At 40.8% G+C, this 288,358-nt stretch overlaps 4 protein-coding genes and 3 long non-coding RNA genes across 18 annotated transcripts in view; 5 read left to right on the plus strand and 2 right to left on the minus strand.

Annotated features, from left to right (window-relative positions):
* Positions 1-447, plus strand: part of LOC110401675 — a 1,273-nt gene extending 826 nt beyond the window's left edge. Inside the window, exon 3 of the long non-coding RNA XR_002440530.1 lies at positions 1-447. This exon is cut by the window's left edge and continues 313 nt beyond it. This is a non-coding gene — a long non-coding RNA (uncharacterized LOC110401675).
* On the plus strand, positions 48,928-88,917 carry PRDM11 (PR/SET domain 11). 8 transcript variants are annotated; one of them, XM_021401335.1, is made up of 8 exons: positions 48,928-49,080; positions 63,042-63,160; positions 63,708-63,811; positions 64,454-64,716; positions 65,658-65,725; positions 80,553-80,740; positions 83,839-84,486; positions 85,326-88,917. In XM_021401335.1, the coding sequence occupies exons 2-8, from the start codon at positions 63,045-63,047 to the stop codon at positions 87,488-87,490; spliced, it is 3,552 nt and encodes a 1,183-aa protein (XP_021257010.1). In that variant the 5' UTR covers positions 48,928-49,080; positions 63,042-63,044; the 3' UTR covers positions 87,491-88,917. The 8 variants fall into 8 exon arrangements, with proteins under 8 accessions (XP_021257010.1, XP_021257013.1, XP_021257011.1 ...); XM_021401336.1 differs by lacking the exon at positions 48,928-49,080 and adding an exon at positions 49,486-49,562; XM_021401337.1 differs by lacking the exon at positions 48,928-49,080 and adding an exon at positions 58,665-60,021.
* On the plus strand, positions 67,565-77,329 carry LOC110400954 (myb-related transcription factor, partner of profilin-like). The gene is made up of 2 exons (XM_021401344.1): positions 67,565-72,347; positions 74,071-77,329. Exons 1-2 carry the CDS (start codon positions 71,921-71,923, stop codon positions 74,655-74,657), a joined length of 1,014 nt encoding a protein of 337 aa, XP_021257019.1. The 5' UTR covers positions 67,565-71,920; the 3' UTR covers positions 74,658-77,329.
* SYT13 (synaptotagmin 13) lies at positions 96,498-114,252 on the minus strand. Of its 2 annotated transcripts, none has more exons than XM_021403134.1 (6): positions 113,717-114,252; positions 108,740-108,962; positions 106,284-106,418; positions 105,876-106,186; positions 102,290-102,419; positions 96,498-102,007 (listed from the first exon to the last, which is right to left on the minus strand). In XM_021403134.1, exons 1-6 carry the CDS (start codon positions 113,897-113,899, stop codon positions 101,703-101,705), a joined length of 1,287 nt encoding a protein of 428 aa, XP_021258809.1. In that variant the 5' UTR covers positions 113,900-114,252; the 3' UTR covers positions 96,498-101,702. The 2 variants fall into 2 exon arrangements, with proteins under 2 accessions (XP_021258809.1, XP_021258808.1); XM_021403133.1 differs by having other exon boundaries at positions 106,284-106,424.
* On the plus strand, positions 107,649-143,118 carry LOC110401736 (astacin-like metalloendopeptidase). Of its 2 annotated transcripts, XM_021403136.1 has the most exons (15): positions 107,649-107,688; positions 107,838-107,900; positions 121,502-121,583; positions 131,480-131,504; positions 134,651-134,667; positions 135,380-135,404; positions 136,309-136,380; positions 137,419-137,553; positions 138,208-138,325; positions 139,079-139,257; positions 139,384-139,468; positions 139,954-140,081; positions 141,083-141,198; positions 141,633-141,858; positions 142,896-143,118. In XM_021403136.1, exons 3-15 carry the CDS (start codon positions 121,566-121,568, stop codon positions 142,928-142,930), a joined length of 1,179 nt encoding a protein of 392 aa, XP_021258811.1. In that variant the 5' UTR covers positions 107,649-107,688; positions 107,838-107,900; positions 121,502-121,565; the 3' UTR covers positions 142,931-143,118. The 2 variants fall into 2 exon arrangements, with proteins under 2 accessions (XP_021258811.1, XP_021258810.1); XM_021403135.1 differs by lacking the exons at positions 107,649-107,688; positions 107,838-107,900; positions 121,502-121,583 and adding an exon at positions 130,776-131,249.
* Positions 146,584-233,092, plus strand: LOC110402011. Of its 3 annotated transcripts, XR_002440800.1 has the most exons (9): positions 146,584-148,224; positions 148,958-149,058; positions 167,087-167,172; positions 178,513-178,575; positions 181,908-182,017; positions 190,972-191,096; positions 193,993-194,043; positions 232,399-232,512; positions 232,969-233,092. It is a non-coding gene; the product is annotated as an uncharacterized LOC110402011 (long non-coding RNA). The 3 variants fall into 3 exon arrangements; XR_002440802.1 differs by lacking the exon at positions 232,399-232,512; XR_002440801.1 differs by lacking the exon at positions 181,908-182,017.
* LOC110402012 lies at positions 188,400-228,877 on the minus strand. The gene is made up of 3 exons (XR_002440803.1): positions 228,672-228,877; positions 226,359-226,471; positions 188,400-190,165 (listed from the first exon to the last, which is right to left on the minus strand). It is a non-coding gene; the product is annotated as an uncharacterized LOC110402012 (long non-coding RNA).

Below are 288,358 nucleotides of genomic sequence, written 5' to 3' on the forward strand. Positions count from 1 at the left end.
AGGGATCTACTGGAAATGCATCAGAGACTGAGTTGGACACACTATCAGAGCAGGCTATCGAGGACAGAAAGTGCTGCCCTCCCATGTCAAATAAACAGCATGTGCACAACCATTCAGATTCACAGATGAGTCCATTTCAAACTCATTCCAAGAAAGCTGAATTTGACAGTTTAGGAGCTAATTTAACGTTGTGCATGGTCATCTAGCAATGGAGGTTAAAAGAAGACTGGGATTACATGATAACATTGGCAAGGGAATGATGAAATCTCATAGATTTTTGCAGGACCGGAGAGGGATTACAGTAATAATTCTTCAGAAGGGTGACAAGAGAATAAACAGTCTTTTTTCATGTCTTGACAAGAAAGTGAGTAGATAACTTACAAAATAAAGTGTATGGAAAAGCAGATCCAGACTGCTGTCACACCGTAATAAAGATTTAACCTTTAATATTACAATGTAAAAGTGTACCTTGGCAGTAAAGCCATCACCATTAGGTTACACAGTGCAAAGCAACATATACCTCTTCAGCATAACACATGAGAAAAGAACGTGCAGAGTCACTGCCAGGTTTCTGAGCAGTGAATGCCATGTGGTGCTGCCAAGAAGGGCTCCACTGACATCACATGCGTTGAAGGCATACACAAGGAGGACAACTGGGAAAGAATCAGAGAACTGGGATAACTGCTAGCTTTCATGAGGCAGATTATGTTTCAGAAAGGATAAAGGAAAAAAAAGAAGAGATCTATTTAAGCAAAGCTAGCAATTTTTTTCTGGATTTTGGGCAGGCATACAAGTATGCACCATTTCCCATAGATCATATCCTTTTTTATTATTAATAATGCATTCCAAATTTGTTTATAAAGACTTTACTGAGCTTATGTATACATAAGAGATAAGTTAGATACCAGGAATAGATTGTCATAGAGATGGTATGTCTAAGTGTGCAAAAATAATTAGTCTAGAGCATGAGCCCTGGTTTCTGTCAGCTTGGTGGATGTGACATGGGCATGGTGTTGGAGCTGCTCCATAATCTTCATCACTGCTGGGCAATGTCGCCCATTTTACTTTTCAGATTTTTACATTCACATTTCCTCATGTGTGGTGATGCAGGGTCAGTACAGAAAGAGCAGTTTGGGTTATCCTATAACTGATCTGAGCACCAGAAAAAATGAGACACGCACTGCTAGAACAGTATCATCAAAGCACACCTGATAACCGGATGCATTGCCTTCAAAAGATAGCTATCCCCGAGTGGTTTTATTTTTCATACTTTCATTTAATCGGTCTTGGCTGATTATCCCTAAGTGCTGGAGAGAAACCTATCTCACATTTTCATGCATGAAATTTGCTTTGGCAGGGCAGACAAAATCAGCAGAAGCAGCTATTTCCCTGCCTCCAGCGGTGCAGTGTCTGAGCTGAGAGGAGAGCTGAGATCATCACTTTGGGGCAGAGCAGGTGAGGTGACCTATCACAGCAGGTGGCTACCCCCAGCCAGCTCCTGCCCCCACGTGCCCAGCACCTGAATGGCCACCCGGCAGCATCAGGCTGGCAGCGAGGAGGCAGGCGTGGATGCTGTGAAAGCTGGAGCTGCAGAGCTGTACTGAGATGGCTCGAGGCCCAGAGCTGTTTTCTCCCAAGCTGAAGAGCAGAGAAATCTGACAGCCCTCCCAGTGACTGAGAACTTCAGAATTTGAGAGGATTTTGGAAACTGCCCTGAAAAAGTCTGCCTTCCAGTGCCTTACCACTCTTTCTGAGAAGAAATTTTTCTTAGTGCTCAATCTGAACCTCCCATGTTGCAACTTAAGGCCGTTAACCACTTGCCCTATTGCTGTTACCTGGGAGAAGAGGCCAAGCTCCACCTCACTACAACACAACTCAGGGCAGCCCAAGCGGCCTCAGCTGGAGGTGGTACATTTTGAGAAGGGGTTGTGGGGCCACTTGCAGTCACCACAGTGAGGAACTGAGTTTTCTCCTCCCACATATTTCAGAGAAATTACAAAACTGGAGTGAGAATGTGAGGTATCAGGCACAGATAGCTGCAAATGAGCATGAAGCCAGCCAGAGGGTCCAGGGCAAGAGGCTCAGACCTGTGTAATCTGGTGCGACATTATCGGTATTCAGTGTTGACAGCTCTCGTAGAGACTCACCTGAGAACCTGTAACGTTCAACCCGCAAAATACTGGATTTTCAGTAACCCATTGAAACGTTGCTAAGCTGATTAGTGCTGGCGTATGATGATCTGATTGCGTTCAAAACGGTTTCTGTCTTGCCCCTAAAAGACCAGACAAACAGCCACGGGGCCAGTTCTGTGGAAACATTCCTCACCATGGCTTGCCCCATGTGGGATGTCACCATTAAAATTAATGTGGAGACAGAATTGCTGCTAGTTGTCATCATTGACAAAGATAGACAGCCACCAAAGTTATTACTTGTGTCAAATAGCATCAGTTGTTAATAACACGTTTTTGTTTTTTTTTCTGAGATGATGAGTAGCAGAAATATAATATTTAACTGGGGTTCATCTAATTGAACAGCACACATTGTGAATATCCTGTGTGAAGCTTTAGAGCTTTCAGACACAAAAATCGAATTGTATTTAGTTGATTTTCTAAAAGCTAAAGTTAAGCAGGAATGAATACACTCACTGCTGTCACAGAGGAATGATAGAAGAAGTCAAACAGGGCTATGGCATAGGTTCAGAGATCCTAGAACCACCCTGGTCCAGGAGCAGCACCAGACAGGAGGTCAGATGTATGGTCTGGCCACCTCTCTCGGGTGTGCGTGTTCAACAGGACAAGGCTGTGCAGGAGCTGTGCAAATTCAGTGCTGCTTCTCTTTTGGGGGAAGGCAGGAAACCCTGCCTGGCCTGCATGTGGGGTGCTCAGGGTGTTCCCTGCTGTACAACACGCTCTCCCTCCTTGGGTCCTGCTGAGCTCTTGAGTCAGGTGCTGCTGGGTTTCATGCACTGACTGTATGCTGTGTAAAAATTGTATTTTTCCAAGGTTTTGCATACATTGAGCGTCAGCTTCATTGAATGTCTTTCTACTAGGAGAAAGCATTAAGGATTTACTGTTGCTAGCCTGTTCATACTTCATACGGTTGCAGCACATCCTTCTTACTCATTTTCTTTGTAAAATAGACGGTTTCTGTCTCTTCAGTGTCTTTCTATAGAAGTGTCCCCATGGCTTTACAATTTTTTGATCTCTCTCTACACTCTGTACATTAATCTACATCACAGCAGAAAGACACTTGCTCCTAGTTAAGGCTGTGAGGGTTTTTCTGCTTTGTAGCCAATTTTTTTCAAGGCTCAGAAGTACACACATTTACTTGCATAACTCGCAGACTTGCCATGAATCATGGAGATACAGGATGGTGCTGAGATCCAAACGAACAATCACTAGAGAGGAGGGCTGTAAAATCTAGCTCCTCTCTGAAAAATAAAAGATGATTCTGCTTTCCTAGTTAAAAAGACTTATCTCTTGTCCTCCAGAAATGTCAGGAATTCAAGACGTAGGCTAGGTAATCCTCTGGGCACGCAGCCCTTGAAGAATGCACCTGTGCTCTGATGCTGACAAGGATCAGGATGCTCGGTGCCGGAGGGAAAGGGCACCACCTGCCCCAGGAGGAGAGCACACAGGCTGGGTCACAGCTGGTGTCACGCAGACCGCAGCAGTGACTGTGCGCAGCTGCTGATGGTCACGGTGAGGGGCTGTGGCCAGTGTGTGTCTCAGCCCCCCACATCGTTATGGGGCTGCAGTGTGATGTTCTCATTCATGCCATGAAACCATTCACGTGGGCATGGATCTGAGATCTGCCGCTGACAAAGCCAGCTGGCTTGGGAGGCTGCATCCACCTCGCATTGGCATCACAGAGCGCAGGGCAGCCCGTCCTGTAGGCTTCACCATGCGTTTCACCCTTCTGCTATCAAGACCATTACACAAATCTTTTCTTGCTAGCTTTCTTGGAAATGAGGAGTTGGAAACCAGAGCTGCCTTCATGTGTATAAAACAAATCTTGAAGACTAATGTTAGAAAATGTTTTGCCGACACATATATTCTTAGCTTAATAACTAAAGAGAGGTGGTTGCAGATGCTTGTGTGAGAATGTGGAGTTTAAGAGATGTCAGAGTAGGAGTGAGGAGGTGCTAGGGTCTGTGGGTTGTACTCATCTCTGTAGAAATGAAGTCATCCCAGTAAGACAGAAAAGAAGATGTTTAACTCCTTGTCTCTTTTTGTCTTTGTTAAAACACAAAATTTCTCCTTTTTCCGGTTGAGATTATTTAAGTGTTTTCTGTGATGTGAGATTCCTGCTCAGGTTTTAACAAAGGACACTCATTAATCCTTTCTTGCCTATGGTTAAACGCTGCTTGCAGAGGAACAGTTCCTTGTTTTTTCTTCTCCGAGCAGTGGGAGAAGAAAGGTGAATGCTCTCCCCGTGCTTTCAGCTGCAGTAATGACAAACCTTGATGTGCTGGGAGACTCATCAAGGCCAGCTCCTCTGACATTTCTGTTTGTTTTCCCATTTAGAGTGAAAGGCTTTCATTTAGAAATAATTTCATACAGTGGCACTGAGTAAAGAGAACTTCTCACATATGCCCTTTGCAGCAACAGTTCCTTTGAGCTGAGATGTTTCAGTGTGTATTTTCTCAGAAAATATTTTCAGGAGCAAAAGTTTGGCTTAGATCATTTGGTGGGATGAGAAGGGGTCTGAGGGACAAACTCAGGCCATAGCAGCTCCGGTGCTTTTTCAGCTGGTAGGGACCTTCACAGGAAAAGTTGTTGCAGATGTGCTGCTGTGCATGTCCAAACACGTGGTTGTGTGGTGGAGGTCCAAGAGAACAACAGATTGCAAGCGCAGCCATTGCAGGTTGCTCACCAACGGGATAATGATAGCACAATGGGAATACCTTCCTCTGCATGTCCCTTGTCACACCCAGCACAAGTTGCTGCGTGCCCGGCTCTTGGAGATTGTCAACAAAACCCCAGTGAGGGCTGCTGCGTTGGTATGCAAGTGCGTAAGATCTCAGTAATGAGAACTTGTTATATCTTACTGCAAATTTGAAGGAGATTTTGTACTTTAGCTGCACAAGACAAGTGCCACTTCTGCCTGTCAATATTGATAAGGAATGACAAAGTAACATTTTAACAAAGTTTATAAATTTCTCTGGAGTTTCTCCATGCACCCCCAAGGCAGGCGCTTGCTGCTAGTATTTGTTTATCCAGTGAAGGGGGCACGTTTTCTGTTGTTTTTCTTTACAAATTGGTGTGACCTGGTCTGCTCCTGGGGACAAGAACACATTCTCTGTCACAGTTGTCTCTGTCACAGGGAGCCGTGTTTCAGGAAGCCTGAGCAGGGTGACCTATTTGAGAGTATATGAGCTTGCATGCAACTCCAAAGCTCTGCCTTCTGAGTCCAGCTGCAGGGCTGCCTGACTTTGTGAACTGTGAGTCATTTCATCTCCTGTCCTCTATATTATGCAGTTAGACTGCAAGATGTGTAGGTCAAGGCCTGCCATTTCCTACCCTTGCACAGAATATCTGGAATGCCTGCAGCCAAAATGATACTCAAGAAGAAATAGAAAGAGAATTCCTCCCAAGCCAAGCAGAAGTTGAGTGCTGTAATTATAAGAAGGGGTCCTGGATGCAGCCAGTTCTCTTCTAAGGATTAGGAGGCTTCACCTTTGTGTGGATCTCTTACATCCCTGGTGCTTTGAAATTATTTCTCACTTTGTACATGCGGTCCTTATAACCTGTCCCCCTCTACACATAAGCTGGTGTGGCTGCAGATTTGGACAGAACAGCTGTGGGCCTGTGGCCCTCTCCAGCTGTGCCCACTCACACTAGGCTATTCTCTCCCCTTTGCTCCAGAGGACAACTTTTCCCATTCTTCTCCTCCAGCATCTGCTGCCTATTTTGATCAAGTCAAGCCTGCCTCTTCCTTTTCCTTTAATTGTGTTGAAGAAATGCAAAGCATTTGGCTGGGAAGCATTTCCTCAAAAAGGCAAAAACATGTTTATAAGCAATGCTCAGCTTTCAACTGCCTGCACGAAGTGGGGCAAGATCCTTTCCTCTTCTCCCAGTCATCCTCAGAGGTGATCTGAGGGCAAGCTGCTGCAAGCTATCTATCAGAAAGGGAGCTGTCAACTGTCCTCTCCCTAGGGACTGATTTACACCAAGAATTTTAGAAATGATCATTTTGCACAGCACATATATCTATGCTATGGATCATCACTAGATTGGACAAATTCTTCCTCCATGCTTCAAGCCTTCAAGAAAATTTTTATTTAAAGATTTTCCACAGACAGCAGAAAAATGCCTGGGAGGTTAATTAAACTTGTATCTTTTGGACATTTTCAGGTGGCTACATGAAGATCAAGAAAAGATGTCTTGCTGTCTTTTGTTTGCCCTCCTGTGCTTTGCTTTTTCATTGTTCAGTTTTGAGAATGTTTTGCTGGTGAACTTACGTCATGACATTGCTACTGTAGGCCTCAATGACTAACTTGCCTAGCACTAAAGATGGAGCTATCCCACCAAGGTCACTGGCTCCACTCCAGACTCTGTGCTGTCTCTCCTTGCCCCAGTGGGACAATCCCTTCCCTCCACCTGCCCTCACTAGCGCAACCCCATGACTCATGGGGGCCAGCCATCTCCTCCCTCCCTTTCCTGATCCTAGAACTCAGCACCACCTCAAGACCCCTCCCTGCAGGCTGAGAGCATGTCCTGCTGCAGCATGTTACAGCACCTGCCCAAAACACTGACACTGGGCTGCATTATTTGTGGTGGTGTCTGAAGGTAAAAACAAGCTGGATGTGAGTAAAATCTACAGAGAAAAGGTGTGAGGAGAAACCTGCATACTTTTCCTTGATCTTTGTGCTCTTGGATGTTTTTGTCTCAAGAGGTGTTTCTCATTGCTTTGATTACTGTCCAGGAAATGCCTCTGTCATGCTGTTTGTGCAGCCAGCTGGGCAGCAGCAGCAGCGATACCTGTCAGGTGATGGGACCCACTGGGAAAATGCTTTTGCATGTGCAAAAGGGAACAAACAGAAGCATGTGACAAGGCTTACTGAAATGGAAACGAGCTGCAGAAGATAACCCAGGAGATGAGGTTAACCTGCCCAATAACCCAGTGGTACAAGAGCAGAACCTGGGCAAGATGACAGCTGCTCAGCCAGAACAAGCAGCGAGCTGTTGTCCTCCTGCTGCCTTTGGGTGGCTTGAGAATGTTCAGGCCAGGAGAGCTGGGGATGTGAGGCTCTCAGGCTGTTGTCTCCTGGGTCGGTGCAGTGGGAGTGATGTGCAGGAGGAGGCAGCACTGTGCCCAGTGTGACGTGTACCAAAGGTATGTCCCCAACAGTGGATACCCTAAGGGCTTTGCAAACGCATTGGTCATGTTGCACTTGGTAGATGTGCGTGGTAAGATATGACTTCCCCAAAGATTCAACAGAGAAAATGGAAAAGGAGAATTAGAGGTATTTCCTGGTTATGAAACTGATGAGGTGGAAATTAAACATGTGGTTCTGTGCCATCCTGCATGTGGATGCCCTCACCTGGGAGTGCTTATCAGAAGGACGTTGCTTGCTTTTCCTTGTCGTGTGCAACCTTTGGATTATATTTTGCCTTTGAATTCGGTGATATCATGTATGAAATGTCTCACTGGTGCAGCCAGCTTCCCCTGATGCGTCTGAGGATTTCCTGCTGGCTGAGACTGCATTTCCCTGTTTTGTTTGTTCTGTATATGCGTGTGCTTTTGCAGTACAGGGTTATTTCAGGCAGAACAAGACATCTTTTCTGAAGGATGGCATTTGTGGCTGTCATTTGAGAAGACTGGTGTGATTGTTCATTAGGGCTCATAGCATGCTTTAATGTCAGACAGGACAGCATATCAGTTAATGCTGCTCCTGGATATTCTTCTTCATTCCCCACATCTGTCCCTGCCTTATGCTCACACCAAGTTTGTACAAACTGTATTCCCATCTGTTTGGCTTTGTGGACATGGATCTGATTCCTTTCCTGTGTTGGGTTACAGCAGCTCTCCACTGAGCCTGTACCCACATCCTACCCCCTCCTTCTCAATAAGCTGGCTGAATAACAGAGTTTTTGATTTGTTGTCACTCCCATAAATATTTTACAGTTTTGCTTGGAACAATTCCCTGCAATTTCCAAACACTTTCAGCAAATCCGAAAGTCCCTATGTAAATATTACTTCTCCTACGTAGTGATGTTATGATAGCATCAAATAAGAGTATATCTGATACTCCCAAATCAGGAAATTGCATGATGGATAATTCAGCTTCTGTCTGTCCTCTGCTATGTACAGGCAAAGGAACCCAAGAAGGGCAAGGGCCTGGAGACATGTTTGCTTGCTCTTAGTTGGAACTAATTAACTTAGCTCTGCTTCTCTGCTCCTTCCCTGGGAGATGCCCTGCAAGGTGCTGGGAGAGCTCATCTGTTCCAGTGGTCCAGACATCCCTGCTGGCAGGACACCTATCTCCCAGCTAGACTATTCAAGTCAAGCAAAAATCACCATGCAAAGCAAATGATCTCTGGGTTTCCACTGAGCAATGGATGGACATGGTGATGGAATTTGTGAGGGCAGAACCCGGACCCAGCCATACGGGGGACTATACAGTACATCCAGGATTACTTCTTCTTCCAAATCTGACCCAAAAAAAGCCCAGTGCTGATGTCAGGATATTAGTTTTGTGCACAGATGCACTATGAGTTTACCATATGAAGTGTGAAGCCACCTGCCATCTCTTACTCTGGGAATGAAATCATTAAAATAGGGGGGTGGAGGGAGAGGAAAAGTGCATTTCCTGCCAAGATAGCCTCGCCTCTCTTTCAGGCTGTGGCTAATGAGATGCCGCACAACAGGCGTATGCTCCCCTGAGGCTGCCTTGTGGGTGCTTCCCAGCTGCATGAGCAGGGCGTCCCCAGCTCCCCACTCTGCTCTGGGACAAAGTCTCCTCCAGGGAAATGTCCCAGCTTTGGCTGCCCCCTCCACCACTGTCCCTGCTCCCATTCTCCTGATGTGCTCAGGGTCACATTTAGGTACTCGCTCCCCAGTCCCAACAGTGTGTGGTCTGGGGGACACTGAAGACCTGGAAGGCTTCAGTTAGCTCTACATCTCTGCCGCACAGCATGGCATGGCCTCAATGCGCTGTCCCCACTGTCCCCCTCCTGCGCCAGCTGCCACTGCAGTGGTGCCACCCTGATGTGAGCTGGAGCTCTGAGCCAGACTGGCTGGCTCGGGATCTGACTGGTAAGAAAAGGCCACAGTGGGTTTTTCCATTGTCAGCCTAAGTGGAAAATATTCAAATGCAAAGAAAACCCCAAACCGCAATGAAGACTGAAACAACACAACCAACAGAGTAGAGTTCTTTTTAGAAGTCAAAAACTGCATAAATATAAGAAGGCTGCACTCATATATGGACATATTTTTCCTGTGTAAGCTGGTTACAGCAGCTGACAAGCCCTTGGATGTGAGTTGTTATGTTTTCCTGCTTTTTCCCTTATGCTAGACCAGGCCACATTCAAATGCCAATGCCATGCGTCAGCTCTCATCTGGTAGGATGGAAAACAACACCATGATTTTGTTTCAGTGGGATCTCAACTCATGTGGAGCAGGAAGCCCCCTGGTTACTTCCCTGTTACGTCTCACCTCCAAAGGACCAGAGAGCACTCAGACAGGAGAGCCTGTGGGAAGCTCCCTGAAGGGTACACATTTCCTCAACCCAACACTTCTGTCAAGACCACAGTGACAAGAGGGCTGTGACCTGTCCACAGCTTGTCACAGGACAATTGTGCACAGGATCTGTTATCATTTTGACCTTAGGATTTTGCTAACTGATTCCCTCATGATTCGAGATTTTGTCCTCTTATTGGTTGAAAACTCTGTGTAGGTGTGTTTTAACAGCTTGTTTGTCTAATGAGACTCAAGTAATGTGATAGCAATAGCATCAGCAATCCTGGTCATTGGTCCAGACCAGAAATGTTAAAACCCCTTGAGGCTCACAGTTCACCACTTGGCACAGAGAACAGATGTTGGTGCCTGGAGCAATGGACAGGGCAGGGGCCATGACTTGTCACTGCAGCAGCAAGTCCCTGGGAAGCACTGTTTGTGCTGGTTTTCTCCCCACCTGCATCTTTCTGGCCCAGGCACCGACACCATCAGTTCAGTTGGAGTTCAAACCACCTCTCCGCTTCCTTCCACTGAGGGCCACACGTGCTACAGGCTGCCAAGCTGAAAATAACTGCCTGAGACTTTAAAGCAGCCTGGGCAGGAAAAGGTGGAGGAGAGGAACCATGATGGAGTCTGTCAAAGTGACAGAGACTTCCTGGGTGCCTCTGTCTCCTGCAAAGGGTGAGAGTCTAAAAGGAGCAGGAGGAATAAGCAGATGAGCCAGTGAGAACATGGACCCTTGAAGGTGGTAAAAGCATAGTGCAAATTAACAGTGTCTTACTCATCTTGATCTCCCAGTCTCTGTCTCTAACTCATTGGGGCAACTTGGAGAGTATTTACCTTCTCCTGTATCATTAAAGATGTAGAAGCCAGTGGGTGGCCAATCATTTCACTCAGGTGTCATCTGGCTTCTATCTGGGTAACATTCTCCTAGTCAGATCTCCTCTGTGGACACAATGTGTCATTAATCATCAGTTTCCTCTTCACCAGAGACTGGCAGCACTGCTTGCACATCAGCTGGGAAGGTGGAGATGTAAGGAACAACAGCAGCTTGTTTCTCGTCAAGTGTATGAAGTCATGAACCGAAATTTGAAAGTTTCTCCCAGACAGAAACCTTCCTCAGAAAGGGAAACGGTGGCAAATATTCTTGTTCCCAGCCTGGTAAGTCAGACATGTCCAGATTGGGGTGTGATCTGGAAGTGAATGAATGAATGACTGAATGAATGAATGAATATGTCAAAACAGGGTGCGTGATGCACCAGGTTGGCAGGGCATGAATTGTGGTTGCAGGGTTCCCATGGGCTAAATTTCCCAGGTGAAGCTATGAATATGAATGAGTGAACCTCGTGGACCTTTCCTCTAATGGAAAAAGACACAAGTGACCTTGCTGGCAGGAAGGACAAATTGTCCTGAGTTCCATTCTGGTGTCTGCTCTTCTGGTGTGAAGCATAGGCTGCTGGAAAGCTGGCAAAAGCATTCCCACGTGGCTTCTCCCCAACTCTCTTTCAAACTCAGGAAACTTGAAATAAAGATGATAACATCTACTCTCCGCACTGTCAAGGATCAAAGTCTAACGTGTTCCAACAAGCTTCTCTAATCTTCATACATCTGTGGTATCAAAGATTCTTGTCTAAACAAAACTTCTGAACGGTGTGTAGTGCTACCTGAGACCTGATGGGGAAAAGGGAGGAAATGCACATTATTAATTCTTTTTTCTAATTTAGATGACATTTTATGAGTGAGTGAAACTCATTTTCTCCAAAGATATTAGATCTGGGAAATACAGCTGACAATTTAAGCTAGTAGGAAAATCAAACTGGTGCATTAGAGGCAAGCTAGGGAAGTTTTGATGAACTGATGTCCTTATCTGGTAGGGCAGTGGAGATACATAACTGTACAAACCACAAATCTGATCTTGTGGGCAGATGCTTCCTTCTAAGACACTATGGAGTTACAGTTTACCACTCCTTCAAGACGGTGTATTTCAGCCCAACAGAGATAGTACACACCATGGATTTTTAGCTGAAGTATGCCGCTTAGAGCTAACTGTCTGCAGTTTTGTCCTCTCCCACCTTTTTCACAAATAGCTTACAAGTACTGTCATTCATTGAATGCATTACTTCCCCTCTGCATCACTGCAGTGTACTCCTGCTGCAATGTATCATATACTACATGTATATGTACACTACATATTCTGAAACAGTGAATCTCTGTGGTTCCTTCCACTACAGCAAGTGTCAGTGACACGTTTAAGATCTGTCAGCTACACTATATTTAGCATTTTTTTTTAAATCAAGATTTGTCATAGAAGAACAAATTGTGTCATTCACTAGAACAATCTCTCCCACAAGGAGACACTTTGAACAATGGAAATACCATGAGTGCTGTAATTATGTAAATCGCAAACAATCAAATCACATCACATCGTTAGCTAAAACAATTCATGCTAAATGACAAAGAGTTAGGTACGGGTGCATATACCTCAGCATCTACTGAAAATATGCTGTCTGGAGTTGTCTGAGGTATTTGCTTCTTGCCACACACACTATAATTTTTTTGTCACTTTGACCCCAGAGTCAACCCTAAATTAACCCTGCAAGAACTGTCCAGGATGAGGACCAACACAAACTGTCTGCACAGAGGTTTTTTTGCTGCTTGGAATTTGGAGTGGACACCACAGTGCTATTATTTGGATCCAATTACATAATTTCAATTGAACTATATTTCAGTTGAATTATTATTTCAAGCCAGAGGAGGCGCCTCAATACACACCATCTCCACACCTTGACTCTGCATTTTAGTATTATCGCCAGCTCCAGTATGCTCTTTCAAGAAACTTCTATTCCTGTCAGCCCCAGACATGTCACCATGCCTCTGTCAGCCACAGGGATCTCCTTAGCCCTCACATACATCTTTGTTTCCCCAAGGACTCTGATAAATTCTAAGAAGCAAGCAACAGAAGTTCAAGTCTATTTAGAGATACTAAATTTGATGGTACCCATCTGCTTGCTGGGAAGCAGCAGGTTTCATGGGCTATTTACAGCCTGCGGGGAGGTAAGACTTGCTGAGATCTACCCACCTGGGACAGGTGTTATTTTTACCTGAAAATGGCAAAACTGTGTCAGGCAGAATCCCACCAGCAGAGCAGGAGGGCTAAGTGGTCTCCTTGTCAGGATCAGGGGCTGCAGCAAGTCCCAATTTTGGGAATAAGCTCAGCAGAAAGCCTGCTGGAGAATGCTCAGGGGAGATTTCATGCTGCACAACCAGAGCTTTAAGGAGGCAAGGAACTGGAAAAAGCTTGGCACAGGATTTGGACTCATCCTTTGGAAGAAAAAGACTCTATTCTGAGGATTTTTCAGTTTGAGTAACTAAGTGAGGTGCAGAAGTGCCTTGCAGGGAGACCTGAGTCAGAGGAGCCTGTCTCTAAAATGCTAACAATTTCATTAGGTCATGTATTGCAGTAAAGTTAATGAGATTTTCCACTTAATACTTGTCTATTGCTACGAGTGGTTTGGGGAACTGGAAAACCATCATCTTACCTTTTTGCTGGGAGCGATAGGCTCAGATGGGGTAATACTGCACACTGTGCAACATAGGCAATCCCTAGGAGCCTGCAGGCTGCTCTCCTGTTATCAGCGAAACCACCTTTGGAGGCTTGAAATTAGAGCAGAGAACGTGGATTTGATAGCGTCCTCTCTCAGTGAGGAGTAAAAGTTTAGGTTAGGATTAGAGCTAGGTTTAAGGAGTCCACACTGGCCCTACCCCTATATTTCCAGTCAGTGCAGAGGCAGGTATCAGGCAGAGGGTGGGTTTCCTCAGAAGAGTTAGCACTCAGAACACGAACAAGGATTTTGGAAGTCTGGATTGGATTTCCTGCACAACCACAAACTTCCTAAGAGATGTTGGGTAAATCCTGCAGCTTCCCTGCAACCTCTCTGCCATCAGTGAAACAGTGCTTTTGTACCTTAAAGCAGTGTGAGGGCAATTATAAAAAGAGGTCAAAGCATGGCCATATACTGCTGTAAGGAGAGCCACAACAGTAAACATAATAGAGGGTTCATTAATCATAATTGCTTGATGCTGTCGTAGGAAAAATGAGCATTTCAGGAAACACAAAGATATGTAAGGAAAGTTAATTCAGATACACAGTCAAGGACTAGAGAAGATAGAGATGGAGTTTACAAAGAAGGTTGCTATAGAAAAACAATAGACACAGGCTAGAATGAAAGGACTATCACTGATGTGATACCGTTATGCAGCTTTATGCTCCCTGTATGGGAACTGCTGAGTTATGGCCTAAACCACTGATTGAGCATCTGGAGGAAAGACCCAGTCAGCTCTGGGAGCACAGGTAAAGGCAATTCACCGTGTGACCAGAAGGGGTGGAGCCAGGCTCCACCCTCTCAGACCTCATTGAAGGGCTGACTGCCACTGAAGAAGGATCTCTTTCTGGAGATTCCTCCTTGAGGGAGCTTTTCCTTGTGAACCCAGGATCTTCTGATACAGGTGAGCAATCTACTTCCCTTCCTTTGTAGCACCTTTTTATTGTGTTGGTCCTTCCACCTCTTTTGTAAAGCCTTTTCCATTGTGTTGATCTTTCCAATTGCTACGCTCTCCAAATGCATGAAACCCGTGGTAAGGTCATCTTCAAGCATCTCTAGTAAAGTAAGCAGTTTCCAGTACAGAGGATGATCAACTTGCCTCCTAGAACCCCAGGGTACTCTCAGGGATTGCTCCCCTCTTAGAGGATCTCTAGGGTTTGAATGCATCCTTCATTGTTATGCACAAAGATGACAGCTGTTCTCAGGCTTTCTTCCTCTCCTTTGTCCATGTGAAATTATCATTCTCCCTGAAGATTTGCAATGAGGAAGAAAATAGCAAACTTAGTCTCCTTTCGTTCTTTTTAACCCCTACATAAAAATAGCTTCCATCGCTCCTGCCACACAGTAGTGCTTCTCCTTAATGTGCATCCTCAGAGGTGTGTTGGCCCTTTTTGGAAGGGAGGCAGGGCCTTAAATGGGAAAAGCAGCATAGCAGTGACCTTCAGGACAGAGTAGACTTATTTGCATGAGCATATCATCATAGAAACATCATACGTAAGATATAAACACATGAGCATACCATCAGTGGGAATGATTACTTCCTCCACGGTTCTTAAAGCTACTTTAAAACATCTCCTGCCTTGAGAACACTTCAAAGTGGGAGAGGAGGCCCTGTCCTCTCTCACAAGACCACTCTGCAATGCCTGTGCTGTTCTGACAAAACAGCCGGTCCCTGCAGTGCAAGCAGGTCCAGTCAAGTCCAGCTGCTAGCTGCAGACTGTTCTTATGTGGGCTCACATGCAAGTCTCCAATGCAGTAATTTATTGCTGCTGTTTATCCTGGGTTGATTTTGAATGAAACCTCCCTACGTTTTTGTTTTTTTTTTTTTTAAAAAAAAAAAAAAAAAAGCTTTATACTGGGGCCTCTCTACTGCTGTTGTTTAATACCAAACCAGGAAATACACTGCAGTGAGCAGAGCTCAATCCTGCTATAACTTTGTCTAAATAAACAAATCTACAAGTGCTAAGGCTAGGGAAAAAAAGCTTTCCCAATATACGAGTCTGCTTCTCTCTCTCCTGCCATCTGGGCAACATTTAGCTTTTCCCCTGGTTGTGGATATCCCAGTCCAGGACATTGTTTCTTGTCAATTCATATATTTTGCTTTTAACTCAAAGCTGAGTATGCTCAGCACTGCTTACTGGGTGTGTTCCCAGACCCCTCATGTAGGAACCCTCTCCTCTACTCAGCATGAGCCCAGAGGAGAACTGTGAGTTTCATATAGCCTAAGACCCAACAGAGGAATCATCTAGGAAGAGAACATGAGTACCTACAGATTGTTAGCACTCATTGCTTTAAAATACCATGTTTCGGGAAGGAAGTGAGTTTGGTTGTTTTTTCTTTCCTCATCAAAATACCAGACATGATTGAAAGTTAATCTCAATGTTTTTATCAGTCCCCATCAAAAAGTCGTTGACAGCAGACAGAAGGCCACCACCAACTCCTTTGAAGAGCACCTTCCACCTCTTCTCCCTCCTCCACACTGTCCTCACCAGGTCATCTGGACATTCACAGTAGGGACCCAGGAGGTCACCTCGGTTGAATTCAAGAGGAGACTTTCAGCGGGAGTCTACTGAAGACCAGTGGTTACTCCTACCCAGATTTGTATCTTTGGGTTTCTTTATTTCACCTCTCAGTGACACTAGAAATAGGGTGATGATGAAAACAATGAATAAGGAAAAATAGGTGTCCCTAAAATATCCTAAATAATTCTGTATGAACACCCCATAATGGATGGGGACTATCAAAAATTAGTGGGGGAAATGAGTAGTTGTCCTCCAGGAAGGCCCTGCCTCGACAAGAATGGCAGAAAGGATGCCTGTGATGTGTCTTGTGCTAGCTCTGTGCATAATCTTGCAGTTGGCACCCATCTGCTTGATCCCCACTTCCCACCTCTTTGGCATTCACCTTTCTCCTCTGATACATCCAAGGGACCCTTTTCTGTTCTCCAGACACCTCCTGGCTTATGGCTAAGTAGCTGAAGTTCACCTCCTGAACAGTTATTTGGAGAAGATGGTTTCATAAATCCATTGCGTGGGCAAATGAGACCAGTGGAAGCTGAAACCACCACACTGCCTGATTGTGCTGTGCTGCTACAGCAGGAAATTATAGACCCTGTCACTTACTCAGATTTTTAAAAAGATTATTTTTTTTGTATGGATGAGATTTGCATGTGAAATGATACTCATTAGGAAATAATTGCAAGATAAGGCCATCATTGTGCTTCTAGGCAAGGCTGATTTCCATCTGCATCAGGAAGAATGCCTTCCCTCTCCTGGAAACACTGCTGACAAAGCCAGGTGTTTGCTACTGGTCACTCCTTCAGGGAAGGGCCTGAGCCAGCAGGACCCTTCACCTGTCCTTAGAATCATAGAATGGTTTGGGTTTAAAGGGACCTCAAAGATCATCTAGTTCCAACCACCTGCAGTGAGCAGGGTTGCCAAACTTCTGGAGGGGCCTAGCTTCAGTGCCTTGACACAAATGCATGGAGCATGAAAAATAAGCAAGGGGAACCTTGGGGGGGGGGGGGGGGTCTGACATGTCTGTGAGGGACCCTGCACCCATCTGGCCTGACTGTGGCCCAGCAAGTGGCAGGTGTCTCACCTGCTGCCTTCATTTCCTCTGAGCAGTGTGGGGCACTCTGCAAGACCTGGGCCTTTCCCACCGGAGCTCTTGCTGCCCACTCTGCTGAGGGCTTCTGGGCAATTCTCACACCAGTCATGCGTCAGCAGTGCCTGGAGAGGGGGACAGGGATGCAGGGAGCTCAGATGAAGTTGTTCTTTCATTACACACAAACCTCTTTGATCTTTCGAGCAGGAGAAACAAAGCAGAGATGGAAAGGCATGGCTCTTAAAGTACGTTTACAAGTGGCAAAGACCTTCTCTATGAGAGATAGACATTGAAGCGTAATGAAACCTACTGCTAAGAGCACTAAAGTTATGCTGTCTTGCTTGCACACTGAGCTCCCGCAGGATGTGAGGAGCAGGCTCTAAAGTAAAGAAGCAATTTTCATAGTGTCTCAGCTGAAGCGTAACAGCACAGAAATACCACAGCTAGAATTTAGAAAGGAGAGATACAGCCTCCTGCAGGTGCAATGATGTGAAACATGCACGAAGGGAGTACCACCTAAGCACAACCTCCCCAGAGCCTAGGTAGCACCAAGGTCTGTATCAGCATGCATTTGGAAATGGAGAAACAAAATGAATATAATGTCTCATCCAACAGCACTTTGAGCAGCATTATGGGCAGGCCTCAGGGCAGAAATATGGAGGGGTTGTAGATTTCCATGCTCTCCTCCCACACAGGTGTTCTGTGCCTTTTCAGCAAGGAGCAATTTAGGTGTAAAATGTTTTGCCTCTCCCATGGACAGTAATGCGAGAAGCAAACTGGTATGGAATTTGTCCCAGATAATTCATTCCATTATAAATAATGGATTGCTTTTCATTTGAAGTAGACACATTACCATGAGAATGCAGCAACAGAGAGGGGTGCAGAAAGAGCCTACCAATGCAGATACGATCTGTCTCTCTAGAGCAGAGGATGTTGGAGCATGTGGATATGCAGCAGATATGCAATGAATGTGCATCTACCCAAGGGTCTTGGTCACTCAGCACCTGCAGCAGGAGCAGCACTCCCTCTAGGTACCATCCTTCCTCTCCTTATCTCCTTCAGATGAGCCCCACCTATGTGTGGAGGTCTCCTGGTGCTTAGCAAGGAGTGCTGATGGGCAGCAGCTGGGAGCTGAAATGAATGAGGCCAGAGAGAACTAAGGTGCCCTGTGAGGAGGAGATCAGAGCCAGGAGCTTATGTCCTGAAGGGAGCTAACATGCAGTGCTGGGCATGAGGAGCCACGTGTGACTTTTACACATATTTGAGATTTTCCTGTCGATGGGATCTTGCCAACAGCCTAAGGAAAAGTAAAATGGCTAGGACATCTCTGAAAGAAAAGCAGATCACAACTTGGCACAAAGCTGCTTCTGTTTGCAGTGCATAATTGATGTGAAATATATTACAAGCCAAAAAAAAAAAAGCCAAAAAGAAATCAGTTTCTCCTTTAGGGCACTACCACTAATGGGGGTTGAACACTTTCTATTTCTGGCTGAATTATTCTGAGTGTGAAGTGTGACAGATTGAATTGCTGCCCAGCATCTTATTAGGTTTATTTACTTAAAGGAAGAAAGCATGGGAAGTCAAGATGATGATATCCAAAGTCTGCTTCCCCTCCCCACTGTCACCCTCACCTGACAGTGCAGCAGCACACCATTCATTTTCTTAGGGATTCTGCGTGACACAGGCAGCAATCAGAAGCAGGGACCCTCATACATCAGGATGTGTCCCTGCAGCATCCCTGCCAGCTGCCCTGCTGCTGTCCCCAAGACTAGGGCTTCCCACAGAGATGTTCTCCATGCGAAGCAACTCATGCCCTGTGGGGGGGTGATGCAGGAGAGCGCAGCCAGGATGCTGATGCTCTGCCTCATTCATTGAAGCCCATGCAGTCACCTTGGGGGATCAGGGAGTGGGAAGGGAGCTCAGACATGGCCAGCTTTTCTATTCTTTCTCATCTCTGAGAGTGAATTCAGACTGACTCCCTGCCGATGGGAGGCTGCTCTGCTCTGTTCTCACCATTCCCCATCCAGAAAGTCCGCAGGCACTTCAGATGCATCCTCACAGCCACACTCTGTGAATAAAATTACATCCGTACGCAAACCCAGAGCTCCTGAAATGAGTAGATTATTAAAAACATATCTATTACTTTGTAATTTAAAAGAGTCCTCAAGCAGCATTATTATTCACCAGTAATATTGCTGTTTGCTCCCCATTGCCTGTAGTGCTCTTTCAGAAGTCTGAAAAGAACATTTCTTTCCCCATCAATTTTCTCCTCTGGCTTTGCTAAACACTAATGGTTAGTAACGGTGCTGATCGCGGCTGTGTTGTTTTGAGGAATCTGGCACTGTGACAGGAATGGCACTTGTACAAGCCCTCAGGAGATGCTTTTGCAAAATTTTGTTCCAGGCTGTCCCTAGGTGAGGTTCCCAGCCTGCACAGAGGGAAAGGCGTTCTCCTGACACTGAGTGCCAGCAGGAGGGCCCTAGGGACAGCTCCTGGCAAGGCAGGCCACCTGGCCACATGGCAGTCCAGCTGAATTGCATGGGATGCATCATGTGGGAGTGACCTGCTCTACATTGCATCCTCTCCCCAGCAGAGATGGGCACAAAGCAGGGTCTGTGCATCCTCGCAGCCCCAAGGAGAGAGAAGGGAAAGGGCAGGCAAAACTGTGGCCCAACGGAAAAACTGAGGACCCTTGCTGTAAAATACCAAACTGTGTTTAAAAATGTTTCATTTCCACTCCAGACTTGCAGCCCTGTGCTGTTCAGAAAAGACTCCCAATTTTGTGTAGCTAATGAAATTCTGTCTGTAAGTATGTGCTTGTTTTGGGAGACAAATGCATTAGCAGCATAACCAAGTTTTGTACAGTTCTCTGGCTTATGGGCTCTGATCTGTCATTTCATTCGGGATTCAAGTCAGTGTGCTTTTGGGTGAAGGCTGCGAAGCAAAGCTGGCTTTTTCCTCCAGATGTCCTTCAGATTCTGATCCTGGGACAGAAATCTCAGGTTGCTCTCAGTCTCTTCTATATCAAATATAAGTAACATTGTCCATCTAATGAATCAGAAAGAGCAAAGATCATAACTCTGGCTTGCCCATGGCTGGGATGAATGTTGTAAGCACTGGGCTACTAGATATTTCTCCAGGATTTATAATTCCTGCCTGTGGGTTGTGTTTGCAGGAGAGGCTGCTGTTATGGGTTTTATTTCTTTTCTTCTTTTATTTCTTTTTTTTGTCTTTAAACAGCTCTGTGCTTGATCCCATGTGAGACAAATAGATTTCAAAATGACAAAAATATGTTTTTGTGCTAAAGCAAGACTAGTGGGTAAATTAGATTTCTTCACTATTAAGTTACAGGAAAAACAAAAAAGAATGAATCAAAGGAAAGGCAAAGTGAGCAGTGACGCTTTTAAAAGAGAAAACAGATCAATTATGTCAGTGGCTTGGGTAGTTTGGTGACTTTTATTTGCCTGAAGGTTAGGAACCTGACTTTAGGTGCCCACGTTCAAGCATTTTGCCCAGTGTGCTTTGGGAATATTCATAGCTCTTTTGGCTCATTGTGGTGTCAGAGGATGAACTTAGGTTGGATAGCACATCTGGAGATCACCCAGAGCTTAGGTCCGGTTTCTTGACCTTTGTCAGACTCACAGCTCTGAGGGACGCAACTTATTTGGGAACAGAAGCAATCCTTGATATTTCTTTTCTCTGCTTTGAACTTCCATGGGTTTCTAAACTGAGTCTACTCTCCAGCTGGAAGTATAGGAACCCCTAAAGGTAGTCTGTCAGTCATATATGTCAATGTATTCTTCCCAACTTAATGGAACAGAGTGTTTAAAGACGTATTTAGGCAGAGGGTTGGAACTAGATGATTTTTAATGTTCCTTCCAACCCAAGTCATTGTACGTTTCTTTGACTCTATGATTCTATGACTCTGTGACTTACTCTGGAGCATCCTAGTGCCCTCTGTAAATTAAGAGAGAAATGCAACCAATTCTGTGTACGTAGTTATTGCCATACAGTGTGAGACCTGGAAAGGCAAATTTGGAACCATTTTAAAAAGATTTTTGGTTTTGCCTTAAATTACATTTCTATTAGACTTTAGTCTACCCATATGGTGTTTGATGTGTCTTGAGGCTTTTTTGCAGGCAAGCACAGGGGGTCTTTGGGTTGCTTTCCAAGCCTAAGAAATGGCTGAGAGGTTGTGTAAAGGCAGCCAGTGATATTTCTCCAGGCAGGATCTGCAGTGGCTTTTCCTGTGCTGTTTGTGAGCCTGGATGACTGCCCTCCTCCCAGAACAGCTGCAATTTCATACAGTGGGAAATATTTCTTAATAATTTAACTCAGTTAATACGGCTTTTATACTAATTGAAAGCTATGGCATAGATATCTACCTGAAAATTATGTTCACCGTGGGTCCACAATTATATAGGCCAATTCCTCATTAAGGAAGGAACTAAAGAAAAGCAAGCATCAGTGGTTGGTGATTGTGAGCAGTCAGAGCATAGTGTAAGAAAGCAATGTTTGTAATTAAGGTGCCAGCCCGCACAGCTGTGGAAAGATTGCTGCCACTGCAGGCAAATAGCATTAGTAAAATCTCATTTCACACAATGCAGAGAAAACTGTTAGTGATGGAGAAGAAAATACAGTTGAAGCCTGTACTCACTTTGTCCTTTACAAGTCATCTGTAGCACAGGTTCTGGTCCTCACTGGGTCAGTGTACCCTACATTGGGTATATGGACCACGTCAGAGAAACAGATTTACCCCCAGTTAAACAAACAGTGGATCCAAACTCAGTTCATGGAGTGGTTTTTGCTTTGAGGGTGACCATGATTTCACCACGTGTCTCTAGATCTGTCATACACATTCCTGTGTGTGCTTGTTGTCACAGTGGGTCTGCCTTTCAGAAACTTCAGTGATTCAGTTCTTCCAGTTCTTGCAATGGGCTCTGAGAACACAAAGAAGGAGAGAAATTAGAAGCACTGGATTTCAAACAGGTGTTTGCTGATTGGAAACTGAAACTGTTGGCCAAGACAGTCTGGTCAGCCTGCTTAAGTAGGTGGTCAGGCTGAATTGCTGTGTGCCTTCTGGCTTTAAAAGCTTGGAGTCTATAAATATGGAAGAGAAAATGGTGTATGAATTATTTCAAAAACACATCATAAAATTAATTATCCTTGAAGCAGAGCAATACTCTGCATATCTTATCTGCCACAGTCTAATTAGATTACTTGCTTAAGAAACTGAGCAGTAAAATGGCACAGGCAAGCAGGACCCAGCATTTTGCAAAACTGGATGCATTCAGAGGGGCACTAGAGCTAGAGCTATGCACCCAGATTATAATGCTGGTGTAACTTTTGCTGAGCTTAAGAACAGCTCTGGCTCCAAGAAAATCAGGTATGTTGGGGTTTGTTTGCACTAAGATAAGAGACTGCTTTGAGCTCCACTTTTCCATTTTCTGCAGCAAGCGCTAGCTGACTCCAGGCAGATTTCCCTTGCCTGGGATTGGTTCTGTGTTCTCTGGTTACCTTGATGCCCTTAGAAACATCATCCTGGGGAAGCATTTCCTTCTTTGTCACCTAAACCAGCTTCTCGTGCTGTGGTTCTCCCTTAATCCTTTGTGCCCCTCTGGTCAGCCTGCTCTCCCTTTTCCTTCCTTGCACTCTGTGAACTTGCTGCTATGGCATATTTCTCCCTCTTCTGTCCTCAAGGTCAATTAGTCCAAGTTCAGTAGTCAAAGTATTATGTTGATTTCTTTCCTCTTTCTTTCAGCTTGCCCACTGTTCTCTGACATGCCATTATGAGCTGCTGGGAAGTTTATTCTTCTTTTAAAACCAAGAAATAATTTTCCTGATGAAAAATGTTTGATTTAAGAGACTACTAAAATCTAGACCCAGGCACAACATTTACCTCATTTCCTGGGCAGGTTTCAAGATGAAGATTGGATATTAAATCTTAATCTAAATCTTAATCTCTTTAAGATTAGATGAGAAATTTCTGTATTTGCAGAAAAGAACTGTTCCTTGACCAGTAACTGCCTTTTTTATGGCTTTTAATAACCACAGGAACGGCTTTTTCTTTCCAAATATATAGCCCTGAGCACTTGGTACTGAAGAAACCTTTCATTTGCAACCAAATGGATCTTTTTTCTTTCTTCTCCTGCCACTGTTTGTACTCAAAAGTTCTCACACACCATGGTGACAGGGAAAATAATGCTAAGAAAACACTGCTCCTTAGTGGTAACATGCAAGAAAGGTGCAGAGAGTCCTTCCTTTCTAACTTCTGCAAATGCAATACCTCTACTTATTTTATTCACATTAAATATAGTACTTGCTGAGCACAGAGCCTATCTACAGACTGCAGTGACTGTCCAGCCCTGAGGCCCTGCTGAACTCCCCAGCTGAAACAAGCCCAATGTTGTTCTCCTCCAGGTCAATGGGTTCTTGCCTGGCCAATGCCCCTCCGGCATGGGCGGCAGTCAGTGCATGGCCATAAAGGCTCCAAAAGCCGTGCATGTGCCAGGAAGGGGGTGAACCAGGAGCAGCCTCTGCAGGCATTTTCTGAAACAGAGCAGGAGGATGGTTGCCTTGGGTAGCTTGGTGCCACCACTTTCCAGGGACGCGTCCCACACTATACCAAAGCCACCAGAGAGGGGCATGCTGTCTGCCTGCTCACAGCTCATGCTCTGCTCTGCATAGATGAAGTACTCCTCCAGTGCTTCTGAAATCTCCTGGGGCCAAGCCAGACAGTGTCAAGGATCTCCACCATGCAGGATGTAAAAAGCAATCCTAAGCCGCTGCGGTAAATTGCCCCTGGAAGGACACAGGAGAGCTGGGCCATAAAACATGGTTCACTTTTTTCTTTTCAAGGAGGTACTGGCTAACATTTGTCAGTGGGAAGGCAGCCTCCCAAAGCCCAGCTGGGTGGTTTCCCTTTTCTGCAGATTTCTTTAGCACATGGGTATTTTTTAACCACTATCATCAGTGTTTGGCAAATGACAGATCTGCCGGAGTACTTCACAGACAGCTTTGATTCACTCTGGTCCCAGCTCTGTTTCCCTGAATTGTAGTTGCTGGGGACAGAAAACACCATTTCCTCCATCTGTCAGGCACAGAAGGGCCTCTTTTCCACTCATTTTTCCAACATTTGATTCCTCTGTTTTATAAGCCCAAAGTGAGGAGGCTGTCTCTGTTCTGCTGTGCTCTGCTACCAGAACTTCGGACATGTTTGTTTTGGACTAACCCTAAAATTTCTTACTTGGGAGAAGTTCCTCAGCCACATGTGCCTCTTTGGCCAGTGCTGCCCTCACCAGCTGCAGTGCTAGCACCTCTAAGTGGTATCTCACCAATTCTTTCGCACCAAATACAAATTCAAGGTGTTTGCTGACTCTGATATAAAAAGGCCGTAAGAGTAGTATCCTTCACCTCTTCCTGAAAAATTTTCTTCTCTGTCTGCCGTATCCATTCCAAGGAAGATGAGGATTAACAGGCCCATCCTGTAGGTGAGAAAGCTGATGTGTAAGGATGGATACCAGAATAAGTTTTGTGAAACCACACAGCCGTGGCCAAAAGCAGACCGGGCCCTTGGAGTTCTTTGGCTGTGCTCTGTCCTTCCAGTCCCTCCCTAGTCCTCATGGACCTGCTCATCCCTTGTGCTAGGCCATGATACTCTCCTGTTAGCTTGGTCTGTGACGAATAGCGCTGATCTCTGGTACTACCTTTGCCCATGTCACACACAAATTTGTCCCAGTACCAAGCCTGCTGTTTGCACAGGCCATTCATTAGGGATAAGTGGAGCAGGGAGCAATGAATGCGACTAATTGCATATAATTATAGATCCCAATTCTCTTCTTATGCTGTATGAGTGTGTCTGTTTATAGGGCAATTACACAGTAAATAGGATGCAATTAGAGTGATCTATGCTGGAGGGCTGCACTTGTATCTCTGAGTGCTGAACTGGATGGTCTCCAAATGGGGATGCCATTGCCCTTCACTGGAGTTCCTCCAGAATCAAGATCTTGTCATGTTCTTCAGCTTCAGCCTGGACCTTTCAAGGTGATTTTCACAGCTTTTTGTTGTTTTGCCACCTCTGCCCCAAACAGATATATCAGTAAAGCACTGTCTCTGCTAACTTTTCTCATCTCTTAGTTTTACTTTTCCTGGTGTTCCTTTTCTTTAGGTTTAGCACATTTTCTGCTTGGAAACGTGTTATGGCTTGAGGTCAGGGTCCTGCTAATACAGGATTTTGATGCGAGCCTACCTAGGTGGTGAGTGACTCGCTGATGCCAGATTTTCACACTCTTCCCTGTGCAAAATGAATTTGCAGGTCTTGGCGTGGACAGAAAAATCCATTGCATGTAGCTGCAATTACAGTGGGGCTCTGAGAAGATTAAAAGATGCTTTGCTTTCCTCGTCCTGCTTGCTAGAATGGAAGAGGTCATCTATTATTAAAGTACTTGGCAGAGGGTATGTAAACTGGTTGGAGCTCCTGAACGCTGCTTCGCTATGAATGCCAGGTAATAAGCATAGAAATGGCAGAGTACTGAGAAGGAAGCATTCCCTGTGCTGTCTTTTGTCTCTGTTCAGTGAAGAAACAAACCTTCAGTTCCCTCAGCTATCAATCCAGAACTTTTTACCAGAACTAGCATCTTAAACAGTACAGTTGATGTTAGGACAATAAAGTCTCTGCTAATAATAGCTGTACAAACATTGCTTCAGGCCATCTACATCATTTACCTACGAGCTTCTCACATCCTATCTACAGAGGTTGCTTAGACAGGCACAATGTTTAATACAACCTTATCTTTGTCTAGGCAAGAAAGGAAAACCTGAATTCAAGCTGGACCTTGGATGCATCAGAAAAATTTGTCACGTGAACCCAGTGAAGATACCCTGGCTGTAGCTGAGGTTGGAGCAGCTGTTGTGCAGTCTGATGCGTTTTTGTTTTCCGCCATGAGGTTTTAATGTACAAATCAGTACCTCCGTTCTAGTTTCCAGCACAGAAGAACAACTGCTGACAAACGAATGGCATTGAGATTTGGAAAACCACCCAGGAGAGAACATTTTTAGAGATCAGATTTCAGTATTTCTCTGCCACAGGCCACTTGTTGCACAGAGAGATTTCAGAATTGCTCGGTGCAGTCTGTCTGGGGCCACTTGGCACAGACAGTTATTTCATAGCCCCCAGGAAAGGGATCTGGAGGAAGAGTCCCCTGTTCATAGGAACCTCTGAATCCAAATGAGCCCAGGAGGTTGCTCAGAGGAAAAAACAGAGGCTAAGAGGCCTTCAGGCAGGCCTATCCCTCACCTCCTAGCGAAGGTTTTTAGTGAAGGTGGAATTCACGCCAACACAGGCCAGAGCATGGGGGAAATGCAGGTTTTGCTGCTTCTCAAGGAACGTTCACGGTCATCAGATGAAATGAGTTTTTATTTTCAGGCTGCTCAGCTTCCTATCCTTAAATGTTGGACAAACAAATCCATGCATTCTTGGACTTCTCACCATGCATGAAAGCTTACTTTTCAAGCAGCTCTTGTGTCTCTCAGTGGAACTGGCAGTGGGGCTGTGCCATTCCCACCTCTCCATGTTGAACTTGTGAAGACTTCCACCTTTATCTCTCTCCTCACTGGAACTAGGGAAGAAGAGAGGCCCAAGGGGTGCTAGCCCTGGCAATGCTGTTAGATTTGTCTGCTTTTGCTCTGGTGAGAAAATAAAATGAAAATGTTTAGTGGGGCACCCAAGGTCACAGGAAAATTCAGGACTGAGAGAAAAGAGATTTTCTGGGAAATATGTGAATGGTCTCCATCTCCACTGGAAAAAAATACCTGAAAGGTGGAGCCCTGTCCAAGTCCACTTAAAACCCAGAGATCAGCTTCTAACTTAGGTCACAGCTGGGGACATCTGGGCTCAGCCACTTCGCCTCTGGAAAAGGGCTGTAATGATGCATAACTGCCAACAGGCAAAAATTCAACATATGATCGCATTTGTGTAGGAGCTCAAGCTGGACAAGACTAGCACCTATGTACTTTAATTGGCTCAAGCAATTTCACTCAGCTTCTGGGAATGAAAAATAGAGGTTTTCTTTCAGTAGGCTGCAGCTCTGTGTATGTAGATAATTGCTTGACAGTAATGCACCCTGTTTAGGGATGCTTCTCTGCCTCCCCAGTGATTGCTTTCTGATGGAGCAGTAAAAGAGCCTGGCTCGGATAGGCAGCTAGGAAAAATAACCCTGATGTATTAGGAGAAACACAGCAGCCTGAGGTATTGTGTAGCCCTGCCACAGAGCCCACAGGAGGGAAGACTTGATTTGCTTACTGTGGGGAAACAAACAGAACAAAAGAATGTGAAATTAAAAGGGCACTAAGGCATCAGAATGGTACTTGCAATCATTTTCCTTGTTAGTCTAGCTAGAGACTGAAGTGTTAAAAACAAACGGTAACTGTAATTCACACTAAACTGCATAGCCTCTGCATTAAAAACCCCAAATCTCTTTGATTCCAGAGGGGTCAGAATGTTACTCTTCATATGTCAGGACTGATTTTTTTGAAATTGCTTCATAACAACTCCTGAAATGAAAGTATTACACAGTCAGAGACTTTATAGTAGCTGTACAGACTTGTGCAGAATCCTTCATGGGTTCGTTCCTACTGCATTCACAGCCAAGATATAGCTGCTCCCTACATACCTGTTGTTTCTAAGTTGAGGGGATCAAAAGGCATTAGTGACTCTGGATGCTTTGTAAACCTGATATTTGAGTGTTTGAAAGCCCAGCACTACTTTGAAATTCCATGAGCTCTGAACTACCTGTGACCTCGAGATGTGCATGAGCCTGACCTGAGTCAAGTCTGGCACAGCAGATTGTCATCTTAATTGATGACCTTCTCAGCCTGTTCTGTCCTGTTCCCCTTTGAGACAGGCTTGTTGATATCTATCCATCTACTCTAGATGGCTCAGCATGTCTGGAAACTTCTACCACAAAACCTGCCATCTCAACTGAAACTGTCTGACATAAAGAGATTACCTGTGAAACTGCTTTTTTGGCAACTAAATGGCAAACCACTTCTTCCCTCGCTGAAAGATGATACCTCACTTTCCTCAGGGAAGGTTTCTTTCTTTTATAAGCTCTTGATCATCCTTCAAAGATTTGCATAGCAGGGGAGGGGAAGAAAGGTCATGAAATAGTGTGTTAGCCAAGAAACGGAGAAAACCTTACAAAAGAGAGCATGAGAGGATTCAAAGAGGTACTTTAATGGGAGGTTCTCTGCAGCTTTTGTCAATATGTATTCAAGAGTTAAGAATGGATTACTGCCACAAGTTATACCATTTTTTCCTTGAAACTCTCTTGACTGGAAGTTTTCTATCCCCAGTTCAATAGAACTTTTTCCTCTTCAAAGAATTTTTTCAGTTATCATAAAGGGACCCTGAAGGAAATACCTTTCTTGTTCCATCTGTTGTGTCCATGCTGTCCTGATGTTAGTGTTCCAAGCACTCATCCTCTACTGCAGGGATGCCTTCCCTCTTGCTTCAGAGACAGCAAACCATCATCTGATCAAAACAAATGTCACATCTCATCAAGACTGGGAACAGCAACCTAGAAATGAAAGAATTCATTGCTTGTGCCTGGCAGTGCTACTTTCAGTCCGGGTGTGTACTTCAAAAGTGCCCAAATACATAAGTGAGCAGGGCAGGCCACAGCAGAGAAGAGCTGTGAAAAGCTGCAGTATCTCTGAGATGACGTTTTTCTCTGAGTGAATTCCCTGCCCTGGCTTTCCAGATCCCTTTTATTTCCCATGAATATTTTCTCCATAGAGAAAATGTCAAGCACTGATTTGTGCAGGGCACATTCTCACAGCCATCCCAAAATACTGGAGGGTAGAGGGGGCAGTGGCATGTTGAGGGATGTGGGTATCATGCTTTCCTGGGAAGAAAAACAGTTGTACACCCACATTCCCACAGTGCAAGTATTTGAAAGTCATGAGTCGGCACAGTTAGAGACTGTCTGTGTTGAGATCGTCCATGCTGAGGCATTCACAGGACCCATTTGGCAAGAATTTCAAAAAAAGAAAAAATAAATACATGATTTTTGGTGTTTCACAGATTCAAAAGGAAATAAAATCCTGCCAATAAATGGCTTAGAGATGAGCTTGGGTTTGTTGTGCCAAGAGGTCAGAAAAATATATAAGAATATCTCAGTTTTGGATAGCTCTTTTAGTAGGCCTGAAAACAGCATTCTGTAGCCTTGCATTATAGAGGAAAATGTTTATAACCACGAGACACAGAAGAATATTGCATGAATATAATGAGTAGCCTAGCGTGAATGAAGCCTTTTATGTCACCTTTGCTTTGTTAAGCTAAGTAGAATCTAGGTGATGGACAAACACTGGAGGTGAGAGACAGAGATGAGTCAGGACTTTCCATGAGAAAAAGGTCAAACAAGACAGCTTGCTGGCAAGTATCGGTAGAAGTACTTTTTACATTGCTTAGGCTAAGGTAAGACAGTAGGAACATTATCAGCTCATCTGAGGTTCAGTATTTTATATTATTGATTAAGATCATAAAAACTGGGTCTTGCATCAAGACTGAGTTCCTCTGATCTTGCACCCACCTCCCTGAACAGGTCCTCATCTGTAGTAGCTGAACCCTTCCTAAAACCTAACCTCTGAGATTAAGTGAGGGAAAGCTTTCTTCTTAGCAAGCAATCCATAGTATTCCCCTGAATTTATATTTACTTTTGATTACTTTTACATTTCTTTCCTGTTCTCATTCTATAGCCATACCATCTCCATTTGTGCCAATTCCCAGCAGACCAGCATTTGCACTGCAGATGTGACACATTGAGTTCATCACTGTCTGCTCCTCACTGCATGGCCAGATCATCAGGTTATCTTCTACTTGACCGTTTCCATGAAAGTCAGCTCTCCTTGGGATGGCTTACTTCAACTTCTGCAGCTTTCCAGATCACGTCTGAGGGTTAACACTTTCACTGACTGTCACCTTCCTGGAGGTAGGAGTGTCTAAACCCTAGAGCCTGAGATGAGCAAATCTGTAATTGTATAAATGTGGCTGCCTGTTAGATACAGATAATGAGATATTTATTCTTATGTCTGCACAAGAAATCATAGGAAGCATCTACATAAGCAATATCCTGCGTTTTGTGGGCCAGCTTGTGTCCCTGCTCCCTTTAAAATGTTAGTTTCTTGTAGCTTCCCATAGGGTGATTCTGTACCCAGAGCAGCTATGTCTACAGATTAGAGCTAACAGTTAATTACGAATAATAAAGTTGTTGGAGGGAAGAACTCTGCACTCTGTCCTTCTGGCATTAGACAATTACTACCCAGCTCATTTCAGAGCTTTATGTTTTTTTCATTTAGCACTGTCTGGCTGATTTCTCCCTGCATGGAGCATCACATACTGCCAGCACTCACCTTTTAGCTCAGGAGCCCTCTTTTAAACCTGGTGCTGCATGGCTCCTTTTGATACCTACCTTCAATAAATATTTAGATTCTGGAAGAACTTTATACTCTGTGCACTTAATCTTTTAAAATCATGTTGCTGTCAGAATGCCCCTCCCATGAAGTGCTGGTGGCAAAGTGCCTTATCTCCTCTGAAAGCTTTTTTGACTCCCAGCTGTACTCTCTCTTGTGTTTTTAGCCAGGCTTTCAAAATGAAATACAAACAACCAGCTGCTAGATATTTATGTGGAACATTAGCCTTGCAATTAAAGGGAGAGAAAAAGAAAGCTCTACTTTGGGGTCCTTCAGAGTTTCATTATAGCCTGTTCTGCTCCATTACTGCATTTCTTTGGAAAGTGAGCTGCATTAGGGGGCCCAGCTGCAAGCAGGTCCCATTGATCACCATCTGTCTAAGGAATTAGCCACACTCGGCCAAATGAGTAAAATCACACTGAAGGTTGCAAGTGACACCCCAGCCCTATCTTCCTTCTGGCCAAATGAGCACAGTGAAGAAAGGTCCCAGGCTGGAAGTGTAGCACATCAAGAATCTTGTTATAGGTGTATTTGCTGTGGTGCTGCAGCAACAGCTGAGGGATCAGGAGCGAACGCATCCCCAGCAGTGGTGTGTATTCTGATTTCAGAGAGAGCTACTGGAACAGAGAGCCACTGCCTTGCTCTATACGTTGTCAGGGAGAGCAGGGGAGCAAAGTGGGTTAGCAGAAAGGCCCAGCCTGGTGCTGTGCATCTGGCTTGCAGAAGGGAGTCTCCCATCTCTCATCAAAGGATGCTTGGGCAGCCCTGTGGCTGGCAGGAGTTCCTGGCACCCAGTAAGTCAGAAATGAAGATAACGTGTTTCCCTAGGACAAGAGTTCAGAGAGCCTGCTGTCAGTGGAGAAGGGGAGCCAATGCAAAGCTGAGCATGTGTAGGAAAATGTCTTCCGTGCAGCCTTTCAAAGCATTCCATCACTAAAAATCCATGTTGCTCCTGTAGTAGCTTTTATTATTCCCATTTCACATAAGAGGAAAATCACAGAATCATAGAGTCATTAAGATTGCAAAAGACCTCTAAGATAATCTAGTACAACCATCCACCTACTATCAATACTGTCCACTAAACCCTGCCCCTAAGTACCACATGTACACGTTTCTTGAACACTTCCAGGGATGGTGACTCCACTACCTCCCTGGGCAGTCTGTTGCAGTACCTGCCCACTCCTTCTGAGAAGAAATTTTTCCTAATATCCAACCTGAACCTCCCCTGGTGCAACTTGAGGCCATTACCTCTTGTCCTATTAAAATGAATGATAAAACGAATGGCATAGTATCAGGCAGAGTGAAAAAGAAGTCTCCTGGTTTCTATTTCAAGTGCTACTTCTGGCCATTTATGTGACCTCCAGACTAGACACTTATACTAATCAATAGCACTTTGCTCTCCAGGAGCAAAAAAGAGCTGCACTTGCAGGGAAATTGTGAATATTCCCTTCACTGTGTTTAAAGCATTACTTAATTAGTTTTGAACAGCTTTGTATATATGAAAATAATTTGATTATTACAAATTTATGCTTTCTAAGCAGAGTTCACCTGGCAAATCAGTGCAGCTGGCAGTCCCTCACCTGCTGTCAGGATCTCAGCTCCTAGATGGACTGCTGCCTGCCCACACCACAACATAGAGGGTGTCAGGATTCCAAAAGCTTTGCTACCTGCCAGATATAATTAAAATCAGCTTCCACACATTGTGATGCTTCCATGCCCGTGGCCTACCAGCCACTTAGCTGGGGCACAAGTGCACAGACTCCGAAGCAGAAAAACTGAAAAACTTTTCAGGGAAAAACTGAACAAGTTTTTAGCAAGTATGTTTCAGAGCAGAAATTGTTCAGTTTGGATTCCTTTTGCTTTCTTTCAGAGTCATTATCTCCAATTTGTGTGTGGAAGGCAAGGCTTCTAATTATACACTGCAGAGAGTGCATTTTTTTATAAATAGCACCAATTGTTCTGCAGGGACATTTGAATCTGAATCAGCTCCTCTTCGTTTTCACAGTCTCTGTCTCCCATGTGCGGGGATATTTTTACTACGGAAACTCAAGTGGACATGTGTGACACAAAGGCTGAGGCACTAGAATGAGGTTTGGAAGTCTGGAATCTGCTGCAAGACATGGTAGTTTCACCTGCTGTGTGAGCAGAGACCATTTCGCTTCCCTGTGATCCCTGAGTCCCTGGTGCAAAGCTCTCCAGATGAGAGTTATTCTTGCTACAGCATCCAGCTTCACTATACATGGAAACATCACTATAATACGGGGTAGAAGGATAAGAGGTAGAAGGATAAGGGAAAGCAGGTCTAGCCGGAACTAATCTGTGAGATATTTCAAGGCTGGATGACAGAAGTCTTCATACTTATATTTTGTGTTAGCATCTTCCCTGCCTGCTGTCTTCTTCTGTTTTATCTTGCTGCATCCTCAGCTCTCCTCTGCTTTCTGTAGAAAAGTCTCATGGCCTCACCCAGGAAAGAGGAGTCCTGAACACTCACCAGAGATTGTTAGCAGAAGTCTTAATGTCCCCATGGGTCCCTCTTAGCCACTGCCTGTAGGCAAACACCTTGGCTGAGTCCTGTTGCTATATGGAGGTACTGTGCTGTGGAAAGAAAGTGATGTCTCAGCCACAATTGAAGGGGACGTAGATGTCTGGTTTCACCAGACATAGGGACTGCTGTCATCCTTGCAGAGGATGTGGAAAGAAAGTGATGTCTCAGCCACAATTGAAGGGGACGTAGATGTCTGGTTTCACCAGACATAGGGACTGCTGTCATCCTTGCAGAGGGCTTTCCTCCTTCTCTCATTTCTTCTCTGTCCACTGCAGCCCTCTGGCCAGCAGTTGGCTGTCAGGTAGTACCTGTCCCTACAGCTGGTGGCACAGGTGGGACTTGCTGGTACCTGGCTATGTAAGAGGCTGTGTGCACAGAAGAGGGCACGTGTGGAGCCAGGAGTTGGACATGATGATCCTTATGGATTCCTTCCAACTCAAGATATTCTATGATTCTATGTCAGAGGGTACTTGCCTGGCCAAGGGCCATGCCACCTCACTCCAGAAGGTCCCTTGTCATGGCTCTCCAGAGACCTGTCCTTGCCATAAAGCCAACCCATCCCTGGTGCAGCCCAGGGTATAATCGTGTTGGAGGCTATGTTTATATGGCAGTGAATATGTCAAGGAGATGAAATCTCAAGCGTGCTCAGGGTGAGTGATTCACAGGCTGCTCAGTTTATAAACACAGCTCAGCCAGGAGCGTGTGTTTAACTGCTTGCTGTACTGTAACACCTGGGGCTTCCTGCATTATCCACTTGCCCCAGCACTAGAGCTGCCACCTTCTCAAAACACTCATTTCATGAAGTGAATTTCCTTTCTACGATTATCTTTTTATGCAATTAATATTTTCTCAGCAAATCACACATCAGTCTGCCTCCTCAATATCTAAAGCAATTAATGAGCCCCAGCTGGCAGCCACGGCTGAATGAGTCACTCTGCTGGAGGAAAAGATATTGCTGTTGCATATTGTCTCCTGTCATTTGCTGATTAAAAGTACTTGTCTGTTGCTCCCAGGACAAAGCTGGATCCCCAGGCCTGGCTGACCCTATGTCTCTTGATTTGTATGTCACAGGCATGTTTCAGTGCCTTACTCTATCCTCCTTCTCTCGTGCTCTGCCACAGCCAGCTTTTCTGAATGAGGTCAAAAAGTCCTTTTTTGAACTGTCTGCAATGATGCCTTGCTATTTTCCCTAGCTGTCAGAGGTAACATGGAAGTTTTTATACTGTACAAACAGTTGAAGAGCCTTTCTGCATTGAGGCTTTAAAAAAATTAATAAAAAAGACATTGAATTTCTTTTGTTGCCATTTACCAGTTGGATCCTACATGAAGTTGCTCTGAGTTCCTTTTGATCTTTGTAACTTAAAGAGACAGCTTTGTCATCAGCGTATTGTTTGGTCTTTCTGTTCATTTACTGGCTTTCCAAACAGCAGGAATATGATTTGTCATGGGACATCTGAAGGAAGTGAAGGCTCCTGGCTTAGCTCAGGAAAGCAGTTGTGTATATAATTCAGGAGATCTGCAAGAAGCAGACAAGCAGTGTTTAGGCTGGCATCAAGAGCAAGGAGGACAGACAGTCCAATACACAATGGCTGCTGATAAGTGGGACAGACAGGAGTCTTGGAGGTAAGGATGGAGTTGGGAACTTTAAATGACACAATAAGCGTCCGTAGCAGGGAGTGTGCAGCATGGTCAGGGCAGGAAAGGGGACTGAGCACGACAGGAGAGCTTGTGGAGAAACATTGTGTAGGTGTTAGGAAAGCTGGGAGAAGGAAAGCCAGAGAGATCAACAGATTTCTTGGATGACAATTTAGCTGGGCAACAGAGGAATATCCAGAACTAGAGAAATTTAACAAGGAAGTAACAAAAATAAACCCAAATCCTGACTGTTTAGGTTCCATTCCTGACTCAGTTTCATCTGATTTTTCCACCTAAGATTGTAACACCACCTCTCCAAAGTAAAAATGGAAAAAGAAATGCACATAAAAAGAGTAAGAAGAGGTAGTAGTGAGTCAGTGTAGTAGAAATGCCAAGTCATGGCCTGAACCAGTGCTTGAGCATCTGGTGGGAAGGCAGGGCCGACCCAGGGGAGCTCAGGTGCAAGCCATGTACCTGAGTGACCAGAAGGGGTGGAGCCAGGATCCACCCCTTTCCAGACCTCATTTAAGGGTTGGCGGCAGAGGAAGGGTATCTTGCTGGAGCTCCCTACCTACCTGAGGCCTTCTAGGGGAGAGTAGCTTTTTTTTCTTTGTTATTGTGACTGTGCCTGCTGCACTTTGGCTTATCCTCACTTGCTGTAGCCTAGGACTTCACTATTTCCCTCCTTCCCCCCCCCCACACACACATTATTGCTGTGGCTTCCATTGCTCTATTGCATTACAGCAAGGTATCCTTGCGCTCTACTGGGTCGCACCATTACTAGCTGGAGCTTTGATTTCAGTCATGGGAAGATCCAGGTCTCCCTAATGCTTGTGTAGCATTTAGTCTGCAGCTGTCAGCTATGCTTTTAAGCAGCAAGCAAAAAAATCTCCCTGGATAGCCTGTAGATTATTCTTCTATATGGAATTAGTGGTGAGCCTCGTGATATTATGGTTTCTTTCCCTGTAGAAATTCTGTGGGTCATCTCCTAGCCCTGTACAAAGTGGAGTTCATAAGGCTTTGTAATGCCATTCCCCAGCTGCATTTATCAGTGCATTTGTGTTAGGTAGACTCAGACCATGCATTAGCTTCCTGCTTTCCTCTTCTTTGAAGAAGATCCAGCAGGATAATACAGACTTCTACTTCCTGTGTGGCCATTCCAGTTAATGTTTCTTCTGAGAGGGTTGGGTCAGCCCACTATTATTATTTATTAACATCTATTTCATGCTGGATCTGCATTTCTGACCTACATTTTGCTTGAGCAAAACCTTCATTGAAGGAGAATTTCGCCTGGAGTAAGGGCTTCAAGTTTAGGTCAATTAATTATTAATTGCTGTATTTATTTATTAAAAGCCACTGGTGAAATGGGAATATGGGAATATCCTTCCTCATGAACTCATTCTCTCTTCTGGTTTCATCTGGCTTTGCACATGTTCTTCGTCAAAGAAACAAGTCAAGAAGTGTGTGCGTTTCTGGAGGGAGAGGGTCAGATTTTTTGGCAGGCAGGTCAGGATACAGTCACATTTATTTTCTCATATGCTGCTTTGTAGAACAACAAGCTGGCAGATATAATGAAATATTAGCTTCATTTCCTGCAGATCTGAGGGGGGGGGGGGGGAGGGAAGCCAGGGATGGAAGAGGGTGAACTTGGAACAACAAAGACCAAAGCTACAGAGACTCTGCCAAAGAAAACCTTTCACTGCAGTGATTTCTTCATTTGGAAGATGCTGTAGAAGACATCTTTCCATTGTGGGTGCTCACTCCTACACTCATTTGATTACTCAAGGTTTGGAAGACAGCTGTGCCAATCAGTGACATTCTTGGGTCTTCCCAGCAGCTGGTGCCTCCAGTGTGCTTTCAGCTTCCTGTTAACTCAGAAGGGTGAGAGACAAGACGCTGGTGTCCTGATCCAGGTCTGTGCCACTATGCCTTAACCCAAAGGCAGATAGTTAAAACATGGATGTTGCATGCAGCTCTCTTCTCTGAAAATAGAAGCACTCTGTCTTAATGTTGGGCTGAACAATTTTCAGCCCATCATTTCTTTTCTGATTGTTTTGCCTCCATGCATCACAGTTTGTGCCTAAAGATATGTAGCTGGTCAGTACGTGTTGTTTCTTTCTCTGATTGTAGTCTTGAAATTTCTGAACTTGAGAATAATGACTAGCAGAAAGTGAATATTGTATCTCATGCCTCTGGTATCATCTTCCAGGTGAATAATAACTCATCCTTGGTATAATGGATCTCTAAGAGCTTCTGAATGCTTTCACTACATTATGCTTGAAGTTATAACTGCTTGTCTTTGTAGGGTTTTTTGTTTAGTTGGTTTTGCTTCTCATTTCTCTTTTGGCCCCCAGGGACCAGGAAAGAGGACACAAGGCTATCAGTGCCCACGAGGTACATGTCTTGTTCCCTAGCCTGCCTTTAGGAAAGAGGGGCAAGTTGCTGGGTGAAGGGCTGGCATAGACTAGCATCTATTATACTGCAAATGTTGGCACGGAATGAAAAAATCTCCATCTACCTGCCCTGGGGGAAGCCTACTGCATCAGTGTACGTTCTTCCTGTTTCAGGGAGTGAGAATTAAACATCCATAGCAGGTCTCTTCTGGGCCATTTCCTGAGAGAAGCAAGAGAGAGATTCTCTCTTCCAGTTAATTTTTTTTTTCGGACACTTCTTCAGTCTTACTGAAATTTGGCTTCCCACCTTATCCCTGTGATGCATCTCACAGCACACACTCGGAGCCCATATGCTGTTTCCTAAATTGTCCTTGCCTGTAATTCCCAGCTGGAGTGCTGTTGCTGTCAGCCAGAAGTTCCCTGGACCTGCTTGCTTGTGTGCAACACCATAAGATCCTGCAGAAGGAGCACATTGTCTCCCTGCAGCTTGAGGAAGGTGCATGCTGGTATCTTTTGGATGAACCAAGGCTGAAATTTTCAAAGGTAGGCAGGAACACACCCATGCCTCTCTCATGCAGCAGTTTAAATGTGGATAAATTCCCTGTGCTTCTTTGAAACCCTCAAGACAGATTTCAAACAAGTCAGCAAAAGGCTTTCTGTATTTCCAACAAGATCTATTGTCTTGAGAGAGTTCCAGGTGAAGATGTTTTGCTTCTACCTCTCATTTCAGCTGCATACAAGTTCTAACGTGTCCTGTTAAGTATAGCTGACTAGCCTCTGTGGGCTGCTTCCACATCTCCTTGCTGCCCTTGAAAGCAGGTCTCATCATACAAAGACAGCCTTCCCTCCACTGCTGGGAAGGGGTCACACAACAGTCTGGCTCCCCCTTATGTTTCTTTAAAGCCTCCAAGAAGAGCCCATTCTTCCCATTTTCAATGCAGTGCTTTGTTGCTTTCCACCAATATTCTGCTGTGGAGTCCAGGTTTCTTCATTCACCTGGGCGGGCAGGTAGCATCACTGACAGTTTAGGCAGGGCCTTGGCTTAGTTTTCCTTTTCTTCCTTTCCTGGGCCCCATGGAAGAAGTTCATGGACTTCTGTGGGCCTGTAGACTGGGGCAGAAAGCTAAACCAGCAGCTGCTGCTCTGCTCCTGTTTTAGCAAAGCTTTTCACAAAGCTTCTCCAAACCTCTGTTCCTCAGAGAGCAGAGAATGGTAAAGGCCAAAACTTGTTTCCATTTTAATCATAATTCCAGTAGGTGCCTGTGAAGCAGAAAAGAGCGTCTCTCTTCCCATTATAGAGAGCTGAATAATTCAGATACCTTCTCTAGGCCTCCTCCTCTCTTCCAAGATAATAATCGTCCCACATTTTAGTGCTGCAACAAAACCAACCACCCAGGACTTCACTGTGCTCACTAGGCTTTGTACTGACAGGAGGGCGAAATGCAGAAAAGAGAATTTGATTTAATTGCTGGAACATGAGTCCTGGGACATTGCTGCATGTCTCTGGTTCCCTCAGAGGCTGGGCAGTGCAGGTCCCACATGTATGAGTACGTGCTCACGTGGGAGCACACTGGGGAGGATGTTTATGCAGCCCGAGACTGGGGGTTTGGCCTAAATGGGAGAAATCTTGCTGCAGAGTTTCCATGTGGTTTTGGCCATATCACTTTGCCTGTGATATGGCTGTGACTCATTCCTCCACCTGCCCAGCTTGTGCTGGTGGGCACGGGTGGGTTCAGCCATGCAAACAAAAGTTCCTGTGCCATCAGATTATACCATTACATATTAGATATGAGCAGAACCAGAGTAAATTTGTAGTGGACATACAGACTACTGTCCTTATCTGATGATGTAAAACCAGGCAATGCCTCCAAGACAAAGTAATTATGAGGAAAGTTGGCCACAAACAAACCTTCCTTGAGTATTACAAAAGTTACCATAGTTTTTCAGTAACTAAAACTATTTGTTCTTGGAAAAATATCCAAATTGAGGAGAGCTCTGCAGACAGACCATTTGAATAACAAAAGTATAGGCTGTCTGTGAGTGCTCCTGCAAATGCACCCCAAAGGGAAGAAGAGCAGGCTGTAATGGGAGCTTGAAGGAGCACTGGCAAATCTATGACTCAACAGTATCAAGATGGATAATGTGATAAAAATGTTCTGAGAACAAAGGAAATCCTGAAATTGCTATAGGTTTTTTTGTCATATGAAATTATCTTCTGATATATCTAATATTCCTGCAGTGAAGGAAAAAAAAAAAAAGCCAATGGTACCCACTTCATCTTTATCCTTTGTTTTCTTACAGAAACTAGGTGGCATATTAGAATCCAATGAGATTAATGAATGATTCTACATTATTTTATGTTAACAACCAAAGTTGTTGAACATCATTTTCTAGCATTAAATATTCCAAAGTCAGGATAACCAGACAATGTACAAGAGGTTTCTCAAAGCTTCATGGAGACTTCTCCAGAGAATTAATGTCAATTTCTAATAAAACTTGGGAAAACCGAGAATTGGCTATAAGCTGTCTTTCTGTTAGCACTTGTAAAGCAGGAACAGGACAACAAAGGCACCTGTAAATCTGCTAAACAGAAACAAATTCTAAGCAAAGCAATGAACGACACAGCACAGGATGTGGTGAGTGCAAAATTAACCAGTGGCAGTTTCAGAACACACACTTAGAGTAATGCTGATACCAAAACAAGCATAGTCAGGGTGTGGGTGGAAGGGCATATTTGCATGGGTAAATTTTGTTACAGTGACAGAGAAAAGGCTACGCTCAGGAAAATCTTATTTTTGAGCAGTGCTGTGGGAACACAACCACAGACAGAGCAACAGCTATGGGCTGCTAAGTGCCATTAAGGCTAGAGAGAAAGCTTAGACTTTGATACATGGGCATGGTCCCACTGAGCAGGTGCTCCGGCTGGATCATCCTGCATATGGCTGTGTGAGATGCTGGCCAGACCTACCTCAGTATGGACAGCTAAAAAGCCAGCAATTTTTCTGCAAGAGCAGGTCTTCAGAAAAGCTCTCCTCATTTTCAAGACATTCCTGAGTGCTGGATTTGGGTAAGGCAGATCTTCCCAAATGTTATATGACTGAGCTAGTGGAAAGGCAGGCTGCATCCCAGAAAGGACATAGGCATGGTGAGCATTGGGCCTTGGGTTCTCTGTCACCTGACAAAGCCTGCATGTTGTATCTCTGGGTAACAGGGATTCTGGCACTGAACTCACGCATTAAGACATGGGAAAGAAGATGGCCCTTCCTTTATTTTTCCATGATGCTGGGAGCAGATTTGGCTGAAGGAGGAGGACCTGGGCACTTGAAAAGGCCGCACGTAGAGGTACACTGATGCACTTGTACAGAGGAGAGCAAACCTCAAGTTACACAAGCACTGGGAAGTGTGTGAGGAAATCTGTGAGCATTTGTGTGTGAGGCACTGGCAAAGATGCATCACTTTCCTTCGGATGTTTGAACACCTGCTACTTCTTTCAATACTTGCTCATTTTGAGCTTTTTCTCTTTGCCTGCAGATTCCCTGCTTCCTCCTGGGCATGAAGACTGACTTATCTGCTCACTGCATCAGTTTCTCCAGGCAGACAGGTAAACACAGGCCCCAGGAAAAAGCTTTGTCAGCTTTTGACATGATTAAATGCAGGCGGTTACCAAACCTAAAGCAGCACTGGTGCCCAATGCGTGAATCTCAGCAAACACCACAAATCCCTCCTTTTCAGAGGCTGTAGCAAAGCTAGAAATGCTTCCCACTTAACTGTGACAACTGATCTGAGTCCCAGGGAGCTGCAGCTCAGTAAGCCACACTGCTCCTTACTCTCTTGTCATGAATGCTGTCTACTGACCCTACACCAACAAACCTGCTGCAGCAGCTGGGGCTTCTGACAGTGCAGTGGGGAGATATTGGGACCCTGCAGCTTCTCCATCAACCCACAGCTGCCATTGGGCTCATGCTGTGCCCGCATGCAGAGGGCACTAAGAAGGGGAAACAACACTCAGTGCTTTCACAGTGTTCATTGGTAGCCCTTACAGAGCTTAAGGTCAGACCATGGCTCCTCTGAGGCTGCAGAGGTCAGCTGGTAGCTAACGAGAGGGAAAAGGTGTCATACTGTAGTACGAGTATCTGTGAGACTGTGTCACAAGATGCGCTTACCAGATGTGACATGTTATGCTATCACAAATACCAGGAGCGATTTGATATGTATCAAGAGTAATGAAAAACAAATACATTATTTCCTTGTCTCCAAATGAACCCATCTCTGAATGGCCTCCTGACACAAACTGGTGTAAACAATATCATGGAGGTAGCATCAGAGCAGCCTGAGTCTTGAGCATTTATTTGATTCAGCCATTCTAGGTGGCCCAGACACACAGAAATCTGCAGAACCCGGACTTCAGGAAGTAGCTTTGCAAAAAAAAAAAAAGTTCTGCTGTGAAGTGGTTTCAGGCTTCAGATGAAGATCTCCCCTGCCCCTTGCTGGAGAAACTGTGCAATAACAGAGCTCCAGACAATGGTTGTGCAGAAAATCATAGAATCATAGAAAGGCTTGGGTGGGAGGGGACATGAAAGCCCATCCAGTTCCAACCCCCTGTCATGGGCAGGGCTGCTACCCACCAGCTCAGGCTGCCCAGGGCCCCAGCCAACCTGGCCTTGCATGCTTCCAGGGATGGGGCACCCACAGCTCTCTGGGCAGGCTGTGCTTCGCCACTCTCTCAGAGAAAAAATTGTGCCTGACATCTAACCAAAATCTTCCCTCCTTTAGCTTAGAAGAGTATAATGGATGGTAAATATTAGTAATAATAATAAAGGCAAGTCCATCATGGATCAATAGCCCTATGGATAAAGCAGCCTTCTGTAACTCATTTGCAGGAGTGAAAACTAGTCAAGAAAACCATACAATTTCAGATGTAAGCTAGGACAGACCTGTGGTATACAGGAATTCACAGGAAATATTCGTAAGTGTTTTAGCGTAGAACTGATTGTGTTGTGGTGTAAAAGTATTGTCTGTAAAAGCTGAGGGCTCTCTGCTTGACTGGTCCTAGTGCTTCAACTGCAGCTTGGGCACATCCATGTTGAGGCTGCAGTTCTGCCTGCACGCTCTTCAGGAAGCTTGAAGAAAGCTGAGTTTGCTCTGAAATATCCTAATATCCTTTATTATTCACCTTTTTAAAAAAAAATCAAACACGATTGTGGCTGCTTGCTATTTAATGTGTTCCTAATGGAGCATAAAGTGAGTGGACTCATCTTTTAACATTTCATTTCCTCCTTTCTGCTTTGTCTCTCGGTAGTGATAGTAACCAAGCAGCCCAGAGGGAATTGGTAATGAAATTGCTATAGCAGCCCTAAACGAAATCATTTTTAATCTTGGTCTGTAAAAACAAATGCCTAATTTTCTGACATCCTTTGTTTTAATTCTTAATCTTCCAAATTAAGAAATATGTGTAGCCTCAAATTTCTGACAACTGAAAGGGAGGAAAAGAACTTTACTCTCAAAAGAAATCTCTGTGTTCCATGAGAAACTCTCATATTTTCTAGTTTTATCAAATAGTCAAAAATCAATAAGGAAATACAGAATGAAGAACTGCCTGGAAGATGTCTGTCGAGTAGGAAATTGGAAAGGAGAAAACAGTTGAAAATGGCACTGTGAACCAGCCAGAAACAAAGGAAACAAACAAGAAGGAAATGCTTAGGAATGGACAGAGATGTCTCCTGCAAAACTTGTTCTAAGTTCTGTATGTTAACCACGAGAGAGGGAGATACTTTTCCAAACCGCAGTGGAACACACCCCAAAGCCTCCTCTGGCAGCACAACATGACCAAATCTCACCTACAGAATCTGGGTTCTTCACCAGCTCTATTCCAGGGACGTGGCAATGGGAACTACAAGATGACTACATCTGCTTTTTGCAGAAGACAAAACCAGGCTGGATATTTTGATTTTAATTTCTCAAAGCTGTCCTACCAATACAGTTTGAAGCGCACCTTAAAGATGATGCTCATGCTCTAAGACAAGGAGAGTAAAGAAAACGAGAAAAAAAAATCTTCAGGTGTTTTTTGAAATACCTTGTGGTGCAACTCCTAGGGGTCTACAGAAACATGATTTTCAGCTCAGTGGGACATTAATGAAGCTCTTCCTCTTAAACAGGATCTGTACTGTTAGTACTCTTGCTTCAGAGAAAGTCAGTTCTTTGGTTTTAAAATACCATGCATCATAGTCATTAATATTACCGGTATTTGTGTACAACTTAGAGATTGTAAGAAGCTCCCAGTGCTGCACCTGCAAATAACAAATAGAAGGTGGTTCTTGCCCCAGACACACTGCAGGAGTGCTGGGAGCATGCAGGGATCAGACAAAGCACAGCCAACAGCTACACGGCTAGAATGAGCTTTAAAGTGATGGCATTTAAAGAAGTACAAAAATGCGGTTGCCTTTTAGTTACTTCTGGCTTGGGAATCTTTAAATATTTTGTGCATCAGCTCGGGCTTTCTGCCACCTCCCAGTCAGAGGACAAGAAAGCACTATTTTTAAAATGAAAGCTGAGAAACCCGTGTCATTAAATGCTTTAAGGAAAATACCAAGTGTCATGCGTGTGCGCAAAACCATAGTTCTGTGCCACTGTTGTTTTTTTGATTTTCAGATCCAGAGTTTAATACAAAGTCAAGGCTGTTTTCCCCTTACATTCTTCAGTACTATAGATAAGGGCAATGCATTACCCTTTAAGCAAATGCTTTTTAAAAAGCGATTTGATTATCTTCATTGTGCTATTATCAGCAGCTGAGATCAGCAAAAATCAAAGGTTTATAATTATATCCAATTTTCCTCTCATTACAGACAGTAAGATCTGGACGGTCATTTTCCTTTTTGTTTATAATTAGTTTCTACTTACAATTATCTTCAGAGTATAATGCATTGGAACTACATGAAATAGTTTGAAATTACTTGGTGTAAAAATCTTTTTTTTTTTTTTCCTCGAGGACTTCAAAACCACACAGAAGTATTTATTTGACATAGACAAATGCTTCCTTTAAATAAAACTTCAATTCAAAGCTAAATTTGATCTACACATCTCTAATTTGGACGAGAGAATCCTGAGGTTTATAGATCATGTTCTCATGATGTATGCCAGTAACATAATACACTCGGGCGGCAGTGAGCGGTGGAGGTTCTATCTGCAAAAGTTTGCTGGAATGATTTGTGTTAGTACTCTGGTCATCCAGTGAATTAATTCCTTTAATAAAGTAGCTCGTTAGAGATAACATACAACTAATAGATAGCTGTGGTGTAGACTGCCTATAATGTGCTGTCTTAACAGTTGTGGAAGTGCAAAACTCCTGCCACCTCCCAGTAAAATGAAGTATTAATAAACAATGCGTGCAGGAGGCATTTGGGCTGGCTGCACGTCTCAACCTGTGAGAGCTTCCTAAGCAGTGCTGTCCTCTTCTGATGCAGTTAGAGTGGAGCTGCCCCTCTCTGTTATGAAGAGCATGTAGGGGACACAGAAAAGTTGATGTGGAACAAAATATGAGATGTATGGCAAGATTTGGGCTGGAGCGATGACAGCATCTCACAAACTATCTCCCTTGGTTAACAGCTTGACCTCAAAGGTACCATGATAGACAAAATCCTGGTGATGAACTGCTAAATATCCCAAGGAGAGAATGCAGCAGCATCTGGAGCTACTCTGTACCACAGAAGGTGCCATGGAGCTGAAAGCATTCCTAGGTGTCTTCTCAGTGGTGTGTTGGTTCCACGGACCAGGAGCAGGGAGTAGCAGTGTCCCACCACTTGGTGTGCAGTTGGAGGGAAGCCAGCACAAAGAGTCTGCATGAGAAATCCCCTGGGGTAGGAATAAACTGCACATCACTATTACAGAAACCTGGTAACATAGTGCCAGTGACATTTTAATTATCACAGAATACTATGATTTATATTGAAAATGCACCCATTAACTAGATGAAGAGCTGGTTTTGTTTCAGCTCTCAAAATGTTATTGTCAGTGGAGAATCCCCAGCAAACAGAGATGGGCTTTTAAAGGAGAGGTATTTACATTTAACCTATTCAGCATTTTAACCAGTGACCAGAAAGTTAAATATAAAATTACTGCTGATAAAATTCAGAAGTGACACAGAGATTAGCAAGCTAGGGAAGAAGCAGTGTTATGCTATCTGATCTGGGAGTGCTTGATTTGCTTGTTAAGCATGGGCCCATTAACAAAAAGGGGTCTTGAGGGCATTGCAATGCCAGGGGTGCGGGCAGAGCCCCACCCCACAGGGTAATGGACCATCCTCTGGGCAACAGGCTCTGAAGAGTATGGAGGGATAGACAGGTCATTGGGAGCATGCAGAGTAATGACATGGCAAAATGCAAAGCTGATCCTGAAAGCAAAGAATAAAGAAGCCACTTGTACCTGCATGTATTTTGGACTAGGTGGACCCTAACTGTGCTTTAAAGGGGTAGCTGGAAAATTGAGGAGGGTTCACAGCAAAACCTGAAAAGCAATAAATACTACTGAAAATGTCTTCCAATGAGAGGTGTGAAGAAATCAACTTATTCACCTATGCAGAAAGCAACACTTTGTGTCGCCCAGATAGTATCTTCCCAAGTAGAAAGTATGAAGGCTGTATCAAAAAATGATGGAAAGAAATTATGAAAAGAACCAGTTGCTAGAAAGTAGATGCAGTCAAAGCCATACAAAGAATTAACACTTGTGTCCATAAGGAGTAGGGGGAATGCAGAGAGAAAGGTCAATTCTTCATCTCTTGATTCCTTCAGATCAGAACTTGATGCCTTTCCTAAAACTGTTTTTTTAGTTAAACGTAAGCTCTTTGTATCAGACTGGGTAGCTGCTTGTGATATATGGAAGTGCATATTCCTATGGACTGCCAAAACATGTGACAGATGCCTAGAAACAAACCACTGAGTTTTTATGTGCTTGTGAGCAGACATTCAGTCTTTGGGGTGCTACAGAGAGAACACTGCATATAGGAAAGTGGGTTTTGATCATTCATTAAGAATATACCAGCACCAGTTCTAAAAAAGGCAATATATTTTGAATGTATATTCCTCACCTGAGGAATGTATATTCCTCACCTGGCCTAAAGGTTCTAGGACTGGTCTTGGGCAGGTGACCTCTTCTCCGGGATTCTGGCTATGGTACTAGTGCTTGCTCCTGCTGCAATCCCTGCAGCCCTATTCTAAGACTGTGCTGAGACCCAGGACCCAGTGCCGACCTACGTAAATGAAATCTGCATGTACACACCAATATGCCCTGTCCCTGGAGACTTTCAAGGCAAGGCTGGATCAAACCCTGGGCAACCTGATCTAGCTGTGCATGTCCCTGTTCATTGCAGGGGATTGGGACTAGATTATCTTTAAAGGTCCCTTCCAACTCTAAGGATTCTACAATTCTATGATTCTATAGCTAAGCAGCTTTTTAGTGTGTGTGTTTGAATTATTTTAACCCCATCCAGCTTGCTGCTCCAGCTTGCAGCCTGCAAACAGCGCTGTCAGCACTGCCGGGCTGGGCAGAGCAGGAAGGCCTACAGCCAGCACTGCCCGTGGTGGGCACGCAGATGCTGAGGCCAATCTCAGGATGTTGCTGTGTGGGAGAGGTCCTGCTTCTCTGCTCTCCTTGGTCAGCGGGGCCCCACCACCTCCTCCCTGCTGCTGGTGGCACTCACATGTCCCCTTCTCTTCTGTTACACGGCCACCAGGTGAGCAGGCTCTGGTAGGCCCTCAAGGCAGGCTCACAGACCCTGGCACATGTGCCAGGGACCAGAGAAGTGACAAAGTTGGAGAGGTTGCACCCCCTAGCCTGGAACCTTGCCCACCAGCCTCTTGCTTTGCTATTGAACTCAGCAGGGTTTCGTGGCTTTCTTGTGGCCTGTTCGTCAGGCTTAACCCAGTGACATCCACAAAACCACTGGAGAGCACTTCATTGCCAACGCATCCATACTCTTTTGCCTTTAATGGTGAAAGGCTCATACACCAAGATGAGAAAAAAGTACAAGGTTCCCTCAGCCCACAGCATCACAAGCTCCAACAGCTGCTGGAGCACAGTTGTTGGCAAGCTGGATTCTGCTTCATCCACTTCTGCGCACGGTATTTTTAATGCCATTGGCCAAAAGCTCAGTGTTGGTAAAGGAACCCTTTTGTCTCTCTGGGAGAGCATCCAGCAGTTCATGGAGGAACAGATCTGACAGTCTAACACTGGAAAATTGACACCTCATTACCTTATTCCTAACTGGCACTGCTTTTTTAACATTATTTTCTGCGAGTGCAGCAGCAGCTGGAGGGGAACGGCTGTGCTGGAAGAGTGAGGCTGAACACGAGCAACTGCAGCAAGAAGTGCCAAAGCACTTGAAGGAAAAAATAATCCTATGGCTTCTTAATGAGGGAGGGAGTGATTTGCTGAAGAAGGGGTGCCTTTCTGAGCCAAAAGGGTAATACTTTTGTAAAGATACAGCAAGTTTGTGCTGCATTCCTTGTGTGACGAGCTTCTCAACAGAAAAGACACAAAAACATCTTTGCCAGGTTTTTATTGCCTAACTATTAAACATATAGGGCTCGCATTAAGACAATAGGTCTCCCTCCCAATTGCCCATGTTTGCAAGGAGACATAATAGCTGTTATTTATATTGTACTTAAATATTTAAATTTTTTTGTAAATAAAAGCTTCATGCCTCCCTTTGAGCCTGCTCTTACAGCCCCAGACTGCAGCAGCTATGACAAAACTATTACTTCAAATTAACTTGGCATTCAGCACGCATTTGTATTACTTCCATGATTTTTATTGTGTTTTTAATTATTATTTTTTCTCGCAGTTCATTCATCAGTCATATTTACAAGCCCATTGTCAGACCGGCTGCCAGTGGAGCGTTCTCACACATTTCAGCACACAGAAACTGCAAACCAGGGCAGCTCTGCTCAGATCTCTAATATTTCTGAGGAGCCAGAAGGTGCTGACAGCTCATGGTACGCCTGTCCCAGGCAAGTGCAAGTGCCTCAACGTCCATCTATCTGCGGTTACTGCTGAGGGGTACAATTACAGAGCACATTTACCCTCTGTGAAGGAATCCTCTCTGGAGAGGTTAGAAATGGGGAATAAAGAGCATGCTGCAGCTGGGGGTCTGGGAAATGAGCTTCAGAATAATCACCCACGCGGTTTTTTAAGTGAGCTTCTGCCACCACTGAGCCCCTGTGACAGCAGCGGGAGCAGCTCAGGGGTGGCAGACGTGGGCCTTGGTTTTCCTTTGTGCTTTGCTGTTCCATACCCTCACTTATTTTTCCCTTAAAGCATGCACCTCAGGATGGAGAACACCAGGAAAGAATGTTACTCCTTGGGATTTCCGAGGAGAGTGTTTCTCAGGGCTGCAGAAGGAAGCAGCTCTGAGCACCCAAACCGGCACATTGCCACCACAGCCCTGCTTGCATCCAAGCCCATTGTCAACCAAAGGAACTTGAAAATTATGGCCATTTATCTACCCCCTTCTTTACCCCCCACTGTGCCTCTTTTGGCAGGGCAGCTAGGCAGTTTGTATTGTTTCAAGCTTAATGCTTGCAGATGGTTTTATTTAGAACTTGTTTTATTGGTGAGACATGCTTCCTCTGTTTATTAAATTACGCCTACTTTTTGTCAGTCAGCGTGCTGCCCCTGGCTTCATGGCAGAGCTGGGGGCAGAGCTCGGGGCAGGTCTCGGTGCGGCGTTGCAGTCTGATGGGCTGCTTTATGGGGCGGTGGGCTAAAAGCAGCTAAGCGCTGCGAGCACCGAACCTCACGTCCCCCGGGGGACGCGATGACCCCAGGGCGCGGGGGCACCCACCGCCCGCCGGGGGCCGCTCCGACTCGCGCTGGGGCCGGCGGAGCAGCCCGGGGCCCGGCTCCCCGCGGCTCCCGCAGCCCGGCCCGGCGGCAGGTGCTAGCGGTGGCCGCGGCAGGAGGGCGGCGCGGGGCCAGCGCGGGGCAGCTCCTCCGGGCCGGGTCGGGCCGAGCCCCTGGGCCGCGGGCTCCCCCCGCGCCCTGCCCGGGAGCCGCTTCAGTCCTTAAAAGCACCCCCCCCACCCGAGCCCCTGCCCGCCCGGGGCGGCCGCAGATCGCCGCCGGCTCCGCGCGGGACTCGCAGGCTCCGGAGCAGGAGGTGGGAACTGGAGACGGTTTGGATTTCGCTAGCGTTGTTTTTCTGCTTTGTGCGGGTTTTGTGGCGGTTTTTTTTTTTTATTCCCTCCCTCCTCCCGCTTCCTCGCGGGCGCCAGCACCGGGCGGGCAGTTGCAGGAAGGCGGGAGCGCGGCGGCCCCGGGGAGTCCCGGCGGGCCGGGCCGGGCGGGCCGGCGGCGCCTCCCCCCGGTTCGGGGGGTCCCCGGGCTCGGCCCCCGAACGCCCCTCTCTTCCGTTCTCCATGTCATTTCCTGTGCTAATAAGATGGTGGTCACGGCCGGGAGGGAGGGAGCCGCCGCCGCCGCCTCCGCCGAGCCCGGCCCGGCCCCGGGACCCGTCCTCGCCTGCGACTAGCGAGCGGGGCCGGCGGGGCGGCGGGGAGGCAGCGCGCAGCCAGCCGGGCCGCCCCGGGCGGAGCGGGCCCCCGGACGCCGAGGCGGGCCCCCCGCGCCCGCAGCGCCGAGGTGAGTCAGCCCCGCTGGTAGCCAAGGTGGCCACGAAAATGGCTGCGGAGAGCGGGCGGGAGAGAGAGTGGAGGGAGGCAGCGAGGGGGCCGGGCGGCGCGACGGCCCCGCCCGGGGGTCGCGCCGGAGGGCTGCGGGACGGGGATGCCCGCGGCGCCCCGCGGTCGGGTGGTGCCCCTTCTCCCCCTCGCCCTCCCCCGGCGGGAGGTGCCCGGCCCGGCCGCGCCGCTCCCGCCCGCCCCGCGGCACGGCTGCGCCCGCCCTCCCCCCGCGGGGCCCGCGAGTGACGGAGCCGGCGGCCAATGGGCGGCGGGGGCGGGGCGGCGCGGGGCTCTCCCCGGGGGCGCGGGAGCCGGGGCCCCGGCTGGGTCGGGTGGAGCGTCCCGTGGGTGGGGCTGGAACTTCTCAGCGGCCCGGCCCGGCCCGGCCCGGCCCGGCGCGGGGCAGAGGCGGAGCTGGAAGTTTGAGGATGGTTTCCAGCCCCGGTCGTGTGTGTCGGGCGCGGGAGTGCTGCTGCGGCCAGCTCCGCGCTGCACGCCCTGGCTGCGTTCTGTGCTTGTAGAAAATCCGCCTGCCCTGTCTTTAACATTGCGCGTCTTTGCCTGGATCCTGTGCGGTGGGAAGTGGAAAAGTTGTCATTGCACTGCCCGCCTCAACGAGTTTGTTTACTCGCATAAAAAGCCTGTTCTGAGCCGTGCGTGTTTCAGGCACTGCTTCCTCTGTTTTTCAGTTAATAAGTGTTTTTGGCTTCTCCAGTCTCCAGAAGCGCCCCAGGGAAAGCCACGTCCCCGTCCACTGTGTGTCCCAGAGGGATACCAGCTCTGCTCCCCACTGCAGATCTCCAGCTCACTGTGTTCACACAGCCTTGTTGGTGCCTGTGGGCAAAGCTGTTGGCTTGGCACTGCTTCCTCTTCCCCGCAATTAATGTCTTTCTTTAGCACCAGGAAATACAGAGCAGGCAAGGCCAGCCTGGGCATTGCTTTCTGCGCTGCAGGTAGTAAGGCATAGCTCCAGGTGCTGTGTGCTGAGCAGCCCCTGTGTGCTGCTCCTGGGACTGAGCTCCCAGTGAGGCCACCTGGGCCAGGTTTCAAACCCCTGAATTTCCCCTTGTGCAATGGCGAGTTCTGTAAGCAACAAAAGTGGAAAGGGAAATGACTGTTTAAGCTTTCTAATGCATTGTGTATGTATGAACCTGACAATAGAATTGCGTCCCTGATGAGGACGGCACATTCTTATTGTTGAGTGCAGATTGTAATCGGAGTGGGAAGTACTGGGATGGTGTGTGTCTGCTCCTTGCAGGGGATGCTGCAATCAGAGGTACCATGTTGGGACAACCCATCAGGCTGCAGAGGGGCTGTGCTGGCCAAGCAGGCTTGGGCTGGCTGGGCTCACAGGCAGGGGATTTGAGGTAGCGGCAGGAGATGCTGGAGTTTGACCTGGCACACCAAGTGCAAAGCGCAGCACTTTACTGAGCCAGCTGATGGGGAATTCCTTCTCATTGTGAGCTTTGCCAGTTGCTGGTGGGAATAACTTGCTCTTAAAATGCTTCCTTGGCCACCAGAACATGCCTCCGGTTTGTGGCATCAGAACTGCGTTTTTGAAGTGGTTGTTGCTGATGTGGTATTGGCGCTGGTGTGAAGATTTGCATGCACAAACTAAACGTTGCCCCAAAGACAAAATGATTGGAGTTTTTTGTTGATAACCAAGTGATAACACTGAGATCCAGAGTGAAGAGGGAGGCTGCTAGAGCTTGGTCTGGGGATTCAAGGCTGGATAGCTGAGAGGCAGTGACTTGTTCCCTGTTGTGTGAGGGCAGGTGGACGCTTCTGACGCTTTGTTAGCATTGAGATCGTGTATCTGAGACCTATGAACAACAAGTTTTCATAAGAAAGCCAAAATAAGCAAAAAATTGTCTTTATTCCTCAGTTTGGGTTGGAGCTTTCTGGCATTCTAAGAGATGTGGAGTCAGCTGGCTTCTTTTTGGCCCTCACCTGGGCAGGCTGGAGGTGCCTCCTTGCTGCGGCATGGAGTTCTCTGAGCACAGGTCCCTCCAGCCCCAGGGCTGAGGCCTGCTGAGGCAGGGCCGTATTGGTGGAAGGCAGTCAGCCCATGCTGCTGCTGAGTGAAGCCTGGGGCTCCTCAAGGAGTCCCTCCTGTCGTTTCTCTCACTTCTGCAGTATTTCATCAAGTCAGATGACACTTAAGCCTTTGCTGTTATGTTTCCTGGGTAGTGCTGTGCTTGTGAGAGGGATAGCCCACATCCCCGGGAACTGTTATTCAGAGGGCTCCTCTGTCTGCAGCACAGGGAGGCAGTGCTCCAGCCTTTCATGCCCGGAACAGCTTCTCTGCAGTCAGAAGGTAAAAACATTATACGTATAATTTAGGGTTTAAGCTGCAATCTGCAGGAACTGGCAGCCTCCAGAGAGGAATCGGTAATGCATACTGCAGAACAGCATTTCGGCACAATCCCTTGGTCACAAACAGCCATCAGTAAGAGGCCCTTCAGAAGGGTATAAGCAAGTCATCCCTTTTGAGCACGCTGACAAACAGTTTCATTTCTCTGTCCCCTTTCTTCTCTCCTCCTTAGGCTTTGGCTTTTCAGCCAGGGTGGTTTCACATCCATCATTTGCGCAGAAAATCTAGGTTCTTAGTGGACAAAGTCTCACTTGTTGGTTTGTGATTTTTGCAGTGTCCCTGAGAAATACGTTTTAGGAACTTGCATGATAGTAAGAGTCATTGATGAAGGAATTTAAGCTGGTGCAATGTTAGCATGGAGGATGAATTTTAGAAGACATAGGGTGTCTTGGGCTAAGGCTGATGGAGAAGGGATTTCCAAATTTCGGTGCTTCTGTCAGAAGCCAGGTCCCATGATGCTGCAGGAAGGGTTCACTGGTGGAGGGACAGAAATAAGTGTCGGTGACAAGGCTGAGCTCCTCTGGACTGCCAGCAGCATCCTACCTTGCTCCGGGAGCTCATGTGCATGCAGATCCCAGGTGAGCCCTGCCCAACCCTTATGAGTGTGAGTCGTAGCAATGCGGGCATGCAGCATGTGCTGGCACCCAGTGACCTCTGTTTTGATATGTATCACGTTGAAGGCCAGTAATTGGAGCTGACGTTGGTCAGGGACATCAGCTGTTTCCAGGCTTGAAATGTTGTCCAGTGCATTCCTTCTCAGTACAATGAAGCTTTATTTTGAAAATGTGTTTTATAAACTGTATATTAATAAGCTGAGTGGACTTAAATGCAGTCTTACAACTGGAAACTTGAATAGCTGAGCAGATGTTGTATGTATCATCATCTTTGAAAGGCATCCTGATTTTGCCTGGGGTTACCTTTTCTCTCCTAGCACAATGCTCTTGACACCTTTCGTTCAGATAACCCTTGGCATACCCATGTCACTGTACTTCAGGGTCTTTGGTAGGTTTTTGTTCTTGTGTTTTTTCTTTCCAAAACTGCTAGAGAGTACTTCATGTGGTCTCCTGTTTTCCTTAAATTGGAGACACGTTTTTGGGAAAGATTAATGCAGATGTTAAGCGTGCCACAGTTTGTAGAGTCCAGTCTTTTCATCCATTCAGTGGAAATTAATGAAAACACTTGGAAACTGTCTGAAGGAAAAATCAGTACTGATGACATACTTTTGTGAACAATAAAATACATTCTGGAGTTGTCATGTACTCGCCTAGGCGTGCAGTGTTTGTTTTTGGGTTTTCTGAGCCCATAATGAGATCAGTCAGCTTCTGAAGAATAGAAACTTTTTGGTTACTGATTTTATTTTTTTTAATTCCCTTTACGATTGCAAAGAGAAATTTCATATGTACAGCATGTAGGTAAGTTGCTCTGTTCCTCAAGAAGTTTCTCGTAAGCTGAGTAGAGAAGGACTGGCTGATGGGTGCAGCAGGACCTGGCTTCTTGCAGAACCTCGCCAGCCAGCACTGCATTGCCATTGCAATGACGGCACCTCCAGAAAGGTGGATCCGCTTACTGCATGCATCTCCTAGATGTGTTGAGAGCTAGCACCAACTAAATCAGAGGCTAACGTGCTCCTCAGGTCTGATGGACTTAGCTGTCAGTTCTCTTTCTCTTTAAGCAAGTTTCGTTCTGCAGTCAGGTGTTGAAATGTTGCCCTTGAGCTCTCTTGGGGTAGTCAGTGAGTTTTTGTAGTCTCCATGACTTGCATGCACAAAGTCACTGCAATGTGCTCCCTCTTCTTCTTGGCCTGGAACTGAATGAGTTCTTCTGTGCTTCCACTAACCAGCAATTTAGAAATGCCCACAGCGTAAAGGATTAGCTGTTTCTGTGCAACCCAACACCTTTACGTCGAAGACGTACTTGATGAGGGGGCGTTGAAGGGATGGACGAGAGGTGCTTAGCCCGTGCTGGAAAGTTTTTTGCTGCATTAGGATATGTGGGGTCTGAACAACCCTCTCTGTATGGAAGAGAATGTGCAGATCAAGTGATGGTGGTGGTGAATTCAGCACACGGATATCTGATTTCTTGGCAGATCTGACACTGGGAGTATCTGGACTGCTGCCTGCACCAGGGAAAGGGGTCGGGGTGACCCATGCTTGGCCAGTGCGCGTCCTGTAAGCTGTGTAATATGAGCCCCTAACCTGCAGACAGATTTACCAGCCCTGAATAATGTCTGTTGTGCTGCGAGATCTTATCTCCCTAATGGCCTGCAAGAGGGTACAAACGAGAAGAAATAAATATGGCTCTTGCTTTTGCTTTCCCTGCCTTTGTAGAACAGTTGATCTGTTCTCATTCTGCCTGCTGTGTTCCTTAGTGCTTTTCAAGGGGTGAGCTAGTTTGCTGGAGTTCTAGGAACAGTTGAAAGTGTGATTTACTCCTACTTTCTCATTTTCCACCCACATAACTTGGGGGTGTCGGAGGAGGAAGGAAAATAGAATCTGCCGGAAGAAAGGAGCCAGTTGCTGTGTCCTGTAGCTCAGGTGGCGCGAAACTCCTGACAGACACGGAGGATCTATCGTGTTATATCATTCAATAGAAATGAACCGGCACCAACTGGACAAACGATGCCAAGTTTTCATGTTGATGTTGCATCTGTAACCGTAGGTCCCAGTGAATGGCCACTGTCATTACAGCCAGTACTGCTTGCCTGGAGGGATCAGCGTGCTCTGCTGCAGAGGTTTTGACACCTGAAGCCTGGTGTTGGGGTGCTGGGAAGGGGCCCTGCTGGAAGCCCTGGGGCCTGATGGAGAGCTGGGGGTGTCTCACCTGCCTTCAGGGTATTGAATTGAGGGTGTGTTTTGTAGATAATGCCAGCTGCTTGAAAAACCCAATGTAATGTGGCCCAGTCAAGGATGAAGTGGTTTGTGCTTTCACATGCCAAAGTTTAGGAGCAATTTCTCAAAAATCGGCAGTGTGTATAAAGACAGAGCTGTTCTTGGGTATCGCTGCTGAGTGCATTGCTGGCTTTGTGCAGGGAAAGGGCACTCTGGTGAAGCGCGCTGAACTTTTGGACTTGGTCGGGCGGTTTGAATTTCGTGCATTGCTTGGCCACGTGTGTGCAAGCCTTTCTGTGCTGCCCGTCTGTCCCATCCACCACCACAAAACATTCACCAGCAGGAGAAAAAAAAACAGAGTACTGCAAGTGGCAGGAAAAGAAAGAAACCCTCAAACTTCTCTAGAAGTGATGAGCGAAAGGCTGTCTGATTGTAAGATGCATGTGCTCTACAGAGGGGATAATTTAGACACTAAGGAAATATATGTGAGGCTGATCACTGGCCTGATGCCAGTCACTGAAGGGCACCGGAGGCTGAAATGCCAGGCAGTGGCTGGTAGTGCTGGCACTTCAGCCTGTGACGGTTGGGTTGCACGAATTATCTCTCTGCCTTCCAGCTAATTTTATCCTGTTGATTTTTCATGAATCATTTCCCATCTCTGTGGGTTAGAAATTAAAGTGGAAGTATGCTAGCCAGAATAGCCACATCTGCTATTTAGAAAGCAGTGTCTGGGGTTTGCTTCCTGCCCACCCCCACACCTTCCCTTCCCTTTCCCTTTTTACCTCCACCAATGTAAAACGCAGTGAAGGAGCAGTGTGGCCAGCCCACGGAGGGCATGGGCTGGCTGGAGCAGCTGGCCTCCAGTGGGGTCCCAGGCTGGCAGGACCTGGCAGTGTGGCTTAGGTTTTCTCTGCGTGCCTTGTGGAATGTTGATGGACCTCTTGTAGGGTTCTATTCCCTCTCCCAGCATAGAGCTGTGGTCTTGCTTCAGACTTCTCGTCTTTCCACAGATGAAAGTAGTAGAAGATCATCTGAGCATGTTCCTCTGAAGCAAAGAAAGCGCTAGATTAATGAGAGGGTATCTCGAGCTTGTTGATGTTCATTTTTCAGCTCTCTTCATGTATCACAGAAAGTCCAGGAGGCTGAAAGAGTGATCTTTGCAGGGACAGTCCTGAAAATGACCGTGCAGATGGCCAAGGAAATGATGGCTTGGATGGCATGCCATCAGGACTGGGTAAACGTAGAACAATTCGTGCTTGAAACTCAGTGTTATGGAAAGTGTCTTGTTCTTCACAAACAGTATTTTGTTCTTTGTGAAGCTTACAGTTGGTTTAAAGAAAATTATGTAGATGTGATATACTTAGATTTTACATAAGACAGTTAGCTTAGTGCATGGGAACCCAAATAATATATAACGCTGGAGTAAACCAGTGAAATACATGTGGCTTAGGAGCTAAAGGTAGTGATTGATAGGGAGTGAGCATCCAATAAGTAAAGTGCAGTGTCCATATAAACAGTGAGGATGAAGGATGCTCTGAGCTGAAGGGCAGTATTAGCACGCAAATAAATCAGCTCCATGTGGATTAAGATGAGTGTAGAAAGTGGTTTTTCACCACTGAAAGATTAAGTCTCTGGCATTGCCACGTTAGATGAGGGGAGCATATAATCGAGCTATTTTAAGCTAGAGCTTGATCATTACAGAAGAGTCTCTGCAATATGATATGCGGAGCCTGCATTTTTAAAGAAGTAGACTTGATGGCTCTTTCCTTCAAGTGAGGGCAAGAGAGAAGCCAGTTCTGTTTGACACTTATTCAGTGATGTAGAGGAAAGTGTGGCTCACCATTGGTGAAATGGGTAGCTGAAATGCGTTTGGTGAACTGGAACTATTTGCAGGGACAGAACAGCTATGCAATTAGTTCTGGTAGGTGGACCTGCTGAGATAACTCCACTTGTCTGAATGAAAGTGGTTTTATGAACTTGGAGAGGGGTGACCTAAACCTAATCTGTGAAACTGTCACATACAAGAGCATAGGAGTCAGGCAGCTCACTGAAGCTTTCTGTGCCAGGTTATAGCAGAAAGACTGCTGTGAGCGTGGACACGCTGGCAGGGATGTAATGAGTAGGATCAAGGAGGAAGTTTTATGTCTGTAGTCTTCATGTTCATTTCAGATTCAGCCTTACATCAGTGTGGCTTTCTGATGCCAGCATCTTAAAATAATGTAGGGCAAATTGGAACAGTGACACAGAAGAGCAACATGCTGGAAAGCTGCAAAGCCACTGCATGGGGATACATTCAGGGCTCAGTTCTGTATGTTTTTGTTCAACACCACTATCGCCATCCAAACACCTTTCAGTAGTGCCTTAAGGAACAACACTTATGTCTGTCACTTGATGGAGTTCTTGTTCTGCCCTTGGGGAGAAAAATGCTGGTGGAATGGCATCTTGTTTTAGTACCGGATTTTTGTTCCTGTTTAACTTCATGCATGTAGGTGTGTATTTATGTTGAGGAAGCCAAAGGCAAAGGAGTGCAACTGGCAGTCCTGACCAAAGATGGTGAGGTTTCTTACAGCCATTAACTCTAAAAGTAATTCCTTCCATTTGCTTAAAGCAGCCCCCCAATGTGCTGAGTGCTTCAGTCAATTCCAAGAGGTTGCAGAGCACTTTAAAATAACTGCTGACTGGTGTCCAAAACTAAAGAGATTCATGCATAACTTGTCAGCGACAGCAATTAGCAATTGAAATGAAATTCTGTTGGCTTCTCTTCCCCTTCCTTGCTAGACTAGATTTTGTATAGGCTTTATAGGCTAAAGGTAAGGGCACGTGACTTGCAGGGGATCAGTCAGGTTGACCTAATTCTCCCTTCTGTCCTTAAACCATGAATCTGGGAGATCCATGCAGAGATCCAAATACACCAAAAATGAGAAGTTTCCAGTTTAAGAGAATTATTTTCTATGTATTTTTAAAAAAACACAAATCTCTTGCGTATTCTTCTAGTTGCAGTGAGTGTCTTTGCTCCATAGTGCGCTGCACTGTTTCAGAGGCTTGGTTTGCATGGGAGCTTTACTTTGTCAGCATCCTGCTGTGCAAATATATCCTTACTCAACGCTTAATGTATAGAAGTTGCACCAAATCATCCAGTTTGCAGAGCCTTCTGTTGATCCATAATGCTTCATACTCTTGGGTCAACGAAGGACAAATACTCTGGACTGACTGTAATATAGAATTTGGTGTCAAATCCTGTAAATTCAGCAGTGCATTTTCCACCTTGACTAGAAGTCACCATGAGTTCAATAAGACAGACTAATTTAGACTAACTCAGGGATTATTTGAGAAGTTCTTTTCTGTCTTCCTCTTCTGAAATAGGAGGAGGAAGACCTACCTATCCTGAAGTAGATCATGGCAGGTTTTGATAACAAATGCTGCTGTCTCAGTTGGTGGTCTTGAGCTGGTCACTGAAACCCCTGACAACTTGCAGCCTTCCCTGCTGTAAAACAGGTTAAAGTCCCATGGTTTTGAAGGATGTTCTCAAAACTTCTTCAGAAAACTCTAGCAAAATTGGTGGTGTTTCCAGTTATCTTGTAGTCCTGATCTTAGTCAGTGTTTTGACAATTCAAAACTGAAGGAAAATGTCTCACACTTCTGCTGAGTTTATGGCTACTCACTGTAGCGGAGTAATTGGCAACGATTAAGCCATGTCCTGTTTGCAGCCCACGCTGCTCAAATCCAACATCACCCGTGTCCTATAATTTTTACTGGTGAAGTTTGAATTTGTGAGTGCCCCAACTTGCATCCCACCGCACAAGGTATCATTCAGCCCCACTTTGCGGCTGTTAGGGAAGAGCCCAATGCTCACCACCTGGCCTTGCAGCAAGCAGGGGACAGGTCACCAGTCTGTCACTGTGTTGGGACACTGCTCTGCCATGCTACAGGACAGCTTCACCCATAGGAGCATCGTACTTTGGCAGAGGGACGTTAAGCCAAGGCTGTGCCAATAGCTGACCAGGAAGCAACCTCCCCATCATAGTGCAGGGTTAGGCTCTCTGTGGACAGGGTCCTCCTCAAAACAGTCTGGTTCTCATTCAGTGGGGTCTCTTGGGGTGTATGTTGGCTGTGGCCACGGGCTGTGCGGCCAGCTGATACTTTGGTGGCCTGAAATGGTTGGCATGGCCAAGGACCTTGGTAAGCGAGTGCACTTAGAGGAAAACAGTCTCCCCAGGTTGTTGGTAGCTGTTGGGGGGCAGCTCAAAGCCTTGAATGCAGCGCTTTATTCCCTGCCTTGGCTTGTCAGTAGCTGAGTGTTCTTGATTACTATTTCTGGTAATAATATGCGACTGTAGAAAAAGAGTATGAATTAAAGTCCATCTTTACGCATGGGCCTGCACTTTAAAATATTATGCAAGCTGTGCAAGGTCTTAAAAGAAGAGGCAATGACCTCTAGAAGGCCAGCAGTGAGAAATAGAAGGAATGAGCTGTGTACTGAGGAGGGGATGGATTCCTATATGGCTATTTCACATGCAAGAATGTCCAAATCTGGGAAATGTGCCAGTAAAATGTAAAATTAAATCTCTGTTTTGGAGCCTGATCCAGGCTGATAAGGGTCTGTGGCTGTTAACTAGTAACTACAAGAGGGGCAGTGATAAAGGCGGCATTCTTGAGGACAGGAATTCACAGGTTTGTTCATGCTTAAACCTATTCGGATTTTTTTTCTTTTTTCACGCATTTGAGATTGAGATCTCAGATGCACTTGTGTTTTCTGTTTCCTTTATTGTTGGCGAGATGATAATGCCACTGGAGATCTTAAGGTGTGTCGTGTAACAATGGTACAGGTTCTTGCCTACTTTGTAATGAGAGTGGGAGAGACTGTATGGCACTGTCTGTGTCTGTTGGGATTTGCAACAGCCACGCTGCTGTCCTGGGCCTCCCCAGGGATGTTGTGCCTCCTGCCACGACGTTGTCCAGAGGAGCTGCTGTTATGTGCAAGCAGCACCTGGATCCTCACAGCATCCCTCTGTCCTAGCGATTGACCTCCCTAATGCTCTGCTGGGATTTTGCAGTAAGCTGTGTGCATGCTGGCATCTGGAGGACTGAGTGTCTTGGTGACCGCAGAGACGTGTGTCCTGGGAATGCCTTCAGCAGCTAACTGAAGAGCCTGCTCTGCTTATGCTTACATGCTGCTTCTCTGCTATCTGAAGTCTTCAGAGGATCTTCATCTCTAGGTATAAAGACAGAGACAGCTATAAAAACCGCCCAAATTATGAAGCAGAGGAAGGATGTAAAATGTGTAGAATGTGACTTAGAATCTTGTAGTTGTGGAAAACTAGGGGAAAAGGGCAAGAAAGAAGAAACAGTGGGCAGTAAAATTAAGAAAAAATAACAATAGCTTTACATGCATCAGGATCTAGAAGATTCCTAAGTGCAGGGTCATCTACAGGCACCTGCAACTGGAGAAATGGGGAATATATCTTCCCTGGAGGACTGGTATTATCATCCAATTAACTCAGCCAGTTACAGCAGCAGTGTAACGCTCTCTGTTGTAACAGTAGCTCAAGAAATAACAACAGTTTCAGCTAGCTTGAATTAAGAGATGTTAAAATGCTGTCCGAGCAGCTCTCTGTGGGCCGTAAATGCTAAAAACATTTTTTTAATATATTCATTATGAGTTAGACTGAAAAAATGTTCTATGCTAGCAATGAAGTCATAAATAAGTAAGCTAATACCAAGTTTTCTCTGGCCAAACTGAGATATTAGGTTACCTTTTATCTGATGTAGGTTTCCTGTTGTTGGAGCGAGATACCTGTAAAACAATATAATAATGATAGGGACTTGGTATGGTTAAAGGGGACATCAGTTGTAATGATTTGTCTGTATAGATTTTTGAAAAATAGGTATTTTCAAACATAGTGTGATTTTTTATTTATTTATTTATTTATTGTAACGTTGCTGTGGTTTTGCTCAATAACAGTAAATGTGTTGGTATGCCTTAAGTCTTTAGTGCATGGAAATTGTGCCACAGGTTGTTGGAATACGTAGCTAGAATGATCCAGTGTGTCACACTGGACGAGTGAAAACCCTGCTAAGTGAAAGGTTGCAGGGTGACAACAAGAAGGGATCCATGCGTGTTCGGGTGTATCGCTAGCAGTGTCTGCTGAGATTCATTTTTTTGACTCAACATTAATTAACAAGTTTATCAGTGTCTTTGAAAGACACAAAGTTAATTTTGATGATCTTTGTGGTCAACACAAAGTCTGGGAGAATCACAAATGGTGAAAAGAAACAAGTAAGCCTGGGATCTTATTTTTACTGGGTAAGAAAACAGTCGGCTAGGTGAACGTGGTATGTTCAGTGGGACAGCCAGGAAAGTGGGTAGTAGGGGTGGTCGCCTGGCAGCTTTGCAGGATCAGGACTCTTAGAGCAGCGAGGTGTTTTGCCAGGCATAAAATTCCAGCTGGGCATGGTGGCCAGAAAGTAAATATGGGACTTGGACACAAACATGGACGTCTTGAGCAGGGAGGGTGGTGTCTTGGTGCAAAGTACTGCTTCAGCCCGTGCAGGAACACGGCTGTCAGGAATGTAGTTGATAAGTTGGAGTGAGTTCAGGGAGGACCATGAGAATGAAGGGGTGGGAAGTATGTTGTACAGTAGAATGGGAACTTCCATTTATAAAATCAACACTAGATTTATTTATTTTTTTCCCCCGCTCATCTTGGAGGTATGCTGTAGTTTAACCAGGAATTTACTCCAGGAAGTGCCGCAGCCTACGTTACGCAGGAGGTCAGGCTGCACAGCCCTGGGGTCCCTCTTGCTTCATAATGCAGGAATCCCTCAAGGAAGAGGAAGCCATTGTCTGTTCACAGGGACATATGTCTGCAGCTCTTCCTACTAAAGAGCCTTGGGCTTTGTGGGCGTTTAAGTTCCATATGCCCTGTCCTCCAGGCTTTTATTCCAGCAGCGTTCACTGCAGAATGCCTGCACCACTGCCAGCATCCGCCTGTCCTGTGCCAACACAGGCCTCACAGCTACCAGCTGTGGGGCAGCATCCATTTATTTTTGTTCTTTAAGCAGCGCCCCGCATAGACATACATGCAGCTGCTGCTTTTTTTTCCTTCTGAGCTGCTTTTCTGCAGACTTCTTGGGAAGATGGTTGCTTCTCCTTGAGGAAAGCCAGTAGCCTCTGCCTGTAGTTCCAGCGGAGGCAGGACCGGAAGGCCTTGCTCTCATGCTGGAGAATGCAGATGAGGGGCTCACCCTGCTGAAATCCTGAGGCGCTTCCACCGCTTTTCTTCTGTCTGTAGTAATTCTAAAAGAAAACGTATCTTGTGTTGGATATCACGTAAAGTGGTCTTTTAAAAGTGCACGTGTTTGCATCTATCTGGTTGTACTTACCTTGAGGCATTGCTTTCAGAGTGCTGTATGAACGTTAACCGGTACTTCCTTGATACACGTGATAAAGGTCTTTCAGACTGTGGGTTGGCATGTGAGAAGTTGGGCTGAAAAAATTAATCATTTATTCCCCTAGCACAAAGAAGAGCTGCAAAGGCTGGGAGTAGACTTCCTTCTTCTTGTAAACAGTGTGCAAGTGCAGACCAGATTTCCATGGTGCTCAGTCTTCCACAAGCCTGTGTGGCATAAGAGAATTCCTGCCCTCAGGGATTTGTGGCCCATTAACACAACTTTAAGGGTATCCAGAGCCAAGTCATAATGGAGATGGGCTCTTCCACTGGCTTTGTTGACAGAAGGCAGTGGTTAAGCTGCTGCAGCCCCTCTTTTGGGTGCTGTGCATGTGCAGCAAAAGAGGAGAAAGGGAGAAGGACACTGGCATGCGTTAGATTTGTAGACAGGCCTGGTTCACGCTGCCATTTGTATTCTCCCTTCTTGGCAGACTGTCTGCAAAGACTTGCTCTGAAATAATCGTGCTCAGCATTTCAGTAACACAACCCATCCATAAGTCTTAAATTCCATGTGTAACATTTTCTGTAGAGCATGCTTTGCATTCCCTGTGCCTCAGGTTGCTCCACAGTGTCTCACTTTCTTCACCTGACCTGCAACTGAACTGCTGTTTCCTTCTCATGGCAGGAAGGAGTTTCCACCTACGTGTGCGTGAAGATGCCTTGGCACTGGCCTGATGGCTGTTCTTGGTGCTGTGGGGTGGGCTGCTGGCTGGATATTTGTCTGAAAGGGAAAGGTCGTGATTTCCTAGCCACTCACTTTTCTCCTCCCTTCCTTTCTTCTTTTTCAGAACATGAGTGAAAACTTGAATGACTGTTTGAACCAGACCCAGGTTTCCTTAGGAGAGATGGTGACGATAAAAACAGAGGCCTGCTCTCCACGCCGGGACCAGGAGTATGGACAGCCTTGGTAGGCAGCTGAGCTTTAGTCAGATGCACTCTTCCCTCTTCTCTCTTCCTCCCCTCGGGATATACTTGAACTTCGCAAAGTTGCTAAAACTCTCACTAGTAAGATAAGGTGTGTGGCAGGGATGGTCACCCTCTCATTTGCTAGGCACATGTCTGCTGTGTGCTCTAGTTCAGTTCATCCGGCCTTGTGGTGCTGGCTTGTGTGGAGAGCCATGCCTTGCCTTTGGCCAATGCTTTCTGGGGCTGTAGTAGAGCAAAGGAGCCTTTCTGCTGGTGGGAATCTCTGCTTGTATCTAGTGGGTAGGTGGGCCAGCTGCCTGTCATGCACGGAGGTGTTCTAGCTGAAGCCACAAACTCCTGTAGGCTTTAGCCATAAGGCATCTCGAGTACTGGCTTTTGGCAGCTTAGGTGGCAATTGAATCATTTATCTGCTGCATGTGTGAGGACTAAGAGTTGTTCAGCCCCCATGGCCTCATTTTCTCTGTTCCTCTCTTTGGTTTCTCAGGTTTTGGTAGGTTAAAGTTGTCTTTCTGTTGTTTTCTCCCCAGCTCTGGAAGGCCCGATCCACAGTCCATGGATGTGGAGCCCAAGAAATTGAAAGGGAAACGGGATTTGATCATGACCAAGAGTTTCCAGCAAGTGGATTTCTGGTGTAAGTGTATTGTTAGTGTGAGAACAGTAGTGCCTCTGTTTGTATAGAGTTCAGGCTTCCCTAATTAGCAACCTGTTGTCTTGGGGCAGGAAGCAGGGAAGGAGAAAGACAGGGACAAATGTGCCTGCTCTCTGAAGAAGACACATTTGATTAGGAATGCCATCTCCTGTTTCCAAAGCAGGATGAAGGACCTAGCATGAGGGTGTTTGTCTTCAGGGACATTGGTTTTCATTCCCCTCCGGTGTGTGATCAGCAACAATCTCGCTGCTCTGACTTTGCAGACAGTGAATGGGTTTCGCTGTACATGGAGCCGTCAGTGGTAAATCAGTGTTCACCAGTGGTGCTTGCCTGAGGAGAAAAAGAGCTGTTTTTTTGTTAGAGCACGCAGGTTTGGGTTGGAGAGGTATAAGCTGGGGCAGAGCAGTTGCTGAGAGGCATGTGATGAAACAAGTGGCAAGTCTACGTGGTGACTGGGATTACAGCTCTGGGGTAGGGGGCCAGCCCCTCCAGTTTCTGTGGCCTTGGCTGAGCTGGGGATAGAATGGGAAACTGAGGTGAGCTGACCTCAGTACCACGTGCTGTACAAGCTAGAGTGGGTGTCACGTCTGCCTGACCTAACCCCTGCTCCCCTCCCTCCTACAGTCTGCGAGTCCTGCCAGGAGTACTTTGTGGATGAGTGCCCCAACCACGGCCCCCCTGTGTTCGTCTCTGACACGCCAGTGCCTGTTGGCATTCCTGACCGGGCAGCACTGACCATCCCACCTGGCATAGAGGTGGTGAAAGAGCCCAGTGGGGAGAACGATGTGCGCTGTATGAACGAGGTGATCCCCAAAGGTCATATCTTCGGGCCGTACGAGGGGCAGATCTCTAGCCAGGACAAGTCTGCAGGATTCTTCTCGTGGCTGGTAAGTGAGCTGTCTCCCTAAAGAAGTGACTTTCCAGCCCAGAGCTGGGACTTATTGGCTCACAGAGCCAGAACTTAGCCATCTTCCTCCTTCCCTGAAGCTCCTCTTGCTGACCCATGTGGGCAATAAGCAAAGATCAGCCTGCCATAATGATTATTGGCTTCAGGGTATAGATAAGCAAAAGGAGATCAGATGTCATGACACCAACTGTAGGAGGCAGAGCTTGCTTCTCCTCTCCCTCTCACCATGTTCTTTCATCCCCACTCAGTCTCAAAGATTCATCCAGTACAACCTCCACTCTGATCATCACTTTGTGGATAGAGGAAAGATCATATCTAAAGATTGCAGAGCTCTCTCTTGAGCCTTCAGCATCCCTCCCATTCAGCTTGAGCAAGGCCCAAGGGGCCAGGAAAGAGTAGATGCAGCTCTCCCAATTTGTCAGGAACTGATCTACATGCACCAAACACCATCTTTTTTACTCTAGTACTACAGGCTTCTGTTAACCTGTGAGGCAGAGATACTACTAGATCAACAGGTGCTAATTATTGTCAGAAATAGGATGTGGGACTTGAATTCTACGTTGGAAAAAAAATGAGAGCTTCTAGTATGAAATGCTGCTCACACTCTTGTGTCTGTAAAATAAATGTGTATGTCAGCTCTGCCCTGAAAGGGAGTTTAATCTTTTGTATCTGAGGACTTAGCTATTTTGTCAGCTGCATCCATAGTGCTGCGTTACAGATATTTGTACATGAGAATCTCTTAGTTCAGAGTAGCTTCCACACAAATATCCAGTGCAGCAGTCTATAGGACTAGGCAAGCTTGGATTCATGGCATTGTTTCATGGTCTGAATTGAGGCTGGAAGTAAAGCAGATCTGAAAATCGAAGACTTCCTTCTGTTGGAACCAGCCAGTTTACATGCTGCATCTGTTCTATTCTGCAGATAGTTGACAAGAACAACCGCTACAAATCCATTGATGGGACAGATGAAACCAAAGCAAACTGGATGAGGTGAGTCCAGTTCTCTTCTATCTACCCTTCTGGGGCTTTGTTTTCCAGAGAGAGGCCATCAAACACTCCTTGTTTTGTGTAACAGAAAAACAAACCGGAACAACACAGCCACTTCCATAGAGATTTTGCTTGTGTTCTTTCAGCATTTGCTGTGTTGAGAACCCCTTCGGAGTCAGTTTCAATGACAGGAACTAAAACAAGGATGTGTATAGAGGGTGGCTATTTTCTGGAATGAGGACAAATGACAGACAAGCCTATTTATCCTTATATACCCTTACAAATGCTGGCAGATCTCACTCCATTTTTTTTCCTTACTTTATGTTCAAATTTTTGCAAAATGTTTCATATAATCCCTGAAGTAATTTATTCTGTTAGGGGTTTTTGTCCTTTTCTGTCTGAGACATTGAAAGAGGTGCGCTTTTTCCCGTTCTGAGCTTCACTTGAAACAGTTGTCTATAGTGACTGTCATTGGTAATGTCAGCTCTGCTGTGTTATGAGAAACATGGAGTGAGTTGCTGCAGCTCCTAATGCAGGAATCACGAGTGTGCTTGCGCTCCCTCTGCTGGCCCAGGGACTCGAGAAAGCAGGACCCAAATAGCAGTATTGAACCAGGAGTGCAGCTGGCACTGGTTTGTTGACTGCAGTGGTAAGAGAAAATGTCTGAAAAACAATGCAGTGCTTCAAGTATCTGCATATGTAGGTCACTTCTGCAGCCTCTTGAAGGAGAGGCAAAGCTCTGAAGTGTCCTTGTGCATGTGGTGAGTCACAGGAATGGGACGTTGCTGCATACTGTGGTCCATCCCACATTTGGACCAATCCTGCTTTTAGGCATTGAATCTTGGAAGCAGCTGTTGTCAAGAAGGCATTTTTTACAAGATGAAGTTAGTGTGGGAGTTAAATAGCTCGTTGGCCCAGATGCCTGAGAATTTCAGTTGTCAGTCATTATGGGCATGAAATACAGGTACATGCAAGACCAAAGTAGCTGATGAAAGCTGGTTACACCAACTCTTGCTCCATTTGAGTCTGTGCATTGATAGCAGCTGTTCTAACAGGTATGCTTGTGAGGTTTAGCAAATGATCTGATTTTTCTGTAAGTATTTCAGCCATTAGAGTTGTTCACTGCTGGATGAGAGAAACCCTTAGTCCTGTGCTGAGACTGGAGTTGTTGCTCCAAAAAAAAGCGGCTGTACAGGGGACAGTTAGGTAAGGGGACATGAATAAAGAAGGAACTTCAGAAATCAGTGAGATTTTTCTGCTTTGATTATATTCTTTTTGTGGTCTGGATGACAGTGAAACTGGAGGAAAACAGTTTTGGAAAGCAAAAATGTATGATTAACTGTTCTTTCTAGTACCACCAATGTCAGTTTGATATCAGGATTTATTCGGGCACTACTCATGGACCCAGCACCAAAGAACAGAATGTTCTTGCTTACACATGTATTTTCCATGATTATATCTTAAGATAAGTGTGATCTGGGCCATTTTTTATAGCCTTGAAAAGGAAGGAGGTTGAAGTTTTGAAAAGGGTAGGGGGAGTTAAGGGGGTGTTTGCAGCTCTTCCAGGGAAGTGTGTCTAGGAGGACGTGTGCAGGCAATACCAACCTTACTGATCTTTCTGGTTTTACTGTTGAAAAATGCTTCTAGTAGCAGTATTACTTGGAGTCTGACTGACAGTAGAAGCGAAGATACCAGTCCTCAAAAATCATTGCTTTTGTGTGTTACCAGCTTTCAAACAGAGATGCCCTCAATATCCTGTGCGAAGACGTTATGTGTCACAGAGATTACCCACAGAAATCGTACTTGCAGGACGCTGTAGACAGCGCTCTTTTTGTTTTTCAGATGATGCTCTTTGCCATCACTCACAGATGGAGTGCTTTGCAAAGCAGATCTACTCACCCTCTGGGTAGGTGGGTATGGCACGGGGAGGGGAGCTTGGTCTGACTCCTCTCTCTTCTTGTAGATCTGGCTATTGTTTTTGTTGTTTGACTACCACATCTGAGTCCATTTTCATGTTCCCTCTGAGAACAATTTGTATACCACAGCACTTGCTGTTTTAAGTTTACCCAGGGCAGTGGAGGGAAGGAAGGAGTACAAAGCATAGCAGATGGCGTAGCAATGGTAACATCCTCTTGCCCTTTCCCTCTTCAGTCAGTCAGTCGAGAGAATCCCGATGCTGAGAGCATGTTCTCCTAATCTGGCCACTGGCACTAGAATAATCCTTTGTCTAGCGTAAAGCACTGCTGTTTCTACTACTGTACAAAACTCCATGGCTTTGAACTGCAGGGATGTGTGTAAACCTCTTCCTCTGGCATTTTGTTTCTGGGGACTCAGTGACCAAACACCACAAATCACGGCTAACCTCAGACAAAATTGTTGCTTTCTTGGACAAAACCCATCAGCTGTTGCTCCTGGTTGCTTCTGAGGAAATTCTGTTACTTGGCTGACGGGGGTATTACTGTTTAAAAAAAAAAAAAAAAATCTGACCAGAAACTGAAAGACACTAAGAAAAGAAAATCCAGGAAACACTCCTCCCCTGTGTTTGTATCACTTTGCCCAGTCTGAGGGGCAGGATAGGAAGTGTCTGCCAACTGGTAGTGCCTAAACAAATTGTTGGAGTGCTGTGCCTCGTGTGGAGTTTCCAGGCTGATTTTGGTATATATAGTCTCTCTATCCTTACATGTGACTGTCTCAGTTCTCAGGTTTCTGGCAGAGTTCAAATTCATCCTCTCCCTCAGCCCCTGTGAAAAGGTTAGTGCAAGACTTCTTCATCTCTTTGTCCTTTGCCTTCCTCTCAGTCTCCTTCTCACTCCAAACACAGTGAAAAAATGGCTGTGGGGAACAAGATTGTTTTGTGTATCTTCCTCTATCTCCTTATGATGGAGACATTTGCATGTTGATCTACGTTGAGTAATAGAGCTTGGAAGGAACCTCTGGAGATTAGCCTGCTCAAAACAGGATGAACTTGTGTCGATAGATTCTTAAGCAATGAGCTGCTCTCTTGATTTTGCAAGACCTCTTCAAAAAATACGTATTTTGTATACATATGCATACTTACATATACTGCAGTCACTGTGACTGTGTCCTCAGGAGGAACGAAAGCCACCAGCCTATGCACGAGTCATTTTGTTGAGCTTCGTGTCTGGTCTCTGTTAATTTTCTCCACTTGATAGAAGGTTCTTAGGTGTTAGAGACTGAAAGTTACGCAGTGCAAATGGAATCTAAAGCGCTGCAGGATGTAATCACTGTAAATTTCTTTTCCCAGGGCTCTGAAGAAATCACATGCTTGCTTCTTAGAGGCAAAGAAAAGTAGAGTTTTTCAATGCTTTTATAGAGTAAACATTAAGTGCCCACTGTTAATGTAGTTTACAGCTTCACGTTTGGTTTGTTAGTTGTACAGTCTTGCGCTTTCAGATTGACCTGGGCTGAGGTGTAAATTCACAGCCCTACAGTTGGGCCTCCTCTGGAGCCTGGCAAAACCCACTCAGTATCCCCATAGAGGTGCCTGCAGCTAACAGTGACTGCTTCTGGTGAGAACTTGCATGCTAGGGGAAGTGCATGAAGGGACAAAGATCAGTGAGAGAATGCAGTAATACTGTCTGCATTTTTAGGAGGAGGAGGTTAATATTCCCACTGGGAAGCTAACATTAATTGAATTCATGATTAAAAGTGGCCAGAACTCTTTGTGTGGCTAGTTTGCTGTTGCAATACTTGCATTTGTCTTAAATAGTTTTGACGTCCTGCTGGACCAAAGGAGGGGAAGCCCTGAAATCTGAATAGCTGAGTCTGCCGCAGGTTGTGCTGAATGTGTTTGATGGGATACCCTGTCTGGGAAGAGCAAAAAGGGGCAAAAATTCTCCATCGGTGCAGCTGTGCTGGTGACAGCAGCCATGGATTCAGCAGGGTAGAGAGAGCATGGATTTCCTGATCTCATCAGAAGGGTCTGAGCAACTCCAGAGTGAATTATGTTCTGCAGGCTCTTCTCTACCAAGGGACACTTTGCAAAATATTGTTACTCCTTTTCACTAGAACAGCTTGTCAGTGGGGGGTTGTTTCTACTGCATGAAGTGTTAATGGTTCTGTGCAGTTGTGGGTACTTAAAGAGAATACACGTGAAGCCTAGTTTTACTGGGTATGGCAAAAATCAAACAGTAAACATTCCCTTGCTCGATATTTCAGAGCTTTTTCGCCCTCTTCCAGTGTTCAGCTGGGAGAACTCCCTTTTCCTTTAGAACTTTTGTCTTAAGATCAGCGTACCAAGTGCTTTGCTGGCTTGCTGTTGGTGTATTACCATCTTCCCTAAATGCTCCTTCTGTCCCTAAATAAATGAAGTTCCACCAAAATGAAGCTCTGTCCTGAGTTTGGACAGCATTTCCTACTGGTGTTTCAGCTTTAACCAAGCTTCTGAGACTCATCCTGATGGAGGACACAGCAGTGAGAGTCATTAAACTGAAGCATACCAGCGTGAAGGAAAAACTAGGATGATGGCTGACAAGTTGCTTTGCCTTTCAGTAGGTCTCTTAGTCTGCAGTCCTCAAGTGTGCCTTTCACATGAGTGAGCCCCAAACCACTTCTCTTCTGCTGAGCCATGGCAGCGCTGAAAGGTGGGAGGTTCCAGCAGGGCCATCACCAGTGTGGGACGGGTGGGAAAACTGTTCAGGCCTTTGGCTTGTACCAGCTTTGCAGAAAGTATTTTGGGGTTGCTGAAGCTTGGCTGTCAGAGACAGGACATCCAGCCAGGATTTTAGGATTAAGTGTACTTTCTTGGAGGAGGAAGTCTGAGCTATCCTAGTGGGAATTTTTTCTCCTGAGATGACAATAATACTAACAACAGCATCATTGCTTTCATTTAATTCGGGACCATAAAGAGAAAGCTTAGCATATGGAGAAACTGATACACAGCTTGAAGTGATGGTAGGGAATCCAGAAGTCCTTGCTTCCATCACTAGGCAGGCTCTAGGATTTCTTCATGGCCCAGCTTGTCCATGGCTGCCTGATCTTTTCAGTGCTGCATTGCATACTTATACACAGGTTTTCGTTGCCAAAGCTGTGGATTACTCTTCTGTCCATAATCCCATTTTGTTTCTATATAGAGCAGCATATTCACATGGTCTGTTTCATCCTTCCATAGGGAATAGATCTGCTCTTCCCCCTTCCTGCCCCCCATAAAAAGCAATATTTAGGACTAAAATTTTGTTTTTTGTTTTTAAGTTTCCTTTGGCTGTGACTGGAAAAATTAACACTGCTCAGCCCTCTCCCTGTTGCCCCCCCCCCCCCCCCCCCCCCAAAAAAAAAAAAAAAAGAACAAAATTGTTCATTCTCAGAGTGGCTGCTCTTTCTTCTCAGTAAACTGAGGCTACGCATTGTTCTCTTAAAGCACCAGAAGCTAGGCACAGGCTCCCATCAGCAGCAATGACAGCGAAGCCTGGCCAAGAAAAGCAAGTGGGTGGCCTCATTCCTTTTGGGAACAATAGGAAATGGCAACCATTTCTGGTAAAAATAAAAGCTCGCTATGAAGCAGACAAATGTTGAAAGCTCAGTACACAGTGCTGAAGAAGAGACTTTTCTTAGGATGAACAAATTACAGAAATTGCCTATGAATCTGCTTAAGATCTCCCTACCCTGGAAAAAAAATCCAATTTAGTGTAGCCTCTGCATGAGATTCTGTGAGGTTTAATAGAAAGGGTGGTGTAAGTTTGCCTTGCATGTTCTGCCAGGCAGAACAGTAAGGTACGTTTCAAACCTTTATATTTCCTCAGAAACCTGTTTTCAAGCAATGTCACCTTAGAAGCTAATTCATTAATTCAATTGAAAGTCCTCTTGCTTTATTTCTGTACACAAACTGCAGCAACTGATAATGAGGCAGTACGGAAATCCTCATATGTATGCTACAGCATCAGGCTAAGTGTAAAATTTCATTTTAACTGTAAAGCTGGGAAGGCTTTTTCACACTAGTCTCGCTTGGTGTTTGTTTTTTGTTGTTGTTTGTTGTTGGTTTTTTTTAAGCTTGAAAGTTGCTTCTTAAAAACAAAGTGGCTACCTTTTCGTGGTATGATTGAGAGAAAACAGGTTGTTGCAGGTGTGGGGGGGGAGCTGGATCCCACCTAACTCCTCTGCCCAAGTGCAGCACTGGTCAAGTTGTTGGATGGAGGGGGATGCTTTGTGCTGATTTCCTTTTACCCAATTGTGCTTTGTGGGATGTTCAACTCAAGGAACATGGCTGAACGAAAGAGGAAGCCCAAGTTTTCCAAAGAAGAACTGGACATCTTGGTCACAGAGGTGACCCGAAATGAAGCCATGCTGTTTGGGAGGGAGACAGTGCGTCTGTCCCATGCTGACAGGGACAAGATCTGGGAAGACATAGCCAGGCAGATCACATCAGTCAGCCAGGTCCCCAGGTCTGTAAAAGACATTAAACACAGATGGGACGACATGAAGAGAAGGACCAAGGACAAACTGGCATTCATGCAGAGATCCCTTTCTAGCCCCAGCAGCAAGGGGCGGCCCTCGGCCATCGTCCTGACCGCCCATGAGAGAGCTATCAAGTCAGCGCTGCATTCATCACACCACGTGCGCGGCTTCCGGAGAGCGGATCTGGATGTGGTTGGCAGCCCATCAACAAGCTGTAAGTATCATTGCCTTAACACCTCTTTGTCTTATGCTTGCCTATCTCAGTTTGACACTGGAAGAGCACTGTGTGTTTTGTGAGGTGCTGGGTTGCCTGTCAAGCCAGGTTGTGCTGCAGTGTTTTGTTTCAAGGCAGCCTTGACTTCTCTGATCATTATGGGATGATGAGATGGATTGAAGGAAAGTTGAGGTCATCTTCTTTATCTGATTATCTAGTTCTTTTCCATTCTGTCTTCTAAGGGTAGATGCTGGATTCCACTTTCTTAACAAGTCATAAGCCTGAACTAATTCTAGAGTCAGAGAACAACAGTAGTTGAAGAGCAACTGCCTCCGGTGTGTGAAAGAGTATTTGTGAAGGATTAGGATTTCTTCATCTTGCATGTACCGCCTTAAAGTAGCAATGCTCTCAAGCTGTGAGCCACTGCATATCACTAGTGAATCACTGCATGGTAGCTATCTTCCAGGAGGGCTCTTGGGTCTAGCTCAGTGACCATCAACATTTGTTCTCTGAAGCCAGGCCACTAGTGGTTTCTTACTAGCGATCTGAAGGCTCAGTGCAAGTGCTGCTGAAAAAAGTAGACAATAATGGCTCCCTTCTCGACTCTTTTTTAAGAAACTACTGTCCCTGCTTTCTAAGTTAATATTCTTACACCACAACTCTTGGACACCTTCCAGTGCTGAACCACAAACTGATTTTTTTCAGTCTTTCCCCAGTTGCATACATACGGTTTTCTTCTCTGGAGGTGGAATTTCTTGGTCTGTGAGCTTTTAGGGATACACAGTAGAGAAGGAGGGGATAACTTCTTTGAAGTAAGGCAACTAATCCTTCATGGATAGCACTGTCCTACCACATTAGATCTTAACTTATATCTGATGTAGCAATGTTAGTAGGAATGCAAAGAGAAAAATCTTTCAAGTAGTGGTAAGTGGTTCTTGGTCATTCTTTATATCTATCTTGGAAGCCAACTGCTCTCTTTCAGAGGTAAAATTAATACACCTTGAGCAAGCAGGTAGGGTGCAGTTGTAACTGAGAAATATCTTTTCTTATGCTTGGCATGCCTGCTCTCACCAACTGGCAAATCACTAGATATTTATTAGTCTAATGAGAAATTTCCAGTGATATTTCGCTTTGCTTTTCATTTTTCATCAAGTACTAGCCTGGTTGCTTCTGTGCCTGTCTGTTTGGTTACCATACTCGGTGGTGGCAAGCTACATGGTCGCCTTGCAGTAAAGTCTTTGTGAGCAGTGTGTTCTGTGTCGGTGTCTTTCTTGGTGATGAGGATGTAAGAAACAATATGGGTGCAGGGATTCTGCATAAGGGACAAAATGTGTCAGGGATGTCCTGGGGCTGGACTGATGGCCAGGAACTTTTGTCTCTCCAAAATACTGGAGTGTTCTAGCTAGTTGTGGTTTTGGGGAAAGTGAGTCATTGCTACTGTCTGAAATTGACTTATCTTCTAGTAATGAGTAATGTTATGTACAGGATACCATGGCAGCTTGGGTTCCTTCTCTGTTGGCTGAGTTCGCCTGCTCTTCAGGCCTCTTGTGTCTAGGCTTGTCAACCAGCTGCCAACATTGCAGCAAGTGCATGTTGAATTACTCACTATGAGCTACAGGCAGCAGGGATGGGGGAACACTTTTTTTCGTGTGCTTTGTGATACCTTGAAACAGAGTTGTGAGGGGTTTCACATTAATGATTCATGCTTCCTCTTCTGTTTAAGCTGACGAAGATGAGGACATGCCAGGCACTTCTCAGGAGCACCGCTCCTCATCGCTGCAGAGGGCTAGTGTAGAAATCAGCCAGCTCTCCGAGCCCTCCTTCCTCCACACCTCTTCCTCGTCGGAGCACTCAGAAGCTGTAAGCCAAAGACAGGAACTGCACCGTCCTTCACCACGCACCTCCTCGTCCTGCAGATCCTCACATCCCCGGACACGGAGCCCGCCTCTCTCCAGCTTTGATCGCCAGCTTCTTCATTCCCACCTGCAACAAACAGACCTGTTCAGGCAATTCTGCCAGGAGCTGGTGGCTATTCACAGAGACATGGCAGAAAGCATGCATGTCATTGGTCAGAAGATGACCAACCTCACCAGTCAGGTTGGCCAAATGTGCCAGACCCTATCAGAAATCCATGATGGGGTCCAGAGTTTTCATAGGACACAGAACCCTAGTGTCACATGGGGGCCTCTTCTGCAAGCAGCTTGCTCAAAACCACCCCCTGAGCCCGGTGCAGAGTCTAACCACCTGCCTCCAAAACAGACTCCTCCTGCACGGACTACCAGGTCACGAAAGAGAAAACACCATATTTAGTCTGCTTCATATAAAGTAAAGAAGGTTGCCCTGTCCAGAGCTGCTGCATGCTCACATGGCCTCTCCATGTGCGTTAGAACTATGTGGGGGAGGTTAACAGCCAACCCCAACTCATCTATCTCCCTGCTAATGTCTAACAAAGCACTGTGAATTACAACAGCTAAATTATATGGCTGTCCCTCTGCAATGACAAAGAGGAATCTCAGACCTTACGGAGCTTGGGATGTAGGGCATCTTCCTATTCATAGAGACTAGAAGATTTCACTATTTTCCCCATGCTTTAAATGCTTACTAAGCTAAGAGGTGCAGTAGGAATCATTATCTTGATCTCTTTTTGTGCCTGCAAAACATGATGTACTGAGGCAGCATCCTAGAGAACTCCCTTTGCTATCAACCCACAGATTGACCCTACTACTGCCTTCCCATCATCTTCCTGCAAATTACAATATGCACAGTGCAGGGTCTTAACTAATGGATGCATCCTTTGCAGCTCTAAAGATTTCTTGCTCATTATTTTTATCTTGTGCTCAGCAATAATGGGCAATTCAGGGCTTACTGTGACTGTTAGGCATAGGTTTGGGGAAAGGTATGTAAAAGCAGAACATATGCAGGGAAGGGAAGAAAGCACAATGCTGAGAGATCTTTCTGCCATCAGAATGACAGGTGAAAAGATCCGAGCTCTGTGTGGCATTAGGCTGCTGAGAAGGGCTGCTCTGGCATGTGCCTGGATGCTGTATTACCACATGCATTTAAAGAAAAGAGTTTAATCTCTTTCTCCTCCAGTCTGTGTGAAAATTCCGTCTGCCTTTCACAATTGAAGTTAAAATACAATTATTCCGCAGTGTGATGGCTCTTAAACAGAATTGTATCATATTATTTTCTTTCATGTTGTAATCTTCAGTTTTGAACGACCTCTCCCTCCATAAAGTGTAAGAGACTGCATGGAAATAAGGGAAGATACAGGGCTTGCTTCTGCCCTCGAGAACAATTTGTGTCGTTATAACTCTGTTGACTTCAGTACAGTTGCTTTGGATTTGCTCAGTATTACTTGGGATGGAATCTGTGCTGTGGTCTCCGATTGTGCAAAGTTTACATCTAAATTCCCAGCTATATAGTTTAATGTCTTGAACATTTTGGCTTTCTACTGCTTTCTATCCCCATACATATGCAAGAAAGAACTGCTGAAACATTTTAATTGCTTTAGTGCTGCATGATGTTTCCATGTACAATCCCAGTTCTGAAAGTAGGCTTTAATAATGTCACCTCAGATGGGGATAATGTATTTGGCAGCTCTTTTTACAGCATGACTGTTCTCTGCTTGATTTGCACATCTGTACCTACTGTGCTGCCCCATCTCTGAATAAGTCTGGACCATTATCATGTCACGCCCCAGCAGGGAAGAGGGTCAAGGTGGTACCTACACACAGCACACCACTGCTCTCTGGGCTGTCCCGTTGCAGGTACAGATGGGATGCAGAAAACTATTCAAGTCAATGTGAATGCCCATTGTCGTTCTGCATGTGAGCTATAGACTTGATCAAAAAGCTGTATTAGTTTCAGCAGGAGCTGAACATGGGCAGCGCAGAGTAGCAGAAGGATGTCATATGTGTTCTTGGGGGATCATCTTCATTAGTCTGTTTGGCCTGTCCTTTGAAAGCATAGTGCACTAGCTTTTCTGGTGACTGTATGTCTCCTATGTCAGACATTCTTGATGTGCTTTTCTTTTTTTCTTTTTAATTGTTCTGTAGTCCTAGCTCAAGTAATTTATTTTTAGTGGTGTGGTAAAAGGCCCTTGCTCAAGGAAGTAGAGCTCTAGTAAAGAGAAAACCCGCCTTTCTTCTGAGGAATGGCCCACTTTGGTTTCATACAGAGGAAGCTCCTTGTAGTGCCGGTGCCAGAGCAGGGCACTTACCTTCCTGTGAGGACATCCTTTTACTTCTCTTGTACTGTTTGTATTCTGCAAACACAGTCTCTTGAAGGGAATGCTGGGGAAAATGCTAGAAGTAGATCTAATAATACGAATCACAGAGAACTGAAAAATGGTGATATGTTTTAAAGGCTTTCTGAGTCATTACAGTGCTGCTGCTATGTATCAGAGATAGTATTTTATATTTTTATAATAATTGATCCCTTCTGATGTTCTCCCGTGAATGTGCTTGATACGATTAGCTCCTTTGATGTTGTCTGGTGGGGATCCCATGCAGGAACCCTCAGGTCAGCAGAGGAGGAGGCTCCCTGCAGTGCTGAGCACGTGGGGGAGTTAGGGGTGCTGTTGGCATCATCGCTGCCATCAGTTTGCCTGCACAAATGCCTTTAGAGGGAGAATCTGTTGTCTTGGCACAGGAACTGCAGCCGTCAGTACAGCCCCCCCAGAGGGGGGGATTGAAGACTGAGTTCTCCCCCAGTTTCATCTGTGGACTGTTACAGATTGGCCCAGATCGGGAGACCTATTGCCTGCCCTGTGTAGACCCCTCAGTGGAGTGGCTTTTCTGTACTGGCTTGCAAAGGATATTTACGTCTGTACACAGCATGTTAACTGGCTGTTGAAGTAAGTGCTCGTGTCAAAGCAAACTGCTGTGCTCAGCCCCACTATCCCCATGCCTTGTCCATGCTGAAAAATTCTCGAAGTATTTTTGTTAAGATTACAATAAATATTTAACACTTTTAACACAGCTGTTGTTGAGTTGTTTGTTTCTCTCAGCAAATTTTGGTCTGAACATGCATCGAGTCACTCTGGATCATACCTGTCGCAGCTGATGAATCTCCTCAGGAGTGCTCAGCATCAGAGAGCCAAGGTGGGAGTGGTGCGGTGGCACTCCGTGGGCCTCTAGCAGCTCTCCTGCAGCACCTCCCTGTGCAGAGATGCTCCCCACCTCTATTTTGGAAAGGCCTGTGGCCTTTTGCTGGTGGTGCTCTGTGCTGGCAGGATGTCAGCAGAGCATTGCTGGAGCTGGCCAAAGGATGAGCCAGCAGGGAAGGGGAAGGCACGGTGCAAATTGTGGGGAGAGGGGCAGAGGCCTGAGCCCCTGGCTGTGGGAAGTCTCCCTTTGCTCCTCACCATCTCTCCTTGCTGTTCCTGTTCCCTTGCTGCTGAGGCTGGGGAAAAATGTGCCCTGTCTGCTAGAAAACACTTGGATGGTTTTTTTGAGCATGCTCACTGGACTAACCCAAAATCTGGCAAACTGGTTTCCTGAGAGAGCCGTGGCTTAGAAAAGAGCGATGAGCTAGAGAGGCTGTAAGAAGAGTGGTCCTGCAGAGCAAGGAGTCATGGGGTTGGTCCAAGCCTTGCAGCAGCAAGCAGGAGCTTATAGCTGCTCTCCTTTGGTGCCAGGACTGTCACACGGCTCGTCCTGAGCAGCCTGGGCAGAGTCCTCATTGCGCTCAAGCCTTGCCATGGGCTTGGTCCATCCTGGTGCTGGGAGGTTTATGCCTCAGGGCGGACGAAGTGACCTGTTAGCATCTCTGGATGGCTGGGCCTGCCCCAGCAGTGGTCCCATCCCGGCTTCTGCAGGGATCAGGGTTTCTCATGACACTCTCTGTCCTAGAGGTGCCATGCCTCTCTCAGGTGTCTGAACCAAGGTGGCTTCTTGCCTCGGTGCTGTGAGCGTTGGGCCGGGGCTCTCCTCAGCAGGCAGCTTGTGTCCTTGCCTCACTGAGCGAGCTCTGGGTTTTGGATGAGCTCCCTCTGTCTAAAAGAACGCTCCCAAACCCGTGATGCGCAGCAGCACCATGCAGCATGTTAGCCTGACAGGTGGCATTTGTATTTGTCACAATTCTTCCTAACCTGTGTAATTTGTGCCTGTAGGGCTAACTGGAGTCAGGGCTGGGCAGCGTTGGTGGGAGGATAGTTTTTATATGTGGATGATCTCATCCGCATTCACATTACCTCAGGAAAGCATTGCAGATACATACCTTCCTGTCTCAGAACCAGTTCCCAGCTGCCAGCAGTGCTGCAGAAATGCAGGAAAGGCCAGATTATTCAGCAACTGTCAGCTAAGGGCTCTCTCCTGATGAGGTTTCCAGTGCCAGTGGCTGTTGGGCAGGAGGTTGGAGCACATGGCTGGGTGACGTGCTGCCTGCAGGCAGTGGGGGCTGCAGGGGTTGGGCAGCAGAGGGATGCGGAGCAGCTGCAGGGTTTCTCCTTGGCTGTCACTAGAAAGCAGCCTGGCATTTTGCTGGTACTGCGGAGAGCATCTTTGAGGATCGCCCGTGCGGCAGAGCATCAGATTGACTGCGGCAAATGACTGCATCTCGAAGGTGCTGCAGTAGGGCCATCTGAATGCCCAGCACAGCTTTAGCAGAGTAGTGAGTAACAGCAGAAATGCCAGCCTGGAACAGCAGCTGAGTGCCGTGGTAGGACCTCCTTCCCACCAGACTGCTCCAGTTCCTTCTCAAATGCACAAACTGGTGGTCTAAAGGTTCTTTGGTTTTGTGATAAAAAAAAAGAAGCATTAATAAAAGTCAGTGCTTGGCCTATTTTGGCAGTGTCTGAGCTAGCTGCTTAACTGCTGAAGATAGCAGAGCATCCTAGTAACAAACATGGGAAAATCGCAGCTGATTGCAGGCACACGCACAGTTGCTTAGCATTAAAACTGGAACTGCTGGAGCCATGGGCAGTCTGAGACATTGCCAGTGCGTTTTCTGTTTTGCAGGAAGTTTGACCGAGCTTGTGACCTTATGTGTAAGTTAGCATGATCACATGCACAAAGGGTTAGTGCCTTTATCTGTGCATGCTTGCAGCCAGAAAATGAGGAAGCATTCAAGGAATTATTGACAGCTTCCTTAAGCCAAAGAAATACTCATGAGCTAGGAGGGAATTTTTGGGCAAGAACCAGTAGCAGCATAGTGCTCACCTCCATTAGTGTTGCTGCAACAGGAAGTGCAAAATAACTGAGGCAAGTGGGATAAGAGAGGAAACAGTTTTCAGCTGTGAACCAGTTAGATCTGCTCTTAGGTCTTCTAGTCCCAGACAATTGTTACCAACCTGTGCATGGCAGCAGCTGATGCTGTTATTACCAAGCCTTTTCATTTCTGCTAACAAGAAGACAAGGAGTGAAAGGGTGAATAATATGATCCTGCTTGTAGTTGCTTGTCTTACCAAGGTGCACAGAAGAAAAGTTGGTTGGAGTGGTGAATTATTATGTTTCTGCTGAGCTGAAACTTTGTTTGTTTAAATCGGGAAAACAAATCCCATGCTCAGAAAGAGATCTTTTTGTCAGCACTGCTGGGAGATCCCACAGTACAGTGCTGTGTTTCAGGCAGTTAGGATTTCCCCAGGCTTGCAGGGCTGAATGTCCGAGTACAAAACCTTCCAGTACTGGCACTTCCTTGATTTCCTTTTGGACTACCAGTGAATACCCCTGTGCACATTGGATGTGTCTCTCTCTCCTGAGTATCTCAGTTTTGCTTGTCCAAGAGGACAGAAGCAAGGAAATAGGGATTCTCCTAGAAAGAAAGATGATGCCTGGAGAAGAGACTGGCAGAAAAGCCTGGCCATATTCAGGATGTCCCTGAGAACAAGGGAGGCCTGGGATGTGAAGTGATGGTAGGGAATCCAGAAATCCATGCTTCCATCACTAGGCAAAGAAGCTTCTACCATTGAGAGGCTGTGTCTCTGTGACTGGCAGAGATGCTCCTTCAGGTTGGATGTACGTTGTTGTTGTCCCTTTCCCAGCAGAAATGGACTCACTGGTTTGGTGTTCCCTAGGTGTCCATGCTCGTTGTCCTGTATCTCTGGCAGTTTGCACATCATTACTTATAACTCCATGCTTTCCAGTCTGGCTGTGTCGATGGCTCTTTCTTAAGGTCATTCTGGTATCATCGTGGTTATCATCCTGGTGCAAGGGGGGCTGTAGAAGTTTGTGCTTCATGCCTCCCTTGTCACCTCACCCTCAGGTACGTGATCATCTCCCGGGAGGAGAGGGAGCAGAACCTGATGGCCTTCCAGCACAGTGAGAGGATTTACTTCCGTGCCTGCCGTGACATCCGGCCTGGGGAGAAGCTACGGGTCTGGTACAGTGAGGATTACATGAAGCGGCTACATAGTATGTCCCAGGAGACCATCAACAGAAATCTTACACGAGGTGAGTCCCTCTCTTTCTGCCCTCTCCCCAGTCCCTGTTGCCCATCACTCTTGTTGCACCAAGTGTAGTGGGTGAAGTAGATGATGCCCAGGCTGTGCAAGGAGAGTTGCGTTTCGACAAGCAGCTCATGTCTTGGCGAGAGCCTCCGGTTCTGCAATGGATGGGGGTACAAGAGGAATGATGTAAACACTGTCGTGGAGATCATGAAATAATTATTTGTGTTGTGTCGTGTTGTGTTGTATTGTGTTGTTTTGTATTGTCTTTGTGCTACTAGAGCCTGATACAGAGCCTAGGGAGCACAGAGCCCCTCCGTCACAAGACTTTGTAGCCTGAGAATTGCCAAGCTGGTGGTCCCGCAGACAGGCACTGGGTTTTTCTTTGACCATGCTGCTTTCTCTGGCTCTTGGGAGGGAGCTCTGGCTGGTTTTGTGTGTATACATAAGAGAGATTTCCTTGGTGTGTTTGTATGTTCGTTTTCCTGGCTTAATTTATCTCCTCTTTCTTCAGAAAGATAATTTGGGATCAGCGCGACATCAGCTAGAGACTCCTTAGTCTCACAACCTTAGAGTGCTTGTACAAAGTACAGGAGGCTTTGTACTTGTCAGCCTAATTCTTCCCTGGATGAAAATCATTATCTTATCTTAGCAATAGTCACGCTGGTAACAAACCCAGCAGTCCTTTAGGTCAATGTAATGTGAGCAACACAGGAAGCTTTAGAGGAAGGCAAAAATTCTTAATGCATCTGTTCATCTGTACAATGCTGAGAACTGAAGTTAATTAAGGGCATTTCTTTCCAGGCCTAGCCACAGAGCAGCAGGGCCTCAGAGGGGCAGCCACACTAAATATAACTTTCTAATTAAGATTCCCATGTATATTATTACACAGCTGCTGTTGCTGCCTTGACTTGGTAAAAGGTGTCTCCTCGTTAAGCATGGGGTGGACAAGTTGTCCTGAAAAAGCTGGTTGTCCTCCATCACCTTGGAGTTCTTATGCTCTTGCAGTGTTACATCTTGATGGCTGTTCTTGGGCAATTCCCACATCTGAATTAACAGCAGTATGAGTGTGCGTTTTCATGTTAATGATCTTATAAATCACTGAGTGGTTAGGTACACATCCCGTGCAGATGTTAGCTGTCCAGATGACTTAATACTTTCTGAAAGTACTGCAGAAGACAGACTGTGTCCTCAGAGCAGCTGTGTTGCAGTAGTAGTCTGGAGGGGCACTGAGGCTGGAAGCAAGCATCCTGTCCTACCACACTTGCCTTTAGTCACAGTTTGTCATGGTGCCATGGTTTGTGTGAGCTGAAGTGATAACTCACAGCCTGCTCAGCTGCTATGAGTATGTAGAGATCTGCCCCTGGGCTCATGAGGACCTGCCATATCCTACCACAGGCTCAAGTGGAAGCCCAGGTGGCTGCAGAGACCCTCTTGGAAACCCCTGACATCTCCATGAGCTCACCTTGCAGCCAGCTGGGCTCTGGGCTACATTTCATAAAGGAACGCAGAGGCGTTCTTAAAAGCAAGCATCACGTGGGCCTGCTGCTAGGCTGGAGAAGCATTGCAGCCACAGCCAGGCAGGCACTGGGAGGTGATCAGGGAAGGGCATAAAAATCTGTTTGTCTGCTTTCTGTTTAAAAGACTCTAAATTCCCTGCAGATGAGCCTGTCAAGTGAAGTGACAAGCTTTACTAACTCAAAAAAAGTAATGTGGTCCCCAGGTTTTGTTTCTGTCAGTGGTTTCTGACCCACCTCATCAATGGAGTTGAGAACAGTAGTACAAGGGATTGTTGTGTGATTTCTAGCTTTTCCATAGGGCCAGATCATTAGGTTGGCTAGGGGAAGGAATCACAGAGAAAGAAGAAGGATCCATTCTCTCAATCCCTCCCTCTTCCAGTAGCTGTTACAGTCCATAACAGGGAAAATGTTAGGACAGAGACCCAAAGCTCTGCCCATAGAAGATCTCCAACAGGATGTGTTGCAAACCAGATCTGTTGTTGCAAATTCACTCAAGAAGTGGCTGGGGTTCCCAGCTGGTGTCAATACCCAGTGCAAGACCCCTGTCATCCAGGCCAGCCCTTTTTATGGTGCCTTACTCTAACTGTTTTGAGTCTTGCATCTTTTCTGCATTCTTAGAATTCCTCTTCTTAGAGGGGAATGGTAGCTTTTACTCCATAACTCTTATGAAAGCATGAATATTCTTTAAAAGCAAACAAAACAAAAAACAGCATAAAGCAGCGTCTTGTTTGGGAAGCCATCAATGCTTGAAGTTATTTACAAGATAGAAGAATGATGGAAATTGAGCCAAACCTTTCGTCTTTTGAATTTCCAGGTAAGGAAATCTGGCTATTCCCTTTATTTTAAGCAATTAATAATTTGTATGAGATTGCTTTTATTAATTTTTTTTTTAATCACTGAACGGCCATGCTCTTAGACTTCGCTGGCACAAGCTAGATACCCCATCCTTGGAAGACATACACCCGTTACAGCTCAGTTGACAATGCATACCTTGGGATTTAAGCGTGCAAGTTATTTTTACTCCTTTGCCTTTGCATTTCTGGAGCAGCCTCCAAACTGAAGGAGAGTAAAATGGTTTGCAATCTTTGTGCTGTGGCATGCACTGATGCTGGGGTTCTCGTGAAACAGTCTGACTCTCTTGCTGCACTGCTGTACATACGATACCTTTTACCAAGTCAAAACAGGTACAGGTCTTCCAGCCAGCCAAAATGGCATTGGGCTCTGGGTGTTAGGTTCCACTGTGATTGGTGATTACTGTCTAGGCTCCTTTCAGTGCAGATTGGTTATACCATTAGGTTAAACAAGCTGCCTGTAGTTTCTCTTCTCTTTAAAGTGTGTGGGTCCTACTCTGCTGTGGCTACCCAGGACTGTCTCTGTTTTTGCAGACGTGCCCATTAGTAGGGCTCTTCCTCTTGCGAGCCTCGGTTTCCGCTGAGTTGTTTCAATTCCCTGGCTTGTAACAGAACCTACAGACTTGCAGGGATTCAGTCTGCCTTTTTGTTCTTTTTTTTTTCATTTGAGTGTTAGATTGAGAGATGCTGGTCGGTTCCCAGTGATAATCCCCACCCCTCATTTTCCTTTCTAGGAGACAAAAAGTTACAGAGAGAAAAGTCAGAAAAGAATGCAGAAAATCAAGAGGACACAAGGGGTCCGCTCCATTTTACCACCTTAAAGCAAGGGAAGAGCCCCTACAAGCGCAGCTATGACGAGGGGGAATCCCACCCCCAAACAAAGAAAAAAAAGATTGACCTCATCTTCAAAGATGTCCTGGAGGCTTCTTTGGAGTCTGCCAAATTTGAAGAGAAACAGTTAGCAACAAGTACACCACTTTCCATAAGAACATCTAAATACCAGGCTGAAGAGATCTTTGAGAGGTGCGGCAGTGCCATGCAGCATGGCTCCCTAAACCTCAGCAGAAACCGGAGCGAAGAGGAGTGGAAGGTCCCTCATGGTTCCTCTTTCAGTTCTGCCAAAGAAGTGGGAGTCCTTGAAGACGAGGAAGAAGAGCCTCTGTCTCTGAAAGCAGACAGCCCTACTGAGCTGTCACTGGCCTCTGCAGAAGGAAACTCCCACGAAATTCCTACCACCTCCTTCTGCCCCAATTGCATCCGGCTGAAGAAGAAGATCCGAGAGCTACAGGCTGAGTTAGACATGCTGAGATCTGGGAAGTTACCTGAGCCACCTGTGCTACCACCCCAGGTACCCGAGCTCCAAGAGTTCTCAGACCCCACAGGTAAGCCTTGCCGAGTATCAGCCTCCTCCAAACTCTGCCTAAGGAAAGTATTGAGATGCCTGTGTGCAGTGTACCCATCTAAAGCATTTTGCTCTGAGTATTCAGGTGAACAAGTGTTTCCATGGAAGGTTCACTGTCATGTTTTATGAACGAATGGGACAGCTGACACTGTGGGCACTGTGGAAGACTGGGAAGTATGGGAAAGACTCTGTACGACAACTTGCTTTATTTGTTGCCGTTGTAATCAATCATGCACTGTCAATAAAAAAGACATTCCATTGCAGACAGTTTGTTTGCTGTATTTTTGATGCATTCTTTTTCAGCGGAAGCCCGTCCACAGTGTCTTACATGCCACCAGGAAACACTGCTTGAAAGTCTGAATGACTCAGTGGTTAACACTGGAATGTGTGTTCTTTGTGTATGAAATGATGTCCCACTGTGTTCCTCATTGGAAGGCACTCTGTCTCCTCCACTGCCTTAACACAAACGTGTCCCTTTCTGAAGATGCTTCATTTCTTCCAGGAACATGGTATTGAGCAGCAGGAGCCTTCACCAAAGGAACATTTGGGTCACACCATGCATTGTGCAAGTAGCCAGGATGTAATATCATTTCCTTCTGTCTGTTGTGGCATGTTGGAGACTAAGTTCGTAAGGAGAAACATCGATTTATGTTTCCTTCAAAGCTGTGATTCAAATTCTAGCCATTGTGGTTGTGGGCAGGTGTGGCCAGCTCATCAGGCAGTGCTCTACCATCACTTGTAGGATGCTTCTCTAACTCAGAGTCTTGGTAAATGCCTTATTATACCTTTTTTTTTTCCCTCCTCTTTTTTTTTTTCCAGCTTCAGAAAGTATCATCTCTGTTCCTACCATCATGGAGGATGATGATCAGGAGGTGGATTCTGCTGATGAATCAGTTTCCAATGAAATGATTGCTGCTACAGACGAGCCTTCCAAGATGTCTTCTGCGACAGGACGGAGGATACGGCGGTTTAAGCAAGAGTGGCTTAAAAAGTTTTGGTTTCTGCGGTACTCCCCAACATTGAATGAAATGTGGTGCCATGTCTGTAGGCAATACACAGTGCAATCCTCTCGGACTTCAGCCTTCATCATTGGCTCAAAGCAGTTCAAGATACACACAATAAAACTTCATAGCCAGAGCAACCTCCACAAGAAGTGCCTGCAGCTTTACAAGCTCAGAATGCACCCAGAGAAGACAGAAGAGATGTGCCGAAATATGACTTTGCTCTTCAATACAGCCTACCACTTGGCACTGGAGGGCAGGCCCTACTATGACTTTCGGCCTCTGGCAGAACTATTGAGAAAGTGTGAACTCAAGGTGGTGGATCAATACATGAATGAAGGAGACTGCCAAATCTTAATCCACCATATTGCCCGGGCTCTTCGAGAGGACCTGGTCGAACGCATCCGACAGTCTCCCTTCCTCAGCATCATTCTGGATGGGCAGAGTGATGATGTGCTTGCCGACACGGTTGCAGTGTATGTACAGTACACAAGCAGTGATGGGCCTCCAGCAACTGAATTCCTGTCTCTTCAGGAGCTGGGCTTTTCTACAACAGACAGTTACCTCCAAGCATTAGACAGGGCCTTTTCCAGCCTGGGAATCCGACTGCAGGATGAGAAGCCAACTATTGGCTTGGGAGTCGATGGTGCTAACATTACCGCCAGCCTGAGAGCAAACTTGTTCATGACAATCAGAAAGACTTTGCCGTGGCTTCTCTGCTTGCCCTTTATGGTACACAGACCCCATTTGGAGATTTTGGATGCAATCAGTGGGAAAGAACTGCCATGCCTGGAGGAGCTGGAAAACAATCTTAAGCAGCTGCTCAGTTTCTATCGTTACTCTCCCCGACTCATGTGTGAGTTGAGGGTCACTGCTTCCACTCTATGTGAGGAGACTGAGTTCTTGGGTGACATTCGAGCAGTGAAGTGGATCATTGGGGAGCAGAATGTGCTCAATGCTCTCATCAAGGATTACCTTGAGGTCGTGGCCCATCTCAAGGATGTCAGTGGCCAGACCCAAAGAGCAGACGCTTCTGCGATTGCCTTGGCCCTCCTGCAGTTCCTGATGGACTACCAGTCAATTAAACTTATCTACTTCCTGCTGGATGTGATTGCTGTACTTTCACGCCTTGCCTACGTCTTCCAAGGGGAGTACCTTCTTGTGTCTCAAGTGGATGATAAAATAGAGGAAGCTATTCAGGAGATCAGTCGGCTAGCAGACTCACCTGGCGAGTACCTGCAGGAATTTGAGGAAAACTTCCGTGAAAGCTTTAATGGCATTGCTGTGAAAAACCTACGGGTGGCTGAAGCCAAATTCCAGTCAATCAGAGAAAAGATCTGCCAGAAGACCCAGGTGATCCTAGCCCAAAGGTTCGATTCCCGTAGCCGGACATTTGTGAAAGCCTGTCAGGTATTTGACCTTGCAGCTTGGCCCAGAAGCACTGATGAGCTCATGAGCTATGGGAAGGAGGATATGGTACAAATATTTGAACACCTGGAGACAGTCCCATCATTTTCCAGAGAGGTTTGCAGAGAGGGAATGGACACCCAAGGGAGTTTGCTGATGGAGTGGCGAGAACTCAAGGTGGATTATTATACCAAAAATGGTTTTAAAGACTTACTCAGTCACATTTGTAAATACAAACAGAGATTCCCTCTCTTAAATAAAATAGTTCAGATCCTCAAAGTCCTTCCCACCTCATCGGCCTGCTGTGAGAAGGGGCGCAATGCCCTGCAGAGAGTGCGCAAAAATAACCGCTCTCGGCTCACACTGGAGCAGCTCAGTGACCTGTTGACGATTGCTGTCAATGGGCCGCCCATTGCCAACTTTGATTGCAAGCGGGCACTAGATAGTTGGTTCGAGGAAAAGTCGGGCAATAGTTACGCACTGTCAGCTGAAATGCTGAGCAGGATGTCATCTCTTGATCAGAAGCCGATGTTGCAGAGTGTGGACCATGGCTCTGAGTTTTACCCTGATATTTAGGAAGGAATGCCTCAGTTCAGAAAGCTGTTGAATAATTTTTTTTAATCTATACTCTAAACTTTGATATATTATATAAAGTATATATATATTATATATATTAAGGAAAAACCCACACTGAAAATTTTAAAATTAAGACGATGTGCGTCTGATAGAAGCTAAGCAGAATTTTAAAGATTGAGACAATGTTTAGAAATTTACTGGTGTCTCCAACCATGGCAGCTGCAGTGTAGGTGGCAACATTTCATTCTTTAGAAGCATGTGCTGGGGCCATACTCTACATGTTCAAACCTAACAATCTATAAGCTAGATGACGGGTCTTTGTCGGCCTCCTCCTCCCGGCGGTTTCCTTTATATGTGTGTTGTCAATTTGTTGGCTTGGTTTTTGTGTTGTTGTTTTCAGTTTCAATCTCTGCCTCTCTTTTCGTTGTTCAGTTCAGTTATTGAGCCATTTGAACCTTTTGTTGATGACCATCAGATTTCTGATTTTCGACAGAGCATCCTGTGTGTTTATGTTGTCCCTGGCTCTTCCAGCTCCACCTGGTCCTCTCTGTTGGAGTGGGAGCTTTCTGCACTCACAGAGATTTCTGGGAAGAAGGAAAGGCTGGGGCCAGGATTTTGTTTTTTCTGATTCAGAAACACATGCCTCCACTAAACTGTGATAACCCTTTCTCAGTTCTCTGTACTTTTAGGCTGTAGAGTAATAGCTGGCTTTCAGCTCCTTTTATGATAACCGTAGTACCAGTTTATCATACGTATATTATAACATGATGTCATGTGCAGACTATAAAATAGCAAAATAGAGAAGGCAGGGGGAAATTTTTGCATTTATATTTTTATATTGTAGGAAATAAATATATATATATATATATATATATATATACAAGTATTCATTCAAAACCAGGGCTGCTGTGGAAGCTAGACAGCCAATGAGTCAAGAGCCATCTCTGGGCAGAGATTCAAAGGCTTAAAAAATTATATTCTAATTTACATTATTTATACTATGTCTTTATAATCCTAGATTGTTGTGGGGTTTTTTGTTTTGTTTTGTTTGGAATAACTGAAAGAAAAACCTGCTGCAGTTTGGTGGCAGGGGCTATCAATGCAAGATTATCTTGGATTATAAACATGTGATGATGTCCTGTAAAGGTTCACGTATTCTCTTGTGACCAAGGTAACATGTTCCACAGCACAGCAGACTGATGACAACAGGAAGAAGGGATGCTCTACTTCTTCCTGTAAAATATTTCTTCCTTTCTTGAAGGAATGTGGAGTCCAGCCAAAATGTGAATAGGGGACTTGCACCTTCTATCACAAAGGAGATTGTTCTGTGGGCTTGGGGTTCTTTGTCGTTTTAGTCTTTTAAAGTAAATGAGCTCCACTTGTTCACACAATATCACTTCAGGTTAGAAAAGCAAAAAAAAAAAAAAGAAGAAGAAACTAAAAAGGTGCAAAAACTCCACAGATGCTAGTGCCTTGCCCCGCTGATGTGGCATGGACAGCACCAACCTGACCAGACCATCATGGGAGTGAGAAGCTGTTGTCCAGAAGGTCTCCGAGCTGACAAGTTCTCACTTCCTAGAGGGATGAGCTTTGTGCCAAGCTGTGTTGTTTGGAAACATGATGGTGGTATCAGCAACACTGAACCTGTCCTTTCTCCTGTTACCCCCCTGCCCTTGGTCTTGGTGCTAAGATATCTCTAGAACCATTGCTGCTAGTTGATAGCTTTTCATTTATATAAATATATATATATATAATATTATTTTATTTTTTAAACTTTTTCATTTGTTTTCAATGGAGATGTAGCATGTTTGGAACCGATCTCTCTCGGAGTCACTTTCACTGCCAGGGTTCACACACTGTCTTCCCCAGGAAAACACGCACTTCTAACTAGATCTCACCTCCCACTAACCCGTTTGCCCTCAGTAGACCTGCACAGTGGACACTGGTGTGCAGCAAAGCCACTGCCCACCATATCAGCTCTCAGACTCATGGATATGGCTCAGCTGGCATTTGTCAGAGCTTTGGAAATGCTTCCCCTCTATCCCTCTGGTGAGGAGGAGAGGTGGAGCCTGCTTGGAGCACTCGCAGGGCGAACCCTTCCTTCCTCTGCCCTGGCTTGTCCCTGTCGCAGCTGAAGAGGGGCAGAACAGCCCCTGCCAGGCCGGTGGGCTGCATTCTGTAGCACTTAACTCCCTTTCACCCATGCCGTACCTCAGATGACATGTGCCACCCATCGCTGGCTCATTGGGACAGTGGGAGCAGATGTGCCAGGGCCCCTGGTTTGCCTCCGGTAGCCTTCAGGCATGTCGCAAGCTAGGCCAGGGCACTGTGCCTGGGCATTGATATGCAACACTTAGCAAGCAAAAAATGGTTTTATTTGCAAAAACTGTTTTATTTACATTTTTTTCCTGCCTTTCCTGATAAATTATGTGATCAAATTGACCCATTTATCCAAAGGAGCAAGAGTTAAACTGGAAACCCTCTGGCACAGTAAGCAAGGCAGCTCTTTGTGTGGCCACACCACAGGGATCTCTGTGCACAAGATGTTTGTAGCTCTGCTGATGGTGCTGCCTTAAAGCTGCCAGAGCTGTTTCCTTCCAGGGAGCTGGCAGGTCCTCCCGTTAGTTATGATTTGAGGAGATGTAAAAAGCAAAAAGTGAGTCCCTGTAGAAGAATTGCTGCTCCATTAGTCCCTGGCCTGGAGATGAGTGAGGTAAACTTAAATGTTTATAGACAGGCAGATGGGGGAAGAGTATTCCTGCTCATGTGTGCACAGATGCCTGGGAAACTGCAGCAGCAGGAACAAAAATAACAAAAAGAGGCTTTCTGTGAGCTGCACTGGGTGCTAGGGAGGCTGGCAAGGCAGTTTCCCTCCTCTCCTGTTTTTTTAATTTACTTTTTCTTTGCTCAACTCTGTACCTCTTTGTGGGGGAGAAAAGGAAATGACCTGCCTTTCTGTCTGCAGCACTGAAAGCTCTTCGGCACAAGGCTTTTTTCATGGAGGTCATCAAATGGCCTGGTCTACGTGAGGGAAGGGACACCTGGGGACAGTCTCCAGGCATCTCTGTAAGCAGGAGCAATATCCCAGTGCTTGTGCTGAGCCCCCTGAACTGCCTGTGTGCAGCCTCCACTCTGAACTCCTCTGCTTTTTTGCCACTGGGGAGAAAATGGTGCCTGCCTGGGTCGGCAAGGTAGAAGCCACCAGAGACTTGTTGAGAAATAATTCCTGTCATTTGTCACTCCTTCCTGTTGGTTGCTTTGCAAATCCCATTCCCATCAGTGACATCTTTCACCCAGGTGCTTATTCCCAGTAGCAGTGGGTGGCTTTTTCTCCAGGCAGCCAGCTGAAAAAGGGAAAGTGTTTTGTTTCTTTTGCAGTAACTCTGCATGCATTTGTGAGCAGCAGTGTCCGTGGGAAATGCAATTCCCCATGACTGGACATTGCAGATAGCTGTGAGCAGGAAAGGTCACAGACCCCTTACATTGGGTATGGGGGGAAATGAGTGCTCAGAGCAGCAGCCATAATGCAAACAACTCCCCATCATCCCCCATCAGAAAATAGATGCAGCCTTTGTACTAGACAAGCACAGGTGCTTTGCAAGCTTTCCCTCCAGGTTTATCCGCCTATCTCAGATCTTTAGCTGTTACTCACATGGATAGTCCTGTGGATGGAAACGTGACTGCCGGCACGAGCAAGGCTGCGGGAGGGGGAGAGGAATAACAATGCAAAGCGCCCTCGGCTTTTCGGTGCCCTGCCTGGCCAGCCTTGCCTGAGAGCAGGTGCCTTTTGGTGCTTTGTGCGCAGCCAGCTCCAGGCTTCGAGGCAGGGAGGGTACCGGGAGGGCAGAGAGAGGCAGACCCAAATGGGAGGTCGTGATACATCAGCTTTAATCAGTGCCTTCCTGCTGCTCTGAACCGAGGGGAAGCTGTTTTGTATGTGTTGCTCACAGTTTCAGCAGCATAGAGAGGGTTTTGTTTTTCTCAGATGAGCTCTTTATCTTCTCTTCCCCTCCCCTTCCTAGCTAGGGCATCTGACTGTGAATAATACGCACTTCTTCAGACCCCAGAGCTTTTATATCTAGCCTGTGGGCTTTTGGGTTGCCAGTTTCCCCTACCCACTTCTTGCTCAGGCCCCTTGACTCTTATCGCCTGCTGCAAAGCAGAACCCATGAAGCACATGCAGACGTGTCCTTCTGCAGGGCTCGCCGATGGCTGGAGCAGCCAGTGCCCTCCAGCCACAAGACTGAACTCAGCAGGGATAATCCTCACGGAACAAGAGACCAAAGCTCTTCCCATACCAGCAGCAGCAAGCGGGAGCCGCAGGATGAGCGGCAGAGGGCAGGGTGCCCAAGTGTCATCTGCACTGGGGCTTCCACTGACCCTGGCTGTGTCCCCCGTGCTGCTTGAGCTTTTGCTGATAGGAATCCTCAGACATGATTCAGGCTCCGTCTATCTCTTTCACATAGCACAAACTCAGCCAGGTGGCCCGCAGGGTCTTCGGTGTCCCCTTTCCTTCTTATCTTATCCGTATTGCTGTTTGTTTGACTGATGGGTAAAACAACCAAAACAGCCGGCTTGCAAATAAGCAGCAACATGCTCTGCTTTTGCAGATTCCCCTCTCAGCCCTGTCAAAAGAGGTCTTAAAAGCAGAGAAATGGTACGTTGCTCCCCCAGCCATTGTATTCAATGCAGTAACGCCTATGCAATTCCTGTCTCCCTTGGAGACATGTATGATGTGTATGCATGTAAGCTAGTGTATGTATACAGTACATATGCATACTGTCTATATATTGTATATACGCACATCCCAGTACATATACACACCATACAAAAGATAAAATCACATGCTTATATATCTATAAATAAAATCCTATATATTTATATATTTCTATGTTTTCAATAGATATGAAGATATAATATAGAGATGATAGAATCAACCACCCTTGTGTAAGGCTGGCCCTGTGTTCTGGCACAAGGCACGTAACACTGAAGACGTTGGACTTTGAGATGGTTTTAGCCATACACTGAGGCCTACATTTACAGGTATAGCACTCTGCAGAGAGAGGCTTTGCTGTGGTTATGGCAGGCCGCTCCTTGTTGGCATGTTAACCAAGTGCTCAGTAAGGTTTGTCTAACAGGAATGTCTTGGTGTGGGAACATGCTCAAGGGTCCTTGTCTTCTGAGTAAGCCTTTGTAAGGTCCAGCGTGCTTGCACCTGGACAGACACATATCCCACCCTCATATGCACTTTTCTGTCTCTGCACGGATGTGGTTGGCAGCTGAGCATACCCGTGTTGCAAAAACGTGGCTCTGCTTTTCCCATCTGCCATCGCTAGCACAGCGCAGAACAACCATGAGTTTGTGCCATGTTTCGCATGTGGCTACTGGTCAGAAATGCAGCGATGGAGCTGGAACAAAGCAAGGAAAGCCAATGTGTTATGCATGAGGGACGGTCACAGGATCAGAGCTGGCAGGGCACTGTGCCGAGCCCAAGCAGCCAATGAGAAGTGGCTGTGACAGGTCGGCCATGCTGCGTCTGCGCACCTCTCCTCAGAGGCCCGGCCGCACAGCGGGCTGCTGGGGACAAGCCGCTGCTGGGCTGGCAGCCCTTCACTGCTCTCTCCGTTGTCATTTTCACCTTCTGCTGGGAGGAGGGTGGGCATTTTCCTGACCGTTGGTTACACTGGTATCGCATTGTGCTAGCTCCCCCAAACTCCACACCCCCAGGCTTCTTGCCTCCACACAACTGGTAATCCACCTCAGCCGTGTCCCGCCTCAGCCGCGGGCAGCTCCCGGCCCCGCTCTTCACCAACCTCATGGAGGGTCTCCTCACCCCAGCCCTCTCCTCCAGATGCCACTGACACTCGTGCAGGCCTGGCGAGCGGGGACACTGCCGCCGGGCCACGGACTCTGATGCACTGCACCTCACGTCAAATAAGCTCGCTGGGCCGGGTGGGGGAACGCGTCTCCTATGCTGTAATGTCCAAGATGCTATGGGAGGGCTGCAGAGCTTTCTGCTGGTGTGGGGTCCTCACCCGACTGTTGGCGAGATGCGTTTCTCCTTCTCGCTTCCAGAAAGCAGAAAGTTTTGTCCTAGACCTCTCTGTTCCCCCACCCAAGCACAGCCCTGCTGAACTGTTTCAAGCTGTCTCTCACTCACCCACCATACACACACACACACGAGAGAAAAATATCTAGAAGTCTATTACTACATATGTATTAATATGTTAATATCACTCTTTTGGAGAACATTAAAATGTTATTACTTTACAGACTATGCTTTATAGTACCTGTGTGAAAGGACCTAGGACACTGGATACGAATAGAGCTATGTTGAATATCATAGTATGTACACGAGAAACTTCCTTTTGTCATATTATCCTTGTAATGTAAAATGATTGTTAATAAAAAAAACATTTAAATTTATCAAGTTGAGTTGCTAATTCTTTTTATTATGATTGGAGGTTAACTTAAAGTTTTGGATGGATCTGCAGTTTTCCAGTTGATCCTGGAAATGGATACCAGTGGATAACCAGTGTTACATGATATAGGCAAGTTATTTAGCCTGCTGGCAAACTTTTGATGCAATCATAGAATCATATAAAGGCTTGGGTTAGAAGGGACCTTAAAGATCATCCAGTCCCAACCCTGTGCTGTGGGCTGATTGCCACCCACCAGATAGGCTGCCCAGGGCCCCATCCAACCCAGCCTTGAACGCCTCCAGGGATGGGGCATCCACAGCTCTCTGGACAGCCTGTTCCAGTGCCTCACCACCCTCTGAGTAAAGCATTTCTTCCTGACATCTAGCCTAAATCTTCCCTCTTTTAGTTTAAAGCCATTCCCCCTTGTCCTATCACTATCAGACCGTGTAAAAATGTCCGTTCTCCTCCTGCTTCTAAGCTCCCTTCAAGTACTGGAAGACTGCAGTAATGTCTCCAGCAGCTGCGTAGGAATCAAAGGTTTGGTTCTGCTTTCAGGATTTAAACTGGTGATTTGCTGTGCCCACTTATGTTTGCTCAGCTCACAACACATTGGCGCTGGGCAATTTGCTGGTCCCAAATGAAAGTAAATGCAAATTCTGGCCTTGGAGGAGGCTTGGGCTTAGAGGGCTTGCAAGCTGAAGGGAGAGGTGGTCCTTTGGGGAAAGCACGCACTCGGGAATATAAATGCTTTTGAGAGAACAGTTGTGCACTGGTTTCAGAACTGGGTGTCGCACAGTTTTAGCCAAAAACAATGGTAGCCTTAGGGACTGGAAGTGAGAGGCAATTTCCAGACTCAGAAATGAAAATAGCCAAAAATTAGTGTTCATTTAGAAAAGTTTTTTTCTTAGTGACTACCTTGAAGTCATGGAGCAATTCAAGTATTACAAATAATGTGCAATTTTCTGGCAGGATTCACTGCAGTGATTAAACTCTGTTTCTGAGCAGTAAGTAAATTCAGCAAAGCCTGGCAGCAGCTGAGGCTTAGCTCCAGCTCAGCAGGAGCAGGGTTTGCTGGGCGCTCGGCTGCCAGTGATGGAAAACTCATCCCTGGGGTTTTGTCTTTGCTCATCAATCGGTAGCACACGAAGCAGGGCAGTGCTTCACTTTCAGCAGATCAGCGGTGTGTGAAGAGTAGGAATAGCAATCAAAACTCATTGCTGATTTGTAATTAGCCTCTTAGAAGTGGTTTTGTGCTGTGGACACTTGACCACTGCTGTTGGCAGTGACTGCCTCCTTGCTGACAGGACTTAAAAACAAGAGTCTTTCATGCAAAGTGTGTGATCTGAGTCATTGTGAGGGAGGGAAGCTTGAACATATTTATCTGATCTAGGACTAAGTTTGCCCTTCATTTTTAGGACCACTGATTCTCATGTCAATATGAGTGAAAAGGAAATTGAAAAATTCCTCTGTGACGGTTGTCATAGCATTAACACCTGGCATGCTCTTCCCTAGCTCTGCTGGTGTCCTGGACATGCTCCACGGGTATCGCTGCGGTTAGCAGCTGGAACTCAGAACTTAATTCAGCAAAAAAAACAAAGGTGTTGTCCCTGGAAACAGGAGGTCTGTGGGGAAAAAGCGCTGTACTGTGGGGCTGGCCCCATGGCAGCACAGGGCAGCAGGCACAGGGAAACATTGCCGCAAGCAGAACTGCTGCCACACAAATGCAGCCACGGCTCATTTACGGGGGCTCTAAAAATATCTGGCAATCAAAGGCTCCCACAGAACAGCATCTGCACTAACTAGGCTTCTCAGTTCTCTGAAGTCCCTCGTTTGAAGTTGTTTTGATCCAAAGGGAAAAACAAGTTTGTTGTCTGCACTGTTGTCAGCCATCGCTGTTTCTGGGAGGATGGTGTGGGGGAGACACGGTGGGCGTGGGGGGTGCAGCCCTCTCTGCGGGGCCAGCAGCAGCCCTCAGCCTCCCCAGATTCGCTTTGTGGTTTCTCACTGTGCTTTAACACTGACTGTGATGGGTGACAGAGTGCTCCCAAACTGTCAATGAGGTAAATATCTCCCACTCCTCCCCCCAAAATCTCTTTCCTCTTTCTTTTATGTACAGCTTTTGATCTCTGTGCCTTGTTAGGAACCAGTGATGGTACTAGGTCAGCTAAACAGGAATTTCCTTACAGGTGCATGATTTGCAGAATATCATCAGCATTCCCTTGAAAGTACAAAGATCAGCAACAAGACTGAATCCAAATTCACTTCTTAGCTTGTTTTCAGAGATGATGCTAGTGTCTGGGAGGAAGCTGATTGCCAGATCCCATTCCCTAACCTCTCTGCAGCTGCAGGAAAGCCTTTATAGCTTTGCTTAGCTACCACCCTGCTGAAAGCCAACAGTTTTTCATTGTTTGGCCAGAACAGGACTCCGCTCCTGGCAGCTCCCTTCTCACTGTACACCCACCCCTTGGTGGGACTGCACACAGGGCCTGCTGCTGCCTCATTGCAGTGTTTTGCCCCTCAGCTTGTGAGCTGCAGTACAGGGGCCTTACCCCACAGTAAACAAACAGACACAATGTGGACACAGTTTGGAATTATTTACTTGTGGTCATTTACATTTTGTGCTCTAATGGTAGACACAAAGGCTGAGTCTCATGCTCTGTGTTTGTGCTTTGGACTGTGCTTACAGTATCATCTTGACAAACAATACCTGCTCTGTGCAATACACACATTTGGACACTGAAGGACTGAGTAAGCAGAAAAGCCTTCTCATGCTGGAAGGACATGAAGCACTATTCCACTTTGCTACTATTGTGCAGTTTGATATTACCAACAGAAGAAACAATATAAAGTGTCAAGTATTAGATTTTGCTCATCATGCTTATCATTCAGCAAACGAACCAAATTTATCTTGAGACTTAGTTACACTTGAAAATACATAAAAGATGCTACCAAAGTTCCACCCTTCAATCTCATCAAACTTCAAACTGACCTCCAAAAGAGTGTAAGAAGCATGGTCCAAGACATCTTGGCTCCCAGATTTAACTAAATGTCATTGTGCTTAACTCAAGCCCTGCTATTGATATCATTTTTAGACTATTTCCCACAACATTGCTTTTTGTGCATCATGTGCTTGCCGGTGACAAACAGTTGGACTATAATGCATAGTATGCAACCTGCAGCCTTTGTGTCTTCGTGCTGCAAAGGTGGGAAGTCACTGCACAATTTGCCTTTTCAGGTGGGCATCATAGGAAGCAAGTAAGTGATGTGACTTGCAGTTTCCTGCACACTGTTTGGTGGGGATCGTGTCCAGAATCTCAGATTCACGGACATCAGGAAAATGTGGACAAACCTTAGGCTCTGTTTGTGAAGCTCAAATTACAAACTCCTCCATTCTGATAAAAAATGTGTCTTGGGACACATAGTACTGATGACAAATCCTTGCAAAATTCAAGGTGCTTTTGTTCAGAGTGTTGAAAGCACAGTAATGCCTGGGAGAAGAGTTGAGCCTGAAAATTTTCCCAGCCTTATCCCAGACTTGTTGAAGTGAGTTTTCCATTAATTTCTGATGTATTTCCGCTTTGCAAAGTGAACATGGTTCCTTTCATCATTCAAGGATACCTGGGACAAGAATTGAGGGAAATACTTCATCTATTTACAAGGCACCAACTGCAACCACTGCCCCTTACAACTGGAGAAAGGGACCAAGGGCAGTAATAAGAATGGAGTTGATGAGTTGGAGTAGATGACCTTAGTGGTCTTTTTGAACCTTAGTGATTTCGTGATTCTGTGTTTTAGGGACAGTCAATTATGTGTGCTTTTACATCTTACCTACAGTAGCACAAATTCCCTAGGGTTTTTGTTGTTGTTGTTTTGTGTGGGTTTTTTGTTGTTGTTTTTTCGTTTTTAATCTCTACAGCTTGTTTGCTTCCAGCCTTAATGTTTCTACATGTTGATGGATTAATAGTAGGCAGAAGGATCAGTGCAATCTCTGAATTGCCATTGGGGAATCTACTGACCTGGCTTCTTTGTCACACAGGTGAATTCAGAACATTAATTGTCATAACTTACTGTCACGTGATATAGAATCATAGAATCTTAGAATCATTAAGGCTGGAAAAGACCACTAAGATCTTCTAGTCCAACCATAAATGATGACACTGAGAATTTCCGGATACTTTTTGTTTATATATATAGTGCTGCCATTTACCACAATAGCTCTACAGTTCATCTGCTTGTACCAATTTAGTTCCTACAGCCCATGGGGTGCTGGGGCTCAGGGCATGCAAGCACGGTGAAACATGTGATGCAGGCAGTTTTGTGGCATAAAGGCAGGGCACTGCACAGGCGCAGGAATTTGATGACAAACAGCTCCTATTAACAAAGTTCAAAAGGGCCAGGGTTGGGCGTCCCTGCCTCTCCAGTACCACACGTACGCAACATTCCTTCTGTTCATGGGAGCCAGCACCCTTAACTGCACTGCCTTTCAGTCCCTAGAACGGCTCCTGCCTCGTTAAATCAACACCTGGCAGCCTCTTAAGACTGAGATGAATGCAAAAAGCATTCTTTCCCAGGCTAAAATGCCAGACAATAAAAAAGATCCAGTCAGGAAAGATGCATACATTTGTTCCCATTTCAATTGCATACAGCAAAGGAAGGAACAACACCAGTCTTTAACTCTGATGATACCACTTTCTGTCTTAAGACTGTTTTGTGGTTAAGTGCGTGCACATATCTTTCTCTGCTATAAAAGAGGACATTATTTTTTTCACAGGAAAATCAGATTTCAAGAGGCTATTTTTTAGGTTCTGTAGGATTGCTATCTAATTACCGGGTGTGCCAGAATCACCAGGGGCAGAGGCAGACAATGCTGTTTACAATCAGTCACCAAGATGTTATAAAAGGTTCATTAAAATAAGCAGGAGGCAGAACTAGAGAAATCTCTTGGCAGCAAGACAAATATTTGGCCCTTCAGGCTTTTCATTGCCAGCCAAATAGGATCATACCATGAAGCTGTTCTTCTTATCATTATCCTAAAAGGAAGAAAGAACTGCATTGCTGCCAGGAACTATAGGTAGAATAAACCAATGTGACAATGAATTTTGCACTTAAATGGAAATGATTATTCCAAATCTATAGGAATATGTGCAGACAACCGAACACAGAACACAGAAACTATTAAGAATTTGCTATCAACTATGTTTCTGCTATGTCTAGTTTCCTCACAGGATCCTACAGCTCCTTCTTAATAAACAAAAACCCCTAGAACAAAACAAGAATTCAATTTTCTTTCTAATTAAATCTCTCCTAGCCAGTGGAGCAATATCAGAGATTAAACCATTAGCTATAATATTCAATGTATTTTGATTTTTTTTTTCTGCTTGTTTGTTTGTTTGGTCAAGGATGTTTTTATCTCTTTCTTCAAAGTGACCATGTAACTCACTGCTACACCACCTATAATGAGAATAGCAATGTAAAGATAACGTTTTTTCGTGTTCATTTTCCTTGTTGATCTGTTCGGCTCTGTTCAAAGCAGGATAAACTACAGCAGGATTGTCCAACACCATGTCTAGCCAGGTTTTGAATGTCTCCAAGGATCAACAACCTCTCAGAAACTTGATCCAGTGTTTAATCATCTTCACATGAAAAACAAATGAAGAGTTCTTTCTTTCTTTCGTTCTTTCGTTCTTTCCTTCTTTCCTCCTTTCTCTTTCTTCCCTTCTCTCTTTCTCTCTTTCTTTCTTCTCTTTCTTTCCTTCTGTATTTTTCTCTCTCTCATTCACTTACAGTTTCATGTATTGTAATTTGTGTCCATTGCCTCTTATGCTGTCACTGGACACTGCTGAGAAGAGTCTGTCTCCATCTTCTTTTCTCCTATCCCTGATCAGGTACTTAAACACACAGATAAGATTCCCCTTGAGCCTTCTCTTCTCCAGGCTGGACAGTGCCAGCTCTCAGCCTCTCCTCGTACAAAAGATGCTTCTCTCCCTTAATCATCTTCATGGCCTTTTGCTGCACTTGCTCCAGTAAATCCAAATCTTTCTTGCATTGGAAGCCAACAGGACACAGCACTCCAGATGTGCCCTCACCAGGGCTGAGTAGAATCGCCTCCACTGACCTGCTGGCAATGGTTTTCATAATGCAGCCCAAGGCACTGTTGTACTTCTTTGATGCAAAAGCACACTGCTGGTTTATGTTTGACTTGGTTTCCACCAGGGCCCAGGTTCTTTGCAAAGCTGTTTTCCAGATGCTTGGCCCCAGCCTTGTAGTGAAGCTTGGAGTTGTTCCTCCTCAGCTGCAGGACTTTACATTTCATACCACTGCAGAGTGGTAGCCTTCACCTGACAATTTACTAGACTTGTTTGGCTAAACCAGCAAAATGGGATTTATTCTAGATAAAGCCCAGTTTAATATTTTGAGTTAAACAGAAGATCAAACTGACCCTGCAAAAAATGAAGTTCTCAGAGTTTTTCAGTGATACAAATCATATGATTCTGTTTTCAGACTTTTGGATGTCTTGTCCCCATACAAGTCCCTCAGAACTGTTTCTACTACTTGAAATAAAGTGGTAGAACAAGCAGTGTGCTTATGAGAACATAATATCATTGCTGCCGATGCCAGCTTTTCAGTCTATCCAGACACTAGAAGAACAGTAAATAGTAACATTTAATCCACGTCAAATCTTGAAAGTGCACACAAAAAACCAAACCCTAGAGAGTATGTCTGGTCAGTTAATTCTTTCTGTCTGAAAGTGATGAAATATGTGGTTGTTCTGAAGGGTTTTCTTCAAGTAATGCAGGTATGAAGATTTGAGTGTGATAGTTAACTTCAAACCAAAACCATCACTCAAATGCTAAGGTATGAAATGGTCCCACTTCTTTTGTCTAGATGCTGCCTGGAATATGATTACTGTATTTGAAACTTTTTCAAATCAGAAATTCCTAGAGAAGAATGTCAGTAAGCAGAAGGATTTGGTCCTAGTTTTTGGAGGTAACATCAATAATAACTTGTTGTCCACGTTTATCATCTTCCTGGGTGATGTAGAAAGATAGAACAGATAGGTAATTTGTTAAAGGATTCTGAAACTTTCATGCTTTCAACAGTTTTCACGAACCCTAAATCTAAGGTATGAAACACTCTAAGAAACAAAAGCGAAGGAAAATACTTGACTTCTGGTTTGGCAGTGTTTGCTTCAAAGTCTACACTGGGTAATAGAATGACTGTCTCTCCCTCTGTTCCTTCTCTACTTACAGATATCCATCTAATGCATGTTTGTCTATGCTTCCACCTGGCTTCTCTCTCTTCCGTACTGCTACTTTGGGTCAGAAGCCAGCATTAATTTTGTGATCTTCATTTCTCACAATCTTGCAAAGCATTATGAAAAACAGCGACTGGCAAAATGACTGCTGCATGTTATGGAGCCAGCCCCCACCAGGGAACTTGGGTGAAAGTGCCAGATGCCAAGGAGCAGCTCAGATTTCTGTGATCCCTCTGATCCCCTCAGCTTCTCTGCAGAAACTGGGAAGGAATGACAGTGGGCAGGCTAACAGAAGTAATTCAAATCATCCAGACAGCCAAACCCTTTACTTGAGAGAACCACTTGGTTGGGTGAGCAATTGTCCTCTAAATACTTTTTCCAGATGGTTTCCTTTGGCAGGCAATCAGAGAGGATGGCCTACGAAGAATGCTGTGCCAGGCCACTTGGTGGATGGGAGAGTAGAAGGTGAAATGCAGCTTATTTCCCCACACTCAGAGGCTTGGTGGAAATCTGGTTGGCAGTAGTCATAGTGTGCCTACATGTGGAGCTGGTGCCACATGGCAATCTGTCTCCTGGGGTTCCTCAGCATTTCTTCCCAGTGGTTCCTCTCTGTGCCTGTGACATGCAAACCCAGGCTGCACTTGCCGAGCACTTGGCTTTGCCCAGCGCCATCCTGGCTCAGCATTTCCAGCTCCACACTGGAGGCACGTAGGAGCTCATGAGGCACCTCAAACATGATCATCTCATTCCATACGGGGTTGATCTTGTGCTTAGCACGTTTGGTCTGCTTCTTCTTCAGCTTCAAGGACTGATGCCTCAGGGTCACCTTGACAGAAACATCTACAAAGAAATCAGAGAAACTGTATTATTGAGCATTTAATAAAATGAATGCAAGAGAACTTTAACTAATTACATCAGGCTGAGTAAGAGAATATGAGAAACACTGATCTTGGGGTTTTTAGCGTTCCCTTTTTAAAAATTGTTCAAATCTCTTTAACTTTCTAAGGCAATTGTTTTTGTTGTTTTTTTTTTTTTCCAGTAAACACCATATTTCCCACTTTCTTTCTAGATTTACTTCATAGCAGAAAAAATAACCTCAGCTTTTCTTGCTATTCCACTTACCATTGCCAAGTAGGTCTTTCAGCTGCTTGGAATGGAGATTTTTAGCCTTAATAATCACCACAAGCAGGCGGTTTGCAGCTGGCAGGTAGCTGATAGAGAGCAGAACTTCCCCATGGCCCGTAGATGGCTCCTGGAAATGCATAAAGAGTTAATTTTGTCTACAGTCTGGGTCTAACATTAGGAAAACTAAATAACACAAGGGGATGAATTTAAGGTCATAGACTGACCAAACTGTCTCCCTGTCTCAGTACAGGAGACTTCTCCAGTTTAACTGGATCAGAACAAACCAGGCAACATATTCAAGAAACCTCCTTTGCTCACAGGGAACAGAACACATTGGTTACTTCTTTCTTTTGCTACTGGAAAGCAACTGAGGGGAAATTCAGGTTAGATGCTAGGAGGAAATTCTTTATTTGAAGTGTGGTGATGCACTGGCACAGACTGTCCAGTGAGGCTGTGGATTTCCCATCCTGGGAGGCGTTCAAGGCCAGGTTGGATGAGGCCCTGGGCAGCCTGAGCTGGTGGGTGGCAGCACTGCCCATGGCAAGGGTTTGGAACTGAGCAGGCTTTGAGGTCCCTTCCAACCCAAGCCTTTCTATGATTCCATGAACTGCTTCTGAACAGCTATTTTCAGTGGAATATTTAATCAGAAGAGAATTTGGGGCAAAATTCTGTGTAAGTATTCCAATCATTTTGTGAGAGACTATCTAGCTGTCCTTGGTATATATCCCCTACTTCTATTACTGCTCTTTTTAATTCACTCATCACTTTTGTGAGGGGTCTCTGACCAGACATGGTCCCAGGTCCACACTGCTTGATTGTTAGGTTGCCTGGGAAAAAGTAGGTGATGCCTTGGCTTGTGCCACCCAACTACCCTGGAGTTGGTGTTGAACTTTCTTTGTCAACCCTATCTGGTGGTAGAAAAAACAAAAGCCAACCTAAAGCCCTCGTCAGCTCAGCACAGTGCTCTACCCTTCCTCTGTTCTGGCCTCCCTCCAGCCTGTGAACAGCTATCCCTGCTGCCCCAGTGAGATTAACCTCAGGGTAAATGCTCTGAAAAATCAAGCATTCAACTCATGGGGCTGCACGTATTTCATTTTTGGGTTCTTTGATTCCTTCCCATTAGCAATTGTCCTCTTATCCTCCTGACCTTTATTCCCCTCTCTCACTTGCTCTGTACAAATATCCCTGCAGGCAGAAAAAGAGGGAAATGACTGCTCGCCAGCTGAGCTCGCTTTGGAAAGCAGCACCTCTGCTATGCAAGGAAGGAAAGGAAGTGCTCGCCATGCATGCAGAGCTGCAAGCCTATGGTGAGGGGTGAGAGGAACGTAGTTACTCTCCATAAGTTCAAGATTGTGACAGAAATCTGTTTTGGTGTGAGGTTAATGACCCAGAAGAGACACAGAAAGCCAATGTCAATTCAATAGACTCCCTCTGGACTCCTTAACGTGATCTACAAGCTTTAGGACAGACAACCCTCCTCTAGGCCATTTCTGTGCTCTCCACTTGCAGTTCTAAGTGAGCCATAAATATTTCAAATTAAGTTTTCACCGGGTTACTTCCAACAGGCAAGGACAGGCCCTCTGTATGCTCCCCATGAGGTGATTGACTCTCCAGAAAGCATGGCTGTCATCACTGTCTGGTTTGAATGACTTATTTGTCGTGCACAGTTCAGGTGGGAGGCCATTAGCAAGGAAGCCTGAAATTCAATCCCAGATCAGTCTGAGTAAATCTTCCTTCATGCAGTCAGGTAGCAACAAAGGGCTTGTATACGTTTCACTTAAATAAATCCTGCCCTAAATGCAAGTGCATCTTAAAAAATAAACACAAAAAGAGGCAGATTTAAATGGCTGTGTGTCCCTGATAAATACAAATATCACCTTAATACAAAACCGTAATTTTGACAAGTTATGAACTGCTTTTGTTTACATATCCACCCTGTATCTCACCAAGTCTCACTCTATAGCTCTTGGCTAGATGCTGGTTACTGTAGCTCCACACACAGGTGAATGCTGTAAAGGCTGAGAGGCTGGGTACGGCAGCGGGCTGTAAATGCACATACACACATGTGCACTTGTACACACTGTGCACACATGCCACATGTTGTGCTTATGGCTTTTTAGCCTCTAATATTCTGATTGAGTTCTTGACCATCCTGTATCCACATGAAACCAAAACTGTAATGGTTGGTTTCTGCTGGAGATTTGCATGAAGAGACTGAGCCGAAGGTTCTTCTCCTTCTCCCTCTTTCTGTGCACTGAGGATAACAGGCATCAGGGGGTCAGTGGTGACTTACTGTGCAGGGCACCATGAAATCACAAAAGGAAAGGTGCTATGCAAGCAACCACTATCATCACTGTCATTAGCAAAGCAGTGGGAGGGAAGGAAGACAAGATAAGGACATCAGTCTGCAATATCTGTGATTTGCATTGCTCACAGCACTCTGTGAATTCCTGAATACTAATTACATTACCTGGTTAGCTGCAAGCTCCCCTCTGAGCTCTTTCTCTTGTGTGGGAGAATTACCAAGAGGATAGGAGTGAAATTTCTGCAGCTCAGTTTTCAAGGAAATGTCAGACTTTAAACAAAGCCCACTAACTTTGTTCCTGGACAGGTGCTGTCAAAAATAGCTGCTCTTTTTTTGATCAGCTCTTCTTCACTGCCTCCCGCTCTGGTTGTGAATGAATGATTCAGGATCTGTATATGAGCTATCTGCGCAAGGGTTGGCTCTCTCAGGTCCCAGATGACGCAAATTCAGCTTTCACTGCACATTCTCAGCTCAAACTGGGGCAATACAGTTCAGCAGTACAGTTAGTGTTAACCTTGCAATGTCAGCCTGGAGAATAAATGAGTGCTGTCCTGTTTCTGCATGTACCCGGAGTGCCCAGTATGCCAGGACTCTGTCAGGTGTATATGAGTGAAACTCGACCATCACTGCGAACTGGTTGCTCCTTGGGTATTGTTTATAAAGTGGATACTACAGTAGATTGGGGAGGATGGAGGGCTCTATCTATCATGATTTAGGGATTTAAGTAATTATGACTTACATTAGAATAATTTCTTTTGGACATCCTTTTTTTTTCAGCAGAAAAGTTCCCAGATCTTCTGCCCCTCTCTCAGCCAGAGGTTTTTCTTTAGAGTAGAGTAGGTTGCTATCAGGTGCCCTACCCACACTCAGCTCTGCAGAGGAGGCACAACACAGCAGCTGAACTTTTGCTAGCACAGACCCTGCATTGTTTACACACAGAAACGCACGTAACTTCCAGACACAGGCTTTGAATTGCAGATATCAGTGTCAGATTATCATGTAATTGAGGGAGGGGGAAAGGGAGTTTTAACACATCTTAAATTCCGGGAGCTGTAGATGAAGGGGCTGGGCTGATGGGCTTTTGATTGCTTTCTGAAATGGTTACATCTACAGAGAGTTCTATTATGTCACCTTTGCGGTCACACATCGCCTCTCCAAACCTGGGTCCAGGTGCACAGAGCCACCTACCCATGGACATGCAGCTGTGTTGGAAGAGGGCTTCTCTTGTCCAGACAATAACTAGAGCCTCTGGACTAGCGACACAGGCTGAGCCCATACCTTCTCTGGGGTCTTTAGCCTTTCCCACTGGGCCATCCGGAAGTCCTCCATGTTAGCAAGGCTCAGCTTGAGTTCCCCCACAATGCTGTGTCTGGAGAACTTGTCACAATTTCTCAAGGTGAGAGTCAGTGTCCCCTCTTGCATCTCCTCCTCGGTTAATGGGAATCGCAGGGCCTCCTCCCAAAGGGTGTGAAGCACCTTCTTCTTCAGCTCTGTCTGGGCTTCAGTCATGCCAGATTTGCTCACCAGTGTGCCCAGTATGTAGCAATGGCAGCCAGCTTCTTGGTCACTACTCATTTTGCCATGCATAGCTGGAAAAAAAAAGATTGACTGTAAGTACCTCTCATAAAGGGTAGTCCTGAAGAAGTCCAAATAGAGAATTGTTAGTAGCAGATTTCTGCTCCTTACCTTCCAGAAGAGCCACACACAGCTCGGCTTTTTGTTGATCATATGTGAGGGAATAGCGCAGTTCAGGGACCTGGTTACAGCTGGCTGCTCGCTCAGGCTTCAAGTGCTCCGTGACACACACATCCTTTACCACACCTGGAACTGAAGTAACCCCATTAGCAAGGAAGTCTTCACCTTCCATGAAGGACTAATCCACCTTGTCTTGACTCAGCTCTTCTGAATCGTAGAATCATAGAATCATAGAATTGCTCAGGTTGGAAAGGACCTTCAAGATCATCAAGTCCAACCGCAACCTAACCATACTGCTCTAACAATGTCTTACTATTTCTGCACTTTGTATGCAGGAATATCACTTCTGTTCCTTTTTCTTCCCTAATCATAACTCCTTTTTGCTGTCTTCTCACACTTCCAGTTCCTTCTACAGCACCTGGACAAGCTTCCTGCTCCCTCCACCACGTGTTCTAAGGTGGTTCACATATTTGCTCTTTCACCTTCTGCCTAAACCAAGGTACCTAAACTATTCACTTGTTACTATATCATTTTATATATATATTTTTACACACATTGGTGTATTATACCATTGTTATACTTTTAAATGAGAATTTGAGTCTGCTTTAGAGCTACTATTTGACTCTTCATTAATTAAGGCCTTTATAACCTTTTTTTAAATTTATTTTAACACTACAGTCTTTGTCATGCAGGAAGCCAATATGACTTCTATTCCCATAGCACTTGACCATGTTGAAGATAGTGAGCTTGGGAAGGTGTGAGGCAGTTTCTCCACATATGATTTTGAAGCTGCATACACATTTCATACTGGAATAAAGCAAGAAGCAAGACTAAAAGGGAAGCCGTGGCTTTTTGTCATCAAAATCTGTTATCCGCCAGGTCAGTTCTGACTCACATAGAACATAATGGTGAAACATGCACATTTCATCCTAAAAATCTCAGCCACAGTTCCAGTCAGTTCAGCGTGGCACCAAAAGGAGAATGCAAAAAATCTTGCTTTATTTCAGCAATACTTGAGCTATGAAATCAGGCACAGCAGGAAGCAGGCTTGTGCCATTAGCAGTACAGAGGGGCTCTTACACACTACCATCATCTTTCAGGCTCTCCACCTTATGATTGTCTTCCTGACACCCAAAGATGTGTCTCAGACAGTCTTTTCCTCTAACACAGCTGCTTCCCATGTGTAGAGGAAATGCTAAGTCAGGGCTTGAACCAGTGATTGAGCACCTAGTGGGAAGGCAGGGCCAACCTAGGGCAGCTCAGGTGCAAGCAATGCACCTGAGTGACTGGAAGGGCCGGTGCCAGGATCCACCCCTTCCCAGACCTCATTTAAGGGTTGGCAGTGAAGGTGAGTGTATCTTGCTGAAGATCCCTGTGTACTTGAGGCCTTCTAATGGTAAGCAGGCTTTCTTCTTTCATTTCTGTATCTATGGCTGCTATGTTTAGGCTTGTCTTCATTTGTTGTAGCCTAGGATTGTGCCACCTCGCTATTACTGCTGAGCTTTCCAGCACATTATAGCTCCCTGGTTTTTTTTATACTTGCAGGTCTCAGGTGGAGGGCCTTCAGAGGGTAATTCTCCTCCCATAACAACAAAAATACTCTCACAGGTAATTTAAAAAAAACTCTCATAAGTCATGATAGATGGCATTGTGTCTCTGGCAAATCTTCAGGAAGGTTCCTTTAGTAGGGTAGCACAGGAACTATAGGAGTCAATTAAGCTGTTAAAATGATAGCTGTGAAGGTAAAAAAAAACACTGTGGAAGCAACCCAGACATACTACCAGATGTACATAATCAACACTGCATTTTCTCATAGGCTCTAGGAGTCTTGTGTTCCCGGCTGTGGCATGCTAGCTTTTGGGTTGGCTGGAAAACAAGAATGCTGTTTGGCAAAAAGTGTCTGGAGTGTCAGCCTTTGGTTTCACTTCACATTACAACAAACCAAGACCATCTCCTGGAACTAGTGGAATAAAGAAGCAGTGAAACTAAAGTAGAAACTTGAACTCATTTCACTGATGCTTCTGAAAAGCGCTGTTGTTGGACAGCTAGTGGCTCTCCTGGAGGGGCAATTCTGCCTAGTTTTGACCAGGTATTCTATACATTGTGGCAACAGTTCTTGGCCTAACTTCACACTAAATATATGCTTTTCAACATAACATCTGCTTCCAGTGAGCCAGATTCTTCAACAACAACGGAGTATTTATATAAAAAATACAACCAGTTGTAATTATGGATTTGTTATGTACATTTCCTGATGTGTTCCATGATAACTTAATATTAACACATGCATTTAAAAAAAAGCTCACAATGCTCGTGATAAGAGAGCGAAAAGCACCCCATGTCTTCATTTCCTTGTTTATTATTCTAACTACTAGTCACATGATGTTCAAAGTATTAGATCTGTACCCAGAAAAGAAATCTTTAGTCTGAAGACCAAACTTTCCTACCGTTTTGAGGGAGAACAAACAGTTCTTCATTGACTTGTATCTTCATCCTGTTCTCATCCAAAACAGCGTGTTTTACAGTAACTGGTTCTTCTGTTGTCTTCAAGGAGTATTGTGTGTAGTTAACAACTTCAGGTGAAGTTACAACTGGTTTGGGGCCATAAATGTTAGGAAACTTCAGAAGAGCTCGAGGCTGGACTGGCTCTGCAGTTTTCTTAACGTTGAACTGAAAATTAAAACAATACTTATTATTTTGCACTAATTCTTTTGATTCTCTCCATGTCAAATAAGCTGAGGCAAAGGGAGATAAGATGGTGTTCCCAGTCATTCTAGCTGCCATTGTTTCTTGGGTTAGAGAAACCACTGCCTGCCTGTCTGTATGTCAAGAGATTTTCTTGCCAAATCTGTTAGCCTTCTGTTTGGTATACATCTTTTTGATCAGCAGTTTACCATTACCTCTGATTTATACAACATTTCAAGTAACCTTACAGTAAGCATTTGAAAGGCAAAGGCATGGGTTGCAGTAAGCAAGTATAGCCATCATGTAAAAAGACTAAGGAGAAATGGCTGAGTAGGCCAGCCCTGCAACAGCATTCCAAGGATAGTAGAGTTGGTGGCCCTATCTGTCTCTGGGATTATCTGTTGGCTCTGAGGACCAGAGCTCCACTTGACACCTAGAAACGCATTTCTCCTTTATTCTGTGGGGACTGACACTTTGAGTTTGTTCTTATTGTTTCATTTCTCTACTGATTGCTGAACATGATATCAACAGAAGAACTTGAAAAATGGTGTAATGCTCTGGCAGACTGGGTGGAGGTTGACACAAAGAGTTATATTCTCTCCCAAAACAATGGAAAATATTTTAGTGGAATGTAACAGTGATCTTTTCTTGATGTCACAGGAAAGAATCCCATCTGCTTACAACTGAAATAATTCCTGATTCTTTTATATTTGGATTCATTGACAGGAAAGAACAAAAGATGATTAGCAAATGAATCTGACCCCTCTCATCAGGTTTTGTTAATACTTCCAAAGCATGTAAAAGGAAAGCGGAAGTAAGACTGCCATTTTGTTTGATTATTGTGCACTGGGATTCTCTCCAACCCCACTGCCTGCCAACCTGTTCTTTGTTCAGTGTAGAATGGAGGTGAGCCAAAAAGTATTCAAACTGTAATTAAAGTTTTTCATTAGTCTCATTGTTTCCTATTAATAATGAATGTAGATGGTGCCCTGAAGCACTTGCCTGTGTTGGGATTTTGTGATCCCAGTAGGTATGTCCTGAGGGAGATCAACTATTCCTCAAGAAGTAGAGATTAAGAAAGAGAGCAGTCTTGGACTCTAGATCTTTAGTCAATACTCTGCTTTTGGAGATCATAGCACTACAGTTACATGGACCTGGCAGTGATAAAGAGCTAATTAGGCCAGCAACTCCAACTTCTCAAGGCAGCCAGTGCACCGATATTTAGGAAGTCCACTGTGTAGCAGCATTTTCTCTTATCTAATTTTAAGGACACTGAAACAGAAGTGAGTTGAAAAAGAAACACATCACTGCGTGTAGATCCCCCCACCTGAGTTTAGATATTATGTAAGCTGTATAGAGCTGATTTATAATAATGATGTAGTGAGATCCCTCTTTTAGAGATGTGAGCCTTACCAGTCCTAAAATACACAGGAAGTTTTAAGTAACTTATCCAATTCTTCCATTCTTCAGAACTAAGACAGACCAATCAACCAAAATATGATAGGAACTACTAGACAATAGCTTGGGAAAAAAACAGGATATTTTCCTTTTGCAAGGACTCTAAGCATTCACAAAGCATGTGCCATTGCAGCCAGTGCCCGTTGTTCTTTCTCTCTTGACCCTACTGTATGAGGCTGATGTTCTAGCCACTGACTATCGCACCACAGCAGCAAGCCTGGGTTGCTGTGTGCATCTCGAGCCTGAAGCACTTTGGAATCCTTCAGGATGAAAAACATCATACAAACTGGAGGTGTTGTTAGTACAGTCTTTTCCTCCACTTGCTAAAAGGAAGACATTTAGTCAGGAAATCCATCAGCACACTAAGCAGCAACTAAGAGCTCCACTGGGTCTAAATATTCTTCTAGTCTGTCTGCTCTGCAGAATTAGAGATGAGAGACATATGCGAGCGCAGTGGGACTAGCCCACCCCCTCTTCCAACTGCATCTGCCTCTGTTTATTATTTTTGCTGCCAGCTCTGTTCCCAAGTGCTGTCTGCTAAGCTAGTTGCAGCCTTTGCAGCAGCAGTATCTTAAAAACAGAAGAATTCATATAGTTCTACGTAAAATGTGTGAAAGCAAAGAAACCAAAATTAGCCAGGAGGCTTCAGCTGACCCTTCTGGGTCCCTGCCTATTGTCATTCAGACAACACACTAGATTGCTGCCGTTGCTGGATGTGTTCAGGCATTTTAACCTGCACCTTCTGCTGACGTTTCACACATTTACAGCGGTTATTAATTGTTCTGTAGATGTATCTTTGTGTTTGAACTCTTCCTTCTCAAGTATGCAGGACATGTCCATGGGGAGCCTCTATCTATAGTAAATAAAAGCATCAGTGTCATGGGAGACATGCCAAGTAAATAAAATGCAGTCTTGCATCATCTTTCTATTGTCAATTCTGTTTATCAGAATCAGTGGCCCTGACAAGCTTCAATAATTAAGTATGCCAAACACTGACTAGGACATACAGCATATTAATGCAGTTGGAAAAAAGTCCTAACAGGACAACTTATATCCTCTGCATCTATGTTTATAACTGAGGCACAAGCTCGGAACTCAATTTGAGATTTTTTCCTTCAAGAAATGGAGAATAATTCTGATTCAGTGAAAGCATAGGAGAATGCATATGCCTGGCAACAAAACTATTTAAATTGGATAGAACTGTTAAAGATACAGAATATGCAAACTATGAATGTTTTGCTCTTTCTGCCACTGAATGTTCATTCGGTTGCAATAATTTGTCCAGCTTTCTTTAAAAAAAAAGTCTATAATGCTAAAAACAAAGTCATTTGGGTAAGAGTGATACACTGAGGGTAGGCTGAATAATTTGATGTATTGGTCAAACACTGGGTTAAGTTGTGGCAAAACCTTATAAATGTAGAAATATTGTGAGGACTGCAACCCATGAAATGCTGGGTACTGGGGGCTTAATTGAACTTAGGGGCATGATCGGACTTCTTGGTGACTCAGTGGTTATTTCAGTTGTGCAAAAAGTATGACACCTTGAAGGACAAGCTCCAGAGTTTATTAATGCTTTCCCAAAATGTTTCACAAAAGGCTGTGTAAAATAAAATATCCATTCCAAATTTGAAGTTCAAGTAATGATTTGGGAGGTTTTTGAGGTTTAAAAAAAACAACCAAAAAACAAATCTTTTGTATAAAGATACTGGGGGGGAAAATACTATGCAAAGTGATGATGACTATGTAAGTTCCATGCTTCTCATTCACTTTAACAATAAATTTGGGAAATCTCAACATTATTGCACTTCCTTCTATACAGACGTGTTAGACAAGGAAGGAGTCTGGAGAAGACTTGACAGAACTATCAAAGAGTGCAGATAGCAGGTGAAATTTGTCCTAGGAAAATGCAAGCCAATACTAGAAAATGTTGACTGCTCTTGTGGAAGAATGGTCAGAATTAGCAGCAATCTCTAGAGAAGTCCTAAGCTTGGTGCGGATGTTCATTCAGTTGTGGTCAGTGGATCCTCCTCTAATCCCCCAGCAATCAGAAGCTATTGTGATGCTATTCTGCATCATACGTTACAATACAAATTTATAGATATGGTCATCTTTTTTTTTCAGAACAATCTGCAATAGAAGCATGAGTGAGGCTCTTCTTTACTGAAAGCTGAAAAGCAGTACCCAGAGAAAGACTGAATATATAATTACACACATTACAGAGATGTTCAGTTAGGACTCCTGCTACTCTCCTTAATACAAAAGTAATAGGCAGTTCAGATAATTAAAAGGCAAACAAAGGTGACTTTTATACAATGGATCACTGGCCTTTGGGCTTGGTTGCTGTGGCATAACATTTGGCTGAACAGCCAGATGGAAGTGGTATGGGCTTAGGTGCATGTAAGCCTTGAGAGCAACAGCCAACAGGTAATACTTCCAGAGACAAATGGGTTGCTGTAGCTCATGCTGAAGACTGTAATCAACCAAAGAAATCAGTCAAACACTTCCCTTTGAAGGAGGGCTTCCCATTAATAACTGTAATAGAAGGGTCCTATAATTCCCATTGCTCTCTCTTGCACTCGTCACAGGAATAAATTGAGATATTCTGGATTTTAACAGGCAAGGGTGCCTGACATTACCAGTATGTCACACTGCTCTTACAGTGAGTAAAAAAGCAAACCACAACGTGCTGAGATTATCCAGCCATCACCACCCAGATTCTCACTAGCATTTTTATTATTTCAATGCCTGGTTTTAACTTCACCAATAATTAATCCCTCCAGTTAGAGGGGTGGAGGAAGGAAGATTATCTTCATGAGAAACCAGCCATTGAGAGGGAACTATCCTGTAGGAACCATGAGACACTGTGAATAGAGCCAGATAAATAACTGGTACAGGAGATCCCAGTGGGAGCCTTTTCTTTACAATGCTGGATGCCACCTGGTAAAGTCCAGCCTTCTGTCATCAGGAAATGATTTCCCCTGTGACCAGATTGACAGCTGAGAAGCATGTTCAGACCTCGTTCCCCATTTTTACTATTAGCAGCTTTCTCTTTGGCAGTGTGGCAACTGTCTGCTGCTCTGGTAATTCTGTGGGTCACCCAGCTCCCATCTCTGTTCCCCTCAGTCCTCCTCCCATTAACATGATGTTACGTCCTGAATGCAGTAAGCCGATAAATAGGCAGCATAAATCACATGCTGAGCAGCCTAACAGAGAAGTTACATCTCCCCCCCCACCTCCCTGCATTTAAAGAAAAAATCATAGAGTGAGAGATGGTGTCTTACTTGCTGGGCTGGCTGAAGCACACTGGGCTTAGCATTCTCCATGTCCTCATCTTGGTCCTTTTCTGAGAGTCCTTTCCCAGGTTGTTTGTATTTGCAGAAGCAGGTGAGACCACAGAGGGCAAGGATGCTAGTTGCAGTCCCTAAGGTAGCCCCAAGGGCAATAATTGGGGCAGACAAAACCATCGTCCTGAGCTGCACAGGAACAAAAAGCAACGAAAACCTGTGACTTCTCCCTGGGAGAGCAGCTGTTTTACATCCACTCCGATTTCTAGCCTGGCTTCATTCTCCTTGGAAGTCTGAAAACAATTCTCTTGTGCAGCAAAGAAAAGGGACCAATCTAGAGACAGAGATAAATCATCCCACCTTTGCTAGGCAACAAGGTTCCCTTTCTATCCTGATAATGATGTTTCTGCTCCAGGTCAGGTAGAGGAAATAGTGCTTGTGGTAGCTGTAATCATATGGCTGCAAACAGGCAGTTTTCATTGAAGCCTGTTCTCCAGCTCCACTGGGAAAAGTCTGATGTGTGATAGAGAGGAAAGACGTCAGCAGAAGGGGCTGGGCCTTGCTAGCTAACTCACAGAAAGAGCATCCAAATATTTGATCGGCTCCCTAGCTGTCTTTCTGAGGGGTAGCCTGCTCTTTTTCTGCAGAGATTGAGTTTTTCTATTTTAACATAAAGATAGTGATTGTCAGAACTGCTGGCCTGAGTCCCCTGGTTATGATAGCACTGCATGGGAGCACTATGGTCAGAACAAAGCCTGTGTGTATGTCAGGCAAAACTTCTCAACACTTCAAAGGGTGGGGAATGAATACCTGTGAGAATTAAACACTGTCCCACACCTCAGCACCTTCCCCTTAGAGCGCAGGTCTGCACCTTTCAGAGCTGCTTTCTCCAGCGTTAGCACAGAACAGCATTTCTGTTCAAAAAGACAACAGAGAATCCTATCAAACAAGGTACACTGATGCATATGCTTTTTCCTCTGGAGAGAATGAGAGAGCAAAGGGCATATGCTGAGTATTAGTCACACTGCTTACTACACCAGTGTCAGGCAGTGAGCCAATGAGCACAGTGAAGGAACCCACTTGAATAGACCTGAAGGGCCACACACTTCTCTCAGTCTTTCTTTGACTCATTTATTTTTGCTTTCTTTCTCAGACTGCTCAAGTTGGAGGAGAGAAAAATCAATTCCATTTCTCAATGTGTTTCTTGTGGCACAAATAACCATTTCCTAGGGCACTTCACAAGGAGTACACAGTGGCAAGAAAATGGTTGTAATTCTGGGTCAGTATGTAACAGCCTGAGTGAAACTAATAAGCAAGACGCCAAATGTTCCTTATACGGTTCTGGAAAAAGTAGCCAGTTCTACTGAGAGTTTCTTTGTCTTTCTAGTTTGGAATATAGCTTCTGTCTGTGGATCAGGAAAAAAGTAAACTCTATACATAGAATTGTTCAGAAAATATATATATCTATATTTTATCTTTCTGCATCTCAAGTTTAGACATGCTTTTTTTTTCTAACTTCTTTGCTCCTTTTACCGATTAATAATGACCACTCGCTGACCTTTGTTCAGTTAGAGATGACATGTTCACCTCCCTCTCACAAAGCTTCCCTCGCACATCCAACTCACATTTTAACTGATAAAGACTCCTTTCACACTGTGTGTTCTATCATCTTGCTCCCTGCTCACTCAACAGGGTTTTCCAGATACAAGTCTTGACCTCTGCTTTCCAATTCACTCAATTCCTTTCAAGAAGAGGATCGTGACAGACTCCTTATCCAGAGACAATTCCCTGATATTCTGCTGAGCCCATGGAAATGGACCTTTCCAGCTCTGCCCACAGAAGGAAAACCTTGAGTGTTTTCTTCTGCCTATACAAGAACATAAAAGTGACCAAACCAGGCTGGGCCACTGGCATATCTCAGTAGAAGGAAGAACATCACATTCAGAAAGTTTGATAAACACTTTCTTTGCTTCCTAGTCTTCGTGGCTCAGATGCCTTAAACAGCATCCTCATGATTGACTCTGCTGATCTGATCTTTATGACACAGGCAGACATTTGCAACCATTTTCTGACTTACCAAATAAATGCAACTACTTCATTCATCCTGTAGTTGGAGTGTAACTTCGTAAAGAGAGTGCCATGAGGTCTTATCTTGAAGTTGAAGAATTTCAGGTTGGATATTAGGAAAATTTTCTTCTCAGAAAGAGTGCTGAGGCAGTGGCACAGGCTACCCAAGGAGGTGGTGGAGTCCCTGTCCCTGGAGGTGTTCAAGAAACATGTACATGTGGCACTGAGGGACTTGGTCTAGAGCGGTCACAGGCATGGGCTGATGGCTGGACCAGATGACCTTACTGGACTTTCCAACATTCATGATTCTATGCTTCTATGATTCTGTGAATGTGCCATGTTGTCAGGGTCTTTCACCACTGCTGAAAGGAGGTAGGAGAGGGGAGAATCTGAAAGAGGACAAGAAGGACAGGACACACAGTTTATAATGCCTTTGGTTTCCTCCACAGAATGGGTGCTTTCTAAAGGTGCTAATGAAATCTGAGACAGCTAAACCAGAGGTCCCTGAGATTTGGAAACCACACAGAAAAGAAGAAGACACTGTTAAGTGTAGAACACGCTGACAGAGATCTGGAGTGGAGAAGGCATCCATGAGATGCAATTTTCATTTGTTTGAAACAAGCTTTTCTGAGAATTACATAAAAACTGCTTACAACAGGCTGTGGAAAGAAGGCCAGATAAAAATCTGTCAGCAAGAAATAGTTTAATAATATATATCTCCAAGATGTTTTCTAGTGGGTCATACATGAAGATTAAGTTTTCAGTGCCAGAAATTGCATACACTGTGAAAAGTAAAATGTACAGAAGATACCATATTTTAATAATAACAGCAATGCAGGATTGCTAGGAAAACAAAACAACTCCTGATAAACACTGAATATTAGCAGTATGTGAGCTTTTACAAGTGGCAGCCAAAGACTGCAGAATTTTCTGGGTGTACTGATGCATATAACTGGTACAGATACATAATTTAGTTAGCTTTGGCACACCCAGTCACTGCATCTATCTATAAAGGTTGCTTATTTTCAGCACATTCTGTTCTAAAAAAAAAAATGGGCCATCAATGTATTTCATAATCAGGTTTATACTTGCTACTCGTTTCAATACCAAATAATAAAATCTCTCCTTTTTCTTAAAGGCAGTCATAAGCTAAAAGGAGGCCAGGGTAACAACCTTCCTTACTGGACAGTCACGTTGCAGTTGTGCAGAATCATATGGGTTTTTTTTTTGGTCTGTCATATCTACCTCTGGTAAGAGACTTGCCAAGGTTGAAAGATGAAAGCCTATATTTGCAAGCTAAACATTATGGGCAGGTTCAGGCCTGAAATTGTATTTTACAGTCTGTCCAACCAAGTATTTTCTGGTACAGGAATATATGTAAGAATGACAAAAACATATGCATGATTATAAGATGGACTCCAGCATATGGCGCATCTCTACTACTACGATTTGCCCTGTCTGGATTTATTAGTACCACCAAAGAGATGTAAGACGAGGAAATGAAGAAGTGCAAGCCTTGAACAACGGCCTGCATCTTTATAGACAAAGCAAAGTAAGACGTGGCTTCTGTTATAGGGACATCATTCCATTTCACCTCCATTGGGCACTGAAGGAATGCAGCAGGAGTGGCAGGTCCCAGCTTCTACCCTGACACTACAGCATTTCCACTGTTCTCTTTGCTGGCAGTTGTTGGAGTCCTGTCGGCTCCAGGGTCATGCTGCAGGATTGATAGTTTTGTTGTTGAATTTTACAATCTCGTATAACTTCCAGAACCAAGGGAGAGGTAAATTGCCTACAGACAGTGTCAGTGCTGCAGGCCTGCTCAAGAGTCTGAGTTTCTGTGCTGAAATTATATTAGAAGAAAACACAATTGATTTCCTCAGACTGAAAATAATGCTAACATCAAAGAAAAAACATGAAGCTGAGTGTACCTCATCTACTTCTGTTGTTAAATGTCCTTAACATGATTTTCAGCTTCTGATACTTCAGATATGAATATTCTGTGATGACAAAATGTAAGGCACTGGCCAATCTGTGGTGCTTATCTTTTCTCTGTTTCTTCTTTGAGATTTTCCACTGATATTTTGGGGCTTTCTGTCCATCAGCTATGTGAAAGAGGCTTTCTGTGAATGAAGAATTATTAGTACAAATCACATGGAGAATTAGAAGGGCTTTTGTACTGCCTGGCAGTAGTTCATGTCTTACCACAAAAAAGCTCCTTAATGTAATTGCCAACAATTAAAATAAGGAGGTCAGGGGTTTACAGCTTTTATTCTATCAGTAGAAGACACTTCGAGGATCCTTCCCTATCACAAGGGGAAGCCGACATACATCTGAATAAAAGATGATGGTTCCAGACATTTATCCCTGAGTCAACCCATTCTGTCAGGGCTGGTATTTGGCAGAAATACTCTGATTCTTACTAAGGCATTTCACCAGGCAGAAGTGTGAGTTAACAGAAAGAAATGGGAAAGAGAAATGCTTGTACCAGTCAGATTAGCCTGAAGGTGTAAGCTTGTGTTTTCTCTTGTATTGACTTGTTATGAGAGTCTGAGATCCTGTGCTACAGAAATGGGACAGTTTGAATGGGATGATGGTCTAAAATAGCTTGCTAGATAATAGCAAGTTGTTTGCACCACCCAACCTTAGGCACTGAAATAGTCATTTGATGGCAGAGGACCATATATGGCTATTACACATTTTTTCAGAGAATGAAGCACAGCAAAAACAAAAGTGAAGGTAAAAGACTTATGCTTAAGATGACTATATCCCCCTCCTCAAGGTTTTGTATGCTGTGGCCTCAGGTTATAAATGCTTTAAGAAAGGGATTTTGTCTTTTTTGTCTTCCTCCAAGTGTAAATACTTCACCAAATGGTGGAATATTACAGACAACTGAAAGGATCTTTTGCAGTCCCATTAAGACAAAGCAGTTGTCTCAACATTATTATATGCAAAAACAAAAACAAAAAAAAAAACCAAAAAAAAAAAACGATTTGTGAGAGGAACATGGGCTTTGCCTATCCATCACTGTCACTGAAGCAGACCTATACATACAAATCAAGTAAATGAAATGATTAAGACAAGAACAAAGAGTTATTTTCCAAACAGGAGATACACAGTGCTCAGCCTCAAGAAAAGAGCTTCAAGCTGTGGTGCTTCAGCTGGTGTAAATGGTTAAAGTGCTCTAAGTGGCTTCCATCACTGTAAATCTGGCTGTGGTACAGCACTTGTATCCCTTGTGGCACCATAAGTTCCGTACTTGGGAAGCAGAGTTTCAAACCTTGCAGCATTGTTTTAATTATGGAATTAAATGATACCAGATAGCCTGGCACGCGCTCTCTATATTCAAAGCTAATGAAATGAGCAAGTTCAAAAACAAAACAGTAAGAGCAAACACCATCCTGCAGTGTGATCCGTAGGAGATTAAAACGAAAAACTCTGGGCAGAATTTGGAAGGGCGTGTAACACCTGAGTTTGGCACTGGTGGGATTGCTGTGGAGCAACACTGCACTCCACTCTGCAGGGCAGAGCAGAAACTTGCTGGACAATTTGGAAGGAGTTCATGAAAGAGCTATGTGGATGATAGAGGCCTGGAGGGCAATGAATCAGAGTGTGACTCAAGGTCAGTGAAAAGGCTGTGTGTTTGCTCAGTCAGAATCCATAAATGCCCAGTTGGGAATAAATCTTTTATGATAGAGGTCCTCCTCTGTCAAGCAAAGTGTTAACAAGAGCTAATGGCCAGAAGCTGATGCCAGACAAACTCAGGCTAGAAACATGCTGCAGATTTCTAACAGTGGGCACAAAGTCTGTGAGAAATATTTCCAGGGGATTGTGGAGGGCTCTCCGTACTAGGCAGTTTTGAAATCAAGGCAGATGGTGTGCAACTTGCTTTTAAGGGATCTATTTTCATTCAATCAGGAATTAATGGCCAGCTTGGATGGGGCCCTGGGCAACATGATCTACTGCCCAATTTAGTGGTTGGCAACCCTGCCCACAGCAAGGGGTTGGAACTAGATGATCTTTGATTTCCCTTCCAACACAAGACATTCTATGATTAAACTGAAGAAGATGAATGGTACATGAGTGGTACAGAGGGTCAGACCAGAGGACCACAGTGAGTCCTCATGGACTTTTAACTTACAAATCTACCCATCTGCTTCACATAAGCCCTATAAGGACCCTCTTGTTTACATCTCAGCCATCTTATTCCCACATTAAAATAGACCCAAGCCTGTTGCTGTACCAACTCCCTGGAAAACTAACTGAAGTAACTGTGAGGAGCTCATTTTCTTAACAAGCTTACCAAACTGTATCAGGGAGCAATTCACATTGCTGAGCTGATGGGAGAATAAATTAGAAAATCAAAATTTTTTACATCAGGCATAGAGAGCACTGAAGTCAAGAATGTAGCCAACTCACTGTCACGAAAGCTTTCTAGTTTCTGATGCGTCCAAAAGGCACAAGCCACAAACCAGTGCAGCCTTCTCTGTTGTTCCATGTTCACATAGGGCCACTTGGGATGTTATAAAAACATGCGAGGCACATTAAAAAAAAACAAAACGACGCTGTTCTTCTGACAGCGCCAAGGGGTCATATGCAGAGAGAAAGGCAGCTGTACTTCAGAAAGTCACATCACACCACAAAGCCCAGCAGTAAAACAAGGTCTGCGCTTCTCCAGGTGTACCGTTTTAGCATGAGATTTTAGCATCTTTGTAATAGTGGTCCTGAAAGAAAATCCTATCTCCAGCTCAGATCAGAGCTGTGTGAATATAAGAAAATCAAACCACTGCCAGTGCAGCTGAAGGACCCAGTGCAGGAAATTGGCACATGCAAGCTTATGTTTGTGCCCTGTTAGCAGCTGAGATTAGGCAAATGAGCAAATGTTTTCCTACGTAGGGGAGGGTATCCTGCTGGGAGTGGGTAAACAAGCCAAATATTCAGCTTTTCCATCAAATTCTTCTAACTTGCTATTGAAAACCTAGGAGAACAGGAACGCAAGGAACACTTCTGTGCCTGACTTTCTCTATTTCGTCTAAGAATTGGATCTGGCTTGCTGGAGAAGCAGAGCTCATTTTTACACATACATCTCCATTGCAAGTGTGAATGTTTATTTCTTTTCTGCTATATAATTTTTAATAATCACAGTAGATTTGAAAATCCTGAAGTGTCAAAACACTAAATTTTATGTTGTGTATTTGCAATAAAATGCTGCCTCCTAGAGGCAACAATATTTTTCTTTCTTCTAAGAGTTGGTTTTTTAAAGTACAATTTCAGTTTTTACAGTGCCAATGCTGTAAAGGACATTTTGAAGAGAGAAGCATTGGGTTTTCATACTGTTAGCTAAAATGATGTCTCCAGCCATGTTAAGGTCACAAAGCCATGAAATTCAAGAATGGAAGTTGGCTATTAACACTTCGTTCTATTTATTTATATCTTTGTTCTATCCAATTCTGTTTCAGACTTATCTTTAAATCTTTATGTACAAGATAATACACTATTTTATTTTCGAGTGATTTCTGGATAATTTGCTGATAAAATGCTGTAAATTCTGTAATTCAATCAGAGTTGTGTACCGAAAGCAGTTGTTTTCCGTGTTCCCTTCCCTCTCAATGAAGAAATTGATGAGGAAAAGTAAGATTCCAAATACAAGCCAATCTTACAATTTACACAGCTGGAAATATACACAATCATTATGTACTTCATTCTCATTTCCAGTGCTCTCAACCTGATACCTTGTGGTCTGACTTACCGAAGAGCTGAGCATTTGCAGCAAAAGTCCATGGGAGCCATGCCTGAGGTTGTTGATTTTTTTTATTTTCTTATTTTTTGCAATCTTTATTCTCAAATCCCTTTACCCGAAACAGAAGGTAAGGCTGCATGTTTCTTGCGATTCAAAGGAGTATGTTTAGCTAATGCATCAAAATGCATAAAGCTATTTGCCATCACTTGAGTCAGCTCTGCACTGCCCCCTCCCCATGCCCTGGTTTCAACCCAGCTGGTGCCAATCACACACTGCTGTTTGGTTGTTGTGAGCAATGCATGCATGCCCAGGGCTGGGCCATGCCATTTGGCACAGCAGAGCCGCTGCCATGATGGTGCAGGGCAGGGGGTGGCCACAGGGTGGGCTGGGCCAGGCCGTGTGCTGCCCATGGGCCACGAGTTGGACATGCCTGGTCTAGGAATTAAGTTCCAAATTTCATTGTAAGAATTACAGGGAAGATTCAGGCAGGATTCAGATTCAAAACAAAGAGGAAATATTGTATGTGCTTCCCTGTTCTTATGTGCTTTTCTTGGCAGCTGCTTTGGGTCTCTGTCAGAGAGAGGACAATGGATCAGAGGCCCATGGTCTAATCCTGGGTGGCTATTATAGGAGGCACAACACACTTTACAGTTTTCTTTTTCACTATATTTTTTAGGTAAAACCCTGAAAACAACAAGTTGTATTCTAGAAATGTTTACAAGAGTCCCTGACTCATGCAAAGTGACAGTTTGGCAGCAGCTATTGACCTCTTATTCTGTCTTTCCATATTTCCATCTCTGTCAAAATTTCGTCTTGTTTCCTCTGTCTGTCAGAAAGGCACTGGTAAGAAATCACTCTGGAAGACTGCGAACCAGTGTCTGTCTGGTCATTCAGTGTATTGGGGTCTTTTGCTGGGTATTCCCATCAGCAGAAGCTGCCAGTACCTCAGATGTGGTAGCTTTTACTTCCAAATTATAAATCAGTTTGCAGTGATTTTTGTAATATTGTTAATATCAAGAACACCGCAGGAACTGCTTTCCCTAAGACAAAGTTTCTTGATCCTGTTTGTTGACATAGAGATAGAAAAAAAAAAACACAGAGGAAAATATTACAGATAAGAGAGAATCTCAGTTTCTAGTTTTGGAGTTCAAAAATGATATTTCTTTTCATGTTCACCCCTAGAGATTGTGTGTGACCTACAAGTTTTCTTCTGTTTTTTGGAACATCTTCTATAACACTTCTGTTACACAAATTTCAGTCAACACTTCAATAAAAATAGTTGGTACACATGTTCATGTGCCCAGACATTCCAGACGAGAGACAAACAGACCTTACCAACACTTTCTACAAAAGCAGCCTTTTCAGAAAACAGCCTATAACTGTCAGTATAGCTATCTTCTATCAAGATGATTGACAATGAGTTAAGTGTGAAGAGTGGTATGAGTCCATTTTTCTATGATATCCTTCCTGGTCCACTGCTGTGGCCCACCTGATCTCCATGCCTTCCTTTGAAATAGTTGCAACTGGGAATTTTTTTTGTTGTCTGCAGAAACATATGCTGTTTTGAAGTTTTCAAATTCCGATCATAGTGCAGATCTGTCATTGTCCCAGTCAAGTTTGGCAGGTAATTGTTAGTCAGAATCAATGTTGTCCTGTGTGAAATAAAGCAATAAGTCTTTCACACTTCACACCCCAACCAGCACCATTATTGACAGCATTGCAGACAGTTCTAATCTAAATAATCTTGAGATAGCCACCAGCTTCAGGATTTAGCCGTTTCCACTGTGGTGGAAAGCACAAGAGCCTGCCTGTGGTTGCCCCAGAGGGCTATACTTGCTCTGAACACAACTTCCAATCTCCAGATCAGAAATGGCAGAATCTTCTTCTAAAATGAGGATGAAAAAGTAACATCCAAATTTGAGAGGATGTCTCCCATAAGTACTCCTTTCAGTTAGCTCTGGGCAATTGTTTCCTTCATTTTCCCAGCTGTCCAACTTATACTTCCAAGAGGACTGCCCTTTCAGCAGTGGATTCCCTGACTTGCAGTCCTGTGTTTCCAACTGCTGCCTTCCCTCCCTGAAAACTCAGTTTTTCATCTCCAAAACTGCAAAGATGGTCAGAGGCTTATTGATAGATAAAGCAGGAGGAAATTTAATGGAGATATGGCAAAGAGTAAAACCCCTATTGCAAATTCCTTTCCTCAGTTGTTTCCACTCTGGATTCCACAGTCTCTACTCCATTGCTTTGCTCTGCTTTGCCATCTCACTCTGTCCTTTTTCCTGGACACATTTGTGACCTTTGAAACTCAGTTATACCCTTCCTCTACCCTCATAAATCTTCTGTCAACTTTTCCCTCTTCCATCTTCTGTTTGTTCATTTTTTTTATGTCTTCTTCTCTTGCCCTTACAGAATGAGAATCCAATATTTATTAAGTCAGAAATCTGTTTCATCTATACCTTATTTGCACCTGATTCCCACAGTTCGATTTTGTAGTTTACAGATTCAATCAGAACACAGTATCACAGAATTATAGAATCACAGAATGGTTTGGTTTGGGAAGAACCTTAAAGATCACCAAGTTCCAATCCCCCTTCTGTGGGCAAGGACACTTTCCACTAGACCAGGTTACTCAAATCCCCATCCCGCATGGCCTTGAACACCTCCAGGAGTGTCTTCTTTTTCATCATCTGTTGCTAGTCTTCCTGAGTTGGTACAATCATATGTAGAGGGACTACCCTCTGTCATCTAATCTGGGCAGCCATAAGAAATTTTCTTATACTCTTTATTAAGTATGTAAGACAACCTGTATTTTCACTGCAGACATTTTTCATATATTCTGAGTGCAATCTGACTGTTGTGTTCTTCTTACAACGTACAATTTCACACTGACATCAATATCTTCTCCTCACAGAGTTCATATGAGTTTAGGTTTAACATAGTCATGCTGAAACTGCTGGTTTTCCTGTCCAAGTTACCTTCACCAACCAGCTTCTGCCACATCATCAGTTACATACCAAAAGCTCTCATCACCAAAAGATCTCCCCCAACATGCCATATACATGTCGTGTCAGCAACAATTTACATCTTCTTGGACAATGCCAGGCTCTTCTTGCTGTCTGTATAAGACTATCATCTCCAAGGTACCAGTTCCACTATGAACATTTGGAGAAATCATCAGATTTAAATTTGGGACTGAAGCTATGTCTTGAAAGTGCAAGATAGATTGTTACAACAAAGTTAAACTTTTGCCTTTCACCTAAATTGTCGCAAAATATGTGAATTGTATGTCAAAATTTCTGCTCAAAGTTGAGACACATTTGGTACCAGACAGTAAGAGGAAAAGGTCAGCACTTGTCTGTAGAACAGGAACAGTTGTGTAATCTTAGACAGTTGCATGGCAAGGTAGATTGAAGAGGCTTCTCCCTACAACTTCTTTTCCCAATTTGGCTAGCTATGCACAGATCAAGACACAGAAATGATGGAGCATATAACCACACCATGATAAGATTCAGAGGCTACTTCTTTATTTAAAACAACAGTGTAGATAGTCAAATAGCCCCAAAATCTTGTTAGGGTTGTTAAGCCATGGTGAAACAGATAGCTTTCCTGGATAGTTCAGTTAATTGGGTAAAAAGATTGACTTGATCATGTGATGCATATTGGTTTTTTCCCATTTTCATTTTATTTATTTAATTAGTTATTTAGTTATTTCTTCACTAAGCCAAGCACCTTAGCATTGTGATATTTCTTCCTCAAACCTCAAGTTATCAGATTTGCAATGGTTCAAGGGTGGTAAAAATTCATTTAAAGCAGGCAACAGAAGCTGCCTCTAAGGCCCTCATAAATTCTTGGAGAAACGAACACTGGTTTAAAGTTTATTGTCAACTGATGGTTCCAATGTTAATATTTAATTACTTTCTCTTTTAAACACAAGACAGGGATTGTGAAGGTTGAACTTTAACTTTCCCCAAAGTACATTTCTGGGGATCCAGATAAAGTCAGATGCAGAGGAAGTGTCCAAACTCACCTGCCCAGAAGGCATGAGAGGAACGACAAATTGCCCTTCCAGGAGAGGAAGCAAAGCTATAAGCTTACCTGGTAAATGGGTGTAATTCCTGGGGAGGGTCACCTTGCAAAGAGAATCTGCATTCAGAAAAACACAGTAAGACTGAAAGTGCCATCTCAAGATTACCACTGAAATATTCAAAAATTCTGGAGAGAGGACAGTCAGGAAGCCAGCAAGTGAGAATTGAGCAAAGATATTAAGACAGATGGTACAAGCAGTCTTCCTGCTGAGGTAAGAAGTAAAACAAAATAAATCAGGGAAGTGCAGCTAGCTGATGCAGATGATCATACATAGGAGCATATTTGTCCCTGAGTGAAAGATAATGAGTAGGGTTACCAATGGACTCTGTCAGAAAGATCAGTGCACGGTAAGGCAGAGATTTGTGCTTTTCACTGATGGTACACATCACCTGCTCCCAAGCCCTCGTCTGAGGAGCAGGTATGAGTCGATGTCTCAGTTCTCATACTTAAGACATCAAAGAAATGTTTACAACAGTAACATTCACAGCACAGTTAGTGAGACTGAAAGCTATCAGCTTGTAAGAAAATTCCCTTTTTCAGAGGAGATGAACCCAAGCAAGGAAGCTGGCTGGCATTGCACAACCCATCACAAGGAGACCCAGGCAAGACTTTCCCAGTGTGCAGCTTGGGCAGCACTGTGTGATGACAATGTGTCCCTGCAGAGGGCAGAGACCAAAGATAACCCCAGGCAATGCTCCAACAGCTCTCACCTTACCCCATCACAAGGATTCCTTTGCAATCAGCCTGACATTGTTCTGCAGGCTGGAAACATTGTTCTGCAAAACCTTTGATCTGTCCATTCCTCACCTAAGGGCAGCAGACAAATCAGATCTCTTCTTTTGATAAAAGAAAGGAATTTGTTGGTTGTTGTTTTTTTTTCCAAGACAAACAGAAGTTCATTACTAGAATGAATGGTCCAAATTAAAGTTCCAGTTTCATCACCTCCGTTCCCCTCCCCCAGCCTAAATAATCTTTGGATCATACATCATGTTAAGTGCTAGTTTAATTGCTGAATTGTGCTATGATAAATTTGACCTTGAAATGTGATTTTGAAATGAAAACCAAATTTATTCATTTATTTTAGAAGTTATGATGCTTTGACTTTTTCAACTTGTTTCTTATAGATTTTTTTCCCTAACTGCATATTTTTTTTGTAAAGAACAGTACATCACCAAAAAAGTCTTTTTCTTCATTGTCTCTCGTTTTCTGGCTCATTGAATAGAGAAAGGACTGATCAATAGCAAGCGAAAGTTCATCACTTATTTTCAAGCCCTGTCAAAGGAGCACTGCTAAGGCCAGGACTATGAATGGAGCTGGTCATTAATACTATGGAGGATATGTAAGTGCGCTGCTAAGGAACATGCAGACAACATCCAGTCAAGAGCTTCTGCAGATGGTGTTAGCAAGGGCATGGAAATCCCTCAGAAACTGGAAGCATGACAGAAAGCGGAAAAGGAAATGAGTTGAAGAACTGCAGGTCCTCTCTGGTAGTAAGGATCCAAGGAAGGGGTATGGAGAGGGACATGAAGGGCAGCTAAATGTTTTGATTCAACAAGTATGTTCTTGGGTGTGGGAAAACAGCTTCTAAGTGCACTTTGTCTTATCTAGAGTTGACTTTTATGACACATGTCAGTCTTCTTCTGGACAAGGACTTGATGTCTATGCTGGCTACCTATGAAACCCTCAGAAGCTTCAATAGCAATCCTAACTAGCAAAGTTCTGCACTGGCAGATGTTAACTGAACCAAAATTATTCACTCCTAATCATTGCATTACCAAAGGGATCTAAAAAATTCATAAGGAATTCAAAGACTATCAAATGTGAGTGCAGAACAAGGGATTTGAACTATTAGATGAAAGGGCAAAAAGTCCTTTAAGCAAACCTGGAAAAGTTTTGTGTGAGGACTGATTTATGGCAGAAAAGTATCACAGCTGAAAGATAATAAAGACACCAAAGCGAAGGAAGATGATTCTGTGTGATAGAGTGTTACAATAGCTAGAATTAGTGAGAAAGAAACTAAAAGCCATGAAGTAGAAGAACTGCACAGAAGCAGACTTCCTGGCCAGAGGACTTGGGTTCAGAAGATATGAACCCAGAGCTGAGCTGTAACTGGAATTCCTGTAAAAAATGAGTCAAAATACTGAAATGCCCCACAACAGACATTCCTGAAAAATGATATTGAGCTGTTCTGTCTAAAATAATGTATTTTTGGTTAAGACTTGTCACTAACCCCGAACTGTAGACCTAACTGTGTGGTGTTTATTTACACGATGCCAGTAGTCCATAGTGATATCACATGGATATCATTGTGATCATACAGTTATGTGTTGTGGACCATAGCATTGTTCCAATAGTTGGTTTTGTTAAAATCACATGGTTTAAAATCTTTAAAACTTTTAAGTATTTTACCATGAATTGAGTAAGATAGCTACCATGTAAATTCCATAATCTGCACAAATATATATTTTTAAATAAACATAGATGTGACAATTTTATTATGTTGTAGTGTTACTTTCCTGCATTTTACCACACAGCATTTAGTAGCTAGTATCTTTACTGGTTAGTAGTTAACAGTTATAGATGTCTTGTTTCTTTTTTGTAACTAGTTCTTAGTGGTTGACATTATTTTCTGGGGGCTGTTTACAATGAAACATCAAAGAGAATATTAATTGTATGGCTTATCTGCCTAAAGGATATACGACTGAGCAAAATCTGAAGGATGTCTATAGAAAAGTTGTAACTTCTACATACCTGTTGTTTTGATTTTGGCCGTCTACAGTTTAGAGCAAACTCTCACATGCAACATAAATTTCTTTCATTTCTATATCTATTAAGTCTTTTCTTGCTTATGCATACAGATTTCTGCAGGTCTGCATGTGTCCTCAGGAATAAGTAACTCCAATGTTTGTAGTGTTCTCTGAGGAGAACTGCTCTTTTTGCTGATGGACATCTTGCAGATAAATGACACTGCTCAAGTAACCCTTGCTATTTTACTGTTGGTTTTGGACGCCTGCCGATCGTTTTTCTCAGGTACAAAGTATCACAGAAACATAGAATGGCTTAGGTTGGAGCAAACCTTAGAGATCATCTAGTCCCAAACCCCTGCCACCCACCAGCTCAGGCTGCCCAAGGCCCCATCCACCCTGGCTTTGAACGCCTCCAGAGATGGGGCATCCACAGCTCTCTGGACAGCATGTGCCAGTGCCTCCCCGCCCTCTGAACAAAATATTTCTTCCTGACATCTAATATAATTCTCCACTCTTTTAGTTTAAAGCCATTCCCCCTTGTCCTGTCCCTACTGTCCACCAGAAACCAGGATAAGTGGACAGGAAAACTCAAGTTCTGACAATTTTTTCCATATGTATTCCTTCCATACGTGAAAGAATGTGCTCCTCTTTGTTAAGTCCTACCTTTGCTCCTAAAGGTTCAAAGACAACTTATTTGGCATCTTTTCTGCTAGAGGTACTAGCTTTTCTGGACGCGGTAAAACTATGTATTATTTTTTGTAATATCTTGACAAATTAGGTATTTTTTTTGTCTAGTGAAAACATGATTGTCGGTAATTCCTTCCCCATGAATACAACATTTATGAAAACATTGAAATATTGAATCCAAACCACATGGTCAAATGGAAGCTGATAGGATCTCTGGGATGGGCAGCAGGCACAATGTGTCAGTCAGCATTCCCCTCTTGCTCTGTTGTGCATGCTTTGCCAGTTGTAGCATTTACATCCACATTCTTAATCGTAACAGCAATCTCCCTCGTCATTACTAGTGTTAGCATATGGAAAAGGTGGCATGCAGCAATCCATCTGACAAAGTGCTTAATATATCAGCGTTAGCACATCCAGCACGTGCAGCATCTCTCTTTCCAGTCCCATTCCTTCACTCCTTCCTGAGCACAGGCAGTTAATCAGTCACTTGGGAGGTTGCAGCACTTTCCCAGCAACAAGCTACAAAGATGCTAAGTTTACTGATCTTCCCAAGTTTAACCCCTTGTTTTATTCCCTCAGTATCTCTGATCTCTCCTTTTGTTCCTGGACTGGTTTTCCCTGAGGGCGGTCTGACCTTTACTTTTTTTCCCCTAAATTCTAATGCAAGCAGATTATACACAAGTCCCGTTCTGTAGCGGTTTGGTTTTTTTTTAATACTTTTTGGCATACTAAGGCATCTGGAATCAGGGACATCTACTTTGCCCTTGGATTGAGGGAGAAGCCTGGAGAACTACACCAGGACCACAGACCAGATCTGCACCACTTTGCTTCAGGACAAGGAAGTTTTCATCGCTATCCTGCCTACAGAGAAAGGCATTTAGCATTGCTTAGTGCAAATATTTATGCACACAGAGGGACACAAGGACTGCTCATATCGGCACGATTAGCATGCTGACAGTGCCTGCTTAATCTTTGTTCTTTCATGGTGACAAGGGCCATGCACTTCCCTGCTTCTGGCATCCAGGGCATAGCGTACTGCAGCCAGAGAGGCAACAAAGCAGTATTCTCCTGTGCTGCCTCCCTGTGGGGTAATGATAGTTTATCCCTGTGTTTTGTCAACTCAGACTCTTCCAAAATAGATGATGGTGTGTGACTGTGAACTTTCATCAAGCTCCTAATAGTAATCCCTGACTGCAATTCAGATGATGTTTCCCTGTGACTCCTAACCTTGACTGGGTTTCATCTGGTGAAAAACAGGTGGAAAGCTCTCTCCCCCTGTGCTGCTTCATAGTTCATTCTTGGTTCATTCACCAACATGGGTAACTCCTTCTCCATGCATGGAAAATGTGCACTGGCACAAAACAAGGATGTATCAGAGAGCAGATAATTCTTCAGGTACAGCACCTTCAGCAAACATTTCACCAAGCCTTGCTGCAATAAAGAGGCCACGACAAGATATTGCTGTGACAAGAGACCTCCTTCAAGCATTTCTTGCCAGGTCTGCTTGTTGATTCCTACATGCAGTTCTGGAGGAGTAAACTCAGTAAGCAGTGATCTGTTAATCATTCTCTAGATGGGGGGATGGAAAACTTCTTATACTCATCAGGAAAGATCAGAAAATGCAGACATGACCTCACTGAATAGTGATTTTTCACACATTCCAAAGTAGCACAATACCGTAACAGCATTCTGTGCTTTCCATGACATAAAGAAAAAGTCATCCACCATCTGAAATCCAACCAATACAGTACTCTGGAAAGCTCTCCAGGCACAAGGGCTTTCCAGGTGGTATCAGTCAAATTGAGTACTTGAGGAAATATCCTCCAAGAAACATAGAAAGTTCATGGCAGCACAACATGAGGCTGATCCAGGTTCAGAGGGCAGTGTGAATGACAGTGTGGAGACAGGGGATGCTATAGATCACAGTGACAGTAGCGGTGCAGCACTGTGAGATGCCCTGAGGCTAAATTGGCTTTTGAGGCTACAAAAGAAATTTGCTTCCTGCTTGGATCCCTATTGGCTGGGGATGATATTTTGAGCCCTGTCAGGGCAGGCTCTGCTGGTATATCTAGCAGCAGCACTCCTGAACTGATAGAGGTTAGGACAAGCACTGAAGGTCTGTCAGGGCTGGAGAATGAATCTGAAAATGCTCCTGATCTCCACTGTGTTTCTGCTTCCCGCTATACTGGGCTTCCCCATTCAGGTGAGAGCAGTTCCAGGCAGCCCTGCCCTTTTCTCCACTTTACCTGTTCTTCCTGGATTTAGGCTCTGGAGATACATTTTGATAAATTTCTGATAAGTAAAACACCAGAAATATAATAAGATGTGAAGTTAATCTCTTTCTTTTGTCCTTTTTTGATCTGATTTTGATGCTATTGTTGCTGCCCTTATGAGCTAAGGAAAATTAACAACTTTTACCTATTGATTTTGCAGGACAACTATGAAAACAGCACAGCAAGTAAGTAGGATTTCTACTGATTTTAAAGATGTGTTAATTCTTGACTTTTTATCGAATAAATTATATAACAGCAATTCTGGATCTTGGTTGTTGCCTGATGCAAGTAATGTAGTTTTGATGATAACTTCAGATATACAATTTTTGCAAGCTTAAACTGTAACTACAGTCATTATACTGCCAGGAATAACCCTGCCACTGATCTGCATGTATAAAGGATTTAGTGAGAATATGGTTTTCTTTCTGCCTACTTACTAAGGCAAGTGTTTTGAAGAGTTATTATTACCAAGTGTGTGGCTTCCCAATGTCTTCATGGAATGAGCAAACAAATAACAGCTGAAATAAGGAGGAATTAAGATATGTTCAAAGCAGAGCTTCCACAGTAGGAAAAGTTTAGGTTGTCAGATTTCAATGGTCCTAGCAGTAGTGCCCAGATAGAAGGATCTGTCTGGGTGCAACAGAAAAAAAAGATATGAAGGAAGAAGATGTATGCTGCTCTTAGTGAGGAACAGAGAAAAGGAGGTGAGATCTGTGCTATGGAGAGAACCGCGTGTCCTGCAGGTGCAGTTCTGTGCAGTGTAGTAGGTTCTGAAATGAATGACAGGCTGTGTTGTGGTGCTGCTGGTTTTGTGGTTACACGTAACTGTACTGCTTTGAGCCGCTTGGCTGAAACATGGGGCTGGCAAAGAGGCCACAGGAAAGAGGAACAAAAGCTGCAGCAATAAAAGTATCTCATGTCGTCAGTGATGTGCATGTTGTGATAGACAAAACTGCTGAGAAATTGGTTTTACTGATAGCAGAGACAGATGAAAGTTCTGAGTCAGAGAAGACTCAGAGCGGAGTGTCTGAGTGCCTCCTTCTGTGTTCCTCCGCTGCACTGGTTTGAGCAGAAGATTTGACTTCACTCTGTCAAAACACATAAAAATGGGAAAGGTGTCAGAAGGCTTTATAAGATATTTAAGTTTAAATTTCATCAATGCTTAGTAAATACAGGTGAACACATAAGACCAATTTGCTGGTGAGTGACAGCTTTGCAGCACATAAAAGCACTAACTTTCTTGTTCCTAGTTTACTTTTGGGCTGAATGCAGATGACTTCCACACAGATGTGCTTTATGCTTGCTTTCTGGATGTTGTTTGTTAGGTTAATTTAGATGCGATTTTACAAACTTGAAAATTCAATTTTAATGTCACATTTTGATATCTTTCCTTTAAATCGAGTGCTAGGAAAAGACTCAGCTATTCATTCACCTTCTCGCCTGCCTTGGTGCAGCAGTTTTTAAAGGGGAAGGGACATCACGTGTCAGAGAAAGCTTTGCATTGTACTGTGACAGAAAACAAATAATATGGTCTTAACAGAACAGCTTTTGTCAATTTGCAAAATAGAATGGGGTCATTGCAGATTTCCAGAGAAGGTCAATGGAAATAAACCTGCAGGTAGACCTTAGTAGCAGCAAGAAACTGTCAGGTTCAGGGGTGATATGTTGTGAGAGGAGATTTGCTTGACATATTCAGAAGAAGGAAGTGGCTAATGAAAACTGACCAGTGCTTGTTTTGAGATGTCGTTTATGGCACGGAAGAAAAGGAATGCAAATTTACTGTTCAGTAAATTTGGAGCCAATGGAGAGACATGCTTGCTGGAACTCAAAGTTGCAGGGTTATTGGGCCAAGTTTTAATTGACCTTGTTACTACTTGTTGCACCTCTTGAAACATCTTTCAGTAGTCACATTGCAGGGTAAACTTGATCTGTATCATTTCAAAATCTGTACCATATCAGATGTTAATTTGATCAGACACATGGCAGAGGCCTTCTGTGTTGTCTCACTTTAGCTTTAGAAAGGGATCCTGGACTTTATGTGCCTAGGAATCTAAAGCATAATTTTCACTGACTTTGACTAGTCAATTATTTAATGCTTCTTGTGCACATGAATTCTGAAACTGGTCAGCCCAACTCAAAATGCGCTTTCCTGAAGAATTGTTTGGATACCATTGACCTCCTTGTTGGGCATTTATTGAACTTTAATATAATAAACAAAAGTCATCACAGTGGATTTTCTTTAGCATGCCTCTGATGTTAAAGTCTGGAAAGGTAGTTTGAAGATTTTCTGGCTCAAGTGAAGAAATTCCACTGTTTCTAGATCTATTCAGAATAGGAGAAACCCCCTCAGTACATTTGGACAATAACCACCTAGGTCAATGGTCCTGTGAAAAGGGAAAGGTGCTGCAAGCTGTGATGGATATTGATAGCCTCCATATCTTCTGTTGAAAACACATGATCAAAAAGTCAAGCAATATGGATGGGCTTAGAAATATGCAAATTGTTTGCATAAGTGTGGTGTTGGATGGGGCAAAAATAATAGTTTTAAATTTAGACAAAGAAGACTACAATTATTAACAACATGGAAGAGATACTAGAAAGACTTGTGGCATATCCATCATACTTAAGAACAGGTCAAGCAAACAGTGGTCAGGAGTAACATAGATAAAACTGCCTCTGCCTTAGGGAAAGCAGACAAACTAGATGACCTTCAGAGAATCTTTCCATTTCTATACTTTTACAATGCTGTAAGAATGAAGTTTCTGCTCAGAAGCCTATATATCAGATTTTCCTTTCTGTGTTGGTATCTAGAAACTACCTTTTAGCAGAAATCAAAAGACACAACACTAGAAAAACATCTTAGAAATAAGGATGGTTCCAAGGTGCTGTCAGATACATACTGAAGGCAGGATTATTTGCCTAACACTAAACGATAGCCTTCATCCAATTTAATAATTTTATCCTTTGGCTCTCTGAAACTAGAGAGGACTGCTGAGCTGTTATCCTGCACATTTTCTGGTGAAATCTGGGGACACAGCATGTTTTTGTCCCATTTCCTCTGTCATTTTCTACACTGAAGCTGATAAAATGCTTTGTTGATTTCTTAGATGGTAAATAATCAGGATTTTGTCCTGCTAAGAAGTTTCATAGCTGTTTGTCTAAAACTCAGTTTAATTTCTGTGCATATATATTATATCAGTTAGTGCATCCCCTTACCCCTTCAAGCAAGGGCACCTGCTGAAGGCATTCTAATGTCTGAGGAGCCTATATTATTGAAGTTGCATTCAGAATCTAATTTGTTCCTTTTTCTTCTTGTCCTTGCTTTTTGCAGCAACAGAATCTACTCAGGTAAGGACAGATAAATCAGCTCTTTTGTTCACTTTGGTGTCCAGCGTTGACTTCAAGACTCATCTACTCGATCTGTGTCTCCATCTGAGCAAGAAAGTCTTCCCAAATGAAAAGAAGTGCCAGAGTGTTCAGTTTCCATCCCTATCCCATTCATTGATTCACGATACCCAAATACAGTCAAAATCCCAGGAAGACTTTGCCTCCTCTGGAGTCATAGAGAAAACTCAAACCTGCTTTTAATTTCTACAAGAAAAAGGAAGCATGACAATTTGGTTTGCTACCAACATGACCTCCCCAAGCTAGGCACCAACCCTGCAGGCCCCTACAGGTAGTAGATGCTATGGCCTATCTCCACAACTGTGAGAGATATTATGAGGATTCCATCAGAGAATTCACCAATTCTTGGACACTTACTAGCTGGGAGATGAACGAAGCTAGAAGTTCTGAAACATGCTGCATGCTTTAAAATGCCTTTCACAAGTCTCCAGTTTTCTATATGATATCTATATATGCCAAAAGACAGCAAAGAAAAATATCTACCATACCATGGTAGTACTTATCTTACCCACGATACAGTAAATAAGAACTCAAGACTGCAGTGGCGAGAGATACTTAAAACAGTATCCCTTATGTTCCTTTGCATCTTACTTGTTTTTTCATATTTATGTTATAATATCAATTGTGAGATAAAACTAATGTATTGTCCTTGTAGGTTACTACAGAAGAGGATATATACGGTAGGTATTATTACATCTGTATGTAAGTACTTCCCAGAGTATACCAGTTTTTATCTACCCAGTTACTATAGAAAATAACACATGCTTAACACAAATTAATCTCAGGTAAGGAATTTTAAATGAATGCACCCCCCAGATGATTTCATCCAAAACAGATTATTTTGGTTGTGGCCAATTTTTTGGCTTAGCTAAAAATCTAAGCTGTTAATTTTGCTAAAAAATGGCTCTGCATAGGTAATAACTTAAGTCACTTCTGAAGGTAACAGCAACCACAGAGACCATCTACCTGTGCTGTTCCTTGATGTCAAGACTCAAAGCAAGATACTCAGATTCAGCTGATTTTATTCACTGCAGATCCCAAAAGTCCCTGGTGCTTATGTGGGGACCACAGTCTCATTTATGGAATAGGAATGCGGTTCTGATTTCATTGATTTCAAGGGTTTTTCAAGAGGAGTGTACCCAGCAGCAAGGAGTAGGTCTACTCTCCATCCATATTTGATCCTGATTTGTTAGTGGGTTGTGTGTGGAGTGTGCATGCAGAACAGCTGAATGCAAGGAAGAAGACATGTAGACAAGGAGAACTGAAGAGCCAAAGAACAAGTATTTAAAATACAATGACTAAATAACAGAGGTAGAGAGAAAGATTGAAAGGAAATGGCTCTTGGGGCTAGATTAATGCCAAAGCAACCACAGCTGGTGGGAGGTTCAAAAGATTGTGTCACTGAGCAAAGATGTAAATGACTGAACACTGTGTGCCAACACATAAATAGGCTCAGTGAGTTTCAGTGCACTGCTTTAATCAGGACCAGAGGAAAGGGAGTTCCTGGAAACTCAACAGGTTTAAAAACCAGGATTCAGATTTCCCTTGAGAATGAGAAAGTGATACTCTGTATTTTCTACACAGACTCTCCATCACCAATAGACACAGATTCTGAAGATGAAGTTATTTTTAACAGAATTTTGGAAGTTAACAAAGGTAATACCATCAAAGTTCTGCTTATACTGGGCCTTTCTGCTGACTTCGGGGGGGGGGCAACGGGGGGGATGCAATGTCTTAGCACAAGCAATGCAAAAGTTTTTTCTGTCTTACACATACATATGTAAGAAACCCTCAGAGACTGGCCATAGGTAACACCTTGTCTGGGTGATCTGCTGAAGGCCCACGGTACCTCAAATGTCTTGTCAGTATTGAAGATGATACCAGGTGTGAAGGTAACTGTGCTGCACAAGCAGCTTCTTCAGCTTTAGCCCTCAACATCTTGGTCTTTCTGTGAAAACAAAAAAACAAGTTGGATATTTGGATGTTTTGTTATTAAACTGCCTTTTTGCTGAGAGCAAGCATTACTTGCATTCAGTCATCATTTGGATTTGCAGTACAAACTCCTACATAAGCAATGGTCATATCCAAGCCTCCTGCTCTAGACATTCTGCACCTTCGTTCTTCTTATTCACCACTTTCTATCAGCTTCACTTCTTCACAGTTTCCCTTTCAGGGAGGGGAAAATGTTGTCATTCTTGAAACTATATTTCTGCCCGTAGAAACAGACACAAAACTTTCTACAGTTTTCTACAGATATCACTCCTTTCAGTTTGTCCCTCCACACTCTTGCCTTCTTGTATTTCCTTACTGGTCCCTCTGCTTTGTACAGAACATTTCTTGGGCAGATATTCAGTGGTATTCACTCAGTGTAACATGGTTAGTTAAGTACCAAAGTACAGCATTTCTCTCACTATTTGAGCTACTTTCAATCCTTCACTGTCTTGCCTGAAATCCTGCCCAACAGAGTTGGAGCTTCCCACCTGTTCTCTTAGCTGAGGACAGTACAGCAAAGGAAGGGAAGTAGATAATTTCCATCTAGCTCAGTAGTCCACTCACTTCCCATGCTTATCAGGAGCAGATGCTTGGGGAAAAATATGAAGGAGCACAAGTAGAATGATACTTTTCCAAACATGCCCTAGACAGCTCCCAGCAATCTATGGTTCAGGTATTTCCATCCTTTCTTTTTCACCACAGACAGCTCTCGGTACTTGCAAGAAGGTGACATAGTCCCGCAAAGGAGCCGCAGTGCCATCAACTGTCGCAACTGCTATTGGCCTCGGTCCAGGGATGGGATTGTTCGTATTCCCTATGTCTTGGATCCTACTTATGGTGAGTATAAATTTCATTTCTTTCTTTCTTTCTTTCTTTCTTTCTTTTTTTTTTTCTTTTGAATGGATATAATCCAATAAGCTTCATATAGAAACCTACTTCCAGTGGCCACACAAACAGTTGATGAAAGCTATTCTAAGCATTTATTTCTGCTATGCAAGTGCGGATTATTTGTAAATTACAAAAAATCAACAGATCAAATTTCCTTGGGCAGTTTGCATCCATAATGTTTGGGTACAATCTCTTAGAGACTACACTGATCATATTCTCTGATAGTACCTCCAGAATACCTGCCTTTAGAAAATTCATTATATCTGCAGTGTGGCTTGAATGGTCTCATTCTTATTAGCAAAATAGCTTCCCACATCTGCCTCCAAATGAACAATCAGCATCTGTAACAACAACCACCACTGCAATTTAAAACAAGAGGTTAAAAAAATGCTCCCACTTGAATCCTTTTTGACGCTGAACTGGGTAAGGAGAATCTTGTGCCAGGCTAACATCTACAGGAAATTAATTACTGGGCAAGAAACAAGAAAAAGACTACGCTAACTCTTGAATCCCTCATCTACACTGTTTTTTGTGTACCCATGATATTTTAATGGCATTTATTATTGCCGAGTGATCCTTCCAAACTAACCTTTTCTTCTCCAGAGGAGAACCATGTAAAAGGGATTCATGAAGCCATGGCAGAATTTGAAACATTGACTTGTATTAATTTTGTGAAGCGCAAGACAGAACGTGATTACCTCATCATTAGATCTGCTGATGGGTGAGTTGAAAGATAAATGAGCGAGTTATTTCTACACTGCTTTTTGATTCCTCACTATTCACACCTTGTGTGACCTTAAAGAGGAAAAAGGTGTGGATTTAGAGAAGAATCTTTGTTTTATAATAATGCAAGGTGTCCTACAAGTTCAAGGATCCAACTGTTAACTTCAGTGACTCTGATGTAAAAACTCCCTTAAGGTGGAGACTATATCTTAGTTTATGTTTTCTGTGTGGTATAATATGTATATACAACATACACTTGAGCACAACATATAACAGGTTTAACAGTAGTCCTTACTTGCACAGACAAGATCAATTGCAACTTACAAAATAGTTATCTGAATCAGAGTGAATTGTTAGGGTCAGAATTTGAGCCTGTGAGAGAATTGTTCAACATATGCCAGCTTTAAAGTGCTATTTACCTTAGCTCCAGCTCTGATACGGGATTCAGTCATTTGGATAAAAGTGTTTATATCTAGGCAGTTAAAATCACTATGTACAGAAAGCTAGCGTGCAGGAGCCTCTTTGCTAATGAAAGTCTTCCAGGAGGCCTTAGTGATGACCGTAAATAGTGTCATTTTCTTTGCCATGGCCAGCTTTGCCTTTTTGTAGACACTCAGTATCCCAGGGGGCAGAATGCAATCTTTCCACATCACATGAGGCAAGGTTCATGTGAAGCAAAGTTCTCTGTACTGTCCCTTTTCCTGTCTGATGATAGAAATCTTGTAAGTCTTCTGCTGGTGTTCAATCCCAGATGCTGGTCCAACTATGGAAAAGTAGGAGGTGGACAGACGGTCTCTGTGATGAAGGGAGGCTGCATGTGGAAAGGAATTATTCAGCATGAACTGGACCACGCTCTGGGGTTTTTGCATGAACATTCTCGAAGTGACAGGGATAGATATGTAAGGATCATGTGGGAGTACATCAGCCCAGGTAAGTACTTTTGAATTCCTCTATGTAGATGGTGGAGTAAATATGTCATCCTGTTCCCAGCTCTTCCTTGTTCTCTGAAGTGAGTGAATAAGAAGCATACACTAAATGCAGTATCTTTTATTACAGCTGACAGACCAGACTTCAAGAAATTTGAAAACTCCAACAATCTAGGTCTTCCCTATGATTATTCTTCAGTAATGCACTATGGCCCGTAAGTAGCAGTATGGCATTGTTTTTGCTGGAACTCAAATCTCAAGTTAGAACCTTTATAACACTCTCCCAACTAATAGAACACTGTGAGTCAGTTCAGTCCTGCCATTCCCCAAGGTTAAATTATTATCCTTTAGCTTTCTTTAAGGAGTAATGCACAGCTGAGCTCAGGGGTAAAGAAGGGCATCAGCTTACTGATGAACATCTTAATCAAACCTAATTGAATAGCAGTTAAAGCCACAACAACAACCAAGGAAGAAGCTTCAGAGTAGATGTCCCTCCCTTTGCCGTTTGAAAGAAAAGGTTAGATAGCCAAGAAGACTGCCTGCTAGCCATCAATCACAGACAGGTGTGTGAGGGAGAAGTGTCATTTTTCCCTCTGGTTCATACAATTGCTATTTTCCCTCTAAAGGATATAGATTGTGCTATTAAATCCTGAAAAATGCTATTTTACCCGAAGAACAAACTTTTTTTTTTTTTTTTCAGACACACATTCAGTAATACCACTGGAAAAGCAACAATTGTACCAGTTCCTGATGGATCAGTACATATTGGACAGAGGCTGGGGCTGAGCAACTTGGATGTGGCCAAAATCAACAGGCTCTACAATTGCAGTAAGTTTCTCAAAGCTGTCCTTTCACCTGAGGGTACTCAACTCCTTGATGGAGGTGTATGAGTGATCTGCAATGACAGTTTATTATCAAATACTATGAGATTACTCTCTAAATTCATGGTACTGATGGTCACTCTGGGACAGAATGCAAAGGTAGAGCTGGAGGAATGTTGTGATTAGTGAGATACTATTTTCTGCCTCAAAATTAAATCAAACACATTCACTGCTGCAATGCTGTAGCACTGGCTTAACTGCATATCATGAAGTAACCCTCACAAAGTCATTGGGTTTGTTAGGGCTCAAGACATAGCTGTAAACCCCACAAAAAGTCAGACATCACTTTCCTCTTTGCAGTTTGTATTTAAGACTTGAGTCAAACTTGAAGAGGTGTATCTCCTCTGAACTGGAACAGTTTCATATCTTGTGCAACTTTAGTTTTCAAATATTTAATGTCATTCTAAATATGTATGTATTTTCCACTTCTTAATTTTAACCTCTCCTTGAAGAAATTCTCCTATACAATCAGAGTAATGTGAACACAACGAATGAAATATTATTCCTTGCACAGAGGAGAGCCCAAGTCCTCCTCCTGTACTTAGAACTTAAGTATTGTAGAGACACCATAGTTTTATTGATTCTTTGAACAGCACATTAGTTCCTCATTCCGGTGGAAGACCATGTGATCAAAGACAGCAAAATGAAACCTCTGACATTCTTTAAAGAGGTGCAGAAAGGATACTTCATCCTGAGATCCCTTGCTACACTGTGGAGCTCAACAATAAAAATTAATACTTTTTCCACATGACTTCACTTCTCATTTTGATACAGATGCTTATGCGTTATATGAAAATTAGGACATGATTTTAATCATGATGCACTGATACCATGAAATAAATGCTGCCTTATCAGAAAATCATGACCTTTACATTTTGAAGATACTGTAATTTTAAATGAGTGGAATTTTCTCCAAGTCCAGCACTGAGATAAACATTTCTCCTTCAGGTCGCTGCAGCACTATTATTGATGCAGCATTTGGGTCACTGAAATCTGCCAACTACCCAAGAAACTATTCAGATAACACCAACTGTGTCTGGCTTATCCGAACCCGATCCAGAAAGGTAATCATAAGTTAATAATGGTCTTGGTATATGGCTGAACTTACATCTTTCTTTGTAAAGCATTTTGCTTTTTTCCTGCATACCAGTTGCCATATAGCATTTTTTTTTCTTAAGAGAGATTTCAAATTAGTCTCTACTTTTCATGTCCTTAAGCCAGGTATGGGAAAAACAACTGCAGAGTTGTGATTTTGGAAAACCTCCATGCATTGGGCTTCAGGTTTGCAAAATCAAGACAAAGCAGTCTGAGCATGGGAGCATTCAGTCACAGGCTCATTAGATCTGAATCCTGCATCTTCAGGGGATGAGAGGCAAGTAGGGGCAATCAGTTCCAGTTTGGGTTTGGCCACAGCTTGGATTTTGTCTCATTTAAAGGACATTCAAACAAAGAAGTCACATATGTGTGTATGAGAGGCTTGTTTTTGATTGCCTTCCAGATTTCCCTGCACTTTCGTGCCTTTGATCTGAGGACAACCAGAGGCTGTCAGGGTGATTACGTTAAAGTTTATGATGGATCCAGCAAGTATTCTACAGTCTTAATGGATAAAACCTGTGGATCACAGATACCCAACGATGTAGTTGCTTCTAGCAGTCTTATGCTCATAGAGTTTGTCACAGATGGTGCTGGTACAGCTTCTGGTTTCCAAGCCACCTTTACTTCTGGTAGGTCTGAGAACATGGAAAATGGCAGAGGGAAAAAAACAAACAAAAAAACAATTGTCAAATCAGTCAGGGCTCTATCTTCCTCTTTGCTTGTCTTTTTGGGAAAAGAGTGAGGAAATGATATCTACAAGAGCCATCACTTCCTGCACTGTTTTTGATCTTATGGATCAGTACTACACTGATACCATTTATTCTTTCGGGAATATGGGCCCACGCTCAGGGCAAACTGTCAGCCAGGTGATTTCCAGATTCCACAGTTTGCCTCGTCTTTCTGATACACACTATTCCAAAGCATGCAACTTTAAGGGTATGATCACTTTAAAGTTACTTATAGGGTTACTAGCACAGTAGAATGAGAATAAATCATAGTGTAGAATTTAATTACATTGTTCTTCTGTTTGATTAAAAACTGCACCTTTTTCAGTTCTGAGGGCAAGAAAGATTCATGGTGAACCAAGTCATCCAGCCCAAGAGCAAGAAGAGAGGCAGTATTTCCAGGGCGAGGATCCATGGAATGCATCCACCCGAAACACATTCTTTTCAGTCCTGTCTAATTAATAACTAGAGCCACAACTATACAATTCAGTTGCCACAGGCTGTCACATTAGTATGTGTCAGCTGGAATAAAGAAATGTCACTGTGCATTTCTATAGCTAACAGCAAAAGCTCTACAGTCAGTAATGCAGCTTGGCTTTGTTAGTTGAAGGAAAGCTCAGCAATCTCATGACCTTGCATTTGTCATGGGCTAAGAACATCCGTACAGAGCTTTTGTGTACATCCACAGAAATGCAGTAATTTAGTTGTATACCCAAACTAGAGCAGCAATATTGCCTGTGTAGTATCTGTTTCTGTCAATTGTAGCTATAGAAAGAAAGAAAGAAAGAAAAACAAGAAAAATCCCCACACCACTTTTGTGCATCATCAGCTACAAAATGATCTCAGTTTTTGGATAAAATGTGATTTAGGTTTTACATAATTTAGAGATGCTACTGTTCAGAGTTCTCTGAAAGCTAAATATCCTTTCATTTCACTTACAGTAAGGATCCAAAGAAGATTTAACAACCGCAACTGATTTAACGGAGAAGAATCTATTCTGTGAATACTGAAATTATGGATTTCCAGCTTTGCTCCTATCTTGGCTTGGATCAGTATGCAATTTAATTCTATTAAGAATCAAATTCTTCACCTTCTTGGGAAAGTTTATTCCCCAAGCCATATAAATGTATGAATTCTATACATCTGGTGTATTACCCCTTTTGTCTGCACAATTAATTTATTACCTCTTTCTATTTAAACAATTTAATTAAAATCTTCATAGAAAAAAAAGCTGTTTCCATTTCTATTTTCTGATAGTCCCTCAAACTATGCACAATGTCATTGTTATCTTACTTCTTAGACACCTTCATTCAGCCATACTGTTACACACTCTTAAGTGTATCACTGATTTCATCATGGGTTTAGACACTGGGCTGCAGAGATCAGCTCCAACTTTACAAATACATATTCTGTTCTCCACAGTCTTCAGCATGAAAGGTTTTAGTTACTGCCTCTTTTCCCAGCCTAATATTCAAGCTTCCAAAAATGACCTCTCTCTTAAATGATCCTGTTATATCCTTAAATCACAAAAAACATGGATATGACAAAGCTGTTGCCATGGAGGATTGGTACATCCTGTTTCAGTTTTCCTTGTACAGTTCTGGTAGGCAGAGTCCAGCTGAAGGGAGTTTTTTTTTATTTACAAGTCAATTTTCAGTCCACAGACGCATTCAAGTCCTCAGGACAAGAGTTGGACTAGACAATGTTGCCAGAGCTCATGCATATCATCAGTTCTTCAGCAAATAAATCTCCTATGAGGCAAGAAACTAAACCTTCCTTTTCTAATCTTTCAAAGAAGACAGACAGCTGTAAGATTGGCTGAGCTCCTAGAAAGCTCATTTCATAGAATTTGCTTATAATCACACTTTCAAAATGGCATTCTCTTGGCTGAGACATGCCTATTTATTTCTAGCAGATCTGAGAGCAAAATACACCAATATTTTACTCTCATATAATAGACAGACTGAAAATATGGCCAATCCTGATACTTAATACTTGTATGTTTATGTCTGAAAAAAAAAGAAAGAAAGAAAGAAATCCTTTTCCCTGTTCTTCCTTTGTAACACTAGGAACCTTGAATTTTTTTTTTCTGCAGGAATACATTTCTAGAAGAGAACAGTGGGAAATTAATTAGAAACATAATGTTTATAAAGCAAATTACTGATTTTTTTTTCTTTTGTTATGGAAGGCACCAAGAAGCCTGAATTTACAAGTTTAGTCAAAGCTTGGTCAGTGTAGTATTTGATAAAGAATCAATCACTTCTTTAAAAATAGAGAATCTTTCATTGCATTGAATATTGCTTCCTCATCCACAGCAACAAATGTCTGTGCAAAAGGCTCTGAAGACAGCAATTTTGAGTTTGCTTTAGAACAGGTGCTTCTTCAGTTCTTCAGAGACTGCAACACAGGTTCAGCTTCTAATTGTTCCTGTTATACTTAGCATTCAACTGTTGCTATCAACTCATCAAATAAAGAGTAGTCCTGAAATATTGTAAAACATGTAGATCTAGAGAAAAGTATTTAGCAGCTATGATTCTTGAGCCCCTACAGAACAAAATGGAGGAAATACTGCAAAACCTGCTGCTGGGTTAGTGAGAACAAATTTTATTAATTTTTATATAGATGGTGAGGGCTATCTGTTTTACATAAATACACAATGGCCCCCCTTCCCCAAACAAACAAACAAACAAACAAAAACAAACAAAAAAAAAAAAAAGAAAAAGAGAAACCAACCCCAAAACATTGATCTGTATGAAACTTTTAAGATATGGAATTTTGATGTAATTCAGTTGGGAGTGTAGTCTTCTAAAAGTAGAAGTCTCTGTCAAAATATTTTTTCAGATTTGACATGTGCCTTTTAAGTTTTATTTTATTCTGAGATTTCTGTATGAGCCTCTGTAATGCTTTTTTTTTTTTTTTTTTACAATGACATATTTATACATAGCTTTACAGGATTTTTTCATGGCTTGAATAGGATCTGGTGACAAACTTCTGAGAACAGAATGTCAGAAAAGAGAATATTTGCTTAAAGAAATCCTAGTACGTGAAGGAGTTTGGAGAGCTTCCAAGGAGAAGTGCCCACTTAGAGGTTTGTTAGCTTTTATGCAAGCTTCATGGAGCAAAATCTCTTTCTCCTGTCAGGATTAACCACCGCCTTCGCTGAGCTTGGACATTTATAACTTGTGAGCAGGTAGCATGCTATTTACATCTGCAGATTTAATGGTGGTGGAATTTCAATGGCTTTCAAAGAGGTCTGGCTTGTTTGTGGAGGTATTCACCATAAGGAAGCAAAGATGTGTTCCTAAGGCTTATGAGTGCAACAGTGTTCTCCCCAGATTCCCTCATTTATTTGAGGAATTAAAACTTTTGCAACTTGTAGCCTTTTGGAAGAGATTCAGAATATTTGTCTCTTACCTAACCCCAATCAGCAGATAGAAACCATTTCTTGTTCAGAAGGATAACTCCATCAGTTACCACATAGCACTAGAGGTACTGTGTGACTCTCCGGATTTCTAGTTTTGGGGTGATGATTCAGAGGAAGAAGCTGGTGATTATTCCAGTTCTAGCCACTGATCAAAGCTAATTTGGGCATATACAAACCTCCACATGCACAGTACCCACGAGGGATGGAGAATATCTCTTTTAGGACACCAGCTCTTCTCCCAAATTACATCCATAGCAATCCAGCCTGGCCAGTCTTTGCATAGAGATTCTTAACTGAAATACAAAGATTGGTAGGAATGCTGTAGGGATGGAAATGTGCACGTGTGAGAAAGCCTGCAAGAAGCAGCAGAACAAGGGTTACAAGAACAGCCTGTATTGATAACAAGGGACACCATTCCCATGACGCTGCTCCCATGACACTGCACCCAGGAGGATATGGAGGAATGCATTCTTTCTGGCATCACCACAGGGCCTATCCTCTGCTCAGGCAACAGTACAGACTTGCCAGAGAAAGATCCAACATCCTTATGCCAGCAGGCTTGCAGCTACTAAATGTGCAATTCCTTTTCCTGTTACCTTAGCAGAAAAAAAGACAAATCCTTCCAGTAGTTATAAATAGGTTATTTGGATGGTATTGACTCTTCTGTAGGGAGATACAGTGCTTCTGTGTTAATTTCAGTGGTCTGAACTCCTCTTCACTAGGCACTATGCAGACATGGGACAACTGTAATGTCACCTTGAAGATCAGGCCCCCCATACCGAGGTCTTTGTGTACAGTCCTGGGTCTCCTTCAGGCTGCCTGGGCCACGCAGCATCTTGTCACATCATCCACGCTGTCAGCATGATGCAGTATGTTGGCTCCCTCACCAACATCATCTACTTCTTTCTGTCCTGGAGTTATTTTCCTATCCCTTTACATATCCTCATTCCCCTCCTACTTAGCTCACAGTGATGTCTCCTTAGAATGGGGAGATACAGAGAGGGAAAAGTCATGTTGCCTGCATTTGTCTATTTTATATCTCTTTCTGGAAAGCTGTAAAACCAGTAAAATCAGAAATAAAACTCCTTTCTTTTTTTTCCCCTCTTTTTAATTTTCATGTTTTCTTTGCACGTACATAGAGACACCCCATAGATTTTGTTCTTTTTATTTCTATATCTTTTAGTCTTTGATAAAATGAGATAAATCCACTTCATTTGACATAATATATTGCATATTTTATTTTAGTCATATTTTTTCATTGACTGTTGTTTCTGCAGTAAGGAACTTGGTGAATTTAGCATCAAGAAACAATGATAGCTAGCATTGTGTGACCAAGAATTGCTTCAATCCAAACAATCTACAAATTACAGCTGAAAAGTATTGTATCAGGATAAATTTCATATTTATATATAACCGCCTGGAGCAAACATGATAATCATATTCTGCCCTATTTTAATTATTGTATTTTAGCACGTATTAAATTTACTACTTAATCGAGGTACTGCAATTTTACATTATCTCGACTGAAATGCAGCTCAATTTTCAAAAAGCAGTCACTCTCAGTGAAATTAACAATGGTAAGGATCCCCCTCCTGTAAACAGAAAATGACCATCCTGCACAGAAAAGATCGTTTTGGAGAATTTTATTTCTTTTTTAATAAATTGAAAACTCGGCTTCTGGGTATTACCAGACCAATGGATAACATTTAAAACCCTTTTTCTGTCTTTTTGGAGGGTATGCAGATGATAATAAAAGGGACTATGGAGTAATGAATATATTGAAGATATTGTCTTGAACCGCAAAACTGTATAAAGTGTTACTTATATAGAGTAACACAATATATAGATAAATTTTCCTAAAAAGATACAAATGAAAATTAACCAGCTATAGACATTGAAATCAATACTCAAACAAGGCATCCATACTGTTGACCATTTTTTGCACGTAAAACTGAAGAAAAAAACAAGATCTATCCAACTGGGTTTTAGCATAAACCTAAATACAGTCATCATCTCCTTTTTTTCCATCACACCAGACTATACTGGACAGCACTATGCTGGTTTCTGCTCTATCAAGGTGATGTGTTCTCCTCTGCAGCAAAGTGGTTTTTCCAGCTGCTGCTCTGCTCCTGGGCAGTTGAAGCTCCGCTTTCCCTCTCAGGCTGTGGTTACAACATAACATCCACCTTCAGAGCAACATAATTTCACTTCTGACCCGGGTTTCTGATTCATACCTGCTACAATATTAACCACGTGGTGATCAATCTTACTGCTGAACCTAAGTGAGTCCTATGGAACACCGCCTAATCGTCCGAACACATTAACTGATGACTTTCAGACAGATGTGAATCTTTTTCTTGGTGAATAGCACAGTCTCTCAGGGCTCCCACCCTGACTCTGATGCTGCTCCAGGTGTTGCTGAACCCTCACACACCACCTTTACACCACAATTCCCTCATCAATCCTAAACCAAATTCTTCCAGCCTTAAGCCAAATTCTCCACTGTTTCATGCTCTCCTCTCTTCGCATCACTGCAAACTTCACATCAGCCCTCCTTCCCACAGGTGTCCATCGGCAAGACAAAAACAGGGCAAAAACAAAACCAAATCCTGCAAATCAAAGCAGGACAGCTGGGTTTTAGCTGCCGTCCTCCCGCGCCTGGGCCGGGGCACCCGGGTAGGGGATAAAGGCGGCGCATGGCGCCTTCTATGCCGTCTCGCGCCGACCGTTAGCCGCCAGGACAGCGCCGCGCGCTCATCCGTTACATTGTGCCCCTCACAGCGCAGCGCTGGGGGTGGGAGGAAGAGAGGCTCTCACAGGCGGAGGGAGACAGTCACAGTTTTAAAGTAAAGGGTCCTTTTTTTTAAATTACTTTTTTTTTTTTTTTTTAATTTCACTTATTACTCCAGCGTGAACTTTTAAAGCTTCTTTGGAAATCCTAGCTGAAAAATGCTGGTTGGAGCAGTATAGCAAAAATACTCCTCTTGTCCTTCCGGAATTGTTTCCACTCAGATCAGTTCTAGAAACGAAATTTTGATACTCAGCCCCATGAAACTTCTTGTTACTCCTGCTAATTTAGTCAGTAACTGCAAAATAGGGGGCTTTTTCTGATGGATAATTTATTCAGCCCATTCTTCCTTTCCTCTGTTCACAAGATGCTCAGAAAACTTTCAAATTTAATGCCTGAGTTTGTGAGCTTACTTGGAAAATATTGTCTCTGCATAAATATTCTATGAATGTTTATTGTGTATGTTCATTATTCAAATTTTAACATGAATTCAGTGTTGGTTAGGTGCCTAAGTAGTACGGTTTCTGCATCTGTGTAGCTTACCCACACATTTTCTGCTTGAAGTGTGAATAATCACATTCAAACATATATTTTGAGACTATTTAAGCTTTCAGATTTAAATTTACTTTTGCAAACTAATGTAAAACTTTATTTATTTTTTTTAAACAATTCTAATGAATATTAGGAGACGTTTTTCCATTGCTTACTCAGCTCTGGTAATTGCATTTTGTTGACCTCTGTTTTCCCTGCAGTTTCAGCTGAGTAAAGCAGTCTTTTTCTTCATCTTCTAGGCTATTTTGAAGAGTTCCTGCATGCCGAGAAGTGTTTGTCATAGTACACTGCAGAGAATTCTGTTCATGGCATGAAACCTTTTGGTATTCTTTGATGAAAGGTATCTCAAGATGAAGATTTTTTTTCACATTCTCTCTAAAGAACAAGGATATTAATATCTCTTAAGCCTAGAATGTATTACTAAAAATTATGCATTTATGTACGTATGTGTTTGAATAGAAATAATTCTTCAAAGCTACAGATCATCTGTGTCATTCAAAGTCAGTTACACATACGTATATACTAAAGGCTTAATAAAATAAGTGGAAAATCAAATTGTGATATTCAGGCATTTAGTTCTAGCATGACTGTGCCTTTTTGTTCCCTAGGTGTAATTTCTAGATATCCTTCGCTACTAGGAGCGCAAAGCAAATTCTGTGAAACTGACTATGTGCAGAAGTATATTACATAAAACAATACATTTTTCACAGCTTTTTGATGAGCTTCAGTTAAATCTACAGATTACTCATGTCTGAAAATACCTATGTTCTTTGTGGTTATAGATGGGACACATAGAATATCAGGGAAGGCTTTTCACTGAAGTTATGGCAGAACAATGGACTATGTAGGTGCAGTGGAATTCCTAGGTCATAGCCTGAACCAATGGTTGAGCACCAGGTGAGCAGGCATGGCTATCCCAGGGAGCTCAGGTGTAAGCAATGTACCCAAGTGACTGAAAGGGGTGGAGCCTGGATCCACCCCTCACCCTCATTTAAGGGTTAGCAGCTGAGGGACTGAGATTGCACTTGTCTTAAGCTATTGTTGGTTGTCAGAAGAGGCAAGTCAATTTTCCTTCTTTATTACCTGCTATTGCTCAATACTGCCTGTATCCTATTTGAAGGTACTGTCATCATCTTCTTTTGCTACGTACCTACTTAACTGAATTCCTTATTGTTGGCTAGCATTGTTAGCTTAATCTGTCTCTGTGTAATAAATAAATCTACATCTTTAGTGTGAGAATCAGATACTATCAAGAACTTGCAGTCCTAACTCAGTTACTGAGAGGGTGGCAGAGCACTGGCAGAAGTTGCTCAAAGAGGTTACGGATCTCCTTTGGAGGTGTTCAGAAACAGTCTGGACGCAGTCCTGGGCAATAGGCTGTAGGTGATCCAGCTTGAGCAGAAGGCTGGACCGTGCGACCTCTAGAAGAGCCATCCAAATCAACTATTCTGTGGCTGTAGGGGTGGGAAAAACATGGTCAAGTAAGGAAAGAATCTGGTGACTGTACTTTAAACAGAAGGTTAAGTAAAGCATAATTAGGAGAGAGAAATAATGGAATTTGAGAGTTGAAGAAAGGCATAATGTATCTCTGGACATAAAGCAGTATTCTGAAAATGAGATTTCTTCCTGTATATATGATCTGCGGTTATTGATTACTGCTCATCTGAAATTCTGTCAGCCAAAGCATCGGAGTATTATCAGCACTGTATTAGAATAACCAAATGCTTTTTCTTATCTCTGATCAAAATCACTTCTTCCTCTGACACTTTTGATTGATATACTTGCTATTATTGTCATTTTAGGGGACTGTGCCATTTTGATGAAAGCCATTTGTGAATCTCGCGTATCTACAGGACAGCAGGGCATGTTGCCAAGTTTCTTTTGTTGTCTCTACACAACAAAGTAGAAGCAAAAAGATCTTTGTGGATTGTTATCTTTACAGATTACACTGATTCATTTAATACATCTTAATTCTATTCCCTGGCCCCAGAGCAACATATATACAGCAAAGACTAAACCACCTTCATTTCATCCTTTGGAACTGGCCCACAATATGGCGTTCAGTGCTGCGTGGAAGGATAAGTATTGGCAATATATAAGTGTGACATCAGTCATGTACAGATGCAGCACTCAAATACAGTAATGCTCATCAAGAAATAAAACCACTGTGTTGGCTACTAGGTGAGTCAGCCAATCTTCTGCACAGAGAATAGGAGGCACAACAGTCGCTAAGATACAATGATTGCAACACAAAAAAAAAAAAGTAATATAGGGTGAATTTCCATATTAACTACTTGCTGCAGCTTGTGTGTTATAACAGTGGCATATAACACTAGAAAAACCAATAGACGCTCTACATGTAGAGCAAGTTCAGTTATATGATGGAGTAGAGTGGGGCCAAAAGTGGAAGCTCTGAGGCTCATTCTGCTGGAAAACTTGGGTAGTAGTGTCCAAGTTAATAAAGGGTTCTCGTAAGTTTATTTTGGTTTTTGCTGTGAATGTGGCTAGTGGAATTATCTTCAGTTTTGCTGAAAAAGTATGAGTTGTATCAGGTACAATACTAGAATGTTAGTATCTATGTGCTGGAAAACATCTTAAGCTCATTAATTCATGCCTATATCTTGCATGAATAATTGAATTTGCTGATGAGATGCTTGTTCTAGCTGACAGGAAGGTGACTAAAACTAACTTTTAGCTGCAGCTATTGTCATTTGCATTTGAAAATAATGTTGTAAGTAACACTACTTTGTGAGACAGAATGTGATATTATTGAAGCAATTGAAAAGTTGGGGAATTTGCCTAATATATTCAAGCTAGCTACTCCTGCTTGAAATAGTTTGGCAGTGGTTGTGTGGTTTTTCCAGTTTCAGAGTTCAGAGATTTTTTTTCTGTTGATATCTAGTACAGACTAGCATAGTAAAAATACAGCTTGCTTTTTAAGAAGAAAATGATTAGTAAGGAGTCTGAGGTCTTGAAAAACAGAATTCAGATTCTCCAAAAGTTTGGATTCTTAGACTTGACTTGCACTGTGCTTATGCTGGTTCTTTTTATAAAGACCTAATGCCAAAGAGAACAAGTGTTTTTATCCAAACAAACCACTTAATATTTTGTGTTTTTATGGACTGCTGGCTAGTAAAATTGATGACACTTTAATTGCTTTACGATTTTTAAGGAATGTAGTGACAACCTTAAGCAAATTCTACGGAGTAGAAGTGAGATACCTGACCTGTAACTTTAAACTCTCAAACTTGTTAGAGAGCACTGAATTTACAGAATCAGGGACAGAGAACAGCATGGAATGTAGCAAAGAAAACACAGAAAAATTAGGATTCTGGGAAAAGGAACATGGATATGGGAACAATCTGAGCAAACTTGGACTAGCAGTGCAGTTATTAATTATGTATGGTGGGTTGCAGATTAACTATGCTGTGGATTCAGAGACACCACTGCAGGCTTCATGAGGAGCCAGCACAGGTCTTTGGAATTTGCTAGCTTAGAAGCGTTATGGTGCAAATATAGCTGTGGAGTGGCCATGGTCAGCTCAGCAGATGATGAAAGTTTTGCAAGACCATATTTTTCCTAAAGTTCAATTTATTATAGCTTGCTTGGATTTCCTGCTGTTCCTTACAGTTACATTCAGGGAAACAAGGCTTTTGGTACACTCTTGGTAATATACTGTATTACTACAAAGGTTTGTCAGCCACCAGCTGCTGTTAATGCTGTTTATGGAATTAGGCTTTTAGGCTTTTTGAGCAGCAAAACCAAGTTGAGAAGCAATTATCAAATAAATGAAATTGGAAGGTGATAATGGCTTTCTAAGTTTACTTTCAGTTCATGTAGAGAGAAATTATTTCTGCCTGCCCTAAATAGGTAATTATATACATATTTTTTTGCTAAAGTGAGCTCATGCTGAATATAGGGTACAGAGGGAACCCTGTTTAAAGAATAATAATAATAAATTAAGGAGAGAAATCTACCTGAAGCTGAATTATCTAAAAGAGAAACAGTCTGTTAGATACCAAAGAAAAGTAAAAACTCTGAAGTCAGTCACTGATGCACAGATGCAGACATCTACATCTTCAGTGCTGTTGTTCAGGCTAGGAGAAGCAGGACTTCAGCAACAAGCACTTCTTATGAAGGAAAGGCTAGAAATTTGTACTGTGTTGTAGATGTAGAAGTGTGCTTACCCTAGTTATTTTATTTTCTTCTTAAAATTGAGATGTTGAGGAATAACATCAGACATGCATACTCATCCTGATATTTGAACTTAATTTTTTAAGTAAGGAATCCCTGGAATATCTCTGACAACAGAACGTACAGTTCCCTGTAATCTCAAGAAGAATTGAAGAACTTCATGACACTTCACCTAATATCTCTAGCTCACAGAGCTACATTTATATTCCTGAGACTTTACCAATTGATTAGTCCTAGTGGCCTATGTGTTTGACAGTAGAACAATTCTTTGTCTTGTAGTATCCTAAGGATTTACGTCTAACTTCGTAAATAACTTACACGTAGCGCTAACATTAAACAATCTCATTTTCTCCCATGTACTTCCCTGCTTCTCAACCCATCTATCATTATAGTTTTATCGATTTCTTTTCTTTCCCTCTACCTTCACATGATCACATTCTTAACTTTTTCCAACCATTATTTCTTGTTTGTTTTGGTGCATGTAGGTCCATATTCCATCACTGACAGACTGAGATTGGGTGATTTAACCTCTGTCTGCATCAAATATTAAACTTTCTTTCTGGGATTTTTTTTCTCTTCCCCAACCCAGATTCTAGATAATAAGAATTACTTCTTATTATCTAACGTGCTTTCTTTAAAATACTTGTTCTCATAGACTTGTTTCCTGCTAGTATAAAACTAGCATCAATCTGAGGGCAGAATTGTTTCATGCTAAAAGGCAATCAGAACTCTATGGAACAGAAGTTAAAATAATTTTATCAGGTTTTCAAAATTTTATAATAGGTTAATAGTCAATTTTTTAGTCCTAGAAATAAGCTAACAAGAAGGGCAGTTGTGAAATTGCCACATTTAGACACAGTTTCCCTTTGACTAGTCTGATGTTTCACCTTTTTTAGCCTTTTTTGGTCTAAGTGAGGGTGATGCAAACAAAAGAGCAATTGTGTTGGCGTATGACATACTGACCCCTCTATGCTGGATGTAGAAGTTTGCAGGAAATGTTTTCTGGAAGCTTACCCAGTTCGAAAAGACACCTAGGATAAACCCCTGCAGATGGCAGCAGTGCTTTATAGTTCAACACCGCAGCATAGCACTTGGTGTAGTTTGAGACAGAATGCCGTACAAAAGAAATTGATTTTTCTAAGAACGTTACAGTTAACGTGTTTTGGTTTTAGTCAGCATGTTATTGATGAGGTGTTTTTTTTTAAGCTTAAACAGGAAAGTTGTAATACTTGTTAATTAGCAAAAGGCTGTTTTTGTGCCTTGCAGAATCCCTCTGAGTTCCTAATGAAGACATTTCCTATCCCTCTGTTTCTGATATTGTAGGTATGAGTTGTGTGGTTTTTTTCCTCAAAACACTTTGCATTCTTCAAGCTTGCAGCAGGAATTTGAACTGGCTGACTTGGACTAGCACGGAACGCTAATGTTAATGTTGTCAGTGTTCAGTTTTATTAAGCTAGAAAAAAATCTTGGTCATTCCTACTTTATTTACTGCATGTACAGCATAAGAGGACAGGGTAAAGGGGGAGGGAGGAGCTGTTGAAAGAAATCTGACATTGTGTAACTGAACTACTTAGTAAATGGGATATTAGACTCAGACCCACTTTAGAAACAAGTAAAATATATACAGCATGTTAAGATGTGAAGTGTGTGTTATAGTCTCATTTTGTGTAGTAGTCCAGATTGACACTGTCTGTTTTCATTCTCATGTGCCAAGGAGTGCAAAGGGAAAATAAAATGGTAGGAAGCAAGGAGTCATACTTGATGTGTTAGCAGCCAGCTGTAAAATCATCCTAAAATGCAGTCCCCAGCTGAGCGTAGTACAAGGGCTGCTCAGAAAGTAACACCTCCTGTTTTATTATGTTGACCCACAACGTCAGGGGTGAATGTTGGTGGTATGGCAGCAGAAGGTGAACTTTCCAGTCAACACTCCATTAAGTGTTTTTGCCACATGACAGATGACAGTAGAGGGGATGTCTGACAAAGGAGTCTGACTTGAAAGCGCATATGAAGCAAAGGTGTGGAATTTAATTCATCTGTGAAAAAAACATTTTGCTCATGGACACTTATCCATGCTTGCTGAGCATTACTGGAGACCACACAGTTGATACGAACCAGTGAGGTGGTGCATTCCAGCAGGGGTGACAGCAACAGTGGGCCAATACCACTGGTGTAGATTTTTACAAGTTTGGCATGCATGTTCTAGTTTGTCTCTGGTGAAAGTGCATAGCTAATAGTGGTGACTATGTTGAAAAATAGTGATTTCTAGCTGAGAATTTGCTCTGTCAAATTGTGTGATAGCGTTCTTTGTATCTGCTGTAGTTTTCATGGAAATAAATAGGAGGCATTACTTATTCAGTGTTCTATGTACCTTGCACTTTGCCTGATCATTCAAGTGTGCAGAGACACACGTTATCTCTGTCTCCTGCCATCTCCACTGAATGATCAAAAGAAACCAAAGCAGGAGAACAGGGTAATTATAGCTCTAGAGACACACTTCTAGAAACTTACATTGTGTGTGTTTATACATATATATGCATATAAAGTATTGTATATTTCTCCATGTAGCTGATGTGGATTGTTTAGTGAATGAGACTTTATTGAAGAGCTTTACATAAAATTTTTTCTTACCAAGAACAAGACTTGAGAATTAGGCTTGTTGAAAACACGGATGTGGAACCTAGAATTGCTGGTCTCTTGTCACCTATCTGAAGAGGGTTTGACTATTCTGAAAGCAGGTTATACTTTTGATTTCAATGTATAATTACATTATAAAAGTTACTACATTGAACCCTTGGACAAACTTGTCTATTACCTGGCTAACTCACTGTTCTCACTGATATATTCTTACAGTTTTGCTTCAGGAGATGTTGGGTTTTTATATCTCCAGTAAGAAAAGTGCTCATACTCTGTAAAGCATCTCTTAAAATGTCATTTATTTGAGTTAACACTGTAAAGAGCGAGAGGAAAGTATAGATAATTGTACATAACTTCAGATGCTGGGAGCTCCGAGTTGCACCGCACTGAGCAGGCCTTTGATCAGGGTGCAGTACACTGGGCAGATCTCACCCATGGAGAGTTATCCAGCATTTTGATCTTTGAGTTCTCACAAGATTTGCTTAAAAGAAAGCAACTTATTAATCTTTAATACTTAATACTGAAATCTAGTAAGTAATTCTATTCAAGAATGTGACATGGCCCTCAGATAAATTAGGACCCAATACAGTTTCATGCAGCTGCTGTAGAAGATTTTTTTTCTCATAACTTGTCTGGATTTGCCCTAGCTTGTTTATATCATTTTAAAATGTGCTAATCTACAAAGATTTCCCTCCATTTCTGGTCCCTCAATCATACCTAACAAAATGGAAATGCTACCAAAGCAAAATATGAAAATGTAAGACTTACAGTTCATTTCAGATGTGGGGATAAAATAGTAATTGTATTAGAAACAAACTGTCACAGAAAAGATGACATTTTCTCTCACGTGGAATTCCCAAATGCTATCAGAGATTAATGCCAAAGATCAGGCCTAAGATAAGTTTTACTGTTCACAACATGTATTTTCAATTATAGTAGCTGCTCTTTTTTTCCCCACCAAAGATTACATGCATACAACAAGACTTACCTTTCAAAATAAAAGAACAATGTAAAATGCTCAGAAATTCCAGTTTTGTTTCCTCCCTACTTTTTTACCAATATTTTTCTCTAAATCTGACTTCTTTAACTTTACAATGGTGAGTAGATCCTTTGTTCTCCTTTAACAATACTTACACATTCCTGTTTCTGACTTTGAAGTGTTGCATTTTTGATATTTGTACCTACTTGTCTGACCGCATGATTTGATGAAATCTGAGCTGTTCATATTTACCACAATTCTTTGGTGTCCTCCTACCTGCCAGATGGCAGAGGCTTTTCTGTGCCTTTTCATTGCCCATATGCTCTAGATAAGCTCTTCATGCTGCTTTCCTATTTTGGTCATTTTGTCTTTTCAGACTCTATTCAATAATTTTGTCTGTTGGTCTTTTAAATCTTGCTAATAAACAGACTGAGGAATTATTGTCTAAGTTTATACTACTATCCCTCCCCTATTAGCAACCTATGTACTTAAATATTAAATTGCTCTATTATTGTTTAGGCTGGAAAAGAGAATGATCAACAAACATCTTATCAGCTTGTATAAACTTCTGATGGGAGGGCATAAAAAGAATGGACCTAGACTCTTCTTAGTGGTGCCCAGTGACCAGACAAGAGTTAATGAGCATAAACTGAAAGATAAGAAAAGTAAACACTCTTTTTTACTGTGGTTGAACATTGAAACTGATAGCCCAGAAAGGCTGTAGATTCTCCATCCTTGGAGATGTTCAGAACCCAACTAGCTACAGTCTTGGGCAATCTGGTTCAGCTGACTTACCTTGAGTGGGAGAATTGGACTAAACAATCTCCATGGGTCTCTTCCAACCTCAGTTTTTCTGTGATTCTGGGAAAAATAGTCCTCTCTGACCTCTTAAGAAAGCAGCAGAGGTTCAGAAACTTGAAAAAAGTATTTGTAGATAGGGTGAAAACAAGCATAAACAGAAAATAATCAGCTCTTTCAACAACACCTCTGGTCAATGAAGAGGCTTCATGTCTAGAAGATATATTCATCTGAATTGTTCTTTTGCGTATTTCTGTACCGCTCACATCTTCAATTGGAAAAAAAAAAAATGATTCCGCACAACCTTGTAAATCTTAAACAGCATCAGTTTGTTTTCACTGTCTGTCACCTTCTAGCATTCCCAAAGCTCCTCCAAATGAATGTTTCTTGGCTAAGTCCTTAGACCTGAACTTCCAATGTCCTACCTAACCTGTGTGTTGTATTGTGAATTTTTTTTTTTGGTCTTTAATTTCAAAACATCACAATTCCAGATAGACTTTGAATAGTTTGACTAAAATAAATTTGTACTAGTAGAGTAGGAACGAAGGGAGAAATTTTGCTACTAATAGATAGGCAAGTTCTGAAAGGGAATACATGGAATGTGGGAATAAAAAGGAAGAATGGTTTGTTTTGTGAAGTCCATGAAGCAAACACAAGAATTCACAGGAAGAATGTGTGCTATGGGAAGCATTTCTCGATTGCATTCTGATACAGGTGGAGTGCCATTAAAAGCCTAGGGGACAGGAGAAACTGACTGTGCTACCTCATACTATATGTACACATGTAACTACTTGAGGAACCATACTTCCCTGAGTACTTTACTAGTGGGTAGCAGAGGACAACCTGTTACTTGTAATAGTGTCACCTGGAATGTCTGTATTCATGATAACTTTTAGTAAAGTTTTACCGGAGCTTGTGCCAATAATGACCTTATCAAGTATATGACACATGCACCTTCTAATGTAATGTGTAACACAAGTGCATTGATTCCTTTCAGTTTCATGGTGTCAAGTGTTTTTCAGGTAATCAGATTGTGATCTGTGTAAATTTTATGAGAGGAAAAGGTTATGACTGCATCAAAAGTAAATTCTTCCGTGAGAGCATATTTTTTGTGCAAAGTGACCTGATAAGTCACTCTGCCACACTGTGGCAGAGATTCACTGACTCCTACATTTTAAGTCTCTAAAGAGTTACACTATTGGCTTTGTTGTTGTTCTTTAATGATGCCAAAGTTATTCCTGAAAACATTAGAATCATTATTGCTTTTTATACAGCTGATGTGCATTTCCTGCTCATAGAAAGACATCTCTTTGGCAGCTTAGGTGAATATTCTGCCATTTATGAGGGCTGCTTTGAAAGAAATGCCCTCTGTTTTATTATGTTGGCCCACAATGTCAGAGGTAGATGTTGGTGGTATGGCAGTAGAGGTTAAGCCTTCTCAACAATATTCCATTATATTTTGTTGCTGTGTGACAAATGGCAGCAGAGGGGCAGTCTGACAAAATGGTGTCCGACATGAAAGAATGTATGAAGCAAAGTGTGGAACTGTACTTCTCCACACAGAAAAAATTGTTCATCACCGGTGAAAATGCATAACTAATAGTGGTGACTATGTTGAAAAAGTCATTTGTAGCTGAAAACTTGCTGTATCAAATAGTGTTCTTGTACTCTTTGTTGTAATTTCTGTGGAAATAAACAGGGGGTGTGTTACTTTTGGAGTGACCTACATAAAAATGTCCAACATATCGCCCAGAAGCTAGTCAATCTGATGTCATTGAAGAGGCTTCTGACTGGAAGTAATTTAGCCTCATGCAGGTTTTCTGTGGCATTTTTTGTTTTGATGTCCTCTTAAGAGGATAATCTGTTTAATTATACTTTTTGTCATGTTTCTACTGGATTTCCTACTGTGCATGGTGGGCTTTAGTAACAGCTTTTAGAGAAACACAGGAAAAGGACAATTATACTGTTCTTAGCTCAGCAGATAGTCCAGTATGTATTGGTGAAACACTCGTGGTCCTGTTACACTATTGTTTCAGATCTCAAAATCTGAGGGCTGAGAGCAAGAGAGAGAGAATGGACTGTGAAAAGCAAAGAACAAGCTGGGGATAGATATTGGTCTTCCCTACCCAGCATTCAAAGAGACAGTCACAGAATAGCCTGCTTTAAGGCTATCCTGTACAGTAGGAGATCTTTCTGAGAGGAATCATTGAAGTTATGAGGATAGTCAGAAGAAAATAGACAAAAAACTATAAACTCAAAGTTTATAGTTTTTTATCCAAAAGAATGCCCTGTCTTTCTCCAGTTTCTAGGTGATGGCCCCCAATGGTTATTTATGAAGATATTCTGTCTCCAGAACTTATGTTCACTATAAATGTGCAAATTTTATCATAGAAACCAGGGAGAAGTGAGACTTAGCTAATGAACCAGTTGTTCCTTAATTAATGAAGAATCCATCCATCATTTCACTGTACATTTTGATTTAAAAAATTCCTTTTTGATTTAAAAAAGTATTTGAGTAGCAAGTATACTTCATATTTATATGGATGATAAATTCAGTGCATCTTGTGAGCATTTCTTGTTTTAATTGTGCTACAAAATCTTCAATCATCAATATAAATTAGCTCTATAGAAACTGTAAATGTGAAGTTTGAATATTCACAGTTGAGCAAGAGACGTTCGTACTAGATAAAGAAAGGTAGTCTTCATGTTGCTCAAACTTTCTCACAAGAGGGACGTTACCATCTTCTTTTGCCATTGAATTACAAAGGGTGGGAAAATAACATTTCTGTGACAGCATAAAATCTGAAGTTGTTCATTAATGTTTGATCTGCATGAGACTGCCAAGTTATCTGGCAATATAAATTTTACCTTGATTTGGTCAGAGAACACAACGGTGCTTGTGCCAGCTCTATCTTACGATGTCTTTATCTTTTTGTCCTACCTGACCTGATTTGGCATACACTTACTGGAATAAAGTTGTCTGTATAAATAATAAGACCAAATCAAGTCCAGCAGAATAAAATGAAGCAACTTAACTGCACTGAGCCCAGGCAGGAGCCATAAGATGATCTGGTTACAGCTGAGATTGTTGCAGCCTGCTGCTGTCTACCTCTACCTTTCCCCATGCTGCAAGAGACTACCATCCCTTCAGATTTGCCACCAAAGCCATATATGAATTTGCATCCTAATGTAATTGAATCTAGCCTGGGTCTTTTTGACTGAAGTAGATCAGAGAAGCGGTAATACAGAGAGGTCTCAATGGATGATGATCTAAACAAGAATATATGTAAAACAACATTTACTTTGAACTGAGATCTAACTAGAATTCATGTTGAATTGAAGAAATCACTTCATGAAGAAGTTGTGATGTCTGTATAAGCTGTGTTGCACAATGGCTGAGGAAGACCTGAGAAGACTGATTTCAATCTACCTTTGGTTTTAAAATTGATAGACTCTTTGCATGCTAGTTAAGGAGCACACAAGATAAAAATACAAATAGTAGTCATTGTAAAAGGTAACAGGTGACAGAAAAAGATTGTGATATACTAGTTCATAGGGATGGGCATTCTGCAGTTTTCTAAATCTCCTGATAAAGAATATCTTCTTGAGCTCAGAATTTAATGCAGAAAGGGGGACAGTAATTATTGGAGCCAAGAATGCAGGACATGCTATGAAAAGAAGTACTATTTTGGGAAACAGTGAAAGCTTTGAATCAGGATTGTATAGAGTAACCTACAGGAGAAAAAAATCTATTGTGTAATCTATCAACAATGGAATATTCAACGTAAGTTGTTGCTGCTATCACAAAAAGTGACAAAGGAAAATCTGTGCATTAAAAGTAGTTTCTCTGGGTTGTGTATGCATGATATCTTAGGATAAGAGGACTACGCAAAGCTATATTGATGACAGAAATGAGACTCAGAGCTTTAATACGGAGGTACTTTAACTGCTGGAACAACTTCTTTATAAATGTGGTAAATTGATCTCCTTGAAGTCAAGGTCTGTTCATGGAAAAGATATTCAGCTCCACTATGAGGTATGCTTTTTATAGAGGAACCAGTTGATAAAGTTCAGTGGTCCATGCTAGGCAAAGTCTGATAAGATTATTGCGAGAGTATTGTGGTCTGAAAACCAACATCAGTTCTTGGACAATTTTAACTTCAGAGCCACATAAAATGCATGTTTGTGTGAAGAATCCTGAATGACACGGCTATTCAGATTTGGTTTTCTGAGAAACGTGCACATAAGAAAGGCAAGTTACTGAGGCTCATCTCTGAAACAACTGCATATGTTAATTGAATTCATGTTTTCATAGTTCTTTCTTTAATTTTCAATCAAAAACATCCTGACCTCTAGTATGTTTTACTCATGTGAGATATGCAAGGTAGTATAGGAATTATTTTAGCACTAGAGAATTTATCTCAAAATTAATATATGTATTTTCTTATTTCTGCACTACACTGAATTTATTTATCTCATTGCACCAGTGAGGGACGATTACCCTGGAAAATAGATCTTTATGTAGCCTCATTCATTCAATTTGGCAGAAGATTCAGATTTTTCTTCTGGAAAGAGTGTACTTTTTATTATAAAGAAGACAACTTGTATCTCAAAAATGGAAAAGCAAGTGTAAAGTTCTGATGAAACATTATGTCAATTTGCTATATATTAGGAAACCAACAAACAGAAATTTAGATTTCTATGCTCATTTAGATACAAGCTGCAGTGCTGTCTACTCTTGAATTATCCACTGATAGAAAACTTCAAAACAACTGTAATATCAGTGGAGGACTAAGGAATAGGATAAAGAATATTTAAGAAACATTGAAAGGATAGATTCTAGTGAACAGGTTTAAGTAAATTTATTTTCTTTGGTATTTATCCACAGAAGCAGATACCTTCATAATTTGAAAGCAGCTGAATTGTTCAGAATAATGAATAAAATGTAAGAGACTTTTAACTCTAGTGGTTGCGACCTGTAGCAGGTGAACGATAAGATAAATCTTTACATATCATATTGGTGGCTTCTTGGTTTTTTACAAGCAAATTGCTTTTTGTAACATCAAGAAAATTTCATTAAGGTGTATCATCACACAAATAATTGACATGTATTTTCTGTTCTTTGTATGAACAAATAAAGCAGAACATGCAGGGCTTCCAGACACGTTAAATTCTCCTTGCTCCCAGACACTATTAAATGTTCCTTGCCTTACAGGCAAAGATGTGAAATAGCTTCTTTTCCTGTTCATTTTGGACTGAAAATGCTACTATGTGAGTAGTTGTGTTCTATGCTGTGCAACTCCTTCCTTCCCTTTTCTAGAGTATAACTGGGGCTTAAACAACCATAGTCTTTGTGCAATTTAAAATTCATTCATTTACAATCAGATTTTAGCATGAACTTGACCTCTTTGCAGCAAAGAGACCAATCACCAGAAGAGGGGGAAAAAAAACTAAAATTTCTTTCTATCAGAGCTACAGCCAAATTCTGTTTTGGTGTGAGACTCAGCTTGCCAGGGAGCAGCAAGAGCAGACTGCTCTAGAAGGAAAAGCAAGCCAGAAACTCAGAGTGACTATAATGGAGGCAGAGCACAGGCTCACCAAGCACAATCAAGAGTAGAGTATGTCTGGTCAGCTAATAGTCCAGTGGTCTCCAGTCTGTAGTGACAGGGCAGAAATGTAAACCACCAGGTATAGCACACCTGCAGTGCTGCTTAGGCAAGGGCCAAGACTAACTCCAGAGCTTAAATGCAGCTTCCAGGCCAATGGCAGATTTTGCATGAACAGGAGCCTTAGATGAGGTTGGGCAAGATGATCAGAATCTTTGGTGTGGTCAGGACTCTGTCAGCATCATGGTTTCTGTGGGTAGGAATTCGGGCATAAAAACCCAAAAGGAGCATGTTCTAGACCTATCTAATTGTTCTTTGATTATCTTGACTAGGAATAGAAGTCTCTCATAGTTCATGTCTTTTCTGCATATTGGATATGCTCACTGTTTTTGATATATTCCTATTAAAAATTTCCATTGGATATTGTTGCTGCACTGAACGTCATGTACTAAGACGACAAGAAATCAATGCAATATTTGAAAGATTAAAATATTAAGGCATTCTTTCTACTCCTGTCTGGTTTTCACATATGGTTCTCTCACATCTAGATTACAGCCTATTACAGAAAGAGAGAACAGCACAGAGAAAAATGCTGGAAGCATACACTTTAGTTCTGAAATGTGAGACAGGATGCTAGTTGCCTAAATTTAACCAAGTTCTCCTGATTTTTCAAATGCTATCTGTTCAATCTGAAAAGAGCATGTGTTTGCATACATAGCATCGACTGCACAGCAACTATTTATTGATGAAGACATCATATATATTATACATCTACCTTTCTGACTCTTCAGCATTAATTTTTAAAAAGTCATTTTAAAGTAACCTTACAGTTTCAAAGTCAAGTCCTCATATATTAGAAAACTTGACAGTTCAAGTTGGATATAAAAACTTGATTTATCATCGGTGCATATGCATTATGATACAGAAAATGTATGCTGTGATTTATTTTTAAAGAGCTCTTGCCTCATTTAGCTGACTGAAAGTAACAAATAAAAAGACAGACATAAGAAAACATGATGGTAGAAATAAACACAAAGGAATATACAGATGAAAAGAGAGGGAAAAAAAGTTGAGCCTAAAGATAACTTGTTTTTATTTAATGCTGAGTTACAATATGTAAGAATTACAAGAACTGGTGCAAACTGGTTTCATTAGTATAGGAAAGTTAGGTTTGTTCTTGCTCCTTGATTCTGAGTGAGATTGAAGAGCGTAGTAATTTGCTGATGTAGATGACAACTTCCTTAATGAATATCAGGCAAAACAGATGTTACTCTCTTGATTATATCCCTACTAATTGAGAAAGAGTGACATTCAGAAGAGATCATTATCAAGGGATACATTAACTGTGTACCTCTGATCAGCTACATTCTTGAGTATCTAGAGCTACAAAGACCTATTATCCCACCTATATGGAAGAATCCTTTCTTCCCTATTAGACGAGAGTCCCTTTGCCCACCATCATTCTCATTTTAAATTAGATCATAAACGCACTAAGTACCTATTCCAATTTTACTGCTGCATATTGTAGTATATGATCTTTGTTTGCCAAACTGTTACTCTTTTGATGTCATCAACTGAAATATTTTTAGTGAAACTTCAAAACACATCTTCTGTAATCCTGTGGAAAGGGGAATATGCAGTGTAGTGTGCTTATGGTTAATGTGGTTCTAAATCATAGATCTTCCAACAGGGCAAGCCAGGCAACTGTCCTTTGAACAAAGGAGCAGAATAAGAGGGGGAAAAAAGGGGGAATAAGCACTCTTTTTCAATTCATCACCATTACTTTTTTTTCCATTAATTCTATTCATGATTTTTATTCTAATAAATTCCTTCATCTTCCTTACCCTATGAATATTTCTATTCCTCCCTATCTATTTGCCTTTTTGTCCTTTCTTCACTTTCTAAGTGGAAAAAAATGCAGTATAATTACCTTGATGGTCAATGTTAATTTCCACGCTTCGTTTGTTTTGAGTTAGGAATTATTGAATAACCAGGAATCTGCCTATAGAAGTATGCTATTTAATTAACAAACAAGGATGAAAAATTCCAACTGTGTCAGGAAAAAAAAAAGGTGATTAAAAATGGAAAAATAAAATATCAGACATCAGCAATTACTTCACAAATTGTGAAATGCCAACTTCTGGTCATATTAATACCTTAGCTATAATTTCTTCTAATCAGAAGGGCTGATATAAAATTAAAATCTAAACATTTTTTTGTAAAACTAGATTAGGATGATTGACAGATTTAAAACTTAATTATTTTAATCAGAACCATGTTACAAATACAGCTGACATTAGTTAAAATGTTGGAAAACCTTTCAGTTTATATTTTGATTAATACAAAAGAAACAATATTATATACTCATTTTTAACCTAAATATTTAATGCTATTGCAGAGATACAAAGTAAATGTTTAGGCAAATTATATTCCCCCACTGCTGAATTGTGGCTTCTTTGCAGCTGTTGTTCTCCAGACTTTTGTAGACCCGAATACCACATAAAAGCTTTTTTTCCAGGACATAAATACCTGATTTCATTAATACATGTAATAATAATTTACTATTTTTTCATTTATCTTCCTTTCTTTTTTCTTTAATGCTGAAGTTGTTGGATACTTTCAGCCTTAAGACATAGTGACAAGCAATTACAGTACATACTTAATTTCTTATTTAATTCAAGATGTGGGTTGGACAAGTCCTATTGCACCTCAATCAGACAGCTGATGGGCTTGAAAACTTGGCAGGATTTTACCCAGTATTTTTTTACTGGCACTCAGTGATGGTGAGGTAGACCTTTTTCACAATAATTTTAGTGGGTCACATAATCTAAGTTATCTGAAGGCACATGTGACTCTGTTAGCAGAACTGATTGTTTGTACCTTTCTACTCTTATAAAGCTGCACCTAATATAGTGGCTTTGTAAGGGTGAATAGGGCTTCAACTCTTATGCCAGAGTGCTTATGGCACCATAGTGTTCAGGTTGGTTTTACTGCTCAAATACTTACCAGGCATCTTTGTTTTTATAGCCTCCACTTAAATGTACAATATCGGAACTAGACTGTTAACTGTGCTCCTGCAACTTAGTTAAGAATGAGAGTATCTTCAATTTACAGTAGCAGTAAGCATTCCGTAAGACATTCTTGTTCTGTTTATTTGTGTCTTCCTTTTAAAATATCTTGTCGTCAATGTTATGAAATAGTACCTACTCACACAACCTAAGAAATTTCCAGTTACGTTGAAAAAATGTAGCTGAATAGATCATACATCCTTGAATGAAGGAAAATTGTTCATTTACAAAGTAGGAATTACTACAAAACAACCAAACATGACAAACTATTAGACAATTGTTTTTCACCAAGTTAAGGACATGTTAAAAAGTATTAGCTTTGGAAGTGTTTTTGTCTCTCCTTATATTACATTTTTTTCTGAGTATTACTGAAATGTACAGACACTGTTACCTGTTATTTCAACAAGTAAAGCCTTGCTAGCAGGCTCTGAGAGGTAAATTCAATGACTTCTTCAGTAGATTATAGTGTGCCATCTATTGACTGCCCTCTACAGATCCATTGCACTTAAGAACCTTGAGAAATTACCATCAAGAGCAGAGATTTGCAAGGATTTGGCATGGTTTATCCCTAAGGAAATCATTACATAGTTATATTTGATGTCTCCTCATGATAGGCTTCAATGAATAAATGATCTGCTTTTACAAATTACTTTGCTGTTTGAAAATCTTGGAGAGTACATGAGTAGAACTGTAGCATCTTTTTATCTACAGCAGATCTGTACAGTAAAAAAAGATTTGTGACAGTCACTTGACTTCAGAAACAACATATACTCTCTTAAAAGTTAACTTGAGAATATGTTGCTAATGCTGCTTTTCTTTAATGTTTGTTACATTTGATCTCAGCTTTTATAACTGCAGAGAAACCAATAGATGATTAGCTGCGTCCAGTAAGCATTAATAGCATGCTGCTCACAGAGGCCATGTTCAGTCTCTGAACAAAATGGTAGGGATCACTCTTTCCGATTATTACTGGATTTCATAGGCTACTGAAGATATTGATAATGGTGAAATTATTCTCAGTAGAAATCCTAGAGAAAATGTTGAGGATGATTGTAACAGGGAAAAAATTGGCTATGTTTTTTATCACAGAGAGAAAGAAAACCTGCAGTGATGAAAGTGAGCAGAGCAGCACCTGGAATAAATCATCAATTTCTATGAGAAGTCCAAGGAACCAGGTAGAGTGCTGTCATACTTAGTGAATGAAGCATTGAGTCTTCATAAAATCTTGCCTCTCAGTGGTCTGAATATTATTTTCTTTATAGTACTCACAACAGGAAATAATAATAGTGATACAGTTTTAAAGTAAATGGCCTTGAGTCCCTAATTTTTCCAAAGCAAAGAGAATGATTTAGACTTAGAATTGTATAGACATCTGAAAATTCAAGTATGTTTAAAAATGTAAACAGCCATCACTTTTATCATGACTTCTTAATTGTAGGCTTGTTTAGAAATCTAGTCTTTGAAGCACAGTGCATAAAAACTTGGTTTCATTTTTCAAAGTGTTTCAATTAAATATTGGTTTATTTTTTGTAAAAGGTATTGTCCACAATGCACTGGTAAATAGCACCAACTGCCTTGGAAGTGACTGAAAAGATCTATAAATCATTTCAAATAAGGAAAATTCATTTCATTGAAAATGAATGAATTTTCTTAGACTAAGCAGAACGCACCTCAATATTTTTTTTAACTCATTTATTCAAAACAGATCTAAACCTCTGAAACTTGCACTAACTCAGAAATTCTGCTAAAGGTACTGTACGTTTTATTTCTGTTGTTAGTTTTGTGCTTTCAAAACATGGAAGAACTGAATGTAACAAAATGCCAGTGTGTGGCAAAATCTGATGCTATTTCTGCATGGACTGTGAGCAGGGAAGACCAAGGATATTGTAAACTTGGCCTTCAGATATCGGTGCTACCTTGGTCCCTGGAGTACTGTAAGAATGATTCAAAGTGAAGATTCTGTCACTTTCCATAGGGAAATATTTCTCAATCAAATAAATTTCACTACTTTTTCTTGATGTTCAACTGAAATTTTCTGTCTTAATCTTTGTTCATAAATCTTAGTTCTCATCTCTCACCTTTGTTAAACCCCAAATATTTTTTGATTACTTTAATTTTCCTGTGTCAAATACTCAGAGGAAAGAAAAGTAGAGGGATGGAAGTGTAAATGGAAAAAAAAAATGGAGGAAAATATTGAGGAAGTGAAATACACAGAAACAAATTTGTTCTGGCTAGTTTTTTTTTTTAGAACTTGTTAGTTAGGACAGTATAAAGAAACTAATAGAATGAACAAAACATCAGTAGAATATGGGAGAAAATAAAAGAGGAATTGAATGTAAGGTGGAAACCACATGAAGTTAATTTCCTGAGCTTCAGATTGTCTTAAAGGATCAGTTTTTCTGTACTATTAAAAAAAAAAAAAAAAAAAGAGATGATAAAGAGCTCAGAGAAATTCTCGGCTATGTCACAATGGCAAAGTACATCACCACTTTTTTCTTACTTTGTTTTTCATACAGTAAAAGATTATTTAGTTTTCTTCATGGACAGCAAAATGTTCAGTCTCTCTCCTCCCTTTCTAACTACCAATTTCTAGCTTGTATTCTTTTAAAAAGAGTTTTGGCAATCACTTTCGGTTATGCTGTACTGAAATCAAGAGTTTCAGCCTGGCTGCTGTAACCTAGAAAGACTGAATGGAAGTCTTCATTTCTCCTTTCCCTGCCCCATCCTTTGCTTTCTGTACCAAACCTTTACCTTTTCTTAGAAAAATATGTATTTCTTCAACCTGGCAACTGCTGAGGGACATGAAGGTAAACTCAGGCAACAACCATGATTTTAAACACGCTCATGTCCCTTGGATATGTAATAGCATTCCAGTGTGTAAGCATATGAGGAACAGCAGAAATAGAAAATAGTATTCTTTAGTATTAGGAGTCTGTTTTTTTTAACTTAAAAGTACTTCTAATTTGTCTGGATGGTAGGAGAAGTGGCACTTTCTGAGAGTTCAGCTATAACAGAGCTATGCATAAAATCATTCATCAAAGTATGGGAACTTAGACTGACATCATGTACAATAGTGTGAGTATCTCTGTGTTATATGTGATATGTGTTCAGAATGAACTCCTCTACCTGGAATTTTGCCAGATGAATTCACAAAATGCCAATTTATACAGTTGTCTTCATGCTCCTCTGATAGTGCTGTCATCCTCATCTATGTGCTACTACTCAAAGTAATGACAAAGAAGCCTTCATACACTTGTACACGGCACTGTTCTTCCTATTTGACAAAGAAGTTGTCTTTGCCTCTTTCACAAAAGGAAGATACATGGCAAAAACATTGCATTGCGTTGCTTACTGGTGTACCATCTGAAATTGTGCTGTCACTTAATATCTGCTTTCACTGAATGTTTCTAGATGGTTGAGATTGAAGTGTTCCAAGTGAGTATTTTATTTGAGTTCTAGTGGGGTAGTTCTAGGATGTTCATTTCCCATTTTCTGGAGTCTTCAGATAACTCATCATGGGTGCAGAGTACAGAAGGCATACCTCAAACTGCTGCAGTTTGGAGTTGGAGTTATAAAAGTAGTAAATGCATGATTACTCTCTGTTTTAATACGTTAAAAAAATAGAAGTGTGATTGGCTGTTTATCAAACAGGAAGCAAAGAAATGGCTGTTGTAGTTAGCAATTAATTGGTATCTCCTTTGTATAAACCCATCATTAATCGATTTTGTTGGTGAGAGAATAATTATATAATTAGGTGAAACATTGGGGGAGTATGAGCCAACAAAACACAGAGTATCTCTCTTCATCTATTGATTCTATGCAATTTGAGCTTGTTATCAAGCAGCACTTATACCCCATGAGAAGTTTGGATTGTAAAAGAATCCAGAGAACTTGGGAACTGCATGAAACTGTAGCTATTCATTTATCCATAACTAAAGTTAATTGCACTTGTACTAAACTGGGAAAGACTGGTAAGACAGTGTCCTTAAACTGCAGTTCTCAATAAAAAGTGTAAATAGTAAACAGGCAAAATTACAGAAAAGTACTTCTGGTTTGCAGAGATTTCTAAGTCGCTGAAGTTGACCTGCTGGCTCTGCTGACTTCTTAATCACTCTGACTCATCATAAACTCCATAAACTTTGTTTATGTATCATGTACAGTACTTACAACTGGGAGTCCTTTTGCTAGAAGTAGAGGACCTTCTAGCAGTAGAGGGCATGCTATAAGATTATAGTGGGATAACAGTTCAGCAAAGACAAATGTAATTTCCTGAATTTGTCCTTTGAAAAAAAAAATGTCACTGGTCTGGAGTACATATAATTTACAAATGCAAATAGGCAAATGGGACTTAGACCCATCTGCTGCTGTTTTCCCTGGTATGTCTGAAAGTGTAATTTGAACTCAGTTGCCAAAGGCCAGGCACAAATGTACTTCATTCATGGATTGATCCCTTAGCTAGCCTCCAGACTTCTTTCTTTCCTCATATGTGTGACTGAAGATAAAGTTCCAGGGGATCAACTTTCCTGTGTTCATTGTGAGAACAGTTACAGACAGGCAAGGAACAAAATGGGCTGCACCAGGAACATCTGTATTCTGGATAATTAGAATGGCCAAAAGGCTATTTCCTATTTCTTGTCCATCCACTTTCCCACAAGACATCAGAGAACTGCTCATCTATCTTGAAAACTCCCCTGAAGGAGGCATAATTCTTTATAGCAGAAGCCAACAGCAGCAATACAATGAAAGAAGTTAAAACCACTTCTAGCCATCTCTGATGCTGCTTCTGTAAAGTCACCAGGGGCTTCCAGAGGTAAATTCATGCACTGTGGACAAAACAGCTTCCTATAATTGCAGTATAAACATACATCAGCATGTGTTGAACTTAACTGCTGTGTTTCAGGTGTTGAACAGAGAGGTTCAGGCTGTTTGTCCTTTCTTCTATTCTCAGTTTTAGTATCTAACATATGTATGAATCTTCAACTGTCCTGTTTGAGAACCTTAATATTCATATCTATTCCATTCTTTGACTGCTTATGTTTGCTACCTTTTTGTTACACTTTCTACCTCACCAAAGAAAAGTTATTTCAGAGAGTGAAAAAGTGTTTACTCCAGATGTTTCTTTGTTTCTAAAGGATGAATGTCACGCTCAAGTTCTTTATTTCTTACACTACTTAATGGTTAGCCTAGCTGGAGGGAAAAGTAGAGTTCCATACTTGGACAAAGTTCTTAGAGTTTATATATAAGTTGTAAGTAGAGCTGTTACTACAGAAAAACAGTTTGGGGACATCACTAGTTAATAGTTAATCAATAGTTAGTTAAGAAATTAAGAAATTAGTTAAGTTATTAAGAAATGAAAACCAAGATTTTTATAGCAAGGATACCAAAAAACTTGCCTCTGGTTGTGGCTATTTACTAGCAATCTTTCTTATTTCTAACAATACGGAAAGTTGAAATGTCAATACAGACTAATTTTTGACGTATTGACAAAGTCTTTCTATTAACAGTTTCAAGTGATGTACAACAAACACAATAACAAAGCGTTTTCAGTTTGGATTAAAAACTTGTCATAATGCACAGTTGTGAGCATGTGCATAGCAATTCCATGCTGCATAGAGCAATAATAAGAAGAAGAAGGTGGGGTTTAGGGCAGATAAATCACATTTTCTCATGTATTCATAATGGGTGAGCTAGTAATCCTACTTTCTTTTGTTTAGGTGTTTCAGGTTGTAAACTCAGTTTTCTGGATACTCAGAGCTGAATATTAAGGAACACATAATGAACATTAAGGAATACACTGCTGCATATCTACCCCTTTGTCAAAACAAATTATGTTTTGAATTACTTTAGCATACCACTTCTCATCCTGACAAAATACATCTCTCTTTTTGGAAATGATTTTAATTTTATGATTTAAATTTGGATTGTGCCAGGAATTGGGCTACTGTTCGGGCCTGTTTTGAGTTCAAAATGCAGTTGTGGAATTTTTTTTGCCATTTTTCCTCTTGCAGTTGACCCATGCAGGTTGTCCCAGTGAAACAACACTGACCTCGTAAAATCCATTTGAATCTGAATTGTCCCACAATCACTGACATCATCGATTAATCATCCTATGATCATTTGATATAAAAGAGGCCACTGCAGGCTTTGGGTGCTCTAAAGGCAGTAAATACAGCTTACCACAGAATTTTAAAAACTACTATGAAGATCTCTGTGACTTTAGTTTATAGCAGAGATTGACAGTGTCTAGGTTAGGCTATGAAGGAAATTAACTTGAGGTCAAACGCACCCACTGTTACACTGAAGATTTGATCCAAACCAAATTTAACAATCACCTTCCACTGCAGGTAATTGTAGGAGATATTTATACACATTTTTTTTTTCGAAAAACAAGCAGAATTGAAAGGCTGCTTATAACTGCAGTGTCATGGCAGAAAGATTTCTAGGTGGGTACTGCTCAAACAGGAGGTATATTTTTGTGAAAAAGGGAACAACAACATAGTCAAACTTGGAAGTTGAACACAACCTGAACAGGCTGTGTTCCTGAAAAAAGATTAAGGAGAATGCTTTTCAGTGTGGCTTGAAAGGGATTCAGAATTTGTCAAGGAGAATTCTGGTGTTTATTTGTTGATTTTTATTTTCTGCTATGTACAAGACTTTGTGTATTCTTGTGCATAAATAGAATTACATTGTGACTTGATCACCTTCTCCTCTTAGGCCTGCATGCAAAAGGCCAAATGCAGCAAGCTACTCACATTGAAAGAGTTAATTATTATTTATATAACAACTTAAAGGAGGTTTAGGCATATAAGTCAATAGCAGTAGAAGCTGAAAAACCTAGAACTGGATCCCAGAAGGGATGATACCAATCTATTTAATGCATTGTTTTGAAAGGTAAAACACCTTCATAACTCCCAAAAGCATATGAAACTTGTCTTACTAGGTTACTCGTCTTTGGTGAATATGAATGCTTACTTTCAGTATTACACTGATACTTGCCTAGAAGTTTTGTTTGTTTTAATTAATAATGTTTTCTGCATATGTTATAGAAGTTCTTTTGATATTTTTATTAATATGTATAAATAAATGCATCGTTCACTTTAAAACCTATTTAAATTTTTTCTATTCATAGAGTGTTAAGGAGGTTGAAAAATACAGACCATTTTTCCATCAAAACATACTGCATTGTAATATCAGAGAGTTGCAAGGTATTCTTTGAAAAGCTATAAATACACTGCCTGCTAGAAGAATTACGAATAAAGTGTTCTGATTAAAAAAATAAAAGTAATTTAAAAAAACTACAAAAATTGAAAGAAAACACAATTTTGAATTGAAGGAGGGGGGGAAAGGGGAAAATTTTAATTCTCGAGATCTATTTCCCAGTTTTGAAGAATTTTTACATTTTTTGCTTGTTTTCATGAAAATGAGAATCTGAAAGTAGATAATAAATGACTCTCAGTGTTAGCTTTATTAGAAGAAAACAAAAGAATCCATAAAAAGAGATGTGGACTTCATTAAGGGCAGACAGGTGTATTGCATTTTTTTTGAGCTCAGTACTGTCCAGGGCGTGTTATATTCACCTGCTGTTCGTAGCTTCTAAATTTTTAGGTACAATTATCATAGTAATTTCATTTGTTACTCTTAATGCTGTCTGGAAAGTGCATAATTCTTACAACAAGATGTATCCAAACAGCTACACTGAGCTAACTCTGCCAACTGAGATAGTAATTTGGAAAAAAAAAAAAAAATTCAAATAAGTTTTGATTTGTACAGCAGAAAGGACTTGTCCCTTTTTTTAATAGCAATTTCCATAATCAAAAATCATGTTAAATAGAACTCAAACTAGGGATGTGGTACAGCTGGCCAAAGAAAACATGTAATAGAATCATAGAATCATCTGAGTTGGAAGGGACCTTTGAATATCATCTGGTCATATGACATCTGTGTTCCAAGATTTGCACTTGCTTGCTGCAGTCCATCCAGAAATGACCTTACTTTTATTCTCACTCCTTAAATGTTATGGTAGCATTCCCAGACTGTATGCTAGACCACAGACTGAATCCCAGCAGACCTCTATCAAGTAGCCTAGCTCCACATGACTATTATTGTGTACCTTCTGATAACTAAATTCCTTTTGGTTTCCAGTCTTTATAGTTGTTTCACCTAAACCCACACATCCTTCCAAGCTTTTCACAAAGCAGACTTCCAACTCTTGTTCTTAGCTGCTGTTTCCATCGCATTTTCATTCAAAATACCTTGCTGCTCCCACAGTTAAGGCTGTACTGTCCAACTTGTTTCTCAGATATCTCTCCCTTCCAGGAGCTCAGTATACCTCTTGCTATCCTCATCTCCACGTTACAACTCATTCAATCTGCTATATTTGCTGACAAAACTGCAACTACTAACCAGAAGCTAAATCAGTCCATCAAATGATCTGGATCTGTGTAATATAAGTGTGTTTTATGGCAGGTTTTATGTTACTCTTAAGTCCAAATCGCTTTTTCAAACTAGACTAGAGGCAATAAGTATAAACTGTCAACAGATCTGAAGAAACAGCAGGAGGCTCTGTCAAGAAAGCAGTGTTGAGTGGATGAAGTTGTTAGCATCTGAGCACAGTTTAACTGCTTTCCAGCGTGTCTCACTGCAGTCTAATTCTCCTTAAGTCCTTGTCAAACACTACTGCTTTACTTTGGAGAGCTCCTTCTGCTTGTGGCCTATGCCCTATCTGCTAAGCCTTTGTTATCTATCCCTGACAAACAGCCCAGATACAGCTGCCACCAAAACTCAGCTTGACTAATAACGTGCCATTTGTACAGTTGTCTGATGCACCAATAGAGGTGGGATAAAAGTCTTGAGTAAAGCCCTTCCAAGATTCGTAGCACATCGTGAGTCTGGCTGAGTTTCATTTTGAAAATATAAATAAACTTCATGTTCAGCAAACATTGACATGTGAAATTGTCTGTTTTTTTCCAGGACAAGCAGTGACAGCCAGAACATAACATAGTCCTCAGTGTTTAAAGTATCTGCACTACAGTTAATCACTTACTGTGATGTTCATTTCACATGAAATTCATGTCTCAGTAATTGAACACATCACTGGTGGAGGCAAAGATTTAATTTGCTACTGCTGACTGTATTTGGTTATGTCTAGTCCATAAAACTGAGTCAGTCACTTTCTTGGATCTGGTTTGGTTTATTTTTGGCAGAGCTTTCTCTGCCATTTCTGCTTTTCTCAGCATGGGTGCCTGATATTTTGCACCCTGTGTTGTTAGTTCAAAGCTCTTTTTCTTGTTCAGCATTTTCATTGCCTTTTTGAATAACTTTATTACCAGGGTCCAGAAAAAGATTTCTGATGGTTACCAGTCCGGGTTCTGATCTGCTTTTTATGTTTGGAGTCCAATCACGTTACAATAATAATTAAAGCATATTTACATTTGCATAGCACTTCTCATCTCTCCTTTTTTATGTTAGTGTTGGCTAGTGTCTTGATCCAAGGAAAGACATTATCAGTAAAAAGTCTTACAAAATAAACCACAAAACTTGCTGTTCATCAGGATATAAAATTATGCTCAATTGTTTACTCTTTTTCTTTTTGACTGTATGAACCTTGAGTAGTATCACAGCTTCTTCTGGAGTCAGAAAAGGGGGTCCTACCCAGCATGGCAGCTGGCAAACACTATCATCTGTTTGAGAAACAAATCAAAATCTCCCACTACCTGTGCAAGTGCTTAAACTACATGGATATTGTATGGCAGGCCAGCATGAACCCCTTTTGTGTATTTTAAAAAGAAGTTACTGATACATTTTTTTGAGAGAAAGAGTTCCAGTCTGTTGGTATGCTCTGCAACTGCTACCACAGTAAGACTCAAGGATGGGGGATTAATATATGCTTGACTAAACATTGTGCTCTTGCTGGTGCACTCCAGGACACATGTTGAAGCAGAATTCTAACTACTTAGGAAACTTTAAGGTTAAACAAGGAGATAGCTAGTTAGCCTAGATGCCTCCAAGCATGGGTAGCAGCTGTCTGTGGGTGTCCAGGACTGTAGTTTTGGATTTAGGATTCTCACTTCTGTTCAAGTCTTGCCTCAGGCGTCGAAGTCCTCAGTTGGAGCTAGCCCCAAACCCCAGCTGGTGCACATCAGCAGAGATCAGTTATACTTAGAAGCATCATAGCACATGATCTTGCTTGCTGCAGGCAGGAATAATTTCACTTCCTATTCAAATGAGCTGGTCTAGAACAATAAGATGAAGAAGCTGCCTGACAATACAAATTCACTTAGAATGACATTTAGATCTGAGGTTCTTTTCCACGCTACAAAAGTCAAAATTTGCAAAAACATTATGGCTTTTTATTTATTTGGTTTTTAGGCTTTAACTCAACAGGGTGTGCAAGAACTGCTACCTTTTTTGAGGTTAACAAATTATTTTTCACAATAACATCTCTCTTGCCAATGTCAGTTCCCATGACTCTTTATGCGTACCTATATATTCCTGTATTTGTAGGAAATTTAGCATAGAAATCATAAGCCAGTGGTGGTAGAAGCTCTGGAAATGTGTCAGAATGGATCAAAAGGAATATGGCAGTAGAATGAGTAGAGTTCCTCAGAGCCTCCTCTTCTCCAAACTGAACAATCCCAGTTCCCTCAGCTGCTCCTCATATGAATTATGCTTCAGACCCCTCACCAGTTTCTTTGTCCTTCTCAGAACACGCTCCAGGGCCTCGATATCTTTCTTGTAGTGAGGGCCTAAAATTGAACACAGTGCTTGAGGTGTGGCCTTACCATAGGTGAGTACAGAAGGATGGTCATTTCCCTGCTCCTGCTGGCAGCACTATTTCTGATACAAGCCAGGATGTTATTGGCCTTCTTGGCCACCTGGGCACATGGCTGGCTCATGTTCAGCCAAGCATCGACCAATACCACCAGGTTCATTTTCCTCTACACAGGCTTCCAGCCACTCTTACCGGGTTAATCCAAACTTGTTAGTCCTTTAAGAAGTTCTTCTTGGATGGTAGCCTAGGGCAGAATTATTTTCTAGGGCCAAGAAAAAAAGTTTTAATAATTTACAGCCTGAAAAAAATGTAATGTTCACATATTATGCTATAAATACAAAAAACTGTCATCGGGATTTCAGTCAAATGCCACAGTATGCTAGAAGTGCTTATGCCACATAAGCACAATAATTCTTGTTAATGCTAAATGTGGCCATTGGTACTGATCATAGTTTGTTTGGAAGAGATAAGCAGTTGAGTAACTGTGCTCTATGAAGTGCCCAGAGCTTGGTTTTAAGACTGTTTAATTTGTCTGCTGTTTGAATGGCAGTTAAAATTTATCAAGTGTTTTGTAGGGTTTTTTTGGTAAAAATAATAATAATAATAAAAGGATAAAATAAAAATCATTGGAAAATGCGTTTTTTTTAAAGTTAATTTTCTTTTATCAAACTCCCTCCTTAGAACACATGTAGCTTATCTGCACAATTAAATATTCTTTAGCTCATGCTAATTTAATAGCCTGCTGCTAGAAATCAGCAGCTAGGTTAATTACGTGGGAGATGAATGCCACAAGTTCAAATATTTTGTACTAGCTGCTGCAACCTTTATTTTATGAAGGTGCAAGAACCACTAGGTTTTATGAAACCTTTTTTTTGTTAGCCTTCTCTCAGTAAAATTCTTTTTCTGACTCAGTCTGTTTGCAGCAATTGCTCCTGTCAATAGGAAATTCTTCTGAATCCTTATCCTCTAGTTTTTCAGTACTACTTTCTGACCTTGGAATGTAGTAATAGGTATTGTGTGCCTACTGAAATAGAATAAGGAAGCTGTTCCAACTGAGAAATTTGTGTGATACTGGAATAGCAGAAATGTAATGAATGTGCTTGAACAAGGTATGTTTCCTTGCGTTTAGAGACCAGTGACAGGATTTACTGCATTAACCGTAGCTCAGACAATGACAAGAGGAGAAAGACATTAGTTCAAACTTTTCATACTTTCTATATGTTCTGTGAGAATTTCTACATCTTAGTCCTACCTATCCCAATAATCCCAATAATCCTGCACCCTAAAACTGTGGCAAACCCAACAACGATCCCACTGAAAGATTTTCATCCCCAAATCCTCCACTCCTGCTCCCAAGCGGGGTTTCCTGTGAATTTGACTTGAGCCATCTCTATGCCATGATACTTCTTGCACTTCCAGGGATATTCCCTGGAGATCTTGTACTTGCCTTTTTCAGCAACGTTACGTCAGTGGAGTTGCTTTTTTGCCTGCAGCCTGGTCCCACTGCAGCTGTTCCACCACCAGAAAACATACTTTCTTTCCTATGAAAATGGGTCTGGTCTTGCTATGATGCTGATATAGCCACGTGGTCCATGTAAACCTTGTATTGTCATCTTCAGAAAATGAAGAGAAACAGGAAGGATAAAAACCTCAACACCTAAGCAACCAGATGATTGCTTCTACTGTTACCATGGGTAAAGCTGCTGCTTTTAATCCCTCTTATATTTTCTTCTTTTATCCCCAGTGGTTCAGTCTGAAGTCTGTGCTATTCATGTGGCTGCAGGAAAGGAGACAGCTTCCAGAAAAGGTGAGAAGAGTACGAAAAAGAGGAGTTGAAAACTGATGGCTTTTTTTTTCCTCTTATTTTTCTGTATTGGTAGTTTAAGGAATACTTCCCAATTTATTGAAAGATGTTTACTAGGTAACTCAGGAGGGGGTAGATTTGATTTTTGTATGCATTGTGTATGATGTTGCCAGCAGAGGTAAGAAAGAAATAATGCCATTTTAAGTCTCTGCTGAGATCTCCTCTAGAGTACAGCCCCAGTCATCCATATTGAAGTAAGGTAATCCGAACTGAAAGATGTGCAAGGAAGGACAAGTTGGTGATAGGAAGAGAGTGTACTCTGCAGGAGGCTGGTAAAGGTGTGTGTACACTGCATTGCTGCACTGTACAGAGACCTGAGTAGCCATGAGGGAGTTAGTTCAATATTTGAAAGCAATAGAATGATGTCAGCATTTTGTTGCAGCTAACTACTTGTGTGTGCTGAGTGGCAACACTAATTAGCGCAGGCACCATGCAGTGCTAATGCAAGTACACAAAACTAAGCAAATATGGGTGAGATGAGCCAGGTGAATACACTGTTGTGCTTCAGGCTAGCCCTATTACAGAGATTAGATCCAGAAGGAGCTTGGCTAACTTAGCTTTCTGAAGAAAGCTGAAAGGACAGTCGTTCACTCTTTATAAATATGTAGGTGGGAAATCACTAGAAAATGAGAGAGATCAAGTGAGCTAAAGAGCTGCCTTGACATAATAAAAAATTGGGAAGGAATTTCCTTGTTTAATTGTGTATTTGAAAAGGTAGTTAGGGACCTTCATATGTTGACATTGGTACTTATTTTGGAGGTAATTTAAATATAAGAATTGTAAGAAAATCTAAGAAATCTAAAACCAAAAAGAGCACTTCTGTAATGTCAGTGGCTCTGATCCCTCTAGAGGCACCTAATGAAGTCTAAAAAACTGTGTCAAACTGCCCCGCAAATGCCTGAAATTTGCTTTTCTTTTTATGGTTATAAGCTTATGGTTATGAGTATCTAATCTGAAAAAATAGTTCAGAAATATGAACGCACTAATTCCCTATTTATCGCCTTGGAAAGTAATGCTAATTAGATCTGAAACATGAAATTTTAATAGCTAAGTGTTTGAGAGAAGGAAGGGAAAAGATACTGGATGTGAAATTCAGACTAGAATTTGCTGCTGGGAGGAAGAAGGAAAGGGTAAAAAGCACTGTCAGGGAGAAGGGGAAGAGGAAAATGTTGAACTGTTGTTGGTTGTGAAGGGCAAATCACTTTCAGTACAGTCCTGAGAGCTATAATGAGGCACTTAAGACAGTAGGAAAAAGAAAATAGAATTACACAGCCATGAGAAATAAATGAAATTACACAGTTTTACATGAAGGAGTGTAATTTACCTTTAGACAGCCTGTTGAAGTCTACTGCCCTAATTTTCTACCAGAGCCAGCAGAAAATAACTGAAGCATTTGAAATTTGGACTTCCCAGCTAAGTTTGACACAGAGAATAAGCATTTTCTGCTTTGGTTGAAAAGCTGAGGGTGCCCATTTGTTGCTCCTTTCCAAGCAGGTTTCCAGCAATGGCAAACACTGAAAGTTTTGACACTTCACTTGCTCTGAAATCTTTAATTACAGTTGGACATGAGATTGCAAAGAGCCTTCATGACCCAAGGTCTTAACTGTTCAGAGTAAATACAGTGTACGTGAGAATTGTGCACTGTGGGTACTAGTGGAGATCCTATTTGTCAGTTCTGATAATGAGAAATAAAAGAGTTCACTTGGTTATTACAATCTCTAAAAGAAAGCTTTTATGCATTGCAGCATTTCATGTGTGGCTGTAAATTAAGTTGGAGAAGGGTTAATGTTAATCCATCTGAGTTCAAGTTTGCTACAGAGTGCCATGAGCTTAATTTGACACAGTTTTGATTCAATTTTCAAATCTTTGTGTAATGATGATCTGTTTCTGGTACTGTGTAAGCAAATGCTTGGTTATTATCTGCACATCACTTGAGAGAGGCCAGAGCACAGAAAAGAAAAATTCTGTTAATTTTTTTTCCAACAACATAACTTACCTTCACATTTATTGAATCTGTGTTTCAAGAAGAAAAGAAAAACAGCTACATAACCAGTTATTCGTCTTTTCATAACTGAAGATAACTGTAAAGGAGTTAAATCATGCATCTTCTTTCTTTCTTCAGCAAAACTAGTACCTGGAATATATGCTCTGTGGGACAGTGATATTTCAGAAACATAGTTAATTCCACTTTTTTGTCCCCAGCCCCCTTTCAGATGAAGAGGCAAAACAAGATTAGTCCTAAAGAAATATATATAAGTGTTTGTGTTAGGTTCATAGGTGCTGATACAACCATACTTTAAGAAAAGAAAATCTAGATTTCATTTACATAGTTCTCTGCCACAAGCAAGCTTGTTTTTTGAAATGCAAAACAAGCAGTACATAAATCTTTACCAATAATTTGGTAAGAATATCTAAGAAAATCAAAATGAAAGCAATGTTACAATAGCAAAGAAAGTTACCTTTCTGAAAGTTTATAAACAGGATGGATAGGATGTAAGTCACCAAGCGAGTGAGAGTGACTTCAAATTTGCACATTACACCTGTGAGATGAATTGATGGAGCATAAACACCTGTTTATCCGCGGTTTGTTATAGATCATTAGTGATCTAGTTAAAACTCTGCTCTTGTGAGTCTGGCAATCTTCCTTTTTGGATGTGAAAATTAGATTCTTTTAAAGACAGTCATTAAGAAATAAATTTGTGGAACTTTTTTTTTTATGCCTAGCCAGTACCTAACCAGAAGAGGAAAGTAAAAAGTAAGTATGATAGCAAGGCATGTTCATGAAGAGGAAATGCAATAAATGGAACAAAGTACAGTTTCCTTGGTCTCAAACCTTTCTGATTACAAAATTCCCAGTGAGGGAAGACCAAATGGTATCCATTCTAACGATTCATTGACTTTCTTCCTTCATTTAAACCCCAGGAAACTCAGGAATTCCTCTGGCTTCAAATAGTACTGAAGTAATTCAACTAAAATGATTTATGGAAGTGAAAATGTGACTGTAGCAGACCTAAAAAGGATTAAAAAACACACTCCAATCAGAATTCATTGCATGAATTCTGTTCTTCCATCCACAGTTACTGTGCACAGATCAGCCTGCTTAGTTTGCATAAGTGAACAGTGCTCCTGGCAAAAGTACTGTATTTACACAGGAACAGGAATTTCAGATGACACAGCAGAATTCACAATCTGTGTTTTCCTCCATGTATCCCAGTCTGGGTGTGTATGTTGAATTACGCATAAGTACTCTTATTCTGGTTTGTTGATTATTATAGGAAAGAGAAAAGAGAGAGGTGTTACTAACCCCCTTGTGATGTTACGTCATCTCCTCAGGCTGGCTGTGATCTGTTGCTACCTACATAGGAAAGAATAATAAATGTTGAAGGTGAGTCAGAAGGGGTTTCACCATGTTTTTTAGTGTTGCAGTATGTGTACACATTCCTCTTGTACTTCTTAAGGCATGCCCTGGCCTTTCAGGCTGAACTTTCTGCCACATTTTCACTCCTCAAAGTCTCAATAGTATCAGGTTGTCAAAATGAATAAAGCTTTTGTAACACCTCAATGATGAGGTGTTTTCTGCTTTATGTTTTTTAAGCTTAAGGAAGGTCAAATCAGGTAACAGCTACAGTAAGTGAAATATTTTACAAGCTATTAACTGTTTTTTAGCACTGTAGAAGGATGTCAGTTGGCTTCCCATTGTCCTTATTTTCCTTTTAATTCATCTCAATATGCACAATTACCCACTGAGCGACTGAGAAAGGTATACTTTACTATACTTGTGTTTTAGTTCTGTGATTCTTGGCCTCAAAGTAGGGCAATTAGGGCTGCAAAGGTATATAAGATTTTTTCTGAACCAATTATCTATTTTTTAAGGAAATTTAGCTGTGTCTGAAGGTTAGGGTCTCATTAAATTAAGCCCTGTCTTGTCAGATCTTCCCTTTTTGAAAAAGTTATAAATTCCATCATCTCCAGCTTATGCCTATTGGACAGTGCATCCCATAAAAATGAGATGTAGGTTTTCTTTTTATTTTAACCCCGTCTTAGAATAATTGGGTCCTGGATCTAATGTGTAGATTTTCTGGTCATGGTTTCTTCTGTCAAGTTGGTTTATGAAACTATTTCTAGTAGTAGTCCATGGAAGCCAGTATTACATAGCAGCTTCTCTCTCTACGCTGCCTTACTTGCTCCTGTGTCTCAAGGACAAACTCCGAGGACAACAGAAGTGGCATGGAAGAAGCATGTGAAGTTGTATCCCACTATGTATCTCTTCCATCTCAGAGCTTTTCTCTGAGCAGAGGACTCCAGTGACTGCTGAAGCATGGAACCTGCTTGTATGATCCTTGCAAGAGGTCACAGGGAAAATCTAAAGACTGCATTGCTGCAAAATGGTAAACCGTATATATGTATTTAAAAATGTAGGGAAAAAAAGTTTTTGTGCAACCATAGGTTAGCTCAGTATTACCTCAATGTTATGCATGAGGATATTGCCTATGAAAGAGATATCACCGTTATAGTTCTTCTCTCTTCTCACCCCAGATGATCATCTACATCTTCATGTCTGGTTTGGACACCTTCTGGCAATCTATAAAAAAACCAAGCCAAGAGTTGTGCTCTTCAACATCTTTATCAATGACATAGACAGTGGGATCAAGTGTATCTTCAGCAAGTTTGCTGATGACACCAAGCTGAGTTGTGCAGTTGGCACAATTGAAGGAAGGTAGAGAATAGTAAGAGGTGATTTTATCACTGTTTATAAGTATCTGAGATGCAGGAGTCAAATGGATATAGATAGGCTCTTTTCAGTGGTGTGCAGAGACAAAATAAGGGGTAATGAGCAAAAAACTGCAACACAAGAAGATCCATAAAAACATGGAAGAGAACTTCTTTACTGTGAGGGTGACGGAGTGCTGGAACAGGCTTCCCAGAGTAGTTGAGAAGTCATCTTCCCTGGAGATATTCAAAACCTAATTGGATGCTTTTCTGTACAACCCACTGTAGTGAGCCTGCTTTAGCAGGGGGGCTAGAGTTGATGATTCCCAGAGGTTCCTTCCAATCTCTATGATTCTGTGAACCTGTGTGATGGGATGCCATCCAGAGGGACCTGGACAGGCTTGAAAAGTTGGCCCATGTGAATCTAATGACATTCAATAAGGCCAACTGCAAGGTGTTGCACTTGGTTTAGAGTGATTCCAGATATGTTTTACAGGATGGGGGAAGAACTCATTGAGAGCAATCCTGCTGAGAAACATTTAAGTCCTGGTGAACAAAAAGCTTGACATTAGCCAGGAGTATACAATTGCAGCCCAGGTGGTCAACTGGACTGCATCAAAATATGGATGGCTACAGGGTGAGGGAGGTGATTGTCCCTCAAAAGGCCACATCTGGAGTACTGCATTCAGGCCTGTGGCCCCCAGCACAAAAAAAGATGCAGAGCTGCTTATGTGGGTCCAGAGAAAGGCCATGGAGGAGGCTGGGGGGACCTCTTTTATGAAGGAAGGCTGAGGGAGCTGGGTTGTTTAGTTTGGAGAAGAGAAGGCTCAGAGGAGACACCACTGCAGCCTTCCAGTACTTGAGGGGATCTTAAAAACAGGAGGGAGGATGACATTCTACACAGTCTGATAGTGATAGGACAAGGGGGAATGACTATAAACCAGAAGACTAGAGATTTAGATTTAGATTAGATGTTAGAAAAGAATTCTTTACTCATAGGGAGGTGAGGCACTGGAACGGTTTGGCCAGTGAAGCTGCAGATGCTCCATTCCTGGAAGCATTCAGGGCCAGATTGGATGGGGCTCTGGGCCAGCCTGATCTAGTCGGTGGCAGCCCTGCTTGTGTCAAGGGGTTGGAACTAGATGATCGTGAAGGTCCCTTCCAACCTAAGCCATTCTGTGATTCTATGGAGATGTGTCACAGAAACAGAAATATTGAAAAGGACAAAATAAGGTTAAAGTAGCTCAGTGAACTGTATAGTGGACTATATTACATATGTAAGTATATGCACTTCTGATACATTTCCCTGTGGCCCACTGATCTTTAGGAATGTATTTAAAGACTTTACTAAACTTTTCTTGCGGGTATGCCCCACAGACAAGTCTCAAATGCTTACAGCTTCTCAAATGCTCAAATCAAAGTAACTAGAGTTCATTCTCTTTGCTTCAGTGGCGATTACTTCCATGTCATATTGCACATCTGACCTACATTTTGGCTTCAACTGTCTTTCCTTAGCCACAGAATTATTCTTTTTTAAATGATAAAAAAAAAAAATGTTTACTGTCTTTTCACTTTTGCTTAGCTTAAAAAAAAAGAATAATTCTGAAGTACTTATGGCATCAGTGCTCTGGTCATAGTTATTCAAATATTTTAACCAGTTGAGTATGGCATATCACATCCTGGAGCAGGAGAAAATCCATTAGTTGTGCTGGGAATTCATTATTTTCATTAACTGTAATCAGAGTGCATGAGAGGATCATATGGGAGAGTCTCACAGTCAACACCTGCGATATGACAAGTATCTGCAGCACAAGACTGATCCTGGGAAATCTGAAAGACTTACGGTAGCATGTGCCAAGAGTATGATCTGATAACTTTGAAGCATTGGTTTAGAAAGAATTTTTAGTTCATGCTGGGCTGGTTTAAGATTATGCTACCCTGGCTTGCCTTTTATTTGAAGAGAGTTAGACTCTCCCAAGAACATTTTTTTTCTAGTGTGACCTGACTGAAAAAATCAGTCATGATGGGAAACAACACTGGAAGAAAAACCAAATATGTAAAAATACTAAATGAAGGTTTCTTTCACAAAACGCAGTGATTTCTTTTTTTACTTTATACTATTTATAATTTTGTTTCAAGACATGATGGAAAGTACATTCATTTTCATCATTAGTGATGTGTAAAATTTGCTGCTATCACTCCTGTTACTAGACATTTTTATTGTGGAAAATGGAAGGTAATTGGTACCTTAGGCAGGCCACAAATCTTTCCTGGCAGCACTGTATCACACATAGTATATGTATTGCAAAAATTACTTGATTCAAGATGAATATTATATTCATGGAGTCCTGCCATAAATCTCTCCAAATTCTACATGCATTATTGCCATCAAGTCAAAAGATGAGTTTCTGTCAGTCTACTTGACTATGTGTGCTCCTTATTTAGATGATAGTCATTCTAAAACCTCTTCTAAAAATGATGTATATTGCCTATTATGTCTACTGGAAGAGACTTTAAAAGGCAGAATTCAATAATATTGGGCTAAACTGTTACTTTTATTTACTTTCTTAGGATTGTAAATCCTCAGCTACATGGTGTTTCCTACTTCATTATCTTTGTGAATGAAAACTAATGAGAGTGTAGTCCTTACGCATTGGTGAGACTGTCTTTCTGTACATTTGAGATGCTCCGTATTGTTAGTATTAAGGTTAATTAGGTTCATTTAATCTAATTAAATAAGGTAATAAGGTTAATTAAATTAGGTTCAAAACTTCTCTAACAAATACATTTTCTCAGTATTCTCTGAAAGAGAGGGCATCTGGATTTGATATAATGATTTTGATTTCCCATTGCAACTTGTATTTATAAGCTTGTGCAAAATTTTTGTACTTAAAGAATTGTAAATTCCCATCATTCTTCTTACATGCATGAGCTTCAGGGAGAAGATAATACCAAATGAACAATTTTTTGCTGACTAAAACTGATTATACCACCTCAGAACTTCAGATGGTCTTTGCAGCTCAGAGAAGGTCTGCTCATGGTTTCTGGGGCCGAATGCCTTAATATTGTCTGTTTATGTCTGTGGTTTGCAGTAACAAATACTTTCCATCCTCCTCTGGCAGCAGAGTTGAGTCACTTGAAATTGATAGGAGATATTTTGTTTTGAAAGAAGCATAAACTTTAAGTGAATCTGTCCCTCCTGTGATGGTTCATATCAAGGAACTGTGTGGCTTTGACTTTAGGCTTTGCCTTGACAACATCCTCCTAAGACAGTTTACTAACAGTGTCCTCTAGGTATTCACATCTAGTATCTACGTACAAATCTCAGTGGGAAATTTCATTCTGTAGAAGTGACTTGGCCAATGTTATTTTCAGTTCAATCTGAATTATGTCAGAATGTTCAGAAAATGCATTTTCAAGAGAAGTAACAGTTTTGCACATGAAAAAGAGTCTTTGTGAAAATAAACCACCACAGCTGGCAAAATTCAAAATTTACCCTCTTCACAGTGTCATAAAATGTTGCTTTTTTTTTTTTTTTTTGGCACCACAATTTCTTTCATTGAATTTGGACTGAGAGAAAAAGAACAGAGAGCAAGCTACAGCTAGGTGGTGCCTATAATCCCCTGCTGCAGAATGACCAAGTATCCATGTGTTTGACTTAAAAGAACTTCCTATCAAGACCTGTTTCTTGCTAGCACAGGAAATAAAATCACACACATCATCATAAAAACTTCCATCTAGGAAGATGCACCTATGAACACAAAAGCTAGAAATAAGAATTTCAGCATCTGCTGGCAAAACACATATTCAAAGTAAATGTGCAGGAAGATTCATGAGATGATTCTTTGCTATGATTTTTTTTTTTTTCAGTAGAAAAATTGAGAACCTGCAAAACTGTTACGGTTTTATGATTTTTGTTATTGGTACTCCACATCATAACATCATGTAGTACACTGGGAGTTAAAGAGTTAATGCTCCAGTTCCATGGATTTCTATAGTTCTGAGTATACCTTTCTCAGAATAAGAATTACAAATTCCATAGAACTTCACTGTTTCGTTTCCATTTTCCATTTAGAGGGAAAGGTAAAATTGACTGGGAGTCACGAGACTACTCTTATTTTTCTGTTTGTGTGCTCCCTAGCTGCCCCACCTTCAGCATTAGAGTAAGGCCTTCAGTTTTGGGTACTCTCTCATTTATTTTATTTATTAACTTCAATTCCAATTATATTGTTTTATATTATCTCTTAGTCCACTGTCATATTTAGTAAATTATTTTTCTCCCTTATCTCATTGCCACTGCTTTGTTCTTAGGCCCATCTCCCTACCTTTTTTCCTGCCCCCTTCCCCCTATCCCAGGGTGTGGGTCTGTGGGTCCCTCCACCCCATTACTCAGGGAACCGGGCTGGAATCAGTAAGAAAAACTCATGAAGAGTAACTGGAAAAGGATTTAGCATGTTATTTGGGGAAAAAAAAAGAAACAAATAGGAATTCAGACTCTTGATAACAACTGTTTTGGAAGTGCCTGATCTTTTCATTAGTACTCCACTAATTCCATTAAAAAATGCTATTATGACTGTACAATCAAACTGCATGGAGGGAGCACTGGATGCTATATTAAAATGTATGAATTATGTGTATGAGAGAATATAAAAAGATGAAAACATACAAGGATATGAATATTATTAAAGCTAGTGAGAACATTCTAGTCATTTAGGGATCTAACTGGCACAGATCAGACAACTAATTGCAAAACCTTGGGTTAAGAGGCAAAGAGAAACTGAAGGCAGAGATCAAAATGACAACAGTACCACTGCAGATATGGATACTCAGAGAAGAAATGGACAGTTGCAGACAAATTTGAAGACCAGGGCTCAAGTCAACATGATGCCAGAAAATATTTGCAGTGTAGGAGAAACACTGATAGTGTAAGATAAGTGAGTAAAACTGAAGATTTTTCTTACTTGAAGGCTTATTATAGTTAGCCAAGGAATCATATAAAATAATTACATGAGTAAATAACAAATATTTAAAGATGCAGCTCTTAAGATTACATAGCATAAGGTGTATAATTCATGTAGACATGTAACATTTTGGAAGGCAGAAAACTAGAAAAACTGAACTAAATATCAGAAATGTGTTCCAGGATATCAGGAGGCTTTTTAAGGAGAACAGAATAATAGAGGAAAAGCCTGACATTCATGCCCTTTGGAAAATAAGTCTGTGGAATTTTCAGGACTGGGATGTGATCATTAGATTGTTACACAATGACAATGAAAAAGATACACAAAAATCATCAGAGGACTGAAAAGTGAATGGAAGAGCACCAACACATAGGAAGATTTGAAGATTTTTCAACTGAAAGAACAAAAGTGAAATTCAGTAATATGTTCATACTGATAATGCAAGAAAAGCATGCCTTTGAGGCAGAACAGGTTCAAAAGGAACTTGTTTTCATCTCTGTGAAATAACCTTTGCAGAATATACTACAATCAAGCAGTGTTTACATGTATCCACTTTCCATAGAGATTATATACTTCAAGAAATAAAATTATACAGTTCAGTGATAATTTATTTGGCAGTGAGGTTAAGCATTCTGCAATTTAATTTGCATATAAATGTATTACTACTGATATAGATTATCACCAGTTCAATTATTTGATGGAAGATGATGCCTAAGTATTATGTACGAAATATATTCACAAAGAATTCCCAAGCTGAGGTGGCTGAACTGCAGGACATACCCCTGCTAAAATGGTCCATGTTGCTAATCTGAGGGTAGCCACCATCTAGAAATCTGGGGGTTCTTTTAACGTACCATATCCCAAGTAGTTTCTGAACTTTGGTGGCTCCTACACTTTTTTTATAGATTGAGAATTCAAAGTATATTAAAGTTTATACTGTTAATATTTAGAACCGATTGAAAGTAGAATTTGGGCAGAAGACCCAAGAAAGACATTCATGAAAGAGTCAAGCTTAGCGAGTGGAAACTTGTTGTTGGAAGCCCATAATGAATATTTAAAACAGCAGTACTTAACATTGTGCAGATTCCTCTAGCAATAATAAATATCACATGAAACTAAGGTTTTTCTCTACTTTTTGTCTTTGTATGACAAAAACGTCCCTACTTGCTTATAACTAGTAAGGCTGATAATCTTAGAAAGTATAGACTGAAAATCCTCTTAATTCACACAGTCCATTTATGCAGAGAAAAATACATTACTGTCTGATAGGAATATGGTGTGCTAGACTCAATTTTTATCATTTAATACAAGCTTTTTAATGTTTTGCATCCTTGAGAGGCAGTTCCATTCCATTAATTCCACAACTCAAAAAGTTTGCTAGTATTTTGAATAAATTCCAGCTGCTTAATCCCAGTTTCATCTTTGTGTTCTACCCCATTGCTCTTGAAGTCTGCAGCGATATTTTCAGCTCCTTACTGTAACTTGATTAGATGCTGTTAATACTGAGCACAAAGCCTACAAGAAATAGCAGTCTCTGTGCTTCTTCAGGCAGACACTGTGTTTCGGATTTCTCATGGCAGTGGAGGGACAGTTGATGGCAATAGCATTGTCAGACGACTTTCTCTCCGTGCTTTGAGGCTTTCCTTGTTTTGTGGCTGTGGCTCAGTCAAATGGGAGGAATGCCTTCTCCGACACGTGGAGTTTTCCAGTGGCTCAGATGAAGCCAGTGAACAAACATGCACTGCAGGGTATACTGTGTCTTCACAAATTTATGTGAGGCTTTCTTCTTTTTCATGTGCAGAAGGAAAAAATGAAGTGACAGATTGTCTAGATATTCAAAATGTGCTAATTTTCTCTGCAACCTGAAACAGCCAAAACAGGCAGGAGGAAAATTGAAGTCAGTTTTAACAGAAATACTACAGAACACAAGCTTGTGGTGTGTTTATTCATACACATTCTTTAATGTAGTACATCTTAAAATATATTGGACTTTGTGACAAGTTTTCTTCCCTAAGGGTCAAAACTATTTTGTGTTCAGGAACTATTTCAAAAACTAAAAAACAACCTTTCTGAGGTGAGAAATGAGAGCAGTTTAAGGCAGGTAGCGAAGGAAACTGCTGCGTCTAGATAAAATTGAAGGTTTCTTTGGTACTTACAAACTTTTGTACAGTACTGAATGTGTGTTCACGTGCAGTAGAAACCCAACATAACAGAAGACGCATTTTATTTTTAAAGAAAATTGTTGATGGAGGCCAAAAAGAAATTGATTAGGAGGTTCCTAGAGCATCAGTAGACTGTACTGAGTTGTTCTCAGCATCTTGCAAATGCTAGGTTACTTCCCTACCACCAGTTAGAATCAAGGTTAGAAATAAACTAATAAATAACACCAGGGAAAAAAAAAAGCCTCAAAGCTGATTGTCCTTCAGCTATTATAGTTTTCCTGTTAAAATTAGAAAAATGAAAATACAATTTAAGTCCTACTCATGCTGGATAGTCGAGCCATTTACTTTGAATATTTTTCATTAACTTAGTTTTTCAGATAGTATAGTATATCAGAAGTATGTCAACTTCAGTTAACCCTAGTGACACTACTTATTGCCTCTCTGAAGATTGACAAATATTGTATCCTAATTTCTAGCTTCCTGACCCATTTCTATCCCACTTCCAGACTCCATGGCCAGTATATATGGAAAAGACACTATAAGGAGTACCTAATGGTGGTTCAGCAAATGTGATGGCAATAACAGAACATCAAGTGCTGCATTCTTATGCTGACAGAGCAGGAGCAATCCGGTAGGAACAGCTCTCAAGTTCACCACTTCTATGAAAGTATTTCAGTAGTTGCTATAAAGTGTTTTGAAATAAATTTTTGTGTTTTGGAGGAACTGGACTGTATTTGAAACTTATGTTTGTAGTGATTGATTCCTCTACCTGACTTAATAAAAAGAGCTAGCTCTGCTTGGTATTTTGAAGTATGTTAACTTGGCTCTTTGTTCTGTAAATATGCAGATAATAAGTTGGTCATGGGAAGGAGTTTACGCTTGATGTTGGAGAGAGCTGGTTAGGAAGGTAGAGTGCCTTAATTTGGGCCTAGAGGAGTTTCACTAGTACAAGTAGGCTGAACATTTGTCCACCTCTGTTGTTTAAACAATGAACGTGGATTAGGCCATGTGTGTTAAGCTTGCTAGTACCTAAAGACTGCTTAATTTCTTTGTAAATGTGGTCATGTTCACAATCAATCTATTGCCCAACCTCCTCACCTTTTTAATGTTTGGTATTATTTTGATTCTTTTTTTTAAAAAAAAAAAAAAGCAAGTAATTTTAACATTAATAGCAAGTATTTTGGAATACTGCATCAAGAAAGCCTTTGCTGAAGGTCTAATACTCTCTAATGGGGAAAAAGAACCTTAAAAATGCTTTCAAAGTTTTAAACACCCTTTATTTCAGAATTTAGTTGAAATATTTTCATTACGATATAGACGATAGTGCCGCTGTTTTTGATGTGATGTGGACTCAGAAAACAAGGTAGCATGTTATGATTACTTATAGAATAGAATTATTAAGGTTGGAAAAGACCTCCAAGATCATCTAGTCCACCTATCCACCTTCCACCAATATTTCCCCACTAAACCATGTAACTTAGTAAAACATCTAAACATTTCTTGAACAACTCCAGGGACGGTGAGTCAACCACTTCCCTGGGCAGCCCATTCCAGTGCCTGACCACATTTTAGGAGAAGAATTTTTTTCCAAATGATGACATTGCATAGCCTATTTAATACAAGCTATAGAGACTGAATAACACTTTGTCAATGCATGGAACTGCACAGTTTTACCACAGTATGACAGGCTGGCATTGCACTGCACAGCTGGTCTTAGGATGTTTCATAACCAAATTATATTACACTAATCTTGTTCGTTTATGTTACACTGCTACTAGATTTCACAATGTGGCTTTTAGATGCATACCTTTTTTTCCCTCAATTTCTTTTCTCTGTTTCCCTATTAGGACCCTCGTGTGTCCATTCTACTTCTGCTGCTCTGCACATAGTGAATGTATGTAATTAACTTCTCCCTGCTCAGAATACAGGGCTCAGGCAGACTATCACAAAAGCGTTTTGAAAGGAGCAAGTGAATGTTGCCATCCTATATTGTACTCTGCTAGTAGACATACATTTATGCATGATGGCTATGGTTTATTAAAAGCTATGATTGTTCTCATAGTTTGTTCTCCCTCTTTTAATCTTTTGATGTAGCCTTCTGATCAGATCCTTCTTCGTTCCTATAGCTAGGTAACAATTTATCTGCCTTCTTGCAGGATGTGGATTAAGATTACTTTTGATTATGATACAGATAGTTATGATACAGATTACACATGATGGTAGCCCTAATTGTTAGCTATGGCTAACCATTTTATAGTCCAAAATCTCTTGTTTGTCTTGGTTATGCAAATATATTCACATATATTCACTAAGCCAAATGTACTTTGTATTCAGAAAAATTACACAGTACCGATTAGAAAATACATTATTCAGAGCATGAAATAGGAAATGAACAACTAGCCAATTAATACTAAAGTACATGAGAGCGCAAACATCTGCAAGCTGATTCAAGACGTTGAGTTATTAGCAAGGAAATATTTATTGGACAAGAGCTAGCTGGAATCAAATAGTAAGAGACTTGCCGTTAACTGATTCTAGAGAAACTCTAAGTACACTAAATGGTCTCAGTCTTATTCCTCCAAAACTCAGTACTGCAAACTGGGCAGGCTGGTTGTATGAGTTTGTATATGTGACTTATGGGAAGTTCAAGTGATCACCACAGCAGTCATAGTACCTCTTTTAGCACTGCAATTTGATACTCTCTGCTCTGGCTGTGAAACACTTTGCTTCCAAGGGCAAAAGGATTTGGAACATTATTGAGTGTGAGGTACAGGAATATGAAGTGCAAAACAAAGTTTTATAAAATTTTGATTAAATAATCCCACAACGGGAAATGACAATTATTCCTTAAATCATTAACTCAAATTTCTCTGAAGTACTCAGTTTGCTTAACATACCACCAAATAAGCAATACTCTATTAAAGTTAACTCAAAAAAAAAAAAAGAGGGAAACTGTTAGTAACATTATAAGAACTGATCCCTCTTGCATAATGTTTTTTTCTGGCTATTTTGTTAAACTAATCTTGCATAAGCCGTCTAATAAGAGTATCACAGGAATAAAAATGGGAACATTATTCTTAAAATCACTATTTTTTTAAAATACTTCCTTAAATAATGCTAGTGGTTAGCTGACATCTTTTCTCCGAGGAGTTTACTTCACATCTGGAAACTTTCACTGTGAGGAAGTATCCTTGCGATATTTAACCTCAGTATTTCTCTAACTTTTAATGAGAATATTTTGCAAACGCTTTTAATCCAGAGAAAAGCAATCAAATTCTTAGTGTGATTCCAACTCATTTGCTAATTGGACTAACCTTTAAGGAGACTATTTGTTCGTTTTCAATTTTCATGTAGCATTTGTCTCTTTACTTCTGCATGCATAATTTAGCACTCAATCATAAGTTGTAGAAAGTACATAAATCTTATTGGGAATGAAACAGTAGTTCATCATTTTTTTCCTTTAGTATGCACAACTGATTCATTCTGGTGCTGCAAATCTTACTTGCCTAACAAAATTCTGTTTGCAGTGTGAAAGCAGCATGTGGATTAAATGGCTCAATTAGTGGAAGATATTCAAGGTAAAGCCTACAAATGATCTTACAGTACTCTGTTGGAAGAAAAAGGTGAAAATGAAAGCTGCTATTTTCACTGCTGTTATTGGACATATTTTAATTTTGTCTGGTGTTCTACCACACTCTGCCAGCTGCTGAGTTTCTGTTTCAGTCATTGTTGAGATGAATGAAATGATGCTTTTTTAGCATTTAGTACAAAGAAAATAATTTAAACAGTGCTTCACATAAATGTTTGTACAGATCTCAAAATGTGTGATGTACTAAATAAGAGTCTAGCATAAAAATACACATTTTTAATTTGAAACAGACAAAATTAATTCTGCCGTGTCCATAGAGCTGCCTCAGATAACTCTGTCCAACCTGTAAGCATACAAGTGAATCTGTGATGAACAGTTCAAAAAACTATGCTAGGATTTTACTGTTCATTTTCCCAAATCATGTGGTACGGAATGTCACATGTCAGGTGCTGCACAACCAATCCTGGTGATGTAAACCAAAGAATAAGATGAAGTTTGCTACTCTCCAGTGCTTTAGTGAGAAGAAGATTTCTGATCTCAATTTTTCTGCAGCTGTATGTTCCTGGACTGGTTATATCTTAGCATTTGACAAAATTAGAATCAGGTAGGAGTTTGATAAGGCAAAAATATTGCATACTGAGACTTGAGCATTACAAATGATGTGTTCACAATGAATCAGCACTCAGGAACTCTGATCTGCTTCCATTGTCTTTATGGTGCCACTAATATTTCTGCCCTTTTGAGAACCCTGAATTGAGTATTGTGTGAGTCTGAGAGGTATTACAGTATAGGATTAAAATCACATGAATTTCATTTTGAGTAACTGACCTTAATAAAGCTTAAATCATGCAGTACTGTCAGTCTTATATCTGTGATTTTGGTTCTCTGCTCATCATATGAAACTATTTTTTGAGAATCTCCGGGGGCAAAAAAATAAAAAAGGAGAATTCATTTGGAATTAGCAGATGCCCTCTCCTGGGTGAGGCTTTCTCTGTAAGGGCCATTTGGAATGAATATGATTCCCCCTCCTTCTATCTATTGAATACACATTTCTAGATTGCTTTATGCATGCATGTGTTGGCAGAACTCTAAGTAGACATGATAGGAAATGGACCAATGAGTTGAAAAGGACTGGGAGAAGGGAGTTGTTTTTTTTTTTTTTTTTAATTTTGTTAATATGCAGTGTGATGTCTTCATGGAAAAGAGAATTTGATTATTGCCAGTATCTTGCATAGCACTGGAGCTATAGGAATAAATACATGTAATTGGCAAGAATCAGTGCTCCAAGACATGTGCATATTATATGTTAATCACCAGAAGAGATTATGTCAAGCAGAATATAATAAAGGAAGCAGATCTTCATTTCAAAAAGAGGAAAAGTTTTATCTATCTGTTGGAGGCAATGGTGACCCATACAAAAAAAAATTGGGATCTTTATACATCCATAAATGTCAGATATAACTTGGTAGATTATTAATTTTCAGACAAGATTTTCTTTATTCAAGAAAGTGAATGATGTTTCAAAAATATTTGAGAAATTCGTATGTATACTCATTCAACACTTTAGGTATTCCTTATAGCATTTTAAAGAATCCAATTTACAGTGAACAAGAGGAGTGGAGTTCAAATGTAGCTCAGAAATTCCATGTAATAAACATACCTGTCATTAATTTTTTTATACTAATTTTTTTTAATTTGTTCTGATAAACTTCTCCAGTGTTTACACAGCACTCTTGTTAATATTTTGTATGGTGTTACATATGTTCACAATTTCCAAAGCCTTCAGTTTCTTTCTTGCACACCAGTGCTTTACAAGATTATAAACAGTTGATGGCCTCAAGAGCAACTAGTGAAGATTGTTCTGAAATTCAGATGCTTGCTAAATCTCTTTCTTGGTATTTAATGCTGTTTTTTTGTTTGATATTTCCACTTGGAAGTGGACATCAAATGTGTGCTGAAAATGTCATTCTGAAGAAAGCTAAGGACTTGGGATCCTGGATGGAGTGGAATCGTCAGTCCTTTGACTACAGCAATATTCTGTTACCTGTTACTTATTCCCAGCCTGTAGTGTGCTGTGCTAAACTCAGTGAAACAATCTTTGCAACAGCATGGTTTTTTTAATAAATTAAATACAGCAAATGATCTTTAGAGCTATATACTGATGATTGCTGGTGACTAGTGACTTTTCGACAATTTGGTGCTAGTAATTGGTAAGGAATAACAAACAGCAATTAATCTCTCATGTCAAGTGATGATGATTCACCTCTGCTGATTGCTGGAGTGTGGTTAGTAATTGCTTGAAACTGATTCACAAACGAGCATTTTGTGGGAGCATTCTGGGAATGTGTTTCAGTGATAGACTGTTGTTGCCATACACTGGCTGATTACCAGTGAGTGCCACTGTACCATTGCCAGGGATTATTAGTGATTGCTGTTGACTTTCAGAGGTAGAGTGTATAAAATACTTGCTAGTAAGCATAAGTAAACAATTTGGTAGAGAGCCAAACCACAAAAAGGCAGCAAAACCACCACAGCTCTGCTGTCTACTGCTTTGTGTGGGTTTGCACCAAGTAATGTCAGTTGTTGATATTAGAAGTCTGGATGGTTGGGAAGGCATTAGCTGCTCTGAAATAATAAAGAACATAAATACTCACTCTAGCTATCCTATTTTCTGTTGCCAGTGAGAGCAGTGAGTTCCTTGTTGTTGAGGCCTGCTTTCTGCCTCTTCCCTTTGCTCTTTTCATTGCAGGTACTCCTCGTTTCAGAGTGACAAACTTCAAATATTCCTGTGTTGATGAGGAGTCTTACACTGGGTCTGCGTGATATAACTTAGTCACTTCTAAGTGATTAGTAGGATTAAATACCAAGATTTAAGTCATCAGTTGTCTTTCTGTTTATGGAGGTGATCCAGATAGTTTTTGATTTTCAGAAGAAACACAAAAAATATTTAGGGCCAGATTTAAAGAAGAATTGAGTAACTGACTCTTGGTTGTTCCTACAGTCAAGCGCTCCTTGAGGTATGCTTTTGTCATGGACAGGTGTTGCAAACCGACTAGCTGTTAAAGCTTTCTGCATATTATCTTGTCTTTCAATAAAAACCAAAAGCTGTGCTCTAGAGGTAGGAATGGGGAATGGAAAGAAAGGGGAGTTCATGATGGGTAAGTCCCACTCCAGTGGCAGTAACTTCCAATGAAAACCTTCCAGGGCAGCAATATTAGAAATTTCAGGTGCAAGACCTTAAGAAAAATAGCATAAGGGCACAAGAGCTGCCCAAGCAGCCTAGGTGAAAGGTTTCAGAGCTGCGAGTGGCAAGCCTACAGAATTGGAATTAGACAAACCTTATCATAAGAGGTAAGAAATCTAACATACTGTGAAAAGAAGTTTTAGATTTTAAGACTCTCTTTTTATGAGTTCTTTTTACCTCTTTCTGAGCAGCCAAAAACCACTTGACCAACCAGCATTTGAGGACAAGCTTTCATGGAAATTATTCTTTGCCCTTGGCTGCTTTGAGTGCATATTCATAGTTCTTTGGTCAGAGATTTGAGGGTTTTATTTTTCTCCCAGCTGTTCTGAACTTCTTTGTCATCGGGGAAAATGTTTGGAAAGGAATATAAAGTATATCAGAAATCCAAGGGCACTATGCTTGCTCCTTTATTATAGTACAGGTAGATAACAGCTGAAGTTAAAAATAAACAACAAAGACTCACTCTCTAATACTTGTGCATATTCGACAAGCCATCTAGAGATTAAAGTACTTTCAGACTTGAATGGTGAGATGACTTGGGCTGAAATCCAGGAATAGTTGAAAGTAAGATAAGCAGAAAAGATATACCTTAAGACCCTTTTTAAATGGAACATAAGATATCAAAGTGCTGAACTCAAAATAGAGTTTAGATAGGATTTGGGCATCTAAGTTCAAGAGACTGAATGGTGAGATTCTGCATAACAGTTTGAGTACCTGAGAACTTGTTGATTTTTCCATTCTCATGTTTTTTGCTTTTTGTTTCCAAATTGTTTGGTTTAAAAAAAACAGATATGGTGGCTCTGGGTTTCTACCTTAAATATATAATTGAGAACATTGTCCTGTTGAGCTTCCTTTGGAGGGGAGGGAAGACCTCACAGGGTTGTAAATGCATTACATAGAATCATAGAATTGCTCAGGTTGGAAAGGACCTTCAAGATCATCAAGTCCAACTGCAACCTAACCATACTGCTCTAACAACCCACCACTAAATCATATCCCTGAGCACCACATCCAAATGGTTTTTAAACACATTCAGGGATGGTGACTCAACCACCTCCCTGGGGAGCCTATTCCAATGCTTAACAACCCTTTCTGTAAAGAAGTTTTTCCTGATATCGAACCTAAAACTCCCCTGGCACAACTTGAGGCCATTTCCCTTTGTCCTGTCACCTGTCACTACTGAGAAGAGAGCAGCCTCACTCTCAGTGCAATCACCTTTCAGGTATTTGAAGAGAGCAATGAGGTCTCCCCTCAGCCTCCTCTTCCCCACACTAAACAGCCCCAGTTCCTTTAGTCTCTCCTTGTAGGGCATATTCTCCAAGCCTTTCACAAGCCCTGTTGCCCTTCTTTGGACCTGCTCCAGCACCTCAATGTCCTTTTTGTACTGAGGTGCCCAAAAGTGAACATAGTACTCAAGATGAGGCCTCACCAATGCCAAGTACAGGGGCAGGATTATTTCCCTAGTCCTGCTGTATAATTACTTTTTGAATGATGAATTTCATTTTCACTCTATAAACCTAGTAGCAAATTCAAAAGGAGAATCTAACCATAGTATTGGAAGATCATTCTTTCTTTTTTATGTTGAAAGATGCAGTATATAGTTGAATGTGATGAAAACACGTACAGTAGCAGAATTAGAGGATGAACACTGCTGTTTGTAAGGTTTCAGACACAAAAACAAGGCTCAGATTTTATATTTTGCAACACACAGCTTGTTGCCCAGTGTTTAAGAAGGACAGAATGGGCATGTTGACTTTCATAGGTATCTGGATTTTTCAGTGATTTCATTAGTCTTAAGATCACTAAAATATAGACAATATCTTTTTAGTCTTTCTGTTGTTTGGGGAGTAATGATTGCTAGTGACAGGGTGCAATTTGCAGTTTATGACTTCAGAACTTTTGAGATTCAGCTTCAAGCATCTCATTCTTTGAAGCTAGCTCATATAAGAAATGGTAGCCAAAGTTGTATTTGTGTAAACATTTATGGTTCACAGCTTAATGAAGCAATAGAAGCTCTCAGCAGGCTCCAAAAAATTGGATGTGCCTCATAATCATATTTATCAAAATGGCTGTGCTACTTGTTTGATAGACTACCCTTCAAGGAGTTGTGAACTCTGAACTGTTTTAAGGGTATCATCATCTGAATGTCTTGCCTGAATAAATTTTTCTCACAGGAGGAAATCAGCTGTAGACAGACACTGGGTTTAAAAATATTTATTATAAAAATTAGTTTATCTACAGTTGATTCCGGGCAAAACATTGGAGCTGGAAGATTTTACACAGAAGTTACTCTGCTAGGCAGTGGTAAACAGAAGATTAGTAATAATTTAATATTTATTATTTTAATAAGGGCCTGCACATTTCAACCTTCCTTACCATTGCGAAACATCTCATCTTGTCATTGTTGTCTTAACAAACATGTTTTCACACTCTGTCTGTTACTTTTACTCTATCTGAATTGTACATGATTAAAACTAGTGAGGAGAGTTTATGGAAGGAAAACATGAATAGTAAAGTAAGTTCCAAGGAGTGTGATGGATAGAGGTTCATAGATAAGTCATTAAGGTCCTTTGTAGGATCAAATGGCAGAGGAGTAAAACAGTGAAACCCTGTGCGGGACAGGAAACGAAGTAGCTCATTATCAGTCTAGTTTCCCTTGGATATGTTTTATTTGGACTGAGAACCAAGCAAGAGTGTCAGTGTTATGTGCTACATCCCCTTTACTTAAGTAGTTTCAGACCTCCATTGGATCAAATGTCATCTTTGTTCAAGAGATGGTAATTATCTCCCTCCAGAGAATGAAACCTACAAGAACACTGAGTTCCAAACTACTAAAGGGCAGTGTGGATTTTTCCTTTTAGATCCTTCAGCTGCCTTAGTACTCAAGCATCTAATTAGAATCTATAATGTTATATATATCATGAATATCAACAGGTATTCTAATCTCTTACTAGCCACCTCCCTCAGATACTCTCCTCAGTCCCTTTCAGTTAATTTTAACTATGATTTTGGAGCAAATACAGGCTTTTGTTTCTTTCTCATATAGTTGTTGATTGCCTCTATTTGTGTTTCCAAGATCTTCTACACATATGCTAATAGATTTCCAGAGGAATACAGGCAAAACAAAAGCTTTGCAATTTTTCCCCTTTCATCTTTAACAGCATACCCACTTTGAATAGAACTCCTTGTTTTGTGTCCTTCAGATAAAGAACTGATGCCATAAAATGCCTATGATGCATAATTGCTTTTTTAGTTAACAATTTTTTTTCTTCTTCCATGTACTTCCTCCAAATAACTAAATTATTTTTTCAGTTTGATTTGTGTGAATTTTGCATTTTACAGCATCTAGAATTTATCATTCGCTTGTTAAGGCTTTTTCACCTTTTCTGTTTTCCTGAAAATTCTTAGTTTTTTTTAAGAACTGTTTTTCTCATATTTCCTCTCCTTATCAGGGAGCATCTTCTGTGACTGAATCCCTTTTCTGATCAATTCAATGCCTATTCCACATCAGCATTATTGGATATTAATTAAGTATATTAAAATTTGCTAGCTAGAGCCTCTAATCAGTGTTGCTACTTACTTTTTTTTTAATTTAAGATAGTAAACCCATAGGAAAATAATTTTGAGCATTTTAATTAATATAAACCAAGCTGTGTAATTTACAATACAATCTGTGGAGGTATATAAACAAAACTTATTAATCATAACCGCAACAGACTACAAAACTCAATTACCAATATTTACACTTCTGTCACAGGCACTTATCTGATCCATGCCAAATACTGACAGATTTTAAAGACAATCACATTAAATATTAATCAAGCTTGAAGGATGCAGCCAAGAAACAGCATACTAAAGAGATACTCATCTCCAAAGACAACTGCATGCTCTGAATATTCAGTCTGAAAAATTGCCCTGAAAAATGTTTGAGATCTGTTTCAGTCCAATGTTGTTTCCTTTTTTTCGTATTTTTTCTTTCTGATGTATTTTCCCAAAGCTTCAGATATCCCATCCTCTGTGCAATGATTAAATACACAGAACAGGGCTTCTGTCTCAAGGGTTTTGCTTCACTTAAGAAGAACACTAGCAGAGTAAACCAGATGGAAGGGTTTTCTTTAAACATTTTTCTGCCCCTGTATACAACACTGATCACATGTCCGTTATCCCTTGATACCATGCTTTTTTTTCTTTTTCTTTTTTTTCCTTCTTGTGCTTCCATAGCCTCTCTTCTCTATTCTTGGATTTGTGGGGATTTTTTTTCCATAGCACCTGTTAGTCTGAGGGCAAACTTATGTAAACTGCTATGCAAGCTCTTTGTATTTCCTGTTTAGCATTTTTCCATGCCTGCCCACGTTATCTCCAGTGATTTCACTCTAACTCATGTCGCATCTTTAGCATTGCCTTTTGTCTTCTCTAGGAGTAGTGCTGTTTCCTTAGCAATCAGTAGGTGCTATTTTATTCCATCACCAGCTGTGTTATCTCAATTGCTACATCTGTTTTGCTCTATCAGATTGTTACTGAAGACTGTACTAGTCTTCTTCAGCCTTCTGTCATCCTCCCTCAGGCTCTGTCTAGGCCTGAATCCCATAAACATCAGTTGCCAGAACACCGTCTGACAGATTTTGGCCTGCCTAAATATCTTCATGGCTCTTTCAATTTGCAAAGCCAAAGCCTGAGCACACTGATATGACCTGTATACTCTTGCAGTCATTTCCTTGCAGCTGATTGAATGTTCAGCTTTTTCCTTTGAAAGACCATAAAAATAAAAAGCTGTGGCATAAGCCACTAGTTAGGATTTTGTGTGTCGGTAGGTCAAAGACAATTTAATCAGGAGACAAAATAGATTATAAACTTTCAACAGGGCAAGACTCAAATCCTCTTTTGTAACAAAACACCTTTCCTCAGTCCGTGGGTGAACAGATGTTTACAGTTTGCAAGGAACACTTTGTTAGCCACACCAGGCACAAGACAGGGATTCCTTGTATTCATCTATCATTAAATACTCTGAAACATCAGAGAGGGGACTCAGCTACTCACTAACAGGGCTCTAGACAAAGAGAAAAATATACAATATCCAGAGCCGCTTCACCATTTACAGTCCTCTAGAGAAGACCCTGGTTTAACTGTATACATATGCCAATAGCATTTGGTTCTAAATTGTACCAAACAAGATTTAAAAAAAAGTAGTAATTCTGGACTGGAATGGAAATCAAGGTGAGTGTTAATGGTACAACATTTCAGTCAGGTTATGGTGTGGTTAAAGGTATGTTCTTGGGATATTCCAGGGCAACCTATTTCTGGCTCATCTACCTTTCTAGAAGACGAGCCTATTCCAGAAAGCCTGCCTTTGCTATGAAAGGTTGCCCCAGCTAATCAACTGAAACACAAGAAGAAGCTAGGTCAGGTTTTGCTCCTGAGATTACTATGCCATCCTTGGGTCATTCAGTCTGTTCTGATTTGTATTTGTGCTTGTATTCTCAGTCTCTGGCCTGAACATAAAACTTCCTCTTTGTAAATCCATGCTCCGTCTTGCTTCTCAGCAAGGTGTAGACATCATAAATACCGTGGGGTAAAAGCACAGAGGCAGGAGCAGATGGGCAGAGAATGGATGTGAATGAACACTGTGGAGAAACAGCTGTACACTGAAAGAAATGATTCATAGCCAAAGACCAGCTCCTGATATTATTTTTTTCTACCTGTATGCACATCTGTCTGTGCAAATCTCCTAATGGCAACATTCATGCCTGTTCAAAAACATGCAGCTGGTTGGTAACATTCCCAGCTGGCATAAGAGGGGAGCCAAATAAACAGACAGTGCAATCAGGGGTTGCCTAAGGAAAAAAATGATAGCAGATGCAATCCAGTGCACTGCAGTGAGGGTTTGAATTCTACAGGTCTGCCTGCATGCTGATCTGATTGACTTGTATATTGAGGCATCTGTGGGGGAGTTACTAGGCACATTGTACAGATATGTTGGTGAAAGTCTTGTGGAACAGATTATCTGAAGTGGGATTGTCCAGGGTGGGGCACTTTGAGGGTGGATTATTCAAATTACCCTGTAACTGGAGGATTTCCCAAATCTCAGATTCCCCCAACCCACCTGAGCCTTCTCCACTATGGTGTTCCACAGTGATACCACTGAGTGCATTGTCCAATGCACAATGGACAGCTGGGCTGCTGGCTCTGTACATGCAGTCATTGAGACTACGTGAAGAGTAAAGTGTCTCGTAAGGCAAATATGGGTACCTGCTCCATTGATTTCCGTAGGATTGTTGTGGAGTTAAAGTATGTTTGGGTATGAGAAGTGAGCCCTTCTAAATATACTTGTCATGCTTCTTACAAATTATTAAGAATTTCATATTACTAACCATTTATATATTACTTTAATTCTGTACTTTGCAGAAGACAGGAGGTTGGGAATTATACTGCCTGGGAAAGAAGACAGAGATAAGACTACCCTATTTAAAAATCTGCGGTAGTAGCTCGGATGTTGAATGCCAGAGTTAGAAATAGGTGCACTGAATTCTTGTACAAAGTACGTATTATGAGAACATGAAGAGTGCAGTGGTCATTCCAGGCGGGTTACTTTGTGCACACACACAGTTGTTGTGAAGCTGTCCTTCAGTTACATGTGCTATTGCACTGTATTTTTTTGGTGCAATTTTTCTGTTGGGATGAGGCTATCTCAGGGACAAAATACATCTGATGAGACACTTGTACAACCACTGCTAGTGCTGAACATTTTCCATCATAATGCTTGATTTTAATTATCAATTTGTTCAATTTGCAGTTCAGACTGCAAGCTTTTATTTTAATCTCTACCTTAGACCTATGCTTGTTTGTTTTATTTAGTTTGAGTGAGGAATGTTGCAATGGATTTTTAAAAGCAAGACTTGCTGGTGGGAGCCAGTTTACTTGTGAGAATGTCTATGCGAACTTACTGGGGTCTATAGTTGTGGTATCAAATGCCCTTTGATAGACTAGTGGAAATCTGTTACTTTGCCCAAGATAACAACCTTTGGAAGCCAGCATGCACACACAGAAGACAGAAAAGGCTTTAGTGTTCCAACTGCAGGGCATAGGCTTTCTTATCACATAATTTTTAATTTGATAAAATGGAACGTAAGAGTGGCACAAGGACTAAATTCACAGGAAACAGCTGTATAAACATGACAATAACAGTTTAGAATGTAATTTAGTGTCAAGCTGCTAACTTGCCTGTTGGGTTCTGTGCTTAACACAGTATCTTGCATCATGAATGAGAGAAAAAAAATCATTATTGCTCAAATTGATGTGTCAGCTTTTCTTCTCCGTGACTTAAAAGGACGTACAAACTTAAGAGTTCTTGGATCTTTCAGATCTCTAATGCAAAAGATTCAATTTGTTGTCTTAGCTACTCTGGTTTTCAGAAAGAATTGCCCAAATCTCTTTTTTTATGTGCTTTCTCTAGAACTGCTTATTCATGCACTGTTACACTGTCCACTTTTCATGGTCAATTTATAGAGGATAACAACCTAATAATGTGACCCCCAATGAAATTCTTTGCACTCAAGAAACGGTCTTTTCAGAAATCCAGAGGCAAAAGGTCTGAGTCTATTAAGAATCTGTATTACTTCCTAGCAGGATATGATTTTACCACAGAAATTATTCCTGCATTGTAAAGCCTGAAAAACTATATTTTTCCTGAAATCGGAGTTGAGTTAAATATCAGGCTTCTTGTGGAATCACAACCCATTGGAAAGATTTTCTACTGCTGATTCATATGAAAAAGTAGAAAGACTATATTCAAATAATTGAAAGCCAAGAGGACATTTGTTAAAATAGGAGCATGATGCATTGCTGATTTGCTTTAACAAAATTAGATAGCTTGTACATTTTACTTTAAATTTTCCCAGGAGAAAGCATCAAAAGTTAGTCTAAAAATAAACAGATTAAAAACATAATTGAAGCATATCTGACTACATTTCCTGTCCTACATGCTCTGTGAGAGAGATCAGCATTTGCTTTAATTGCCACCACTAGAGTAATTAGTCCATTTGACAAGGTCAATTAAAAATAATTTAATAACACTGTCTAATATTAAGGTGAGGAAATTGCACATGTATCAGCATCTTTAACAGATTCACCAGAATTTCTCAGCCTTTTCAGAAGGTATGTCCTAATTATAGTCCATCCTAGAAAATTTAGCAACTTTTAATGTATTTGATAGGTAAATGAAAACACAGGGAAAAAAAAAAAACAAAAGACTGAATCCTTGAACTTCTTTTTAATCGTTTTTGGGTCTGCTCTTAAATCTAAAATTTTAGTCCAAAATTTTTTCTTTATTTTTGCCTAGCCCTGGCGAAATTTTCTGCTCTTTAGAAGCCCTCGCATTGGGACTGAAAGCTCCCTAGGCACTTGGAACTGTCCTTCCACATGTACTAAGAATGTTTATAGTCTGAGCACCTAGTTTGTGCAAATCTTGCTAAGATCCAAAAAATGACACAGAGAAAAAATATGTCTGCAGTAGACACAGTGCAACAGAGATGATCTACTCCTTCAGTTTCAGAGATTCTGAAACCCATGCCTCCAGAAAGTGTGCTATTTGATGTGCTATATCTGTTCATGGGTCTGAAGGCAGGGCACAGTCCTCCTAAATTCATGCCTTTGTCTAGGCCATCATCTTAAGATTATGTGGAGCAGAAGGAGAGCACAAGCAGGTGTGTGCCTCATTGTTCGCATGCTTGTTCACCTAGATGGATAGCACTGTGGTGCTCCTACTACCAAGTTTGTTTCTGTATTTTATTATTAGACAGTCACTGCATAAATATAAAATAGTTCTTAGGCAATTAACTAAAACACTCACCTATGTGGAACATATCCCAGGTATTGGCTTTAACTGAATTTCTGATACATTAAATCTTAAATTCTGTTATGCCGTGACAGCTTTTCAAAGGATGATGGCAAGCACTACCACCATTAGTCACTGAGTCTGCTGAGTAGCTCTTGCATCTCGAGATATGATGTATGCATTTTAAGCTCCTCAGACTTAAGAAAAAAAACAAAAATCTAAACATACCAACTCCTGCTGAGTGACAGGCTGTTACATGAAATGCAGCTGTAATCTCCCATTTGATAGAATTTAGAACATAGCAAGCCATGGTTGCAAAATACGGTTGCCTTGAGTCTGATTGTATCAATATACAAAAGCTGTATTGGGAACATTTACTGTAGTCAGGCAGAGAAACACCTAGTTTCTTTGTTCTTAATGGCCTATCATTGTGTGTTAGAAAATGAGCTGGTCAATTCTGTGCACAAAATACTAGCAAGGCTACAGCTGAGCCAGACTGAGGTTGCCAGTATCCGTGCCCATCACTACCCTCTATTCTTGCTCATGGCAATTATTTACTCAGTGTAGTTGCCAACAACTTATTTTCTTCCCAGCCAAGTTCTGTGGAAATGGCCCAGATTACCTTACACACTTGTAATAGTAAATCTCTGGCATAGCCACCTTTGTTTTGCCAGTACCAGGTTAGAATGAAACCATCCATGGCATGTCTAAGAAGTCACAGGTATATGGCAGTTCAGGTGCTTCTAGAATTGTGGCAACTGATCCAGAAATTCCTATTGTTGGATTTTTGATTGTAAGTACCTGAAATTAATCATTTAATAGGCTTTCAGTGCATGAGCATGTATGTTTGTTTGCTTTTAAATCTAAGCAAATATGTACGTAATTCCATTTCAACAATGGAGAAATGACTGGACACTGCATTTGTAGCTTACAAAATGGGAAAAGAAGAACATAACTTTTATCCACTGAATCTAAAATTCTAAATGCAAAAAAGCAGTGTACACCCTCTCATTGGTAAATGCTTCAGCATGCTTACTGGTTACGTGAGCTGGCAATGTGTGCTTGTAGACAAGAAGGTCAGCCATATCGTAGGTTGCATCAAGAGAAGCACAGTCAACAGGTAGAGGGAGGTGATTCCACCCCTCTATTCTGCCCTCATGAGACCCCACATGGAGTTACTACATCCTGTTCTGGGGCCCCCAACGAAAGAAGGACATGAAATTGTGGGAGTGGGTCCAGAGGAGGGCCACGAAGATAATCAGAGGGCTAGGGCACCTCCTGTACAGGGATACACTGAGAGAGTTGGATCTCTTCAGTCTGGAGAAGGCTCCAGGGAGACCTTATAGAAGCCTTCCAGTACCTGAAGGGGGCCTACAGGAAAGCTGAGGAGGAACTTTTTATAAGGGTGTGTAGTGACTGGATGAGGAGAAATGGCTTTAAGCTTGAAGAGGGTAGATTTAGACTAGATATTAGAAAGAAATTATTTATTGTGAGAGTGATGAGACACTAGAACATGTTGCCCAGAGAGGATGTGGATGCTCCCTCCCTGGAGGCACTGTAGACCAGGCTGGATGGGGCTTTGAGCAACCTGTTCTAGTGGGAGGCATCCATACCTATAGCAGAAAGATTGGAAATCTTAAATGTACCTTCCAACCCACATCATTCCATGATTCTGTGTGAAGGTACAGGGACATCACAGGGCTATGCATTAAAGCATAAATTCTACTGTCTGCATTTCATCTGCTTATAATTATGATGTTTGCTTGTCTTGGTCTGTCTTTTTCATCTAAATCTTGATATTCATGTACTGGAACAACGAATAAGATACTACTTAAACTTTTTGAAGTACCTCTGTGTCATTGACTTCAGATAAATGCATTTCTCTCCCTCCCCTTCCCATTAAAGTAAAAACTGCTCATAATGTTATTCAATTGAAGGGTTGACTTTTGCCATTCAATTTCATCTAGTTCATTTGGCTCAAGGGGAGACATACAATGAAAAGTGATTATCTCAATTATGTGCCTTGAAAATGAAAGGAAAGTATGTCTTATTGTGACTACTTTTTCTCTGACTCAACTTCTGTTTTCTTTCTTAATTCCAATAGTATTCTCTTAAAATTATTAGCAACGTATTCTAATTCCTTATTATATTACAAAACATCTACACAAGGGGGGGCTGTTACACCTGAACTGAGGCTCCTTATAGAACTTCTGCTGAATAAATCCATTATAATAAATTCCACAAATGGGCAGCAGATGTCAACTCTCCAACTCTGATTAAAAGATGATCCTTAAAATTCTGTCTTACTTCAGATATTCCCTACAGTTTTGTTTTATTGCTTTCCTGAACCAATCATTTCATTTTGCTTCCCTGATTATCATCAGGAAGAAAAGTCATAATGGTGAGATATCAGGAATAGGTGTTATTTGTTTATAAACAAGAAACAGCTGTTGCAGGAGAAATCTACCAGCAAGATAGATGTGCATAATGAGCAAAGGGGGAAAAAAAAAAAGTAGAAGGAAAGGCATATTAGAGCAGAGGCACAAAACAGGGCCAGGAAAATGCAACTGTGAATAAAAAGTTTGAGTGCTGTAGGACATTAGCTAACAAATAGGATCTGAATCACTCCTCTTTGCTTTTGTTTCTACAAAGAGTGCGTACTAATATTTATTTTTTGTAGAGCCTTTTGGAATCTACTTGTAAATTGTTAAGACTTATTTCCATTTTTAAAAAATTAAGCCTTCTGATGCATCAGAAACACAAGTCAACTAAGAACCAGGGAAATATAACTAAATAGGAACACATTTTAGCACGTGCAAATCAAAGCCTCTGTCTTCCCCTGCCCATCATCCCTTTGTGCACTTCCCCCACTCCCCTTCTTCCCCCTTTCCCCAGAGATAAGACACAAGATGTATAACCCTCAGTCCAGGCCTCTCTCTCTTTTGGTAATTATCAGCAAGTTCTGTAGCTCCTGGAAGAGCATCTGGAAATTCATCTATTCTGGAATAAACAGAGCAGGTGGGACAAGGAGAGTAAAGATTTCCTCATTATATAATGAGAAGGTCCTTTATAGAAAGAAATGGGAATGTCATTGTTGGAAGCATTTAAAGTCAGTCTGATCAAACTAGTCACAATCTAGTTACACATTTCTAGAGGAAATTTGTGTTTTAATCTCTAGGCAAGATTGGATTAGAAAACCTGTAAATGATGAATTTCCACAACATCCATCTGGAACTATGACAAGCATCTGTTGCACCACAGATGTACTGTTCAAGAAAGCAATGAAGCTTACTGAACTATCAATTCTAGCCAGTACTTAGCATATTGGCCTTAATAGCCTCAGTAAAAAATATGTATTTTGAGTTATCCTTAGTCCTCAGCAGATAACTTGTTAAAATAACTTCGGTAAGAACAAATAGTGAATGAATGGCACGGCCAAGAAAATCTTGTTGTGCCATCTCTTCATGGAACCATTGCATCATACACATATGTACTTTATATATGAAAGTCTTTTGCTGACATGATATACGGGAATCACACAAAGACTTATTTCTGTAGGAGACTATGTTATTTGTGTGTATTAGAATTGTGTAATGGAGAAATGTTACTCTATAGAATTGTCTGTGGTTCTAAAGAAATCATCTGCAGTTTATGCTGTTTCTGGCTAAATCCAGACTAAATAGAGTTTAGGAAGTGATAATTATGTCCCCTTTCAGTCACTGCCTCTAATCCTTACTTGAACAAGTGAGCAATTACAATGTCATGGTGGATTCCTGTAGCAGTAACACAGAGAGTTCCTATTAGTTAAAGAATATATATCGCTAAAGAACACTTCACTGACTGCATGTAAAACACTTTCTGTGCATCAGTTGGATATTTGCACAAACAAAAACCTGAAATCTTTATTTTCACAAGCAAAACTCTTAGATTTCTGTAGTCTAGTTATCAATGAGGACAGAAATCAGTAGTACAGTTTTAAGAAGACCTAGCTCTCACATCCTCATTTTTTTCTTCATATGACAATGTAATTTACAGTATCACGTGCATGTGCTGATGGGGGAGACATGGACAGACATTTGAGAAGAGGTTTGAATACCACTTTAAAATTTGACCTGCTTTTCTGAGTTCAAAACTTCGTAGCCTATTCATAACTCTATGCAGAAATCTCATGTGAAAGGTTATTTTTCCAGGTATCTTTTTCCTTTAATTTTTATTTTAAATGGATTTTGACAATGGCATAATTATTCTGTGAGAAAGGTCAAGTTTGAACTCTCACTTGGCAAATAACATTGGGAGTCAGATGTTCTTATATTCTTCAGGTAGTTCTAGCCTTTGATGCTGCCTGAAAAGAGTACACCGCTGAATTTAGATTTGGTTTCCCCTCATTCATGAAGCACATCAGAATGTTTCAAAGCATAAAATAAAATATTGGGTTAAAATTAAGGAGAACTACTTCTAGTTTACTCCTTTCTCACTTTATCCACAAACTCAACCAATTATTTTCAGTATAAATTCCTATACTTCCATCCTTGGAGTTGCTTAGAAGCCACCTGGACAATGTCTTGAGCGGCCTGCTCTAGTATATCTTGCTTTGAGTGGTTAACTTGACTAGATGACTTCCAGAAGCTCTTCCTATTGTCAGTTATTCTGTGATTCCTATCAAGGTTTTTTAAGTGCCATTCTTGAAATTAGCCTGGAAATGGCATATAATGAATATACAGTGAATGCTAATGGTGTTTAAAACTCTTTCTCCCACTTTTCCTAATTGAAGTAGCTTCTTTACAAGATAATAGGACAAATTATCCATGAAAGCAAGAGTGAAATTTGTGGAATTTAGCTTGGAACTTCTCTGTGTGTTTAAACTGCTCCTGTTCAGTAATTAATCTGTTACCCCATATGATGCCCTATCCCACCTCTTTCTGCCCTGGTTCAGCTGCTCAGCACTCTTAAAGGCTGTGTTTCCTAACTGCCTATACTGCCTTTGCCTCAGAGCAGACAGGAGGGCACTTGAAATTTATTGAGCCTTCACAGTGGCATGTAGGCAGGAAGGTGGAAGGTAGAGTCTCAATGTGCCAGGAATGCTTCAAAAATTTATTAGCCAAATGCACTACCTAAGGACATTCCAGGCTTCACATATATGGCCAGCACATGCTTCTGTTAAATGATCTCACTGTGGTCACACTTATAAACAAGCTAAAAAAAAAAAGTGATGTAAATGTAACCTAGGTTTGTGGAAGAGGCCTGTTACGTTTTTTGCAATCCAAAAATAAAACTGTAGATTGTCCATTCTATTTCAGCAAAATTATGTTCTGGACACCAGTATTGTATGTGGTACACAAATACTTAACTTTAGATATAGTCATTGTTCCCACTGACTGCAACTAGACTAGGCAGTTTTAAAATCAGCTGAATGTCTTAGTTTGTCAATAGTTCCACCTTTCTTGATGAATAATCCATGTTTCCAACAGTCTTTGGGATAATAAACTCAGTAAAGGAACAATTTAATACACAGAGTGAGATGGTGTCAAAGTCTTCATGTACAGTTTCCCAAAAGGTTGTCCTCATTATTCAGTCTTTAAAGGCATGGAAATTTAGGACACAGAATTTGGCTTGCTCAAGATAGAAAATAAGGAGAAAATTGCATCTTCTAACATACTTATAAAAATAATGTATGTTCTAGGCTAAGATTAAAATCAGCCACTGAACCAATGCTTATTATTTATTGACTCAGGAGATAAATGAAAAGATTAACTTTACTCACTTTCCAGACATAACTTATTATTTAGAAATAATGTTCTAATCAGTGAAACGTTTAAGAAACAAAACCCTTACTTTTAAATAAATATGAGCACTGCATGGTTAGGAAAAAATATAGCCTGTTATGAGCAATAAATACAGAAAGTAAAAATGTAAAAAAAAAAAAAAAAAAAAAAAAAAAAAAAAAAAAAAAAAAAAAGAACAAATTCTTAGCATGATTTAAACTGTAATGTTACTGTAGTACATCTCTAATATGTGATGTTGCCATCCATAAAAGAATGGGGAGAGGACGCACAGTAGTAAGATATGAGTGCTATTCAGAGAGACATTGTATACATAACAAGTGCTAGCATTCTTAAATTAAAATCCTGGAAGCAGGTGTTCATCTCCCTCATTACTGTTGTTCAGGAAATCAGAAAAGTGAGCAGCAGAACCAACAGACAGCTTTTGTACAGCAGATAATGGATAAAAGTCCTTTATATCTAGGTCATACTATAAATAATTATAAACTGGATGTTTACATATATGTAATATGCTCTATTCACATAACCATTTCCTCTTCCCTTGAGACAAAATAGAGGAAATACAATGTTGCTGTTTTTTGTTGCTGGGAATGTCTATTAGAAGAAGCATATTTCATTCTGCTTAGGACTACCTTGAAACCTGAATGTATTTTAATGTTGTAGATTCCACTTCCTTCCCTTTGCCATCCCAGTGTTAACTGGAACAAAAGCCAGCGACAGTGGTATTTCACAACCCTGTATTGCAGGAATGAATCTGAACGTTGGGAAGTGTTTGAATGGAAAAGCAAAATTCAAGGTAATATTATAATATACCTTGAAGTTAACAGTCTGTTAATTTGTTCTTATGAACAGGAAACTTCATGGTATCTAAATACATCTTGAATCTGTTGTTGCTTTTTTTTTTTCTCTTATTTTTGAAAGCATTACTTTGCTGGATAAACTTTTAAACAAGATATTTATAGTTTGTATGCAGTAACTCTGGAGGTGTGTCTGGGAACAACTTCATCTAATCCAATCATTGTAGAACACAGTCGGTTTTCTACCTAGGACTTGATCCAAAAATAAAAGCTGGTATTCTTCAAAAGTCTGTCAGCCTCGTGAGTTTTAAAGTGATACCACATCTGAAATGTGCTTTGTGTTCTATGTCTTTGCTTTGCTGGCTTTTTAAACAGCAAATACAGACAGCTACAGAAAAATGAGACTAGTCAGGTTGTTTCCTTCTTGGTCTACTTTTAAGCAAGCATTGCAGGTTAATGGAATTTTCTTATTTAGAAACCAGTTGGTAATGTTGTTCAGGCACTTAGAGTCACAGTGCTTATTTAAAAACATTCAAACCCTGTTGGTTTCTTCTCCATAGGATAAAGCCATTGTGGGGAATTGAATCTTGTGTAGGGGATCCTTAGTCACTGTCTGAAGGGTAATTAATGGGAGTCTCCATTGCAATGTCTCTTGCAACAGCATCTTCAGCTGGATTGGATAAGTCTCCCTGAAATGTTATTTTAACATTTTCTTATGACTGGCTGGCAAGTCCTAGATGCATTGAGCTTACAGTTTGTTAGTGTATAAAGCTCCCTGTGAGTCATATGTACTGACTGTTGGAAAGACTTCATGTACAAAACAGATTTTCACACACATACAGTGACCATTTGTTGAAATAATAACTCAAACTCTACATTACTACTGAAAGCAGTGTTCTGTAAATCAAAATGCCAGAGTTGATGGGATTGTGTACTTGTGAGTGTTATCTTGGTCCAGTAAATGCAGCATTCACTAGCAAGTTTAGTAGTAAAGTCTGTTCTTTACTGCTTAAAATCCATAGAATAAAGACCATGACCTGTGGCTTCCTGCTGAACATAAGTCTACCCTTGGCACAAAGCAGCTTTCTTTTGGCTGATCATCCTCGTCTGGAAGTCATTTCTGGAACTCCTATCTAACCTCCTTACCCTAGCAGTTCTCCCACTAAGTCAACCCTTAGCACTTGAACATGTAGTCTTTTAATATGACAACATTCATTATTTAATTATTAGAGTAACAGAATCCTTAACCCTTTTTCTTCTTGTTAGGGTATTCTCTTTGGTGTCACTGGTAATCATGGCTCCATTCCTGTCCTATACAACATAACACACTAGAGTAACTTTTTTTGTATCTTGTCTGTCATGTTAAGAAAGCTTTGTCCATATAACTACTGGGTAAATCAATTATGGATGGCCTTGTATGGATTTGTTTCATATAAGAAAGTCAGATCTAATAGTGAAGTCCACCTGACCTTCTTTAAAAGGTTTCATTACTATAAAATGCTCAGGTTAGTGTTTACCAGTGGAAAATAGGCTCTGTATGTGAAGTAAGAAATCTCGTATGTAGTTTCAGCCCAGATGGGAGCATAACTCAGAACAGGAATTTTGTCTTAATAAAAACATTAGATAATAACTGTACTTGATATGTCCAGTTTGCTTGGATCCAGGCTGCAACCATCAGACATTTTTCCATAATCTGTCACTGATTTTTATTTTATGTTTAATATCTTATTAATATAACTACACTGAATATCATTTTTCTTAATCACGAGTAGAAGCAGCAATTCTGTTACTGACAAGACAGAAACATGAAAGGTAATGCAGTGAGTAATAATTGACATATCCGGCCCTTGCATCTGGAATAATATTACATTTTAAAGTGAAATAAAAGGCAGGATTTGGTGGTAGGAAACGTTTTGCTGAAGTAAGGAGACTGTTAGGGGCGGGCATCTATTTCCTTTTTGAATTTTTAAAAATGAGGGTATTCCTTAGCAAAGAGCTCTTCAGAGGAAAGTACAATTTCTGTCTCCCAGAAAAATCTTCTACATTGGCCCCATCCAGCCTTGCTCTGATTTTGCACTTGTCCTGATGCGACATCAGTTGTGAATCTCATTCATTTGCTATTTCTTTTTTTCCCTCCTCGGTTTGTATTATCTTTCCCTTTATCTTTCCCCTCCTTCTTTTTAGAACATAAAGCAGTGTGGTCTTGTTTCTGAATCCTTCTCTCCATTCTAATTGATTTTTTAACAGATCTGTTATTTAGCTAATTTACAACTTCCTCTATTTCCTCACCAGCTATGACTGAGAGAAATGCATTTTTTTTTTCATGTGTCCTCTATGAAGGACTACACATCTACTGCCTGTTTATATCCTGAATATAGGAAAATGGATGCATCATATTATTTTGCCTTGTAATACATGTATTCATCCAAGAAGAAGGAAAAGGAATAGAGTCTTTGAAGTCTATCCCAGGAGCGTAAGAGCTTGTAAGAAGTCTGGTTCACAGAATATTTTTTATTAGATATAACAGCGAGGTAGCATTCCCCCTTTTTTAAATGCAATGATAAACTTTTAATAGGAATTCAGGCCATATTTTCAGTGTATCAAGAAGAGAGGGAAAAAAATCCATTATTCCAAGTGTCCCACTGCCCTTTTTGTGTTCTCAGTGTCTCTGTAATCATGGAACTGTTGGAGAATCAACCTAATTTAGCAAAAAATAGTATGGACAATTTTCTGTTCCACTATGGGATATAAGTACAATTTCCCTGTCTGATTTCTTGATTGTAACAGCCTCCTCAGGCTAAATTGAAGGGCTTCTTGCTGGGGAACTAGAGCTGAAAAGAAGAGCCCCTTCCCCTGCAGATCAAAGAAATCTTTCTTAGGCATACAACAGAGAAAAACCTACTATAAGGCCAGAGATTGGTGATTAGACTGTGGGAGGACAATTACCCAACAAATGTTTTTCATACAGAGAGTTCAGGATTTATTAAAATCTGCTGCGTGTGCTCCTTCACCTGCAGCTCAAGGATACCTGTCAATACATTAAAGAAAACAAGCAGAGCTATAATGTGTGCAGTTAAAGAGGTTTTTCGGCTCTTTTATCTACAACTGATGGTGTTGAGGTAAGGTTAATGTTGTCCTGGCTTTAAGTTAGTGGAAAGTTCCTGGACCTTTTAAAATAGCACCAAGTTGCTTCATCAGCGCAGATCACTAGTTTGGGTAGTATTTATGCTCAAATTTACATTGGCAGTCAGGTTTGATGTCCTAAAATTTGACTGTGACCAATATGAAGTTATTCAGTTAATGGTACAAAAAATTCTGTAACAAGAACTCAGCTAAAATGCAATGTGGGCTCCTCAAAGTCTCTTCATTGATCCCATCTTCCTTATCTAGCAGTGAATTGATTTGGGTTCTACAGGTACATAGGCAGGAGGAGACAGGTCAAGGAGAGTGTTCCCCCTCTGATAAATGATGATGGAGAAGTGGCTTCGTCAGACATGGAGAAAGCTGAGGTGCTCAATAAGTGCTTTGCTTCACTCTTCACTGGTGGTCAGGCTCCCCATGTCTGCCAGGACCCTGAACCTTGAGGTGTGGGTGAGAGGAGTGGATTCTGTCCCACTGTAACAGTGGAACAAGTCCGAGACCTCCTCATGAAACTGAATGTACGGAAGTCCATGGGGCCAGATGATATCCATCCTAGGGTTCTGAGGGAGATGGCTGATGTGGTCGCCGAGCCGCTCTCCAGCATATTTGAAAAATCATGGCTGTCCGGTGAAGTCCCTTGTGACTGGAGAAAGGGAAATATTACTCCCATTTTTAAGAAAGGGAGAAAGTATGACCCGGACAACTACAGGCCTGTGAGCCTCACCTCTGTGCCTGGGAAGATCATGGAGCAGATCCTCCAAGAAGACATGCCAAGGCACATATGTGACAAGGAGGTGATCCAAGACAGCCAGCATGACTTCACCAAGGGTAGATCTTGCCTGACCAAGCTGGTGGCCTTCTATGATGGAGTGACGGCATCGGTGGATGGGAGAAGGGCAATGGCTGTCATCTACTTGGACTTCTCCAAAGCATTTGACAGGGTACCTCACCACATCCTTCTCTCCAAATTGGAGAGGTACGGATTTAAAGGATGGACTGTTTTGTGGATTAAGAACTGGTTGGCTGGTCGCAGCCAAAGGGTTGTGATTAATGGTTCTATGTCAGGGTGGAGGCTGGTCACGAGTGGTGACCCCCAAGGCTCAGTCTTGGGACCGGTGCTTTTCAAGTCTTTATCAATGACATAGATGATGGAATCGAGTGCACCCTCAGCAAGTTTGCAGATGACACCAAGCTGAGCGGTGCAGTCAATACATTGGAAGGAAGGGAAGCCATCCAGGGGGACCTAGACAGGCTGGAGAAGTGGGCCCATGAGAACCTAATGAGGTTCAACAAGGCCAAATGCAGAGTGCTGCACTTGGGCCAGGGCAATCCCAAGTATTTGTACAGACGGGGGGAAGAACTCCTCAAGAGCAGCCCTGCAGAGAGGGACTAGGGGGTCCTGGTGCACGAGAAGCTGGACATGAGCCAGCAGGGTGCACTGGCAGCCCGGAAGGCCAACTATGTTCTGGGCTGCATTAAAAGAGGAGTGGCCACCAGGGAGAGGGGGGTAATGGTCCCCCTCTACTCAGCTCTTTTGAGGCCCCATCTGGAGTACTGCGTCCAGGCCTGGGGGCCCCAGCACAAGAAAGACACAGAGCTCTTGGAACGAGTTCAGAGGAGGGCAACTAAGATGATCAGAGGCCTGGAGCACCTCTCCTGTGAGGAAAGGTTGAGGGAACTGGGCTTGTTTAGTTTGGAGAAGGCTCCGGGGAGACCTCATTGTGGCCTTCCAGTACTTGAAGGGAGCGTATAAACAGGAGGGGGAACAATTGTTCATGAGGGTGGATAGCAATAGGACAAGGGGGAATGGTTTTAAACTGAGACAGAGGAGATGTAGGTTAGATATTAGGAGGAAGTTTTTCACCTGGAGGGTGGTGATGCACTGGAACAGGTTGCCCAGGGAGGTTGTGGATGCCCCGTCCCTGGAGGCATTCAAGGCCAGACTGGACGTGGCTCTGGGCGGCCTGGTCTAGTGGTTGGTGACCCTGCACTCAGCAGTGGGGTTGAAACTCGCTGATCTTTGAGGTCCTTTTCAATCCAGGCCATTCTATGATTCTATGATTCTATTGTGTGGAACATGGCATTGTATACTTTCTTTATCTTTTTTTTTTTATCCATGTTGCTATATAATACATAAAAGTATAAAGAGATTTGGTAGGATGCATCCAATGGACAATTACTAAAATTCCCTTCTTGCTCTAGGAGCAGTGAGTATAGCTATAGTAAAATCAAGTTAAGCTGATTAAACTACTTACCCAGCTAGAGGTCTGCCTTTAAGCCTTTGAAATGTCAGAGGAGGAAAAAGAAACAAAACAATCAAACAAAAAGCAACAAACCAAAATAAAAAAAATCAACCCTATAAATGTAGATCCACCATTGAAAAGTTTAGCAGCAGAATCCTATCCCAGGAAATAAAATGTCAGTATAGAGAGCATTGATTAGTGCTTTTCCTGGCAAAACTAGCAAACTGTGCTGATTCAGCATTGGCTTCAAATACTGCTTCTGTTTTTATATTCCTCAGAACCAGGGGCATACTGCGTGGCTATGAAGAAACTCTGTTCATGTTCAGTGAGGCTTAAAAGGAAAGGGAAAACAGTGGTAGGTCACTCTGGGATGGCTGCCTATAATCTCATATATAGAGTAGCAGTCCCTGGGACATATTGGTAAAATTTGGTGTTTTCAAACGTACACAGAAAATCTGATTCTTTTTCCATAGTGACAATGTCAGTCCAGTGCAATGCAGTTTTCTGTTTACTTTAAGCTCATGTAATTAGACAAATATATTTATTTAAAAAAAAAAGACTGATTCCAAAAGATTGTCCGCTTTTCTCTGTTTCTGAGTGAAACTGCTAGTGTGGATTATTTAGTCTATGCTTCACTACTTATATACCAAACATATACTCTGTAGGAGTCAAAAGGTAGATTGGCCAGAACTTTGAGTACTCATTATCTGATCAGCAGTCACAAAGCCATCAGTACCTGTTTGACCTATTCCTTCCTAGTTCTTTTCTACTCATCTCTTGCTCTCTGTGTGTTCAGAGTTTTTTTTTTTTTTCCCAATGTAACCGATACTCAGACTAAATCAAAAACAGGTCAGCAGTATATCAACACATTTAAATGTAACTAACTTTGTACTGGAGTTAAATAATGTGATAACTTTCATCAGGGTGGTGGTAATATGTTCAAATGCTCTAGGTATTTCTAGATACTCCTGTGGCTTCCACCAGAGGAGCTGTGGTAGTAGTAATTTATTATGATGTCAGAAAAAGTCACACAAATTAGATGCCCATTGCAATTCGCATGTGGTGTTCGACCGTTCTAATACACCACTGGGCTGACTGGATTGAACCTAATAATCTCTTTTTAAAACTCACAATTCTGGCACTCAGCTGAAAATGCCTTTCAGTAGACTTCTATATACCTAGCTGTCCACTTTCTCATATGACTTTCCGCCATTCACTGTCAGTCGCTGAATGAAATGTCTTTCTGAGCATCAGTGCCACGCTCTGCAATCAAAAAAACACTTTTATATCCCTTTCTGTCTTGGATTTCAAATTAATTATCTGAACTTTTTTCCTATTATCAGTGCTGTCTTAAATACTGGATGGCAGTGGGCTTTGCTCATGCAAATCTATCATACAACATGTTTAAGAAAACAGTGCATGCTCTTTAGATCTTCTTTTCAGAGAAGTCCTCCATCTATTTTCTAAAGCATTATTTAATGAACTCCTAGATTTTGCCATTCCCGAGGAATTTTATCTTTAGGATATATAGAATTATTCTTCCTATAATAACCAGAAGTCAACCTCACTAGGTAATTTGACAAGCTCATCACTTATGTCAAAATTCAATCCAGGACTGGTCTTCATAAAATTGCTGTAGGTTCACGGCATTCTTTTTTTCCCTTGCCCCCTTCTTCTAGTGTCTGCCTTTTCTGTGATGATTCATAGTTGTATAATCTAGCTGTTATTCAGCTGGGCAACACCTGGTATTCCAGCTCACTTCTTACAGCTCTCCACTTTGACTTTTCCACTTGCTTTAAATAAAACAGAATTTCATTTCTTTCCTAGTACTTTCACTGTGATATTAAAGAGCTTCATGAATGGATATCTTTGTAAAGCTAGCTGATGCTTTTGTATCATTGATTTCTGTAATTTAAATTTAATAACATTTTATTTCTTTTAGCTGTCTGTGGGCAATTTGTAAAATCATGATTTATCTTTCCTTTCTCTTTCATTTTCACAGTGTAATGAATCTACTCCAAGAAGTACTTACACTAAATTAACACACTGCCTCTTTAAACAGACAACTTTCTCTTGGAAGAAATTCTCACCTATTCTGAATGCCCATTGTCACAGAGCTCAGAATGTTAGACAAAGAGGAGCACTACTGTAGTGCTCTGTGCTTTTCATACCCCACTGGATGTCCCTTATCTCATAACTGGTCAATTTACCTACTGTATTACTATGTATTTCTTATTTTAGTTGTTATACCTCGTGCTGGATGTGACCATCTCCAAGTAATTAGTGACTACTCAATATCCAGAACATTTTATCTTTTATTACCTCTTGTTCCCCACTGCAGCTATGCCCAAATCCTTTTATAAGAAAAGATTTAAAAAAAAAAAATGCTTTCAGCTATTTGCACATCATTATTCTCATGTGATTGAAGATTGGATTTGAGCCAGGATTCCGGTAGCAAAGATCAAAAATTTTTTTCTGACGGCCAGCATGTATTCTCATCCACTCTATTACCCTCTCTAGGTACTTTAGGTTTCGGATACTGATAGTCCAGGGCTGAGTGATAGCTTTTCTAGTTTGTACTGGTGTAACATGAGGTAAAGTTTATCTTAGCTTTCTAGCACGCTCTTTTTGGTGAATTTTAGAGAAATGGGAAAAAAAGGTATACAGTGCAATTGATTTCCAGATAATAGTACCATCAGTCTTTAGCAGGTCTGTGAGCATTAGCAGATTGAAGTACTGGTTGACCATAGCCACAAACTGCTCCATGCATTGTAACACTCTTAATTTTCTCCCCATTTTACACGTGCAAATTTTCTCAATTATATTGAAGTCCTAAATGATTTATCTCATAGTTGAAAAGAAAAAAATAGATGTTAGTAATGATAAGTATTTATGTATGCACTCCAACTATAGCGGAATATAGGGTATGCTGTGTTTTTATGCAAACTTCTAACTTCAGAGTTGGTGAGATCTCTGATCTTTTGCCCACTGCCCTGCTCCTCAGGCATGTTATTAATGTCCGTTGTAATTACAGATTAGAGTTGCAGCCTCTGACACAAATTAATCATCCTTATCAACGCCTAGCATCCTGAGGTGAGTATGAAACAGCAGAACAGTGTAAAGGAATGCACATACATACTCTTCATTGCATGCTGAATACTCAACTTACAGTAGTAATGAGTTGCTAGGACAACACTTTCCAGCAATGTCCTGGCTCTTTGTCACATGACAAAGTCATGGGCATCTAAACCTTATACCCAGGAATGTTCATACCATGCATCAGATAACTGATTCTTTCATAAAACTGCCCTCCAGACAGAAGACTTTTCAGCTGGAGGGCCTCTTAGTGCACAAATGAGGCAAAATGTCATAATGGATGGATTAAATATGCTACTTAAGGGTATTCTACATTTTGTTCCCATTCTCTGGCAAGGTGCTTTGAAATTTCTAAAAGAGAATTTCAGTAATTATCCATAGCACTTACTAATATGCCTCAAAAATTTTAGGACTTTCAGACATCCTCTCAAACACTGCTTTAAGATCTGAGCAGGTACTGATTAGACCAAGGACTAAGCTTCAAGGTCAAGTCAAAATTTCCATGCACAGCCCAAGTGCTCAAGTTACTGGAAAATACTCCTTGGGTAGCATTTTCTTCATTTCCTGAGGTCTAGCTGAACCTGTGCTTATTGACCTTCAAGGGTTACAGCAAAATCTTTCTTGCTCAGGCCTTTGCCTGAGGGGCAATTCAATGACAGACTGAGCTGTCATTTTGGGAATTTGGCTGAAACTGTGTCAGTTTTGCTTCACGTCAGTTTAGATAACTCTAGCTTATCATGTGTCTCTACAAAAGGATAAGTATATGATATATATTAAATGAAAAAGAAATATGTAAATAAATCCTGATAACTCTGGCAGTAAAATTACGTATGTGTCAACTGTAAAGCACTTTCATGTCATTAAGATTGAGTGTATGCATGCTGGATTTTTTAACCCTCTACCAAAGTGTCATATAGTCACAGTCATATCATTTAGCATAGGTGCAATTTCTTTCTTTGTGAGTGGAAACAATCCTAATACAAGTAGGGGTTGCAGAACATGAGTATAATGCTTATCATGTAAAATTTCTGGTAACCCAATTTCTTTTTTTTTTTTTTTTTTTTTAATGTATTGTTGTATTGCAATGAGATACAACAAGAATCAGGGAACTCTGGGCTCTGAGGTTAGGTTTGTCATTAAAATATTTTGCCAGTTAGAAGTAAGTTTGGGAAAAGTATGTTATTTTTCAACGTTAAATAATGCAGTGCCCATTTCCTTTAGAGGCTCTACTGCATCCATGCTTTAGATTAAAATGTGAAACTTGGAACAAGAATTGCCTTTGTAGCAAGGTGTATCTGCTGTAAAATGCTTATTTAAGAGACAAAATGTGGTCAAATTATGGTATTTAAACTTCTTCATTTTATAGCTGTGATATTCAACATGCTTAATTCTTCTACATCTACTGCTGTTGCCCAGACCACACATTTATTCCAAAAAGAAGGCAGGACTATGACTCATTCTGACATGTCTGTTCCAGGAGTGAAATGTACTTGCAGAACCATGCTGTCACCTTCTGCTTAGATTAAAATACAGTGAAGCACTGAATTTGAGGAAAAAAAATCTGCTATTTTTTATGAGGAGTTGAAGAACCAGTGGAGCTGAAGGAGAATAAGGCTTTTGGAATTTGGCAGATGAAACAGATGCATATAGAAGGGAACTGTGTCTGCTAGGTGGGGAACTGGTGACTCAGCATTCTCAAATGGAAATGTGATAGGGAAAAATACCCAGCTGGCAAAAGTGATGCTACATCCCAGCTATACCAGGAAAAAAGCTGAAAGTCTCTTCAGTTAGTCAGCACTGACTAGGCAAAGAAAGTTGGAAAAAGAATCCAAATGGAGTAACATAGACAAAATGTACAGTGAAGAGTCTGAGGAGAGACACTAGGAGTTTGTGGGTAGAAAGAAACGGATTTATGAGGTAAACCACCTGGGAAACGAAGAAAGGAAAGAAAACTTCTGTGAGAGCAGAACTTAGTCTCTGGATTAGGATATTGACCAGGAACATGAAGAGTGAAGGTGAGGGAAGCAGGGTACAGTTCTGTGAAATATCTGTGAAACCTCTGACAAAAAGGAATTTGAGAGCCTACAAAGAGGGGAAGAAGCTGCTGCTATTACTTGTTGTACAGGCTCAGGCTCTTGGGGTTTGTGCGGTGTCTGACATGTCTAACCCTGTGCGTGTCAGCTGATGTAATAGGCATCATTTTCTCTTTTTCTGGTTACTTTAAATATTCGGGACACAGAAGATACTACAGAATTCTTTTTTTTTCTTGTAGTTTACAATTGTAATTTAGTATACACTTCATAAGAGAAAAAAAATATGTTCTCGCTCTTACGTGGCTACCTAACCTCCTTTCCTTAAGTTCTCGGTGACAGTTAGATTACTGTATGAATTGTGTTCGCATAGTGAACAAATACCCTTTTTGTTGTTGTTGTTTTTCAGTGTGTGTTACAGGCCGTATATGCTGCATGTTTTACAAACCCCCTGCTGTGAAGCCAGTTACAAATTTGTCTTTCTTTTTCTCTTGTAATTGTTACAAACATATCTAAATGCATCATAAATGGTAATGCATTTATTTTCATACGATGAAGAGTTTCTATTATTATTTCCAGTTGACTGAGCCTATTCACAGAGATTAAGGCTAAGAGTGCCACATATTTATAGGTGTCCGCTATGATGCATCTGTACTATTTTTTAAGAGCTCTCTGCATTATATAGCCTATTATCTGTTCAAAGCATAATTCAGTTGCAACTGGAAATGCTCATCTATTACCCAGAGCAGACCTGGAATCTCAAAGCAAACATCCAGAAAATAAGGCAAAGGATACAGCCAGTGCTCAGCTGTGAAAAGTTCAGTCCAAGTAATTTGCCTGATACTGCTCAAGCATTCTATAGCAAAGATGGAGGAAGATCCTGATTTTCTAGGAAAGTATTCTATTAACCTAAACTGGGAACAGCTTCTTCTTCTCCTGCAATCTTACATTTTTTTAACTGATTTTTTTTCTAATCCATGTTTTTTCTTTCTTGTGCTCCTCCTCTCCACTGAGTATGTTTGTTTTTCAGGGAGGGGCTCTCTTTTCAGTATTTGTCACATTTAGCAAAATGTGACTTTCACTACAGTGGAGTCTGAGCAAAATAGGAGACTGAAATACTTGAAATAAAAATGAATTACAGTACTAAATTATTGGAGAAAAAGTGCAAGAGATTACAAATATAACTAAGTGCATTATAAGTATTGCCCATAATTCCAAAGTAAAAGGAAACGCTGTTAGGTGAGAGAGACACCAAAACAATGAGCTGTCATTTACGTCAATGACTTGTCAGTTCAATTCTCATTAACTCTGCAGAGATGCCATGAGGGAGTTTTATGCCTCCAGAGAACAGCAGAGGTATGTAAATATTTGATGTTACATCCTCAGATAAATGCCTATTAGTTCTCCATCCATGTAACTAATATTTAAAAAACACAAGAAAGAGAAAAGGACAGTTTAAGGAGGTTGGAAAAATTATCTGATGGACTACTACCCATTTTCTTTTTCTGTCTTCGTCCTCTCCCACTCTTTTTTCTTTCCTTCCTCCTTTTCCTTACTACCTTTCAAAGACTTGCTCAAGATTGAAATGCAAAAGGTGTAAGAACTCTGTGTTGAGGCAGTCATGCTCAAAATCTCATTTCATGAGCAAAGAGAACCATGTGCACTATTACACATATTATTTAAATAAAGATGTGTATATAAAATAATAATATAGACACAAGTGTATTGTGTATATGTTACACAATAAATTATTGACTTTATAAAGCTAAAAAATTATTCTTAATATAAAGGAAATCTTGTCCATCCAATCACAGAATAACTATTAGTACATTATTACAGGGGAAAAAAAATGCTGAACAATATAGTTGAGATTCTTACAAACATATTTATTATTTTCTGCCCCTTTTTCCTGGCGTTATACTCACCCTTCCTCTGCTCCTTTGAGTCCTAACATCAGTTGTTTACTTCAGGTCTGTAATGGATAATGCAGTGAGTTTGCAGTACGTGGAGGTCTTTACTGGGAAGCAGATGATGTTCATGCTTATGGTTTCTTCTTACTCTCTCCAGGATTCGTTAGGGGTGATTTTTGGTTGCTAGCACATTTTTATGCTTTTGATCTTTCTTTATTCGTGTGCAGCTCCACAATATGTGTTAACTTAGTATGGACGCTACAATTTGTGTTTTAAATATTTCTTCACTCTCTCTGCTAGCCCTAACACCAATTTTGTCCATCTCCAGGTATACTTTTCTTTAAGTGACCACTGGTGAGTTGTTTATAGCTGTATGGCATTGCTGTTATAGCTAAATCAAGTAAACAAAGCCTGATAAGTTGTAGTCCTGCAGACTTGCAAGCAAAGCCTGTGGTCTTCTAACACCCGTAGCCTGTTAGCAATGGCTATATCATAACACAGGGCTGTAGGGTAATGTTACATTTCTGATGTTGATATTACTGGACAATACCAGTCAGGTAATTATCCCTGACCAAAGGTGAAGCTAATATGTACATTACAAGTAGTGTCCTGGAGGGCTGAGATTAACCAGTATCACTTCATTTTTACAAGTAAAATATTGGTGATACAGGTTTCCATATCCTTAGTTTAGAATGCTTTCAACAGAGTAACAAGGATTACACATTAAGGAAAGAGTCATTGTCCATCTGCCTTGGCTAAGAGCCAATACCAGATGCCTCAGAGAGAAGCATAAGAAATTCCAAGGTGGGCAATTACAGAATAACTTGCCCATATGCAAGATTTTTTTCTTAATTCTCAGCAGTTAAAAATGTGCTTGTTTCCTGACACATGAAGGTTTACAAACCTTTTAAGCTTTTTTTCCTCTTGTTGCTATTTTTTTCTTGATACCTGATATTACTGTGGATGCCTTCATTATTCATATAAATGTGAAGTCCTTCTTAGAGTCCTGAGTGTTTGATATCAGAGATTTCTCTTGGCTGTGAGTTCTACAGCGTAACTGTGCAGTGTGACTAAAAAGTAAAATCTTCTATTAGGTTCATTTTAGTTTGTCCTTGATGCATTTCAATTTCATTGAATGTCCCATTGCTCTTGTTTCATTAGTATTCCTCAGTCACTCACATAAATTTTTGAAAAACACATAAGAAAGCTTACAGCCAGTAGTTAAGTACCAACCTGAGCATTTCTTTTTTCTCCAGCAGTGGAAGTCTCTGGTTTCTCAGTACTTTATTGATCTTCATTATTCTTCTGTCTCATGTATTGCTGCCCAGTAAAAACAATGCTGTTCTCTAGGAGAAATTTTCCAATTAAACGGGGATTTGGAAGCTCTTTCTCATCTACTGGGGAGTTAGTGTGGATGCTGCTGCATTGTGGATTATTTTCTTCTCCTACTACATGGAAACTTAATGATCTAGCAGCAGACAGCCCCCCTGCTCAAGTTGTTGCTAAAATTCAAGGAATCATTTTCCCTTATTTCAAAGGGTTTTTTTCCTTTTACTTTTACATATTTTGAAGCAATGCAGCTCTCTAAGCTGTTTGTGACTGTCTGCTCCTGGAACCCCTCTCAGTTAAAGACAGTGACTCCATAAGTCTCTGTCTTCAGTCATTTGCTTGGATATACTATGTTTGCTGACTAGTGAGGAAAATTGCTTTAAGGGAATTTTGAGTAGACTGCAAGAGTGACATACCTGAAAATACTTGAGAATTGCTTATATGAGATTTGCCTTATTTGTAGGCTGAGGGCATCCTATTCATTGAGTTATATTAATTTGTTAGGACTGAACTACTGTACTGCTGTTGATTTGCAGTTTTGTTATAGCTAAGGTTGTAGAAAATATACATTTGTTCAGTGCTTTACTGTTAAGTGTTCTGGTGCTGAGCTAAGGGATACTAATGGCTCAGAGAGCTTGGAGTGCTTCTCTGCATAGATCTGCTTCTGGTAGTGATCTAGATTTTCACCTCCATCCATCAGATAGCTTATGTTTGCCTCAGTGGGACAGATTTCCTGTCAGATCCATCATTCAGATGTTGGATCATCACCACATAAATCACCTGAGTAAATCAGATCAAACCAGAATCAAATCCAGTGTGGCCATTAATGGCAGATATCATAAAATGCATAATATATCAAAGTCGAAAGAATATAGCGCATCTATTTACTAAATGTAATAAATCAAAAGAGATAAAAGAATAAATCATGCACCTCTGATATCTTTAACGGAGCAAAGGTGATTCAAATAGAAGACAGCAGGCATAGGAGAGCTCCCCTGCTTTGCCCTGGTGATCCCTAACTGCCACACAAACAACTTCTGGCTGCATCATAAAGTTACAGCAGCCTCAGCATCCTCCAGTCATGGCTCCTGAGCTCTGAGCTCAGCTCCAGCTACTGAGTATTTGTTTCTCTTGAACTGCCTCATTTCCTACTGGCAGGATTAAGTACATGACAGCATGCATTTACAGCACAATGTGTGCACCTACAGCTGTGCTTGCCCAGCTGAGGCTCCCACCACTCTGGAGGTACTTAATCTGTTCATTGCTAAAAACACTCCAACTGTACTTTGTCTTATTTGAAAGACTCTAGTTAATTTAGAGTTTGAGGCAGAAAGTAAATGGTAGGCAATACTTAGAGGTTTGGGTTTTTTTGCTTGTATAAATATGGTTTGAAATAAATGAACTTCTGGAAGCAGACCATTGTGTTTTGGAGAATAAGGGAAATATAGCCGAACTCTGACCTGTCACAAGTAGAATGAGACACAGATTCAGTTTGTTCTGCATTTTGTTTTGGAACAAAGGTATTCTGGAATCCAATACGTAAGAACTGGAGAGTTGGTGCTGTGGCAACAAGTAATCGTGGGGTGGTTGTCAGGATGTAAGAAAAGGGGCTATAAAAGGACTGCTAGTTAGTTCTACTCCTGGGTAGAAACCTAGGAGTTTCTGCAAGGAGAACACTTCAAAAAATGACATGCTGGAAGATACCCAGTAAGGATAGCAGAGAAGAAAATTGTAGAAGGATTTTGGGGAGGGTAAGTTTAATTTGTTACGTTATTGTGGTTTCTGAACTATTAGTGGTGAGGTCTGCATTAAATGATAAAGTATATTGGATCTTCGCTAGCTTGTCCTATATGGGTACAATTTGAGAGGAGACTGGGGGATTGGTGTACATGCGCTTTGCCTGATTATTGAGTGGAATGTTAATATGTATTGAGTAATAAAATGTACAGGTAGAGTTCAGTTTGTTTGTTCTCAGTGGGAAAACAATTATAATTTCCTTATTTAATAGTATATTTTTGTTCAGGAATCCCAAAGCTCCTTTAATGACTGATCTGATTTCTGAGAGCCACTGCTGTCTATAACATACAGATCTGCAGGATTTTGTGTAAGAATACACAACAGATTTTAAAAAGAAAAAAAAAAGGAAAAAAAATGTTATCCTACTGTCCCAGTAAAGTCAGCAAAAGTGGATGTCAGATAGCTCTGATGATTACTTACCCTGGGGAGCCATTACAGACAGTAGTCAGGATTAGACTTTCAGCTGAGACACTGCTTCTGAGAATCTGAAAATGAAGGATTATTTAGGTGAAAGATGCTGGCTGAATACGCATGATGAAACCTCAGAGTCAGAGGAAAAAGGCCAGGGCTAGAGAGACAGGACTGAATAGATTAAAGGAGAATTATTAAGATAAAAATGACAGTAAAAAAAAAAAATATGTAACTGTATTACTGAAAATATGTGGGACTATCTACTAATATGGAATGTCTCTCAGAAATCTAATTTACTCTCTCACTCTCTGGTTTTCAGATAAGTGTTTTCTATTTCATTTTGAGGACAGGAGACTGTAAATAGGTTTTTAATAGCTGTTAAATTTATACATTGTAATTTAAAAGAAAAAAAGATATTTCCTTGTTATAAACTAAGTATACAAGCTGATTTGAACAGCCAGTTTTTCTAGGTGTCTTTGTTACTGTGAATGGAAAGTGAGGTTATAATCAGCCTAGTATATGATTTAAGGAGGAAATTCTTAAAGTCACTTCTGCAACATTTAAAAAAGAAGAAGAAGAACAACAACAACAACAACAAACAAACAAATGAAAAACTTCAGTACAGTTCTGTATGGGTGAAATGATTATTTTACCTGGCATGGATAAATGAGCCAAGCCAATGTATCTTAATCAGTGGATAAAATATTCCCGTGATCAAAGTATAAGGTAATGATCTGTTTCTTCTGCTGTTGTGACCATCCAAATAGCAAATCCCCTTAGTGCATCCATTTCTCCTTCTATTTTGATAACATCACGCTGCCAGATTATGTCAGTATTCCAGTTTTCAGGTTCTGAGAGGCTCAGGTCAAACCTGACTCTACTTCCCTGAGAATTACGGTTCTGAGGATTTTCCCCTTATTATTACTTTCATACTTAGTAGCAGAGTAGTAAAGACCTTACATTTTAGTTCTTTTCCCAGTGGTTAAGTTAATTATCTTTCTTGTACTGAACTCCACTCCAAATTATTCTTCATTGCATGTATCTGTAGCTAAGAGGCTTTAATAGCATCAGCTTTTTTTGCTACCTGAAACTCACCTCTTATTATATTCCCTTTCTTTCCTACTATTTCTCACCTGCTCATGAGGTACATGGATTCATAGGAAAAAATTAATTCATTATAGTGCAAAGAGCTCCTTTTCCTAGGGAATTTCTTTAAGTCTGAAATTCTTGATAAATTAATTATGCACATGGAAACATGGAATACCTTAGTGACATTTTTCCCTTTGCATACCACTGGTTGCAAACGGAGGCCCTTCTGCTTTGGCACTTATGGACCATATGCCTGAAGATGCACATAATTACAATTTACCATTCATGTACATTTTGCAGTGGAAACTCCATGCTTTGGAGAGTAGAATAATGACAGTAATGCTTTATCAAGAAATGTTTATGTTCTGGATGTTCTCCACCAAGTTTTATTAAGTCTCTTGCTCTCACTGCAGTATTTGGTGGATGTTCTCGCTAGTTAATCTCGCTTGTTGTACAAAGCGTAGCAGTGGCTAATGCCTTGTTGCACGTCTCTTAAACATGAATGCTGGCAACCTGGATTATCTGCTTTTGTTGTTTAACTTTTCTGTCCTGGCCTTCCACACAAATAAATGAATAGAATTAGAAGAATGAATGTTGGTGTTCTGATGCTTTTTTGGGTAGGTTGGAATTATTAATACTTCTCAATTGATGATCGTTAATACTTCATTGCTACAACATCGAGTCTGTTTGTGCTGTCCTCAGTAAACAGCATCTTCCTTCATTCAGATCTGTTTTGCACTAGTAGCTGAAGAGATCATAACTATCTCAGATTCCTTTGTTTCTCAGTTTAGGTGAATAGTTTGAGGTCACCCTGTTCCTTATGGAGCAGGTACAAAACGAAGTAAAAATATGTGATCCTAGGTAATACTGAAGAAAATACAGTTTCATTTTATTTTCCGAGTGCTCCTGCATGCCTCAAAACTGGCCATGATTATTCATTTCTGCAGTCATTCATTATTATTTCCTTATGCCCATATTGAACAAACATTATTTGTATGTATTTGTACTCTACTGAATAGCAACAATGGGTTATGATGACATCTAGTAGTGAATTCCATGACAGGCCAAAATTTAGCAAATAAAGAGCAGTCATTGTCCTATGTAAAGCACTGGGTATCAGCATGAAGATTCATGGAAAAGAATCACCTTAGCCTTGAATATGGTTTGTGGAGGGCAATGTAACATATTCCACAACAAAACAGGATTTTGTGAACCACAAGGTTTCTTTATAAGCCATAAGGGAGACAGAGAAGAAGCAATTTCACTGAAGTATGTAGACTTAATGGTATCTGTAATGTCAATGTGAATTGTTAGAGCTATTCTATCCCTGATGTTACAGAAGTTAGAGTGGAGAACGTGGAAGTAAGAATATTATATGAATTAAAAGTTGGAAAGATTATAATTCACAGTGAAACAGATGAAATTCTTCTATGTGGAAATGCTACTACAGTATAAAAACATCTGCCGGAGTCCTTAAAAAAAAACGTAATTAGCCAATTAAAAACAGAAACAAAATGGTGGTTTGGGATCAGACAATCTGCTTTTGAGAACAGGAATCAAAGGCCTTTCAAAGACGGTGGTGGATTTAACAGTCTGTGATAAATTCTGTCAAATTTTCTTCCTCTGTGAATCCTGGAAACAAGAGTTGTACTTGGACTCATTTCTGAGAGGTCAGTATGTTAAGCTCAATACTTCTGATACTGAGGTCAATACTATTTTATATTTCACTTTTATAACTGAGGCAAAAGATGCAAAGTAAAGTGACTTGCTCAGGATCCCATAGAAATCAGTGGCAGTGCTGGAAATAGATATCATGTTGGGGAATCAGCAGTTGCTGGCTTTAATGTTTTAGGAAAAGTTTGAATACAAAATTATATTGGTAGGTACTTGGACTGCGCACTTATGAAATAGTCTTCCAGCATTTATTCTTGGTCTTTCCTTCTTAAAAAGGAAAGTATTCTGGCCATCTGTGTAACTGGAACAAAGATACACAAGCTGCAGGTTTTTCCTTGTTCACAGTTGGAAGGAATTTCATGCTGATAGTGAGCAGATGGGATTTTTTCATCCCCTGAAGAAGAATAAGTTCTTGTAGTGTCATCATATGAGCCTTGAGTTTTCATCACAGACAATACCCAATTTACTTAGAATTGCTTGGTCGATCTGTCCCCTCCGTAGTGTGAATGAACAATATGCTAGGAAATATTCATTACATGACAGTGCTACAAAAATCCACTAAGCAGTTTGACTTCATTATACTTCGTAACTTACTTTATACTCCAGCATTGTGATTAGGCTGCTCTTAAGGAAGGAGATATTTAGTCATGCCTAGATTTTATGCCTTTAACTTAAAATGTACATTTTTTTAAATCAAGAAAGGAAAAGCATGTGATGTGATTCTTCAATCTAGAAATAAATTATTAGAATGAGTAGAGAAGTGTCAGATCCATAGAAGTGAGGAGAGAGTGACAATTTTGCAAAATATAGTTTGAAAGCAATGATTGGTAGAAATATTCCACTGGGAAATGGAGAGTTAGTACAGCAAATGTTTGTGTACTCTTTTTTAATTTCAGGTGGCAGAGCAGAAAAAAAAAAAAAAGGAAAAAAGAAAAATATCAATATGGATTGTTTTTGTCTTTTTTCCCCCCAGTCTGTCAGTGAGATGCATCTGCAGCATTACATGTCTGTTTTTTGCCTCAGCGTGCCCACAGTCTGACCCCCGATAATGGCAGATGTGATAGAATTTAAGAACTTACTGTGGAAGGTGTGTGCTGTCATGTCTGTGTATGCTTGTATTGCAGTAACAGCTTCCTGATATAAATACATAATTGTAGAACCAAAAATTACACATTTGAAATTGTCAAAGTGAACTTTGATCTTATAAAAGAAGAGTTTAGGTTTCAGAAGAATTTTATTGCTTGATTTCTTTGGTTTTAAGCTGTATGCTAGACAACTGTGGTTCTGTTCAGCAGAAGACAATTGTATACAGCTTTTGTATACAATTGTAGACACTTAAGTATGGAGAAGCAGAGGGGACTATGGAGTTAGAAACCAAGAGCAGAAGGACATATAGGAGGAGAATGAAATAAGGAGAAGCATGTGGTTTGAGCTGATGCACGCTCCTAGGGAGATTTGTATTGTGGGGGGGTGTTTCTTTCCACAAGTGTAACCACAGCATACAGCTGGGATCTAATGAGGCTGCCAAATAATTTTTTTGCAGATTCTCTGATACATTTCATATCAGGAGAACGGAGCAGAAACTAAGAAAAGAGAAGTGGAGGACTACACAAATTATGTGAACACTATTAAATACTGGAAAATTTCAACATAATTTCTAAGGTGAAAAAAACTTCACACTTTAAGTAAATATTTTAATAAAAAATATTATTTAGTTGTAAAGAGTTGTTGATTATTAGTTTTGTTGATTTTTGCTTCTACCCCAAAGGAAATAAAACAAGATCCCTGTATTTTTCTGACAAGACTTCATGGTTTGCTTTTAGCAGGTTGATTGTTGGTTTTGAAAAACACTGTTTATTTAAACAAACAAAGAAACAAAGGCTAACTAAAAAAAAAAGTGAAGGAAGGGAAACTTTTTTTTTATTAGAAAAATATTTGATTTTTCAGGCTATATTTTTAGAGAACATAGAGAATATGAGGGTTGCTTTGAAAGTAATGCCACCTATTTTATGATGTTGACCCACAGTGTCAGATGTGGATGTATCGTGGTGGTATGGTAGTAGAGGTTAAACCGTTCTGCCAGTATTCCACTACATTTTGTTCCTGTGCAACAGATGGCAGCAGAGGGGCAATATGACAAAATGGCGTCTGATATGGAAGTGTGTATGAAGCAAAGGTGTACCACTGAGTTCCACCAAGCAGAAAAAAATGCACCCATTGACATTCATCATGACTCTCTGAATGTTTATGGAGACCAAACAGTGGATGTGAACACAGTGAGATGGTGAGTGGTGCATTTCAGTAGTGACAACAGTGGTAATGTGTCAGCTCTGCTGGTGCAGATCTTTACAAGTGTAGCATGTAGGCTCTTGTTCATTGCTGTCAGAAAAGCATAGCTAATGGTGGTGACTATGCTGAAAAACAGCAATTTGTAGGTGAGAATTTGGCTTAATCAAATAGTGTTGTTTTTCTCTTTGTTGTAGTTTCCATGGAAATAAAAAGGAGGCATTACTTTCAGAGCAACCTACATAATAAGAGCAACCTACATAATAGAAACGTAGAAAATAATAATCTAAAATGTGTAGATTTTGCTAACCAAAGATTTATCATTTTTAGGGAAAATTATTACTATTTATTTATTTCATTTTAGCTTTTTCAGTTCCATTTGGTAGCTGGTGGACAGAACATGCTCTCACATTCAAACACTGCTTGACAGATCTAATATGTTCCCATGGAATCTGCTAATTTTTAGAGCCAAAGAACCCAACACCTTGACACCATTAATAATGACTTTAATTTTTTAACCCCCTAGTGTAGATGCAAAGCTTTGTAGTTGGGATTTCTTTCAGTGGCTGTTTCCTATGCTTAGTAGTATAATTTTTAGTAGTACTAATGAAAATTCAGTAGGTATATGTGTGTCATATTGCACTCTGATTTTTATTTTTTTAAACTACTTCTATATATACGCTGCTCTGTAATACAGAGATAGCCACTTCAGTTTTTAACAAGATACCTTAGATATTGCAGCACATCAGAGCTCAGTAAATTAACCCATACAGAGCTCTGTCTCATGTGGTTAGAGTCTAGTCCAGTGCAAATGCAGTAAAAAGAATCACAACTGAAGACACTAAATCACAGAAGGCAAAAGCTACAAGGGATAAAAACTGCAGCTCTTCAGTCTGTAGGTATTGGTAGATGTGAAGGTTAGTGGTATTAATAGCAAAAATACTTGCCAGGATGATCATGGTGATGTTTCTACAGGAATAATAATTACTTTCTGTTAGAGATAGAACAGCAATGCTGTTCGCATATGCAGTAGAATAGGTTGCACAAGAATGCTGTTTGAGATTGGATATGAGTTAAGAAATAAGGAGAATCTCCAAAGGAGATTTCAAATTCAAGTTGTGTTGTTTGAACTGGTGTTAGATTGGGAGAGCTGGACTGTGATGAGTACACCAGCATGCTGAAAGCAGTAGTAATTTTACGGCGAGTGTTAGCAACGGTGCTGGCTGTAGCACTGGTTTCTGCAGGATATTATGCATAGAAATGCCATGGCTATTTTTCTGTAAGTTTTTGCTGCACTGTCCTCCACCTGCCCGCTACATCGCTAGAAGAGATTATACATTTCTCATTAATCACTTCTGCTTTGCACTTGGCTTCTTATCTGTGAGAATAGCTTTCTTATGGGATGCACCAACTCCTGCTTGCAGGAGATTTCAAAGTATACTCACCAAATATCTTTCAGATAAGAGAGAAAATTGACAGTCTGAAAATATAACATTCTTTCTTTGCCACTTGAGGCCTGTAATCTCCATAGCAGAAAAATATTTAAAACATTTTAACAATCACTGTGATCTTCCTGTTACCATTTTCTAAGGTTCTCGTCAAAATACTTAACTTCTGCTACAGGAAAGTATAATTAAAACAGCTGCTTTTCTTGTGTAGTGTAAGAAATTTTTCTCTTAAAGATAATTTTGACTAAGATTTTTTTACTAAAGCCAGCATCCTATTGCCTTCTTGTGCATTCTTGGATACCAAAATAACTATTTTCTGAAAACATAGACAGCCTTACTAAAGATTTACTTTACGTATATACACCTCAACCTTTCTTGTCAAATTATTTGTTTGTGAGATTGGACCACAAGTGGATTAACTGAAATGAAGACCACAAGTCCAGTGCTAAAATACTGATATTTTAATGACACTAAACTGAAAATATTTTGAAATTATCTTTCTGCTGATTTGTTTTAAGTAAGTTTAGTTAAAGGAAAAAAATACTGATGCAGTAGCAGGAACTGAAAACACCTTGTAAGATCTCCTCGGTATTAGTAAGGGTAGAATCCCAGAAATTTCTATGGGCAATCAAGTAGTGTTAGAGACTTGCAGTAATTTTGCCATAGAGCCACAGTTTATGGAGATTTGTTGCTTCAGTAATAATGCTAGTCATGCATTTTCTAGAAGTATGTTTCTAGCCTTGAAAATTTTGAAAGTTCAGATATTAGAAAGAAAGAAAAAAAAAAATCAGTATTTTCATTTACTGTGAATTCCAGGACACAAATTGTAGGGCTTAATTTGTAGCATTTCAAGGAAGTAGAAAATTGTAGAGAATTACATTTTATTTCAAAAATTTTTCAGACTCTGGATCCAGATATTGCATGTTACAACTCTTGCATTAGCAAATTTAAAAAAACAATACCCTACACTGCTTGATTCTCTAAATACCCTAACAGTACTTGTTGCATAAGCATCAAATTTATGGCATAGACATAAAAATATGAAAAGGCTGCAACATGAAGTTAGAAGCCAAGGAAGTGGGCAGGTGGAAAGATTACTGATTAAAGGTAGCTTGTTTTGCACAAGAGTAGGGAAAGGCAGGGAAATTGTACCCCCTCCAGGCAGTACATTCTCACTGAAAGAGCTATCTCAACAACAGAACACCAACAAATAAACAAAAACTACTGAACAATAAATTGTGTAGGTGCTATTAAAGGACTCAGCTTAATGATCATGGAGCCAGCTGTGTTGGCATAGCTAGGAAGTTATACTTCAAGAAAAACAGAGAGAAAGAAAAAAACATTCCTTAAGCTGAGCATAACACAGAACTTCCCAGAGAACCCTTGCTTTTTGGCTGTCTTTCACGTCCCATTCTCTATCTTTTGTTGTTCTGGCCTTAGCCTGCACAGCAGGAATGGAGAATGAAGCTCAGTAGCTGTAAGTTAACAGCCAGAAGAAATTTCAATTGATTTTTCCTTCTCTTTGCAATATTCCACTGGAAGCATTTCCAGGGCACAATACTAATTGTCTGCCCTTTACTTTGGGACCTCTGGATTAAAGGCATTATATAACTGCCACTTCTTTGTCATTAATACAATAATACTGTGATGAATTTCACAGTCAAACAGTCCTTGGCTCTGACTACAGGAGGGAAACGAATTATTCCTGTTTGAAATTGAAATAAGGTTCTCTAACCTCATCCAAAAATATGTAATGTTATTGTTTGATGTGACAGCAGCAATACTTACAGCTTCTACAGTTGCGCTGCCATTAGACTGGGCAGGACTTCCAGTCTTCCAGTCATTGTGAGGCTTGGAAATAGAGCTAGCAGAAAAGCAGGTATCAGTAGGTAGTTCTAATTTAGACTTTGAAGAGTTTTATTTTTCATTATCGAATCTAGTGTGAATGCTTTCTATCTGCATAGTTTTTTTTACAGTGATGAAGAGCTCCTAGCAATGCATACAAATATTTGCACTCTAGGAAACTCAAGAGAGTTGAGTTCAAATTGCACAGAAATCTCATCTCTCCTTTGGGCAGGCCAAAGTGATCTGTCTTGCCCAAGTCATCATGAAATTAAGGACAGATGGCGAAGCAGGGGTATTTGTGAAAAGAACTTGCAGTTGTCTTCATCCACACAGCAGGTGAATGAATCCTTGGTGAGCCTTAGAAAAGTTTGCACCTGGAGCTTGCCACTGAGAATTACCCTAAAGGCAGCCCAGGAAGTGTAGCAGCAAGTGTGTGATGTGGAGTTGGTGTATTCAGCCACTCCTGTCGAACTGAAGACCCAACAACTCTGTTTTGTTTCTCCCCACACCTACAGCATTGCTGTGAATGGTAGTGGCCAGCTGGTCTTAGTTCAAATAGGAAATTATACACAGTAGAAGTTATTCTTCTATTTATTATTGTCTTCTCCCAGCTCAGAATTATCACTCTTGCACTTGAGCAAGATAATTTCTGGACCCTTTATATAAAGTTGCAGTGTTAAGGAAAATAGATGTGTTGCCCACTCTGCAGAGGTGGCAGGATAATTTGTCAATTAGAACAAAACAGATCCAGAATGACATTTACGTCTGTGCTATTTCTGAAGCCTCATTAATTAGATCTGAGTTTATGCATAAATCTGCTGAGGCAAAGGATACTGACTATCCTATGTGTAGATGTTGGAATGAGATGAAATGCAGTTTGTGTTAGAATGTAATCAATGGGGAATCCTAAGTATTACAGTCAAAAGATGCCTGAGAAGGTGTTTTGTTTTTTTTTTTGATCTTGTATTTGAAAATGAATTTGATGCTAGTCTGCCAGCCTTAGATACAAAAGCTCTCTGTTTATCTCCTGAATGAGTATTACTTGGCTTGACAGCTTGACAGTTTCAGCCCTTGCCAATATGCCTCCGTCTCAATGAGAGGAGAAGAGATCACATCTGGTCACAGGGAGGATGAAGGACGCATTAAAAGCTGTTCTGTCTCTGGCTTCTGGGTTATTTTGTCCAGATTTGTGTGGTCATTAACTGAAAGTACACATAATGTGGCCAAAGAACAGAAAACTCTTTGCATAGTATCATCAATTGTGAGTGGGGGTTATCCCTTAAAGTATTTATGCATATAAACAGTGGCCAGCCTACTTCCTGTTTCAAATTGGAAAAAATCAGAGCTTTTCTGTCTCACTCCAAAAGCAAGACTGAGTGGAGATTTCGTTAAGCAGGAATGCTCAATCTGCTACCTTTTCTTGAGCGAATTTCTCCCTATTTAGAGAGAGGACTGAAGAGGGAAATACTTATTCCTTGCATTTTAGAAAAAAACAACATGATGTATTAAATATTAACACTTCATATTTCTCAAGGATTTACATTTCATTTTGCATGTTTTCTATGAATTACTGTTAATTGTCAATTAAGTTAAAATTACACGGCTCTAATCTGTACAAAGGCAACTAAAGTTATGACAAATTCAAAGACAGCAGTATAGGAATTGAATGGGTTCCTTAGCAGCCAGACTTGTTATGGGCTAGTTATTTTATTCCTGATCCTTCAGTTTGACACTAAAAACTTTCCTCTTCTTTGTTTTAAAGCTGGCTTGTCATGCTCTGTTCCCTGAGCATCTCACTGTAAGTGATTTTGCCATATTTACCCACTTGCTGAAAGAAATTGTAAAATGTAAAATATGTAGAAGGATTTTCAAAAGCAGCTTTCATAGTAAACAGCACAGAAAAAATGGGACATTTTCAAGAATATTCAAATGTATTCCCAGCAAGACATTAGGAAGTCCAAAAGTAAATAATCACTTCACGTATACTGCTAGAGCTTTACATCAGGCACAAAGCAATACTATGAAATTAAAATGAATTCAGGAACTTTCTACAGCTTTGAAAGCTTCCCAGTTAGCCACAAAGGTGGAATATCAGAAGAATACCATAAATTGTGGCATTTTTATGCTGTATCATGTATGGCATTTTTATTTGGAATAGTGAACAGCTCTTAATCACTGCATATTGGTTTTCTCGTGCCAAAGAAAAAAAAGTCAGTGTGACCAGTTCTGTAGCTTGAAATAACTCTCTATAAAGTGCTCACCAGGTTATTAAACTCTTTCTTTACCACCTGTATGATACGGACAGTCATTATCTACCTCTTACTTCATTTGCTGAGGCTGAAATTTGTGGTTCTGAAACTCCAGATACCATAGTAAGCCTTCTGAGAACGGGTACTGTAAAAGGGCAGTGTACGTTAACAAACCTGATGTAGTTATCCGTGTGTATACTGGCTAAATCTGCATGATGTTCATACTCAGTCTTAAATTTTGGTTTGGAAATGTATGATAACTGAAGAGGAGTAACTACTGATTTCACTAGCATTACATCTAAAAAGTCTCAGGAGTGCAGGTAGGCTAAGGCACTCTCTTGCCAATTCATGCCAGGATGCCAAGGTGTGTTGCTGTACCTCTGTGGCCTGCTGTACAGAAAGATAAGGCTTTAAAGGATTGAACTTTTATAATCAATATTTCATACCAGTCTCACACATTCTCTCCTCCTTCGGTCTCTTGTTTCTGGCCTTCTTTGTTTCCTCCTTCTAATGTCTGTTGGTTTTCTTCTATTTTTTTTATCATCTGGTAATGTGAGATTTTTTTTTTTTTTTACTTAGTTCTTGAAATACTGCTTCAGGGTAACCTTATGACCTTTCCTGACAAAGAAACTGTGAGACTGACATGCATTCTGGGAAGATGTGCGTATCACAGATGAAATTCTTATGAGGTTACGTAAGAGGGTGTATGAAAACTGGGGCAGGGATGTCAGAGCTCTGCAGTACAACTGAGTGAGAGGAGAGGGAGCCTGGTGGGTAGAAATGCATTTACACAGCACTGCAGCAGGACTTAATGTTGTTACGGAGAAAAATGCTTAATTCGGAAAGGGAATATGGAATAATAGCTGTTTTCCTCTAACTCATACCTGCAATCCAATCTCTTAGCTTACCTTTTTCCAACTCAGTTCTTGTTCAAAAAAAAAATCAAAAGTAGCTTTGTCTTTGTACGTTCTGCCAGAGCCTGTCTGTAATGACAGCTGAATTTGGTTATTCTCCTACTGGTGACTGTGATGTAGAATGGTAGCTGATAGAAGGATGTTTCTTCTCCTTTTCACTTCTCTAATCCAGGTAACACTCCTCATTAGGCATAAGAGGCATTTTCTCCTTTCAGAGGTCAGAGTCATTCCTCCTGTTTTTTCCTTCATTCTGTGACCTGATTGGTCATAATTTGACTGAGAATAAGAATCCAGAAACGGTGGCTTGTTTTATATCATTTGTTGCAACTACACTGATAAAGATCTATATCCTTTTTAATTACTTATGTCTTTTTTTTTTTAAGTAAAAGATTTTACACAATCTTTTGTGTACAATCCAAAAGATTGTACACAATCTTTTGGGTTTAAATAGGCAGATGTATAAATAATGGAGCATGGTTTAGTAGCTAATCCAAAGCTGTTACTGTATGATACACACGTTCTCAGAAAAATGTCCTGGCAAATTCCTTTACATTGCAATTATTTTTTTCTTACATTCACCTTACAATGCTAATTTTTATCTATAGTGAAGAAGTGGGTATATTTCTATGTATTCCATAGATGTAGATCAACTTATCACATACTGCCATCATTAACCTAGTTTTCCAGAAATCTTAGATCAGCAGCTTTGGGACTTTTCACTTAACAGTGTAAGAATGACTTTTTTTTTCTTTCTCACATGTATCTGAGTCTCCCTCTCTGAAATTTAACTGTGATTAGAACACATATTGCTCAGTATAGCCTGTTTTTGGTATGAGTTTTTTTCTAGAGCATATGTATGAGTTTTTCTATTACTATTCTACTTTTGAATTTTATTTCCTTATCTGATAATCACAGTCTGTACTATCTTTTCTAAAGGGAGCAAGGGTGCAGGGGCTACAAAGTGAATGATTTCACACAGAACACTGAAATAAGTGACAGCTGAATGTAAAAGATACAAAAACACAATAGCTGTTGAACAGAATTTCTGAACTTTCTTTTGTGCATGAACTTACAGTGTCAAGTAAAGAGGATGGTACAAGGCAATGCAAATTACACTAGTCCTATACTTAAACCTGTAATAAATATATTTATTGGTCTGTTGTGTCCTCCTTAGAGGATCAGGATTGTGTAAAAGCACTAAGAGACAGAATATAGGCTATTGTGTTATTACTGATGTTCAGGAGGCACAATTTAAAGTATATCACTAATTAGTACTGTGAAGTTTGTTAAAATTCAGAGAAACCACAACAGGTAACTGTGTTATTAAAGAACGATGAAACATAATGGTATGTTATGAAAAACATCCTTCTTACTGTCGGAGGAAAGACTTTAAACTACAAGCAGTAGCAGATCTGGTTTACAGGTATTTGTTTAAGTGCCAGTGAATTCAGATCTTTCACTGTACTAATCTCACATGCTCATCCCTATCATCAATACTGTCTTCACTAGGGTTTACCTTCCATTCCTACCAAGGATGTCACTGCTGATCAAGGAAGATCAGGCAGAAAGTTCTGTCAGTTGGTACTGCAGCTGCTCTCACTTACAAGTCCTGGGCATTACTGGCCAAGGTTATTTTGTGTCCTCAGCATTTGTCTCCATGCATCTCCCAATTTCAGGACCCTTTTTCCAGCCAGAGACTACTTTCCTCATTCCAGAAACGCTTCTTTTTGGGAGCCCAATCTGAACTGCCTAGGCACAGAAGTACAAATGTGGTTTTCTTTCATGTCACTATACATTTGAGGATTCAAAATGTACCACTTCCAGCTGTTATAAAAACATACAACCCTCTTTCATCAGTTGCTCCTGCTGGTTATAGACTTCTGCTAGAGAGTTTGAACATTAGTTTTTGGACTCTCACCCCTGTGTGCATGCAATAAGTTATCTGTGGCCTGCAATTTACATATTTCTTTTGCCTGCAACATTCACCAACTCATGAAATATTCAGATGATGTCACTGTATTATAACACTGTATGCAGTGTTATTCATTGCATGAAATACTAAAAAGTAGATCTAGCCAGTAGTTAAGAGAGTACTAGAATAGAATATTATGCATCAGCCAGAAGATCTTTAGATGTGTGTGGACTAAAACTCCTTCCAGGTAGAGCAGAACAGTACATATAAATTTTCTGGGCAAAAATGTCCAGGCAGAATATGTTCTTCATCTGATTTTCAGGAAGTTATCACCACAGTATAGTGACAATGGCAATAGCAGAATCTAGACATATAAATCTTTCCTCATACAATGAAAATGCTCCTTTGGGAGATCATACGTAAGGTCACATCATGCTTTGTTTTAATCTTTCAGCTGAGATGACTGAAATGTAAATTCAGAAAGGACTGAGTTCAAATAACTGGAAAGGTGGATTATGTGCATGAAGGATAAGGATAAAAGTATTATTTGGAATGAAAAGATAAGTGTCGAAGACTATGGTTTAAAAATTCTTCACTTATATAGATGTATTTTCAACAAAGCAGAAGATGATTATAATGTACTTGAAGAAGTAGAATTAAGATTGAGTGACTTTTCACAGCACAAAATAAACATTAGTAGAGAATCTTTCTGAGATACAGCATAGTGAAGTAAGAATGGCAGGCAGTCAAGAAGAAATGACATACTGCCCCAGAAAAGAACAAAGCCAAAATAGTCCTGACTCCACATGACCTGCTTTGCTGAAGCTTCCAGTATAAAGTGACTTTTGGAACAGCAAATGAAAAATTTCCCCCTTAAAACAAAACAAGCAAAAAAAATCTAAGTAAAGAGTTCATTGTTTTCATTGTTTTGCTTTCTATTTTTTCTTAGTTGAGCAAGAACAGGTCTCATTAGTTTGGGAGAAGGGAGACTTCCACGTGTTTGAATGATACAAAATTTTTTGGTTTATTTTTCCCACTCTGTTTCCCCTAAAATTAATTGTTTCCCTTTAGTGTTTCCCCTTCATCTTCTATGACTTTGACTCCTCTTACCACTGTTGCCTCCTTCATTCTCTTAACTCCTAATGTACTTTCTTAAGTTTGCAAAGTTATCTTCCTTGTTTTTACAATTGATTTTCTATTCCTTGTTTTTCTCTCATTATCCTAATCAACTTTTTAAAATTATTTAATCTTTCTTTATCTGTCTTGTTGTTTTCTGGTTTTTCACCCTCTCTCATTACTTCCATCTCTCTAACCTCTGGCATTCATATCACAAATTTTCTCACAAATTTTCTCATTTTTTTTAATAGATCACCACTTCTTTCTTAATCCTATCCTGTCATTTTATTGTTAACTGAGATTCACTTTCAGCTCACCTACCATCATCATGCCCAACTGGCCCAGAAGGTCAATGGCATCCTGGCTTGTATCAGAAATAGTGTTGCCAGTAGGAGTAGGGAAGTAATTGTCCCTCTGTACTCAGCACTGGTGAGGCCCCACCTCGAGTACTGCCTCCAGTTTTGGGCCCATCACTGCATGAAAGACATTGAGGCCCTGGAGCATGTTCAGAGGAGGGCAACAAAGCTGGTGAGGGGTCTGGAGCACAGGCCTTATGAGGAGCGGCTGAGGGAGCTGGGATTGTTCAGTCTGGAGAAGAGGAGGCTCAGGGGAGACCTTATCGCTCTCTATAACTACCTGAAGGGAGGTTGTAGTGAGCTGGGAGTCAGCCTCTTCTCTCATGTAACTAGTGGTGGGATGAGGGAGAATGGCCTCAAGTTGCTCCAGGGGAGATTTAGGCTGGACGTTAGGAAATACTACTTTCCTGAAAGAGTGGTCAGGCGCTGGAATGGGCTGCCCAGGGATGTGATGGAGTCACTGTCCCTGAAAGTGTTCAAGAAACATTTAGATATAGTGTTGAGAAACAGGGTTGAGTGGGGTTATTGGTGGTAGGTGGATGGTTGGACTGGATGATCTTGTAGGTCTTTCCCAACCTAGCTAATTCTATGATTCTATGATCATAAAGTGATTTGCCCTAGGGCCTGAGTTCATAGAAAGTGCTATCTGAGGCAGGAAAATGGCTATTTTAATAGCAATTTCTTGCCCAGCAAATCTTCCAGATTCTCTAAGTTTCATATGTTAATGTTAGCAGTAAGTATATGCTTCTGCACATTATCTCTGCAGAGCCAACACTAGTGACAGTAAGTAAGATCTTCTTCTGATATGGTAAATAGTTCTGGAAGTATTGGGTTCTGGCTGATCAGACAAACCTCAGCGGAAGCTCTGATATGACAGGGTGCTACTTGTGTTGCTGAATCTGTTGGAAACTGTTCTGTTTTGGCCAATTATGCCCTTTACTTGCCTGTAGTAACAGAAGGAATGAAGGAAGGACGTTGCTATGGTTCTAATTCAGATTGGCTTGGTGAAGGAAGCAGATAATTAAACTTTTAGCTGCAATATGAGTACATCTGGAGTCAAAGAAGCATGATAAACACAGAAGTCTACAGTGGTGTTTTTACACTTTCAGCACAGTGAGTAATTTAATTACTACTGCACTTTTTCTACACAGAGTGTCTGTTTCTGATTTCTGAATTGCTGTTGCTGTTTTGCTAGCTGGAATTGAAGAACAGGTTGTTCTATGGGCCATTAGAGGGCGGCTGTGATATTGGGCCTGGGACGTGCTGAGAGAGTTTATCTTTTGAAAAACTTACATTAGTAAAATACAGCTAGAAGCAGAGGAGCACAAACTAATTCTCTGGCTCTTCTATCAACCTAGATAATAAAAGAATTTACCAAGTTCATGATAAAGATGACTAGTAAAATGACAGAACAGTAGAGAAGGTGAAAAACACCCAGTAATTTCTAAGAAGAATACCTCATGCAGGGAAACAAAACTGTTGTGGGATGTATATCTTAAATTAACTCAAAGGAGATGAAAAGATTTTCATTTCTTATGAGAATTGCCAATGGATCTCTGCAGAACTACATCCTGCTTGTGGCCAGCTCTGATAGAACACTGTCCTTTTCTGTAGTCAATAACACAAAGACAACGTTTTTTATTTTTCCAGAGCGAGGCTGTAGTTCCACTCCCTGGACCCTATTTGAAAAGAGTCCTATAAGTATATCACAGAAGATCTGATTCTGGATGGCTCAGCCTGGTTGCTCACACTTTACATCAACCTGTTTTTGCAGGGCTCTGTGCATGTAACAAAAGGTCCAGAGTCTCTAGGACACTTAGAGTGGCCCAGTAGAAATACCTCAAAAGACAGCACTGCATAAACTGAATAACAAATAGAACAAGTAAGTATGTGGCTGGTGGTATTGTCAATGTCTAGTGACAACTACTGATTTTAAACTTCATATATATAGATCTTTTTTAGTCTTTATGTATATAGAGTTTAGACGTTATGTATAAATTTATGGGAACTGCTGAGTCATGGCCTGAACCATGGAACTGATTGAGCACCTGGAAGAAAGACCCAGTCAGCCCTGGCAGCACAGGTGAAGGCAATTCTCTTAGGCCTCATTGAAGGGCTGACCCTCAGTGAGGAAAGATCTCTTTCTGGAGATCTCTCCTTGGTGGAAGCCTTGTCCTGTGAAGCCAGAATCTTCTGATCTGGGTGAGTGATCTATTTCCTTACCCTTGTAGTACCTTGCTATCATGCTGGTCCTTCCACCTCTTTGTAGCACTTTTTCCATCTCATTGATCCTTCTGATTGCTACAATATATAAGCCTACTAATGTATAAAACTTGCTTAATTCTTAGCAGTCAGGAAATAAAGAAAAACAAACTGGGACAATGTTTTACTCCCTAGTTATGAAGATGCTGCAACTCCCACTCCTTTAGAAATGCCCAACACACTGGGAAAGGCATAGCAGTATCATAGAAAAAAATCTTGCAGTAGCTATAACTATCCAACTTTACTATTGTAAGAACCAAATATTACAAGCTACTCACTTTGTACTATTTCAACATTTGACGTCTAGTTTCTGTTCTGTATTGGATTAGGCTGAGCAGGATCTGCTGTGATTTTGGAGGTTAAGTAAGGATATCTGATTTTCATTTACCTTGCCTGATGAGCATCTTTGTCAGCTGCAAAGCTTCAGGTGTGAAATCAGCTCCAAAACAGATCTCATGAATGCATGTTGCTGGTTGTTCTTGCAATATATTGTGAAGTGTTTTAGGAACAGCAAAATCTTCTTGTGTTAGTTAGGATGCCTTCATTAAGTGTATATCTATTCTTGTTCTGTCTATTCTTTGGAGTAACAGCAACAGGCTGTGTTTATTTGCAATACTTTCTTATATTTTTGGCTGTTGTATCTTGCTGTTTTTGTTTTCAACATCTTGATTTTAGTTTTTATTGCTTAGAGTTTGGACATCTCTAACTGTTTTTATAAATTGGCACAATAACTTATCTTCCTGCCCTGAACTTCATTTCTGTGGACAGAAATAACCTTGGCACAGGGTGTTCCAAGGCTTATTGATTACTGTAGCTGTGCCTCAGACCATCAGCAACTTCAAGGCAATTATTAATGCCCTGCATGTCAACAATTATTGGAAAAGCAATGAATGCGTGTACTGTACTCTCCAAAATAGTAAGGTGATGGCAACAGCAGCTAACTAAATTACAAAGTCAGGGGAGCAAGTTCTAGGTGGGAAAGTTACCTTTCTGAGCCAGGTGAAGGGAGAGGTGTCTTGGATTTTCACCTGTAAGTTTAAGCCACAGTGAAGTTCAGAGTAGCAAGTTGTTTCATGAACCTCAGAGCTAATGGAGGTTGATTTCTTGCAGGCATATATGCAGTGTTTCTTTAAACACACCATAATGATATATTCAGTTGTGTTCCCTCAACAGTTCTACGTCCCCTGTCTCTTCACGTGGGAGAGTGGCAGCATGTGCTGTGGATGTAGTAGCTACATATGCTGTTGGGCTGCTGCTGCAGGAACTTTTTGATTCTCCTTCCTATCTGTATTCAGCCATATTCTGGTAAATTTTCTCTGTTCACTAATCTCATCCTGAAAGATGATATGAGGAAATGAGTAGCTCAATGATCAGTTGAATACACAGCACAATTGTGTGAAGTGTAATTTCTTAGAATGGCAAGCCAAAAGAAAAAAAATAACTTATGTTATATAATTGCTGGTGGTACTCATCTATGGTCCTGTCGAAGTCAGAAATAAAAACAATGAGGTTTGTTGTTTGTAAATGGTCGAAATTGGCAAAGAAATGGCCTGGTGTTTTGAATGAGGAGAGAAACAATTTCTGCATGCACTTGTTACGGCTCTGCTAAACTTTAATGTGACTGTGATACGAGAGCAAAAGCAGCTCTAGGGTACAATTCATTGTGTGCCTGTTCCACATACAGCCTGTTATTTCTCTGTTGGTATTCTCCAGACGTTACAGTCCAAACGGCAGTAATAGGCTCTCTAGTTCAGAGGTTACAATTCCCTGCAAGCTGCTGCTGAAGAGATAAGAGTATAAGTAAGGGGAGTGGAAGTGTGGCTGCAAGGCACCCCCCCAGACCTGGTTTCCCTGGAGGACTGCTTGCCTGAATGGTGTGCTTCCACTACTCAAGTTCTTTGAAACAAAAATGGCGTACATCATTTAGGCATGGCAGCACTGCCTACAGCCATAACATGACTTGTATACAAAATCTGTGTTCAGGCTTATAACACTCTAGTGATCAGAGATCATCTTATAGATGCTGACAGCCACCCAGATTAACTGATTTGTGAAAACAAATGGAGTTTCAGTAAATTTCTTCTTAATTTTTTAAAATTTATTTATTAACGAGTTCTGGTAGGTGCTGAGAGATCTCCACTGCTTCTTTAAGGACAAAACTTGAAGGCATTGAAATTTAGTGTTCTTTGGCTGTCATTTAGCTATTTTTCAGTCCAGTCTCTGCCTTTTTTTGAGACTAGTATTTTCATTGTCATGTGGTGGCAGGAACTTGTATTAATTAGCCAGAGCTGTACGAAAGTCAGAATATTCTTAGCAGTTTCTGACTATGCACTTTGATACAATAAATATCTTTGTTTAAAATCCTGCAGTGTGAGCCTGCTTCAGAAATCTTGAGATAGAAGTTGTGGTATTGGAATATACAGTCCAAATACCTACTGAAGAAACAACAGATTCATTAAAACGGGTGATCTAGCTTATCACTCTGAGAGCATCACTTGGTCTTTATTGCCTGGGGGGGAGTACAAGTGCTTACAGAGTTTGTGAAGAGGAAAGGTAACCTGCCATGTGCATCTGTGGGAAAGCACATGCCATTATCTTCGATAGCATGATGTTTTAAAGATATGAGAATTAACTGTTGTTGCAGTAACTCTAGGGCAAGTTAGACAGTCCAAGCCCCTGCTCAGTGCTTCCTAGCTTCTGTACACAATTGTTAATTTCTGGATTCATTTGTGCAGATTCCTGCAATTCCTCCTGTTTCTGGCTTTATATGGATGTGTACAGCTGGCACTCTCTCCTTGTACTCATCTGTGTAATGACCAGTAAAAATTGCAGTCCCTGCTGTCTTTTGGGAGATAGCATTTTCAGCCTGAATATAGATGGAGAGGAGAAAGCAAGAAATTGGCTATAGTTTCTGTTTTCTATCAAAAGTAAATTGAGAAAACAGAAAATTCAGAAATCAAACTACACTATACATGCGCAAGAAAAATTTAGACTTTCTGGAAAAGGCAGGTTTGCTGTGTTTGTACCATGTAGCTAGATTTCTTGATTGTCCTGAAATCACAGATGGCCAATGGTGTTATGTCTTGAAACCATAAGGTTTCTGGGCACCAGTATGCTCTTGTGCAGAGTTCAGACAGTCTCAAATACAGTGGAGCTGAGAGTGCTCTTTGCCACTCTCATTCAGACACAGGAGAAAACTGCAGCGCAAATATCTCTTATTTGATGTACTATTTTCCTGCACTAAGACAGTTAACTATTATAGAATTGTGAACTTACTTTCTTCTCATTAATTCATAGAATCACCAAGGTTGGAAAAGGCCTGCAAGATCATCCAGTCCAACCATCCACATATCAACAGTAGTTCTCACTAGACCATGCTGCTCAACACTATATCTAAACATTTCTTGAACACTTCCAGGGACAGTGACTCCATCACATCCCTGGGCAGCCCATTCCAGCGCCTGACCACTCTTTCAGGAAAGTAGTATTTCCTAACGTCCAGCCTAAATCTCCCCTGGAGCAACTTGAGGCCATTCTCCCTCATCCCACCACTAGTTACATGAGAGAAGAGGCTGACTCCCAGCTCACTACAACCTCCCTTCAGGTAGTTATAGAGAGCGATAAGGTCTCCCCTGAGCCTCCTCTTCTCCAGACTGAACAATCCCAGCTCCCTCAGCCGCTCCTCATAAGGCCTGTGCTCCAGACCCCTCACCAGCTTTGTTGCCCTCCTCTGAACATGCTCCAGGGCCTCAATGTCTTTCATGCAGTGATGGGCCCAAAACTGGAGGCAGTACTCGAGGTGGGGCCTCACCAGTGCTGAGTACAGAGGGACAATTACTTCCCTACTCCTACTGGCAACGCTATTTCTGATACAAGCCAGGATGCCACTGGCCTTCTGGGCCACCTGGGCACACTCTGGCACACCCTGAGGATAACTGGCCTGACTTTTAAAGAGAGACATGAAGAAGGCATTGACAACCTCAGCCTTATCCTCAGTGGTCACGTTCCCTGCTGTATCCAGTAAAGAATGGAGATTCTCCTTGGTCCTCCTCTTACTGTTAATACATTTGTAAAAGAGTTTCTTGTTCCCTTTTACCCCAGCAGCCAAGTTGAGTTTCAGTTGGGCTTTCGCCTTTCTAATTTTCTCCCTGCAATTAATGAATGAAAATGCAAATGAAAGACTAAATTACTGAAAGACTAAATTAATAAAGCAAGAGAGTCTGTTCTTAGTCTCTGCTTCAAAACTATCCCAAGGGTAATAAAATAAAAAGGTCTGAGCAGAGTACATTCATTCCAAAACAACTTGAAGGTGCAGAGTGTGAGTGGAGATAAGAGAAACAGAAGTAGCTGCCTTAAGTCATTTTCTTCTCAGGTACAAAATTAAAACTTTGTTCCTGCCTCAAGAAACAATTTCACAGACTGAGGAAGTTCTTAACAATTTGGTTTTAGGAAACCAATCGTTGACATAGTTTCTATTGAACAGGCAGCATGAATCTCTCTTCTTCAACATTGTATCACATAGTTTTTGAGGGATGTAGTCAATAATTTAAGGTGAACTTTGCCATTGCTTTCATTCAGCCTTTTATAGCAGTGTTTGCTACAGCCTCTGCAGAAGTATTTTTTCCTTTACAATTTTTTTGAATGTACATTTGACTAACTGTAAAAGAACTGTCTCATATGTAGACATCTATCCAGAAGTTACAAGAGAAAAACAGTAGCCTAGCAGGAAAGAAAGGTGCATATAGATACTAAATTGCAGGCAAGGTACTGCATCTCAATATTCAAGGAACGTAAGTCATGGCATTTACTGGATGGTGAAAATCCTTGGCTAATTATGCTTACAGGGATAGTATGTAGGTATAGATAATTTCTGCTGCCTTACTGCACATTTCCTTCCAGCATGTGATTGTTATACCGGTTGGCAGCAGTACATCCAAAATGTTTGCAAGATGGGTTGGGTGGGTACAGAGACTTTACCAGGATGACCTCAGTAGAAATTGTTATCTTATGATGTATAAGGCATTTGGTTTGTCTAAGCCAGTTTCTTCATTAAGGCATTGAGTAAAGATTAATGATGATAGTAGACATATTTTTTGTTTTAGAACCATGATTTAGGATCAGGGTAAAAAGTTGTGCATAGTTAAGAATTGATATATTACATGCCACTGTTCTATTTGTTCACAGCTTGCTTTATTTCTCATTGTTTCAAGCTCATAAACATCTCTCTTAGTTTTTTGGATCTTTTTATTATTTCTTTAGAGAGCTTTGTCTGACAGTATTTATGAATGTGTAAACATGGCTCTTTTTCACTGTGTGCAGCCAGCACTTTGCAAACAGTAGCAGAAGATATGTTATAGTTGCACTTAATGGAGATTTTCACACAGGTTAAATGGTGGTGACTTGTGAGTTTCTCTGTAAGAGAATTTTGTCTAGCAGGTCTGTCTGCCAATATCATAATAATCATGTGAAACAACATTGCTTCTAATTGCAACATTAATAGTGTGCTCTACAATTTAACTGTGCATTAAACTGAGAATTTACTGTCTTCAATTTACAAGCAGTTATTCTCTCTTGCCTCAACCTCTACTTCACCCTTTTCCATAAATTATAGGGAAAAATATATTCAAGGCACCAAACTACTCCACATCAATTGCTATTTTATAAATTCTGATATTTATGTTTTTGATCAGAATTCTGAGATCTTTATGCTATAAACCTGGGCTCTTTGAGTGTCATCAATGTGATTAAATCACACCTCCAGGTTTCTTACAGAAGAACTTTGTGATTGTAAACTTGGAAAAACAGAATTTCAAACTATGATCCCAATTTATTTCAAAATCTACCAAGAAGAGGAAGAATGGCTATAAGAAAGGTAAACTTACTCCTGCTTCCCAGTGTGATGTTAAATTATGGCTTAGAATGGTTTGGGTTTTAACAATCCAAGGTAGCAAAGTAGTTTTCCTCAGACAATATGGAGTCACGAACATTGAAAACCTTTATAGGATTTAAACAAAACTAATTTAAACAAAAGCATATTTAACAATTTAAACAAACTGTAAACAAGAAAATAATTTCCAGAATTTCTGAGAGACTCAACAGGGTCCTGCTCTTTATTTTCATTATATATTTCTGTCTTTCCACCTGTCTTTTCCCAATCTTCCTTCAATCAAACACCTCAGTAGTTAGGCAATGTGAGAAACAGCTTCAAATCTACAGTATGTTGTTATCCCAAATATCAGAGAAGTACATGGACTTTAGAATTCTGTCATCATTTTTCTTTGAGCTATTCAGCTTGTGTGAACAACTAAATATTATTTGGGCCAGAAAAACTCATTGTAGAAATAAATAATGAAAAGTTGATAAAGCCTAAGAAAGCTTCAGATTGGAAGGGATATTTGGAATTCAACCATTCTAAATTATTGCTGGAAGTGGAGCTGTCTTCAAAGATAGAACAAGTTGCTGAGATTTTTGTCCCATTCTGTTTTGAATAGATCTGTTCATGGACATTCCCCCACTTCTCTGGGCAGTGTTTTGGGGTATTTTTCTTGTTTTTTTTTTTAATTATGTATTTTTTAAAGGTCTGTTTTCCCTTTGCATCTCTGACAAGTATGGCACTGTCTGTCACCTTATTTATATATCAAGACAGCAATTAGATTCCTTCCTTTCCCAAAGATTTCTTACCTTCAGGCTGAAAAAGTCTGGATCCTTGAGCCCATATTCACATACTGTGTGTTCCGACCCCTTTACCAGTTTGTTGGTCTTTCTCTGAACTCTGTCTCTTGTTTATCAGCCTGTACTCGGGGGGCCCAAACCAGACACATCACTACACTTGAAGCCTCAAAGTTGCTGGGTAAAGGCGATTAATCATTTCCCAGCAAGTATAGGAACAAACCATGTATACAAGGATACAGGGAGATACCTTGTCAGCTCCCAGCAGTTTACACCGTAGGAATTTTCTTAGCTGTAGGGTAAATCCACATATGTTTTAATAGCCCAACTAGAGCTTTCTACTGTGTGTTTGCCTAACACCTGTTTCCTGGTTTCCTTGAAACTGCTTGTAATTCAAATATCCTGTACCTGTTGCTTCATGGTTTAATTCTGTTACAACGAAAAGCAGATATTTTTCCTTGCTACAATCTGCCATCAGATAATTTCATTTGGTGTTATCTTGTTCTTTTAATGTGAAAAATGTGATGAACAATTTATCCAATTATTTTTTATAGTATTATTTTTCACATTCAGCAGAAGAGTCTTCTCCAAGAATTCTGGTCTACTTATTTTTTCTCCTGTGTGAACTATTCTGTATCACTGATCATTCTTTCCCTTCTCCATGTACTTTCTTGTTCCACTTGTACCATTTCTGATTTGGTAGGACAGAAATTACAAATATTTAGAAACACATCTTTGCGTGTGTTCATAAAAAGAGACTTTCTATGTTTTGTCTTAGGATCTTTTGGGGAAAAAAATAAAAATCATTGTTTGTGTTTTTGACTCCTGCTGAGCCTGAAGCCAACATTGCAGTGTACTATTCACAGCAACACTGATACCTTTTTTCCAGTACAGCAAAATCTAATGCAGAATAGAGTATACATTGTATATATGATTGATTGCATTACATTTCATTTATTATGTTTAATTTAGTCTGTGACTTTGTGGTCCGCTCACTCAGTACAGTCATATCTTTCTTTCATTCTTTGCAGTTTTTCTAACTAGATAATTTGACATCAATAGATTTTATCAGTGTGTCATTCAGTCCATTCCCAGATAGTTTTCAAACAAGTGAAAACAGATCTCAGTACAGATCCCTGAAGGATCTAAATAAGTTCCTTTCACTGTTCAGAAAAGCAAAGCAAAGTGCTGTTCTTGTATTTCTGACCTACGGGAATTCATGGAATATTGCAGTCAAACAATCTGCATGAAGGTTAATTAAGAAGCCAGACATTAAATGCTTATGCATCATTTGAGATTTGCTTGTCCTGAGCACAAAAAAAAAAAAAAAGAAAAAGAAAGTTGTCGTTACGCTTAAATTGGGAAGAATCACAGATCACTGTTTTGCATGTTTTGCAGATAGACAAAGAACCTAAAATTCTAGGGTTTTTTCCACAATGTTTTCTTTGTCTTCACTGATCCCAGTGAAATTGAAAGAAATTTGGTCTCTACTGATATGTATTTTCAGGTTTGAAGTTGAAATCATTAGACTCCAATGGGTTTCTAATGGTTTTCATTCAGCTTCATAAATTCAGGAAAACTTATTTATAACTCAGCTTCAGGTTTATGTAAAAACATGGGCCAAGTTTTTCTTAAAATTTGCACTCAATGGATAAGAAGACTCTGACCACTACAGGTAGCTTTCATCTTAAAATAATTTCAGATGTGAGGCAATAAAGAATGTCATGTATTGTGGTGTAATTTGAAGCATATTAAAACAGAAAATGAGATTGATTTTGATTTATTATCCTTTCTCTACTCAATGAACTGATCATCTATGTGCCTTTAAGACATCCCATCTGGATCCTTAACCAAACTTACTCAAAGAATGATAAAACATCTTATCTTAAAAACAGCTGGATTGTTTCCGTTAGTAGATGAAAAGCAAGTCTTCAAAGCCTAACTTACTCATCTTGTACTGAATGCATTGATGGACTTACTGATTAGATAGGATTTGGGGATTGATAGCAGGGATGCTGTGACATGGGAATGCAAGTTCAGAGTGGCAACCAAATTGCTTCCAAGTTTGCTTTGTATTTGCAAGGTAATTCAAGGACTAGTTCTCTTTAATCAATATAATGAAACTTTAAGTATTGAAGGGGATAGAAACAGCATACATCCAACTTTTAGTGAAATGAGTCAGATTTTTGAAGCTACATATAAAATGCTTGTTCAGTCATAAAATCATGCTGCTTAATTCCTGAATTACTCTGAAACTTCTCATTGAACTGAAGAACCTCTCTTGGACGTATAATTTAATTCACTTACTGGATACAGATGCCACCTAATTTGAACTGTGTCAGTGCTTGGTTACCATTCAAACAGAACATAAAATGGAGGAGTTCATAAAATTTTTTACTCAAATTTTTGCACAAATTTCTTGTCCAGCTCCGGGTTACTTGTAAAACACATACATAAACACACCCCTTAAGCTGGGTTATGTGTATAATGCATGCGCACCCCTTCAGCTAGGCAAATTTGAGCTTCAGAAGACATTCACTCTAAACGCGTTTTCCTGTCCTCACTTCATCCTAGTGAAGGGAGGTGAGGAATGAGAACACTGTTACATTTCCAGAACCCTGACTACTGTGTCAGGCCTGGGATTTTCTAAATAATTCCTGGATATTGCCTACAGAAATTGAAACTTTTGAAGAAGCAGATGGAAGAACTGTTGCATTTTCAAACCTGTTTCAAGGACTCTACAAATGCCTGCAAGCAAAAACTTGGGCAGTGTAATAGTGGGAGGATGAAAGATTTAGGTAGGTTGTTTGAATTCTAGATTCTTTATGTCTATTCTGCATTGCTTGTTGATAGTGTTTTCAACCAAAAGACAGCACTGGATTTGTTTGTGTAAAAAATGGACAACTATATCCTTAAGTTGAACTAAAGGTGTGAGCCCTGATATTTCTGTAAATCTCAATGGAGTGAAACTAATTGCAAAACAACACTTGGACTCTTTAGATACTTGGAGTACTTGGGGGGGTTCAGGCTGTGCTGCAGTTCAGGACAAGCAGGTTATGAAATGGATAAAATAGAACAGTTCAGTTGAAAGTGACCACTGAAGATCATCTAGTCCAACTACCACTTAAGAGTGAACCGAAAGTTAAAGCACATTGGCAAGGGCATTGTCCAAACTTACCTTAAGACTGACAGACATAGGGAGTAAGCCACCTCTCTAAGAAACCCATTCCAGTGTTTTGAACACCTCAGTGGTAAAGAAATTTTTCCTTATATCTGATTTGAATTTTGCCCTGTGCAGTAATGACTCATCCTTGCATTTGTATTTGTAGCATAAGTTGTCAGTTTGCTTCTTTCTCTGTGTTCCAGGTAGTTTCTGACTGATATTCAGCATATTCTGATAAACGTGACTCAGTATGAATAAATGTGTAGATTTCACATTTTAGTCCTCAGTTTGTCTACTAAATCCTGTGTAAGTAGAAATGTGTTGATACAAGGTTTTCCATCCCAGATCTAATAAGTTTCAACTTGGTACTCCGAAGAGTCCTCTTCTGTGTTGCTCAGTATGTTACAGGAACCTGCCAGTGGTCAGCAGATGGCATGGCATTTGTGCTGAAATAAATGAGTATGGAGTTCTTGTAACCAGTGCTCTGTGGTCAATAGTAGTAAAAGTTAATTACGGTGAAATAGTTGGACTGATGTGATAAACACAACAGTAGCAGTACTACTGGATCTACCAAATGTAAATGAACTCTGGAATCTCTAATTTCTGATCTGTTTTTAATGAGTGATGTGATTTGAGATACTTAATTTTATACGTATTTCTGAGAGAACAGTTTTCTTCTTAGCTTTATTTAAGGCACAATTCATTAATGAAAGCTTTGTATTCATCTCTCTACACAAGAAGATACAATGATAGTGGTACTAATTGCATTTTATAGTATTCTCGTACATTAATCTTAGAATGGCCTTCAACTTTTATTCTAAGGATTGAATGCTGATATTGTGCATGTTAGGGAAATAAAAACTAGCAGGTTTTTGTTCTGCTTGAGCTTGGTATGGCTGAGCTGCTAGTCACAGCCTTGTCATACACACAATGAAACCATTCTAGATATTTATTTATTTAATGCATAGAATATGAGGTTTTAGGGCTTAAATGTCACTGTCTCTGGCGAGCCTGTAGACACATGCTTAGTGGTAACCCATAGCCACAATGTAAATACAAAGGAATGGAAAAAACTGCAAATAATCATGTTTATCTAATTTGTATTCATCATCCTCTATTCATCATGTCAGCACTCTCTGTTTTCTAAATGCATAATATTGGAACTCTGCTTGTTCAAATACCAGAAAAAATGCAATTAAAAGTTAAACCTAAATTTTCATCAGTTCAAGTACCTGTTTCTGATTAGTTATTAATACCAGCTAATCAGTTTTGAGTATGTATCAAAATTGGTATTAGATGCAAGTGTTTCGCATTCACAAGCAGATTGGCTAAAATCAAGAAATAAGTGGTCTCTTTGGATGACAATTAACTACACTTTTTTTCTAGTAAATGAAAACATACGCTGCTCATAAGAAAAGGAAGGGAAATGAAAAACATTCTTTTTTTTCCAACCTTGATTTTCACATACTGATATTAGTCTTGTATTCTGCCCTCAAAAAGGCCCTACAAGTCCAAGGCAGATGCAGAGGAACACAGGGCAGTTCTTGTAGCTGTACTAAATGCCATGCGGAAAACCTAGCTGGAAATCTTTCAACAGAAAACTTTTTTTTTAAATTGATCATGTTGAAATGATTGAAAATTTCCCAATCATCTAGATAAAGTTTTAATTCATTTAAACTGAGGCATGTTTTGTAACAGCCAAAAATCATGGGTATTTATATGTAATGCATTTTTGGGTGTGTTTTATGTTGTTTTGTTTTTGTTTCTTTAAATATATTTCATAATCTTCAAAGAAAAAAGAACAGTCCTCAGTCTACCCTGCTGCATAGAGTATTCAGTAGTTGATGCTTTTTGGTTTTCTTCATTAGCAGCAGTTGAAGTTAGATTTGTTTCTTCGGTCACACAACTTAAGGAGGCTTCCAAAAAGCCAGAGAAAGTCAGTAGCCGTATGGAATTTCAGTTTTGGTGCTAAATGATTTTTACCCACATTATAGAACTGAATATTATTCAGTATTTACTTACTGTAGAGTGAAATTTAAAATAAGTTTGGATATAAAAATCTGAGTACAACAGATTAGGAATTTTTTTCAAGTCAATTCTCACTGGCTTGCAAATATTCCTTGAAACCAGTGCTTCCCCGTAGTATGCAATAGTATGCATTTCTTCTGGAAACTGACAGTCTTTTGAATTGTGCTGCTAAGAACAACAACAAAAAAAAAGAAGCCTAATTCCCTGGTGTTTGATTTTAAACATGCTGAAGTTCTAGTTGCAGAACTTAAAATATCATTTCCAAAGAAAGCTGTCTTCACTGTTGCCATTATTCTGTGAGCATGTCACAGTTTGAAAACACAGATTGTGTACCAAAGTTTCCTTGTAGTTTGAGTTTGAAAGTAGTCTGCATCTTCTGATGTGAATCTTTCTCGCCTACAAGTAGTTCAGTGCTAGCTCCATTAACTATGAAATACAGGCAACATTTTGGTGTAATCTTTTTCTTAATTTCCAGCTGTCTCTTAGGAAACTAGCACTCAGTCTACACAAGCTAATTCCTGATTTATGCCATTCATTTTTAATACGTTTTCCACATTTCTTGTTTTTGTTTTTATACAGACTTTTTGTTAATTACTTTAAATTGATAATACCTTGGTGGAAAGATCCATACTGTCCCCAAGTGACATTTCTACTCTGCCTGTTTCTTGTAACGCTTCTCTTTGTCTCCATGCGCAGTGATCAATATTTTTTTCTTTAAACCAGTTTAATAAGATGATTACTTCTGGTTCCCAGAGGTTATATCAGATTTTGCATAGTGAAAGTACACTTTGAGAATGACTTCTTTGTATGTCAAAGAAATATCTCACTGAATATTTTCTTTAAAAGCTAATTCAGTCTAATATTAAAAACCCCAACGATAGATGAAGAAATCTCCTCAAAATCATATCTGCCTTAGACGTAAGGTCTCTCATGAGTGTTGAGGAAATTAGATCCAATTTCTCATAGACTAACTATATAGAAGAAATGTTCGTCGGTGTTTCAATTTAGACTCTTAAAATGATTTTATACCTACATTTCTATATGACTATGGGCATCATTTTGTCATTCATTGGCATGTAGGAGCAAAGAGTATAGAGCAGAATTTGATGTCTTCAGTATTTGTATACGTTATTTAAAAATGAAGTATCACTAATATTTCAATATAGACTGGTCTCATGCAGAGAAATTAGATGTAGTTGAAAAGCTATATTGAACTTCTATCTACTAACTAAGCTTAATAATTGCGGTTTTGTAGTTTATCATCCCTAGTCATTAAAGAGCAGATCTTCTTAGTGTCCATAATGCTCAAGAAACAGGTGATAGGATGTGGAGCTCTTCATTCTGACATTATTGGGTTTTATTTAGTCCAGATTCTTTCTTAATAAAATGTGTTCATCTTCTGATAATTACTAAATTATTTTGTTTAAAATCCAAGGCTCGTCTAGTCTAGCCTAGCTGATCATGTGTAGTTCTGAAAGGTCTTTTTCCAAAGACTAATGCACAAGTTGCAGCTGTGGCTGATGCAAAGGAATACTCTTGCCTTGCTTGTAGGCTCTGGAAACAGATGTTGAGTTGAATGGACTCAGTTAAAAGTCAAGATGAGGGAAAGAAAATAATGGGAAAACCCCTAAAGGGTTACCCCAAAATTCAAATGTATACACCCCCTGCATGCCCACTGTAAAAGAGAAGCAGTATGTATTTATCCACTTGCCTTGCAAAACTGTAAGTGATGGCAGTCACTTTTTAATTGTTTTTGATATTTACACAGAAACAATCATTGAAGTAGATAAGCAGCATGCATATGGGTTCCAGCAACAAGCAGTGATGAATGGCTCTCCCTTGGCCTGGCATGTGTAATCATACTACAAAATGGGCAAAGGGCTGGCTGAGCTAAACTTGTTTAAGTAGCCTGGCAGAAACCAAATCTGAGTGAGATACAGGGGTGGCTGTTGAGGAAAGCTGTTTAAATAGTATGTACCTGAAGTGCAGTCTCCTTTCAGTATTCACGGTTGCTCAGTTACATCTTACCTTACAAACTGAATGAACTATTGCGAAGTGCTCATCTGTTAAGGAGATGTGCAGTGCAAAGCGGAGAGACAAAATGCCTATAGAGAACGCTAGAGGATGGTTCCTTCTGATTCCCTCCAATTAAAGCACCTCCTGGCATGCTGAATCATGTAATTGCACACTTCTCAGTACTGGAATGTAATGATACCTGTTGTTCATGGAAAGGCCATATGTTACAACACTGACAAGAGCTTCTGCAGCGTTTATTGCTGGAAGGTGGTCCAGCCGAAATGTGTTCTTTTACTGGTTTTATAATTAAGTCCTGACTCGTACTTGCTGCTTATTTGCCTCTCAGAGCCTAAATCCCAAACTGAATCTGAAAGGCCTTTATTGAAGGATTAATTAAAACACATGCATATCATTGAAATGTTTGTTTTAACGAATTAACATTTTCAGACAGGAATATTTCACTAAAAAGTTACAAAGCCAACTTTCTGGCTTTTTCTTACATTCCTTCTAGAGAGCCACAAAAGAAGATCAACATTTTAAATATTTCTGATTAAAGTTAAAGATGACTGAAATATAGAACAAAACTTCACTATGTAATGTATCAATAGTATGGTAGAACAAGCAGAAGTGTTTAAAATGGAATTACATGAAGCAAACAGTAGGCTAAATATACTCTGGCTAATAATGTCCTTGTTCTCTTGTTTCCAGAAACAACTAGGTACTAGTTCCAATCGAAATTAAAACATTCCTCTCGGGTACAATGCTGTAGATAATATATTTGGATGAGTGCTTGACAGTTTGGAAACATTTTTCCTTGACTACTTTCTTCTCAATTCCTGGGATCTAAAGCCTCACTGCATGCTCTTTTCTTTCCTGTCTCTCTCCAGGATCTTGACATCACCCTAGTCATCAGAGCTGTCCAGTTACCTCATGATGCTCTCACTGACGATTTTTTATAGGAACCATCAATATCAGATGAAGCCATAGTTTAATCTTCCTTCCATTCTTGTCTGTAGTTATGGCCAAATCCTGTTGTTTCATACAGTCAATCTCCGGTGAAAATATTCTTGCCTAATTTATGACACTGTACATGGAAGACTGATGACTTGAATAAATTGTGATCTCTTCTGTACTTTCAGTGATCTGCTTATGCCTATCAGTACGCAAATAGTAAATAAACTTGCCAGCATACACAGAGGAAGTATCACAGCTCAGTTTGCCATCCTCCTGCATACTCATAAATGTTTCTGAATGGTACAGTGTTACAGGCTGAAATTAAACTGCGTGATTTGTTGTTGCTAGATTTAAGTAGATCTCCTTTTTCTTTTTATAAAACACATTTATTTCTCTTTCATAGGACAGGATGCCAAAATGAGGTGATACTTTGTAAATCCATTCTTCACTCATATTCTTACAAGTAAGCCTGGAATTGTTTCACAGCATTAAATTTGACATACCCCTAGGAAAAGGTGACAATACAATGAAATGTTTAGTCAGGGGAAAAACAAACAAAAAAAAAAAACTCCAGAAAAATCAAAGCAGAATATTTTAGTATTGCAGAATAATTCTTTAAATTTTTCACTTTGATTAATAAGGAAAATAAGACCCATTTCTAAAAAAGTATTTAGGCAGCAATATGCTAGTTCAAGTCATTGTTTTTAGGTTCCTTTCTGCACTGTTTGCACACTAGACTTAGAACAATTAAATAATGCAGAAAAAATGCGTAAATGGTGGTACTACTTATGGTCATGTCCCTGTAGTTCACCTTCAGACACAGAAGAGTTGACTTTAAATGTCCTCTTTCTGATTTAAAGGAAGAATGTCTACCACATTCATGAAATATACTTATTTTCATCTTGTTCAGTTTTTCTGATGAATTTTCATACTCTCACAATGGACATGTTGTTATTCAGTGAACAAGAATCATTTTTACACCATTCTGAGAAAATCTGCAAAATACCAAAGAGTCTCACAGACAGGATGCCTCTGGTAAGTGGGAAGCCTCAGCTGAAACTCTTTTTAGCTCTTCAAGGAGGGAATTAAGGCTATGTTGCTGTAGTGGTTTCAACCACATGGGCAGCTAAATACCACATCACTCTCACTCCCCCTTTCCAAAGTAATGGGGAAGACAAAACAAAGAAAAAGGACTTCAAGGTTGAGATAAGCGCAGGGAGATCAGTCACCAATTACCATGATGAGCAAAACAGACTCAGTGTAGGAAATTAGTGTAATTTATTATGTATCACTAACAGACTAGTGCAGAGAGAGCTACACACAAACTGAAAATGCTATCCCCTACCCATTATCTTCTACCTCTTCCCCTTGAATGGGGGAATGAGTGCTGTGGTCAATCCATAGCTTTTCATCTCTGCTGCACCTTCAAGGTCCCTCTCTGCCCCAGCTCCAGTGTGTGGGGTGTCTTCATAGGATGCCATCCTTCAAGAACTGCTCCAACATGGCTACCCATGGCAGCAGCTCCCCCAGACCTCCTGTTCTACCATGGACTGCTCTCCATGATCTGTATCTCCAGCCTGGGTCCTGCTTCTGCGGAGGTCCTCCATGGACTGCAAACCTCCTTCAGGCCACACCCACTGCTGTACCATGGGCTCCTCCATGGGCTGCACATGGAGATCTGTTTCACATAGTGCCCATGGGCCGCAGGTAGGCAGCCTGCTACACTGTGGGCCTCTCCTGGGCTGCGGAGAACTGCTGCTCTGTGCCTGGAGCACCTCCTGCCCTCCTCTTGCACTGACTTTGGTCCTACAGGGCTGTTTCTCTCACATTTTCTTACTTTTCCCTCTCAGCTGCTGTTATTTTTTTTTTTTTTTTTTTTTTCCCCCCCTTTCTTAAATCTGCTCTCCCAGAGGCACAATGAGTATTGCTCATGGTTCAGCTCTGGCCAGCAGCATGTTCCTTTTGGAGTCAGATGGAGCTGGCTCTTAACTCATATGGGCCAGCTTCTGGGCTCTGCTCACAGCAGCCACCCTTGCAGCACCCCAACTACCAAAACCTTCGCACGTAAACCTAGTACAGTTTCTGTACTAAGTTCCTGTTGACAGCTTGAACTTGTGGAATATTTATAATACAGAGCTGGTGGTTCTTGGTTTAATGTGTGCATGCTGGGATTTCTAACTTACCTACCCCTTATTTTTAAGATATCCTGAAGTAAAAATTGGTATCTTGGTGTGAATGAAATACTCAGTTCCACTGAAAATAAGCTGTTCTTCAAAAATTCTACTTTCAGCTGAACTTGAGTCTGCGTTTGTTTTAATTCTTCTACTAAATGAATTAGATACGACCACCAATTACTTAACTTAAAAAAATCAGCAGTTAAAAGTTCTTCATACGCATTTTCATTTTTACATGTAAGGATTCCTCTTTCTGTCTCTTTTCTGTAAAATCTAGAAAAAGGCTTACCTTTTCATATTTTTAGATTTTGAAGTGATCCTCACTTAAATGATTTTCTTTTGTGGCAAATTACTCATTGTGGAGAAGCTTCTGCAATTCCCTGCTTCTACTGGTGTTTTGTAACACAAAAATATGAAAATCAGTACTTTTTCCTCCTATGTATGACCACAGTACAGATACGGTCATTGCATATTCTTCTCAATTCAGTACGTCTTTTGTATACAGTTCTGTGTATAGCTTAAAGACATGTTTATTACTATTAAGTTATTTAAACCTTTTATGAAAAACTGCTAACAATTTTTAAAAATCAGCTGTTATTGTCACTTAAAGTAGGTACTACTGATGCTTGTGCTCTTGCTCTTTTCTGTCTCCTTATGCTTCTAGTAGACTTTTATTAATTGAGCTCCTTCACTTGTACAAATCTGGTCAAACCAAAATGCACTTTTCTTCCTAATAATATATCTCAAGTTTGTTTCACTTGTCCTATTGTGGTATCCATCTCTAGATCTAATATTGACAGAATTGCATTACATTGTGAAAGCTGTCTATTTACAGTTTACTGCCTTATGTTTTTAAGCCCTGCTAACACTCAAAATGCTCTCCTAGCCTCAGCTTCTACTTCTATTAGGTGCTTCTTGCAGGCTGAGATGCAGCCCTCTCTAAAATGAAATATAAAGAATTCCATACATTATTCTGCCATTATAATTTGAAAACACCAAGTTCAAAGAACTCCAAAATATGTTACTGCCAGTACCACCTAATCACACTTGACATGCTATCAAGAATTCTGGTTCCAGTTTGCTTGTTTCTAATTAGAGAAGGGACTTGGAATAGGCAGGACAACTCTCCCCCCCATCTCCTCAATATATGAATTACTGCAGACATTAGCAATACACTCATGTTTAATCAGTTGGCTGTAGCCTGTGTAACCTGTTAGTAATCTATGATACTGCAAGCTTGCAGCACCCTATACACCCTGGCCATACAGATGTACTGAACCTGGTTGCTAGCAGATTGTAATTTGGAACAACTTTCCAGCTGTTTCTTCTGACCTCACTTTTGGGCTGACTAGGCTGAGTAGTTAAAAACAAATCCTTAAAGAAGCACAAGGTTGAAGGCACAATGAGTGTAGGGCAACACATAGTTTGTTATGGGTATGTATGCGTGGTGCAGAGAGTGGAAGGTAGCCAGAATGACTATTTCACTGTTTCACACAAAATCTGCGAAGTCAGAACCCAACTCTGATCTTTTCTCCTGTTTCAAGCAATGTCTTTATTCCTCCTTTTCTTACTTTGCTCCAGTACGTAGTTATCTATATTGTCTCCATTCCTCTCCCCCTCACCCCAATCTGTGATAGTTGAAGCTTACCCTTTAGACCTGACTCTCTCTTTAATAATTCCATTACAAACTATAGTTGTGACACAAGATGTCAGATTAGCTCTCATTCTGCACTGCTGAACAAACACCAACGTTAATTCTTATGTGTGAAGATCCTGTAAGCATAGAGACAAGAAAATAATCATCGTAAAGCTATTCCCTGACTTCACGTGGAAGACACACAACATAGAGATGGTGCTGATAGCACACTAAAGCAGAACTTCATTTAATGCATCAGTGCCTCAAATGCACATGACCTGCAGCCTTGCCCCCACAAAGATGTTTTAAGATTTTTAATGGAGTTGACATTCACTATCTAGTACTGCTACTCTGAAGAAGCAAATTAGTTCTAGGCTGTATTCATCAATCTATTCTTTTAACAATGTGTTCATGTCTATGTGCTTCATCTCTCCTAACATTTCAAGCAAAGAAGTGGTGTAAGAAACTTCCAGCTTCATAGTCTACACCTGATTCACAGGTGATGTGCAAATTGCATTTTAATTTTGTGCTTCAAAGGTAACTTTTGCAGATCCTATATGTTCTGGGGAGACATTCCTCTTTGAAGAGGAAATCTCTAATGTAGGCCAAAAGAAAACTTCTGACATATAATGAGCAGCATGTGGTTTATGGTGTGTTTTAATTTTTTTCTTTTTTTTCCTGTCAGAACAGCTAGGTCTAGGTTAATAAACTTTATGCTTCTTCACGTGCACCATTCTCATTTTATAGCAGTATTTTTTTAGCAACTGTCCTGTCTAATTTCACCATTTATATGAAACATCTGTCTTTCTCCCCCCCCCCCCCCCCCAAAAAAAAAAAAATCCACAAGAGCTTAAAACAGCAGCTTTAGGTGGGAGTAGGGAATACAAAGTTGGAAATGAAATTGGAAAGCATGTTGCAGCTTATTACAAGTTCTGACAACTCCTTTGTGTTCTAGATTGCTTTACAGAGATATCTGTATGATGAACTCACTAACACATAGGAGAGAGATTTCTATAAAGACAAATTCACAAAGTGTTTTAAGTATGCTTTTATATAACTCCATTTGTTTTCTATATTCTAAAATAATTCCTGATTTTGAATTCTCAATTTTGCCCACATACTGTGGCCTAATAATGCACTTATATCCTGACCAAAATCTTTTTTCTTGGACTTCTTTTTCAAAGCAAGGCTCAGGACCAGAAGACTAGAAGTTGTAGCACCCTTACAGAAAACATATCAGAAAAAAAATTGATAAAATATTATTTTTGCTTTTTCTTGTAAGGAGGCCCTTCCTTCATACACAAGCCAGTATCTTACTGTGCATTTTGCTGGCAGATGAAACTTGCTGTGTGTGCTGTCCTGAGGCACCTCCCCAGCATAATGCCTAACAAACTTGTGTGAGGGCTACAGCCATTAACTGCAGTGAGTTTTAGTGCCATGGAATTGGACATCCTTGAAACAGCTTGAACAGCTGAAAGTGAGATGTTTAGAGAAAGTACTCTGTGGCTGTGATAATGGGGTGGACTGTAAGCACCCTGCAGGACTCCACAAAATGTTTTCTTCATTTACCAAGCCATTAAACTGGAGCTGATTTTATTATCATAATTTTTTCCACTGGCATCTGAAGAAGCTTTATAGCATTCAATAAAAACTTCTCTCTACTCAGAATCTTATTTTATTTTTATTATAACATTTTCTAGTGAGATTTATGTTCTTGTGTTGCTTAAGATTCACATTTTAGCGTAGCCATAAAGACAAATTAGATTTGCTTATTTCTGCGAATCTTATTTTGTTAATTATCAGGCACTACATGGCAAATCATTTAATTTGGCTTCTACTATACAGTGTTCGTTATTTATTTTCTTGGCTTACTTTACAACGGGGAGAAGGAACATATAAGTCAGAATGCAGTTGGGAATCCTTGCATAAGAAAGGAGCCTGTCCATAACAGGAATGTTTCTTAGGACAAAGCAAGGAGTCTCTTTCAAACTGGTCATTTCAATTTGGAGTGAATACTGCTATTCCATCCATTTTTAAAGTTAACTTTATGGTCTCTTGATTTTCATATTTAATTTTGTTCTTCTAGCCTATAGAATAATGTGTCATATTCTACTAGCATTATAGATTCTAAAAGCTTGGTAATCCAAGAGTTTTTCTTTCAAGCCTACATGTTTGATTGTGTGAAGTTCGAAGTTCCTAACTGTTTAAAAGACTGGGTAAAGTTTTTGATAATTTAAATACATATTAATTTGAATGTGTTTTTCCTAATGGAACATAAAATTATATTTTTGTCTTACTGGCTCCTATATTTAAGTCCTAGGTTCCCAGAGTCCTAAAATCAAAAAAACCTAGGCAGGAGCTTCATGCTACAAAATTATTTTTGTTCCTTTTTACTGTAAAGCAAGTGCAGTGTTTATTTTCATCAATAGTAAACACTGTTGATATCTACCATTGTCACTGAAAAAGTTTTTACTAAGGTGGGTATGAACTGATCCTTCATGATCCTTCTCATTCTGTGCTCAGCACTGAGTCAGTCTCTTAAAATGAAAGTGCACTGAGACATAGGTATCCCCCAGCCTCAAAATACTTCATCTGCTCACTAGAAATGTCACTGGATGTTTTTCATTACTAGAGAAAGCTTAGAGGATGCTTTCGTAGAATAATACTCTTTTATGTTAACCAAAGGAGATCGTGGAGATAAATTATGCATCCAAGATAGTCAGGAATAAAAAAGCAGATTTGACAAGACTGCAGATTTTGCTCACAAAATGGATGACCAACCAGGCTCAGACAGAAGTCAGTCTCTCCAGAAAGTATGATGCTGGCGGCTGAAGTCTGTCACCTTTTTGCTGATCTTATTAAGATTCAAAAACTTGACTTGTTCATTCCTGAAAGAAGTGTAACATTCCTATAGACATTTAGTTAATTTTTTTAATTTATCTTTTAAATTCATGACGTTCCAGTCTTTGTCAGCTCCACATTACTAGTGGTGGTGGCAGAGAACATACATACGGCAAATGAGACTTCTTTAATCTGAGTTTATTTTCAGCACAGTTGGAAGTAATCTGCACAAACTTTTATTTTTAAAAATTCCCAACTGTGTTAAACTTTTAATTTATGGTTATTTACAATTACTTTCTAAAAATTAAATTGAAATTCTAACTATTTGACAAAATGGATATTCATTTATTAAATAGGTCACCTAAATCTACTTGGGTGTAAAAAAAGACTAGATTCAAAAGATTCACCTTGCCCTATAACTACTCATTTTATATTGACTGTTAGTATGAGTTTCATTCTCCTCAAAAAGTGGTGGCCATAAATATTGTCCCCCTGTGAGAAATTACTTTATTAGCACCATCAAATTATTGAGATCATGAGTGGAAAATTCTGTAAGTGCAATATAATGATGAACAGAAAGTGGAATAATAGACCAGAATGGAGCATTAACCCAATCTGATTTATCATCATAGTTCTGACCTGTGTCACAGAGTCCCTGTGGACACCAAATGATTCCAAGGAATAAGCTACAGAACAGACAAAATTGCAACAGGTGGTAACCTCCAAATGTCCTGATGAATGTGCTTTGAATGTGCTTTAAAACTTGATTTTAACACCTGTTTTTACAAGCAGCACAATGGCCTACTATATTCCTGATCATTCCCAGAGCACGGGAGAATTATGGTTTCCTCTCTCTCTTCAGTACAAAATTTATGGTATAAATATTTCAGTTTTCTCAAGATCTCTAGAAATAGCAGGAAAATGTAGAAAAAAATATATCCCATAAAGCAGCATTAGACCACAATCACAGCTGCAGCTCTTCAATATTTGTTAAATGGCCCTTGAAGTGAAGCTCTTGAAGTGGTGCTAGTAGGTGATGAAGTTCTTGTCCAGCTTTAGTTATATTACATTATACAAATGGATAAACTGAGTATTTCGAGTGAAGTGATCAATCCAACTCAATGATCAAGTCAGATGCAGGATTCTTGCTAAAACATTTTACTTGTGATTCTTAATACCCAGCTCCTACTGTACTCTGTATTAAGCTTTGTTAAAAATGAATGCCTACAGCAGATGAGGGAAATGACAAATTGGAAATGGTATGCACAAAGAAGTGGAGTACTTATCAAGCAGTTATACTGATGGCATCTGCACAAGATCCTTTTTTTTCCATTTTCTTACTTTTATCTCAATTTGCGTCACGCTATTAACTATAACAATGTCTTTAAAATTTAAAATTATGTTGATATCTAGAGGCCTCAGTCATGCAGACAGTCCAGACATTAAAATACATATTTTAACTTATTTATTTTCAATCAAATAACTGTGCCTAATCCAAGAAGTATCAGGTCCAGTTCTCAGAAGTAATTAGTGTCTAGCTCCTGTTGAAATCAGTTATATGCTTGCAGGCCAGATGGAGAATGAGAGCTGTAGATTCTAGAGAACAAGGCATAATAAAATAACAAGACAAATGTAAGCATAGGAAAAGCCTTACTTCTTTCATTCTTGTTTGTATTTTAATTTCCAGAATTTATCTTAGCTCATTTAGTGTCACTTCGGTCTTCTGCAGTGGTAACTGCAGTGCTGATTTAAGCTGTCAATGTGTGATATTAAGAGCTAGTCTTCATGGCTTTTTGCTGACTTACACAAACTAGCAGAATTTATAGTAGCAATAGAGTTACTCAGAAAATTAAGTCAGTGAATATTTACTGGAACTAAATATTGTCTAACAGAGAAAAATAATGCCTTTTGGCTGATAATACTATCAGAAATGAGCAGTCAGCTGATACTATTTTTTGTCATGTGTGTCAATGGTTTACGGGCGTTCGGCCCAGTTCTGTGACGAAGGCGACGGGGGATCCACAGGCCCACGCCCCGGGAAAAGGGGAAAAGGGTAAGGAGATGGGCCTGAGAGCAAAGAACAGCGGCAACAATCTGAGGAGAAACAAACTACTAAATAAGATATCAGAATGCAAAACAACACACTATAATACAATATAATTACAATTTAAGCTGATAAATCCAATACAGTGAGAGAGAATGTCCAAAATCAAGGTAGGCCTTACTCTACTACCGATGATAAGACGGCTGGAGAGCGAGGTGCTGCCAAGACGAGAGATGGCGGAAAAAGGGCTGAGGTCTCGTGATCTGCAAGTTTTTATACTGTGAGCTTTTATTTTTTCCCTCCGGCTGGAAAATGGTAACAGAGGAGAAAAGTACCATGGGGACTGTAGTAGTCTTTCTCTTCTGAGAACCAGGTATATTCACTACATGATGTTATGATGTGGAGTACCAATAACCAAAAATCACAAAACCATGACACATGTGGCAGGATATTTGTCTTAGAACTGTCAAGTCTCACCTGTAAGGGGGGGGGGGGGAAGGAGTGTGGTCCTTCATGAGAACTCCAAGTCATGGCATGGGTTTAATGAGTAACATATCTGTTTGTTGATAGCACTCCTTTATCTTATACATTTGTTACTTGGCATGTAAGGGAAACTAAAACGTTCACCAATTCTCAATTCCTTCCTCCTCAAAAGAGATTTGCAAACACTTGAAGGAAGGTGTAAAAGAAAATAAAATTCCAGATAACCCTCGGAGCTTGTGATATTACCAACATTGCCAATTTCTTTTTAATACTAATACATACTGTGAATTGAGAAAATTTCCTGACTCAGCAGTACTATGGATGACTACAAAGTATTAGACAAAAAGTAGAAATTCCAAAAGTATCCAATTCCCAGTTTTAAATGAGACTTGGACATCCAGATTGCTAAACACTACAGAAAATCAGAGTGACTCAGTTCACTTTGGAAAACAGAATGCTCATGATTTACAGGGATTCTTCAAAGTATTTTTACTTTGTTGTCCTTGAATGTTGTGGTGTGAATTTTCTGGGGGGAAGGAAGTTGGAATGAGGGGAATGCAGAGATCCACACAGGACTGACCATTTGGAAGAGCACATTAAATATTTTTACATGAAATTTGCTACTGGATGAGGTATTTCATTTTTATTTTATATATCTAGCTTGTGCTATATGTCAGACTAAAGAATTAACAGATGAATTAATTCACAACAATACTCTACCCAGTTTAATTAATAGCTAAGTCAAAGCAAGGTTACTGTTATAAAAGTTTGTCTCTGCAACCTATGAGTTTCAGGGTTTGTATCAATTGCATTTCCCAAACAGATGGAATACTGAGCTGTAAGTGACCCAATGTACGTCACCACTAAAATGCATAAGTAGGCATAACAGGTTCAGTTCTAACTTTAAGAAGTTAATGGGCACATATCCATAGACTTAATCAGAAATTGGGCCTGTTCCAAAGACAGAAAGCAGAATGAAAAAAAAGTCAGAGAAGAAATTTGTCTTCAATGATTATGTAAAACCCACAGAGAAACATGCAGAGGAGGCACCCTGTGCTGAAAGTACATACTTATGTTTTCAATAAAGCAGACAATTTAAAAGGCTTTTTTTTTTTTTTCCCCCCAACAGAAACCTCCCTCAGCATCCCCCTGTCCTGGCTCCCCCCCTTCCCTTTTGTCTTCCTCTCTCCTCTTTTACCTGCTCTTCCCTACCCAGAATAATAGTACTCCATTTTCCAAACTTGCCTTAACACTTACAAAACAGTCTATTGAACCTGAAATATCTTGAAGGAGAAAACCTATTGCTTTAAGCTTTACAGAAAATTCCATTGTCATCTATGCTTAGAAACTTGTATAGAGTTAGTAACATTTATTATGTAAGTTAGTAAGTAAGCAGGCATATTACCACTGGAATGTCTGTTCCATGGCCTACCTGAAAAGTGATTTTGGCAGCACTGACGTCTCATCGGTTTATCTCAGGTGCCTTCATGTCGCTTCCTTCCCCACATGAGTATGAAGAACTAGTCACACATAAAAGGAGGAATCACAGTACCCTGAAGAATGACAGCATCGGAACACAGGCTGCTCCTGTCAAAACAGTGCAAAAGCTTACTGCACTGCCCCTGTGCAGGAGATGTTTCCCCTAGTGGGAGCAAATACCGTGGTCAGTCCTTCCCTGACACTGAGGGAAGCAGTGCAGCCTGTCTGGTCAGTCTTGTCCACTGCCCTTGTCAGTGTTGGCCATGCACAGTCTTGTTCTGCTTCAAATGTAAATATCAACCCAGCCTTTTTGCCTTTTTTGATGAACGTTGTTTCACAGTCGTGATCTGAATATGAAAAAAGTATTTTTTCTTTTTTTCACCACCAGCCACAGAAAGCAGACAGCATTAAGCTGAAGAATATACTATTCATTGTATTGACTTGTACTTACCACAAGATGTATTTTTAGATATCCAGAGTACATGCTTTTTGTATCAGTAAGGCCTCTGAAATACAGTAGTTAATTCCAGCACAAAGGAAGTGCTTTCCGGTTCATGGCTTTTGTTTTGTTTGTTTATAAAAACACTGCATGTTATTGACAAGGAATCATTTTCTTGGGCATATAGGTTTGATTTTTTCTCTTCATTGCTAAAATCCAACGTTCTTTTCTTAGGAGTAAGAAAAAATATTTTCTTTCAGTATTTAAGAAGACTAATTCCAATAATGGATAACATTTTGTCAAAAGGGAACAAAGATAAATTAGAAATAAAGGAAGTGAATTTGTAAGTGATATAGCAAAAGTCATTCATGTTTTGACTTAGATGTCTTATACAAATAATGATGAAATGGGATCAATGTCTTAATCATTTATGAGAGGTGATTCATCTCTTAATGAAGAATGCGTATTGCCATTGCAATACTCTTAGAATGGACTTTTCCAAATTAAGACTGTTGTTTTGCATAAAAGGTAGCTTTGTCTTAATTCCTAATACACCGTTTACTCCTCCTCAGACAGAAGTCATAGGTTTTATTCAGATAAGTAACAAAATATAATAATGTTATTTGTTCTGTACAGTGATAATGAAAAAAAAGGAGAATATATAGAAAGTTTTCAAAAGCAGCATTAATGGGGCTCTTTTGTTCTTACTAAATATTTTATTGTACTAATTTTCAACAGATAGTAAGTAACATATAAAATTAATTGAAAGGATTTATTAGAAGGATAACTATGCAAATGGAATAGCATTCAGAATTTGCAGTCCTACAACTGTCCTTACACTGGGGGCAGTTTTAATTTCATCTTTTATTCTTTTTTCTTATTTGGCTGTTTACCAAACAACGTGCTCTCACTGCTCAGAAATCAAGGATTAGCAAGGACTGACTAGATATGTCACATTGCTTGCTCAGATTCTAAGGACTGCCATCAGGAAGAACTTTGATCTACAAGCAGTCTTAGATCTGTGTAAAGCAGATGAATATTAAGTGCATTAATTTTAATTAAAAGTGATTAAGCTTTGTTTGTAGAGGGAAATAAGTGTAAATAATAAAAGCTTTAACACAGTATCAAGGGACATGGTTAAAAGTGAGGCAACAGCCACTTATTTGGCTATCAAAGGATGAGGTGGCTACTTAATGTGCAGAGGCAGGAAGAGTGAAAAAGAAAGATGGCAAGCAGGAGAAGTAGCTGGGAGTGTAACTGTTGGGTGGAATAAGAGAGGCAGAGCTTCTTCTAGCACAGAGCTTGTCAAAGGGACAAACTTGGAACTCAGTCTGTGACATAATGTGATCCAGATGGTGATGCTCATTCATTCTGCATCAAGAGTTACAAGATTTTCTCTCTTTCTTTGAAAATAAACATATGGCATGACAGAAGTATCTCTCCTGGTAACATCAGACCACTATGTTAGCAGAGGTTTTGACTGAATGAGCAACAACACAGTTTGAATAATGTAAGGCACTTAGAGCTGGGAATTGGCTATAAGGAGTCTCTGAAATAGAAACAAGAAGTTACTAAGCAAAATGCAGTGTATAGATAGAAGTTGATGGGGTGTTTTGATTGCTAATACCCCTGCAGCTTCTGAAAGCAACATCGTGTTCTTATAACTTCTGTTGTCCTAACGCCTCCAGTGTGTGGTGCTCATGTTTTGATTCTAGGACCTAGAGAAGTGGGAGATTAATGTTGTATCACAGAAGTACATCTGCCACCCCTGCCTAGGGATACTGTAGATTATCCTCCATATACTCAGCTTCTTCAGGAAAAGCAGTGTCTCTTGCAGTACTTCCACCTATCTAGAACAGACTCACAGTTAAATGGGTTTTGAACACTGTTGTTCAGTGCTATCATCTGCATGATTAGGCAGCTTTCAGTTATTTTCATAACAACTTGTGAATGATTGTCATCTAGGTAAAATCTCTGATTGAAGACATGATGCTTGTTTGAGAAGTGACCCCTCTTAGAATATCTGTTTGGAGACTAAATATTTCAGTCTGGGCTATAAAGCCTGTGTTGCCTTTTGTCTACTTTTTGTGTTTGGGTACTGATGACTAATAAAATAGGTTAGTATATCTCATATAGCTAGCTGTTTAACAAGGCGAAGATCTAACTCCATCTTTTGTTCTTTACGAACTCACACATCCAGGCACCACACACACTATAACTGTACCAAAGGAAGACTAAATTTAAATATTTCACCTATCCAATAAATCACACAGAAACTTGATTTTCTAGAACAGAAATGTGAGCCATAACTTTATAGTTAAGTCTGTACTGAGATTTCCAATTAAACAGGATTCAAATCCCTCTGCTTTATACTTTCAGAAAATTCTCTAAAAATGAATTAGATCTCCAAATGTGGCACAATAACTCTCTAGTAGATATTTTAAATATCTGGGTAGTTTTCTAGTTGAAAAATGTCTATAGCAAAAAAAAAAAAAACATTTTAAATATCACAATAATACATGCCCTGAAGTGGCTTAACTACTTTTTTCTTTGATCCCTGTGTTAACTTTTAAATCAAAAACTATGTTGTTTTTTTTTTAAATCAAAAAGAATGGTCCATTATTTTCTACGTAACTCAACTCTTCTGTACATCAAGAAAAGCCTACAATGATATTGTATGTGTCAGAAATGTATCACTGCTGCTTCTTTCTACAAATTTGTAATGAGTATACTATAGGGATTTTAATCCCTAGTTCAATACAATTTTCCTCTTTGAGAGGAAAATAATAATTTTGAGGAAACAAAGAATTGCCTCATGGTGTTGTTGCAGAAGATACTGTTAAAAGCAGCTACTTTTCCAGCAACATTTAATTATTTAACAAAATGTGTCTTCAGTGGAATGCCCTTTATGTAATCTTAATGACCAACAATGTGTGTTCATCCTCTCTGAGAAGCTAAATGTATTTAGCTACTTTAAAGGCATAATAAAAGCTGAGGAAAATCATGAGGAAAAGGTTAAAAGAATTAAGTGTGCATAAAATAACTACAAACTGAAGAAGCAGAAGTAGGAAATCTGCCTGTAGATGCTGGAAGGCATCTACTGGATGGCAATATTAAAAAGAAGAAAAGTATTGCCTATGAATATGGGAAGGGAAGTATCTATTAAACAAAGAAATGAGAAACTAAGGTTGAAAAGCTAGAATTACTTGCCAGATAGAAAGACTAATTATAGTGTTATCAACCTCTTAGGGAAAGCATTAGAAAATCCCTTCATTAGAGCTGCTCAAATTTAGGCTTTGGCAAAGCATCAGAGGATGTTCAGTGAAAAACAATTCTTTTCCAGTGAGGTGAATAGGCTGGAGAGAAGCTGATAAAGTGACAGTATTAACATGGTGCACAGATGGATGGGAAATACATAGTAAATGCTGAAATCAAAAGTAAGCAGTTTTGTTTGAAAAGGGCACAGGCAATTACCAGTGCTTGAATTCAGAAAGTCCTGCTGATGTTAAGCACAGTTAAAGAAACTGGAAACTTCTAAACCTTTCCTGTATTACCTCTAGTGCAGCCCATTTTGGTCCTTTATGACCAACTGATTTAATACTTCATCTTTCTGAATGGCTACAGACTGTGAAGCATTACAAAGGACAGCACTCCACACCTTAGAAAATCAGTTCCATACAATTAAAAATGCCATTTATGCAAAAATTAAGACTCCAGATAGTAGGATGTGATAAGAGCTGCTGCTTCTCACAAGTACTCTGTGGACTTAAAGATTTAAGGGAATTAATACAGCTGTTTGTCTTCCTGAGTCTCACCTGTGGCTTTGTTGCAAGTACACTGCCAAAATCATTTTTTCTTACTTTCCTTGCCTTGCCTCTCCTTCTGCTTTTATTTATCTCATTTGAGACTCTGTAGTCATTTGAGGATATCACTTTGCATTAAAGACAGAAAATTAAAGTTGCACTATATTATTTCATTAAGCATTCTTTCTTATTCTTTATTAATTTTTCTGTCAAATGCAACTTGTCAATTTTTAGCAGGTATTATACATATCTTATTTAGTTTTAGTTTTACAATTTTAAAAAAAAGTGTTTTTAATTGGTAGGATAAGAGCAACTTAACTATTTCAGCCAGTCAGCCTCTCACATAATCTTATGTTTGTGTAAAATAGAATAGGAAATACATAAATAAAAATGAGAGTATTTCGTATAGTGCAATTTCTCCCTTTGAATATGTGGAGGTGATCAATACCAATTTTCTGCATGGCTACAGTACTTCAGAATCAATTACTTGTTATACAGAATGTGAAAAGTTTTAGGCATTCATTGGAAAACTAGAGATGAAATATTTTGTGCAGGCATTTCAGGAAAAGAACAAAACAAAATGAATGAACTTGGCAAAGATGGGAGCAACTATTTTATAATTATTTTAAACACTAACTCATCCCTATAGTATAACTTAACCCCAAACTAAAGTTCAGACATTTATGAGAATGCTGTCAAGACTACAAATATAGAGGCAAACATTTCAAATCTCCTATCTTAAGAAGGTTGGATAACCCACCATCTACAAATGTTAGAACTATTTATATGTGAATGATTTACATAAGAAAAGATAAAAGATTACAGTTTGTATAATAACAGCATGTAACTGAGCAGTTGAGAATGTGAAATGGTTATTTTGGGGGAAAATAAAAATAAAACCATCTTAAAATAAACCTGGAAAAGCATAATGCCAAAATCCTCTACTTCAAAATAAGTACCTCATACTGGTAGTAAAATAAGCATGGGTGGAGCCTGTAACTCTTAGTTGCTTCCTTTTATTATTCTAACAATGTTACTCATGGCAATCTCCCATTTTGTAGGAGTACACTTGACTTCAGTGGAGCTATGTGAAAAGGAAAAAATAAACAAGGGAAAAAAAATGTGGTAGAAAATCTCTCAGTTCTCAGCCAAGAGATAGAGGCAAGCTTGCACCCCTGCTGTTTAAGTCTCCTTGACTTGTTAGGATTACTGTTAGGATGGAAAGGCTGAACCCATGTTATACATCAGGATGAGCACACCATGGCAGTAGAACTGGCAATAATCCTTTTGCATCTCAGCTTCTTTGGACAACATCCTGCTCCAGTGTGTCCACCTCACACACAAACCAGGAGTATCCCAATGTGCTCTGTGAGACAGCGGTGCAAGTTCTCCTTTGTACTGACTACCTAGTCTTAGTGCCTCTTGATGCTACGAGTGCTGCTATTAGTGATACAAGGGACAGATCAGACCATGGAATGGCACCTCATGGTGTTACACATTCTGTAAGTTGATCCCTAACAGGATAGAGGTTAGGATCATAGATGCACAACACAAACATTCCGTACATTGAGGAAAGGCATGTCTGTCCCAGAGGGATGCTGGTCCTTACTTCCCCACCAAAAATGGGTTAACCTTGACTGTTAAGTTTGATTTTGCAAGTGTTTATGCCATATGCACTGAGCAGATGTCTCCTACCTCAGAATAAAGTACCCCAGCTCTGGGAATGTTTAATTCATCTAAGAGAAAATCTTAAACTGCAATAAATATACAGACACATGAATGATCAGGGAATTACCCCATCAGAAAACATCTAAAAGTACTCTCTCAGTCGCAGTTCTCACATAAGAGAATGAGAAATGATAAGGTGTATTTTCAGTTGTTCTGAAATCAGTTCAGCTAATCTGATGTACTCCCACAGAACTAAGCTGCTACTTCTCATCAGTCTAATGCCTCATGACCTCCTTTTCCCTCATCTCTTTGAAGCTAGATACTGTGCCCACTGAGGTGCAGTCAGAGACTTCGTTTCTGATCTCAGCAAACCTCTGCTATTAGTATTATTTTTATCTCTAAACACCTGCTGCTTTCTAACTCAGGCATTTTTGAGCAGCATACCATTGGATAAAAGTAAAAAACTACTATTTTCCTAAATACCAGCCTTTCCAGAGAAGCCAGTAGAATTTTTAACTTCAGTAGACATCCATGAACACATACATAGCCAGAGATATAGATGTGCTCTGAAAAGGGAGCATATGCTGAACCAACGTATGTTGAATTTCACTGTGTATCAATGACGACACTAGATACCTTGTAACCTGTGGAGGTTCATTAAATTAACTGTGGAGAATATAGTGGGATTAGGATATAAGGAGTTCTGAAGACATGTCGCTAGTGCCAAAATCAAATGAAGTACTGTGAAGTGCAGTGCAGTTCAGAATCACTTGAGCATACTGACTTGAGAATCTTAGGATGTGATTTTAATCTGCTCTGCAGCTTAGACAGTCACTACTATCTGAAAAAAAAAAAAGCAACGTGAATGCCATCATTCTAAATTGGTAGCCTTTTATATTCTCCTTGCCTAAATTTTGTAGAAATGGAAATGACTCCTCAGAAATTTTATCAGAAAATATAGGCAAAGAACATAAATTTAAATGACAGAAATTACACTGAAAAAAAATAAACACAACACCAAACCTTGAACCTGAGAAGAGGTAGCTGGAATGGGAAATCTGCATTAAAATCAATTCATAATTCATTAAAATACATATAGAGTTTAGAATGCTAGGGAAAGGGAAGCAAACTAGAGATCTAGCCATTCAGAAATTTTTGTTTACCATGGGATTTTCTTAACAGTTCACGGTTTCAAAGGTTATTGTGGTAGTCTACTTAGTTCATGTGAGAACCTGTCACTGGGTAACCAGCATTTTTAGCAAAAAAAAAAAAAAGTAACTAAAGTTGAAACTTCATTCTAAAATAGTAGTCTTGATGTTCAGAGTCTTCTGTGCTTTGTAGAGAATTTGGATGTTGAAATGGAACACTTTTTTTGACCCACCTTTTGCACAAAATAAACCCACAGTTTCACAGGACGCCTGATTCCACAACATATGTGTGGAGTCATAATCAGAGTCATATTCAGTTTCAATGAAGATTTGCATGGGCAATTTAGAAAGTTATTAAGTTGCATGCATATTGTGTAAGTATGCATGGAAGCTTGAGGTAACTATAACCTGACCAATTCAGCACACTCGTAAACCCAATTCTGTCCACCTATCTCACACTCTGGTCTTTTTCCTCATGCAGCTTCTTCAAATAAGTAAACAGTGTAAAGATATGAGAAAATGCAAAACTTACTGATACCTCAATGATTTTTGTGTGGACTGGAAAAGAAATGGAACAGACAAGGGATTTGTCGGTGAGAAACCTAAAGATCAAAAAAGCAAATGCATGTGGGTATGTAAATACACACGTGTACATCCTTTTGGGTGCTTAGAAATCACATATCTCACTGTATAAAATAATTACATGGGCATCTCCAGCACCATTCCTGTAGTGAATGAAGACAGATTTCAGTGAAATATTGTGTGGACTCTCCCTCCCTGCTTTTATTAGAGTCAGCCTCAGGAAATAAATCCTGAAATAAATCTTCTCTTCTTTCATTTTTGGAGCGTTTCCAACCTTACTGAAAAATGTAAAGCAATCTGCAGTAATTTGGGAAATAGAAGTGTTTCAGAATGATAAAATCCCTATGTAAGTATGTAAACCACAGAGACAGATGTATTTATTTACTTATTTAATCAGAAAAAAAAAAAAGCCCAATTAAATGCAGACAGTGTGTCATTTAATGCCTTTCTGCCAGTACTGAAAAGGTTTTGCTATTGGCCTATTTTGTTCAGTTCTTTGTGCCAGACTCCAGCATACTGTATACCATTTAATCTCTTCTTCCTTTCCTAAAGAATTCCAGAATCTCCTCATGGTAAAGTGATCACAGACATAAACAGAGTCAATGCAAGATCAAATATTCACATACATGCAGATCTCCTCCCAAAGTTGAGATTTCAAACCCTGACAATAAAATACAAACGGAAAAACAACAACAACAACAAAAACAACACCAGTGCGATTGCTGTCCAAAATTATCTACTCTCATACACTCTTTTTCTCCCCTTGTTCTCATTTGGGCTGACTCCCACTGGGCCCAGTTCTCCCTGATGCTGTTGCATACAGAGAGAAATAGGGAGTTGGTACACACGGGGTCATGCAGAAAGGAAATATTTCCAATTACATGTTTTCTTCTGAAACTACCTAAAGGTGTTTACACGTACAGGCACACTATATGTGCTAAACTACCAAAAAAGCGTGATTCAGGGATACAGCATCAGTATTATTCACCTCCCCAGTGGACACCTTCTAAATTTGAAAACTATGAGGCCTACTGTGAAACCATGTCCCTTTTTATCCTTCAACAGGGATTTGAGATATTGTCTATGCATGCATATCAAATGCATGCATAGACAATAAAACGTAACTGCAGTGTAGAGGACCTAACTGATTATTTGCTCAAAGTGGAAACAACAGTTCTGGACTTTCAAACTCTGAGATTTTCTTATTTCCATTCTCCAGGCACATTTTTCTAAGACACATTATCATGCCCTTTGGCTTAAATATAAGGCCAGAGAAAGCTGCCACAGAACTGTTTAAATCAGGGGCAGACTTCAGGCAGCACTGATAGGATGTACAATCACCAGCCACCCAAAAGGAAATTTTGCATGAGTGAAAGAGGAGACATGAAAAAAAAATATTATTTGTTTTGACTCAGATGTCTACAATAGGAATTTACAAGTGACAGTAAATGGTCAGGAAAAGTTTTGATCATTCTTCTCTCATAGCTGTGCACAATTTACAATTCTATGCATGTGAGAATCCTTTGGGCCAAGAACTTAAATACCCATATGCTGAAATACACCCCCTTACACTTTATATTACATGCTGAGCTAGAGGTTAAGTGAAATAAATGAACCACAGAGAAATCATACATGAGTATTTACCTGGTTCTGCTACATAACAAGGTCTACCTTGTCTCATACTTGCGGGTGTATTGCAGAGTACAGATGATAAATGCACACTTTTGTCTCAGCCTTGTTCTCAGAAGTAAAATGATAATAAAAAAATTAATAAAAGCAAATGAATAAAAAATGATAAACTGAGACAGGGGAGACTTAGGTTAGATATTAGGAGGAATTTTTTCACTCAAAGGGTGGTGACGCAGAGGAACAGGTTGCCTAAGGAGGTTGTGGATGCCCCGTCCCTGGAAGTATTCAAGGCCAGGCTGGACGTGGCTCTGGGCAGCCTGGTCTAGTGGTTGGCAACGCTGCACACAGCAGGGGGGTTGAAACTCAATGATCTTTGAGGTCCTTTACAACCCAGGCCATTCTATGATTCTATAAGGCACCATGCTCAGAGACTGGCCTTGGGGTCTGGCAATAGCAGCAGAGTGGATATGGAGCTTATATTGTAAAAATATATTGGACTCACCAATGATCAAAGGAAGGACTGCCTGCACATACTTGCTGTGTCAGCATATCTACATTACCTTCTGTGGTTGTACTGCTACCCTCTGTGCACAGGCATAGAAGGTTGAGGTGTCCAAGGCTGTCTCACCAGTGTGTTACCACCGTGTGTACAGTGTTTTCAGAACAAACTCTGCTAACTGCACAAAGCAGCACGGTATAAATTTGCCTTTAATTTCCTTAATTAGTAGTTTAATTATATTGTTAATATACATACATTGACACATTATATAAAATATCTCTATTATCATCTTTCCAGTCAGCATAACAAAGCAAAGAGATGTTTACTGTTGCAGCTCTAGTAATCTAGTGAATCTAGAATTGAGGCTGTCATCTCAGCAGGGAGATGGGAAGGAGTAACTAGAAACGTGGATTATTTTTAACTTCTATTGGAAGTCTTCAGAAATTTCTTAGTAGATATATATGGTATCTGGTATCAGTGAATTGAATGGGAAAAATAAAAGCAAAGGATAAGAAACAGCTGATATCATTTGGCTAGTTGTTCCAGAGGACTCATTAAGTGAGTCAGAACATGTCTATCTTAAAGCTTAGCACCATGGAGCTGTGGTGATCAAGGACATCAGATACCTCCTTTCTTCATGGTCAACAGAGGTATTCACAAAATCATAGAAAATGTATGGAGAAGTTAACTCTGTTCTCTGTAATTCTATCGTGTCACCCTGCAATCATTGTATCTGCTTTCCACCAAATGTCCTTTTAAGGGAGACAAGAAGGGAGATGAGGGGGAGAAAAGATGTTTGTATTCTGACTAAGGATCTTAACTTTTCAAAAACTTTTCCCACAAATTCATTTTTTCCTACAGGACCTTTGTCATAGCAAGTCTACAATTTTTCTTTAACAAAACTCTCTCTTTACTATCGGTAATAGGTACACCCCTCCTTATCTGGAACTCCCTAGGTAGCAGTGCACCCTCTCCCTTTCCACCCGTGTTTTTCCATAAATCCCACCTAAGTCTTACTGCTGTTCAAATTTTTGGGGCACTCATGGAACTCCTTATAACCAAACAAGGCGTCCCAGACTTTGGTATTAATCTCAGTCAATGGATAGCTGTAAATTGAGCATATTGGCTTTTCTGGTTGAGCCATCTGTATCCCTATTGATTCACAATAGCAGTTTGAATAGCACAAAGAATTTAGACCTGGTCTATTGGAAATCTGAAGTAAGTAGATTTTATAGTGTCTGCTAGAGACTTTGCAATGGAAAGCATTGACCATAATCACACACGACTGCAATAAGCAAGCACAGAGAAATGTAAGATGAAATAGATTAATCATTCCCCTAGCTCATTCATGTCCAGTGCATCTAGGCTCTCAGAATTTATCACTAGATTTTGAAAACACTGTAAGTTCCTTCACACTATCTAGAAGCCTAAATCATAACTTTTGGTTTTGTGTTTAAAAACTTGAGTCTTCAGAGTAAAACTAAATTTTCCAAAGGGAAACGAAACCTTTTTTCTTGCTCTCAGCTTACTGTCTTTGTTACTCAAGATTTCTAAAGCTATGTTTTGATCAGAAGTGGAGTGTTCTCAGGCCTTAGAAAGACTCAAAACTGAATCAATTGCTCTTTGAAGCCTTGCTACAACTTCCACAGAAGCAAGTCCTGGAATGGGCATGACACACAAAGTTTCTTGGCTTATCATTGCTAAGAATGAACAAACAGTTGTTTTCCTGCTATTCCCAAACAGCTCATTCTGTGAAGATAATGGGGAAAAAATCCAGTCTGGAGTGAGAAAAAGATACTTTTGACATTTTCTGAATTCTTTTTTGAGGGTTACTGCTGCTTTGTCAAAAAAGAAAATATTTCATCCTTGCTGCCTTCCAGCATGATTCTCCCTGGATTTCAAAGGCAAGATTTCTTTGTTTATTAAGAATTTGTTTTGATTGGCATGTGAGATTCTCAGAGCATCCAAGGTCCATGTTAGCTACGAAAAACCAAAAGAAGCCAAGTGAATCAGTCTATAACCTTAAGCAGCTGTGGGACAGACTTTGAATGAGCAGGGCTCCCTCTCCTTTCTTTTTTCCGTCTCTGATTCATTGGAATAACTTTCCAAGCACTGCAGTAATAATCTGTGTGAGTTGGGATTTTTGGCTTCTGATAGTTACATGTTATAAGAGGACCCAGAGGTATTTTTCAAAGAACGAGAATGAAAGAATGTTCTCATTTTGAGGTTTGTGTGCGTGCACTAAATGGAAAACTACCCTTCATTTAGAATCCAGATGGGTTGGTTTTGCTTCTGTTGTTTACCCATATTTTTCACAAATTTCAGAAGCATCATTGTCTGCCTTTCTTGTAGATATTTATGTGACCCTTGTGACTTTGAAGCTAACATGCAGACTGCTTAGATTCATCACCACAGGAGAGTAAGAAAAATGTAGCACAGCTGCGTGGCATAGTGGGTAGCATGTACTGCTCAGGAGCAAGAGAAGGTCAAATTCAAATTTCTGAGCTGTTGCTGAACTTCCATTTGGATGTTTAAACTAATGCTTCTTTGATGTAAAGTACAGAAACTTCTTTGAGAGCAGAGAGGTGAAAGACATTCTCACTGAGATGTTTACTGAAGATGTTTCAAAAAACAATTTACATGAACTGTATCTGTGACACGGTAGTACATAAAAATAAATGATGTTATTTGTATTTGCCATTCTAGGAAAATTATTCCTTTTAAATTTATTCTTTCTAAGTAGTATATTACAATATCTGTGATGTTACTTAAAAGTAACAGTAATGTGAAAGCTGAACAAGCTACTTTAATTTTGACACTTGCAGATTTTTAGTGCCTCAGTATTTATCACCAGTATTATCTTCGTGTGATAATTCAATAGTTACACAAGGGAATCATACTGTAAACTCACAGAGAAAATGAAACAGTTTTACTGCAAAACTAACGTACACTTAAGTTAATATTCCTAGACTTACAAAACATGGTGACCTTTTTTGCGTGTTCATAAACTTGGTTTTACATTTTGTTAAATTTCAAAGAGGTTGGTTCATGAGCTTCCTTCTGAGGTATTCATTCAGAACTGACTCTAGAGATCATGAGGTCTTATCATCATTATTTTCCATATCGGCTCAGTTTTCTGGAAGTGCTTTCCTAAATGCATAAATTACTGGGCCAAATCCTGTGATTCTAACAGAACTGTAGTACTCAGAGGTATTCCAGAATAACTCGGGAAAAGCAGGGTAACTTTTACTTGTCCTAAGAATGCAATATTATTACATGTAGTGTTACCAAAATGAGAGTAGTGATCATACTGACCACATTTCTTCTATATCACATCCTTCTTTTTCTACCCTCAATCTATTTATTAGTTTCAGCAGCACCCTCTTTGAATAATAAAGTTCTTAAAGAAAGACTAAACTTATGCATATGCTTCAACAGCACATCATACATTGTACTGTGGGTAAATAGGAGCAAGAATTAACAACGCTTGCAGTTCCTTAAAATTCACCCTTTAAAATACTTTTATCCTCTGAGAACTATCAAATTTAAGTTAGTGTTTTGTAAGGACAGGATGAAGAAAACAGGCCTTTTGGTCTAAGATGTTATGTTTTCCCCAGATTGTCAAGACAAAGAGGTATGGTTCACAGCTGAATGGAACTGATTTATGTCATAGAAAATCTGAAGTCAAATGTCATTGTCATTCTATATAAATATTCAGCATGTGTGCAGTTTCTCCCAGGCAAGCTTTCTCTTTGTTTCAAGACACTGGCTTATCTTAGATTTCTTAACATAAAAGTAAAAATTAAAAGGAAAAAAATACATAGAAACTAGACAAACAACATTGAAAATGCACATTTATGTACTCCTTCTCAGATGAAGACTTAATAGAGTTCACTTAACACTTATTCACTGAAGGCAGATTAAATTTGTAATATTTTGTTGTCACAAGACAAGCTTTGTCTTAAATTCTAATGACAACATTTTAATGCAGGAACTTTCACTGCATTTTAAGAAACCCAAAACTGTCAACGGTTTACGGGCATTCGGCCCGGCTCCGTGACAAAGGGGATGGGGGACCCACGGGCCCACGCCCCGGGAAAAGGGGAAAAGGGGAGAAGGGTAAGGAGATGGCCCTGAGAGCAAAGAACAGCGGCAACAATCTGAGGAGAAACAAACTAATTTACTAAATAAAATATCGGAATGCAAAACAACACACTATAATACAATATAATTACAATTTAAGCTGATAAATCCAGTACAGAGAGAGAGAATGTCCCAAAATCAAGGTAGGCCTTACTCTACTACCGACGATAAGACGGCTGGAGAGCGAGGTGCTGCCAAGACAAGAGACGGCGGGAAAAAAAGGGCAAGGTCTCGTGATCTGCAAGTTTTTATACTGTGAGCTTTTATCTTTTCCCTCCGGCTGGAAAATGGTAACAGAGGAGCAAAGTGCCGTGGGGGATGTAGTAGTCCTTCTCTTCTGAGAACCAGGTATATTCACTACATGATGTTATGATGTGGAGTACCAATAACCAAAAATCATAAAACCATGACAAAAACCAACACTGAAAAAATAGATTAGTGAAACCACCACCTACCACGCCTCAGGATGCTTCTCACTGGCAGCTGTCATACTTCCAGTGATCTGGTCCTGCTGAAATCCAGCTTCTCATTTCAAAGTGCAGAAGTGTTGCATGTGGTGTAACACTGAGATCACAGTTATACCAGGGTTAACCTGTGTTCTGTGAACTACATACACACATCCCCATATGCCTTTACATTTTGGAGACCATCCTAAGCTGTTCTATATATTTTGCTGTTTGAAAACCAAACAGTTTCTGTTATTTTTAACAAGTAACAATTCCCTTTGTTTTGCTCTAGTATTCCTCCAGGAATTCATAGACTTTTTCTCCAATATAGGTGAACATTACTGCATTTAGTGGTCCTTGTGCCCTGTTGTTTTGGACAGTAATCTTCTGGATCTCCATGTGTCTATCTGCCCCTGTGGTAATGACTGGATGTCCCAAATTGCAGGACAAATTGCTGCTACCTGCATGTATAGAGATGTTTTGTGCATAGTCAGAAAGTCCAGCACTGAAGTAGTCTGTATTGTCTCATTTGAGTCTTGTCTGTAATGGCCAGATTATACCTAACAAGGACATAATAGATGGTTTGCTCCTTAAGCCAAGTTGGTGAGGAAGCTGGTACACTGGCCATTTGAAATGTCCCTCTTGTTAAGAGTTCTATTTAGTTCTATGCTAAAGGAGCAAGAGAAAAGAGGAGAGAAAATGAAAACTCAATGAGAAGAGGATGCAAGAGAATTTCCCATTCCCCTTTCCCTGTAGTTTTCTATATTGTCTTCACAAACACAGTCTTCATCTTTGGCATGTAAATTAATCTAGATGTTGTTAAACACTTTTAAAAGGCTACAGATTGAAAGTTATTCACTCCCTCTCCCTCCCCAGCTGCATCCTTAACCATTCAATGCACTGGAAGCAAATTTTTGTGTTTTCTTGTACAGACTACAATTGCAGTTTATATTTCCACCATAAGATGGCATTGTCAGTTCCTAAATTTGTTCCACTGCCCTGGAGTGATCTGGAGCCAATACTGTACTTGTATAAAAATCAGTGGTGTATGTCAGCACCTACCCCACCAAAGACTTGTGTAGCTGCTGGCATCACTAGAAGAAGAAGTGCAGTATAGCTATAGAAAGAGACAAATTTTGTAAACCTTCTCTGAGCAAGTGTCAAGAATAAAAATATGTTCTTCAATGATAAATGTAAAGGTCAAACAAAAAATTCCTGTTCCCAGAGAGACTGCTCCTTTGAAAATGATACCAAAGGCGGTATTAGTTTAAAGTACTTAACAATATGCAAAAAACAAAGTGAGAATTTGACATTTTAGAAGGGCAAAGGCAAGGTATTTTTCATGTTCCTCAAAGTGATGGTCCTGATCCTCAATTACAGCTGAGAAGTGGTCAAGGCTACTATGAATTAGGTGTTGATTCCTGAAGGACTCTATCCTGATTTGATGTCCAAAAACAAATTAGAACAACCCTGGCACCACCATGTCTTAAATAGATGGTTCTGAGAGAGAGCTCACTATGGTAATCCAAGGTCATTTAATTGATGTCCTAGCCACATCTCCTATCTGCCAAATGCAAGATAGTTGAGTATAAGGCCCTAGACTATCTTAAACTCAACTCATCCCTTGCTCTGGAGTGTGAATTACTTACAGAAGAAAAGGATCTAAGCACAGGTCAATTAAAAGAGCACTGTGCTTTCAGATCACTGAGTGGTCTCAGACTAAATGAACAAAAATTATATGTCCTAGCTATTGCACAAGCTGCTGGAATTTTAATGTTTGAATATCTCCATCCCCTGTGCTATTTGCTCTGACTCATCTTTGCCTCACCTTGTGTCAAGGTTACTATTTCCATTTTTCTTCTTTTTTAAAAACTTTTCACATTCGTAGCTTAACGTCAGGCTCATTGTACTGCCTTCTGTTTTTCAGCAGAGATATTTATGCTGGTGTGCTTTGTGGCAATAGCACAGGCCAGCTTTTTTATCCCAATGGGAACATTCACTTGATTAAGGTCATTCATTTGCTTACATATTTGGCAGAATTGATGTTTCTCAGCATTTCATACATTTTGAACATGTGCAGAAAGTAGAGCATACATTCTTGTTTTCATCAGTTTCATCAACAAGCTGATAGGATTGTTTTCCTCTGTTGTCTCAGCTCCTACACTTGACAATAGATTCACTTGGGAATGTTCCTGAGACATGGCTACATTCTGTGATGTACAGGTCTGGAACAGAGGAATTAGCACAAGGTAGACACCAGTATCTACATTCCTGGCAACTTACAGAATTAAGATTTATTTAATAGCATCAGGAATTAAGCAAGTTAAGAACAAATAAGTTTATGTTGCTGTACTCTGACCCATACTCTTTTTCTAAGAAATGCTTTTTTTCATTCTGCCTTGGCAGATTAACCAGTGATAGAGATATGAAAACGGCACACACGCATGTAATTGTTTTCCTGTCCTTCCTTTCCTAATGCTCAGACACACAACAATTGACTTGGCCTTCATCTTAGATAACAGGGTAAAGTCTTTTAGTAGGAAGATGAGCACAAACACACGCAGGCTGAACATGGCATTGTCCCAGCAGAGAGTGTGTCTGTTCAGTTAGTCACTGCTTCTACCTCCCTGCCTTCTAACCCCCAGGTCTCCTCCTCCCCAAAGCCAATTTTCTTGCTTTGTACATGGAAGATCCTCCCCTT

The sequence above is a fragment of the Numida meleagris genome, chromosome 6 (assembly GCF_002078875.1).
Source record: "Numida meleagris isolate 19003 breed g44 Domestic line chromosome 6, NumMel1.0, whole genome shotgun sequence".
Classification (NCBI taxonomy): Eukaryota; Metazoa; Chordata; class Aves; order Galliformes; family Numididae; genus Numida; species Numida meleagris.

Excerpts from the sequence above, each read along its gene's own strand:
- SYT13 (XM_021403133.1), bottom strand. The coding sequence starts at position 113,899 with ATGGTTTTGTCTGCCCCAATTATTGCCCTTGGGGCTACCTTAGGGACT. Across the intron at positions 106,425-108,739 it reads GTTTGTTCTCCCTCAAAACG|TTCCAGGTGTGGTAAAGGAT; the intron begins GTAGGAAAGTTT and ends GGGTTACTTCAG. Across the intron at positions 102,008-102,289 it reads GAAAGACCTACTTGGCAATG|ATGTTTCTGTCAAGGTGACC; the intron begins GTAAGTGGAATA and ends ATTTCTTTGTAG.
- LOC110401736 (XM_021403135.1), top strand. The coding sequence starts at position 131,181 with ATGAATCTGAAAATGCTCCTGATCTCCACTGTGTTTCTGCTTCCCGCT. Across the intron at positions 135,405-136,308 it reads TACAGAAGAGGATATATACG|ACTCTCCATCACCAATAGAC; the intron begins GTAGGTATTATT and ends TTTTCTACACAG. Across the intron at positions 139,469-139,953 it reads TCAGTAATGCACTATGGCCC|ACACACATTCAGTAATACCA; the intron begins GTAAGTAGCAGT and ends TTTTTTTTTCAG.
- PRDM11 (XM_021401335.1), top strand. The coding sequence starts at position 63,045 with ATGAGTGAAAACTTGAATGACTGTTTGAACCAGACCCAGGTTTCCTTA. Across the intron at positions 64,717-65,657 it reads CAGGATTCTTCTCGTGGCTG|ATAGTTGACAAGAACAACCG; the intron begins GTAAGTGAGCTG and ends TCTATTCTGCAG. Across the intron at positions 84,487-85,325 it reads AGAGTTCTCAGACCCCACAG|CTTCAGAAAGTATCATCTCT; the intron begins GTAAGCCTTGCC and ends TTTTTTTTCCAG.
- LOC110400954 (XM_021401344.1), top strand. The coding sequence starts at position 71,921 with ATGTTCAACTCAAGGAACATGGCTGAACGAAAGAGGAAGCCCAAGTTT. Across the intron at positions 72,348-74,070 it reads TGGCAGCCCATCAACAAGCT|CTGACGAAGATGAGGACATG; the intron begins GTAAGTATCATT and ends CTTCTGTTTAAG.